Source organism: Mangifera indica, chromosome 20 (assembly GCF_011075055.1).
Source record: "Mangifera indica cultivar Alphonso chromosome 20, CATAS_Mindica_2.1, whole genome shotgun sequence".
Taxonomy (NCBI): domain Eukaryota; kingdom Viridiplantae; phylum Streptophyta; class Magnoliopsida; order Sapindales; family Anacardiaceae; genus Mangifera; species Mangifera indica.
The window spans coordinates 10,244,769-10,520,584 of record NC_058156.1 but is presented as its reverse complement, the minus strand read 5'-3'; the positions used below and the strand labels follow the sequence as shown (position 1 = coordinate 10,520,584).

The 275,816-nt window shown below is 32.9% G+C and overlaps 28 protein-coding genes, 4 long non-coding RNA genes and 1 pseudogene across 110 annotated transcripts; 7 read left to right on the top strand and 26 right to left on the bottom strand.

The window, feature by feature from the left end:
* Positions 1 to 2,449: 2,449 nt before the first annotated feature.
* On the bottom strand, positions 2,450 to 5,942 carry LOC123204338 (receptor kinase-like protein Xa21). The gene is made up of 5 exons (XM_044620942.1): positions 5,936 to 5,942; positions 3,468 to 5,498; positions 3,060 to 3,394; positions 2,858 to 2,932; positions 2,450 to 2,776 (listed from the first exon to the last, which is right to left on the bottom strand). Exons 1-5 carry the CDS (start codon positions 5,940 to 5,942, stop codon positions 2,450 to 2,452), a joined length of 2,775 nt encoding a protein of 924 aa, XP_044476877.1.
* Positions 5,943 to 6,780: 838 nt separating this feature from the next.
* Positions 6,781 to 7,234, bottom strand: LOC123204336 (probable LRR receptor-like serine/threonine-protein kinase At3g47570). The gene is made up of 2 exons (XM_044620941.1): positions 6,866 to 7,234; positions 6,781 to 6,810 (listed from the first exon to the last, which is right to left on the bottom strand). Exons 1-2 carry the CDS (start codon positions 7,232 to 7,234, stop codon positions 6,781 to 6,783), a joined length of 399 nt encoding a protein of 132 aa, XP_044476876.1.
* Positions 7,235 to 13,887: 6,653 nt separating this feature from the next.
* Positions 13,888 to 14,848, top strand: LOC123204766. The gene is made up of 2 exons (XR_006499615.1): positions 13,888 to 14,093; positions 14,364 to 14,848. It is a non-coding gene; the product is annotated as an uncharacterized LOC123204766 (long non-coding RNA).
* Positions 14,849 to 25,747: 10,899 nt separating this feature from the next.
* On the bottom strand, positions 25,748 to 29,997 carry LOC123204335 (LRR receptor-like serine/threonine-protein kinase EFR). Its single transcript, XM_044620940.1, has 3 exons — positions 29,136 to 29,997; positions 26,293 to 28,290; positions 25,748 to 26,030 (listed from the first exon to the last, which is right to left on the bottom strand). Exons 1-3 carry the CDS (start codon positions 29,995 to 29,997, stop codon positions 25,867 to 25,869), a joined length of 3,024 nt encoding a protein of 1,007 aa, XP_044476875.1. The 3' UTR covers positions 25,748 to 25,866.
* A 6,215-nt stretch (positions 29,998 to 36,212) lies between these two features.
* On the bottom strand, positions 36,213 to 38,434 carry LOC123204398. Of its 2 annotated transcripts, XR_006499539.1 has the most exons (4): positions 38,109 to 38,434; positions 37,195 to 37,467; positions 36,932 to 37,061; positions 36,213 to 36,613 (listed from the first exon to the last, which is right to left on the bottom strand). It is a non-coding gene; the product is annotated as an uncharacterized LOC123204398 (long non-coding RNA). The 2 variants fall into 2 exon arrangements; XR_006499538.1 differs by lacking the exon at positions 36,932 to 37,061 and having other exon boundaries at positions 38,109 to 38,430.
* An 853-nt stretch (positions 38,435 to 39,287) lies between these two features.
* LOC123204383 (probable LRR receptor-like serine/threonine-protein kinase At3g47570) lies at positions 39,288 to 44,886 on the bottom strand. Of its 2 annotated transcripts, XM_044620986.1 has the most exons (5): positions 43,587 to 44,886; positions 43,240 to 43,452; positions 42,733 to 43,170; positions 39,829 to 41,826; positions 39,288 to 39,756 (listed from the first exon to the last, which is right to left on the bottom strand). In XM_044620986.1, the coding sequence occupies exons 1-5, from the start codon at positions 43,771 to 43,773 to the stop codon at positions 39,404 to 39,406; spliced, it is 3,189 nt and encodes a 1,062-aa protein (XP_044476921.1). In that variant the 5' UTR covers positions 43,774 to 44,886; the 3' UTR covers positions 39,288 to 39,403. The 2 variants fall into 2 exon arrangements, with proteins under 2 accessions (XP_044476921.1, XP_044476920.1); XM_044620985.1 differs by having other exon boundaries at positions 42,733 to 43,348; positions 43,483 to 44,886.
* Positions 44,887 to 53,747: 8,861 nt separating this feature from the next.
* Positions 53,748 to 57,060, bottom strand: LOC123204396 (dihydrolipoyllysine-residue succinyltransferase component of 2-oxoglutarate dehydrogenase complex 2, mitochondrial-like). Of its 5 annotated transcripts, XR_006499533.1 has the most exons (5): positions 55,893 to 56,928; positions 55,672 to 55,771; positions 55,171 to 55,201; positions 54,768 to 55,029; positions 53,748 to 54,619 (listed from the first exon to the last, which is right to left on the bottom strand). XR_006499533.1 is itself a non-coding variant. In XM_044621023.1 (4 exons), exons 2-4 carry the CDS (start codon positions 55,958 to 55,960, stop codon positions 55,079 to 55,081), a joined length of 291 nt encoding a protein of 96 aa, XP_044476958.1. In that variant the 5' UTR covers positions 55,961 to 56,061; positions 56,945 to 57,060; the 3' UTR covers positions 55,044 to 55,078. The 5 variants fall into 5 exon arrangements, 3 of the variants coding, with proteins under 3 accessions (XP_044476956.1, XP_044476958.1, XP_044476957.1); XR_006499532.1 differs by lacking the exon at positions 55,171 to 55,201 and having other exon boundaries at positions 55,893 to 56,922; XM_044621023.1 differs by lacking the exons at positions 53,748 to 54,619; positions 54,768 to 55,029 and adding an exon at positions 56,945 to 57,060 and having other exon boundaries at positions 55,044 to 55,201; positions 55,893 to 56,061.
* A 664-nt stretch (positions 57,061 to 57,724) lies between these two features.
* On the bottom strand, positions 57,725 to 62,016 carry LOC123204334 (probable LRR receptor-like serine/threonine-protein kinase At3g47570). Its single transcript, XM_044620939.1, has 4 exons — positions 61,066 to 62,016; positions 60,803 to 60,874; positions 58,219 to 60,216; positions 57,725 to 58,146 (listed from the first exon to the last, which is right to left on the bottom strand). Exons 1-4 carry the CDS (start codon positions 61,970 to 61,972, stop codon positions 57,794 to 57,796), a joined length of 3,330 nt encoding a protein of 1,109 aa, XP_044476874.1. The 5' UTR covers positions 61,973 to 62,016; the 3' UTR covers positions 57,725 to 57,793.
* An 8,273-nt stretch (positions 62,017 to 70,289) lies between these two features.
* LOC123204333 lies at positions 70,290 to 83,891 on the bottom strand (annotated as a pseudogene).
* Positions 71,455 to 77,078, bottom strand: LOC123204387. Of its 6 annotated transcripts, none has more exons than XR_006499494.1 (5): positions 76,222 to 77,067; positions 72,887 to 72,917; positions 72,473 to 72,745; positions 72,231 to 72,342; positions 71,455 to 71,857 (listed from the first exon to the last, which is right to left on the bottom strand). XR_006499494.1 is itself a non-coding variant. In XM_044620992.1 (4 exons), the coding sequence occupies exons 1-4, from the start codon at positions 76,459 to 76,461 to the stop codon at positions 75,412 to 75,414; spliced, it is 396 nt and encodes a 131-aa protein (XP_044476927.1). In that variant the 5' UTR covers positions 76,462 to 77,078; the 3' UTR covers positions 75,192 to 75,411. The 6 variants fall into 6 exon arrangements, 1 of the variants encoding a protein (XP_044476927.1); XR_006499497.1 differs by lacking the exons at positions 71,455 to 71,857; positions 72,231 to 72,342; positions 72,473 to 72,745; positions 72,887 to 72,917 and adding exons at positions 75,192 to 75,421; positions 75,571 to 75,845; positions 75,973 to 76,086 and having other exon boundaries at positions 76,222 to 76,321; positions 76,451 to 77,077; XR_006499498.1 differs by lacking the exons at positions 71,455 to 71,857; positions 72,231 to 72,342; positions 72,473 to 72,745; positions 72,887 to 72,917 and adding exons at positions 75,192 to 75,421; positions 75,571 to 75,845; positions 75,973 to 76,014 and having other exon boundaries at positions 76,222 to 76,321; positions 76,451 to 77,077.
* Positions 83,892 to 87,769: 3,878 nt separating the features above from the next.
* Positions 87,770 to 90,418, bottom strand: LOC123204399. Of its 3 annotated transcripts, XR_006499542.1 has the most exons (5): positions 90,068 to 90,418; positions 89,567 to 89,597; positions 89,145 to 89,425; positions 88,939 to 89,033; positions 87,770 to 88,842 (listed from the first exon to the last, which is right to left on the bottom strand). It is a non-coding gene; the product is annotated as an uncharacterized LOC123204399 (long non-coding RNA). The 3 variants fall into 3 exon arrangements; XR_006499540.1 differs by lacking the exon at positions 89,567 to 89,597 and having other exon boundaries at positions 90,068 to 90,414; XR_006499541.1 differs by lacking the exon at positions 89,567 to 89,597 and having other exon boundaries at positions 87,770 to 88,561; positions 90,068 to 90,414.
* Positions 90,419 to 91,325: 907 nt separating this feature from the next.
* On the bottom strand, positions 91,326 to 93,878 carry LOC123204332 (receptor kinase-like protein Xa21). Its single transcript, XM_044620938.1, has 4 exons — positions 93,835 to 93,878; positions 92,586 to 93,721; positions 91,840 to 92,490; positions 91,326 to 91,578 (listed from the first exon to the last, which is right to left on the bottom strand). The coding sequence occupies exons 1-4, from the start codon at positions 93,876 to 93,878 to the stop codon at positions 91,415 to 91,417; spliced, it is 1,995 nt and encodes a 664-aa protein (XP_044476873.1). The 3' UTR covers positions 91,326 to 91,414.
* A 1,966-nt stretch (positions 93,879 to 95,844) lies between these two features.
* LOC123204392 lies at positions 95,845 to 98,748 on the top strand. Of its 9 annotated transcripts, none has more exons than XM_044621011.1 (4): positions 95,867 to 96,119; positions 97,456 to 97,553; positions 97,830 to 97,896; positions 98,258 to 98,748. In XM_044621011.1, the coding sequence occupies exons 1-4, from the start codon at positions 96,047 to 96,049 to the stop codon at positions 98,431 to 98,433; spliced, it is 414 nt and encodes a 137-aa protein (XP_044476946.1). In that variant the 5' UTR covers positions 95,867 to 96,046; the 3' UTR covers positions 98,434 to 98,748. The 9 variants fall into 9 exon arrangements, 1 of the variants encoding a protein (XP_044476946.1); XR_006499525.1 differs by lacking the exon at positions 98,258 to 98,748 and adding an exon at positions 96,391 to 96,848 and having other exon boundaries at positions 95,927 to 96,103; positions 97,690 to 98,028; XR_006499524.1 differs by lacking the exon at positions 98,258 to 98,748 and adding an exon at positions 96,391 to 96,848 and having other exon boundaries at positions 95,927 to 96,119; positions 97,690 to 98,028.
* A 341-nt stretch (positions 98,749 to 99,089) lies between these two features.
* LOC123204331 (probable LRR receptor-like serine/threonine-protein kinase At3g47570) lies at positions 99,090 to 103,443 on the bottom strand. Its single transcript, XM_044620937.1, has 3 exons — positions 102,582 to 103,443; positions 99,516 to 101,180; positions 99,090 to 99,443 (listed from the first exon to the last, which is right to left on the bottom strand). The coding sequence occupies exons 1-3, from the start codon at positions 103,441 to 103,443 to the stop codon at positions 99,091 to 99,093; spliced, it is 2,880 nt and encodes a 959-aa protein (XP_044476872.1). The 3' UTR covers position 99,090.
* Positions 103,444 to 106,519: 3,076 nt separating this feature from the next.
* On the bottom strand, positions 106,520 to 109,748 carry LOC123204395 (dihydrolipoyllysine-residue succinyltransferase component of 2-oxoglutarate dehydrogenase complex 2, mitochondrial-like). Of its 6 annotated transcripts, XM_044621014.1 has the most exons (5): positions 109,470 to 109,748; positions 107,916 to 108,089; positions 107,502 to 107,774; positions 107,291 to 107,429; positions 106,520 to 106,937 (listed from the first exon to the last, which is right to left on the bottom strand). In XM_044621014.1, exons 2-4 carry the CDS (start codon positions 107,934 to 107,936, stop codon positions 107,358 to 107,360), a joined length of 366 nt encoding a protein of 121 aa, XP_044476949.1. In that variant the 5' UTR covers positions 107,937 to 108,089; positions 109,470 to 109,748; the 3' UTR covers positions 106,520 to 106,937; positions 107,291 to 107,357. The 6 variants fall into 6 exon arrangements, with proteins under 6 accessions (XP_044476949.1, XP_044476950.1, XP_044476952.1 ...); XM_044621015.1 differs by lacking the exon at positions 109,470 to 109,748 and having other exon boundaries at positions 106,520 to 106,919; positions 107,916 to 109,373; XM_044621017.1 differs by lacking the exon at positions 109,470 to 109,748 and having other exon boundaries at positions 107,291 to 107,368; positions 107,916 to 109,373.
* A 2,853-nt stretch (positions 109,749 to 112,601) lies between these two features.
* LOC123204385 (vacuolar-sorting protein BRO1-like) lies at positions 112,602 to 116,209 on the top strand. Of its 5 annotated transcripts, none has more exons than XM_044620988.1 (5): positions 112,602 to 112,812; positions 113,091 to 113,558; positions 114,587 to 114,654; positions 115,726 to 115,774; positions 115,987 to 116,209. In XM_044620988.1, exons 1-5 carry the CDS (start codon positions 112,756 to 112,758, stop codon positions 116,041 to 116,043), a joined length of 699 nt encoding a protein of 232 aa, XP_044476923.1. In that variant the 5' UTR covers positions 112,602 to 112,755; the 3' UTR covers positions 116,044 to 116,209. The 5 variants fall into 5 exon arrangements, 4 of the variants coding, with proteins under 4 accessions (XP_044476923.1, XP_044476925.1, XP_044476926.1 ...); XR_006499493.1 differs by lacking the exon at positions 115,987 to 116,209 and adding an exon at positions 114,185 to 114,278 and having other exon boundaries at positions 115,726 to 115,982; XM_044620989.1 differs by having other exon boundaries at positions 112,614 to 112,961.
* A 12,851-nt stretch (positions 116,210 to 129,060) lies between these two features.
* On the bottom strand, positions 129,061 to 131,094 carry LOC123204384 (receptor kinase-like protein Xa21). The gene is made up of 3 exons (XM_044620987.1): positions 131,002 to 131,094; positions 129,649 to 130,783; positions 129,061 to 129,377 (listed from the first exon to the last, which is right to left on the bottom strand). The coding sequence occupies exons 1-3, from the start codon at positions 131,044 to 131,046 to the stop codon at positions 129,217 to 129,219; spliced, it is 1,341 nt and encodes a 446-aa protein (XP_044476922.1). The 5' UTR covers positions 131,047 to 131,094; the 3' UTR covers positions 129,061 to 129,216.
* A 5-nt stretch (positions 131,095 to 131,099) lies between these two features.
* Positions 131,100 to 133,520, bottom strand: LOC123204330 (LRR receptor-like serine/threonine-protein kinase EFR). Its single transcript, XM_044620935.1, has 3 exons — positions 132,614 to 133,520; positions 131,219 to 131,718; positions 131,100 to 131,132 (listed from the first exon to the last, which is right to left on the bottom strand). Exons 1-3 carry the CDS (start codon positions 133,518 to 133,520, stop codon positions 131,100 to 131,102), a joined length of 1,440 nt encoding a protein of 479 aa, XP_044476870.1.
* Positions 133,521 to 139,589: 6,069 nt separating this feature from the next.
* Positions 139,590 to 142,343, top strand: LOC123204388 (vacuolar-sorting protein BRO1-like). Of its 13 annotated transcripts, none has more exons than XR_006499506.1 (3): positions 139,591 to 141,188; positions 141,452 to 141,546; positions 141,879 to 142,343. XR_006499506.1 is itself a non-coding variant. In XM_044620995.1 (3 exons), the coding sequence occupies exons 1-3, from the start codon at positions 140,118 to 140,120 to the stop codon at positions 141,916 to 141,918; spliced, it is 513 nt and encodes a 170-aa protein (XP_044476930.1). In that variant the 5' UTR covers positions 139,593 to 140,117; the 3' UTR covers positions 141,919 to 142,343. The 13 variants fall into 13 exon arrangements, 4 of the variants coding, with proteins under 4 accessions (XP_044476930.1, XP_044476928.1, XP_044476932.1 ...); XR_006499501.1 differs by having other exon boundaries at positions 141,312 to 141,589; XM_044620995.1 differs by having other exon boundaries at positions 139,593 to 140,495.
* Positions 142,344 to 149,588: 7,245 nt separating this feature from the next.
* LOC123204329 (probable LRR receptor-like serine/threonine-protein kinase At3g47570) lies at positions 149,589 to 204,461 on the bottom strand. The gene is made up of 6 exons (XM_044620934.1): positions 203,555 to 204,461; positions 199,828 to 201,825; positions 150,252 to 150,589; positions 150,028 to 150,129; positions 149,817 to 149,971; positions 149,589 to 149,706 (listed from the first exon to the last, which is right to left on the bottom strand). Exons 1-6 carry the CDS (start codon positions 204,459 to 204,461, stop codon positions 149,589 to 149,591), a joined length of 3,618 nt encoding a protein of 1,205 aa, XP_044476869.1.
* On the top strand, positions 160,879 to 161,792 carry LOC123204400. Of its 2 annotated transcripts, none has more exons than XR_006499544.1 (2): positions 160,879 to 161,037; positions 161,308 to 161,792. It is a non-coding gene; the product is annotated as an uncharacterized LOC123204400 (long non-coding RNA). The 2 variants fall into 2 exon arrangements; XR_006499543.1 differs by having other exon boundaries at positions 161,300 to 161,792.
* LOC123204389 (dihydrolipoyllysine-residue succinyltransferase component of 2-oxoglutarate dehydrogenase complex 2, mitochondrial-like) lies at positions 177,748 to 191,931 on the bottom strand. Of its 7 annotated transcripts, none has more exons than XM_044621002.1 (6): positions 191,890 to 191,931; positions 179,851 to 179,973; positions 179,630 to 179,729; positions 179,115 to 179,159; positions 178,715 to 178,987; positions 177,748 to 178,150 (listed from the first exon to the last, which is right to left on the bottom strand). In XM_044621002.1, the coding sequence occupies exons 2-6, from the start codon at positions 179,916 to 179,918 to the stop codon at positions 178,133 to 178,135; spliced, it is 504 nt and encodes a 167-aa protein (XP_044476937.1). In that variant the 5' UTR covers positions 179,919 to 179,973; positions 191,890 to 191,931; the 3' UTR covers positions 177,748 to 178,132. The 7 variants fall into 7 exon arrangements, with proteins under 7 accessions (XP_044476937.1, XP_044476938.1, XP_044476933.1 ...); XM_044621003.1 differs by lacking the exon at positions 191,890 to 191,931 and adding an exon at positions 180,896 to 181,120 and having other exon boundaries at positions 179,630 to 179,736; positions 179,851 to 180,067; XM_044620998.1 differs by lacking the exon at positions 191,890 to 191,931 and adding an exon at positions 180,896 to 181,120 and having other exon boundaries at positions 179,851 to 180,067.
* On the bottom strand, positions 189,365 to 191,470 carry LOC123204390 (dihydrolipoyllysine-residue succinyltransferase component of 2-oxoglutarate dehydrogenase complex 2, mitochondrial-like). Its single transcript, XM_044621006.1, has 4 exons — positions 191,237 to 191,470; positions 191,016 to 191,115; positions 190,101 to 190,373; positions 189,365 to 189,744 (listed from the first exon to the last, which is right to left on the bottom strand). The coding sequence occupies exons 1-4, from the start codon at positions 191,302 to 191,304 to the stop codon at positions 189,727 to 189,729; spliced, it is 459 nt and encodes a 152-aa protein (XP_044476941.1). The 5' UTR covers positions 191,305 to 191,470; the 3' UTR covers positions 189,365 to 189,726.
* Positions 204,462 to 208,552: 4,091 nt separating the features above from the next.
* On the bottom strand, positions 208,553 to 237,244 carry LOC123204393 (dihydrolipoyllysine-residue succinyltransferase component of 2-oxoglutarate dehydrogenase complex 2, mitochondrial-like). 6 transcript variants are annotated; one of them, XR_006499528.1, is made up of 5 exons: positions 236,860 to 237,225; positions 209,948 to 209,978; positions 209,534 to 209,806; positions 209,268 to 209,400; positions 208,553 to 208,949 (listed from the first exon to the last, which is right to left on the bottom strand). XR_006499528.1 is itself a non-coding variant. In XM_044621013.1 (4 exons), exons 2-4 carry the CDS (start codon positions 209,966 to 209,968, stop codon positions 208,932 to 208,934), a joined length of 312 nt encoding a protein of 103 aa, XP_044476948.1. In that variant the 5' UTR covers positions 209,969 to 209,978; positions 236,860 to 237,225; the 3' UTR covers positions 208,553 to 208,931. The 6 variants fall into 6 exon arrangements, 1 of the variants encoding a protein (XP_044476948.1); XM_044621013.1 differs by lacking the exon at positions 209,268 to 209,400; XR_006499527.1 differs by lacking the exon at positions 236,860 to 237,225 and having other exon boundaries at positions 209,268 to 209,461; positions 209,948 to 210,247.
* Positions 212,851 to 213,198, bottom strand: LOC123204328 (probable LRR receptor-like serine/threonine-protein kinase At3g47570). The gene has a single exon (XM_044620933.1). The coding sequence runs from the start codon at positions 213,196 to 213,198 to the stop codon at positions 212,851 to 212,853; it is 348 nt and encodes a 115-aa protein (XP_044476868.1).
* LOC123204326 (putative receptor-like protein kinase At3g47110) lies at positions 213,337 to 215,757 on the bottom strand. The gene is made up of 4 exons (XM_044620932.1): positions 214,997 to 215,757; positions 214,341 to 214,570; positions 214,034 to 214,085; positions 213,337 to 213,964 (listed from the first exon to the last, which is right to left on the bottom strand). Exons 1-4 carry the CDS (start codon positions 215,755 to 215,757, stop codon positions 213,337 to 213,339), a joined length of 1,671 nt encoding a protein of 556 aa, XP_044476867.1.
* LOC123204391 (vacuolar-sorting protein BRO1-like) lies at positions 225,032 to 228,861 on the top strand. 14 transcript variants are annotated; one of them, XR_006499515.1, is made up of 4 exons: positions 225,042 to 226,427; positions 226,565 to 226,662; positions 227,366 to 227,440; positions 228,099 to 228,861. XR_006499515.1 is itself a non-coding variant. In XM_044621008.1 (2 exons), the coding sequence occupies exons 1-2, from the start codon at positions 225,580 to 225,582 to the stop codon at positions 227,396 to 227,398; spliced, it is 411 nt and encodes a 136-aa protein (XP_044476943.1). In that variant the 5' UTR covers positions 225,044 to 225,579; the 3' UTR covers positions 227,399 to 227,841. The 14 variants fall into 14 exon arrangements, 3 of the variants coding, with proteins under 3 accessions (XP_044476943.1, XP_044476942.1, XP_044476944.1); XR_006499513.1 differs by having other exon boundaries at positions 225,044 to 225,957; positions 228,093 to 228,861; XR_006499516.1 differs by lacking the exons at positions 227,366 to 227,440; positions 228,099 to 228,861 and adding an exon at positions 226,799 to 227,174 and having other exon boundaries at positions 225,044 to 225,957; positions 226,323 to 226,427.
* Positions 230,335 to 231,252, bottom strand: LOC123204325 (LRR receptor-like serine/threonine-protein kinase EFR). Its single transcript, XM_044620931.1, has one exon. It carries the CDS (start codon positions 231,250 to 231,252, stop codon positions 230,335 to 230,337), a length of 918 nt encoding a protein of 305 aa, XP_044476866.1.
* An 850-nt stretch (positions 237,245 to 238,094) lies between the features above and the next one.
* On the bottom strand, positions 238,095 to 243,228 carry LOC123204324 (putative receptor-like protein kinase At3g47110). The gene is made up of 3 exons (XM_044620930.1): positions 242,322 to 243,228; positions 238,639 to 240,669; positions 238,095 to 238,566 (listed from the first exon to the last, which is right to left on the bottom strand). Exons 1-3 carry the CDS (start codon positions 243,226 to 243,228, stop codon positions 238,214 to 238,216), a joined length of 3,291 nt encoding a protein of 1,096 aa, XP_044476865.1. The 3' UTR covers positions 238,095 to 238,213.
* A 4,121-nt stretch (positions 243,229 to 247,349) lies between these two features.
* On the bottom strand, positions 247,350 to 250,930 carry LOC123204397 (dual-specificity RNA methyltransferase RlmN-like). Of its 5 annotated transcripts, none has more exons than XM_044621025.1 (4): positions 249,863 to 250,930; positions 249,641 to 249,740; positions 249,150 to 249,180; positions 247,350 to 249,008 (listed from the first exon to the last, which is right to left on the bottom strand). In XM_044621025.1, exons 1-4 carry the CDS (start codon positions 249,892 to 249,894, stop codon positions 248,944 to 248,946), a joined length of 228 nt encoding a protein of 75 aa, XP_044476960.1. In that variant the 5' UTR covers positions 249,895 to 250,930; the 3' UTR covers positions 247,350 to 248,943. The 5 variants fall into 5 exon arrangements, 2 of the variants coding, with proteins under 2 accessions (XP_044476960.1, XP_044476959.1); XR_006499535.1 differs by lacking the exon at positions 249,150 to 249,180 and having other exon boundaries at positions 247,350 to 248,197; positions 248,522 to 249,008; positions 249,863 to 250,917; XR_006499537.1 differs by lacking the exon at positions 249,150 to 249,180 and having other exon boundaries at positions 247,350 to 248,633; positions 248,728 to 249,008; positions 249,863 to 250,917.
* A 915-nt stretch (positions 250,931 to 251,845) lies between these two features.
* LOC123204323 (putative receptor-like protein kinase At3g47110) lies at positions 251,846 to 256,101 on the bottom strand. Its single transcript, XM_044620929.1, has 3 exons — positions 255,195 to 256,101; positions 252,271 to 254,268; positions 251,846 to 252,198 (listed from the first exon to the last, which is right to left on the bottom strand). Exons 1-3 carry the CDS (start codon positions 256,099 to 256,101, stop codon positions 251,846 to 251,848), a joined length of 3,258 nt encoding a protein of 1,085 aa, XP_044476864.1.
* A 7,483-nt stretch (positions 256,102 to 263,584) lies between these two features.
* On the top strand, positions 263,585 to 266,402 carry LOC123203974 (vacuolar-sorting protein BRO1-like). 8 transcript variants are annotated; one of them, XR_006499432.1, is made up of 4 exons: positions 263,585 to 264,505; positions 264,870 to 265,209; positions 265,486 to 265,600; positions 265,913 to 266,402. XR_006499432.1 is itself a non-coding variant. In XM_044620476.1 (4 exons), the coding sequence occupies exons 1-4, from the start codon at positions 263,702 to 263,704 to the stop codon at positions 266,086 to 266,088; spliced, it is 462 nt and encodes a 153-aa protein (XP_044476411.1). In that variant the 5' UTR covers positions 263,590 to 263,701; the 3' UTR covers positions 266,089 to 266,402. The 8 variants fall into 8 exon arrangements, 4 of the variants coding, with proteins under 4 accessions (XP_044476411.1, XP_044476410.1, XP_044476408.1 ...); XR_006499430.1 differs by having other exon boundaries at positions 263,586 to 264,505; positions 265,346 to 265,600; XR_006499431.1 differs by having other exon boundaries at positions 263,588 to 264,505; positions 265,112 to 265,209.
* A 218-nt stretch (positions 266,403 to 266,620) lies between these two features.
* Positions 266,621 to 270,563, bottom strand: LOC123204322 (receptor kinase-like protein Xa21). Its single transcript, XM_044620928.1, has 3 exons — positions 269,657 to 270,563; positions 267,046 to 269,043; positions 266,621 to 266,973 (listed from the first exon to the last, which is right to left on the bottom strand). Exons 1-3 carry the CDS (start codon positions 270,561 to 270,563, stop codon positions 266,621 to 266,623), a joined length of 3,258 nt encoding a protein of 1,085 aa, XP_044476863.1.
* Positions 270,564 to 275,816: the final 5,253 nt, after the last annotated feature.

Genomic DNA, 275,816 nt, shown 5'->3' with positions numbered 1-275,816 from the left:
ACATTTTAATTTTCAGATTTTATCAAATTTATAATTTATAGGATTTAATTTTATCTAATTCTTAAATAATAAAATTTGATAGATTTTAAAACTTCGTCTCAAATTAGATTGTAAACTTGATAAATATTATTAACCGAAAAATAAATATAATTTTATAAAACAGAAAAAATAACAAACATCAAATATCGGATTGAATTAGATCAATGTAATCATGTCTCTTCGTATAAGCAGGACTCTTACTCTTTTAAAAGACTTAATTAGCACGAAAAAGCTTTATTTTTAACCAAGAAATAACTTCTAACGTGAGCGAAGAAGCCACAATTAAGCCGCCTCCTATTGAATCACTATTTTCTCAAGTGCCTGACTGCATTTTTATTTTACTCTTCTTCTTAATTCTTCATCCTCTTGTTCTTGAGCTATTTTGCAGTCATGGATACCACCACTCCCGATTGGATTAGTCTTCCTGGAGACCTCCTTACGTCAATAGCAAAACGCCTCCACACACGAGTTGACATTCTTCGTTTTCGTGCTGTTTGTAGCTCCTTTCGATGCATACTGCCCCCGTCCTCCAAAAGTCCTATTTCCAGAGTTGATTTTAAAGACAACTGACTTTCTCAAAGGTCCCAAACCTGACAAGGAAGGCCCCTTCGTCCTCATAGAATTACTGTTTACGCCAGCCAGCCCTTTGACGATGAAACATCTGCACCATGGTTTGTCGAAGTCAAACAGACTTCTTCAGGAAAATTCCAAATAAAAGATCCCCTCTCTGGATCTTATCTTAAAAACTTGCCACATAAGTCTTCGAACTTGTTGGATTATCTGATTAAGGAAATAACTAAATCCTACATGTTTGAACCAGCTTTTAACTATGAAGGCAATAAGACAAAAGATGTAAAAGTAACCTTCTTCTTTCTTCGATCAAAATGATGACGAGTTTGCTGTCATGGCGAAATGACAAGAAGTGGACTAAGGTAGACACCTTTATCGGGCTTCCTGACTATCTTGTCGATATTGTTTATCGCAATCACAAGTTCTATACTATTACCTACTATGGTTCTGTTATAATTATAGATTCTAAATCTTTGAAAGTTGTGGAGGTTAAAATACCAATGGATCCGCCAGGTGCGTTTGATATACATTTGTTAGAGTCTTCAAATGATTTACTAATGATTGCCGGGTGCTACGGTATAGATGACAAGTTTTTGGTGTTAAAGCTTGATGAAGAGAATTGTCTATGGATGGAAGTGACGGATGGATTGGAGGATTGAGTGTTCTTTGTGGGTCTAAGAAGCTCGTATTCTATTGTGGCTGAAGAATTGAGTGGGTGTAAAGGGAGTTATTTTTATTTCAAAGAAAAATATAAAAAATGATTTATGTTGTGGTGAATTAGACGTTAAGGTTGTTAACCTTAAGGATTATTCTGTTGAGAAGACTGACAATTTTTCTAACCCTTTCTGGCCACCATCAGCTTGGGTACTTGCAGATTAGTAATGTTTTTGATGTAAGGGATTATCAAACAGTGGCTCAAAATCTCTTCTTTATGCATAATTTTTTTTCCCATTATTTCTGAATTGTTCGGTAGATTCATTCAGTAAGTGCTTGTGGGGGTTTGGATTTGGAATGAAATAAAATATAAAGCAGCTGAATTTCAGATAAACTTGTCAATGAGCCACGAATTACAATAAAAAAATTAGTTGAATGAAATAATTTGTCAATGAGACTAAATATTGTTTTGTTAACCTGTGTATTTATTTTATTAAGAAAGCCACCACAATTTTGATCCAGGCATGATTAGGCATTAACAGATCCATTCAGGATGCGATTTCTTTTATAAATTTGTATTTTTGTAGGCCTGGTTCATGGCTAAACAATGATTATTTCTTTGTTCTAAACCTTTGCCATTGTATAAGGTTTGGAAGGAAAGGATTCTGGGTTGGCATCATTACTTGACTACAGGCATTCAAAATCATTGCTTAGATTGCTCTTACCTCTGGCAAGTGTTCTGGAAAACTCATTGTTTTGAACAGCCTCTCACTGGTTTCACTCTGACTTTCAGATGCAGCAAATAAAGCACGAGCTGATGTTATTTCACTCTGGATAAAGGTTTCGGAGCATCAAGGCTTGTTGCTAAATCCCAGAACCCCAGAGGGAGAGATCTCTTGCAGTTATTAGGTTATGATTTGCAGGCAACAAACCTTCCAAGCTTCTCTTGCGCTTATCATCAATCTTCCAGGAAGGCAGATCACCTGAGAGGAGTGGGACTAGGGATGGGAAAAGGCAGATGAGGGATGACCCTTCGCAACCAGTCCCTGGTGCCAAAATTGACTAATGTGCATGTTTGACAGTCACATTATCCCCTGCCCCCGCGACAAATCCCTCTGCTACATAGGCAGCGACACACATCTCTGTTGAGTAAATGCACTGCCTATCTCTCTAGAAATCTCCCTCTCTACAAGATTCCACAATTTTGCCCCAGCCTTGTACAGGTTGCAGCTGCCTCTTTAAGAATCCAAAAACATGTGCACCGCCTATCCAGAATTCTCCTTCTAAAGTCGCAGCAATCACTACTCAAAGAAGCATGAAGAAAAATTAAACTCGGCAAACTAACCGATTCGTGTTCACGATGAGGCTCAGAAGAATGGCTATGAGAACGCAAATCCTGCTCGTGAACAAGTTTACTATGCATCACAACAAGCTGCTCGGTTGCCTTCTCATTACCAAAGCATGACCCCAGATGCTGCAGTTGCAGCATATGCCGACGCCACAAAACAGATGCCTGTAGAAAGATTTCAAATGCAAACAAAAAAAAAAAAAAACAAGAAGATCGAAGACCAGAGCAAGAAAACACAACAGTTACACTGATCTTCAGTGGAAGCTTAAAGGCCATCTCAAAACTGTGCGTTTGGTTCAATGTGTTGAAGTAATGCTGTATCTGCAGAATCCATTATTCAAAGTTGAAATTGAAGGAAGCTCAAAATCCATTATTCAAAGTTTAACTAGATAGATAATCATCAACTAGAAAGATCTTAAACAAGAAACTAAGAACATAAATAACGTACATTACAACATTTATTTAGGGACCTCTTACATCTCGCTGAAATTGCAATCTGATCTTCTTGAGTTTTGCCAAGGCATCTGGAGCAATTCAAAGCCAAATTCATGATGCTTAACATGCAATTCACTTTGGCAACAAAACCATTCTCATCTCTTAACAGATTAGCATCCACAACTTCTGTAACTGCATCAGGCAATGATGCCTCCACCAAGTTCTTTAAGCTCATTTCTCCAGCAAACATCTCATCTGTGGGCTTTTTTCTTGTGAAAGTTTCTATCAACAAAATTCCAAAACTGTAGACATCTCCTCTTGTGGACACAATCCCCATTGATCCATACTCTACAAATTTACATTAAATTCATCATCAAAAGTAAATAACATTCTAACTAAGATTTAGAATTAAAAACTTCACCTGGTGCCATATACCCCATAGTTGCTAGTGTAAGGGTTTGTGTCTTCGAATCTCCTTCATCTAAGAGCTTGGAAATGCCGAAATCACTCACATGGGCAACCATATCTTCATCTAATAAGATATTCTGAGGCTTCAAATCACAATGGATGACTGGTGTTGAATAATCATGATGGAGATATTCAAGGGCTGATGCAACATCTATCATTATGTTCAACCTTTGTAGCATATCCAGAAAATAGTTGTGAGAATACAACCACTTCTCAAGACTACCATTCGACATGAATTCGAGTATCAAGGCCTTAAAATCGATGTTACAACAACTGCTCAAGACTTTTATGAGATTTCGATGACGAATGTTGCGTAATACTTCACATTCAGAATCAAAGCTTCTAAGTTCTCTTTCTACTTGCAAACTAAAGACCTTTATTGCAACTATAGTTCCATCTGAAAGTATCCCTTTGAATACTGAACCAAAGCTGCCAATACCAAGCAAGTTGCATTCACTAAAATTATCAGTGGCTTGTTGAATTTCTAAATATGATGTTCTTCTCCATGTTGCTAAAGGTAACAAATCAACTCCATTAACTGAAGAATGTTTTCTTCTATAATAATGCCTGATGAAGATAAATGATACAACCATTGCCATTAAAACTGGCAGGATTGAAGACAAAATATATTTCATTATTAGTGTTTTTGAACCTTTGATGGCGTCAACCTTGCAAAGAGGAACCCCTTGCCTCGGCAAACTGCACAATGCATGATTTAACAAGAATGATTGAGCAGAGAATGTTTCGAAAGGACCTTTGTTGGGAATCTTCCCTCGTAAATTATTTACAGAGACATTGAAGTTCTTGAGATAGGTGAGGGCCTCTAATGATTTGGGAATTTCACCTGAAAGACTATTGTTAGAGAGATCTAAGGATACCAAGCTTATCAATGCCCCAAATGTGTTGGGGATGGCACCTTCAAATCCATTGTCTGCCAAAGATAGAGTTTCAAGAGATTGAAGGCCCCCAAGGGTGGTGGGAATGTTTCCTGACAAAAGATTTTTTGACAAATCTAGATTTCTCAAGACCTTCAAATTCTGTATGCCTAGAGATAAAAAACCACTCAATGAATTCGATGACAAGTTTACCTGCAAGATAAACTGAAGAGTCCACAATGATGGGGGTATGCTAGAGGTAAATTTGTTGGAACCTAACTGTAGATCTCTCAAAGAAGTCAAATTCGCCATGCATGTTGGTATTGGTCCTGAGAGCATATTATCATTTAACTGCAGTTCACCTATCATGTGTAATTTGCAAAGCTCGTAAGGAATGAATCCCGAAAAATTATTCTTATTTATCTCTAGACGTTGGAGATTCCGCAAATTTCCCATCGTTGTTGGAATAAATCCGTTCAAGTCATTTTCGGAAAGATCTAATAATATCAAGCTATGCAAGTTACCCACCTCTGTAGGAATGCTGCCTTTGATCTTGCAATTTCTTGCAGAAAAATACTCAAGAGTTGCAGATAAATTGCCGATTGAATGTGGTATGACGCCATACAGTGGGTTATTATCAAAGATTACACCCTTTAGTTTCCTGCAATTTGTCAAAGAAGGCAAAAAGCTCCATTCTGCAGTTGGTGATTCAGTGGTGAAGTTATTGGACCCAAGACTAAGCCATTCGAGGAATTTCAAGTTGCAAAATGTATTTGGAACAAGCCCAGAAAATGAGTTGAAGGGCAGATCTAGCTTAACGAGCTTGGAAGCATTGGTGATGGAGGTGGGGATTGTTCCAGTAAGTTCATTTGACCCTAAGTAAAGATCCATCAAGTTGGGAACTCCATGGCCAATGGTTGATGGTAGATAACCTGAAAGGTTATTCCCAGTTAGACTAATCCTAATTGCGGTTGAAAGATTGAAGATTGAAGCTGGAATTGCACCACTTAAGTTATTGGAACCTAGAAATAGCTGTTGAAGATTTTGCAAATTGCCTATCTCCTCTGGAATTTCACCTGCTAGAAGGCAAACATCATAGTAGCGGGAAACTGAAACATTGAAACGTATATAGGAAAGAAATGCGTATAAATATTAAAATATAATGGTTATATATATTTTGATTATTTTGTGTTACTTTAATTATTTGATTTTGGGGGTTTGCCATAACCTAAATCAACACACTTTTGACTTTATCAACTCAAGGTATGCTGATGCACATTTATTAACGAAAGAGTGCATATTTTTAATATTTATTGTTGTAGTATTATGTGATTAAATAATTTTAAATAAAAGATAAAGTAATACCCACTTAAAAGATGACACATTATTTGTATATCTAAAATGTGTATAAAAAATGAATATACATAACATTTCTTCTTGCTATAAATATACTTTATCTCGATTAATTAACCCAATTAATTTATCATTGATGTATAAAGAATGAATGGAACTTGAGATGGTCAATCTAAATAAAGAGTTATGTTACGTGTCATCAAGAGTAATGTTACTCTTAATTTAAAATTATTCAATCATACGATGATACATCATCTTTATATCTAATTATATACTAAAAAAGATGTACATAGTTTTATTGTTAAAGATATATTTAATTTTGGAAGGGATTATACCTGCTAAATTATTATAAGCAAGAGAAAAATCCTGTAAATTCTTCAACTTGCCAATCCCTTGTGGAATGTCACCTGCTCGACAACATAAATTTACCAAAACATTAATTAGAGATTAAATAGCATGAACATGGAAATTACATTTTATAGCCAAATTATACCAAGATGAGAATCATACCTAATTATTTGATAACATATCATTTGTGCACTCAAAAATTTATCCACGTAGTTTTATTGATAATGAATACACATGCCAGCTAAAAGTAAATTATGCTTAAAAAATATGGTGGAATCATACCTTCTAAGTTGTTACCATCAAGAGCCAACCACGTAATCTTACTCAAATTTCCAATATTTTGTGGTATGAGTCCTGTAATTTTATTTTCCGACAATGAATAAACAACAGCCTCGCTGCAGTTGCCAAAACTTCTTGGAAGCTGGCCAGAAAGTCCATTTAAAGCTAGAGTTAGCCATTCAAGTTTTGGAAGACGATTACAGAGACCATCCGGTAGACTGCCAGACAAAGAATTGCCGCCTAAACGAAACACTTGTAGCAAGGAACAGTTGTAGACGCTGCTCCAAGGTATGGAGCCCGAGAGAAAGTTATATGACATATAGAAAATTTTCAACCTGGCGAGCTTCGAAATCTCTGATGAAATGCTTCCTCGGATATCATTGTCGTGTGTCCACAAGGCCTCTAGCGTAGTTACATTGAAGAGAACATCTGGGATGGTACCTGAGAAATCATTAAATTCAAGTTTCAGGATTTGGAGACTGGATAAGAGACCGACAAATCCTGGAATTCCTCCACTTATTGTATTGTTACTGATAGAAAAGGCTCTCAGTCGGCGTAATTGTCCCAGTTCATTCGGCAGATGGCCATGGAAATTGTTGTAACTAAGATCAAGTTTCACCAGGAATGAGAGATTGCCCAAGTGTGGAGAGATAGTGCCTCCGAGTTCCATGAATGGAAGGTTCAAAGCTGTGACTCTTTCATGGCGAGCACCACAGGAAATTCCAACCCAGTTACAGATTGGATTAGAAATGGACCAGTTATATGCCAGTACACTGTAAGGATCGGACGTGATATGTGCTTTGAATTGAAGAAGAGCATATTGATCAGTTGTTAAATTTTTCACTGTCACAGCCAAGATAGCCATGAAACAGCAATGCAAAAACAAATAGATGCACAAGATATTCCCCATTTAATTGTGAGGGAGGAGTATCAAGTTGGATAAAAGAGGGGATAAGAACTTATATATGACCGTGTGTCTAAATGAACAACATTTTGTTAGTGGACTGTATATTTTCATTCCACTTTGATTTCTTACATAAATTTCTTCAACTTCTTCCCCTTTTCTCACATCTATAGAAAATTTTTCCATCAGGAAGACTGAGGATAGAGGCAGTTCAATGATAGACAAACAACAAACTTTCTCATGTCTTTACACCATTTTTCCATTAAAAAGACTAAGAAAAGATACAAGTCAAGGATAGACAAGGACCTATAAACATTCTCACATCTTTTGACAATTTTTCCATCATAAAGACTGAAAACAGACGTAGTCCAAGGATTGACAAGGACCCACAAACATGCTCCTTCCAACAATAGTTGTTTTAGCTACCAATTTAATTGAAACATGAGTGGAAAACACCAAAAGTCAGGTACCATGGTCTAATTAAGCGTGAAAGAAGGAAGAATTAATCATAGTCTAATTTGACATAGCCACTATATCAAACTCAGCTTGCAATTGTAATTGAACTTGAGTTAAATTTATACTCAGTCAAGCTTGAGTTTGGCTTGGTCCAAATCCATCCCGAATCAAAACGTTAACTTAAACATTTATCATTAACTGGGAAAATGAATTGAGAGAAGCAGATCTGTGCAAAGAGCACAAGAAACGAAGAACAGAGAATGCAACAAAGAATGAACAAGTTGTAATTAAAAGCTTTCCGTTTTCTGGAGAGAATTAGAAAGGCATTACATGATATCTGCATTGCTCATCACTGCGATTCACCCAAATTCCGATTAACCTACCAGAGAAACTGATATTTTTATAATATTTTAAAACCTTTCCGTTCGTCCATATAATTATTATAAATTTATGATAATAATTAATAATATGCGAATGTCATTCAATTGAAAATACCAAAACTGAGAAAATTGACAAGAAAAATTAGGACGATTTCAATTGAACCTTGAGAGAATCGAAATTTGATTAAAAAGGTTCAGGATTGGAGTTCGAGAAGATGGATTTGCAGGATTGGAGTTGGAAGAGCTGAACTAATAGTGGTGTGTGTAATTTGATACATAATCTAAAATCGAACTAAAATGCTTAAAAATTATTATTTGGTTTGGTTTTGGGGTAAATTTTTTTAAAACAGTTTTCAATTTGGCTTGCAATTTATGCAATTTTCAAATAAAACTAAATCGTAAATTATATTTTTAAATTACATATATATAACTATATTTGATAAAAGTTTTTAATAAACAACTTTTTTTTCATATTTATGTTATCATTTTCTTTACATGTATATATATATATATATATATATATATATATATATATATCATATTTATTTTATATATTTATATTATGTTGTAAAAAAATTCAATCTAGTTAATTTTATTAAATTATATTTATTTTAAAATGACTAATTTTAATAGGTTAAAACTATAATTAAAATCAAATTATCAATGATTTTTCTTCTTTTTAATCGATTTTTCTTTTTCTTCATTGATTATGCTTCTTCTCTAACAATTTGAATAAGTTGAGGTTAATATCAAGTGTTATTTTGGATTCAAACTAAATTTGAGTTGACTCTTATTCAAGTTCAGCCTGAATCCATATAATCCTATATGTGTATATTTTGATTAGTAAGATGAACATACATAATTCAATCTAAATTTTATGAAACTATTTAGATTATAAATTTTGATTAGTAAAATATTAAAATTTAAGATTATAAATGCAAATATATTATATTTTTTTCTTTCAAAAGATCAAATCTATTTCTTTGGTGGAAATCCCAAGATAACTATTTTTCTATACACTGGTTCAAAAAGAAAAAGCTAATTAATTTTCATGAAAAAATTCAAGAAGTACTATTGCGAAATGAAGATAGTGAAATGGCTTGTTGTACTATATAATATCATTATTATTCTTCATAATGCTTTATTAATCTTAATCTTTTGCGTGATTAGGGTTTAATTTCAAAAAGTAACCTTTGAATGTACCAATAAAACAAAAAGACTGAAATCTTTCTTATTCAAGGTAAACAAAGAGACTGAGACCGAATATTTTCCTTTCTTCCATAAATTTCTGCAACTTACTCCCCATTTCTCACATCTTTACACAATTCTTTTACCAGGAAGACTAAAAACAGAGGCAGCTCAAGAATTGACAAGGACCCCCCAGACATTCTCACGTTTTTACTCAATTTTTCTATCAAGAAGATTGAGAACAAACACAGTTCAAAGATAGAAAAGGACCCATAAACGTTCTTACATTTTTACACAATTCTTCCATCAAGAAGAATGAGAACAGACTAGCTCAAGGGTAGACAAAGACCCACAAATGTTCTCATGTCTTTACACAGTTTTTCTATCGTGAAGACCGAGAAAAGAGGCAACTCAAGGATAGACAAACGTTTTTACTTCTTTACACATTTTTTCCATTGGGAAGACTGACAACAAACATAGCTCAAGGATTGACAACAAACTTTTCTAGTGTCACACAAATTTTTCATCAAAAAGACTAAGATCAAACACAACTCCTTCCAACAATAGTTAATGGTAGGGCCCTAGCTCCATTTGCTAATTTGTTGTAACTACCAATTTAATTGAAACATAAGTGGAAAACGCCAAAAGTCAAGTAAACTAGTCTAATTAAGTGGGATAGAAGAACGAATTAATCTGGTCTAATTTGACTAAGCTACAATACCATTAATTTGATACTGCAATTTACCCAAATTCCAATTAATTTGATAGTAATCAGAATAAAAAATAGGGCCAAAAGACTTATTCCCACCCAATTTAATGTTTTCCCAAGCTCTCACTGGCTAAGTTTTGAAAACCTAAAATCTCATCCATAAGCCATTAACTTAAACAATTTTTGTTAGTAAGAAAGGCATTTAAGTAAAATCTGCTATTTTTTTTAAAAAGTTTCTCTTTAGCAGCTTTCAGTTTTGGTTTGGTTTTGAATGATAAATTTTTTTAAAACAATTTTCAGTTTAGGTTGTAATTTGGGCAATTTTCAAATAGAATCAAACTGTAAATTGTATTTTTAAAATACATATATATAACTATATTTAATATAATTTTTAAATAAATCGTTTGTTTTTTCATATTTATTTTGTCCTTTTCTTTATATGTATATTTTATATTTATTTTACATGTTTATATTATGTTATACAAAACTATAATTCAATTAATTTTATTAAATAATATATATTTTAATAGATTAAAATTGTAATTAAAACCAGCTCTTCAATGATTTTCTTCTTGTCTATTGATTCTTTGTTTTTCAACGATTATGCTTATTCTCTAACAATTCAAACAAGTTGAGGTTAATATGGAGTTGATCATTTTGGATTCAAACTGAATTTAAGTTTACTCTTATTCAAATTTTGTTTGAATCCATATAATCCTAGATGAAGATACATAATTCAATCCAAATTCTATTAAAATAAAATATTAAAATTTCTGATTATAAATGCAAATGTATTATATAATTTTTTTTTCTAAAGATCAAATCTATTTCTTTTGATGCAAATCCCAAGATAACTATTTTTCTAAACTCTGGTTCAAAAAGAAAAAGCTAATAAATTAGCCTGAAATTGGATGAAATCTACTGGGTAAAGTTCAAAAAGTATTGTTGCGAAGACAGTGAAATGGCTTCTTGTTCTAAATTTCATTATTATTCTTCATAATGCATTGTTAATCTTCTGCGTGATTAGCGGTAATACGCCAATAAAGCAAAGAAACTGCACTATTCTTATTCAAGGTAAACCATTAGGTTTCTGTCACCACCACTATTCCACTGTGTTGAATCTTCGATTTTACTTAATTTAATATCATGTTTGTATTCGGCAATTTAAATCTAATATCATGTTTATATTATTAGTCAATTTATTACCTAAATTTATTAGGCAATTTATTACCTAAATTTAATATCATATTTGTTGCCTAATATAAATATAAATTGTAATGCATGGGCATTTATATTAGACAATAAATTTAACGACAATAAAATTTAGGCGTTGGCATTGGCATTCTAGTTTTCAAGAAATCATATTTTTACTTTTTGTTTTGATTTAGATATAAAAAATTAAACTACTTTAATTAATACAATAGATATTAACTGTCTATAAGTAATGTAATTGATAACTACTAACAAACAAACAAAAATATTAACTTTTTTCAAAAGTCTATATCCAAAGTTTTAACTTTTATCAATAGAAGTTTTCATAATAAGTTTTCAAAGAAAGTTTTGATTTATTATGATATAAGTTATCAAACTTATTTACTTTCAATGTGATAATATACTATTAGAGTGTGTTGTCATGAGATGTGTCAAGAAAGAATACAATTAAAAGAAAATGGTATTATTGAAATAAGTGATGAGTTTGTTTAAAAAAGTACCCGCATTAAAAGTTGACTTAGAAAGGTTTAGACATAAATTTTTTTGTTTATTTTAATTAATATCATTTTAGAAACTATGTAATATCAAAATAATAAAAAATATAATGAATTTATGGAACTATAAAGAAAAGAAATTTTTGCCTTTTATCCTAGATTTGGTTGAATGTTGAGTTGATGAATTTTTATACAATCTATTAACCTGTCATAACACATACCTATTGAGTATTTTTTATATAAATTCTAATTTGAGTTGTGTTTAGATCAACTTATTTATGAATGAGGTTGTGTTTGGGTTGGCCTTTCATAAATTAAACAAGACTTGAATGTTTTGTATTAAAAAAAAAAAAAGGCAAATCAACCAAATTAGGTCACTGGCATGCTCCTCCCCGATGGGGATAAAGACGACTAAAATCCTCTAAATCAAGGATGAAGATAAATATATCTTCAATTTGTCCTCTCCCTAGCTTATCTCATTTCTTATATATCTTATAAACTTTTAAATATTGAATTATCCTTAAAATATTAGAATTATTACAGATACTACAACAAATAAAAGGTTTTTAGCGATAAAAAATTAACGAGTAGAATCATAGTTAATTTTGTCATCGTAGTTACTATTTTTATAACTTTAACCACCAATTATATGTACTCATTAAGATGAAATAAATTTATACTTTCAACTATAAACTTTTATTTTTCACACTAAAAAAATTTACAAACTTGTCATTATTAATCTTATAGGTATATAAAAAAATTAGGGATGAATACAAACTAAACTAAATCCAAACACCCCTTACTTCATTTTCAAACATTTATATTTTTTTTTAGCCAACATAAACTCAGCATTATAGTTAGTGAAATATGACTAAAACAATATTGTTTTGATGTGTAATATTTAAAATGATGTAGTTTAAGTCGATTCGTATTAAATTTTTTCAGACACATGAACTTGGTGAACCAAATTCCCCTCAAACTCGAGTTTAAGCTAAAAAATATTTAACTTACAAGGTTGAGCTCAAGCTTGAATTCATTTGTTTTGAACTTATTTTGGACTTATTTAAGTCAAACTAGATTTTACTTTTGAATAAACTTGATTCTAATTTAACCTTAATTATAAAATATATGACACACAATTCTGATTGTCTAAATATGATATGTGATTGGGCTATCCTCCTTAGCCCAGTACATGTTTAGTCAACTGTTGTGGTCTTCAATCTTAACGTGGTTGTTTCCTATTGTAAGCTACTAGGCTAAGTTTGGGTCGTTTTTGTAACTTTTGTCTATGATTTGAAGAAACTAATTAAGTTATTATTATTTATTAAGTCTCTTTAGTGTGCTAACGAGAAAATAAAATTAAAAAAAAGTTGATAAAAAATTAATAATCCCGCGAGTCCAAACCCTCCATTTTCAGCTTATTCTTCGTCAATCTTCCCCTTCAAATTTATGATTTCACTCTCTTGAATCATGTCCATGTCATCACCTTCCACTGGCTACTTCTCTGCAGCCACCAACATCTGCTAGCCATCATTGAGAAGAGAACGTCTTCAATTGACATCTACTGTCCCTTGCACAACTTCATTTCCCTCACTCTGAGCACGAACTTGTCAATCTTGAGGATGATCTCATGCCAGAGCAAAGTCACTCCTACATCAGGCGTGTACTAGACTCCATGCCCTCTACACGTCGCGATCTCTTCATAAATTAATTCAAGGCCCTTTGCCTCATCGAGATGTGCTTCCCCATCTCTTCTAACAATGATTCAATGAAATATATTAAATTTATAAGTATAAGGATTAAAACTCATATTATACAAATTCAATTAATTTATATTAATATTTGATCTATTTTACATTATTTTTATTTAATGTAAGACTTTTTAGTTTCTAACATTCTTCCTCAAATACAACTATCATAAACTGTTACGTCTATTATTTTATTGGGTGTATTGTCACTTGGTATTTAAGATCACTTTTGGCTGTTAGAGGCACCCATTTGACTTGTATTCTAATACTATATTAAAATATATTAGATTTATAAATATAATAATTGAAACTTATATTATGTAACACTAATTAGTTTGTGTTAAAGATTATGTTAAAGTTCATAGGATAGTTGCAGTGTACTATAAAGCAAAAACGGTGCGTTTTGAATAAATTTCAAAATGCATCGTTTCATTAATCATGGTTGAAAAGTCCAAGGAAAGGAGGGTGGCTTACTGCAGAAGATGTGTGTGTCTCTCTAAAATTTTCGTTTCTCTGACTAAAAGGGGATCTAGGGCTGTGATGTGCTGCTTCAATCCGACATGATTTTAACGGCAATGATGCAGTTGTCGAGACAGTTATTAGCGAGGAGATCAACGGTGAGCTACGATGGAGGTATCGTTTTCAATTGATAATCAGATGGTTTAGATTACTTTTGCCAGCTGTAGCTGGTTATAGTTCAGTGTATAAAAGATGTAATTTGTCACAATTATTGTATGATTTTTGAGGATATTGAATGAAACTTGAGCTATTATTCGTGCTTCTTCTCTCTTTGTTGTCTTGAGTGCTTCTGTTGATGATAATAGTTTTGTTTTTAGGGTTCTTTGTGTTTAATAGTTAATTCTGCTTTCTCTGTGATTCTGATTGCTTAAAGTAGTTTAATAGATTCTTGGAGAAGTTCTTTTTGGTATATCTGTTGCTGGAGGTGTTAAATTAGGTCCTCTAGATTCTTGAGGACCCATCAATACGGTCACGTTTTTGGGGTACGATGCATTTAAGACCAAGCAAAAGGCCAGTCAGCAGAACATTCATCTGGAGGAGGCGGCAGTGCTGTCTAATTTGGGGGCAGTGTATAGTTAGATTGGGTTGACATATGATCGTGCCACCATGAAGGGGCAGCGGGAGGCATTGCACGCATTCATGGCGGTGGTCGGAGCCTTTCCTTATTTGAGAGATTATGCGTCCACAAAGGGGTTATATCTCGTTTTCTTATTTCCTCATTGATGTTGTTTAAATCAGGAAAATTAAGTCTTCTTCTGTATTTCTTGTAACTCATACTGTATCTTCTTAATCAAGAAGATTAAGAAGATAAACAACATTACCAACAAATATATGATAAACTTGGCAAATCACATATGGCAGCTTCTCCATGACAAATCTATGAAATTCTAGGTAGCTTAAAATCCATTATTCAAATTTCAACTAGATAGATAACATAAATCAAAATACTATTTACCAGGAGTCTGCATCTTACTGAAACTACAATTTAATCTTCTTGAGTTTTGCCAAGACATCTTTCATATTGATCCACAACTTCATTTACTGCATCAGGCAATGATGTCTCCACGAAATTCTTTAAACACATTTCTCCATCATCTGTGGGAAACAATAGATGCCAAAACTATAGACATCCCCTAACAATTCCCATTGATCTATATTTTGCAAATTTCAATTAAATTCATCATAACAAATAAATAATATTCTAACTGAGATTTAGAATTCAAACAATAAACATCACCTGGTGCCATATACCCCATAGTTGCTAGTGTAGGGGTTCATGTCTTTGTATTTCCTTCATCTAAGAGCTTGGCAATGTTGAAATCACTCACATATGCAACCATGTCTTCATCCAATAAGATGTTCTGAGGCTTCAAATCAGAATGGATGGCTGGTGTTGAATAATCATGATGAAGATATGCAAGAACCGAAGCAACATCTATCATTATGTTCAACCTTTGTAGCATATCAAGACAATAGTTGTGAGAATACAACCCCTTCTCAAGACTACCATTTAGCATGAATTCAAGTATCAAGGCCTTCAAATAGATGTTAAAGTAGCTGCCCAAGATTTTTATAAGATTTGTGCAATACTTCACATTCAAAATCAAAACTTCTAAGTACTCTTTTTATTTGCAAATTAAAGACCTTTATTGCAACTATAGTTCCATATGAAAGTATCCCTTTGAATACTGAACCGAAGCTGCTAATATCTAGCAGGTTGTACTCACTAAAATCATCGGTGGCTCGTTGAATTTCTAGATATGATGTTCTTCCCCATGTTGCTATAGGTAACAATCAACTTGATTAACCAAAAATTGCTTTCTTCTGTAATGATACCTTATAAAGACAAAGGTTACAATCATTATCATTAAAACTGGCAGGACCAAAGGCAAAATTTATTTCATTACTAGTGTTTTTGATCATTTCATGGTGTCAACCTTGCAAAAAGGAACCCCTTACCTTGGCAAACCACAGAATGCATGATTTAGCAAAAATGATTGAACAGAAAATGTTTTGAAACGACCTTTGCTGGGAATTTCCCTTTGTAAATTATTTACAGAGACATTAAAGTTTTTGAGATAGGTGAGAGCCTCTAATGATTTGGGAATTTCACCTTAAAGACTATTGTTAGAGAGATTCAAGGATACCAAGCTTATCAATGTTCCAAATGTGTTGGGGATGACACCTTCAAATCTATTGTTTGCCAAAGATAGAGTTTCAAAAGATTTAAGGCCCCCAAGGGTGGTGGGAATATTTCCTAATAAGTGATTTTTTGACAAATTTAGATCTCTCAAAACCTTCAAACTCTGTATACCTGGAGATAAAAAACCACTCAATGAATTAGATGACAAGTTTACCAAGCAAGATATACTGAAGAGTCTATAAAGATGGGGGTAGCCTAACTGCAGATCTCTTAGAGAAGTCTAATTCGTCATGCATGTTGGTATTGCTCCAGAAAGCATATTGTCATTCAACAGCAGTTTCTTTAACATGTGTAATTGGCAAAGCTCGTAAGGAATGAATCCCAAAAATATATTTTCATCTAGCCAAAGACTTTGGAGATTCTGCAAATTTCCCACCGTTGTTGGAATAAATCAGTTCAAGTCATTTTCCGAAAGAGCTAAAATTATCAAGCTATGCAAGTTACTTACCTCAGTAGGAATGCTGCCCTTGATGTTGCAATTACTTGCAAGAAAAACTTCAAGAGTCGCAGATAAATTGCTGATTGAAAGTGGCAAGACTCCATACAGTGGATTATAAACCAAGCTTAGAGCCTTTAGTTTCCTGCAATTTGTCAAGAAAAACTTCAAGAGTCGCAGATAAATTGCTGATTTGAATCATTGCAGGAGAGTCCTTACCCAGGTACCTATCAAACCTGGTATCAAGGCTGATGACGAGAATGGAGGCGAAGGTGGATGGTATGGAGAAGGAATTAGAAACTGTGAAGAGTAGACTGGAAGGGCTCGACTGGAGGCTGGAAGTGATTTTTATTTTTTGCTGAAAAATGTTTTTTTTTCAAATTTAAGTGAAAATTTTGTTTTATCAAACCTTAAGTGGAAAATAGTCGTTTGGCAAATATGAATAGGAATATGTGCAATGCACTAATATGGTCATTGTGAGATAACATTACTCTCAATAATACTTTCATGTTTTAACATTTTAGATTAAATAAAAAATAATATTCAATCACATATTTTTGTTTTTATATTTTGAAATATCGTGAATCCTTTTTCAAGTATGTTCCTTTCATCCATTTGTTCTCTTTTTTTTCTCATTTTTTATTTATCATTTGGGTTTCTGCTGCTGAATTTATAAACAATAAACTTATGTCTATGTACATAATTTTTTATACAAAAAATAATATTTTATCATGTGATTAGATGTTATTTTATTTTTAATTTAAAACTACTTAATCACATAATGATATGTCATATATTTATAAAATGATTGAGAAAAAAAAATATGTATCATGCATAAATTTGAATATATGAAATCCTCAAGCGAAAATCAACACCATGCACCAGTGGTGAACCCAAAAATGAAATCTAAGGGGTCAAAATTAGAATAACATAAGCAAATTTTATATTAAAACAAACCTAAATATTTGTATTAATAAGATATTCATTAACTAATACCTTTATAATTAAAAAAATTTAATAATCGTATTAATAAGATATTTCAAGATATTCATCTCTTGAAATTATTGTATGATGACTTTATTATAAATACTATTAAATGCATCATTCTCTATGTACACAATTACACAATCATTCAATGACTGCTCACTCATTTTTTTTGTAACAATTTTTCACAAAATTTATGATTGAAAATGCACTCTCTGAATTAGTTGTGGCAACCGATAAGATCAATGTCAACCATTATTTTTGCAAGTCAATTTCATAAAGTTGACATTGGAGCATATATTAAAAAATGTAAACATTAGGTTGACAATCAAATGCCATGAGTTTTAAATCAACAAAATATTTCGGAAAAAGTTGAGCAAGACACATCAAGTTTTCTTTATAAATTGCAATAATTTTTTTTATTTGGAGATAAGCATGCTAAATAAATAAACAATTCCATGTTTACCTTATTGAAATAATTATTCAACTTTTGAAGTTGCAAATCTAAGACATAATAAAATTCTTCAATGCAGTAATTATGCATATTTATAACACATTCAGTCTTGTGTTGTGATCATTCTTGAATAAGGAATTTATCATCTATATTTATAACATTAACAATATCCCAATAGTATTTTGTGACTAAATATTGATATAAAACAAGACATTTATTCATTGTATTTTTAGTTTCTACCTTTTTTTAATTAAATAAAAACCGATTTATATTATCTATTATTATGTAGTAATTGAATTCCAATTCATATATTCTAATACTTTAAATATTACAGGATAAGATAAGAATTTTAACTTGCAATGCAAAAGATATATAAAAAATATATTTAGTATGATAAAATATACGGGAAATTATAAAAAAACAGGCAAAAGTAAGGGGGTTTAAGCGAAATTGCCCAAAAAATTCAGACTAAAGCAAAAATGCCCAACTTTTGTGAAATGTCAAAACTGCCCATATATTAACCTAACAAATTTCCCCTGTTCCCACTGTGAAATCACTGTTCAAAAACAGGGGAAAATTCGAAATTTTCCCCTGTCCCACTGTCATCGCACTGTCGGCTAGAATTTCGATGATTTTCGTGGTTTTCGACAACCGAAAATGGCACAGCACGTTAGAATATCTTTCGTCATCTTGTTTGAATCAAGTTATTGTTCATATGATTGAGATTTCAGTGAGATTTTGCGGTTTAGGGTTTAGGGTTTCGATTTTGAACAATGCTTGAAATGTTTTGATTCTTGGTCGTTTTCGTTGAATTGGTTGAGGGGTTTTGTGTTATAGCCTATGTAGATTTGATTTGTATTGAAATTGGAGGCCGAAACGATGAATTTTTGGCCAAAAATTCATTCCGAAGTGATCGACAATCGACAGTGGGAACAGTGTTTCCCACGGTCAACAGTGGGCTAGGGGGCTTAATAGTGTTTTCAAAATATTAGGGAGTTGTGTGAGAGTCCTCAGTCCACTGTGGGCTTTTGAAATTTGCCACGTGACTGTGGGTTGTTGCTGTGTATACGGTGGGTTGGGGGGAAATTAACTTTTTTTAAACTATAGGGATTATATGAGACAAACTTTGAACGATCATAATTTTTGATCCGGGAGGAGTTACAGGGTCTGTAATGTATCAACGCAAAGCTCGTTTCGAGCTCTATAACGACAACCAGCTTCACCGATTGCACCGAATCTAAAGGCCAAAAGAAATATATGTAATGAGAGTGAGAGTGAGAGTGAGAGAGGTTATATAAATGAGATGAGGGGAGGGATAATTTTGGCATTTTAGAAAAAGCTATGGACATTTTTGCTTAGGAATAGTGAATTTGGGATTTTTGCTTGAAAATAATGAATTTGGTCATTTTTGTTTAATGGGGGGGTATTTTGGCCATTTTTTATAATTTCCCTAAAATATATTACAAATGCCTTCTTTTATCGATCAAACTAATGACGCGTTTGTAGTCATGGCAAAATTTGGCTGCGGACTATGTGTATGGAGAAATATAGACAAGACGTGGACTAAGGTATGTTGTGTAGCGGAAATATAAAACACAATTTCTATGCTATTGAATATAATAAATAATTAAAGCAGAAAATAAAATGCACAAAAATAAAAGAAAGAGAGCACAAGAATTTACGAGGTTCGTTAAATGTACTTACGTCCTCGGCACCGCTGACTGCTTTCACTATCTCCAAAGAATAGTTACAAAGGAAACATAAACTATTAGAGATCCCTAATAATAGGATTCTCTCAATACAATTGTATTTGACTACAACTGTATTTGGAATGATTTTGAATTAAAATCAAGGCCTCTATTTATAGCCTTTGATAAAATACAAAAGGATTAAATTATTAGATATGGGACATAAAGAGCCACTTATTTCAACAATCTCCACCTTGGCGATTTAGCAAGTCCCACCAAATTTCCTTTATACTTTCTTCTTCAGTGACGACTTCAAATGCGCCTTTCGACGCAATTTAAACTGGCAAGATGTTGATCAAGTTCAAACAATGATTGAACTTGATCGTTGTTACCACCTTGGTCATCATATCTACAGGGTTCTCAGCAGTCTTAACATACAATAATAGATAAATGAAAAACCCATCTTGTAGCCTGCGAAAGTATACACAATTATCATACTTGCTTCTTGTGTACCTATGCTCCATCATGAATCGATCAAATCGCTTGTACCACTGTCTTGGTAATTGTTTCAATCCATAAAGCGATCTTTTCAATTTGCAAACCCAATTCTCTTTATCAGCAACCTTAAATCCTTTAGGTTGAGTCATGTAGATTTCCTCTTCCAAATTACCATGTAAAAATGCAGTTTTCACATCAAGTTGAACTAGTTCAAGATTCAATTGTGCTACCAAGGCCAACAAAATTCTAATAGAGGAATGCTTAACAACTGGAGAAAATACCTCATTGAAATCAATCCCTTCCTTTTGAGCATAGCCTTTTGCTATCAACCTTGCCTTGTAGCGAATATCTTCTTTGTTAGGAAATCCATCTTTTCTTGCATACACCCACTTGCACCCAATTGTCTTCTTGTTCTTTGGCAATTGAACTAACTGCCAAGTTTCATTCTTCTGAAGGGATTGTAATTCCTCATCCATGGCTTTCTTCCACTTTTCAGCCTCTAGACCTTTGACTGCTTCTTTATAAGTGGAAGGAATATCATCATCTACAATTAGAAGTGTATAGGCCACCATATCAGCAAATCGAGCAGGCTTACGTATTTCTCGTTTTGGCCTATATGATGTAATTGATTTTTGTTGCTGTTGAGGTTCTTGGGTTGAAACCTCTTCATCTTTACTTTCCTCCTCTGTCACTGGAGTATCACTATCACTTTCAACAACTTTGACTGGGTTTATTGTTGTGATTGTCTCAAACTCCACCTATTGTGGAATACACTCCACCTGCTGTTGAGTATCATCGGTCTTCTTTGTTACCTTCTTTAACATGGCAGATTCATCAAAGGTAACATCTCTACTGTGAATGATTTTCTTCAACTTTGGACACCAAAGACGATATCCTTTCACTCCAGAACTAATCCTTATAAAGATTGTTTTCTTAGCTCTTGGATCTAATTTAGACTCCCTTGTATGATAATAGGCAATCGAACCAAACACACGTAAAGAATCATAGTCATTAGCAAGTTTTCCAAACCATACCTCAAGGGATGATTTCCCTTCAATTGCAGTGGATGGTAAACGATTAATGAGATGACATGCATATGTAGCAGCTTCAGCCCAAAATGGTTTGCCCAACCTAACATTGGACAACATACATCTAACCTTCTCCAGCAAGGTTTGATTCATGCGTTCAGCCACCCTATTCTGTTGTGGTATTCCTTTAACTAAGAAATGATGTACAATACCTTCAGCCTGACAAACTTAAAAAAATGGATCACTAGTATACTCACCACCATTATCAGTTCTTAGTCGTTTGATCTTTCTACCAGTCTGAGTTTCAACCATTTTTTTCCATTTCAGGAACACACTTAATACATCATTCTTCTTCTTTAAAGTGTACACCCATGTCCTTCTAGAAAAGTCATCAACAAAAGTAACAAAGTAGTGTCTACCTCCCAAAAAAGTTTTCTTAGTAAGTCCCCACACATCAGAGTGAACATAATCCAAAATACCTTCAGTATTATGAATTGCAGTACCAAATCTTAGTTTTGTCTGTTTTCCTAAGACACAATGCTCACAGAAATCCAACTTGCAGGTCTTTGCTCCTTTCAATAAGCCTTGTTTCATCAAACTAAATAAGGTTTTTTCCCTTGCATGTCCCAAACACATATGCCAAAGTTTGGTAGCTTAATTATCTACATTCTTTTCAGATAGTGTAGCTGCTGATCCAAAAACTGTACCATAATTATAATAATACAAGTTATTTTTTCTTGTACCTTTCATTACTACAAGAACACCAGAGATAACTTTCAAGACTTTATCTTGCATTAACACCTTGAAGCCTTTGGATTCCAAAACTCCTAAAGAAATGAGATTTTTCTTTAACTGTGGTATATGTCGAACGTCTGTCAGAACTCTAGTTGACCCATCATTATTCTTCAAACGGATTGAACCTATCCCCTCAATTTTACAAGGACTATCATTACCCATGAAAACAACTCCACCATTTAGTTTTTCATAATTGAAGAACCATTCTTTGTGTGGACATATATGATAAGTGTAACCCGAATCTAGAAGTCATTCGTCATACTGAGATGTCGTCGGTAGACTTACTAGAGCAAAATCTAACTCATCTTCTTCAATTTCAGCTACACATGCATTTGAAGCAACTTTGGTCTTCCCTTTATCTTTCCTTTGTAACTTCGGATAATCTTTCTTCCAATATCCCTTCTCCCTGCAAAAAGCACATTCATCTTTACTAGGTCTTTTATGAGATCTATCCCTTCTTTCTTGCTTTCGACTTTAACTTCGTCCTCTTGCAATAAGGGCTTCAATAGTTGTTTCTCTATTCTCTTGTTGATCTTTCTTTCGAATTTTATTATTACTCAAAGCAGCACATACCTCATCGTAAGTCACTTTTGTCTTTCCATGAAGTAATGTAATACTTAGATGATCTAATTCTTCAGGTAGAGATCCTAGTAGAAGCATTGCTTTATCTTCATCTTTGAAAGTTTCATCCAGGTTCAGTAAATCAGCTATCAACTGATTAAAAGTATTAATATGATCACTTATACTTGTACCAAGTTTCAATTGAAGACGGAACAGTCTCTTCTTCAAATAAAGTCTATTCTCATTGCTCTTCTTCATATACTTGTTCTCTAATGTCTTCCACATTTTACTTGCAGACGTCTCTTTCATGAATGGATATTTCTGCTCTCTACAAAGACATGTACGAATTGTACCACAAGCTTGACGGTTGATCTACACCCATTCTTTGTCATCCATCTTCTCTGGTTTTTCCTCCTCTAGAGCTATATCAAGATTTTCTTGACACAGGGCGTCCATCACTTCACATTGCCACAAGCCAAAATTGTTTCGGCCATCAAATTTTTTCACATCAATTTTTGCGGTTGTCACAATTGTCTTTGTTGATGTTGATGCCATTTTCTGCTGACTATGATTTACTTGGTAGATAGTTTTCAAATAACCAAGTTCCACAAATTTATATTCAATAGCTAGAACAAAATTACTATAACCTATGATAGTAGTAAGTGCCAAAAAATGATAATATATGCACCAGGAAAGTACCCAGGAAAGATTGGTGGGGACAAAGCCTCCTAAAAACCAATCTCCTTAGACAACATTTTCCTAGACATGCACATAACCATATAAATAACTACTCACTGTCCTAAACCTAGGCTCTGATACCACTTGTTGTGCAGCGGAAATACAAAACACAATTTCTATGCTATTGAATATAATAAATAATTAAAGCAGAAAATAAAATGCAGAAAAATAAAAGAAAGAGAACACAAGAATTTACGAGGTTCGGTAAATGTACCTACGTCCTCGGCGCCGCTGACTACTTTCACTATCTCCAAAGAATAGTTATAAAGGAAACATAAACTATTAGAGATCCCTAATAATAGGATTCTCTCAATACAATTGTATTTGACTACAACTGTCTCTGAAATGATTTTGAATTAAAATCAAGGCCTCTATTTATAGTCTTTGGTAAAATACAAAAGGATTAAATTACTAGATGTGGGACATAAAGAGCCACTTATTTCAACAAGGTGGACATTAGAGTGGCTTTTGGGCTTCCTGCTATTTATCGCAATCACGAGTTCTAAACTGTTACCTACTTTGATACTATTATAATTGTAGATTCTGAATCTTTGAAAGTTGTGGAGGTTGAAATACCAATAGATCCATCAGGTGCAATTGATATATATTTGTTAGAGTCTTCAAATGATTTACTAATGATTGTCTGGTACTACGGTATAGATGACAAGTTTTTGGTGTTAAAGCTTGATGAAGAGAATTATCAATGGATGGAAGTGACGGATGGATTGGAGGATAGCGTGCTCTTTCTGGGTCTAAGAAGTTCGTATTCTGTTGTGGTTGAGTGGGTGTAAAGGGAATTATTTTAATTTGAAAGAAAAATATAAAAAATGATTTATGTTCTGGTGAATTAGACGTTAAGGTTGTTAACCTTAAGGATTATTCTGTTGAGAAGACTGACAATTTTTCTAACCCCTTCTGGCCACCATCAGCTTGGGTACTTGCAGATTAGTAATGTTTTTGATGTAAGGGATTATCAAACTGTGGCTCAAAATCTCTTCTTTATGCATAATTTTTTTTCCCATTATTTCTGAATTGTTCGGTAGATTCATTCAGTAAGTGCTTGTTGGGGTTTGGATTTGGAATGAAATAAAATATAAAGCAGCTGAATTTCAGATAAACTTGTCAATGAGCCACGAATTACAATAAAAAAATTAGTTGAATGAAATAATTTGTCAATGAGACTAAATATTGTTTTGTTAACCAGTGTATTTATTTTATTAAGATCCATTCAGGATGGGATTTCTTTTATAAATTTGTATTTTTGTAGGCCTGGTTCATGGCTAAACAACGATTATTTCTTTGTTCTGAACCTTTGCCATTGTATAAGGTTTGGAAGGAAAGGACTCTGGGTTGGCATCATTACTTGACTACAGGCATTCAAAATCATTGCTCAGATTGCTCTTACCTCTGGCAAGTGTTCTGGAAAACTCATTGTTTTGGACAGCCTCTCATTTGTTTCACTCTGGCTTTCAGATGCAGCAAATGAAGCACAAGCTGATGTTATTTCACTCTGGATAAAGGTTTTGAAGCATCAAGGCTTGTTGCTAAATCCCAGAACCCAAGAGGAAGAGATCCCTTGCAGTTATTAGGTTATGGTTTGCAGGCAACATACCTTCCAAGCTTCTTTTGCGGTTATCATCAATCTTCCAGGAAGGCAGATCACCTGAGAGGAATGGGACTAGGGATGGGAAAAGGCAGATGAGGGATGACCCTTCGCCACCAGTCCCTGGTGCCAAAATCGACTAATGTGCATGTTTGACAGTCACATTATCCCGTGCCCCCGCGACAAATCCCTCTGCTACATAGGCAGCGACGCACATTTCTGTTGAGTAAATGCACTGCCTATCTCTCTAGAAATCTCCCTCTCTACAAGATTCCACAATTTCGCTCCAGCCTTGTACAGGTTACTGCTGCCTCTTTAAGAATCCAAAAACATGTGCACCGCCTATCCAGAATTCTCCTTCTAAAGTCGCAGCAAACCACTACTCAAAAAGAAGCATGAAGAAAAATTAAACTCGGCTAACTAACTGATTCGTGTTCACGATGAGGATCAGAAGAATGGCTATGAGAACGCAAATCCTGCTCGTGAACAAGTTTACTATGCATCACAACAAGCTGCTCGGTTGCCTTCTCATTACCAAAGCATGACCCCAGATGCTGCAGTTGCAGCATAAGCCGACGCCACAAAACAGATGCCTGTAGAAAGATTTCAAATGAAAAAAAAAAAAAAAAACAAGAAGATTGAAGATCAAAGACCAGAGCAAGAAAACACAACAGTTCCACTGAAGCTTTCAGAGGAAGCTTAAAGGCCATCTCAAAACGGTGCGTTTGGTTTAATGTGTTGAAGTAATGCTGTATCTGCAGAATCCATTATTCAAAGTTGAAATTGAAGGGAGCTCAAAATCCATTATTCAAAGTTTAACTAGATAGATAATCATCTACTAGAAAGATCATAAACAAGAAACTAAGAGCATAAATAATGTACATCACAACACCATTTATTTAGGGGCCTCCTACATCTCGCTGAAACTGCAATCTAATCTTCTTGAGTTTTGCCAAGGCATCTTTCATGTTGATCCTCTGTTCAGGTGATTCCATGGAACAATTTAAAGCCAAATTCATGATGCTTAACATGCAATTCACTTTGGCAACAAAACCATTCTCATCTCTTAACAAATTAGCATCCACAACTTCTGTTACTGCATCAGGCAATGATGCCTCCACCAAATTCTTTAAGCTCATTTCTTCAGCGAACATCTCATCTGTGGGCTTTTTTCTTGTGAAAGTTTCTATCAACAAAATTCCAAAACTGTAGACATCTCCTCTTGTGGACACAATCCCCATTGATCCATACTCTACAAATTTACATTAAATTCATCATCAAAAGTAAATAACATTCTAACTAAGATTTAGAATTAAAAACTTCACCTGGTGCCATGTACCCCATAGTTGCTAGTGTAAGGGTTTGTGTCTTCGAATCTCCTTCATCTAAGAGCTTGGAAATGCCGAAATCACTCATATGGGCAACCATATCTTCATCTAATAAGATATTCTGAGGCTTCAAATCACAATGGATGACTGGTGTTGAATAATCATGATGGAGATATTCAAGGGCCGATGCAACATCTATCATTATGTTCAACCTTTGTAGCATATCCAGAAAATAGTTGTAAGAATACAACCATTTCTCAAGACTACCATTCGACACGAATTCGAGTATCAAGGCCTTAAAATCGATGTTACAGCAGCTGCTCAAGACTTTTATGAGATTTCGATGACGAATGTTGCGCAATACTTCACATTCAGAATCAAAGCTTCTAAGTTCTCTTTCTACCTGCAAACTAAAGACTTTTATTGCAACTATAGTTCCATCTGAAAGTATCCCTTTGAATACTGAACCAAAGCTGCCAATACCAAGCAAGTTGCATTCACTAAAATTATCAGTGGCTTGTTGAATTTCTAAATATGATGTTCTTCTCCATGTTGCTAAAGGTAACGAATCAACTCGATCAACCGGAGAATGTTTTCTTCTATAATAACACCTGATGAAGATAAATGATACAACCACTGCCATTAAAACTGGCAGGATTGAAGGCAAAATATATTTCATTATGAGTGTTTTTGATCCTTTGATGGTGTCAACTTTGCAAAGAGGAACCCCTTGTCTCGGCAAACCGCACAATGCATGATTTAACAAGAATGATTGAGCAGAGAATGTTCTGAAAGGACCCTTGCTGGGAATCTCTCCTTGTAAATTATTTACGGAGACATTGAAGTTCTTGAGATAGGTGAGGGCCTCCAATGATTTGGGAATTTCACCTGAAAGACTATTGTTAGAGAGATCCAAGGATACCAAGCTTATCAATGCGCCAAATGTGTTGGGTATGGCTCCTTCAAATCTATTGTCTGCCAAAGATAGAGTTTCAAGAGTTTGAAGGCCCCCAAGGGTGGTGGGAATGTTTCCTGACAAGAGATTTTTTGACAAATCTAGTTCTCTCAAGACCTTCAAACTCTGTACACTTGCAGATAAAAAACCACTCAATGAATTCAATGATAAGTTTACTTGCAAAATATATTGAAGAGTCCATAAGGATGGGGGTATGCTAGAGTTAAATTTGTTGGAGCCTAATTGCAGATCTCTCAGAGAAGTCAAATTTGCCATGCATGTTGGAATTGGTCCAGAGAGCATATTATCATTTAACTGCAGTTTATCTATCATGTGTAGTTTGCAAAGCTCGTAAGGAATGAATCCCGAAAAGTTATTTTTATTTAGCTGCAGACCTTGGAGATTCTTCAAATTTCCGATCGTTGTTGGAATAAATCCGTTCAAGTCATTTTGCGAAACATCTAAATAAATCAAGCTATGCAAGTTACCCACCTCAGTAGGAATGCTGCCCTTGATCTTGCAATTGCTTGCAAAAAACTTCTCAAGAGTTGCAGATAAATTGCCGATTGAATGTGGTATGACGCCATACAGTGGATTATTGTCAAAGCCTACAGTCTTTAGTTTCCTGCAATTTGTCAAAGAAGACAGAAAGCTCCATTCTGCAGTAGGTGATTCAGTGGTGAAGTTATTGACCGCAAGATTAAGCCATTCGAGGAATTTCAAGTTGCCAAATGTGTTTGGAACAAGCCCAGAAATTGAGTTGAAGGGCAGATCTAGGTTAACGAGCTTGGAAGCATTGGTAATGGAGGTGGGGATTGTTCCAGTAAGTTCATTTGACCCTAAGTAAAGACCCATCAAGTTGGGAAGCCCATGGCCAATGGTTGATGGTAGATAGCCTGAAAGGTTATTCGCAGCTAGAGTAATCCTAATTATGGTTGAAATATTGAAGATTGAAGCTGGAATTACACCACTTAAGCTATTGAAACCTAGAAGTAGATGTTGAAGATTTTGCAAATTGCCTATCTCCTCTGGAATTTCACCTGCTAAAAGGCAAACATCTAAGTAACTGTGAAACTAAAACATTGAAACGTCTCAAAGATATAGGAAAGAGAAGCATACAAATATTAAAATATAATGGTTATATATATTTTGTGTTACTTTAATTACTTGATTTTGGATTTTGCCATAACCTAAATTAACACACTTTTGACTTTATCAACTCAAGATATGTTGACGCATATTTATTAACAACAGCGTATATATTTGATTAAATGATTTTAAATAAAAGATAAAGTAATACCTAATTAAAGGGTGACACATTATTTGTATATTCAAATTGTGTATAAAAAATGTATACACATAACATTACTCTTTACTATAAATATATTTTATCTTGATTAATGAACTAAATTAATTTATCATTGATGTATAAAGAATGAATGGAACTTGGGATGGTCAATCTAAATAAAGAATAATGTTATGTGTTATCAAGAGTAATATTATTCTTAATTTTAAATTATTCCATCATCTTTATATCTAATTATGTATTAAAAAATATGTGCACCGTTTTATTGCTAAAGAGTAATGTATATTTTATCTTGATTAATTTACTCAATTAATTATTGCTTACAATAATTATACCTGCTAAATTATTGTAAGCAAGAGATAAACATAAATTTGCCAAAACATTTATTAGATATTAAATAAAATGAACATGGAGATTACATTTTATTGACAGCCAAATTATATTAGGAGAGAATAATATCTAATTACTTGATAACAAATTATTTATATACTAAAAAATATATTCATATAGTTTTATTGATAAAGGATGCACACGCTAGCTAAAAGTAAATTATGCTTACAAAATATGGTGGAATCATACCTTCTAAGTTGTTATGACCAAGATCCAACCACGTAATCTTACTTGAATTTCCAATATATTGCGGTATGAGTCCTGTAAATTTATTGTACGACAATGAATAAACAACAGCCTCGCTGCAGTTGCCTAAACTTCTTGGAAGCTGGCCAGAAAGTCCATTGTAAGCTAGAGTTAGCCATTCAAGTTTTGGAAGACGATTACAGAGACCATCCGGCAGACTGCCAGACAAAGAATTGCCGCCTAAGCGAAACACTTGTAGCAAGGAACAGTTGTAGATGTTGCCCCAAGGTATGGAGCCCGAGAGAAAGTTATCTGCCATATAAAAAATTTTCAACCTGGTGAGCTTCGCAATCTCTGATGAAATGCTTCCTTGGATATTATTGTTGTGTGACCACAAGGCCTCTAGCGTAGTTACATTGAAGAGAACATTTGGGATGGTACCTGAGAAATTATTATTTTCAAGTTTTAGGATTCGGAGTTTGGATAAGAGACCAATAAATCCTGGAAAACCTCCACTTATTCTATTGTTATCGACAGAGAAGACTCTCAGTCGGTGTAATTGTCCCAGTTCATTTGGCAGATGGCCATGGAAATTGTTGTAACTAAGATCGAGATTCACCAAGAATGAGAGATTGCCCAGGTGTGGAGAGATGGTGCCACCGAGATCCATGGATGAAAGGTTCAAGACTGTGACTCTTTCATGGCGACCACCACAGGAAATACCAATCCAGTTACAGATTGGATTAGAAATGGACCAGTTATATGCCAGTACACTGTAAGGATCGGAAGTGATATGTGCTTTGAATTGAAGAAGTGCAGATTGATCGGTTGTTAAATTTTTCGCTGTCACAGCCAAGGTAGCCATGAAACAGTAATGCAAAAACAAATAGATGCACAAAATATTCCCCATTTAATTGTGAGGTAGGAGTATGAAGTTGGATAAAAGAGAGGGATAAGAACTTATATATGACTCTGTCAAAGTGAACAACATTTTGCCAGTGGACTGTATGCTTTCATTCCACTTTCATTTCTTACATAAATTTCTTCAATTTCTTCCTCTTTTCTCACATCTTTACAAAATTTTTCCATCAAAAAGACTAAGAAAAGACAGAGGTCAAAGATAGACAAAAAGCCACAAATGTTCTTACTTCTTTATACAATTATTCCATCAAGAAGACTAAGAAAAGATGTAGCTCAAGGATTAACAAGGACCCACAAGCATGCTCCTTCCAACAATGGTTGTTGTAGCTACCAATTTGATTGAAACATGAGTGGAAAACACCAAAAATCAAGTAACCTGGTCTAATTAAGTGTGAAAAAAAGAAGAATTAATCTTAGTCTAATTTGACATTGCTACAATATTGAACTCAGCTTGAAATTATAGCTAAACTTGAGTTAAACTCATGCTCAATCAAGCTTGAGTTTGGTTCGATCTAAATTCACCCTAATCAAAACATTAATTTAAACATTTATTATTTAAATCCCTGAAAGTAGTCAAATCAATCATGGAAAAGAGGGTGAGGAAAAATTGACAAAGGAGGGAGATGAGACAATCATTAACAATGACTAGGAAATTGATCGAGGTCAAATTTGGCCATACATGGTAAGAATGAGGATATGGTTCTCAAATCCATCAATAATCATGATTAACACCCCAAAAAAATAAACATTATAATGAAACAAAACAAACCTAACTAGTTCTTATACATTTGCATAGACCAGAGGATATTAAGATAAAAAATCAATGGGTAGGAACTTTGATGGCCTTCAAGAGGAGAGGATAATGGATTTCAAATATATTGGTGTTTATATATACATTTACTTGCAAAAAAAAGAAAATCAAAACCAATATAAAAACTGAAGAACATCAATAGACTTGTATAAAGCTGAAAATTAACTTGGAAAATGGATAAAGAGAAGCAGGTCTGTGCAAAGAGCACAAAAAATGAAGAACAGAGAAATGCAACAAAGAATGAACAAGTTGTAATTAAAAGCTTTCCGTTTTCTGGAGAGAATTAGAAAAGTATTACGTGATCTCTGCATTGCTCATCACTGCGATTTACCCAAATTCCAATTAACCTACCAGAGAGACTGATATTTTTCTAATATTTTAAAACCTTTCCATTCACATATATAATTAACATAAATTTATGACAATTTAATAATATGCGAATGTCATTTAGTTGAAAATACTAAAACTGAGAAAAAATTGGCAAGAAAAATTAGAACAATTTCAATTGAACCTTGAGAGAATCGACATTTAATTTAAAAAGGTTCAAGATTGAAGTTGGAGAAGATGGATTTGCAGGATTGAAGTTGGAGAAGCTAAACTAGTATAATTCGATTATACTTTAAAACTGGACTGAAACATTTAAAAATTATGATTTGATTTGGTTTTGGTGGATAAATTTTTTAAAAATAATTTTCAATTTGAGTTGTAGTTTTGACAATTTTCAAATAAAACCGAACCGTAAATTTTATTTTTAATATATATATATATATAACTACATTTGATAAAAAATTTTAATAAGCAACTTGTTTTTTCTTCATATTTATATTGTCACTCTCTTTACATGTATATTATATATATATATATATATATATATATATATTTCATATTTATTTTACATATTTATATTAAGTTGTAAAAAACGATAGGCTAATTAATTTTATTAAATAATGTTTATTTTGAAGTGAATAATTTTAATAGGTTAAAACTATAATTAAAACCGAATTACCAACAATTTTTCTCTTTTTTTAAAATAATTCTTCGTCAGTTATGCTTCTTCTCTAGCACTTCAAACAAGTTAAGGTTAATATGGAGTTGGTCATTTTGGATTAAAACTAAATTTCAGTTTATTCTTATTCAAGTTTGGCCTGAATCCATATAATCCTAGATGGGCATATTTTGAATAGTAAAATAAAATATTTAAGATGAACATACATAATTCAATCCAAATTCTATTAAAGTTAAATATTAAAATTTTAGATTAAAAATGCAAATGTATTATATTTTTTTCTTTCAAAAGATCAAATCTATTTCTTTTGGAGCAAATCCAAAGATAACTATTTTTCTAAACTCTGGTTCAAAAAGAAAAAGCTAATAAATTACCCTAAAATTGAATGAAATTTACCGGGTAAAACTCAAGAAGTAGTGTTGCGAAGATGAAGACAGTCAAATAGCTTGTTGTACTATATATTATTATTATTCTTTATAACACATTATCAGTCTTAATGTTTTGCGTGATTAGGGTTTAATTTCAAAAAGTAACCTTTGAATGCGTCAATAAAACAAAGAGACTAAACTTTTCTTATTCAAGGTAAACAAAGAAACTGAGACCGAATACTTTCATTTCTTACATAATTTTCTGCAACTTGTTCCCCTTTTCTCATGTCTTACACAATTTTTTTATTAGAAAAATTGAAAACAGAGACAGCTCAAGGATTGACAAAGACCCAAAAACATTCTCATTTTTTTATGCAATTTTTCCATCAAGAAAACTGAGAACAGATGTAGCTCAAGGATAGATAAAAACCCACAAGCATTTTCACGTCTTTACACAATTCTTTCATCAAGAAGAATGGGAGCGGACCAACTAAAGGGTAGACAAGGACCCATAAACATTCTTATGTCTTTTACACAGATTTTCCATCATAAAGACCAATAACAGAGGCCTGACCCAGTACACATTTAGTCAACTGTCCTCCTTAGCCTAGTACACGTTTAGTCAAGGGTAGACAAGGACCCACAAATGATATGTGATTGGACTATCCTCTTTAAGCGCAATATACGTTTAGTCAACTGTTATGTTCTTCAATCCAAATGTGATCATTTCCTATTATAAGCTACTATGCTAAGTTTGGGTCATTTTCGTAACTTTCGTCTGTGACTCGAAGAAACTAATTAAGTTATTATTATTTATTATGTTTCTTTAGTTCACTAAAAAGAAAATAAAATTTAAAAAAAGTTAATGAAAAATAAATAATCTTGTGAGTAGACCTGGTCACGGTTCATGAACCGTCGGTTTCGGTTCGGAACCGTCGGTTCACGGTTCGAAAACATAAGGACCCTGAACCGAAACCGTAACAGGACGGTTCGTCCACGGTTCAGAACCGCCGGTTCCGGTTCGAAACTGACGGTTTCGGTTCGAAACCGATATTGAACAGTCAATTCTAATACATGATCTTGATTTAATTTTTAAATTATTCATTACAATAATTAAAAATTAAAAGAAAGGCTTGGACTTAATTACAATAAATAAAATTAATTATATAAATAAATTATATGATTAATTATAAAAGATAATAAATAAATAATAAATAAAATTAATTATAGAAATAAATTCTATAATTAATTATGAATTGTATAAAAAAAATTGAAATTGAAATTAATAAAAAATTAAGAAAGAATTTAATTAAATTTGAGAAAATTTGATTGAATTGAAAAATTGAGAGAGTATTAAGAGTTTAAAGAATGAAGATAAGAGTTTGAAGGATTGAGTGAGAGAGTGGAGAGATTGAAATTTGAGAGAATGGAATTTGAAGGGGTATATATAGGAAAAAACTTTTTTGAAAAAAAATAAAAATAGGGGGGGTGAATTGAGATTCAGAGGGTCCCCTGCAATTTTCCCTTCAAGCCAACGGTTCCCTACGCAGGAACCGTTGGCTTTTTTAAAAAAAATCAAAAAAATTCAAAAAAATTCAAATTTTTTCGGTTTAGCACAGTAAACCGCCGGTTCATAAACCAGGTGTGAACCGACGGTTTCACGATTCCAATTTATGTAAATCGGAACCGAACCGTAGAACCCCGGTTTCGGTTTCGGTTCTGTCCGGTTCCGGGTCTGTTGATTCCGGTTCCGATTTTAGGCGGGCCGGTTTCGGTCCAGTTCACGGGCCAAACCGGCCCGTGGCCAGGTCTACTTGTGAGTCCAAACCCTCCATTTTCAGCTTGTTATTCATCAATCTTCTCCTTCAAATTTCTGAATTCACTCTCTTGAATCATGTCTACATCATCACCTTCCAACAGCTCCTCCTCTGCAGCCACCAACATCTGCTCGCCATTGTCGAGAAGAAAACGTCTTCGATTGATCTTGATCGCCCCTTGCGTAATGTCATTTCCCTCACTTACTTTGATCATGAAGCGATCAATCTTGAGGATGATTCATGATGAAGCAACTCACTCCAACATTGAGCATGTACCGGACTCCATGCGCTGCGATCTCTTCATAAATTACTTAAAGCCCCTCTGTCTCGTCGAGATGCTCTTCCCAATCTCTTTTGATAAGGATTTGTTGAATTATATTAGATTTATAAATATGAAGATCAAAGACTCATAGTAATAAGATAACATACTTAAGATGAACATATATAATTTAATTTAAATTAGTAAAATATTAAAATAATAGTAAAATATTATATTTTTTCTTTTAAAAGATCAAATCTATTTCTTTTGATGCAAATCCCAAGATGACTATTTTTCTAAACTCTGGTTCAAAAGAAAAAGCTAATAAATTAAGCTGACATTGAATGAAATTTATTGGGTAAAATTCAAGAAGTACTGTTGCGAAGACTGTGAAAAGGCTTGTTATACTATATATTATTATTATTCTTCTTCATAATGCATCATCATCAGTCTTAATGTTTTACGTGATTAGGATTTAATTTCAAAAAGTAACCTTTGAATGCGCCAATAAAACAAAGAGACTGAACTTTTCTTATTCAAGGTAAACAAAGAGACTGAGACCAAATACTTTCATTTCTTACATAAATTTCTGCAACTTATTCCTCTTTTCTCATGCCTTTACACAATTTTACATAGGCTTCTGTCACCACCACCATTCCACTGTGTTGGATCTTAGATCTGACTTTATATATTTAATTTTTTCTTGCTTTTGGTTTTTCTTTCATAAGAAAAGCATTTGATAGCTAATTAATTTGGATTCTGTATTCCCAAATGAGAAAGTTTTGGAGCCACTTATTATTGCAAACTTCACCTATTTGAGCTTTTTTTTTTTTTTTCAAATAAGAAAAATTTTGCTCCACTTTATTGCAATTTAGCCTTTTTAAGGGTATTGATCTAATTTAGAAATTATGTAATATCAAAAGAATAAAAAAATATAATAAATTTATGGACCTATAAATAAAAGAAATTTTTGTCTTTTATCCTAGATTTGGATGAACATAGAACTAATGATTTTCGATATGATCCATAGACCTAAGGATGGGGGTCTGCTAAAGTTTAATTTATTGGAGCCTAACTGTAGATCTCTCAGAGAAGTCAAATTCACCATGCATGTTGGAATTGCTCCAAAGAGTATATTATCATTTAACAACAGTTTATTTAACATATGTAATTGGCAAAGCTCGCGAGGAATAGATCCCAAAAAATTACTTTTATTTAGCCACAGTCCTTGGAGATTCCACAAATTTCCCATTGTTGTTGGAATAAATCTGTTCAAGTCATTTTATGATAGATTTGAAAGAGTTTCCATCATAACGTATAACAAGTAAATCACTCTTTTTATCTCTGCTTCCTGGAATTATGTCCTATAAGAAGCACATTGACTCTTGAAACAAAAATCTTGGCCTAAAGTAACAATAAATCAAAAATAAAAGAAGAAACATGGATGAAGGTGTGTGTCTTGATGTCTTGACATTTAATGAGTAATGTTCCACCAAATTTAGTTATATATAATATTTTTATTGAAGGGCTCAGCAAAAATGTGCTATTGAACTATCTCAACAGAAAGTCTCTCTCTCTCTCTTTTTTTTTTTTTTTTGGCCAAAAAAATATAGAAACTTTCAGCCTGAATTACAAACCATTGCAATTGATGTTGCAGAATGTTAGGTACCTGCTGGACTTCGCTGGAGACCTGGAATCAATCTGCTCTGTTGCTGCAAGTCTTTCTTAACGGGTGAATACTGGAAAATGTGATATGAGGGAAATGTATATGGCTGCTGGAGTGTTCGATTACTGCTTCTGCTGGATAATGGTTCTGCTGAAGTTGGAATGTTGCTGGACAAAGATTTCTGGAATTTGTGACTGCTGAAAATATGTAGTAAATAAATTCAAGAGCAATGTATGAAAAATACTAATTGTATTGATAAGGTTTCAGTAATACAAAGACAGTTCTCTGCTACTGTATTCAGCATAAAACTCAGCGGAAAAAAAAAAAAGAGAAACGAAAACATAAACTATCCAGCATTTGAGAGGCTGGAAACTCTCCCTTCACTCCCTTTTTCTCAAGTTTCTTCCCTTCCTTCCTCTTGATTCATTTCCAGCTTTTATTTTCTCTCCATAACTGTCTCTCATGCTCTGCTCTTGCCACATTCCACTCTTCTGTCTTTGTGGTCCAACCTTAATTTTAGTAAGAGTGACACTTGTCCTGTCTTGTGCTTGTGCCTTTGTTGTCTCTTTCTTTCTTTCAACGGGTATATACATAGGTCCCAACACAGAAACACTCCTAACAAGATGCCATGCCCTGTGCAAGACAGAGGAGCTTAAAAAATAGGGAATACATGGACATATGAAGAGCTGCTCCTTGTTTTAATTGGGAAAAAAGATTAAAAGCATAATAAAATAAATCATCCAGAAATTGCAAGACATAGATGAATTTATATAGCAGTAGAAGCACAAGCTAAGTGATACATCTAATTACAAGGTGGTGGTGGATTAGAAAAACAAGATTAATATGTTTGCATGAATATAAAAATTAAGAGAGCCTTCTACATTTGTTGGCAAGAACACATGCACACCAAATGTACAAAATGAGAAAAAGGAAAATCATAACATCCAGTACCATAAACATGAAAAAGTGGCACAGGCACCAGTCAATACAGTAGGAATGAACTTGCATATCAACTTCATTGAATGTTGTCAACATTGCAAATGTATTCTGAGAGTCCAATGTTGTAGCAATCATGAACAATCTGACGTGACAAGCAAGATCATCACAGTTTCTTCAATAAGATGTTTTCTTAAATAATGTTTCTGAGAAAATAAAAACAATAGACATCAACAAACATTTTTTGGTCTAAAGTAGAGAACCATGACGAAACTCACCCGACTTTCCCTGTCCTTAGGTGGAAGCTGGGGCTCAGTTGCAGAGCGCTTAGAAGGCAGCAGAGAGGGTGCTTTAGGCTACTTATCCAAGACAGGTGCTGTTTCAACTCTGGGTTTTGGCTTCACCTCTTCTATCTTTTCAGCAAGAGATGGCTTAGAAGCAGCCCTCTCTGGTATTTTCTCCAAGGGAGCTACATGAGCTACACCTTCACCAGACTTTGAAATGATAGCGATTTTGAAACCTGTTTCCACAGTTTCTCCTTTGGCTACAGGCTGCAAGAAATTAAAACACAGAAGCTAGCATCAACATTAATAAATCTAACCACAGCAGAGATGGGGGAAAAAGTAACCATTGTGCAAAAAGCTAGAAAAGTAATAAGAATAGACATTTTAGCATTCCCTCTTTAATCACACCTGCTTCTGGACTTGCAACATCAATTGTTACCTAGCAGGACATTAACATTACAAGTATTAAGAAAATCCCAGTTTTCTAAGTCACTGGTAAAAGGCAAAGGAAATCCTAGATCAGATGCACAAAACCAAGTCTTGGCTTGACGAACCATTATAAACCATTACAATTTAACTTTCACCAATCTTATGCAAGAAGCAGCAAACAAACATTACCAAAGAAGTCAACCTCCATGGAAGCAATTAAAAAATTCATTCACCCTGAGCACAAACAAACTCAACCTAAAGCCTAGTAGATATGAAAAGAATCAAACCACAAAGGTTATTGGAAGAAAATGAAATATCAATTAAACAACTTTTCCCAAGACATACAAGGAAATTTCCAGGCCTTCCAAAATCACCGATGAAGTTTATCCATAGATTAGCACAGATGTAAAAAAGGCTGTCACAAGGACAAAATAACAAAATTATTCCCCATGCTCCAACTTTAAAATTTAAGAGCTTACCAATTGAGATGTCTCTAGCAGTTGAGCATGTTGCTCTTCATCATTCACCTTATCCAGCACGACGTGCTCAATAAATATTTTTTGCTGACTGAAAGTTTAAGATTAAAAAATGAGTTAAAATCTGAAATATTTCGCAAAAAGAGAGGGGGAGAGTCACCGAGAGAGAATTGCAAATTAATTTTCAAGAAACATTGTGAATCAATTGCCGGAGAGGAGACGACTTTCGACGCCGGAAACATCAATAGAGGAAGCCAACATTTGACAAGTTTTGTCGGTTAGGGATTTTGACAAGTTCTGGAGAAATTTGAGTATTAAATTTTATTTTCTATTAAATATTATTTAATTTTGATAAAAATATGTGGGTCTCTTTTATTGTTGAGATATTTTCTCTGGGAACCAAGTCGGTTCAGTCTGGTAAACCGACTTGGTTTGCGTAGATTAAGGTCAAATTTATTTAGTTTAAATTTGTGCCGAATTCAAATAAAAAGCTTTTTAAATTGGGCTAAATTTAAGCTACAAGATGTTAAAATCATTATTGAAGTTCAATTTGAATTTGTAGTTTGAATTCATAACTTGATTTCAATTACAATTTATTAATCAAATCGATGGTTTAAATTCATAACTCGAATTCTGTAAGTTCGCAACTTGTTTATAAAACGATATCATTTTACTAATTATTTAGATAAAACAACATCATTCGTCAATGAATTACAAACTTAAACCATCAATTTAACTTATGAATTCATACTGAACTATATTTTATTTGAATCAAACTCAAACCAGTTGTAATTTTGGTTCAACGAACTCAAACTAGATTTTTTTTTATCCAAGTTAAACTTGAGTTATGAGGGGTTTGGGCTTAGTTCGGTTTATATCTTACTCTAATTTTTTATAAACCCATAAAACCAATTAGGATGGGTTCATAAGTTTTTTAGTAAGAAATTCAAAATTCCATCATTGAAAATATATGAGAATATAAATACTCCGATTATTTAGGATACAGGGTTTATTTTCAATTTTTATATATGTAGAGCTATAGTAGATTTAACAATAAGTGATTGTACATATGTTGTTCTTGTTTCATCATTGATATTGTTTAAATAAAGAAGATAAAGTCATTTTTGTATTTCTTGTTTGGGTAATACTGTTACCTGTAGAATCCATTATTCAAAGTTCAAATTGAAGGGAGCTCAAAATCCATTATTCAAAGTTTAACGAGATAGATAATCATCAACTAGAAAGATCATAAACAACAAACAAAGAGCATAAATAACGTACATCACAACACCATTTATTTAGGGACCTCCTACATTTTGCTGAAACTGCAATCTGATCTTCCTGAGTTTTACCAAGGCATCTTTCATATTGATCCTCTGTTCAGGTGATTCCATGGAACAATTCAAAGCCAAATTCATGATGCTTAACATGCAATTCACTTCGGCTCCAAAACCAATCTCTTCTCTTAACAAATTACCATCCATAACTTCAGTTACTGCATCAGGTAATGATGTCTCTACCAAGTTCTTTAAGCTCATTTCTCCAGCAAACATCTCACCTGTGGGTTTTTTTCTTGTGAAAGTTTCCATCAACAAAATCCCAAAACTGTAGACATCTCCTCTTGTGGACACAATCCCCATTGATCCATACTCTGCAAATTTACATTAAATTCATCATAAAAAATAAATAACATTTTAACTAAGATTTAGAATTGAAACTTCACCTGGCGCCATATACCCCATAGTTGCTAGTGTAAGGGTTTGTGTTTTCGAATCTCCTTCATCTAAGAGCTTGACAATGCCGAAATCACTCACATGGGCAACCATATCTTCATCTAATAAGATATTCTGAGGCTTCAAATCACAATGGATGACTGGTGTTGAATAATCATAATGGAGATATTCAAGAGCTGATGCAACATCTATCACTATGTTCAACCTTTGTAGCATCTCTAGGAAATAGTTGTGAGAATACAACCACATCTCAAGACTACCATTGGGCATGAATTCGAGAATCAAGGCCTTAAAATCGATGTTACAACAACTGCTCAAGACTTTGATGAGATTTCGATGACGAATGTTGCGTAATACTTCACATTCAGAATCAAAGCTTCTAAGGACACTCTCTTCTTGCAAATTAAAAACCTTTATTGCAACTATAGTTCCATCTGAAAGTGTCCCTTTGAATACTGAACCAAAGCTACCAATACCAAGCAAGTTGCACTGGTTGAAATTATCAGTGGCTTGTTGAATTTCTAGATAAGATGTTCTTCTCCATGTTGCTAAAGGTAACGAATCAACTCGATCAACTGGAGAATGTTTTCTTCTGTAATAACACCTTATGAAGACAACGGATGCAATCACTGTCACTAAAATTGGGAGAACTGAAGGCAATATGTATTTCATTACTAGTGTCTTTGAACATTTGATGGCGTCAACCTTGCAAAGAGGAACCCCTTGCCCTGGCAAACCACATAATGCATGATTTAACAAAAAGGATTGAGCAGAAAATGTTTTGAAAGGACCTTTGTTGGGAATCTCCCCTTGTAAATTATTTACGGAGACATTGAAGTTCTTGAGATAGGTGAGGGCCTCCAATGATTTGGGAATTTCACCTGAAAGACTATTGTTAGAGAGATCCAAGGATACCAAGCTTATCAATGCTCCAAATGTGTTGGGTATGGCTCCTCCAAATCTATTGTCTGCCAAAGATAGAGTTTCAAGAGTTTGAAGGCCCCCAAGGGTGGTGGGAATGTTTCCTGACAAGAGATTTTTTGACAAATCTAGGTCAATCAAGACCTTCAAACTCTGTATACTTGGAGATAAAAAACCACTCAAAGAATTCGATGACAAGTTCACCTGCAAGATATACTCAAGAGTCCATAAGGATAGGGGTATGCTAGAGTTTAATTTGTTGGAGCCTAACTGCAGATCTCTCAGAGAAGTTAAATTCTCCATGCATGTTGGTATTGGTCCAGAAAGCATATTATCATTTAACAGCAGTTTATCTACCATGTATAATTTGCAAAGCTCGTAAGGAATGAATCCCAAAAAATTATTTTTATTTAGCCACAGACCTTGGAGATTCAGCAAATTTCCCATCGTTGTTGGAATAAATCCGTTCAAGTCATTTCCCGAAAGATCTAAACTCATCAAGTTATGCAAGTTACCCACCTCTGTAGGAATGCTGCCCTTGGTCTTGCAATTACTTGCAGAAAAAATCTCAAGAGTTTCAGATAAATTGCCGATTGAAAGTGGTATGACACCATACAGTGGATTATAATCCAAATATAGTTTCTTTAGTTTCCTGCAATTTGTGAAAGAAGACAGAAAGCTCCATTCTGCAGTAGGTGATTCAGTGGTGAAGTTATTGGCCGCAAGATCAAGAATTTCGAGGAATTTCAAGTTGCCTAATGTATTTGGAACAAGCCCAGAAAATGCGTTGATGGACAGATCTAGCTTAACGAGCTTGGAAGCATTGGTGATGGAGGTGGGGATTGTTCCAGTAAGTTCATTTACCCCTAAGAAAAGACCGTTCAAGTTGGGAACCCCATGGCCAATGGTCGATGGTAGATAGCCTGAAAGGTTATTCCCAAGTAGACTAATCCTAATTATGGTTGAAATATTGAAGATTGAAGCTGGAATTACACCACTTAAGCTATTGAGACCTAGAAATAGATCTTGAAGATTTTGCAAATTGCCTATCTCCTCTGGAATTTCACCTGCTAAAAGGCAAACATCTAAGTAACCGGGAAACTGAAACATTGAAACGTCTCAAAGATATAGGAAAGAGAAGCGTATAAATATTAAAACATAATGGTTATATATACTTTGATTATTTTATGTTACTTTAATTACTTGATTTTGGATTTTGCCATAACATAAATTAACACACTTTTGACTTTATCAACTCAAGGTATGTTGACGCATATTTATTAACAATAGCATACCTATTTTTAATACATAATATAAGTATAAAAATGATGTATTATCATTTGATTAAATGATTTTGAATAAAAAAATAAAGTAATACCCAATTAAAGGATGACACATTATTTGTATATTCAAATTGTGTATAAAAAATGTATACACATAATATTGCTACTTACTATAAATATACTTTATCCTTATTAATGAACTAAATTAATTTATCATTGATGTATGAAAAATGAATGGAACTTGATGACATATATTTATTATGTGTCATCAAGAGTAATGTTATTCTTAATTTAAAATTATGTAATCATATAATGACATATTATCTGTATATCTAATTATGTATTAAGAAATATGCACACAGTTTTATTGCTAAAGAGTAATGTATACTTTATCTCGATTAATTTACTCAATTAATTATTGCTTACAATAATTATACCTGCTAAATTATTGTAAGCAAGAGATAAACATAAATTTGCCAAAACATTTATTCGATATTAAATAAAAAGAACATGGAGATTACATTTTATAGCCTTATTGACAGCCAAATTATACTAGGATGAGAATAATATCTAATTACTTGATAACAAATTATTTATATAATGAAAAATGTATTCGCATAGTTTTAATGATATTGAATACAAAGACCAGCTAAAAGTAAATTATGCTTAAAAAATATGGTGGAATCATACCTTCTATGTTGTTTTCATTAAGAAACAACAAGGTAAGCTTACTCAAATTTCCAATATTTTGTGGAATGAGTCCTGTAAATTTATTCTCCGAAAATGAATAAGCAACAGCCTCGCTGCAGTTGCCTAAACTTCTTGGAAGCTGGCCAGAAAGTCCATTTGCAGTTAGAGTTAGCCATTCAAGTTTTGGAAGACGATTACAGAGACCATCCGGCAGACTGCCAGACAAAGAATTGTTGCTTAAACGAAACATTTGTAGTGACGAACAGTTGTAGATGCTACTCCAAGGTATGGAGCCCGAGAGGAAGTTATTTCCCAGACGGAAAATTACCAGCCTGGTGAGCTTCGCAATCTCTGGTGAAATGCTTCCTTGGATTTTATTGTCGTGTGAGCACAAGGCCTCTAGCGTAGTTGCATTGTAGAGAGCATCAGGGATGGCACCTGAGATATCATTAAATTCAAGTTTCAGGATTTGGAGTTTGGATAAGAGACCAATGAATCCCGGAATACCTCCACTTATTGTATTGTTACTGATAGAAAAGACTCTCAGTCGGCGTAATTGTCCCAGTTCATTTGGCAGATGGCCATGGAAATTGTTGTAACTAAGATCGAGATTCACCAGGAATGAGAGATTGCCCAGGTGTGGAGAGATGGTGCCACCGAGATCCATGGATGAAAGGTTCAAGACTGTGACTCTTTCATGGTGACCACCACAGGAAATACCAACCCAGTTACAGATTGATGGAGATTCACCAGGAATGAGAGATTGCCCAGGTGTGGAGAGATGGTGCCACCGAGATCCATGGATGAAAGGTTCAAGACTGTGACTCTTTCATGGTGACCACCACAGGAAATACCAACCCAGTTACAGATTGGAATAGAAATGGACCAGTTATATGCCAGTACACAGTAAGGATCAGAAGTGATATGTGCTTTGAATTGAAGAAGTGCAGATTGATCGGTTGTTAAAGTTTTCGCAGTCACAGCCAAAGTAGCCATGAAACAGTAATGCAAAAACAAATAGATGGATAAGATATTCCCCATTTAATTGTGAGGTAGGAGTATGAAGAGGGATAAGAACTTATATGTGTATATATTTTGCCAGTGAACCGTATGCTTTCATTTCAATTTTTTTTCTTAAATAAATTTCTGCACCTTCTTCCCCTCTTCTCACGTCTTTACACAAATTTTCCATCAAGGAGACTGACAATAGACACAACTCAAAGATAGACAAGAACCCACAAACATGCTCCTTCCAACAATAGTTAATGATAGGGCCCTCTCTCCCTAGGCTAATTTGTTGTAGCAACCAATGTGATTGAAACTTAAGTGGAAAACACCAAAAGTCAAGCAACCTAGGCTAATTAAGCGGGAAAGAAGGACAAATTAATCTAGTCTAATTTTATCAAGCTACAATACCATCAATTTGATACAGCCATTTACCCAAATTCCAATTAATTTGATAATAATCAGAATAAAAAAAAAGGGCCAAAAGACTTATTCCCATCAAAGGTTTGATGTTTTCCCAAACTCTCACCTATTAAGTTTTGAAAACCCAAAATCCCACCTATAAGCAGTTAATTTAAACAGTTTCCATAGTAAGAAGGGCATTTAAGTAAAATCTCCTATTTTTTTAAAAACGTTTCTCTTTAACCCCAAATCTGATCAAATATGAGTGCGTCGGTTGAGTTGTAGTCAATAAAATACCCTCTTCACTAAGTTCCTTCCCAATAGTCAACTGTTGTCTAGCCTATTCAGCCTGGATTTTCAACTGCTCAGAATTTTCTTGCAATATGATCAAAGCTTTCTTGGAGTATATCTCATATGCTTCTCGTGATACACTGTGCATCTTTAAAGATTGTTCTTTAATAAGTAATCAATAAAACTTTTTTCCTTTTGTTTTCCTATAGAATTCGAAAACATCAATAAACTCAAGCTCACCGATTCCTCCTGGGATGCAGCAGAAGCGGCAACTGACCGATTAATCGAAGTCCGCCGAAGGTAGAAATGAGAACCAACGCCGAGGCCATTTGCAATAGAGAGCGAAGCTTGACAGCCACAAGAATTAAAGCAAAGAATGGCGTCGTATAGAGAGCTTTCTTCACTATACTGTTGCTGAAACTAAATGTTAGGGTTTTTTATTGAAATAACTTACTACTTCGATTTGGGGTTAAAGAGGAGCGTTTCAAAAAGAATAAATGATTTTACTTAAATACCCTTCTTACTATTGTAAACTGTTTAAGTTAACGGCTCACAAAGTTTGGAAAAACATCACAACTTAGATGGGAATAAGTCTTTTGGCCTATAAAAAACACATAATTCTTATTAATTACCTGGAATACGCCGTCGAATCTTTAGTCTGATTCCCTAAGGAAACACACAGAAAATTAAATCAACAGAGTCCGCTAACAAAAATACCCTTTCCCTTCAAAATGATAGACAATTTTTACATAATTTTTGTCACCAAGAAGACAGAAAATAAACACAGTTCAAGCACAGATAATAGATAATTATGTAGCATAGAAACAAAAACATGAAAACGTTTTTTTTTTTAAAGTATAAAAAGAAGTAGAAAAACTTATAAATAAGAAAAATATAAATGTTTTTTTTTATAAATATCAATTTTTTATAATAAAAATATATAACTTGTATAGTATAAAAATAAATAATAAAAAAATAAAGGGAAAGAATATTTTAAAATAAAATCGTAAAACCTATTGTAAATTATTTTTATATAAATATGTATAGATTTTTAAGAAAAAATCAATAATACATACTAATCTATATAACATATCAAGGAGAAAATAAATAACACATCAAAAGTGGAGAGTAGATAAATTCAATATGCGATTTAGAGGCACTTCAGATTTCAAAATATAAAAGATGTGTATTTAATCAATTTTATGATTTTTCTTTTAAAAAAAAACATGTTTGAAAATTTAACCCACTCTAATTAGATTGAAACATAAGTGGAAAACACCAAAAGTCAAATTTCCTAGTCTAATTAAGCATGAAAGAAGGAAGAGTCTGTTTTGACCCAGCTACAATACCATTAATTTGATATTGAGATTTACCCAAATTTCAATTAATTTGATAGTAATTAAAAAAACATAATTATTATTAATTATCTAAAATACACCATCGAATCTTAGTCTAATTCCCTAACAAAAATACCCTTCCCCTTCAAAACAATAGTTGGGTTTGAGTCATATTCCAATAAACCTTTGAAAAAGCCATTCAAAATGAACCTTGAGAGAATCAAAATTTGATTAAAAAGGTTCAAGATTGAAGTTGGAAAAGATGAATTTGTAGGATTGAAGTTGGAGAAGTTGAACTAGTAAGGATATATGTAATTCGTTTCATAATATAAAATCGAATTGGATCATTTAAAAATTATGGTTTCGTTTGGTTTCTGTAAAATGGTTGATAAATTTTTTTAAAAACAATTTTCAAATTAAACCAAACCATAAGTTATATATATATAAATAAAATTAATTTTATTAAATAATATATATTTTGAAGTGAATAATTTTAATAAGTTCAAACTATAATTAAAACTAGCTCATCTATGATTTTTTTTTCTTTTCCAGTGATTTTTTTTTTCAACGATTATTCTTCTTCTTTGACGATTATGCTTCCTCTTTAGCAATTCGAACAAGCTGAGGTTAATATCAAGTAGATCATTTTGGATTTGAACTAAATTTGAGTTGACTTTTATTCAAATTCAGTTTAAATCCATATAATCCTAGATGCATATATTTTGATTAGTAAGATGACATAATTAAGATGAATTTACATAATTCAATCCAGATTAGTAAAATATTAAAATTTTATATTATAAAATCTATTTCTTTCAAAAGATCAAATCTATTTCTTTTAAATGCGCCAATAAAACAAAGAGACTCTCACCACCACCATTCCACTGTGTTGGATCTTATATCTGACTTTATATATTTTATTTTATTTTCGCTTTTGTTTCTTCTTTCATAACAAAAGCATGTGTTGACTAATTAATTTGGATTTTGTGTGTCCCCAGTGAGAAAAATTAATTTGGAGCCACTTATAATTGCAAACTTCACCTATTTGAGCTTTTTTTTTTTTAAAATAAGAAAAATTTTGCTCCACTCTCTTGCAGTTTAGCCTTTGTAAGGGGATTCATCTAATTTAGAAACTATGTAATATCAAAAGAAAATGTCACTGTAGTAAAGTGTATTTAAGTTGCTGTGTAATAGAATATGTTGTAAATAAATTCAAGAGCAATGTACGAAAAATACTAATTGTACTGATAAGGTTTCAGTAATAGAAAGACAGCTCTCTGCTACTGTATTCAGCATAAAACTCAGCATTAAAAAAAAAAAAAAAGAACCAAAAACAAAAACTATCTGACATTCGAGAGTCTGAAAACTCTCCCTTTACTCCTTTCTCCTCAAGTTTCTTCCCTTCCTCTTGATTCATTTCCAGCTTTTATTTTCTCTCCATAACTGTCTCTCATGCTCTGCTCTTGCCACGTTCCAGTCCTCTGTCTTTGTGGTCCAACCTTAATTTTTGCATGAGTGACACTTGTCCTGTCTCGTGCTTGTGGCTCTGTTGTCTCTTTCTTTCTTTTAACGGGTATATATATATATGTCCTTACATAGAAACACTCCTAACAAGATGCCATGCCCTGTACAAGACAGGGGAGCTTAAAAAACAGGGAATACATGGACATATGGAGAGCTGCTCCTTGTTTTAATTTGGAAAAAAGATTAAAAGCATAATAAAATAAATCATCCAGAAATTGCAAGACATAGATGAATTTATATAGCAGTAGAAGCACAAGGTAAGTGATATATCTAATTACAAGGTGGTGGTGGATTAGAAAAACAAGGGTAATATGTTTGCATGAATATAAAAATTACAGTCACAATTTAAACATTAATTTTGAAACGTCTCCCCCACTATTTTCACTTTTAGAATGTAAAAGGCAGTTGTGAACACTTCAAGTTTGTTATTATAAAGCAACTTTGATTGGCAAATTGCTTTCTCAAGTAGTCTTCTTGAGAAATTCCAGTCTGTTGTTGTGTCGACAAATTCTACACAAAAGTACAAAAGTTTCCAGCAACTTGGCCAAAGATGTCAGCACCAATTTTGCCTGTTCTTCCATTAGGAAAACAATATCATGTTGATAAAGTCTTGATTCTAACATTCAAGTAAACACTTATAACGTAGTTGACATGTTAACCAAAGTCTTTGTCCGATAGAAACAACATTGAATGTGTGTGTGTTTACTTTCTGTAGATATATTTCACAAATAATAGTATTATATGCACAACTTTTATACATAATTTTATGCATAAATAAAGATATGTTATCATATGATTGGATGTTGTTTTATCTTTAATTTCAACTGTCCAATCATATGATGATACATCGTTATTTATACACAAAATTGTGTAAAAACATTGTGGACATAGCACTACTATTTAACAATTGTCAACATTTTCTGATCATATTTTTTAGTTTGTGTTTCCACAATAATGTTTAGGGGAAAAAGTTGAATTTTTTTAACTTTTGGATGGTAGAGAATTGCTAGTTTTCCACACTATGGGAGGAAAATGATAAAAACTCTTAGAGTTGACAAACTAGTCAAGGTCTTTTGTCTTATGTAAGTGGTTCTGTTTTCCACAAGGAATTATCATAACTTTCGCTCCCTCTTCTCTAAAGTCTTTAGCATCTTTATACACACGTAAACGTGTAATTCCAGGTTTGTTGTTTTATTGAGAAATTCTACACATAAATCTTCTGCTTCTGGCCCCTTGTGTGGACACTAATTTGCCTATTCTTCCACAAGGAAAATGATGTTGCATTAGAAGTCTTGATTCTAACAATCAAACAAACTCTAATATTAACGTATTTAACACTTCAACCATTATAGGGTTAACATTATCCTCATGTGTGAGTGGTTCTACTTCTATGAGGAATTTTCATTACTTGACTTCTTTTCCTTTGAATCTTTACCATCTTTACTTAGCTTAAATTAGAATCACTTGGATAATAGAGTGATTCTATCTAAGCTTTCAGGAAAAAGACCTTGAAGATTGCCCTTTATGTTACATCTTTTTTTCAAGTTTTTTGCCTTGTTAATTGAGCCATTTTCAAGTTCAGTTATATTAAATTTGATGACAGGCCTTAGACAGTATAACAAATATTCAATTTAGAGACTATTTTAATTTTGTTTCAGAGTATTACTTTTAGGGATAAAATTATAATTTCGTCCCAAAAAATTACTTTTAAGGACAAAATTTCAATTTTGTCTTAAAATAATTATTTTATCCTTTAAAACTTATGATTTATTTTTAGAGACGAAATTTAACTTTTGTCTCAGAATGTTACATTGAAGGAGGAAAAATTTCCTCCCAAATGACTTTTCTAGACAAATTTTTTACTTTCGTCCAAAATGACTTTTTAAGACGAATTTTTTTTTTTTTTGGGATGAAATTAGTCCCTAAATTGAATATCTGTTGTAATGAGAGAACTATTCACACTAATTTTATGTTCAAAATGTAAAAGACAGAGGTGAACACTTCAAGTTTATTGTTTTAAAGCAACTTTGTTTGGCAAATTTCTTTCTCACGTAGTTTTCTTGAGAAATTCCAGTTTGTTGTGTTGTTGACAAATTCTGCACATAAGTTTTCTGCAACTTGTCCCTTGATGTTGGCACTAATTTTGCCTATTCTTTTGCTAGGAAAACAATATTATGTTGATAGAGTCTTGATGCTAACATTCATGTAAACGTTGATAATGTTGTGTGCCACACGTATGTTACTATAACACCCTAAAACAAATCTTATAGCGGCAAAACACGAGATTAATCTATATCGTTTGTGTGCGCATACATATGTTCTTATGATATAAAAGTTTGTATAATTTATTTATACATGTAATATTAATCTATTAAAAATGGTATGGTAGCAGAGCCCCGTGTGCACTCTCGAATGAAAAGCGTTTTGGCTTGCGGTTAAATTTACATTATGTTATCAAAAAAGTATCATTGATTTTCTTTTGGAGAGTGATTTATTAGTTTCATTTTTTCTTCATTTTCCTTTTTTTGTCTCAAATTTTTATGGTTGGAAAAAGCTATTGCAATTCACATTGCTTAAACGAAGAAATGATTATATAACCAAGAAATTACTATATTTTAAAGCAAACCATGTGTTCATGGCAGTTTTTGGAGAGTGTTTAGAGCTTACCAGATTTTGTTTAGATGTATAAGAACTAGAGTCATCAATTGGGCCAAGTCAGCCCAACCTAGAGTGTGTCAGACCTGGTGTATGGGCCTTTAGAGTTGGGTTGTAGGTTGATCTGGTCTGATACTATTTACATAATATTAATTAAAAAAATGAATTAATAATTATACTATTAAAAATTAATTTTTTATTAAAATTAAGCCGGCCTGCCCAGTCCATGGAAACCTCTAATCAGAACCATTATTATTTTAAGAAAATTGATTCAAAGAGAAAAACAGGTTAACAAAGCAAAAAAGAATGTTGAATGTCATGTGGTCAAAATTCTTCCTCAAAGTCAACTCACGGGTATAGTTTCTTCTAGCAAGCAACGATTAGTGATTAATCATCTTTCCTGCCTACAGCTCATAGTGTGAACCTCCAGCAAGATTAAATTTCTTTTATAAACCAAGAATTAAGAAACAAGGATCAAATTTGTCACAATCATACAATATTAAACAAGTATTTCCTATTATCAAAGAATTATTCTCCTCATATTCAATAATCACAATTGAAGTTTTTGAAATTTGTATGTCTTTATAGCAATAACCTCTGTAGCACCATTCCTGAGGAGATAGATAATTTAAAGTTTATTTCAGATCTAGAATTTGATAAAAATCAGTTGAGTAGTCTTATTCCTCATTCCATTGGAAACCTGAGTAATTTGAGAGTTTTATACTCTTATAGCAACAACCTTTATGACACCATTTCTGAGGAGATAGACAACTTGAAGTTTGTTTCAACTGTAGAGTTGGACATAAATCAATTGACTGGAATTATTACTCGTAACATTGTAAATCTAAGCAATATCAAATAGGGAAAAGGACAATTTTTCACCCAAATTTTAGTTGAAATTCAAAATCACACTTATAACAGATGAAAAACCCAAATATTCATCAATGGGTTAACTATCGTCCAAATTTTCAGTTAGAGACAAGAGTAAAATTATCATTTTTATGTATAAACCTAAAAATTTTGAAATTTTTATCATTTCCCCCTGCATGGTTTAAAAACTAACACTTTAACTTATCTTGAAGTGTTGTTTTTTAATTAACTCAAATTAAATTATTTTTGAACTAAATTTGAATTCATTTTATCATTTTCTAATCGATTTTAAATTAATTCATTTAAATTTAAATCAAACTTGAATTAAATTTTATCCGACCTCAACTTAAATTAAATTGAAGACAGTTAAGCATCTATATCTCCCTAAAATTGAACCTCGTGTACACTTTCCCTACAACAAGCCTACCAAGAGAGGATATCTCGATTGCCATGCATTTCTTATTTTATTTAAAAAAGTTACTTTCATTTTCAAATCTTCACGAATTTTAGAGTTATTTTATTTAAAAACTAGCCTACCAAAACAGTGTTTAACTAGCATTTTATAATAAAAAAAATCTTAGGTCTACACTTAGATTTGACATTATTAAAAATTATAAATTGATGAAATTAAAAATTATGAAAGAACTACTTGATTTTAACATTTTGAAAGAATTGATATCTAAAAAGAAGTAGAAAAGGATTTATACAATTATTTCATCAAGAAGACTAAGATAAAGTCTTGATTCTAACATTTGTGGCATAATTGTATAAAGAAGTAAGAACATTTGTGGCATTTTGGCTATCTTTGACCTGTGTCTTTTCTTAGTCTTTATGATGGAAAAATTTTGTAAAAATGTGAGAAAAGAGGAAGAAATTGAAGAAATTTATGTAAGAAATGAAAGAGTAATGAAAGCATACAATCCACTGGCAAAAGAAGGACCCACAAACATGCTCCTTCCAACAATGGTTGTTGTAGCTACCAACTTGATTGAAACATGAGTGGAAAACACCAAAAGTCAAGTAACCTGGTCTAATTAAGTGTGAAAGAAGGAAGAATTAATTTCAATTTCAGCTTGAAATTATAGCTGAACTTGAGTTAAACTCATGCTCAATCCAGATTGAGTTTGGTTCGGTCCAAATTCACCCTAATTAAAACATTAATTAAAACATTTATCATTTAAATCCTTAAAAGCATATTACAATCATCAAACAAGGCGAAAAGTTGTAAAAAACTATAGGCTAATTAATTTTATTAAATAATGTCTATTTTGAAGTGAATAATTTTAATAGTTTAAAACTAAAGTTAAAACCGGATAGTCAACAATTTTTCTCTTTCTTTTAAATAATTCTTCTTCTTTTTCGTCAATTATGCTTCTTCTCTGGTAATTTAAACAAGCTAAGGTTAATATCGAGTTGGTCATTTCGGATTCAAAACTAAATTTCAGTTTATTCTTGTTCAAGTTTGGCTTGAATCCATATAATCCTAGATGGACATATTTTGATGAGTAAGATGAAATTTTTAAGATGAACATACATAATTCAATTCAAATTCTATTAAAGTTAAATATTAAAATTTCATATTAAAAATGCAAATGTATTATATTTTTTTCTTTCAAAAGATCAAATCTATTTCTTTTAGAGCAAATCCAAAGATAACTATTTTTCTAAACTCTGGTTCAAAAAGAAAAAGCTAATAAATTACCCTGAAATTGAATGAAATTTACCAGGTAAAACTCAAGAAGTAGTGTTGCGAAGATGAAGACAGTCAAATGGCTTGTTGTACTATATATTATAATTATTCTTCATAATGCATTATCAGTCTTAATCTTTTGCGTGATTAGAGTTTAATTTCAAAAAGTAACATTTGAATGCGCCAATAAAACAAAGAGGCTAAACTTTTCTTATTCAAGGTAAACAAAGAAACTGAGATCGAATAGCTTCATTTCTTACATAAATTTCTGCAACTTATTCCTCTTTTCTCATGCCTTTACACAATTTTACATAGGTTTCTGTCACCACCACCATTCCACTGTGTTGGATCTTAGATCTGACTTTATATATTTAATTTTTTTCTTGCTTTTGGTTTTTCTTTCATAAGAAAAGCATTTGATAACTAGTTAATTTGGATTTTGTGTTCCCAAATGAGAGGTTTCTTTTTTGAGCATTTTTTTTTTCGAATAAGAAAAATTTTGCTCCACTTTCTTGCAATTTAGCCTTTTTAAGGGTATTCATCTAATTTAGAAATTATGCAATATCAAAAGAATAAAAAAATATAATAAATTTATGGACCTATAAATAAAAGAAATTTCTGTCTTTTATCCTAGATTTGGATTAACATAGAACTAATGATTTTCAATATGATCCATAGAACTAAGGATGGGGGTATGCTAAAGTTTAATTTATTGGAGCCTAACTGCAGATCTCTCAGAGAAGTCAAAAATTATGACCTATAAGAAGCACATTGACTCTTGAAACAAAAATCTTGGCCTAAAGTAACCAATAAATCAAAAATAAAAGAAGAAACATGGATGAAGGTGTGTGTCTTGATGTCTTGACATTTAATGAGTAATGTTCCACCAAATTTAGTCATATATAATATTTTTATTGAAGGGCTCAGCAAAAATGTGCTATTGAACTATTTCAACAGAAAGTCTCTCTCTTTTTTTGCCAAAAAAAGATAGAAACTTTCAGCCTGAATTACAAACCATTGCAATTGATGTTGCAGAATGTTAGGTACCTGCTGGACTTCGCTGGAGACCTGGAATCAATTTGCTCTGTTGCTGCAAGTCTTCCTTAACGGGTGAATACTGGAAAATGTAAATGAGGGAAATGTATATGGCTGCTGGAGTGTTCGGCTACTGCTTCTGCTGGATAATGGTTCTGCTGAAGTTGGAATGTTGCTGGACAAAGATTTCTGGAATTTGTGACTACTGAAAATATGTAGTAAATAAATTCAAGAGCAATGTATGAAAAATACTAATTGTATTGGTAAGGTTACAGTAATACAAAGACAGTTCTCTGCTACTGTATTCAGCATAACTCAGCCAAAAAAAAAAAAAATACAAAAACATAGACTATCCAGCATTCTAAAGTCTGAAAACTCTCCCTTCACTCCCTTTACCTCTAGTTTCTTCCCTTCCTTCCTCTTGATTCATTTCCAGCTTTTATTTTCTCTCCATAAGCATCTCCCTTGCTCTGCTCTTGCCAGGTTCCAGTCTTCTGTGTTTGTGGTCCAACCTTAATTTTTGTTTGAGTGACACTTGTCCTGTCTTATGCTTGTGCCTTTGTCGTCTCTTTCTTTCATTTAACACTCCTAACAAGATGTCATGCCCTGTGCAAGACAGCAGAGCTTAAAAAACAGGGAATACATGGACATATGGAGAGCTGCTCCTTGTTTTAATTTGGAAAAAAGATTAATAGCATAATAAAATAAATCATCCAGAAATTGCAAGATATAGATGAATTTATAAAGCAGTAGAAGCACAAGGTAAGTGAGTTATCTAATTACAAGGTGGGTGGTGGTGGACTTGAAAAACAAGGGTAACATGTTTGCATGAATATAAAAATTAAGAGAGCCTTCTACATTTGTTGGCAAGAACACATGCACACCAGATGTACAAAATGAGAAAAAAGAAAATCATAATATCTAGTGCCATAAATATGAAAAAGTGGCACAGGCAACATTCAATACAGTAGGACTAAACATGCATATCAACTTCATTGAATGTTGTCAACATTGCAAATGTATTCTGAGAGTCCTTCAATGTTGTAGTAACCCTTTTCTGTCGCCTTGTCATAGGAACCTGCAATCATGAACAATCTGAAGTGACAAGCAAGATCATCACAGTTTCTTCAATAAGATGTTTTCTTAAATAATGTCTCTGAGAAAATAAATCAATAGACATCCACAAACATTTTTTGGTCTAAGTAGAGAACCATGACGAAACTCACCTGTCCTTCCCTGTCCTCAGGTGGAAGCTGGGGCTCGGTTGCAGAGTGCTTAGAAGGTGGCAGAGAGGGTGCTTTAGGCTGCTTATCCATGACAGGTGCTGTTTCAACTTTAGGTTTTGGCTTCTCCTCTTCTATCTTTTCAGCAAGAGATGGCTTAGAAGCATATTTTCTCCAAGGGAGATACATGAGCTACACCTTCACCAGACTTTGAAATGATAGCAGTTTTGAAACCTGGTTCCACAATTTCTACTTCGGCTACAAGCTGCAAGAAATTAAAACACAGAAGCTAGCATCAACTTTAATAAATCTAATCACAGCAGAGATCGGGGAAAAAGTAACCATTGTGCAAAAAGCCAGAAAAGTAATAAGAATAGACATTTTAGCATTCCCTCTTTAATCACACCTGCTTCTGGACTTGCAACATCAATTGTTACCTAGCAGGAGATTAACATAACAAGTATTAAGAAATATCCCAGTTTTCTAATTCACTGGTAAAAGGCAAAGGAAATCCTAGATCAGATGCACAAAACCAAGTCTTGGCTTGATGAACCATTACAAACAATTACAATTCAACTTTCACCAATCTTATGCAAGAAGCAGCAAGCAAACATTACCACAGAAGTCAACCTCCATGGAAGCGATTAAAAAATTCATTCACCCTGAGCACAAACAAACTCAAACTAAAGCCTAGTAGATATGAAAAGAATCAAACCACAATGGTTATTGGAAGAAAATGAAATGCCAATGAGACAACTTTTCCCAAGAAATACAAGGAAATTTCCAGGCCTCCCAAAATCACCAGTGAAGTTTATCCATAGATTAGCACATATGTAAAAAAGGCTGTTACAAGGACAAAATAACAAAATTATTCCCCATGCTCCAACTTTAAAATTTAAGAGCTTACCAATTGAGATGTCTCTAGCAGTTTGCCAAGCTGGTGAGCATGTGGCTCTTTATCATTCACCTTATCCAGCACAACGCACTCAATAAATATTTTTTGCTGACTGAAAGTTTAAGATTAAAAAAAGAGTTAAAATCTGAAATATTTCGCAAAAAGAGAGGGGGAAAGTCACCAAGAGAGAATTGCAAATTAGTTTTCAAGAAACATTGTGAATCAATTGCTACCTATTCTTTTGATATACATGAAGTGCCCTCGTAAGTTTTTCCAGAGGAAAAGCTTGAGCTGCAGGCATTATCTGGCAACAAACTCTTGAATTGGTGCATGAAGGGACACAGCTAAGCTCAAACCTGGTAGATCACTATGAAGCTTATTTATAGCGTGAACAATGCCAACCTGCACAAAGATTAGATGCAATTGGCAGGCTTGCAAGTCAAGCGTCTCCCGCATTTATAAGCCATTACACCATTTTAACATACTCAATGTAATATTTCTTAGAGATAAGCTTTGACAGTAGCTCCAGCAAATTGCCCATAGCAATAGACAGCGATGGAATAATGTCCTCCTCTAATGAACTCGACAAACATTCTCTAACACTAGCCTAAAATGAATACAATATTAAAAACTAACACTTGAAATTCATGTACACACACAAATTAAGCATTACATAATTAACTAAATTAATCTAAGTAGTAATATTAATGAATATTGAGCGATCAATGCAAGTAACAAACTAGTGAAATGTTATTACCCAAGTCAAGTAAACTCAAGACAGTCGCATATAAGTAAACATTATGATCACATAGGTTAAAATCAAAGATTGTGTTGTTAATAACAATGGGGAAAAAAAAACAAAAAGCTATAGACCAATTTTACCTGCAATATCTTGTCCATCAAATAAGCTACAATAAATGGAACACTAAGCCAAAAAAATACAAAGAAAGGCAACTTGCAAAAACAAACACACTACAAAAAGAATGTTATAGACACTGAAAAACTCAAGGCCGGGAGAAGCCAACCCAGCAGCCACAAACCATTCCCTTGCAAGCAAAAACACAGTAAGGAACTACAACAGGAGAAGCAACTCCACTCTAGAAAAAAAAAAAAAACTCTGGTTTTTTATGAACTAATTTGAGGAAGTTTGAGATGTAAACATTCCAGTTCTTTTCACCAGACTTATTTTCAATCCAGGGGAGGAGAAGCAACACCACTCAAGCAAAATAACTGATTGACAATATCGAAATCACTTCAGGATAAATTGAAAAATTGAAAATCATACATGAGTTGAAGACGAACACAGGAAACGACTTTCGACGCCGGAAACATCAACAGAGGACGCCAACATTTGACAGGTTTTGTAGGTTAGGGATTTTGAAAGTTCTGGAGAAATTTCAGTATTAAATTTTATTTTCTATTAAATATTATTTAATTTTAATAAAAATGTTTGGGTCTGTTTTATTGTTTTTATACTTTCTCTGGGAACCAAGTCGGTTCAGTTGCATAAACTGACCTGGTTTGGGCTGGTTATGTTCAAATTTGTTTAGTTTAAATTTGAGCTAAATTCGAATAAGAAGTTTTTTAAACTGAGCCAAATTCAAGTTAGAGATGTTTAAATTTGTTATTCAATTTGAATTTATAATTTGGATTCATAGTTCTAATTCAATTATAATTTGTTATTCAAATCTATAATTTAAATTCATAGTTTGGATTCTTTAAGTTTGAAACTTGTTTACAAAACGATATCATTTTACTGATTATTTAGGTAAAACAACGTCATTTGTTAATGAGTTACATTCTTAAATCATTAATTCAAATTATAAATTCAAATTGAATTTTTTTTTATTTGAATCGAATTCAAACCAGTCTTAATTTTGGTTTGATAAACTCAAGCTAGATTGTTTTTTATTCAAGTTAAACTCGAATCATGGGGGGTTATCTTGTTCTTGTTCCATCATTGATGTTGTTTAAATATAAAAGATAAAGTTTTCTTCTGTATTTCTTGTTCAAGTAATACTATTATCTACAAAATCTATTATTCAAAGTTTAACTAGATAGATAATCATCAACTAGAAAACTCATAAAAGAACAAACTAAGAGCATAAATAATATACATCACAACACCATTTATTTAGGGACCTCCTACATCTTGCTGAAACTGCAATCTGATCTTCTTGAGTTTTGCCAAGGCATCTTTCATATTGATCCTCTGTTCAGGTGATTCCATGGAACAATTCAAAGCCAAATTCATGATGCTTAACATGCAATTCACCTTGGCAGCAAAACCATTCTCATCTATTAACAGATTACCATCCACAACTTTAGTTACTGCATCAGGCAATGATGCCTCCACCAAGTTCTTTAAGCTCATTTCTCCAACAAACATCTCATCTGTGGGCTTCTTTCTCGTGAAAGTTTCTATCAACAAAATCCCAAAACTGTAGACATCTCCTCTCGTGGACACAATCCCCATTGATCCATACTCTGCAAATTTACATTATATTAATCATTAAAAGTAAATAAAATTTTAATTGAGATTTAGAATTGAAACTTCACCTGGTGCCATATACCCTATAGTCGCTAGTGTAAGGGTTCGTGTCTTTGAATCTCCTTCTTCTAAGAGCCTGGCAATGCCAAAATCACTCACATGGGCAGTCATATCTTCATCTAATAAGATATTCTGAGGCTTCAAATCACAATGGATGACTGGTGTTGAATAATCATGATGGAGATATTCAAGAGCCGATGCAACATCTATCATTATGTTCAACCTTTGTAGCATATCCAGAAAATAGTTCTGAGAATACAACCACTTCTCAAGACTACCATTGGGCATGAATTCGAGTATCAAAGCCTTAAAATCGATGTTACAGCAGCTGCTCAAGACTTTTATAAGATTTCGATGACGAATGTTGCGCAATACTTCACATTCAGAATCAAAGCTTCCAAGTACACTCTCTTCTTGCAAATTAAAAACCTTTATTGCAACTGTAGTTCCATCTGAAAGTGTCCCTTTGAATACTAAACCGAAGCTACCAATACCAAGCAAGTTGCACTCACTAAAATCGTTAGTGGCTTGTTGAATTTCTAGATATGATGTTCTTCTCCATGTTGCTAAAGGTAATGAATCAACTTGGTCAACTGGAGAATGTTTTCTTCTATAATAACACTTGATGAAGAGAAAGGTTACAATCACTGTCACTAAAACTGGGAGAACTGAAGGCAAAATGTATTTCATTACCAGTGTTTTTGATCTTTTGATGGTGTCAACATTGCAACGAGGAACCCCTTGCCTTGGCAAACCACACAATGCGTGATTTAACAAGAATGATTGAGCAGAAAGGTTTTTGAAAGGACCTTTGCTAGGAATTTCCCCCTGTAAATTATTTATAGAGACATTAAAGTTTTTGAGATAGGTGAGAGCCTCCAATGATTTGGGAATTTCACCTGAAAGAATATTGTTAGAGAGATCCAAGGATACCAAGTTTATCAATGCCCCAAATGTGTTGGGTATGGCTCCTTCAAATCTATTGTCTTCCAAAGATAGAGTTTCAAGAGATTGAAGGCCCCCAAGGGTGGTGGGAATGTTTCCTGACAGGAGATTTTTCGACAAATCTAGTTCCCTCAAGACCTTCAAACTCTGTATTCCTGGAGATAAAAAACCACTCAATGAATTCGATGACAAGTTTACCTGCAAGATATACTGAAGAGTCCATAAGGATAGGGGTATGCTAGAGTTAAATTTGTTGGAGCCTAACTGCAGATCTCTCAGAGAAGTCAAATTCGCCATGCATGTTGGTATTGGTCCAGAGAGCATATTATCATTTAACACCAATTTATCTATCTTGTGTAATTTGCAAAGCTCATGAGGAATGAATCCCAAAAAATTATTTTTATTTAGCCACAGACCTTGGAGATTCAGCAAATTTCCCATCGTTGTTGGAATAAATCCGTTCAAGTCATTTTCCGAAAGATCTAACCTCATCAAGGTATGCAACTTACCCACCTCTGTAGGAATGCTGCCCCTGATCTTGCAATTACTTGCAACAAAAATTTCTAGAGTTGCAGATAAATTGCCGATTGAAAGTGGTATGACGCCATACAGTGGATTATAAGCCAAGATTAGAGCCTTTAGTTTCCTGCAATTTGTCAAAGAAGACAGAAAGCTCCATTCTGCTTTTGGTGATTCAGTGGTGAAGTTGTTGAACCCAAGACTAAGCCATTCGATGAATTTCAAGTTGCCTAATGTATTTGGAACAAGCCCAGAAAATGAGTTGATGAGCAGATCTAGCTTAACGAGCTTGGAAGCATTGGTGATGGAGGTGGGGATTGTTCCAGTAAGTTCATTTGCCCCTAAGTAAAGACTCTTCAAGTTGGGAACCCCATGGCCAATGGTTGATGGTAGATAGCCTGAAAGGTTATTCCCAGATAGATCAATCCCAATTATGGTTGAAATATTGAAGATTGAAGCTGGAATCACACCACTTAAGCTATTGAGACCCAGAAATAGATGTTGAAGATTTTGCAAATTGCCTATCTCTTCTGGAATTTCACCTGCTAAAAGGCAAACATCTAAGTAACCAGGAAACTGAAACATTGAAACGTCTCAAAGATATAGGAAAGTGAAGCGTATAAATATTAAAATATAATGGTTATATATATTTTGATTATTTTGTGTTATTTTAATTACTTGATTTTGGATTTTGCCATAACCTAAATTAACACACTTTTGACTTTATCAACTCAAGGTATGTTGACGCATATTTATTAACAATAGCATATATATTTTTAGTACATAATTTAAGTACAAAAATATTGTATTATTATGTGATTAAATGATTTTGAATAAAAGATAAAGTAATACCCAATTAAAAGATGACACATTATTTGTATGTCCAAATTGTGTATAAAAAATGTATATATATAACACTATTTCTTGCTACATATAAAGAATGAATGGAACTTGAGATGGTCAATCTAAATAAAGAGTAATGTTATATGTCATCAAGAGTAATGTTATTCTTAATTTAAAATTATTCAATCATATGGTGATACATTATTTATATATTTAATTATGTATTAAAAAATATATACACAGTTTTATTGCTAAAGATATATTGAATTTTGGAAGGAATTATACCTGCTAAATTATTGTCAGCAAGATCTAAAACCTGTAGATTCTTCAACTTGCCAATCCTTTGTGGAATGTCACCTGCTTGACGACATAAATGTATAGCGTTACATTTTATAGCGTTATTGACAGCCAAATTATACTAGGATGAGAATAATACCTAATTATTTGATAACAGATTATCTTTATACTAAAAAATGTATCTACATAGTTCAATTAATAATGAATACACACACCAGCTAAAAGTAAATTATGCTTAAATGGAATCATACCTTCTAAGTTGTTACTCTGAAGAAACAACCACGTAAGCTTACTCAAATTTCCAATATTTTGTGGTATGAGTCCTGTAAATTTATTCTTCGAAAATGAATAAACAACAGCCTCGCTGCAGTTGCCTAAACTTCTTGGAAGCTGGCCAGAAAGTCCATTTGCAGTTAGAGTTAGCCATTCAAGTTTTGGAAGACGATTACAGAGACCATCCGGCAGACTGCCAGACAAAGAATTGTAGCCTAAACGAAACACTTGTAGCAAGGAACAGTTGTAGATGCTGCCCCAAGGTATGGAGCCCGAGAGTAAGTTATTTGCCATATAGAAAATTTTCAACCTAGTGAGCTTCGCAATCTCTGGTGAAATGCTTCCTTGGATTTTATTGTCGTGTGACCACAAGGCCTCTAGCGTAGTTACATTGTAGAGAGCATCAGGGATGGTACCTGAGAAATCATTAAATTCAAGTTTCAGGATTTGGAGTTTGGATAAGAGACCAATGAATCCCAGAATACCTCCACTTATTGTATTGTTACCGATAGAAAAGACTCTCAGTCGGCGTAATTGTCCCAGTTCATTCGGCAGATGGCCATGGAAATTGTTGTAACTAAGATCAAGTTTCACCAGGAATGAGAGATTGCCCAGGTGTGGAGAGATGGTGCCACCGAGATCCATGGATGAAAGGTTCAAGACTGTGACTCTTTCATGGTGGCCACCACAGGAAATACCAATCCAGTTACAGATTGGATTAGAAATGGACCAGTTATATGCCAGTACACTGTAGGGATCGGAAGTGATATGTGATTTGAATTGAAGAAGAGCAGATTGATCGGTTGTTAAATTTTTGGCTGTCACATCTAAGGTAGCCATGAAACAGTAATGCAAAAACAAATAGATGCACAAGATATTCCCCATTTAATTGTGAGGTAGGAGTATGAAGTTGGATAAAAGAGAGGGATAAGAACTTATATATGACTGTGTGTCAATGTGAACAACGTTTTGCCAGTGGACTGTATGCTTTCATTCCACTTTCATTTCTTACATAAATTTCTTCAATTTCTTCCTCTTTTCTCACATCTTTACAAAATTTTTCCATCAGAAACACTAAGAAAAGACACAGGTCAAAGATAGACAAAAAGCCACAAACGTTTATACTTCTTTACACAATTGTTCGATCAAGAAGACTACGAAAAAACGTAGCTCAAGGATTAACCAGGACCCACAAACCTGCTCCTTCCAACAATGGTTGTTGTAGCTACCAATTTGATTGAAACATGAGTGGAAGTCAAGTAACCTGGTCTAATTAAGTGTGAAAGAAGGAAGAATTAATCTTAGTCTAATTTGACATTGCTACAATATTGAACTCAACTCGAAATTATAGCTGAATTTGTAATTATATTAGTTTAAACATTTTGGTTCGATCCAAATTCACCCTAATCAAAACATTAATTTAAACATTTATCATTTAAATCCTTGAAAACATATTACAATCATCAATCAAGGCCAAAAGTAGTCAAATCAATCATGGAAAAGAGGACAATGAACTGGAAAAATGAATTGAGAGAAGCAGATCTGTGCAAAGAGCACAAGAAATGACAAACAGAGTAATGCAACAAAGAATGAACAAGTTGTAATTTAAAGCTTTCCGTTTTCTGGAGAGAATTAGAAAGGCATTACATGATATCTGCATTGCTCATCACTGCGATTCACCCAAATTCCAATTAACCTACCAGAGAGACTGATATTTTTCTAATATTTTAAAACCTTTCCATTCGCCTATATAATTATTATAAATTTATGATAATAATTAATAATATGCAAATGTCATTCAATTGAAAATACCAACACTAAGAAAAATTGACAAGAAAAATTAGAACTATTTCAATTGAACCTTGAGAGAATGGAAATTTGATTAAAAAGGTTCAAGATTGGAGTTCGAGAAGGATTTGCAGGATTGAAGTTGGAAGAGCTGAACTAGTAGTGGTGTGCGTAATTCGATACATAATCTAAAATCGGATTGAAACGCTTAAAAATTATAATTTGATTTGGTTTTGGGGTAAATTTTTTTAAAACAATTTTCAGTTTGGTTTGCAATTTAGGCAATTTTCAAATAAAACTAGACCGTAAATTGTATTTTTAAAATACATATATATAACTATATTTGATAAAATTTGTTAATAAGTAACTTGTTTTTTTCATATTTATGTTATCATTTTCTTTATATGTATATTATATATATATATTTCATATTTATTTTATATATTTATATTATGTTGTAAAAAACTTCAATCTAATTAATTTTATTAAATTATATCTATTTTAAAATGAATAATTTTAATAAGTTAAAACTATTCTCTAGCAATTTGAATGAGTTGAGGTTAATATCAAGTTAGTTATTTTGGATTCAAACTAAATTTGAGTTGACTCTTATTCAAGTTCAGCCTGAATCCATATAATCTTATATGTATATATTTTGATTAGTAAGATGAACATACATAATTCAATCTAAATTCTATTAAAGTAAAATATTAAAATTTAAGATTATAAATGCAAATGTATTATATTTTTTTCTTTCAAAAGATCAAATCTATATCTTTGGTGCAAATCCCAAGATAATTATTTTTCTAAACTCTGGTTCAAAAAGAAAAAGCTAATTAATTTCCATGAAATTTATAGGGTAAAATTCAAGAAGTACTATTGCAAATATGAAGACAGTGAAATGACTTGTTGCACTATATAATATCATTATTATTCTTCATAATGTTTTATTAATCTTAATCTTTTGTGTGATTAGGGTTTAATTTTAAAAAGTAACCTTTGAATGCGCCAATAAAACAAAGAGACTGAAATTTTTCTTATTCAAGGTAAACAAAGAGACTGAGATCGAATATTTTCATTTCTTCCATAAATTTCTGCAACTTATTCCCCATTTCTCACATCTTTATACAATTTTTTTACTAGGAAGACTAAAAACAGAGGTAGCTCAAGAATTGACAAGCACCCACAAACATTCTCACTTTTTTACTCAATTTTTCTATTAAGAAGACTGAGAACCAACACAGTTCAAGGATAGACAAGGACCCATAAATGTTCTTACGTTTTTACAGAATTCTTCCATCAACAAGAATGAGAACAGACTAACTCAAGGATAGACAAGGACCCACAAATGTTCTTATGTCTTTACACAGTTTTTCTATTGTGAAGACCGAGAAAAGAGACAACTCAAGGATAGATGAACGTTTTTACTTCTTTACACATTTTTTTCATCGGGAAGACTGACAACAAACATGGCTCAAGGATTGACAACAAACTTTTCTCACGTCACACAAATTTTTCACCAGAAAGATTGAGATCAAACACAACTCCTTCCAACAATAGTTAATGGTAGGGGCCCAGCTCCATTTGCTAATTTGTTGTAACTACCAATTTGATTGAAACATAAGTGGAAAACACCAAAAGTCAAGTAACCTAATCTAATTAAGTGGGATAGAAGAATGAATTAATCTAGCCTAATTTGACCTAGCTACAATACCTTTAATTTGATACTACAGATTACCCAAATTCCAATTAATTTGATAGTAATCACAATAAAAAATAGGGCCAAAAGACTTATTCCCACCCAATTTAATGTTTTCCCAAGCTCTCATCGATTAAGTGTTGAAAACCTAAAATCTCACTCATAAGCCATTAACTTAAACAATTTTTGTTAGTAAGAAGGGCATTTAAGTAAAATCTCCTATTCTTTTTAAAAAGTTTCTCTTTAACAATTTTCGGTTTTCGTTTGGTTTTGAATGATAAATTTTTTAAAAACAGTTTTCAATTTAGGTTATAATTTGGGCAATTTTCAAATAAAATAAAATCATAAATTGTATTTTTAAAATACATATATATAACTATATTTAATAGAATTTTTAAATAAAAACTATAATTCAATTAATGTTATTAAATAATATATATTTTAATAAGTTAAAATTGTAATTAAAACCAACCCCTCAATGATTTTCTTCTTGTCTAATGATTTTTTTTTTCAACGATTATGCTTATGCCCTAACAATTCAAACAAGTTGAGGTTAATATCAAGTTGATCATTTTGGATTCGAACTGAATTTGAGTTGACTCTTATTCAAATTTGGTTTGAATCCATATAATCCTAGATGTATATATTTTGATTAGTAAGATGACAAACTTAAGATGAAGATACATAATTCATCTAAATTCTATTAAAGTAAAATATTAAAATTTAAGATTATAAATGCAAATGTATTATATTTTTTTCTTTCAAAAGATCAAATCTATTTTTTTTGGTGCAAATCCCAAGATAACTATTTTTCTAAACTTTGGGTTCAAAAAGAAAAAGCTAATAAATTAGCGTGAAATCTACCGGTAAAATTCAGGAAGTACAGTTGCAAATATGAAGACTGTGAAATCTACCAGATAATATTATTATTATTCTTCATAATGCTTTATTAATCTTAATCTTTTGCGTGATTAGGGTTGAATTTCAAAAAGTAACCTTTGAATGCGCCAATAAAACAAAGAGACTGAACTTTTCTTATTCAAGATAAACAAAGAGATTGAGACCAAATACTTTCATTTCTTCCATAAATTTCTACAACTTATTCCCCTTTTCTCATGTCTTTACACAATTTTTTTCATCAAAAATACTAAGAATAGAGGCAACTCAAGAATTGATATGTGCTTTGAATTGAAGAAGGGCTGATTGATCAGTTGTTAAATTTTTGGCTGTCATAGACAAGGTAGCCATGAAACAGTAATGCAAAAACAAATAGATGCACAACATATTGCCCATTTAATTGTGAGGTAGAAGTATGAAGTGGGATAAAAGAAAGGGATAAGAACTTATAACGACGAAAATTCAGCGTAGCTATGACTAGATAGAAACAGAGAAATTACGCGCAAAATTAGTCAACTCCATAAGTTCATGAAAAGAGAACAGGCGACTTTCATTTCCTACGTAAATTTCTGCCACTTCTTCCTCTTTTCTCAAGTCTTTCCACTTCTTCCATCAGGAAGACTGAGAACAAACACAGCTCAAGGACAGACAAGAACCCACCAACATGCTCCTTCAAACAATAGTTAATGGTAGGTTCGAAGCTACATTTGCTAATTTGTTGTAGCTACCAGTTTGATTGAAACATAAGTGGAAAACACCAAAAGTCAAGCTACCTAGTCTAATTAGGCGTGAAAGAAGGAAGAGTCTAATTTGACCCCGCTACAATACCGTTAGTTTGATACAGCGATTTACCCAAATTACAATTAATTTGATAGTGATCAGAATAAAAAGAAATCATAATTCTTATCAATTACCTGAAAGATGCCGACGAATCTTAGTCTGATTCCCTAAGGAAACGCACAGAAAGTTAAATCAACAGATTTCACAATCAAAAATACGCTTCCCCTTCAAAACGATAGTTGGTTTTGAGCAATATTCCAATAAACCTACAAAGACACTGATTATTTTCTGATATTTCAAAACCTTTCAATTTGTATGTATGTATAATTATTATAAATTTATGATAATAATTAATAATATACGAATGTCATTCAATTGAAAATACCACAACTGAGAAAAATCGACTAGGAAAATAAGAACTATTTCAATTGAACCTTGAGAGAATCGATATTTGATTAAGAAGGTTAAAGATTGTGATGTGTTCTGGAGTAAGAAACAAGCTAGCAATGAAATAGAGGAAGAAGAATCTAGAGAGAGAAAGAAATCAGAGGTGAAGACGGAAGAAGAAGAGGCTGAACAGTTCCATAACCAAAATTAGTTACACTGTTCTTATATCAATTCCCATTAGAAACGACATGGCTCCTGATGAAACGCAGCGTACAAACAGCTAAATTAGTGACCGTTGCGGAACGTCGACGTTTAAGTGTGGCGCTAGTTCAAATTCGCATCAGATTGATGTTGGAGAAGACGAATTTGCAGGATGGAAGCTGGAAAAGCCGAATTCCATTATTTAAAAAAATTATGGGAATTTGGTTTTGAGTCGTGCCTTTAAAAAAATTTCGATTTAGGCATTTGTTTAGTGAATTTTAGTTCTATTGTTTAATAAATGTGAGTTATTTTATAAATTATAATTTGATAAATAATTAATATGACAACGTTTAGAATCAGTCCCTTAAATACTAAAGGGTAGGGTTGGATTCCAACCGCTTTGAAAATTAGATCAGTTTAATTCAATTTGGTTTGAATTCATTTAACCCAAATTCGAATCGAGTTTGAGTTAAAGAGAGTTTGACTTTGTTTGACTAACAATTCGAGTAGATGATTTGATTCGGTTCAATCTTGGTCTGCGACTCGATTCAAACTATATTAAAAATTATTAAAATAATATCATTCTGTCTTTTATTAAATAAAACGACGTCATTTCATTAATAAGTCAGAATTTAAACTATAAATTTGAGCCACAGATTCAAATTATAAACTCAAGGTGTACTTGAGTTAAATCATTTTCATTTGAGCTGAACTCGAATCACCTTTAATTTTAGTTCGATAAACTCAAGTAGAGCTTGAATTGAACTGTTTTTTAATAAAGGCAATTTTCATGGAATATTTTTAAGTGATGTGGTGGGAAATGGTATGCTAGATATTAGGCTAATAATGACGGACTTGTCCATCTATAGTGAGAAATTTAAAAAACTCATTGTTAAAAGTATTAATTTTTTTAAATGAACTGACCCACTCAATTCAAATTTGAGTCTAGCCAATTCCATGATTTCAAGATCGTTAAAAGCATGTGCTGTTATGGTTTTGCAGGCACCTGCCCAATAAACTTTGAATTTAGTTGAGATGAATGCACATGAAGCATCTATCTCTGAGCTTATCTCATAATTTTATAAGTTTAGTCTAAGACAGAAAATCCAAACATATATTTTCACATCAGTTTGTATAAATACAAGTATTTGGATTGTGCATATGAGGGGTGCTTGGATATTTCTTATATGTATTGTGATGGCTAGTCCTTTTTCACTTAAACATCCGTTTTTCAAAGTATAGTCATGAAAGTTCTTGTCAGATACTGAATTTTGGTTAAAACCAGTGTTTGCAATGATATGCATATTGCATTTGTTCTGCTGAATTCTTAATGGCCAACTTTCTCTTGATTCTTTGTCTTTGTCTTCTCTCTGTCTATTTGGTTAACAAATTTGTAGATATTTGAAGATACAAGAGAATCACGAAACACTTGATTGTACGTGATGCATAGATTCTTATGTTGCCTGTAACAACTTTTTAGTTTTGATTATAGGAAGAGATTACTATGATAGAAAATTTATAGTCTTTTTTCTTATGGAGACTTTTAGATAATTGTAATTATAATATAAACAATGACAATAATCTTATTTTAAGAATCAAAATTTTATTGTCAATATTGTTATAATGATGAAAATATTTATCATTGATACTACATCTAGTGACGGATAAATATTGTTAAAACGATAGAAATATTCATCGTTGATGATACTATATTTAGTGATCGATAAATATTGCTATGATAATAGGAATATTCGTCTTTAATATTATATTTAGTGACAGATAAATATTGCTATAAAGACTGGGATACTCATCGTTGATATTATATATTTTTAACGACAGGACTTACATCTCTCGTTATTTATATTAACGACAAAACTTTTTTTTCTGTCGTTAATGCTTTTAGCGGCGGAGGCTATAACGATGGTTGACTACAGGATTTTTCCTGTCATTAAAGATCTTTAACAATAGAAAATGGACTTTTAACAACTAGTTTTCCTCCCATTAAAAGTCTTTTTTTTTTTTGTAGTGTATAGTCTTGCTCTATATGTGGAAAACCCAATACGGAAGAAGTCACGAGCAAATAATAAAGAAAAATTTCACTACGAACGAAAAAGAGATTTCTTTATTCTTTTTGCCTGAGTTTTTAATCTTAGTACTCTCAATTGTGTGGCACACACTCTCTCTTTACTTACAGTTACATAACTTTTTATATATAAACTCTAGTTGACAAAGTTTTGGTACATGTAATCCCTGGTGACTTTTCCACAAGAATTCTCACATGTTGTACCCACTTTTTTTATTAGATTAACAAATGGACCGGATCCTAACGTTTTCATTTACTTGAGTATAGTGGAAATGTTCATAGGTGAAACCCCCACACCCATATGAGATTTGTGATGGGTTACATGATTAGCCCCCTCTGCTATCATCACAAATCTCCTTAAAAATTCATCTTCCAAATCTACACTTCTTGAATTCAAATAACCTTTTACAAAATTTGAATTAACCTAATATGATATAAAAAATTACCGATTCTTTGTTCTGACCAACTATACATAGTTCTATGATTTAATTTATAAGAACTTTAATCTTTCATAACATTTGAAGATAGTTCATAACCCTCTTCAAGAACCAGTCAATTTCACCAAGCACACCAAAGTATAAAATTGTTCTACTCACTTACAGTTCTGCCTTTGCAAGGGGATCAATCTAATTTAGAAACTATATAATATTAAACAAATAGAAAATATAATAAATTTATAAAACAATATAGGAGAGAAATTTTTGTCTTTTATCCTAGATCTGGTTGATTGTAAAGCTGTTAAGTATTTTTTATTTGCCTAACATGAGACTATTAAATATATCTTCTAAACTATCAAATATTGGCTTTTGAATTATTACAAATATATTTTAATATTTAATAAACATCTCATTAATTATTTTTCTATAGGGATGGGAAGGGGAAGAGGAGGGAATGTTTCCCCACAGGGTTGAGATGGGATTCCTTGTCATCCTTGTATTGAGGATGGGGAATGGTTTTTCCTATGCAGAGACGTGAACTGGGATAAGGGTAGTCAATCTCTCTCTGACTTGTTGTCATCCCTATATATCAATTTGTTGGTGTTTTTGCCGTTCTTCTACTCATTCCTATGAAAACATAATTGCCTGTTTTTGAACATATAGGATGTTATAGCTTCAGTAGATTTAACAATAAGGGATTATATCTTACTCTTGTTTCTTGATTGATGTTGTTTAAATCAAGAAGGTAAAGTCTTCTTCTGTATTTCTTCTTAAATAATACTGTATCTGCAGAAAGATAAACAACATTACCAACAAGTAAATGATAAACTTGGCAAACCACATATGGCAGCTTCTTCATGCCAAATATTTGAAATTGAAGGTAGCCAAAATCCATTATTCAAACTTTAACTAGATAGATAACATACATCACTATACTGTTAACTGGCAGACTACATCTTGCTGAAACTGCAATTTGATCTTCTTGAGTTTTGCCAAAGCATCTTTCATATTGATTCTTTGTTCAGGTGACTCCATGGAACAATTCAAAACCAAATTCATGATGCTTAACAAGCATTTCACTTTGGCACCAAAACCATTCTCTTCTGTTAACAAATTACCATCCACAACTTCAGTTACTGCATCAGGCAATGATGCCTCCACTAAGCTCTTTAAACTCATTTCTCCAGCAAACATCTCATCTGTGGGCATCTTTCTTGTAAAAGTTTCCATTAACAAAATTTCAAGACTGTAGACATCTCCTCTTTTGGACACAATCCCCATTGATCCATACCCTAGTCAAAGGGTATTGATCCTCTTTAGTTACTGCATCAGTCTATTTCTTTTGAATGTGCCAATAAAACAAAAAGACTGAACTGTTCTTATTCAAGGTAAACCATTAGGTTTCTGTCACCACCACCATTCCACTGTGTTGGATCTTAGATCTGACTTTATATATTTTATTTTATTTTTGCTTTTGTTTCTTCTTTCATAACAAAAGCATGTGATGACTAATTAATTTGGATTTTGTGTTCCCCAGTGAGAAAAATTAATTTGGAGCCACTTATTATTGCAAACTTCACCTATTTGAGCCTTTTTTTTTTTAAAATAAGAAAAATTTTGCTCCACTCTCTTGCAGTTTAGCCTTTGTAAGGGGATTCATCTAAATTAGAAACTATGTAATATCAAAAGAATAAAAAAAATAACAAAATTTATGGAACTATAAAGAAAAGAACTTTATGTCTTTTATTTTAGATTAATTTGAATATAGAGCTGACGATTTTTGATACAATTCATTAATCTGACATGACATGTACTATTGAGTATTTTTTACATAAATTCTAATTCAAGTCATGTTCGGATCAATTTATTTGTGAATAATTATTTTTATTTAGCCACAGACCTCAGAGATTCCGCAAATTTCCCAACCCTGCTAGAGTGTTCGGCTACTGCTTCTGCTGGATAATGGTTCTGCTGCAGTTGGAATGTTGCTGGACAAATATTTCTGGAATTTGTGACTGCTGAAAATGTTACTGTAGTAAAGTGCGTTTAAGTTGCTGTGTAATAGAATATCTTGTAAATAAATTCAAGAGCAATGTACGAAAAATACTAATTGTATTGATAAGGTTTCAGTAATACAAATACAGCTCTCTGCTACTGTATTCAGCATAAAACTCAGCATTAAAAAAAAAAAAAAAAAAGACCAAGAACAAAAACTATCCAGCATTCGAGAGGCTAGAAACTCTCCCTTCACTCCCTTCTCCTCAAGTTTCTTCCCTTCCTTCCTCTTGATTCATTTCCAGCTTTTATTTTCTCTCCATAACCGTCTCCCATGCTCTGCTCTTGCCACGTTCCAGTCCTCTGTCTTTGTGGTCCAACCTTAATTTTTGCATGAGTGACACTTGTCCTGTCTCGTGCTTGTGGCTCTGTTGTCTCTTTCTTTCTTTTAACGGGTATATACATGTCCTATCATAGAAACACTCCTAACAAGATGCCATGCCCTGTGCAAGACAGGGAGCTTAAAAAACAGGGAATACATGGACATATGGAGAGCTGCTCCTTGTTTTAATTTGGAAAAAAAGATTAAAAGCATAATAAAATAAATCATCCAGAAATTGCAAGACATAGATGAATTTATATAGCAGTAGAAGCACAAGGTAAGTGATATATCTAATTACAAGGTGGTGGTGGATTAGAAAAACAAGGGTAATATGTTTGCATGAATATAAAAATTAAGAGAGCCATATACATTTGTTGGCAAGAACACATGCACACCAGATTTACAAAATGAGAAAAAAGAAAATCATAATATCTAGTACCATAAATATGAAAAAGTGGCACAGGCACCAGTCAATACAGTAGGACTGAACTTACATATCAACTTGATTGAATGTTGTCAACATTGCAAATGTATTCTGAGAGTCCTTCAATGTTGTAAAAACCCTATTCCGTAGCCTTGTCATAGGAACTTGCAATCATGCACAATCTGAAGTGACAAGCAAGATCATCACGGTTTCTTCAATAAGATGTTTTCTTAAATAATGTCTGAGAAAATAAAAACAACAGACATCCATGAACATTTTCTGGTCTAAGTAGAGAACCATGACGAAACTCACCCGTCTTTCCCTGTCCTTAGGTGGAAGCCGGGGCTAAGTTGCAGAGCACTTAGGAGGTGGCAGACAGGGTGCTTTAGGCTGCTTATCCATGACAGCTGCTGTTTCAACTTTAGGTTTTGGCTTCTCCTCTTCTATCTTTTCAGCAAGAGATGGCTTAGAAGCAGTCCTCTCTGGTATTTTCCTCAAGGGAGCTACATGAGCTACACCTTCACCAGACTTTGAAATGATAGCAATTTTGAAACTTGGTTCCACAGTTTTTCCTTTGGCTACAAGCTGCAAGAAATTAAAACACAGAAGTTAGCATCAACATTAATAAATCTAATCACAGCAGAGATGGGGGGAAAAGTAACCATTGTGCCAAAAGCTAGAAAAGTAATAAGAATAGACATTTTAGCATTCGCTCTTTAATCACACCTGCTTCTGGACTTGCAACATCAATTGTTACCTAGCAGGAGATTAACATTACAAGTATTAAGAAATATCCCAGTTTTTCCAATTCACTGGTAAAAGGCAAAGGCAATCCTAGATCAGATGCACAAAGCCAAGTCTTGGCTTGACGAACCATTACAAACCATTACAATTCAACTTTCACCAGTCTACTGCAAGAAGCCGCAAACAAACATTACCACAGAATTCAACCTCCATGGAAGCGATTAAAAAATTCATTCACCCTGAGCACAAACAAACTCAAGACAATAAATGGAACACTAAGCCAAAAAAATACAGAGAAAGGCAACTCACAAAAGCAAACACACTACAAAAAGAATGTTATAGACACTGAAAAACTCAAGGCCGGGAGAAGCCAACCCAGCGGCCACAAACCATTCCCTTGCAAGCAAACACACAATGAGGAACTACAACAGGAGAAGCAACACCACTCTAGCAAAAAAAACAAAAAAACTGCGGTTTTTTATCAACTAATTTGAGGAAGTTTTAGATGTAAACACTCCAGTTCTTTTCATTATACTTATTTTCAATCCAGGGGAGGAGAAGCAACGCCACTCAAGCAAAATAACTTATTGACAATAACGAAATTACTTCAGTATAAATTGAAAAATTGAAAATCATAAGTGAGTTGAAGACGAACATAGGATAGGAGAGACGCCGGAGAGAATACGAGTTCCCGTCGACCATCGTCAGTGCTATTATGAAGACAAACAAATCGATGCACTAACGATTCGAAGACGAAATCTGGAGAGTTCGTCGCGATTTTGAGCGCCGAAGAGGAGACATTTGAGACGTTGGAGAGGAGAAATTTGAGATGCCGGAGAGGAGACGACTTTCAGTGCCGGACTCATCAACGTAGTATGCCAACATTTGACAAGTTCTGTAGGTTAGGGATTCTGACAAGTTCTGGAGAAATTTGAGTATTAAATTTTACTTTCTATTAAATATTATTTAATTTTGATAAAAATATTTGGACTCGGTTTATAGTCTGGATATTTTCTCTAGGAACTGAGTTGGTTTAGTCTCATAAATCAACTCAATTTGGTTCGACTAAGCTCAAATATTTTTAGTTTAAATTTGCGCCTAATTCAAATAAAAAGCTTTTCAAATTAAGTTAAATTCAGGTTACAAGATGTTTAGATCATTATTGAAGTTCGATTTGAATTTATAATTTGGATTCATAACTCGAGTTCAATTATAAATTATTATTCAAATTAGTGGTTTAAATTTATTACTTAAATTCTTCAAGTTCACAACTTAATTACAAAATGATATTATTTTACCGATTATTTAGATAAAATAGTATCGTTTGTTATTAAGCTATAAACTTGAATTATCAATTCAAACTGAATGATTTTTTATTTAAATTAAACTCAAACCAGTCTTAATTTTGGTTCGACAAGCTTAAGTTAAATTATATTTTATTTAAGTTAATATAAACCCATAAAACCAATTTGGAGGTGTTTATAAGTTTGTTAATAAAAAATTCAAAAATTCATTGTTAAAAATATAACTTTATTTAATTTTAACAAGAATATAAATAATCTGATTATTTAAAATTTAGGGTTTATTTTTATTTTGCATTTATGTTATGGTATAGTTTTAGGGATTATATATATCTTGTTCTTGTTTTTTCATAGTGGTGGTCCATCAAAACCTCCAAAAATAATACAAATTTTTACTATTAGCAAAAATTTTTTATTGTAGTATGACAGTGAAAATTAGGTTGAATCCAAGAGAAATTTTATTATAAACTTCCTACAAAAGGAAACTAATATTGAGAGGAAGGATTATATATATATTTTTTTTGAATTAAGAATTTAATATAAAAATTCTAAAAAATTAAGAAAACCAAGCTAATTAAAATAATCTAGTTCAAGGGTTAAACATCCATTCCATAAATTTGATTTTCTTTAAAGCTAAAAGAAATTAAGATATTCAACAATAAAATTAACTGAAAAAAGCTTCCAATCATTTCCTTATTATCAAACAACTTCAATATTGAAAATAGAATTCTCATTCATTCAATAAGAGCTGTAAAAACAGAGAATGTAAATTTATTCAAAGCAACTATTCAAAAGCTTAAACGATTTAACTTGTTTAATTTCTTCCTAGTAAATTAATGTGAAAAAAGAAGATATCTAGTTAATTCACTTTGCCTCTTATTCTAATTTCTAACAAAAATTACGGATTGAGAGGAACTAGAAAACATATATGCAATCTCAAACCGATTCAACAAGTGAGAAATAGTAATTAATTGCATAAAGTCAAATTAAGGAAGAAATAATTACTTGAATATAAAAGAATTACGAATAACAACTTTACTTCTCACAACCAATGATGGAGACAGGGTCGTCTCCTTGAACCGAACTATAAAACTAACCGCTCATCTTCTACAAAGAAATGGCAGAGAGAACAAATAGAAAACTGCATAGAAGATATGTAGGTGCTCCCATTTTTTCCTATTTAACGTAAAGCACACCTTTGCCTTGTCATAGGAACCTGCAATCATGAACAATCTGGAGTGACAAGCAAGATCATCACCATTTCTTCAATAAGATGTTTTCTTAAATAATATCTCTGAGAAAATAAAAACAATAGACATCCACGAACAATTTTTTGTCTAAGTAGAGAACCAGGATGAAACTCACCCGTCTATCCCTATCCTTAGGTGGAAGCTGGGGCTCAGTTGCAGAGCGCTTAGGAGATGGCAGAGAGGGTGCTTTAGGCTGCTTATCCAAGACGAGTGCCGTTTCAACTTTAGGTTTGGCTTCTCCTCTTCTATCTTTTCAGCAAGAGATGGCTGAGAAGCAGCCCTCTCTGGTATTTTCTCCAAGGGAGCTACATGAGCTACACCTTCACCAGACTTTGAAATGATGGCAATTTTGAAACCTGGCTCGACAGTTTCTCCTTCTTTGGCTACAAGCTGCAAGAAATTAAAACACAGAAGCTAGCATCAACGTTAATAAATCTAATCACGGCAGAGATGAGGGAAAAAGTAACCATTGTGCAAAAAGCTAGAAAAGTAATAAGAATAGACATTTTAGCATTACCTATTTAATCACACCTGCTTCTGGACTTGCAACATCAATCTACTGCAAGAAGCAGCAAAGAAACATTACCACAGAATTCAACCTCCATGGCAGCGATTAAAAAATTCATTCACCCTGAGCACAAACAAACTCAAACTAAAGCCTAGTAGATATGAAAAGAATCAAACCATCAGATGTAAAAAAGGCTGTTACAAGGACAAAATAACAAAGTTATTCCCCATGCTCCAACTTTAAAATTTAAGAGCTTACCACTTGAGATGTCTCTAGCAGTTTGCCAAGCTGGTGAGCATGTGGCTCTTCATCATTCACCTTATCCAGCACTATGTACTCAACAAATATTTTTTGCTGACTGAAAGTTTAACATTAAAAAATGAGTTAAAATCTGAAATATCTCGCAAAAAGAGAGGGGGGGAGTCACCGAGAGAAAATTGCAAATTAATTTTCAAGAAACATTGTGAATCAATTGCTTTTGATGTACATGAAGTGCATTCATAAGTCTTTCCAGAGGAAAAGCTCGAGCTGCAGGCGTTTTCTGGCAACAAACTCTTGAACTGGTGCATGAAGGGACACAGCTAAGTTCAAACCTGGTAGATCACTATGAAGCTTATTGATAGCATGAACAATGCCAACCTACACAAAGATTAGATGCAATTGGCAGGCTTGTAAGTCAAGTGTCTCCTGCATTCATAAGCCATTACGCCATTTTAACATACTCAATGTAATATTTCTTAGAGATAAGCTTTGACAGTAGCTCCAGCCAATTACTCCTAGCAATAGACGGTGATGGAATAATGTCCTCCTCTAATGAACTCGACAAACATTCTCTAATGCTAGCCTAAAATGAATACGATTTTAAAAACTAATCACTTGAAATTCATGTACACGCACAAACTAAGTGTTACATAATTAAATAAATTAATCTAAGTAGTAATATTAATGAATATGGAGCCATCAATGCAAGTAACAAACTAGTGAAATGATATTACCTAAGTCAAGTAAACTCAAGACAATCACGTATAATTAAACATTATGATCACATAGGATTCAAATCAAAGATTGTGTTGTTAATAACAATGGAAAAAAAAAAAACAAAAAGCTATAGAGAAAATTCACCTGCAATATCTTGTCCATCAAATAAGCCACAATGGATGGAACGCTAAGCCAAAAAAATACAGAGAAACAAACACACTACAAAAGACTGTTATAGACACTGAAAAACTCAAGGCCGGGAGAAGCCAACCCAGCAACCACAAGCCATTCCTTTCTAAGCAAAAACACAATGAGGAACTACACAGGAGAAGCAACACCACTCCAGCAAAAAAGAAAAAAACTCTGGTTTTTATCAACTAATTTGAGGAAGTTTGAGATGTAAACACTCCAGTTCTTTTCATTATACTTATTTTCAATCCAGGGGAGGAGAAGCAACGCCACTCAAACAAAATAACTTATTGACAATAACGAAATAACTTCAGCATAAATTGAAAAATTGAAAATCATAAAAGAGTTTAAGACGAACAAAGGATCGGAGAGTCGCCGAAGAGAATACGAGTTCCCGTCGACCGTCGTCAATGCTATGATGAAGACAAACAGTTCAATGCACTAACGGTTCGAAGACGAAATCAAGAGAGTTCGCCGAGATTTTGAGCGTCGGAGAGTAGACATTTGAGACGTTGGAGAGGAGAAATTTGAGATGCCAGATCGACAGAGAAAGCCAACATTTGACAAGATCTGGAGAAATTTGAGTATTAAATTTTATTTTCTATTAAATATTATTTAATTTTGATAAAAATATTTGGGTCTGTTTTATTGTTCAGAATATTTTCTCTAGGAACTGAGTCGGTTCAGTCTCATAAACCGACTTGGTTTGGGTCGATTAAGCTCAAATCTGTTTAGTTTAAATTTGAGTTAAATTCAAATAAGAAGTTTTTTAAATAGATCCAAATTCAAGCTATGTGATGTTCAGATCATTACTGAAATTCAATTTAAGTTTGTAGTTTGGAATGATAGCTCAAGTTCAATTATAATTTATTATTCAAATCAGTAGTTTAAATTCATAGCTCAAATTCTTCAAGTTAGCAACTTGTTTACAAAACGACATTATTTTATCGATTATTTAAGTAAAAACAACATTGTTTGTTACTAAGCTACAAACTTAAACTATCAATTCAAATTATGAATTCAAACTGAACCATTTTTTATTCGAACTAAATTCTAGTTGAGCGGTGTTCAGGGTTAGCTTGGTTTATATCCATCCCTATTTATAGGTCTGACTTTTATTTGATTAACTATTTTAGTTTCTGTAACTTTTCCTCCACTTTCTAGCTACCTTCTTATTCTTTTCCTAGATCTTCCCTTATGTAAAATTTCACTTATTTTATTATTATTTATTTCTTGTTCATTCTGTGAATGTGAATCAGGAAAAAGTGAGATAAATATCCACTTGAACTATATCTCAGAATCCCAATGGCTGGAATTTGTTCTCCTCCCTATATATGCGGCGGTTGTCAAGTACACTTATTTATTCAGCCTTCTTCTTTTTGGAAAATATCATTACCTCCATTATAATTTACACTCCTTGCCAACAAGTCAGCAATGGCTGGAGCAATTTCATTTCTTAAAAGTGCTGAATAGAAGAACATTGCATCTGCTGATTTTCTTTCAAAGCCAGGGTCCTCTATGATTAGACCTAGTTAGTTGGATTGATTCTGCTGAAGCAAATCAATTAGATCATAACCTGTGTATTTATTTTAGTAAGAAAGCCACCTCAATTTTGATCCAGACATGATTAGGCATTAACAGATCCTTCAGGATGGGATTTCTTTTATAAATTTGTATCTTTGTAGGCCTGGTTCATGGCTAAACAATGATTATTTCTTTGTTCTGAACCTTTGCTATTGTAAAAGCATTGGAAGGAAAGGATTCTAGGTTGGCATCATCACTTGACTACAGGCATTCAAAATCATTGCTCGGATTGCTCTTACACCTGGCAAGTGTTCTGGAAAACTCATTGTTTTGAACAGCCTCTCATTGGTTCCACTCTGACTTTCAGCTTGGGCAAATAAAGCACAAGCTGACGTTATTTCACTATGGATAAAGGTTTTGGAGCATCAAGGCTTGTTGCTAAATCCCAGAACCCCAGAGGAAGAGATCTCTTGCAGTTATTAGGATGCCCCCACCACAAATCCCTCTGCTACATAGGCAGCGACGCACATCTCTGTTGAGTAAATGCACCGCCTATCTCTCTCGAAGTTTCCCTTTCCACAAGATTCCACAATTTTGCTCAAGCCTTATACAAGTTGCTGCCGCCTCTCTAAGAATCAAAAAACATGTGCACCGCCTATCTAGAATTCTCCTTCTAGACTCGCAGCAAACCACTACTCAAAGAAGCATAAGGTACTTAGGCAATGCTAATCCATTTTGGTGGTATCATTATTTTTATTTTTCATTTATGTTATGGTATAGCTTTAGTAGATTTAACAATAAGGGATTTTATATATATATGTATATATATCTTGCTCTTATTTCTTCATTGATGTTGTTTAAATAAAAAAGACAAAGTCTTCTTCTGTATTTCTTGTTTAAGTAATACTGCATTTGCAAAATCCATTATTCAAAGTTTAACTAGATAGATTATCATCAACTAGAAAGATCATAAACACGAAACTAAGAGCATAAATAACGTACATTACAACACCATTTATTTAGGGACCTCTTACGTCTTGCTGAAATTGCAATATGATCTTCTTGAGTTTTGCCAAGGCATCTTTCATATTGATCCTCTGTTCAAGTGATTCCATGGAACAATTCAAAGCCAAATTCATGATGCTTAACATGCAATTCACTTTGGTAGGAAAGCCATTCTCTTCTGTTAACAAATTACCATCCACAACTTCAGTTACCGCATCAGGCAATGATGCCTCCACCAAGCTCTTTAAACTTATTTCTCTATCAAACATCTCATTTGTGGGTTTCTTTCTCGTGAAAGTTTCCATCAACAAAATACCAAAACTGTAGACATCTCTTCTTGTTGAGACAATTCCTATTGATTCATACTCTACAAAGTTAAATTGAATTCATCATAACAAATAAATAATATTCTAATTGAGATTTAGAATTGAGACAATAAACATCACCTGGTGCCATATACCCCATAGTCGCTAGTGTAAGGGTTCGTGTCTTTGAATCTCCTTCGTCTAAGAGCTTGGCAATGCCAAAATCACTCACATGGGCAGTCATATCTTCATCTAATAAGATATTTTGAGGCTTCAAATCACAATGGATGACTGGTGTTGAATAATCATGATGGAGGTATTCAAGAGTCGATGCAACATCTATCATTATGTTCAACCTTTGTAGCATATCTAGAAAATAGTTGTGAGAATACAACCACTTCTCAAGACTACCATTGGGCATGAATTCGAGTATCAAGGCCTTAAAATCGATGTTACATCAGTTGCTCAAGACTTTTATGAGATTTCGATGACGAATGTTCCGTAGTACTTCACATTCAGAATCAAAGCTTCTAAGTACACTCTCTTCTTGCAAATTAAAAACCTTTATTGCAACTATAGTTCCATCTAAAAGTGTCCCTTTGAATACTGAACCAAAGCTACCAATACCAAGCAAGTTGCATTGGCTAAAATCATCAATGGCTTGTTGAATTTCAAGATAAGATGTTCTTCTCCATGTTGCTAAAGATAACGAATCAACTTGATCAATTGGAGAATGTTTTCTTCTATAATGACACTTTATGAAGACAAATGATACAATCATTGTCACTAAAACTGACAGAATTGAAGGCAAAATGTATTTCATTATCAGTGTTTTTGACCGTTTGATGGTGTCAACTTTGCAACGAGGAACCCCTTGCCTTGGCAAACCACACAAAGCGTGATTTAACAAAAAGGATTGAGCAAAAAATTTTTTGAAATGACCTTTGCTAGGAATTTCCCCTTGTAAATTATTTACAGAGACATTGAAGTTCTTGAGATAGGTAAGTGCCTCCAATGATTTGGGAATTTCACTTGAAAGACTATTGTTAGAGAGATCCAAGGATACCAAGCTCACCAGTGCCCCAAATGTGTTGGGTATGGCTCCTTCAAATCTATTGTCTGCCAAAGATAGAGTTTCCAGAGATTGAAGGCCCCCAAGGGTGGTGGGAATGTTTCCTAACAAGATATTTTTTGACAAATCTAGATCTCTCAAGACCATCAAACTCTGTATACTTGGAGATAAAAAACCACTCAATGAATTCGATGACAAGTTCACTTGCAAGATATACTGAAGAGTCCATAAGGATGGGGGTATGCTAGAGTTAAATTTGTTGGAGCCTAACTGCAGATCTCTCAGAGAAGTCAAATTCGCCATGCATGTTGGTATTGGTCCAGAGAGCATATTATCATTTAACAGCAGTTGATCTATCATGTGTAATTTGCAAAGCTCGCAAGGAATGAATCCCAAAAAATTATTTTTATTTAGCCACAGACCTTGGAGATTCAGCAAATTTCCCATCGTTGTTGGAATAAATCCGTTCAAGTCATTTTCCGAAAGATCTAACCTCATCAAGTTATGCAAGTTACCCACCTCTATAGGAATGCTGCCCCTGATCTTGCAATTACTTGCAACAAAAATTTCTATAGTTGCAGATAAATTGCCGATTGAAAGTGGTATGACGCCATACAGTGGATTATAACCCAAGATTAGATTCTTTAGTTTCCTGCAATTTGTCAAAGAAGACAGAAAGCTCCATTCTGCAGTTGGTGATTCAGTGGTGAAGTTATTGGACCCCAGATGAAGCCCTTCGAGGAATTTCAAGTTGCCTAATGTATTTGGAACAAGCCCAGAAAATGAGTTGGAGGACAGATCTAGCTTAACGAGCTTGGATGCATTGGTGATGGAGGTGGGGATTGTTCCAGTAAGTACATTTGACCCTAAGTAAAGAGCCTTCAAGTTGGGAACCCCATGGCCAATGGTTAATGATAGATAGCCTGAAAGGTTATTCGCATCTAGAGTAATCCTAATTATGGTTGAAATATTGAAGATTGAAGCTGGAATTACACCACTTAAGCTATTGAAACCTAGAAATAGATGTTGAAGATTTTGCAAATTGCCTATCTCCTCTGGAATTTCACCTGCTAAAAGGCAAAAATCTAAGTAACCGGGAAACTGAAACATTGAAACGTCTCAAAGATATAGGAAAGAGAAGCGTATAAATATTAAAATATAATGGTTATATATATTTTGATTATTTTGTGTTACTTTAATTACTTGATTTTGGATTTTTCCATAACCTAAATTAACACACTTTTGACTTTATCAACTCAAGGTATGTTAATGCATATTTATTAACAATATCATACATATCATTTGATTAAATGATTTTGAATAAAAAATAAAGTAATACCCAATTAAAAGGTGACACATTATTTGTGTATTTAAATTGTGTATAAAAAATGTACACACATAACATTGCTCTTTACAATAAATATACTTTATCTTGATTAATGAACTAAATTAATTTATCATTGATGTATAAAAAATGAATGGAACTTGAGATGGTCAATCTAAATAAAGAGTAATGTTATGTGTCATCAAGAGTAATGTTATTATTAATTTAAAATTATTCAATTATATGATAACATATTATTTGTATATCTAATTTTGTATTAAAAAATATGCACACAATTTTATTGCTAAAGAGTAATGTATACTTTATCCAGATTAATTTACTCAATTAATTATTGCTTACAATAATTATAACTGCTAAATTATTGTAAGCAAGAGATAAACATAAATTTGCCAAAACATTTATTAGATATTAAATAAAATGAACATGGAGATTACATTTTATAGTCTTATTGACAGTCAAATTATACTAGGATGAGAATAATATCTAATTACTTGATAACAAATTATTTATATACTAAAAAATGTTTTCATATAGTTTTATTGATAATGAATACACACACCAGCTAAAAGTAAATTATGCTTACAAAATATGGTGGAATCATACCTTCTATGTTGTTTTCATCAAGAGCCAACCAGGTAAGCTTACTCAAATTTCCAATATTTTGTGGTATGAGTCCTGTAAATTTATTGTACGACAATGAATAAACAACAGCCTCGCTGCAGTTGCCTAAACTTCTTGGAAGCTGGCCAGAAAGTCCGTTTAAAGCTAGAGTTAGCCATTCAAGTTTTGGAAGACGATTACAGAGACCATCCGGCAGACTACCAGACAAAGAATTGTTGCCTAAACGGAACACTTGTAGCAAGGAACAGTTGTAGATGCTGCCCCAAGGTATGGAGCCCGAGAGTAAGTTACTTGCCAAATAGAAAATTTTCAACCTGGTGAGCTTCACAATCTCTGGTGAAATGCTTCCTTGGATGTAATTGTTGTGTGACCACAGGGCCTCTAGCGTAGTTACATTGAAGAGAACATCTGGGATGGAACCTGAGAAATCATTAAATTCAAGTTTCAGGATTTGGAGTTTGGATAAGAGATCGATAAATCCCGGAATACCTCCACTTATTCTATTGTTACCGACAGAGAAGACTCTCAGTCGGCGTAATTGTCCCAGTTCATTTGGCAGATGACTATGAAAATTGTTGTAACTAAGATCGAGATTCACCAGGAATGAGAGATTGCCCAGGTGTGGAGAGATGGTGCCACCGAGATCCATGGATGAAAGGTTCAAGACTGTGACTCTTTCATGGTGACCACCACAGGAAATACCAATCCAGTTACAGAATGGATTAGAAATGGACCAGTTGTATGCCAGTACACTGTAGGGATCGGAAGTGATATGTGATTTGAATTGAAGAAGAGCAGATTGATCGGTTGTTAAATTTTTGGCTGTCACAGCTAAGGTAGCCATGAAACAGTAATGCAAAAACAAATAGATGCACAAGATATTCCCCATTTAATTGTGAGGTAGGAGTATCAAGTTGGATAAAAGAGGGGATAAGAACTTACATATGACTCTGTCTAAATGAACAACATTTTGTTAGTGGACTGTATATTTTCATTCCACTTTCATTTCTTACATAAATTTCTTCAACATCTTCCCCTTTTCTCACATCTATACAAAATTTTTCTATCAAAAAAACTGAGAATAGAGGCAGTTCAAGGATAGACAAACCACAAACTTTCTTATGTCTTGACACCATTTTTCCATTAAGAAGACTGAGAAAAGATGCAAGTCAAAGATAGACAAAGACCCACAAACATTTTCACATCTTTACACAATTTTTCCATCACAAAGACTGAAAACAAACATAGTTCAAGGATTGACAAAGACCCACAAACATGCTTCTTCCAACAATAGTTGTTTTAGCTACCAATTTGATTGAAACATGAGTGGAAAACACTAAAAGTTAAGTATCATGGTCTAATTAAGTGTGAAAGAAGGAAGAATTAATCTTAGTCTAATTTGATATAACTACAATATCAAACTCGGTTTGCAATTGTAATTGAACTTGAGTTAAATTTATACTCAGTCAAGCGTGAGTTTGGCTTGGTCCAAATCCACCCATAATCAAAACATAAACTTAAACATTTATAATTTAAATATCTGAAAACATATTACAATTGTCACGCTCAGTCAAGCTTCTTTTGTGTTTATATATACATTTACTTGCAAAAAAAAAAAAAAAAAACCAATATAAAAACTGAAGAACATCTATACACTTGTATAAAGCTGAAAATTAACTTGCAAAATGGATAAAGAGAAGCAGGTCTGTGCAAAGAGCACAAAAACTGAAGAACAGAGAAATGCAACAAAGAATGAACAAGTTGTAATTAAAAGCTTTCCGTTTTCTGGAGAGAATTAGAAAAGCATTACATGATCTCTGCTCTGCGATTTACTCAAATTCCAATTAACTTTTCCTTTCGTCTACATAATTATTATAAATTTATGATAATAATTAATAATATGCGAATGTCATTCAATTGAAAATACAAAAACTGAGAAAAATTGACAAGAAAAATTAGAACATTTTCGATTGAACCTTGAGAGAATCGAAATTTGATTAAATAAGGTTCAAGACTGAAATTGGAGAAGATGGATTTGCACGATTGAAGTTGGAAAAGTTGAACTAGTAATGGCATGCATAATTTGATTTATACTCTAAAACTGGACCAAAATACTTAAAAATTATAGTTTGATTTGGTTTTTGTAAACTGGTTTAATTTTGGTTAATAAATTTTTTAAAAACAGGTTTTAGTTTGGATTGCAGTTTGGGTAATTTTTAAATAAAACCAAACCATAATCTTATTTTTAAAATACATATATATAACTAATTTGACAAAACTTTTCAATAAACAACTTGTTTTTTCTTCATATTTATGTTGTCATTTTTTTTTACATGTATATTATACACATATATTTCATATTTATTTTACATATTTAAATTAAGTTGTAAAAAACTATAATCTAATTAATTTTATTAACTAACATTTTTTTTAAAGTGAATGATTTTAATATATTAAAACTATAATAAAAACTAGATTGTCAACAATTTTTCTTTTTTTAAACTATTCTTCTTCTTCTTTGTCGATTATGCTTTTTCTCTAGCAATTCGAACAACTTGAGGTTAATATCGAATTGGTCATTTTGGATTCAAACTAAATTTGAATTGACTTTAATTCAACTTCAGCCTGAATCCATATAATCTTAGATGTATATATTTTGATTAGTAAGATGACATACTTGAGATGAAAATACATAATTCAATCCAAATTATATTAAAGTAAAATATTAAAATTTAAGATTATAAATGCAAATGTATTATATTTTTTTCTTTCAAAAGATCAAATCTATTTCTTTTGGTGCAAATCCCAAGAAACTATTTTTCTAAACTCTGGGTTCAAAAAATAAAAGCTAATAAAGTAGCATAAAATCTACAGGGTAAAATTCAAGAAGTACAGTTGCGAATATGAAGACTCTAAAATCTACCGGATAATATTATTATTATTCTTCGTAATGTTTTATTAATCTTAATCTTTTGCGTGATTAGGGTTTAATTTCAAAAGGTAAAGAGACTGAGACCAAATACTTTCATTTATTCCATAAATTTCTACAATTTATTCCCCTTTTCTCGTGTCTTTACATGTTTTTTTCATTAAAAAGACTAAGAATAGAGGCAGCTCAAGAATTGACAAAGACCTACAAACGTTCTCATGTTTTTACTTAATTTTTCCAATAGGGAAACTAAGAATAGACATAGTTCAAGGATAGATGAGGACCTACAAACGTTCTCACGTTTTTACACAATTCTTCCATCAGGAAGAATGAGAACAGACCAGCTCAAGGGTAGACAAGGATCCACAAATGTTCTCACATTTTTACACAATTTTTCCATCATGAAAACCAAGAAAAGAGGCAACTCAATGATAGACAAATACCCACAAACGTTCTCACTTTTTACACAATTTTTCCATTGGGAAGACTGACAACAAACACAGCCCAAGGATGGACAATACACACACTGCTTCCAACAATAGTTAGAGTAAGAGGCCTAGCTCCTTTTGCTAAGCTGTCGTAGCTACCAGTTTGATTAAAACATGAGTGAAAAACACCAAAAATCAAGTAACCTAGTCTAATTAAGTGTCAAACAAGGAAGAATTAATCTCAATCTAATTTGACATAACTACAACACCGAACTGAACTCAAAATTGTAGTTGAACAATAGTTAAATTCATGCTCAATCAAGCTTGAGTTTGGCTCGGTCCAAATCCGCTCCTAATTAAAACCTTAACTTAAAAATTTATCATTTAAGTCCTTGAAAACATATTACAATCGTCAATCGAGGCCAAAAGTAGTTAGATTGACCATGGGAAAGAGGGTGTGAAGAAAATCAACAAAAGAGGGAGATGAGGCACATACAATGAGAAGAGGGAAATTGTTTAACAACCAAATATTGGAATATTGGAATTATTACAAATACTACAAAAAAAAAAAGGAATATTATTGCAAACTTCACCTATTTGAGCTTTTTTTTTTTTATAAGAAAAATTTGGCAAAATTTATCACTCAATGAATTCGATGATAAGTTTACCTGCAAGATATATTGAACAATCCATAAGGATGGGGGTATGCTAGAGTTTAATTTATTGGAGCCAAACTGCAGATCTCTAAGAGAAGTCAAAATTCGCCATGCATGTTGGTATTGCTCCAGAGAGCATATTATCATTCAACAACAGTTTATTTAACATGTGTAATTGGCAAAGCTCGCAACGAATGGATCCCCAAAAATTAATTTTGTTTAGCCACAGTCCTTGGAATAAATCTGTTTAGGTCATTTTCCGATAGATTTGAAGGAGTTTCCATCATCGCGAATAACAAATAAATCACTCATTTTATCTTTGCTTCTTGGAATTATGCCTATAAGAAACACATTGACTCCTAAAACAAAAATCTTGGCCTAAAGTAACCAATAAATAAAAAATAAGAGAGAAACCATTGCTTATTGAGATGTTGGATGAAGGTGTGTGTCTTTATGTCTTGACATCTTGTGTGCTTCTATATGAGCTTTGCAAGAAGAGGAGGTCAATGGGTTGAAAGGAGTTGTTTGATAGAATGATGAGTAAAGAATGCAGGCCTAATGAATATAGCTATACGTACCACTTTGATGAATTGGTATTGCAAGAATCCAAAAGTTATACAAACTATGGGTCTTTATTCAAAAGGAATTAGGCCAGGCCTCAGATTGTTACTTATAACACATCGTTAATAAGTCTTTTTCTTACATGTAAAGATAAATATGCAAGGAAACTATTTGGGGAGCTGCAACTGAATAATGTTCCACCAAATTTAATTATATATGATATTTTTATTGAGGGGCTCAGCAAAAATGTGCTATTGAACTATTTCAGCTGAAAGTTTCTGTTTTTGTTTTTTTAACCAAAAAAAAGATAGAAACTTTCAGCCTGAATTACAAACCATTGCAATTAATGTTGCAGAATGTTAGGTACCTGCTAGACTTCACTGGAGTTCTGGAATCACTCCGCTCTGTTGCCATGAGTCTTGCTTAATGGGTGAATACTAAAAAATGTAATATGAGGGAAATGTATATGGCTGCTGGAGTGTTCTGCTACTGCTTCTGCTGGATAATGGTTTGTTGCAGTTGGAATGTCGCTGGACAAAGATTTCTGGTATTTGTGACTGCTGAAAATGTGTAGTAAATAAATACAATTAGTATGAAAAATACTAATCGTATTGATAAGGTTACAGTAATACAAAGACAGTTCTCTGCTACTGTATTCGGCATAAAACTAAGCTAAAAAAAAGAAACGATAACATAAACTATCCATCATTCGAGAGTCTGAAAACTCTCCCTTCACTCCCTTTTCCTCGAGTTTCTTCCCTTCCTTCCTCCTGATTCATTTCCAGCTTTTATTTTCTCTCCATAAGCATCTCCCTTGCTCTGCTCTTGCCACGTTCCAGTCTTCTGTGTTTGTGGTCCAACCTTAATTTTTGTTTGAGTGACACTTGTCCTGTCTTGTGCTTGTGCCTTTGTTGTCTCTTTCTTTCATTTAAAGAGTATATACATAGGTCCTAACACAGAAACACTCCTAACAAGATGTCATGCCCTGTGCAAGACAGCGGAGCTTAAAAAACAGGGACTACATGGACATATGGAGCTCTGCTCCTTGTTTTAATTTGGAAAAAAGATTAAAAGCATAATAAAATAAATCATCCAGAAATTGCAAGACATAGATGAATTTACAAAGCAGTAGAAGCACAAGGTAAGTGACATATCTAATTACAAGGTGGGTGGTGGTGGACTTGAAAAACAAGGGTAACATGTTTGCATGAATATAAAAATTAAGAGAGCCTTCTACATTTGTTGGCAAGAACACATGTACACCAGCTGTACAAAATGAGAAAAAAGAAAATCATAATATCTAGTACCATAAATATGAAAAAGTGGCACAGGCAACAGTCAGTACAGTAGGACTAAACTTACATATCAACTTCATTGAATGTTGTCAACATTGCAAATGTATTCTGAGAGTCCTTCAATGTTGTAGCAACCCTTTTCCGTCGCCTTGTCATAGGAACCTGCAATCATGAACAATCTGAAGTGACAAGCAAGATCATCACAGTTTCTTCAATAAGATGTTTTCTTAAATAATGTCTCCGAGAAAATAAAATCAATAGACATCCACAAACATTTTTTGGTCTAAGTAGAGAACCATGACGAAACTCAGCCGTCCTTCCCTGTCCTCAGGTGGAAGCTGGGGCTCAGTTGCAGAGAAGGTGCATTAGGCTGCTTATCCAAGACAGGTGCTGTTTCAACTTTAGGTTTTGGCTTCTCCTCTTCTATCAATTCAGCAAGAGATGGCTTAGAAGCATATTTTCTCCAAGGGAGATACATGAGCTACACCTTCACCAGACTTTGAAATGATAGCAATTTTGAAACCTGGTTCCACAATTTCTACTTTGGCTACAAGCTGCAAGAAATTAAAACACAGAAACTAGCATCAACATTACTAAATCTAATCACAGCAGAGACGGGGGAAAAAGTAACCATTGTGCAAAAAGCTATCAAACTAATAAGAATAGACATTTTAGCATTCCCTCTTTAATCACACCTGCTTCTGGACTTGCAACATCAATTGTTACCTAGCAGGAGATTAACATTACAAGTATTAAGAAATATCCCAGTTTTCTAATTCACCGGTAAAAGGCAAAGGAAATCCTAGATCAGATGCACAAAACCAAGTCTTGGCTTGACGAACCATTACAAACAATTACAATTCAACTTTCACCAATCTTATGCAAGAAGCAGCAAGCAAACATTACCACAGAAGTCAAGCTCCATGGAAGCGATTAAAAAATTCATTCACCCTGGGCACAAACAAACTCAAACTAAAGCCTAGCAGATATGAAAAGAATCAAACCACAAAGGTTATTGGAAGAAAATGAAATACCAATTAAACAACTTTTCCCAAGAAATACAAGGAAATTTCCAGGCCTTCCAAAATCACCAATGAAGTTTATCCATAGATTAGCACAGATGTAAAAAAGGCTGTTACAAGGACAAAATAACAAAATTATTCCCCATGCTCCAACTTTAAAATTTAAGAGCTTACCACTTGAGATGTCTCTAGCAGTGTGCCAAGCTGGTAAGCATGTGGCTCTTTATCATTCACCTTATCCAGCACGATGTACTCAATAAATATTTTTCGCAGACTGAAAGTTTAAGATTAAAAAATGAGTTAAAATCTGAAATATTTAGCAAAAAGAGAGGGGGAGAGTCATCGAGAGAGAATTGCAAATTAATTTTCAAGAAACATTGTGAATCAATTGCCGGAGAGGAGACGACTTTCGACGCCGGAAACATCAACAGAGGAAGCCAACATTTGACAAGTTTTGTCGGTTAGGGATTTTGACAAGTTCTGGAGAAATTTGAGTATTAAATTTTATTTTCTATTAAATATTTTTTAATTTTGATAAAAATATGTGGGTCTGTTTTATTGTTTAGATATTTTCTCTGGAAACCAAATCGGTTCAGTATGGAAAACTGACTTGGATTGGGTAGATCAAGTTCAAATTTGTTTAGTTTAAATTTACGCCAAATTCAAATAAGAAGCTTTTTAAATTGGGTTAAATTCAAGCTGTAAGATTTTAAGCTCATTATTGAAGTTCAGTTTAAATTTATAGTTTGAATTCATAACTTGATTTCAATTACAATTTATTATTCAAGTCTATGGTTTAAATTCATAACTTGAATTCTGTAAGTTCGTAACTTGTTTACAAAACGATATCATTTTACTAATTATTTAAATAAAACAATATCATTTATCAATGAGTTACAAGCTTAAACCATCAATTCAACTTATGAATTCGTATTGAACTATATTTTATTTGAATCAAAGTCAAACCAGTCGTAATTTTGGTTTAACGAACTCAAACTAGATTATTTTTTATTCAAGTTAAACTCGAGTTATGAGAGATTCGGGCTTGGTTCGGTTTATATCTAACCCTAATTTTTTTATAAACCCATAAAACCAATTAGGATGGGTTCATAAGTTTTTTAGTAAGAAATTCAAAATTCCATCATTGAAAATATAATTTTGCTTAGTTTTAATGAGAATATAAACACTCCGATTATTTAGGATAAAGGGTTTATTTTTATTTTTTCTTTATGTACAGCTTTAATATAACTTTGTATAGCTTTAGTAGATTTAACTATAAGTGATTGTACAAATGTTGTTCTTGTTTCATCATTGATATTGTTTAAATAAAGAAGATAAAGTCGTCTTCTATATTTCTTGTTTAAGTAATACTGTTATCTACAGAATCCATTATTCAAAGTTTAAATTGAAGGGCGCTCGAAATTCATTATGCAAAGTTTAACTAGATAGATAATCATCAACTAGAAAGATCATAAACAACAAATTAAGAGCATAAGTAACATACATCACAACACCATTTATTTAAGGACCTCCTACATCTTGCTGAAACTGCAATCTGATCTTCCTGAGTTTTGCCAAGGCATCTTTCATATTGATCCTCTGTTCAGGTGATTCCATGGAACAATTCAAAGGTAAATTCATGATGCTTAACATGCAATTCACTTTGGCACCAAAACCATTCTCATCTCTTAACAGATTAGCATCCACAACTTCTGTTACTGCATCAGGCAATAATGCCTCCACCAAGCTCTTTAAGCTCATTTCTTCAGCAAACATCTCATCCGTGGGCTTCTTTCTTGTGAAAGTTTCCATTAACAAAATCCCAAAATTGCAGACATCTCATCTTGTGGACATAATCCTTATTGATCTATACTCTACAAATTTACATTAAATTCATCATCAAAAGTAAATAACATTCTAACTAAGATTTAGAATTGAAACTTCACCTGGTGCCATATATCCTATAGTCGCTAGTGTAAGGGTTTGTGTTTTAGAATCTCCTTCATCTAAGAGCTTGGAAATGCCAAAATCACTCACATGGGCAACCATATCTTCATCCAACAAGATACTTTGAGGCTTCAAATCACAATGGATGATTGGTCTTGAATAATCATGGTGGAGATATTCAAGAGCCAAAGCAACATCTATCATTATATTCAACCTTTGTAGAATATCCAGAAAATAGTTGTGTGAATACAACCACTGCTCAAGACTACCATTGGGCATGAATTCGAGTATCAAGGCCTTAAAATCAATGTTATAGCAACTGCTCAAGACTTTTATGAGATTTCGATGACAAATGTTCTGTAGTACTTCACATTCAGAATCAAAGCTTCTAAGTACTCTCTCTACTTGTAAATTAAAAACCTTTATTGCAACTATAGTTCCATCTGAAAGTGTCCCTTTGAATACTGAACCAAAGCCACCAATACCAAGCAAGTTCCACTCACTAAAATCATCAGTGGCTTGTTGGATTGCTAGATATGATGTTCTTCTCCATGTTGCTAAAGGTAACGAATCGACTCGATCAACTGGAGAATGTTTTCTATTATAATAATACTTTATGAAGACAAGGGTTACAATCACTGTCATTAAAACTGGCAGGATTGAAGACAAAATGTATTTCATTGCCAGTGTTTTTTATTGTTTGATGGTGTCAAATTGCAAAGAGGAATCCCTTGCCTTGGCAAACCGCACAATGCGTGATTTAACAAGAAAGATTGAGCAGAAGAGTGTTTGAAAGGACCTTTGTTAGGAATTTCCCCTTGTAAATGATTTACAGAGACATTGAAGTTCTTGAGATAGGTAACAGCTTTCAATGATTTGGGAATTTCACCTGAAAGATTATTGTTAGAGAGATCCAAGGATACCAAACTTATTAACACTTCAAATGCATCAAGGATGGCACCTTCAAATTTATTGTCTGCCAAAAATAGAGCTTCAAGAGATTGAAGACCCCCAAGGGTGGCGGGAATGTTTCCTGACAAGAGATTTTTTGACAAATCTAGATCTCTCAAGACCTTCAAACTCTGTATAGTTGGAGATAAAAAACCACTCAATGAATTCAATGACAAGTTTACCTGTAAGATATACTGAAGAGTCCATAAGGATGACGGTATGCTAGAGTTAAATTTGTTGGAGCCTAACTGCAGATCTCTCAGAGAAATCAAATTTGCCATGCATGTTGGAATTGGTCCAGAGAGCATATTATCATTTAACCGCAGTTTATCTATCATGTGTAATTTGCAAAGCTCGTAAGGAATGAATCCCGAAAAATTATTTTTATTTAGCCACAGACCTTGGAGATTCCGCAAATTTCCCGTCGTTGTTGGAATAAATCCGTTCAAGTCATTTTGCGAAACATCTAAATAAATCAAGCTATGCAAGTTACCGACCTCAGTAGGAATGGTGCCCTTGATCTTGCAATTTCTTGCAGAAAAATTCTCAAGAGTTTCAGATAAATTGCCGATTGAATGTGGTATGACGCTATACAGTGGATTATTATCAAAGACTACGGTCTTTAGTTTCCTGCAATTTGTCAAAGAAGACAGAAAGCTCCATTCTGCAGTAGATGATTCAGTTGTGAAGTTATTGAACTCAAGACTAAGCCATTCGAGGAATTTCAAGTTGCAAAATGTATTTGGAACAAGCCCAGAAAATGAGTTGTTGGACAGATCTAGCTTAACGAGCTTGGAAGCATTGGTGATGGAGATGGGGATTGTTCCAGTAAGTTCATTTGACCATATGGCAAGAATCTCCAAGTTGGGAAGCCTATGGCCAATGGTTGATGGTAGATAGCGTGAAAGGTTATTCCCAGATAGAGTAATCCTAATTATGGTTGAAATATTGAAGATTTGAAGCTGTAATCACACCACTTAAGCTATTGAAAGCTAGAAATAGATGTTGACGATTTTGCAAATTGCCTATCTCTGGAATTTCACCTGCTAAAAGGCAAACATCTTAAGTAACCGGGAAACTGAAACATTGAAACGTCTCAAAGATATTAGGAAAGAGAAGTATATAAATATTAAAATATAATGGTTATTTATATTTTGATCATTTTGTGTTACTTTAATTATTTGATTTTGGATTTTGCCATAACCTAAATTAACACACTTTTGACTTTATCAACTCAAGGTGTGTTGATGCGCATTTATTAACAAAAGCATATATATTTTTAGTACATAATTTAAGTATAAAAATGATGTATTATCATGTGATTAAATAATTTTGAATAAAAGATAAAATAACACCCAATTAAGCATGACACATTATTTGTATATTCAAATTCTGTATAAAAAAATGTATACATATAACATTGCTACTTACTATAAATATACTTTATCTAGATTAATAAACTAAATTAATTTATCATTGATGTATAAAAAATGAATGGAACTTGATTTAAAAGCAATATTGTTTTGATGTGTAATATTTAAAATAATATAGTTTAAGTCGATTTGTATTGAATTTTTTCAAACACATGAATTTGGTGAACTAAATTCCCCTCAAACTCAAGTTCAAGCAAAAAAATATTTAACTTACAAATTAAGCTCAAGCTTGAGTTCATTTGTTTCAAACTTATTACGACTTATTTCAGTCAAATTAGTTTTTAATTTTGAATAAACTTGATTTGAATTTAGTCTTAATTATAAAATACATGATATACAATTCTGATTGTCTAAATATGATACGTGATTTGGCTATCCTCAGGCCTAGTACACCCTTAGTCAACTATCGTGGTTTTCAATTTTAACGTGGTTGTTTCCTATTGTAAGTTACTAAGCTAAGTTTGGCTCATTTTTCTGACTTTTGTTTATGACTCGTAGGGCTGGACTCGAACCGAGCCAGCTCGAACTCAGTTCGGACAAGCTTAAAACTAATCGACCCTTGTCGGGCTCGAGCTCGAGCTCGAGCTCAAGCTGCTCGTTAGATTTTTTAATTAAAAATTTTGATACAAAATAACGTTGTTTTGATCAAATGTATTAAAACGACGTCATTTTAATAACGAAAAACGAGTCAAACCGAGTTCCAATCAAGTTCGAGCTTGGCTTTTACGAGTTCAAGTTTAATTATATGTGAACCAAACTGAGCTCGAATCCACTCCTAGTGACTCAAAGAAACTAATTAAATTATTATTATTTATTAAGTTTCTTTAGTATGCTGATAAGAAAATAAAATTAAAAATAAGTTAATAAAAAATTAATAATCACGCAAGTCCAAACCCCCCATTTTCAGCTTATTCTTCGTCAATCTTCTCCTTCAAATTTATGATTTCACTCTCTCGAATCATGTCCATGTCATCACTTTCCACTGGCTCCTCCTCTGTCGCCACCAACATTTGCTCATCATCATCGAGAAGAAGACGTCTTTAATTGACCTCTACCACTCCTTGCACAACTTCATTTCCCTCACTTACTCTGAGCCCGAAGCGGTCAATATTGAGGATGATTTCCTCGTGCTAAAGCAACTCTCTCCTACATCAAGCGCGTACTAGACTCCACGCCCTCCACATGTCGCGATCTCTTCATAAATTACTTCAAGGTCCTTTGCCTTCTCGAGATGTGCTTTCGTATTTGTCCTAACAAAGATATGTTAAAATATATTAGATGTATAAGTATAAAAATTAAAATTTATATTATATAAATTTAATTAATTTGTTTTAATATCTAATTTTTCTTATATTATTTTTATTTAATGTGAAACTTTTTAGTTTCTAATATTCTCTTTTAAATACAATTATTATAAATTGTTAGGTCTATTATTCAGTTGAGTATATTGTCATTTGATATCTAAGATCACCCCTAGCTATTAGATCCACCCATTTGGTTAACACTTTAATACCATATTAAAATATATTAAATCTATAAATATAAATATCAAAACTCATAAATATAAACATCAAAACCCATTTTAATAATACCAATTAGTTTAGTTATGATTATGTTAAAGTTCATAAGACAGTTGCAGTGTGCTACGAAGCAGAAACGGAGCGTTTTGAATAAGTTTCAAAACGCATCGTTTCATTATTCACGGTTGAAAAGTCGAAGGAAAGAAGGGTGGCTTCTGCAGATGATGTGTGCCTCTCTCTAAAGTTTTCGTTTCTCTGACTAGAAGGGGTTCTAGGGCTTTCATGTGCTGCTTCAATCCGGCATGATTTTAACGGCAATGATGCGGTTGTCGAGACAGTTATTAACGAGGAGATCAACGGTGAGCTTTGATGGAGGTATCGTTTTCAATTGATAATCGGATGGTTTAGATTGCTTTTGCCAGCTGTAGTTAGTTATAGTTCAGTGTATAAAAGATGTAATTTGTCACAATTTATTGTATGATTTTTGAGGCTATTGAATGAAACTTTAGGTATTATTCGTTCTTCTTCTCTCTGTATTGTCTTGAGTGCTTATGTTGATGATAATAGTTTTGTTTTTAGGGTTCTTGGTGTTTGATAGTTAATTCTGCTTTCTCTGTGATTCTGATTGCTTAAAGTAGTTTAATAGATTATCGGAGAAGTTCTTTTTGGTATATCTGTTGCTGGAGGTGTTGAATTAGGTCCTCAAGATTCTTGAGGACCACATCAATATGATCATGCTTTTGTGGCACGATGCATTTAAGAGCAAGCAAAGGGCCAGTCAGCAGAACATTCATCTGGAGAAGGCGGCAGTGTTGTTTAATTTGGGGGCAGTGTACAGTCAGATTGGGTTGTCGTTTGATCATGCCAACATGGAGGGGCGGCGGGAGGCATCACATGCATTCATTGTGGCAGCCGGAGCCTTTCCTTATTTGAGAGATAATGCGTCCACAAAGGCGAGTATGGGGAGCTCCATGATGGTGTATATCAGCCTCGTGCGCCAGAATGTTGGAGAGATTGATGCTAGCCCAAGCTCAAGGGTGTGTGTTTGAGAATACGATTGCTAAAGGGAGTATGCCTGGTGTTTGCACTAAAATTTCTAGACAAGTTAGTGCTTTTTTTGAAGCTTTGATTGATTTATTAATTAATCAATTTAGTAAATGTTTTTATGTATTGAATTGTGACGCATTGAAAAACTATTTCGCATAAGTTTAGATTGTGTAAATATATAGGTTTTACAGTGTTTAACTTTTAGGATATTAAATATGTAAAGATTGCATATATATTTGGATTTTGTAGTGCATGATTTGTGAGGTTTAAGGTTATGTTATCTTATTGATTTGTTTGTTTTAATAATAAAATTCGAGCAATATTAGTAGTGTTAGCTTTGATTGAACTGTGATTAGTACGGTTATGAAGGTGACTGGAGTTTTGATGGTGAGTTTGTTGATTTAAGAATGAAATTTTTTTAGGAAAGGTGAGGGATAGTGTTGTTGGGTTTTTCCGGTGTGATTTTGATGTAAAAGCCATTTTTTTTATACTGTCTGTTACTGACATCTCAGGCGTCATTCTTGCCGGTGAGTAGTTCTTCTTCCCAATTTGTTAATTATATGCAATTCTTACATATATCGTAGTTATCTGTCTTAATCTTGCAAAAGTGATTAAGTTGCTTCATTCTGATGTTTTATCAGCCTGCTGACATTTATAATTGCAGGGCACGTTTTAATATACGTGGATCCCGAGTCAAGTCATGCTGTTGTTGGTTGGGCTGCAAAAACCTTTTCAACAGCAGTGTTTTTCATATATGAGCAGGTTATATGCCTTTTCAAATGTGGAAGTTGATTTTTGTAGTTTCATCTTCTCTATTAGTGTCCTTTTTTAGTTTTTTTCCTTTATAAATTTATGATTTTTTTTACGTGTGACATGTTTTGTTGTGGTTCTTCAACAGATCCTCCCAGATGATGCTTTTGGGCAGCAAATGATCAAATTTTTTTATTTGTTTGATGCTGATGCTTTATAAAAATCACATTTTTTATTGTTGGTTTCTTATGTGTACTCTTATTTTTATAATTCTATTTGATGCTCCAGAGTGCTGTTGCCTGGGACATGGTGAAAGTTTATAGCAATTTTGTTGATGCTCAAGAGAGACGCAAGTATATGTATTTTGAAAATTGTTTGCACCAGTATGATTCCAGAGGCATTGATATGCATAATGAGCTTTGGACAGTAATAATTGATTGTTTGACAATACTATTTGCTGTCTAGCTAAATTTTTTTTCTTTTTTAACTGATTGTGCATAATTGTTATAAAAACTTTGTCCCTACATGTTTTTCCCCTGAAATATGTGTTGTTTTCTTGTTTAGTTTACGTGACAAGCATGATCATTGCAGTTTCTTCAATAAGATGTTTTCTTAAATAATGTCTCTGAGACACTAAAAACAATAGACATCCACGAACATTTTTTGGTCTAAGTAGAGAACCATGAGGAAACTCGCCTGTCTTTCCCTGTCCTCAGGTGGAAGCCGGGGCTCAGTTGCAGAGCACTTAGGAGGTAGCAGAGAGGGTGCTTTAGGCTGCTTATCCAAGACGTGTGCTGTTTCAACTTTAGGTTTTGGCTTCTCTTGTATCTTTTCAGCCAGAGATGGCTTACAAGCAGCCCTCTCTGGTATTTTCTCCAAGGGAGCTACATGAGCTACACCTTCACCAGATTTTGAAATGATAGCAATTTTGAAACCTGGTTCTACAGCTTCTCCTTTGGCAATAAGCTGCAAGAAATTAAAACACAGAAGCTAGCAGGAACATTAATAAATCTGAACCACGGGGTGTTCGGGCTTGGTTTGATTCATATCTAGCCCTAGTTTTTTATAAACCCTTAAAACCAAGCAAGACGGGTTTATAAGTTTTTTTAGTAAGAAATTCAACAACCTATAGTTGAAAATATGTATTTGTTTAGTTTCAACATGTATATAAATAATCCAATTATTTAGGGTATAGGGTTTATTTTTATTTTTTATTTATGTTATGATATAGTTTTAGTAGATTTAACAATAAGGGATTAATTTTATATATATATATATATATATATATATATATATATATATATATATATATATATATATATATATATATATATATATATATCATGTTCTTGTTTCTTCATTGATATAGTCTTCTTCTGTATTTCTTGTTTAGGTAATACTGTATCTACAAAATCCATTATTCAAAGTTGAAATTGAAGAAATCTCAAAATCTATTATGCAAAGTTCAACTAGATAGATTATTATCAACCCGAAAGATCATAAATAAGAAACTAAGAGTACAAATAACATATATCACAACACCATTAATTTAGGTGCCTCCTACATCTTGCTGAAACTGCAATTTGATCTTCTTGAGTTTTGCCAAGGCATCTTTCATATTGATCCTTTGTTCAGGTGATTCCATGGAACAATTCAAAGCCAAATTCATGATGCTTAACATGCAATTCACTTCGGCACCAAAACCAATCTCTTTTCTTAACAAATTACCATCCATAACTTCAGTTACTGCATCAGGTAATGATGCCTCCACCAAGTTCTTTAAGCTCATTTCTCCAGCAAACATCTCATCTATGGGCTTTTTTCTTGTGAAAGTTTCCATCAACAAAATCCCAAAACTATAGACATCTCCTCTTGTGGACACAATCCCCATTGATCCATACTCTGCAAATTTATATTAAATTCATCGTCAAAAGTAAATAACATTTTAACTGAGATTTAAAATTGAAACTTCACCTGGCGCCATATACCCCATAGTTGCTAGTGTAAGGGTTCGTGTTTTCGAATCTCCTTCATCTAAGAGCTTGGCAATGCCAAAATCACTCACATGGGCAACCATATCTTCATCTAATAAGATATTTTGGGGCTTCAAATCACAATGGATGACTGGTGTTGAATAATCATGATGGAGATATTCAAGAGCCGATGCAACATCTATCATTATGTTCAACCTTTGTAGCATCTCTAGGAAATAGTTGTGAGAATACAACCACTTCTCAAGACTACCATTGGGCATGAATTCGAGAATCAAGGCCTTAAAATCGATGTTACAACAATTGCTCAAGACTTTTATGAGATTTCGATGACGAATGTTACGCAATACTTCACATTCAGAATCAAAGCTTCTAAGGACACTCTCTTCTTGTAAATTAAAAACCTTTATTGCAACTATAGTTCCATCGGGAAGTGTCCCTTTGAATACTGAACCAAAGCTACCAATACCAAGCAAGTTGCACTGGTTGAAATTATCAGTGGCTTGTTGAATTTCTAGATAAGATGTTCTTCTCCATGTTGCTAAAGGTAACGAATCAATTCGATCAACTGGAGAATGTTTTCTTTTGTAATAACACCTTATGAAGATAACGGATACAATCACTGTCACTAAAACTGGGAGAACTGAAGGCAAAATGTATTTCATTACCAGTGTCTTTGAACATTTGAGGGCGTCAACCTTGCAAAGAGGAACCCCTTGCCCTGACAAACCACATAATGCATGATTTAACAAAAAGGATTGAGCAGAAAATGTTTTGAAAGGACCTTTGTTGGGAATCTCCCCTTGTAAATTATTCACAGAGACATTAAAGTTTTTGAGATAGGTGAGAGCCTCCAATGACTTGGGAATTTCACCTGAAAAACTATTGTTAGAGAGATCTAAGGATACCAAGCTTATCAATGCCCCAAATGTGTTTGGGATGGCACCTTCAAATCCATTGTCAGCCAAAGATAGAGTTTCAAGAGATTGAAGGCCTCCAAGGGTGGTGGGAATGTTTCCTGACAAGAGATTTTTTGACAAATCTAGTTCTCTCAAGACCTTCAAACTCTGTACACTTGCAGATAAAAAACCGCTAAATGAATTCAATGGCAAATTTACCTGCAAGATATATTGAAGAGTCCATAAGGATGGGGGTATTCTAGAGTTAAATTTGTTGGAGCCTAACTGCAGATCTCTCAGAGAAGTCAAATTTGCCATGCATGTTGGAATTGGTCCAGAGAGCATATTATCATTTAACTGCAGTTTATCTATCATGTGTAGTTTGCAAAGCTCGTAAGGAATGAACCCCAAAAAATTATTTTTATTTAGCCATAGACCTTGGAGATTCAGCAAATTTCCCATCGTCATTGGAATAAATCCGTTCAAGTCATTTTCCGAAAGAACTAACCACATCAAGTTATGCAAGTTACCCACCTCTGTAGGAATGTTGCCCCTGATCTTGCAATTACTTGCAACAAAAATTTCTAGAGTTTCAGATAAATTGCCGATTGAAAGTGGTATGACGCCATACAGTGGATTATACTCCAAGATTAGATCCTTTAGTTTCCTGCAATTTGTCAAAGAAGACAGAAAGCTCCATTCTGCAGTTGGTGATTCAGTGGTGAAGTTATTGGACCCAAGATGAAGCACTTCGAGGAATTTCAAGTTGCCAAATGTACTTGGAACAAGCCCAAAAAATGAGTTGAAGGACAGATCTAGCTTAACGAGCTTGGAAGCATTGGTGATGGAGGTGGGGATTGTCCCAGTAAGTTCATTTTATCTTGATTAATGAACTAAATTAATTTATCATTGATGTATAAAAAATGAAAGGACCATACTTAATTAAAGGATGGTCAATCTAAATAAAGAGTAATGTTATGTGTCATCAAGAGTAATATTATTCTTAATTTAAAATTATTCTTAATTTAAAATTAATAAATATAAATAATTATTATATTTAATTAAAAATAATAAAAGAATATTAATATATTTTTTTTAAAAAAAATATTTTTAAGTTTGATTATTTTTAAATATTTTTTATATTATTTATTGTATTAATTAAAAATAAAATTATTTTTATTTTAAAAAATTAATAAATAAATTTATAGTTATGATAAAACTAAAATTATTTTAATAATTTTTAATATCTAAAATAAAAATAATAATCAAAATATTTTTTATATTATTTATTATATTATTATTTATAATAATAATTATTAAAAATTTTTATTATTTATTAATTAAATAAAATAATATAAATAATAAAAAATAAATTATGAGAATAATATTTACATCATTTAAACCAAGCGCTTCTAAATGGAGCACGTGCAGACGCGTAGACTCTGAAGAATTAATTAAGAATAAAATAAGAACAGGCTGTACAAGAGCATTGATTTCATAGTGGAGGCAGCCTCACTTTTATAATCCATTTTTCCGAGGAAGGCCGAAAAGACTTATTCCCACCCATAGTTTGGCGTTGCTAACCTTTTAAAATTTAAATATTTATCCATATATTAAAGTTTATTATTATTATCAAAAATAAAAATATAATTTAAAAATTTTATTTAAAAAATATTTTATACATATTTTTAACTTTAATTTTAAAAATTAATAATTCCTCTTTTAACTTAATTTTAAAAAATTAGTTTTTCATGTCATTTATACAAGTTTTATAGGGTTTGTATATTTTAAGATTAATATTATCCTATCAAATTTTAAAATATTATATTTACACCTTTAAAAACTTATTTTCTCTTTCCGTAACTATCTTTTCTTGTGATTTACTCTATATCTAATTATATATTAAAAAATATGCACACAGTTTTATTGCTTAAGAGTAATATATACTTTATCTTGATTAATTTACTCAATTAATTATTGTTTACAATAATTATACCTGCTAAATTATTAGATATTAAATTTGCCAAAACATTTATTAGATATTAAATACGATGAACATGGGGATTACATTTTATAGCCTTATTGACAGCCAAATTATACTCACGCCAGCTAAAAGTAAATTATGCTTAAAAAATATGGTGGAATCATACCTTCTAAGTTGTTACTCTCAAGAGCCAACCACATAAGCTTACTCAAATTTCCAATATGTTGTGGTATGAGTCCTGTAAATTTATTCCGCGAAAATGAATAAACAACAGCCTCGCTGCAGTTGCCTAAACTTCTTGGAAGCTGGCCAGAAAGTCCATTTAAAGCTAGAGTTAGCCATTCAAGTTTTGGAAGACGATTACAGAGACCATCCGGCAGACTGCCAGACAAAGAATTGCCGCCTAAACGAAACACTTGTAGCAAGGAACAGTTGTAGATGCTGCCCCAAGGTATGGAGCCCGAGAGAAAGTTGCTTGCCATATAGAAAATTTTCAACCTGGTGAGCTTCGCAATCTCTGATGAAATGCTTCCTTGGATATTATTGTTGTGTGACCACAAGGCCTCTAGCGTAGTTACATTGAAGAGAACATCTGGGATGGTACATGAGAAATTATTATATTCAAGTTTTAGGAATTGGAGTTTGGATAAGAGACCAATAAATCCCGGAATACCTCCACTTATTCTATTGTTACCGACAGAGAAGACTCTCAGTCTGCGTAATTGTCCCAGTTCATTTGGCAGATGGCCATGGAAATTGTTGTAACTAAGATCGAGATTCACCAGGAATGAGAGATTGCCCAGGTGTGGAGAGATGGTGCCACCGAGATCCATGGATGAAAGGTTCAAGACTGTGACTCTTTCATGGTGACCACCACAGGAAATACCAATCCAGTTACAGATTGGATTAGAAATGGACCAGTTATATGCCAGTACACTGTAGGGATCGGAAGTGATATGTGATTTGAATTGAAGAAGAGCGGATTGATCGGTTGTTAAATTTTTGGCTGTCACAGCTAAGGTAGCCATGAAAGAGTAATGCAAAAACAAATAGATGCACAAGATATTCCCCATTTAATTGTGAGGTAGGAGTATGAAGTTGGATAAAAGAGAGGGTTAAGAACTTATATATGACTGTGTGTCAATGTGAACAACATTTTGCCAGTGGACTGTATGCTTTCATTCCACTTTCATTTCTTACATAAATTTCTTCAATTTCTTCCTCTTTTCTCACATCTTTACAAAATTTTTCCATTAAAAAGACTAAGAAAAGACACAGGTCAAAGATAGATAAAAAGCCGCAAACATTCATACTTCTTTACACAATTATTCCATCAAAAAGACTAAGAAAAAACGTAGTTCAAGGATTAATAAGGACCCACAAGCATGCTCCTTCCAACAATAGTTGTTGTAGCTACCAATTTGATTGAAACATGAGTGGAAAACACCAAAAAAGTCAAGTAAACTGGTCTAATTAAGTGTGAAAGAAAGAAGAATTAATCATAGTTTAATTTGATATTGCTACTATATTGAACTCGGATCAAAATTATAGCTGAACTTGAGTTAAACTCATGCTCAATTAAGCTTGAGTTTGGTTCGGTCCAAATTTACTCTAATCAAAACATTAATTTAAACATTTATCATTTAAATCCATGAAAACATATTACAATCATCAATCAAGGCCAAAAGTAGTCAAATCAATCATGGAAAAGAGGGTGTGAAGAAAAATTGATAGAGGGAGATGAGATTCACCCAAAAAAAAACGATTAGGAGGGAGATGAGATAATCATTAACAATGACCAGGAAATTGATCGAGGTCAAATTTGGCCATACATAGTAAGAATGAGGATATGGTTCTCAAATCCATCAATAATCATGATTAGCACCCCAAAAAAAAAAATGTTATTGAAATATTTCAAGTAATGAAACAAAACAAACCTAACTAGTTCTTATACATTTGCATAGACTAGAGGATATTAAGATAAAAAATCAATGGGTAGGAGCTTTGATGAGCCTTCAAGAGGAGAGGATAACGGATTTCAAATATATTGGTGTTTATATATACATTTACTTGCAAAAAAAAAATCAAAGCCAATATAAAAACTGAAGAACATCAATAGACTTGTATAAAGCTGAAAATTAACTTGGAAAATGGATAAAGAGAAGCAGGTCTGTGCAAAGAGCACAAAAAATGAAGAACAGAGAAATGCAACAAAGAATGAACAAGTTGTAATTAAAAGCTTTCCGTTTTCTGGAGAGAATTAGAAAAGTATTACATGATCTCTGCATTGCTCATCACTGTGATGTACCCAAATTCCAATTATTTTACATGTTTATATTAAGTTGTAAAAAACTATAGGCTAATTAATTTTATTAAATAATGTCTATTTTGAAGTGAATAATTTTAGTAGTTTAAAACTAAAGTTAAAACCAGATAGTCAACAATTTTTCTCTTTTTTTAAAATTATTCTTCTTCTTTTTCATCAATTATGCTTCTTCTCTAGTAATTTAAACAAGCTAAGGTTAATATCGAGTTGGTCATTTTGGATTCAAAACTAAATTTCAGTTTATTCTTATTCAAGTGTGGCTTGAATCCATATAATCCTAGATGGACATATTTTGATTAGTAAGATAAAATATTTAAGATGAACATACATAATTCAATCCAAATTCTATTAAAGTTAAATATTAAAATTTCAGATTAAAAATGCCAATGTATTATATTTTTTTCTTTCAAAAGATCAAATCTATTTCTTTTGGAGCAAATCCAAAGATAACTATTTTTCTAAACTCTGGTTCGAAAAGAAAAAGCTAATAAATTAAGCTGACATTGAATGAAATTTATTGGGTAAAATTCAAGAAGTACTGTTGCGAAGACTGTGAAAAGGCTTGTTATACTATATATTATTATTATTCTTCTTCATAATGCATCATCATCAGTCTTAATGTTTTACGTGATTAGGATTTAATTTCAAAAAGTAACCTTTGAATGCGCCAATAAAACAAAGAGACTGAACTTTTCTTATTCAAGGTAAACAAAGAGACTGAGACCAAATACTTTCATTTCTTACATAAATTTCTGCAACTTATTCCTCTTTTCTCATGCCTTTACACAATTTTACATGGGTTTCTGTCACCACCACCATTCCACTGTGTTGGATCTTAGATCTCACTTTATATGTTTAATTTTTTCTTGCTTTTGGTTTTTCTTTCATAAGAAAAGCATTTGATAACTAATTAATTTGGATTCTGTATTCCCAAATGAGAAAGGTTTTTTTTTTTGAGCATTTTTTTTTTCAAATAAGAAAAATTTTGCTCCACTTTCTTGCAATTTAGCCTTTTTAAGGGTATTCATCTAACTTAGAAATTATGCAATATCAAAAGAATAAAAAAATATAATAAATTTATGGACCTATAAATAAAAGAAATTTTTGTCTTTTATCCTAGATTTGGATTAACATAGAACTAATGATTTTTGATATGATCCATAGAACTAAGGATGGGGGTATGCTAGAGTTTAATTTATTGGAGCCTAACTACAGATCTCTTAGGGAAGTCAAAAATTATGACCTATAAGAAGCACATTGACTCTTGAAACAAAAATCTTGGCCTAAAGTAACCATTAAATAAAAAATAAAAGAAGAAACATGGATGAAGGTGTGTCTTGATGTCTTGACATTTAATGAGTAATGTTCCACCAAATTTAGTTATATATAATATTTTTTTTTGAAGGGCTCAGCAAAAATGTGCTATTGAACTATTTCAACAGAAAGTCTCTCTCTCTCTCTCTCTTTTTTTTTTTTTTGCCAAAAAAATATAGAAACTTTCAGCCTGAATTACAAACCATTGCAATTGATGTTGCAGAATGTTAGGTACCTGCTGGAATTCGCTGGAGACCTGGAATCAATTTGCTCTGTTGCTGCAAGTCTTCCTTAACGGGTGAATACTGGAAAATGTAATATGAGGGAAATGTATGTGGCTGCTGGAGTGTTCGGCGACTGCTTCTGCTGGATGATGGTTCTGCTGAAGTTGGAATGTTGCTGGACAAAGATTTCCGGAATTTGTGACTGCTGAAAATATGTAGTAAATAAATTCAAGAGCAATGTATGAAAAATACTAATTGTATTGATAAGGATTCAGTAATACAAAGACAGTTCTCTGCTACTGTATTCAGCATAAAACTCAGCAGAAAAAAAAAAAAAGAAGCGAAAACATAAACTATCCAGCATTTGAGAGGCTGGAAACTCTCCCTTCACTCCCTTTTCCTCAAGTTTCTTCCCTTCCTTCCTCTTGATTCATTTCCAGCTTTTATTTTCTCTCCATAACTGTCTCTCATGCTCTGCTCTTGCCACATTCCAGTCTTCTGTCTTTGTGGTCCAACCTTAATTTTTGTATGAGTGACACTTGTCCTGTCTTGTGCTTGTACCTTTGTTGTCTCTTTCTTTCTTTCAATGGGTATATACATACGTCCCAACACAGAAACACTCCTAACAAGATGCCATGCCCTGTGCAAGACAGCGGAGCTGAAAAAATAGGGAATACATGGACATATGAAGAACTGCTCCTTGTTTTGATTGGGAAAAAAGATTAAAAGCACAATAAGATAAATCATCCAGAAATTGCAAGACATAGATGAATTGATATAGCAGTAGAAGCGCAAGGTAAGTGATACATCTAAGTACAAGGTGGTGCTGGATTAGAAAAACAAGGGTAATATGTTTGCATGAATATAAAAATTAATAGAGCCTTCTACATTTGTTGGCAAGAACACATGTACACCAAATGTAAAAAATGAGAAAAAAGAAAATCATACATCTAGTACATAAATATGAAAAAGTGGCACAGGCACCAGTCAATACAGTAGGACTGAACTTACATATCAACTTCATTGAATGTTGTCAACGTTACAAATGCATTCTGAGAGTCCTTAAATGTTGTAGCAATCATGAACAATCTAAAGTGACAAGCAAGATCATCACAGTTTCTTCAACAAGATGTTTTCTTAAATAATGTCTCTGAGAAAATAAAAACAATAGACATCAACAAATGTTTTTTGGTCTAAAGTAGAGAACCCTGAAGAAACTCACCCGACTTTCCCTGTCCTTAGGTGGAAGCTGGGGCTCAGTTGCAGAGCGCTTAGAAGGCGGCAGAGAGGGTGCTTTAGGCTGCTTATCCAAGACAGGTGCTGTTTCAACTTTGGGTTTTGGCTTCTCCTCTTCTATCTTTTCAGCAAGAGATGGCTTAGATGCAGCCCTCTCTGGTATTTTCTCCAAGGGAGCTACATGAGCTACACCTTCACCAGACTTTGAAATCATACCAATTTTGAAACCTGGTTCTACAGTTTCTCCTTTGGCAACAAGCTGCAAGAAATTAAAACACAGAAGCTAGCATCAACATTAATAAATCTAACCACAGCAGAGATGGGGGAAAAAGTAACCATTGTGCAAAAAGCCAGAAAAGTAATAAGAATAGACATTTTAGCATTCCCTCTTTAATCACACCTGCTTCTGGACTTGCAACATCAATTGTTACCTAGAAGGAGGTGAACATTACAAGTATTAAGAAATATCCCAGTTTTCTAATTCACTGGTAAAAGGCAAAGGAAATCCTAGATCAAATGCACAAAACCAAGTCTTGGCTTGACGAACCATTACAATTCAACTTTCACCAATTTACTGCAAGAAGCAGCAAACAAGCATTACCACAGAATTCAACCTCCCTGGAAGTGATTAAAAAATTCATTCACCCTGAGCACAAACAAACTCAAGACAATAAATGGAACACTAAGCCAAAAAAATACAAAGAAAGGCAACTAACAAAAACAAACACACTACAAAAAGAATGTTACAGACACTGAAAAACTCAAGGCCGGAAGAAGCCAACCCAGCAGCCACAAACCATTCCCTTGCAAGCAAAAACACAATAAGGAACTAAAACAGGAGAAGCAACTCCACTCTAGAAAAAAAAAAAAAAAAACTCTGGTTTTTTATGAACTAATTTGAGGAAGTTTGAGATGTAAACACTCCAGTTCTTTTCACTATACTTATTTTCAATCCAGGGGAGGAGAAGCAACACCACTCAAGCAAAATAATTGATTGACAATATCTAAATCACTTCAGTATAAATTGAAGAATTGAAAATCATAAATGAGTTGAAGAAGAACTAGGTCAAATTCAAGTTAGGGATGTTTAAATCATTATTGAAATTTAATTTGAATTTATAGTTTTGATTTATAGTTCTAGTTCAATTATAATTTGTTATTTAAATCGATAGTTTAAATTTATAGCTTGGATTCTTTAAGTTTATAATTTGTTTATAAAATGACATCGTTTTATCAATTATTTAGATAAAAGATATTCAAGGAAACCATTATGTTTCTGTCACCACCACCATTCTACTATGTTGAATCTTAAATCTGACTTTATTTAATATCATGTTTATATTAGGCAATTTAAATCTAATATCATGTTTATATTATTAGTCAATTTATTAGCTAAATTTAATATCATATTTGGTGCCTAATATAAATATAAATTGTAATGCATAAGCATTTATATTAGACAATAAATTTAACAGCAATAAAATCTACGCATTGGCATTCTAGTTTTCAAGAAATCGTATTTCTGTTTTTTGTTTTGATTTGGACTATGGTTTACAAAACCAAACCGGATTGGCTGGTCAGACCGGCTGGACCGTAAACCGGCAATTCAAACGAATTCTAAAACTAAAAAACCTGTTTAATACATGTTTTCGGACTGAACCGCAATTGGACCGGTGGTTTGTTTCCTATGCATGGTCTAATCTGGTTCATCTTGATCCGGTCCTGTATAATAAAAGAGCAATACTATGTGTACCCACTTTGGGTACACAAATGTATACACACTCATATGTGTCATCATATAATTGGTTATTGTTTTATTCTTAATTTAAAATCATCCAACCACATGATGACACATATAAATGTATATATATTTGTGTACCCAAAGTGGGTACACATAGTTTTATTGATAATAAAAACTTATAAATTGAAAAATAAAACCAAAAGCCAAGAACACCTCTTCTTCAGCCCTTTCTTCTGCACTGCCGACTTTCTTCTCATGTGTTGCTTCTTCTTCAACTTCGGCTCTTTCTGCAGAAAAAGCTTTCAGATCTCAAAGTTTCGAAACTAGTGCAATCGCTGGCGGGGACACTCACCATGTGCCCTTCTTGTGAAAGGTTTGGCGGCGTTGCTGATGGAGCATCTAATAAGCTCCCATATTCAATGGCTAAATCCCTTTGCCTATTTGACCTGCTTGGCCCCTTTTATTATTGTTTGCTTTCATTATTTTGGTGATCCAACGGCTCTTATCCAATCAGTCAGATTTGAAGACATTTGGCAAATATTTGGCTACATATTTACTTTTTATTTTAATAATGAGATGATACATTTTTGGTCATATATCGACTTAGAAACGAAATCAAAGTTAAAACCTAATACTTTGTTGATTAATTATTAAAAAATTGTAATTTTAAGTATTCTGAATGTATATTTTATAAATGTCTATAACTTTTATTTCGTAAACTAATAAGTGGACTGCATTGTAAATTTATATATTTCGAATTTGTAAACTAAAATAAACATATTTTATTATTATATATTATAAATTTTTCAGATTCTTATACAAAATTAAAAATATAGTTGGACTGGTTGCTCAAAACGATCTGACTAGTTTGATCAGAACCATATCTTAAAACAGTTTATGATCTGATTCAATTTTTAAAACCTTGATCTGGTTATCAAAAATTAAACTACTTTGACTAATATAACAATTATTGACGGTCTATAAATGATGTAATTGGTAACCATTAATAAATAAAGAAAAATATCAACCTCTTTCAAAAGTCTATATTCAAAGTTTTAACTTTTATCAATGAAAGTTTGCATAACAAATTTTCAAAGAAAGTTTTGATTAATTATGATATAAGTTATCAAATTTACTTACTTTCAATGCGATGATACACTATTAGAGTGTGTTGTCGTGAGATGTGTCAAGAAAGAATACCACTAAAAGGAAGGATATTATTGAAATAAATGATAAATTTGTTTAAAAAAATAACTGCATTAAAAGTTGACTTAGGAAGGCTTAGACAAAATTTTTTTATCTATTTTAATTAATATCCCTTTAGAAACTATGTAATATCAAAAAAATAAAAAATATAATAAATTTATGGAACTATAAAGAAAAGAAATTTTTGTATTTTATCCTGGATTTGATTGAACGTAGAGTTGATGAATTTTTGTACAATCTATTAACCTAACATAACACGTACTTGTTGAGTATTTTTTACATAAATTCTAATTTGAGTCGGGTTCAAAGCAACTTATTTGTGAATGAGGTTGTGTTTGAGTTGGCCTTTCATAAATTGAATAAGACTTGAATGTTTTGTAAAAAAATATAAAAAGGGCAAATTGATATATCAATATGGATGATAATTCAACCCACCAAACTAGGTCATTGGCATGCTCCTCCCCAATGGGGATAGGAACAATTAATATCCTTTAAATTGAGAATAAAGATAGACATATCTTCAATTTATCCCCTCTCTAGCTTATCTCATTCCCTATATATTTTATAAACCTTTAAATATTGAATTACCCTTAAAATATTGAAATTATTACAAATACTACAAGAAAAAAAGGTTTTTAGTGATAAAAAAATTAACAAGGGAATAAATATCCTGTCATTATAATTACTACTTTTATAAATTTAACCACTAATTATATGTACTCTCGTTAAAACTAAATAAATTTATGCTTTTAACTATGAACTTTTAATTTTCACATTAAAAAAACTTACAAACCTGTCATTATTGATCTTATAGGTATATAAAAAAATAGAGATAAATACGAACTAAATTAAACCCAAACACCCCTTCATTTTTAGACATTTATATTTTTTTAGCCAACATAAACTTGGTATTATAGTCAATGAAATATGACTAAAATAATGTCATTTTAATGTGTAATATTTAGAGTAATATAGTTTAAGTCGATTCATATTGAATTTTTCAAACACATGAACTTGGTGAACCAAATTCCCCTCAAACTTGAGTTCAAGCGAAAAAATATTTAACTTACAAGTTGAGCTCAAGTTTGAATTTATTTGTTTCAAACTTATTTTGGGCTTATTAAGTCAAATTAGTTTTCAATTTTGAATAAACCTAATTCGAATTTAGTCTTAATTATAAAATACACGATATACAATTTTGATTGTCTAAATATGATATGTGATTGGGCTATCCTCAGGCTAGTACACTATTAGTCAACTGTTGTGGTCTTCAATCTTAACGTGGTTGTTTCCTATTGTAATTTACTAAGCTAAGTTTGAGTCAATTTTATGACTTTTGTTTATGACTCGAAGAAACTAATTAAGTTATTATTATTTATTAAGTTTCTTTAGTATGCTGATAAGAAAATAAAATTAAAAATAAGTTAATAAAAAATTAATAATCCCGCAAGTCCAAACCCTTCATTTTCAGCTTATTCTTTGTCAATCTTCTCCTTCAAATTTATGATTTCGCTCTCTCGAATCATGTCCGGGTCATCACCTTCCACTGGCTCCTCCTTTGTCGCCACCAACATTTGCTCATCATCATCGAGAAGAAGACGTCTTTAATTGACCTCTACCCCTCTTGCACAACTTCATTTCCCTCACTCTGAGCACGAAGTGGTCAATCTTGAAGATGATTTCCTCGTGCTAAAGCGACTCACTCCTACATCAAGCGCGTACTAGACTCCACGCCCTCCACACGTTGCAGGGCCCTTTGCCTTGTCGAGACGTGCTTCCTGTCTCTCCTGACAAAGATATGTTCGAGTATATTATACTTATAAATATAAAAATTAAAACTCATATTATATAAATTTAATTAGTTTATGTTAATATTTAATTTTTTTTATATTGTTTTTATTTTATGTGTGATTTTTTAGTCTCTAACTATTATAGGCTATTACGTCTACTGTTCGGTTGGATGTATTATTATTTAATATCTAAAATCACTTTTAGTTATTAAATTCACTCATTTAGTTTATACTCTAACATCATATTAAAATATATTAAATGTATAAATATAAAGATTGAAACTTATATTATATAATATCGATTAGGTTGTGATAAGGTTATTATAAAGTTCACAAGACAGTTGCAGTGTATTACAAAGCAAAAACGCATCGTTTCATTAATCACGGTTGAAAAGTCGAAGGAAAATAGGTGGCTTCTGCAGATGATGTGTGGCTCTCTCTAAAGTTTTCGTTTCTCTGACTAAAAGGGGTTCGAGGGCTTTCGTGTCCTGCTTCAATCCGGCATGATTTTAACGGCAATGATGCGGTTGTCGAGACAGTTATTAACGAGGAGATCAACGGTGAGCTTTAATGGACGTATCGTTTTGAATTGATAACCGGATGGTTTAGATTACTTTTGCCAGCTGTAGTTAGTTATAGTTCAGTGTATAAAAGATGTAATTTGTCACAATTATTGTATGATTTTTGAGGCTATTGAATGAAACTTCAGGTATTATTCGTTCTTCTTCTCTCTGTGTTGTCTTGAGTGCTTATGTTGATGATAATAGTTTTGTTTTTAGGGTTCTTGGTGTTTGATGATTAATTCTGTTTTCTCTGTGATTCTGATTGCTTAAAGTAGTTTAATAGATTCTTGGAGAAGCTCTTTTTGGTATCTCTGTTGCTGGAGGTGTTGAATTATGTCCTTTTGATTCTTGAGGACCACATCAATACGATCACGTTTTTGTGGTACAATGCGTTTAAGGCCAAGCAAAAGGCCAGTCAGCAGAACATTCATCTGGAGAAGTTGGCGGTGCTGTTTAATTTGGGGGCAGTGTATGGTCAGATGGGGTTGTCGGTCAATTGCGCCACCATGGAGGGGCTGCGGGAGGCATCGCACACATTCATTGCGGCAGCTGGAGCCTTTCCTTATTTGAGAGATAATGCGTCCACGAAGGCGAGTATGAGGAGCCCCACGACGGTGGATGTCAGCCTCAAGTGCACCGGAATGTTGGAGAGATTGATGCTGGCCCAAGCTCAAGAGTGTTTGTTTGAGAATACGATTGCTAAAGGGAGTATGCCTGGTGTTTGCACTAAAATTTCTAGACAAGTTAGTGCTTTTTTTGAAGCTTTGATTGATTTATTAATTAATCAATTTAGTAAATGTTTTTATGTATTGAATTGTGATGAATTGAAAAACTATTTGACATAAGTTTAGATTTCGTAAATATGTACGTTTTACAGTGTTAAACTTTTAGGATATTAAATATATAAAGATTGCATATACATTTGGATTTTGTAGTGCATGATTTGTGAGGTTTATGGTTATGTTATCTTGTTGATCTGTTTCTTTTAATAATAAAATTCGAGCAATATTAGTAGTGTAATCTTCGCTTGAACTGTGATTAGTATGGTTATGAAGGTGACTTGAGTTTTGATGGTGAGTTTGTTGACTTAAGAATGAAATTTTCTTAGGAAAGGTGAGGGATAGTGTTGTTGGGTTTTTCCAGCGTGATTTTGATGTAGAAAGTGGATTTTGATGTAAAAGCCATTTTTTTTATAGTGTCTGTCACTGACATCTCAGGTGTCATTCTTGCCGGTGAGTAGTTCTTCTTCCCAATTTGTTTATTATATGCAATTCTTAAGTTGATCGTAGTTATCTGTCTTAATCTTGAAAAAGTGATTAAGTTGCTTCATTCTGATGTTTTATTAGCCTGCCGACATTTATAATTGCAGAGTGCGTTTTAATATACTTGGATCCTGATTCAAGTCATACTGTTGTTGGTTGGGCCGCAAGAACTTTTTCAACAGCAGTGTTTTTCTTATATAAGTAGGTTATATGCCTTTTCAAAAGTGGAAGTTGATCTTTGTAGTTTCATCTTCTCTATTAGTGTCCTTTTTTAGTTTTTTTCCTTTATAAATTTATGATATTTTTAGGTGTAATTTATATTATAGTATAACCATACGTATAACATGTTTTATTGTGGTTCTTCAACGGATCCTCCCAGATGATGCTTTTGGGCAGCAAATGATCAAATTTTTATATTTGTTTAATGCTGACGCTTAATAAAAATCACATTTTTTATTGTTGATTTCTTATGTGTACTCTTATTTTTATAATTCTATTTGATGCTCCAGAGTGTTGTTGCCTGGGACATGCTGCTGAAAGTTTATAGCAATTTTGTTGATGCTCAAGAGAGACGCAGGTATATGTATTTTAAAAATTTTTTGCACCAATGTGATTCCAGGGGCATTGATATGTGTAATGAGCTTTAGACAGTAATAATTGATTGTTTTGTAATACTATTTGATGTCTAGCTAAATTTTTTTCTTGTTTTACTTATTGTGCATAATTGTTATAAAAACTTTGTCCCTACATGTTATTGCTTAAAATATGTGTTGTTTTCCTGTTTAGTTTATGTATATATTTTAATATATTCAGTATTTCAATTTTGGGTGTACAAAATTATAATTGCTGCCAAATTTGGGTGTAAAAGTGATTTAGCTTTAATTGATCGGCAATTTTGTTGGACCAGAAACAAATCCATGATTGTTATCTTCTTAGTAATTTTGTATATTTATTTTGAAGTTTTGGTGTTTTCTTGTCTATTTGATTGAATAAAAAGTTGTGATAGGCATTTTCTTGATTCAGGGTTTTGGTTGCATAGTTGAATCTCAAATCATATCATCCTTTGGTCTGCATATCATTGTAATCTGTCTGTTAAACTACTGCAGTTTCAAAGTTGATAAAATCAGTTTTTGAAATTGCCGTTTTATTGATTATGTTTAAATCACAAGGATGATTTGATTAAGGAAGGCACCCTCATGCAAGCATATGCTTAATAGTTTGTGCTTGCAAGTCGGTTACTAATGGTGGTATGGTATTTACACATTGTTCTGGGTTTAGCAACGTGTGCCAGAGTTAGATCTTGTCTATTTTTTGAATCAGTGTATAATTTTATGCTTAGATGATTTTGGCTGTTGAGTAAATTTTAAATGAGAACTTCAAAATTTCTTGGCTGGCCCAAAGGGGGCCTAGAGCTTGTATGTGTGTGTACTGCTACTAATTTTTAAGATTCTGTTTTTACTGGAAAGGAAAATCCATAGGCTGTGTCATTAGGAAGTCTTCTCTTTATGACTCTACTGAATTATTTATAGGATATAAAGTGTAGTACTTTCCCTCTTTACTTTTTTTCTATATGCTTTTTGTTGGGAAGCTTGCCAATTTTTCTGAAACATTCTAGGGAAGAATCTCATCTGTGATTTCTGGTTTTTAGGATCGAGCAGCTAGAATTGTTTGATGAATTTGAGTGGCACATGATGCAGGCGAGTAAATCTTTCATTCCTGTTTTGAAACTCAACCAACATTGCTCTTAGTTGATAACACGATCAGATTTCATCATTTGTGGGCCTGCACCAAATAGAGTTGCCTAAATGTCCACGCAATCTCTTTTAAGTTATAGATCTATCATTTTTTTAACCTTATTTTATATAAATAATAACTGTTATTAACTAATTTACAAACTGTCAATTTTCAGAAGCACTACTGTGTTGCTTATGCAATCAATGATGCCATGGAAAGTCCATTGTCATAAAATAAAATTAAGTGTTTGGCTAAAGGGGTATAAACAATCTTCCCTGCAGCAAACACCGTTTCATTTGTCTGGTCCACCTGTAAAACCTCTTTAGCTTTAATTTTAGCTATTTTATTTAGTGGGATTAATACAAAAGTTAACTTTCACCGGAAATAAACAAAGAAAATTAAGGGATTTTATCTCTTGTTTTATTTCCTCATTTATGTTGTTTAAACCAAGAAAATTTAGTCTTCTGCATCTCTTGCTAGCTCATACTGTATCTTCTTAATCAAGAAGACTAAGATTAACAACATTACCAACAAATATATGATAAACTTGGCAAATCACATATGGCAGCTTCTCCATGACGAATCTACGAAATTTCAGGTAGCTCAAAATCCATTATTCAAATTTCAACTAGATAGATAGCGTAAATCACAATACTATTAACTGGAAGCCAACATCTTGCTCAACTGCAATTTAATCTTCTTGAGCTTTGCCAATGCATCTTTCATATAGATCCTCTGTTCAGGTGACTCCATGGAACAATTCAAAGCCAAATTCATGATGTTCAACAAGCAATTCACTTTGGCACCAAAATCAGTCTCTTCTCTGAACAAATTATAAAACATATCATCTGTGGGTTTCTTTCTTGTAAAAGTTTCCAACAACAAAATACCATAACTATAGACATCCCCTCTTGTGGACATGATTCCCATTTATCTAGACTCTGCAAATTCAAATTAAGTTCATCATAACAAATAAATAATATTCTAACTGAAATTTAGAATTGAAGCAATAAACATCTCCTGGTGTCACCCCATAGTCGTTAGTGTAAGGGTTCATGTCTTTGAATGTCCTTCTTTTAAGAGCTTGGCAATACCGAAATTACTCACATTTGCAATCATGTCTTCATCTAATAAGATGTTCTGAGGTTTCAAATCACAATGGATGGCTGGTTTTGAATAATGATAATGGAGATATTCAAGAACTGAAGTAACATCTATCATTATGTTCAACCTTTGTAGCATATCCAGACAATATTTGTGAGAATACAACCACTTCTCAAGACTACCATTCAACATGAATTCAAGTATCAAGGCCTTAAAATCGATGTTACAACAGATGCTTAAGATTTTTATAAGATTTCAATGATGAATGTTGTGCAATACTTCACATTTAGAATTAAAGCTTTTAAGTAGTCTTTCTACTTGCAAATTAAAGACTTTTATTGCAACTATCGTTCCATCTGAAAGTATCTCTTTGAATATTGAACTGAAGCTGCCAATACCAAGCAAGTTTTACTCACTAAAATCATTGGTGGCTCGTTGAATTTCTTTTGTAATGACACCTTATGAATCAACTTGATCAATTAAAAAATATTTTCTTCTATAATGGCACCTTATGAAGACAAATGTTATAATCATTGTCATTAAAACTAGTAGGACTGAAGACAAAATATATTTCATTACCAGTGTTTTTGATCGTTTGATGATGTCAACCTTGCAAAGAGAAACCCCTTGCCTTGGCAAACTGCAGAATGCATGATTTAACAGAAAAGATTGAACAAAAAAAGACCTTTGTTGGAAATTTTCTCTTGTAAATTACAGAGACATTAGAGTTTTTAAGATAAGTGAGAGTCTCTAATGATTTGGAAATTTTACCTTAAAGACTATTGTTAGAGAGATCCAAGGATACCAAGCTTATCAATGCCCCAAATGTGTTGGGGATGACACCTTCAAATCTATTATCTGCCAAAGATAGAGTTTCAAGAGAGCCAAAGATAGAGTTTCAAGACGGCCAAAGGACTATTTCTCACCCAAAGTATCCTCTTATCTTAAGTTCTCATATTTTAATTTTGAAAATCTCAAACACTCACCTATGAGTGGTTAAAATTAACGGTTTTAAGGGTAAAATTGTTATTTTATCTATAATACTAAAAGTAAACTAAATTTTAATCTCCTTTTTTCTCCCCTAAACCTTAAAAACTAAGGTTTAGTTTCTAGATCTTCGGCGTCAAATCTAACGCTATCGCTGACAATGAATATCTCTCGATGTCTCCTCTCTCTTTGGTGGCCAAACTTCTCTCGTTTGAAAACTTGAATTGTGTCAATTAGGACCACCGGACGGAGGGGAAGATGGTGAAGGAGCGACTACCGAAGGAAGAGAAAGGAAATACCAATGGAGAAGCGCCGGAGGTGGTGTTGGTGTTTGAAAACTAAACCTTAAGGGGGGGGGGAATGTCATTTTTTAAAACTTGACCTATGGGGGAAATTGTTAGTTTTTAGAGTTTAGGAGGGAAAAAAGATAAAATTTTAAGGGATTAGAGTTTCGTTAACTTTACCTGCTTATGGCTGGGTAAATGAGATTTTTAAAATTAAGAAGTAAAAACTTGAAATAAAATGATACTTTGGGTGGGAAATTGTCCTTTGGCCTTTTAAGAGATTAAAGGCCCCAAGGGTGGTGGGTAATAATATTCACAATTTATTTTTAGTACCATACGACACATGTAGTAATGTCACTTCAGCATTGTAAACCATATCTATAGCCCATAAACAAAGTAGCCTTTGATTGGGTTCAATCGACAACGAGAATATGAGTTGCATAATAGAACATGTATAAAAAATTCTGTAAACAATTAGAGTATTTAAAGGCAAACAGAAAGCTCTATTTGTAAAACGTTGTTTATAGATTTCAAATATATTTTTTTTTTTAACCAAACAAACGCGTTTCAAAATTGTTAGGTTTCACATCTACATTTCACAGAGGAGATGAAAGCTGGGCAAAACAAGACACGTGTAGCAAGAGGGTAGAACACATGTCAGTTGCCCAGTTGCAAGACCCATAAAAAATGATAGGGGAAAATAGCAAGCTGGAAGTCAACGTGGCTTTAATGAAGGATAAAAAGGGAGAGACGGCAGAGGGGAAGGCAGACTGGAATTCAGAAGAAATTATGAGAATTGGGGGAGAGAAGAGAGCCTCTCGAATCGCTTGAGTCGGGAAGACAGTTTGAATGTTTATTTTGTATTACCTCTTTTGTATTTTGGGAAACATTATGGGAAACATTCTGGAAACTACTTTTGTGTTCTGGAAAATTATAATCAACAGCCAATATTGTGTACTCAACAGTTATGTAAAGTTGCATCAGTTTTCCGGAAATGAAATATCAATTTGATTAATACAATACTTGTCTTTACATGGTTACATTGCTCTGTTTGCTTAACAAATGCATTATATTGTTACATGGTCTTGAGGTGTGGCTTTGGGGAGAAGAAACTGATTGCTGGAGCTGTGCTGATTGCAGGAGAGTCCTTACCAAGGTACCTATCAAACCTAGTATCAAAGCCGATGACAAGAATGGAGGCGAAGGTAGATGGCATGGAGAAGGAATTAGAAACGGTGAAGAGTAGACTGGAAGGGCTCGACGGGAGGCTGGAAGCCATGAATGGAAACATGGAGAATGTAAACGGGAGAATAGTGGGGGTTGACAGTGGCATGGAAACGTTGAACAAATACTTGCATGAGGTTAGGGAGCTTCTGGTGACCAGAGAGGCAAGGACCACCGATAAGCGTAAGGCTCCAGTGGAACCCCACCCATAGTCTTCTTAGTCGACGCCCGTGAGGGAGGTAATGCCTCCACCACCAATAGCTCGACAAACAGAAACCACCTCTAAAACTATTCGAACCGAACTTGAGCTAGCCCATGTTTGGGCTCAGTTCAATTCGATTTAAATCAACCCCTAAACAAAATCATAGTTAATTATATCCTTAATATTAAATTTAGACAAAATAAAATAAATACTTTCCGATTTTTTATTAACACTAATGACTAACTTTTACTGATTGGTTGAAAAATGATTTTTTCAAATTTAAGTGAAAATTATTATTTTATCAAACCTTAAGTGGGAAACAATCATTTGGCAAATATGAGTAGGTATACATATGGTCATTGTGAGAAAACATTGCATGTAATAATACTTTCATGTTTTAACATTTTAGATTAAATAAAAAATAATATTAAATTATATAATGACATTTTTAATGAGATTTCATCTTTTAAAATTGTTGTATAATGACTTTATTATAAATACTATTAAATACATCATTTTCTATATCCACGACTACACAATCATTTAACCATTGACCACTTGTTCTTTTTCGTAACGATTTTTCACAAAATTTATTGTTGAAAATGCACTCTCTAAACTCATTGTGGCAACCGACAAGATCATTGTCAACCATTATTTTTGCAAGATATATAATCTCATTCAATTTCATAAATTTGACATTGGAGCATTTACTAAAAAACGTAAACATTAATTTGATAATCAAATGTCATGAGTTTTAAGTCAAAAACATATTTTGGAAAAAGTTAAGCAAGACACATCAATTTTTCTTTATAAATTGCAATAAATTTTTTTATTTGGAGATAATTATGCTAAATAAATAAACAATTTTATGTTTACCTTATTGAAATAAGGGAAATTATATTAAATGGCCAAAATTAAGGGGGTCTAAAAATTGCCCAAAACAATCAGGTTTAAGCAAAAATGTCCCATTTTTGTAAAATAACTAAACTGCCCTTATATGTAAACAAAGAAATTTTCTTATCTCCCACGTTAGTTTTCCACGGTTCCACTATGCAAATTCAAATAAATTTTCCCTTCCCACGGGTGAAGAGATTTCCGACAATTTTCGTATTTTTCGATGATCGAAAATGGCAAAGAAGGTTAGTACATCTTCCCTACTCTTGTTTGAATCAAGTTATTGTTCATATTATTGAGATTTAAGGGAGATTTTACGGTTTGAAACTTTAGGGTTTCGATTTTAAACAATGCTTAAAATGTTTGAATCAAGTTATTGTTTATATTATTGTTTGAATCAAGTTATTACTTAAAATGTTCAGATTTTAAACAATACTCTTGTTTGAATCAAGTTATTGTTCATATTATTGAGATTTGAGGGAGATTTTGCAATTTGAAACTTTAGGATTTTGATTTTAAACAATGTTTAAAATGTTTTGATTCTTGGTTGTTTTCGTTGAATTTCTTGAGGGGTTTTGTGTTATAGCCTATATAGATTTGATTTGTGTTGAAATTTGAGGCCGAAACGATGAATTTTTGGCTGGAAAATGGGTTCGAAGAGATCGGCGCTCCAACCGTTTGAACAGTGGATCCCACGGTCAAGAGAGATTGACCGTGGGTTAGGGGATGAAGTAGCGTTTTCAAAACATTAGGGAGCTGGGGGAGAGCGGTTAGTCCACGGGGGGTGTTTCTAAAATTTGCCATGAGACAATGGGCTACTACCGTGAAAATAGTAGGTTAGGGGAAAATTTACTTTTTTGAAACTGCAGGGGCTTTAAGAGATTAGAAAATTGCTAAGGGGGCAAGGGTAATATTGGACCTGTTTGTAGTAAAAATTTTCTAAAGGGGTAAATTGATATTTTCTATATCTAGGGTTTCTCAATGTGTAGTTTTTGAATTTTATATCCGTTTTTTCTGTTTTAAGGTTTTTCGATATGTAGTTTTCGAATTTAACATTTGGTTTTTCGATTTTTGTGTGCTTTTTTGACACATTGTACAATGTAATGACGTAATTTCAGCTCAATATTTTGGTTTTTTTGTTTATAGGATGTATCGATTCATATTTTTGAATTTCAGTTTTGTTTTTTCGAATTTCGTCATTTTATAATATATCGACTCATATTTTCTAGATTTCTGAATAATTTTTTGATTGGTGACATTCTAACGTATTTCAACTTCTAAAATTCGAATTTCAGTTCCGTTTTTTCGATTTTTGTCGTTTTAGGATAAATCGGCTCGTATTTTTTAGATTTTCTACCGATTTTTTGATTGTTAACATTCTAGGGTATTTCAAAGTATAGAATTCGAATTTCTATTTCGTTTTTTTGAATTTTGCCATTTTATGATATATTAACTCATATTTTTCAGATTTATGAATGATTTTTTAATTGACGACATTCTGATGTATTTCAACTTATAGAATTCGAATTTCAGTTCCGTTTTTTCAATTTTCACAATTTTAGAATAAATCGACTCATATTTTTTAGATTTTCTAACGATTTTTCGATTGTTGATATTTAGGATATTTTAATGTATAGAATTCGAATTTCAGTTTCTTTTTTTCGAATTTCACTGTTTTACGATATATCGATTTGTATTTTCCAAATTTCCAAATAATTTTTTTATTGGTGATATTCTAACGTACTTCAACTTATGGAATTCGAATTTCAATTCTGTTTCTTTGATTTTCACCACTTTAGGATATATCGACTCGTATTTTTATATTTTCGAATAATTTTTTTATTGTTGACATTCTAGGATATTTGAATGTATAGAATTTGAATTTCAGTTTTGTTTTTTTTATTTTTGCAGTTTTCGGATATATCAACTCGTATTTTTCGGATTTCTGAATGATTTTTCAATTATTGACATTCTAGAGTATTTCAATGTATAGAATTCGAATTTTAATTATGTTTTTTTTTAATTTTTATAGTTTTAGGATATATCTACCAAAACCAACAATCTAATACCGAGTAGGTGTAATTGGCTGAACCTCTAAGCGTGCAGACTTTGACAGACGACGGCTAATCTTTTCCTCCGCCCAAGGGGTGACAAAGTTAGAGCATTCATCTGTAATTTGAAAAAATATTAACAACAGATTTGTTAATAGCAAACATAAGGGAAGAAGTACATGATAGATAACTTTTAATTATTAACGATTGGATATGTATTTGCATGGTTTCTCCTCTCGCAAAACCATTGCTGCATGATACCACGAATGAACTCGATGAGCATTGTGATAGGCAAGCCTCGTGCATGTCTGACAAGGGCGTTAAATGACTCTGCAATATTAGTTGTCATAATGTTGTATCGATGCCCCAGAATGTGTGTTATGCTCCAATGTTCGAATCTGACCTCACATAGATAAGCCCCAACTTGAGGATTTATTGAATCAAGAGATCACATCATAGCCTCAAATTCTACTTCTGTGTATGATTTTGCAGCTTTCTAATATGCACCCGCAACCTACAAGGTGGTAAATAATATGAGAACTTTATAATCAAAATGTATGAAAAAGATAAACATTTCAAAATTTTAATACTTGTTTAAACACTTTACCTTTAGGTCTCGTTTATACTTCGCTCGCATGTTACACAGAAGGTGATGACAACAACATCCATGATGGACATCTGGAAAAACTTCAACGATTATAGAGTATATAGCGTGATGCCGATCTGAGATTATCACTACCTCGGAGAGGTCAGGGATGCATTCTTTAATCTTCTTGAGAAACCAACACCACGTGTCATGATCTTCTTTTTTACTGACATCGAAGCCAATGGGATATATATAGTTATTACCATCAAGAGCCACTGCAAGGAATAAATGCCCTAGATATTGACTTTTAAGGAAAACAACGTTAATACAAATAACAAGTCAGAGATATTCTCTAAATACACGAACAAAACATCTTAATGCCATGAAAAAATTCTTAAATCAATGGTCATCGTCTGTTTCAATAGTAGTAATGGTACCCGCATTAGTACGTTGTAGATTGTAGTAGTAATATGGTTAGAACATAAATTATTCCTCCAGTGAGCCTCTCAATGAATTTAAAGCCTAGTTCCTTGCCCACCAAGCTTGTGAATATGAAATGTCAATTTTATATCGGTCGACGATGTCCACAATTATTTTCTTAGGTCGATAAATTCGATTAATCAACACAAACTTTAACCTCACTAATTGACCTAAAGCTCGGGCCCCAACTTATCTGTGATGTGGCATGATTTGATCAACTGAACATGTGTGGGTTGGATTCATGTGGTTGATTTGAAACACTTCACCAACTTTGGACTTGCTTGCATGTATATACTACTCACAATTTTCAACCTTGCACTTAATATCCCATCGCCTCTTGTCAGACTTATTGACCATGAATTGAAATCCTTTATTATGGAAAATATCACCAAGTTTTACACCATTTTCCTCTCGGATCAATCTTGTATCACCTGATGATGTTGATGGCTGTGGAGGAAAATCAGGAAGCCACCTAAACGGATCAGTGGGGACATTGTTAAAAAATGGCCAAGAATAATTTTCACCACCTGAAATTGGATCTTTAAGCTGCAAACTATCCATACTCTCAATAATAGGTGGCATATACTCAGGCTCTACCTCTTCAGAAGGAACATCGGACATATTATTTTCATTAAAGTCACCCCAATCAGGAACCCTATCTTTCTCTCCATGAGACCATGAGTTTGCAATGTACAATGGGTCATTACTGAAATCAATCAAGTTTTCCAAATCATATTCTTTTTTCACCCCACTCATTTCTTCTTCATCTTCATCTTCATCTTCTTCCTCTTGTCCTTCAATTGGGGTACATGTAACAAAAATAGGAATATATTCCTGTAAGTACTAAGACATATTAATAAGACCCTGGACATCTTCATCATTTTGGATCTGTACAGGGCAGTTAAGCTCAATTTCTTTTGGCTTCATTGATAATTGAAAGTAGTTTTTCATTGAATCAATACCGCAAGACTTCTTCAAAAGCTGAATGAATCCCTCAAATGTTGTTCTATAAGGAATTTTAATCAATTGTTTGGATCCTCCAACATATTTTATTGTATTGTTATCACCTTGAATCCATTTTCCATAATAACGAGTCGATGCATAACCATCCATTTTGAATTATTAATCCTGCAATGACAAGTTTTTGGAAAAATTTATTTATTCATGATAAAAAATCTGTAATAACTATTTAAAATAGTTATTAATATCAAAATACCCCTCATAGTTTTCTAATATTTTATTTAACACCTTATAATTATTTAATATTTTATGTAACACTCTTGTATGTTATCTTGTATCAAAATGTATCTATCTATCCTTAACATTCCATTTAAAAAGTTTTTACAATGTTTAATATCAAGATACCCCTATATTTTTTGAATATTTTATTTAACCCCCTATAATTATCTAATATTTTATTTAACACCCTTGTATGATATCTTGTATCGAAATGCATTTATCTATTCTTAACATTTCATTAAAAACGTTCTTACAATGTTAAATATCAAAATACCCCTTATATTTTTCTAATATTTTTTTAACCCCCTATAATTATCTAACATTTTATTTAACAACCTTGTATGTTATCTTGTATCAAAATGTATCTATCTATTCTTAACATTTCAATAAAAAGGTTCTTACAATGTTTACTATCAAAATACTCTCCATATTTTTATAACATTCTTTTAGCCCCCCATATTTTTATAACATTTTTTAGCCCGCCATACTTATCTAATATTTCATTTAATACCCTCATCTGTTCCTTATTATCAAAATACATCTATTTATTCTTAACATGTTATTTAAATCCTTCGTATATTATGTAATATCAAAATACTCCCATATTTTTTTGACATTTCATTTAACCCTCTATAATTATCTAACCTTTCATTTAACACCCTTTTATGTTATCTTGTATCAAAATACATCTATCTATTCTTAACCTATTATTTAAATCCTTCATGTATGATGTAATATCAAAATACCCCCTATATTTTTTTAGGGAAAAAGGACTATTTCCCACCATTTTTTTAGGCCAATCTCAAACCTATACTCACGGGAGATCAAAAACCCTTTTTCCCACCCATGACCAAACTGCCATCCGATTTTTCAGTTAGAGACAGGGGCAAAATCATCATTTTACTGTTTATATTAAAAAGTTATAAAGTTTATTACTTTTCACCCCCTTAGGTTTTAGAAACTAACATTTCACCTTCGCCTAAAGTTTTTAAACTTTGAAAACTAACCCCCAAACCAAGGGTTTCCATATTTTTCAAAACATAGCCGCCCCCATAACTTTCAAAACTAACAGTTTCACTCCCATTCTTCAACTTTATCTTCCAACGTCTTCTCCGATGTCGTCACCGGCCTTCTCCTTCTCTTAGTGTGACGACGGTGATGCGATGAAGAGACAGAGATCTCTTCGTCGCACCACCATGCGACGAAGAGGTCTCTCTTCGTCACTCCACCTAAACGATGAAGGATGATTCTTTGTCGTCCTTCGTCACTCGTCACGTCATCCAGACGCGACAACGAAGCGTCGTCCTTCGCCTATTCTTCTAGATCTGGACGATGCTTCGTTGTCTAGATCTAGGTAACGATGGGTCATCCTTCGTCATCCTTTGTAGTCGAGAATAAGAGATCGGTCGAATGTGTCGATCGTCGGTGGTGGCCAGAGAAGGAAGCAAACCCTAGGGGTGAAATCTAAACTTTTCAAACTTTGAGGATGGGTTAGTCATTAGTTTTTAAAACCTGGAGGAGGAAAATGGTGAAATTTTAAAGTTTTAACGTTTTAAATAGTAAAATAACGATTTTGCCCCTATCCCTAACTGAAAAATTGGACGGTAGTTTGGTCTTGGGTAGGAAAAAGGGTTTTTGATCTCTTGTGGGTATAGGTTTGAGATTGGCCTAAAAAATGGGTGGAAAATAGTCCTTTTCCCTTTATTTTACCCCCTATAATTACCTAACATTGCATTTAACACCCTTGTATGTTGTCTCATATCAAAATACATCTATCTATTCCTAAAATTTCATTTATAATCCTCTTACAATGTTTAATATCAAAATACCCCTCATATTTTTATAACATTTTTTTACCCCCCATAATTATCTAACACTTCATTTAACACCCTTGTATGTTATCTTGTATCAAAATATACCTATCTATTCTTAACATGTTATTTAAATCCTTTATATATTGTATAATTTCAAAATACCTCCCATATTTTTCTAATATTTTTAACCCCTATATTATTATCTAATATTCAAATACCCCCTTTACATGACATACAAACTAGATTTAACAAATAAAATTAAGTTTTGAGTTAAGATTCGTATAAATACCTTTTTTTCACGAACTGACTTTTTTCGATTTGAATTCAGACATACGAACTTCTTCCATCCGAACAAACCCGTACTAATTGATATTGAGTAAAAAATGAGAGTGAGAGTGATATGAGAAGTGTATGTAATAAGAGTGAGTGCGAGGGTTTACATAGATGTGGTGAAGGATAATTTTGGTAGTTTAAAAAAAGTTTAGGGCATTTTTGCTTAGGAATAGGAAACATAGGCATTTTTGCTTAATGGAGGGGTAAAAAGGGCATTTAATATAATTTCCCAAAATATAAAGCAGCTGAATTTCAGATAAACTTGTCAATGAGCCAAGAATTGCAATAAATAAATTGGTTGAATGAAATAATTTGTCAATGAGACTAAATAATTTGTAGAATATATCAGCTGAATTTTTTATATATTAAGCTTACAACTAATTTGCTAATTCAAACCATGAATTTGAGGCACATATCTAAGTCATAAATTTGAACCAAACTCAAACCAAACCATTTTTATTCGAACCAAACTCGAATCACCTTTAATGTTGATTTAACGAATTCAATCCAAACTCAAGTCAAGCTATTTTTTATTCGAACCAAATTCCAGTCGAGGGGTGTTCAGGGTTAGCTCAGTTTATATCCACCCCTATTTATAGGTCTGACTTTTATTTGATTAACTATTTTAGTTTTTGTAACTTTTCCTCCACTTTCTAGCTACCTTCTTATTCTTTTCCTAGATCTTCCCTTCTGTAAAATTTCACTTATTTTATTATTATTTATTTCTTGTTCATTCTGTGAATGTGAATCAGGAAAAAGTTAGATAAATATCCACTTTAACTATATCTAAGAATCCCAATGGCTGGAATTTGTTCTCCTCCCTATATATGCGGCGGTTGTCAAGTATACTTATTTATTCAGCCTTCTTCTTGTTGGAAAATGTCAATACCTCCGTTATAATTTACACTCCTTGCCAACAAGTCAGCAATGGCTGGAGCAATTTCATTTCTTAAAAATGCTGAATAGAAGAACATTGCATCTGCTGATTTTCTTTCAAAGCCAGGGTTCTTTATGATCAGACCTAGTTAGTTGGATTGATTCTGCTGAAGCAAATCAATTAGATCATAACCTGTGTATTTATTTTAGTAAGAAAGCCACCTCAATTTTGATCCAGACATGATTAGGCATTAACAGATCCTTCAGGATGGGATTTCTTTTATAAATTTGTATTTTTGTAGGCCTGGTTCATGGCTAAACAATGATTATTTCTTTGTTCTGAACCTTTGCTATTGTAAAAGCATTGGAAGCAAAGGATTCTGGGTTGGCATCATCACTTGACTACAGGCATTCAAAATAATTGCTCGGATTGCTCTTACCCCTGGCAACTGTTCTGGAAAACTCACTGTTTTGAACAGCCTCCATTGGTTCCACTCTGACTTTCAGCTTGGGCAAATAAAGCACAAGCTGACGTTATTTCACTATGGATAAAGGTTTTGGAGCATCAAGGCTTGTTGCTAAATCCCAGAACCCCAGAGGAAGAGATCTCTTGCAGTTATTAGGATATAATTTGCAGGCAACGTACCCTCCAAGCTTCTCTTGCAGTTATCATCAATCTTCCAGGAAGGCAGATTATCTGAGAGAAGTGGGAAAAGGCAGGTGAGGGATGACCCCTTGCCACCAATCCCTCGTGCCAAAATTGACTAATGTGCAGCTTTGACAGTCACATTATCCCCTGCCTCCACGACAAATCCCTCTGCTACATAGGCAGCAACGCACATCTCTGTTGAGTAAATGCACTGCCTATCTCTCTCGAAGTCTCCCTCTCCACAAGATTCCACAATTTTGCTCCAGCCTTATACAAGTTGCTGCCGCCTCTCTAAGAATCAAGAAACATGTACACCGCCTATCTAGAATTCTCCTTCTAGACTCACAGCAAACCACTACTCAAAGAAGCATAAGGTATTTAGGCAATGCTAATCCATTTTGGTGGTATCATTATTTTTATTTTTCATTTATGTTATGGTATAGCTTTAGTAGATTTAACAATAAGGGATTTTATATATATTTGTCTGTATATCTTGCTCTTGTTTCTTCATTGATGTTGTTTAAATAAAAAAGACAAAGTCTTCTTCTGTATTTCTTGTTTAAGTAATACTGTATCTGCAAAATCCATTATTCAAAGTTTAACTAGATAGATTATCATCAACTAGAAATATCATAAACAACAAACTAAGAGCATAAATAACATACATCAGAACACCATTTATTTAGGGACCTCCTACATCTTGCTGAAATTGCAGTCTGATCTTCTTGAGTTTTGCCAAGGCATCTTTCATATTGATCCTCTGTTCAGGTGATTCCATGGAACAATTCAAAGCCAAATTCATGATGCTTAACATGCAATTCACTTTGGCAGGAAAGCCATTCTCTTCTATTAACAAATTACCATCCACAACTTCAGTTACCGCATCAGGCAATGATGCCTCCACCAAGATCTTTAAACTTATTTCTCCATCAAACATCTCATCTGCAGGCTTCTTTTTTGTGAAAGTTTCCATCAACAAAATACCAAAACTGTAGACATCTCCTCTTGTTGAGACAATTCCCATTGATCCATACTCTGCAAAGTTAAATTGAATTCATCATAACAAATAAATAATATCCTAACTGAGATTTAGAATTGAGACAATAAACATCACCTGGTGCCATATACCCCATAGTAGCCAGTGTAAGGGTTCGTGTCTTCGAATCTCCTTTGTCTAAGAGCTTGGCAATGCCAAAATCACTTACATGGGCAGTCATATCTTCATCTAATAAGATATTCTGAGGCTTCAAGTCACAATGGATGACTGGTGTTGAATAATCATGATGGAGATATTCAAGAGCCGATGCAACATCTATCATTATGTTCACCCTTTGTAGCATATCTAGAAAATAGTTGTGAGAATACAACCACTTATCAAGACTGCCATTGGGCATGAATTCGAGTATCAAGGCCTTAAAATTGATGTTACAGCAGCTGCTCAAGACTTTTATGAGATTTCGATGACGAATGTTGCGCAATACTTCACATTCAGAATCAAAGCTTCTAAGTACACTCTCTTCTTGCAAATTAAAAACCTTTATTGCAACTATAGTTCCATTTGAAAGTGTCCCTTTGAATACTGAACCAAAGCTACCAATACCAAGCAAGTTGCATTGGCTAAAATTATCAGTGGCTTGTTGAATTTCAAGATAAGATGTTCTTCTCCATGTTGCTAAAGATAACGAATCAACTCGATCAACTGGAGAATGTTTTCTTCTGTAATGACACTTTATGAAGACAAATGATACAATCATTGTCACTAAAATTGGCAGAATTGAAGGCAAAATGTATTTCATTATCAGTGTTTTTGACCGTTTGATGGTGTCAACTTTGCAACGAGGAACCCCTTGCCTTGGCAAACCACACAAAGCGTGATTTAACAAAAAGGATTGAGCAAAAAAATTTTTGAAAGGACCTTTGCTAGGAATTTCCCCTTGTAAATTATTTACAGAGACATTGAAGTTCTTGAGATAGGTAAGTGCCTCCAACGATTTGGGAATTTCACTTGAAAGACTATTGTTAGAGAGATCCAAGGATACCAAACTCATCAATGCCCCAAATGTGTTGGGTATGGCTCCTTCAAATCTATTGTCTGCCAAAGATAGAGTTTCTAGAGATTGAAGGCCCCCAAGGGTGGTGGGAATGTTTCCCGACAAGATATTTTTTGACAAATCTAGATCTCTCAAGACCTTCAAACTCTGTATACTTGGAGATAAAAAACCACTCAATGAATTCGATGACAAGTTCACCTGCAAGATATATTGAAGAGTCCATAAGGATGGGGGTATGCTAGAGCTTAATTTGTTGGAGCCTAACTGCAGATGTCTCAAAGCAGTCAAATTCTCCGTGCATGTTGGTATTGGTCCAGAAAGCATATTATCATTTAACAGCAGTTTATCTACCCTGTGTAATTTGCAAAGCTCGTAAGGAATGAATCCCAAGAAATTATTTTTATTTAGCCACAGACCTTGGAGATTCTGCAAATTTCCCATCGTTGTTGGAATAAATCCATTCAAGTCATTTTCCGAAAGATCTAATCTTATCAAGCCATGCAAGTTACCCACCTCAGTAGGAATGCTGCCCTTGATCTTGCAATTGCTTGCAGAAAAATTCTCAAGAGTTTCAGATAAATTGCCGATTGAATGTGGCATGACGCCATACAATGGATTATTATCAAACATTACAGTCTTTAGTTTCCTGCAATTTGTCAAAGAAGACAGAAAGCTCCATTCTGCAGTAGGTGATTCAGTGGCGAAGTTATTGGAATCAAGACTAAGCCATTCGAGGAATTTCAAGTTGCCAAATGTATTTGGAACAAGCCCAGAAAATGAGTTGATGGACAGGTCTAGCTTAACGAGCCTGGAAGCATTGGTGATGGAGGTGGGGATTGTTCCAGTAAGTTCATTTGACCATATGGCAAGAATCTCCAAGTTGGGAAGCCTACGGCCAATGGTTGATGGTAGATAGCCTGAAAGGTTATTCCTAGCTAGATTAATCCTAATTATGGTTGAAATATTGAAGATTGAAGCTGGAATTACACCACTTAAGCTATTGAAACCTAGAAATAGATGTTGAAGATTTTGCAAATTGCCTATCTCCTCTGGAATTACACCAGTTAAGCTATTGAAACCTAGATATAGATGTTGAAGATTTTGCAAATTGCCTATCTCCTCTGGAATTTCACCTGCTAAAAGGCAAACATCTAAGTAACTGGGAAACTGAAACATTGAAACATCTCAAAGATATAGGAAAGAGAAGCGTACAAATATTAAAATATAATGGTAATATATATTTTGATTATTTTGTGTTACTTTAATTATTTGATTTTGGATTTTGCCATAACCTAAATTAACACACTTTTGACTTTATCAACTCAAGGTATGTTGATGCACATTTATTAACAAAAGCAAACATATTTTTAATACATAGTTTAAGATAAAATAATACCCAATTAAAGGATGACACATTATTTATGTATAAAAAATGTATACACATAACAATACCCCTTACTATAAATTAAGAGTAATGTTATTCTTACTCATTATTTATTATCTTGATTAATGAACTAAATTAATTTATCATTGATGTATAAAAAATGAATGGAACTTGAAGTAATGTTATTTTTAATTTAAAATTATTCAATCATATGATGGTATATTATCTCTGTATCTAATTATATATTAAAAAATATACACACAGTTTTATTGCTAAAGAGTAATATATACTTTATCTTGATTAATTTACTCAATTAATTATTGTTTACAATAATTATACCTGCTAAATTATTAGATATTAAATTTGCCAAAACATTTATTCGATATTAAATAAAATGAACATGGAGATTACATTTTATAGCCTTATTGACAGCCAAATTATACTAGGATAAGAATAATATCTAATTACTTGATAACAAATTATTTATATACTAAAAAATGTATTCGTATAGTTTTATTGATATTGAATACACCCGCCAGCTAAAAGTAAATTATGCTTAAAAAATTTATCCACATAGTTTAATTAAAAAATTACACACACCAGCTAAAAGCAAATTATGCTTAAAAAATATGGTGGAATCATACCTTCTAAGTTGTTACTATTAAGAGTCAACCACGTAAGCTTACTCAAATTTCCAATATTTTGTGGTATGAGTCCTGTAAATTTATTCTCTGAAAATGAATAAACAACAGCCTCGCTGCAGTTGCCTAAACTTCTTGGAAGCTGGCCAGAAAGTCCATTGTAAGTTAGAGTTAGCCATTCAAGTTTTGGAAGACGATTACAGAGACCATCTGGTAGACTGCCAGACAAAGAATTGTCGCCTAAACGAAACACTTGTAGCAAGGAACAGTTGTAGATGCTGCTCCAAGGTATGGAGCCCGAGAGTAAGTTACTTGCCATATAGAAAATTTTCAACCTGGTGAGCTTCACAATCTCTGGTGAAATGCTTCCTTGGATATTATTGTTGTGTGACCACAGGGCCTCTAGCGTAGTTACATTGAAGAGAACATCTGGGATGGTACCTGAGAAATCATTAAATTCAAGTTTCAGGATTTGGAGTTTGGATAAGAGACCGATAAATCCCGGAATACCTCCACTTATTGTATTGTTACTGATAGAAAAGACTCTCAGTCGGCGTAATTGACCCAGTTCATTCGGCAGATGGCCATGGAAATTGTTGTAACTAAGATCAAGTTTCACCAGGAATGAGAGATTGCCCAGGTATGGAGAGATGGTGCCACCGAGTTCCATGAATGGAAGGTTCAAAGCTGTGACTCTTTCATGGCGAGCACCACAGGAAATACCAACCCAGTTACAGATTGGATTAGAAATGGACCAGTTATATGCCAGTACACTGTGGGGATCGGAAGTGATATGTGATTTGAATTGAAGAAGAGCAGATTGATCGGTTGTTAAATTTTTCGCGGTCACAGCCAAGGTAGCCATGAAGCAGTAATGCAAAAACAAATAGATGCACAAGATATTCCCCATTTAATTGTGAGGTAGGAGTATCAAGTTGGATAAAAGAGAGGGATAAGAACTTATATATGACTCTGTGTCAAAGTGAAAAACATTTTGCCAGTGGACCGTATACTTTCATTCCACTTTCATTTCTTACATAAATTTCTTCAACTTCTTCCTCTTTTCTCACATCCTTACAAAATTTTTCCATCAGGAAGACTGAGAAAAGATGTAAGTCAAGGATAGACAAAGACCCACAAACGTTCTCACTTCTTTACACAATTTTCCCATCAAGAAGACTGACAACAAATGCAGCTCAAGGATTGACAAGGACCCACAAACATGCTCCTTCCAACAATAGTTGTTTTAGCTACCAATTTGATTGAAACATGAGTGGAAAACACCAAAAGTCAAGTATCATGGTATAATTAAGTGTGAAAGAAGGAAGAATTAATCTTGGTCTAATTTGACATAGCTACAACATCGAACTCAGCTTGCAATTGTAATTGAACGTGAGTTTGGCTTGGTCCAAATCCACCCATAATCAAAATATTAACTTAAACATTTATCATTTAAATCTCGGAAAACATATTACAATTGTCATGCCCAGTCAAGCTTCTTTTGTGTTTATATATATTTTTACCTGCAAAAAAAAAAAAACCAAAATCAATATAAAAACCTATGAACATCAACGGACCTTCATAAAGCTGAAAATGAACTGGAAAAATGAATTGAGAGAAGCAGATCTGTGCAAAGAGCACAAGAAATGAAAAACAGAGAAATGCAACAAAGAATAAACAAGTTGTAATTTAAAACTATTCTCTAGCAATTTGAACCGAGTTGAGGTTAATATCAAGTTGGTTATTTTTTATTCAAACTAAATTTGAGTTGACCTTTATTCAAGTTCAGCCTGAATCCATATAATCTTATATGTATATATTTTGATTAGTAAGATAAACATACATAATTCAATCTAAATTCTATTAAAGTAAAATATTAAAATTTAAGATTATAAATACAAATGTATTATATTTTTTTCTTTCAAAAGATCAAATCTATTTCTTTAGTGCAAATCCCAAGATAACCATTTTTCTAAACTCTGGTTCAAAAAGAAAAAGCTAATTAATTTCCATGAAATTTATTGGGTAAAATTCAAGAAATACTATTGCGAATATGAAAACTGTGAAATGGCTTGTTGTACTATATAATATCATTATTATTCTTCATAATGCTTTATTAATCTTAATCTTTTGCGTGATTAGAGTTTAATTTCAAAAAGTAACCTTTGAATGCGCCAATAAAACAAATAGATTGAAATTTTTCTTATTCAAGGTAAACAAAGAGACTAAGACCGAATATTTTCATTTCTTCCATAAATTTCCGCAACTTGTTCCCCATTTCTCACATCTTTATACAATTTTTTTACCAAGAAGACTAAAAACAGAGGTAGCTCAAGAATTGACAAGGGCCCACAAACATTCTCACTTTTTTACTCAATTTTTCTATTAAGAAGACTGAAAACAAACACAGTTCAAGGATAGACAAAGACCCATAAACGTTTTTATGTTTTTACACAATTCTTCCATCAACAAGAATGAGAACAGACTAACTCAAGGGTAGACAAGGACCCACAAATGTTCTCATGTCTTTACACAGCTTTTCTGTTGTGAAGACCGAGAAAAGAGGCAACTCAAGGATAGATGAACGTTTTTACTTCTTTTGCACATTTTTTTCATTGAGAAGACTGACAACAAACATGGCTCAAGGATTGACAACAAACTTTTCTCACGTCACAAAAATTTTTCACTAGAAAGACTGAGATCAAACACAACTCCTTCCAAGAATAGTTAATGGTAGGGCCCTAGCTCCATTTGCTAATTTGTTGTAACTACCAATTTGATTGAAACATAAGTGGAAAACACCAAAAGTCAAGTAACCTAGTCTAATTAAGTGGGATAGAAGAACGAATTAATCTAGTCTAATTTGACCTAGCTACAATACCTTTAATTTGATACTACAGTTTACCCAAATTCCAATTAATTTGATAGTAATCACAATAAAAAATAGGGCCAAAAGACTTATTCCCACCCAATTTAATGTTTTCCCAAGCACTCATCGATTAAGTTTTGAAAACCTAAAATCTCACTCATAAGCCATTAACTTAAACAATTTTTGTTACTAAGAAGGGCATTTAAGTAAAATCTCCTATTCTTTTTAAAAAGTTTCTCTTTAACAATTTTCGGTTTTGGTTTGGTTTTGAATGATAAATTTTTTAAAAACAGTTTTCAATTTAGGTTATAATTTGGGCAATTTTCAAATAAAATAAAATCATAATTGTATTTTTAAAATACATATATATAACTATATTTAATAGAATTTTTAAATAAATCACTTGTTTTTTCATATTTATTTTGTCTTTTTCTTTATATGTATATTTTATATTTATTTTACATGTTTATATTATGTTATACAAAACTATAATTCAATTAATTTTATTAAATAATATATATTTTAATAGGTTAAAACTGTAATTAAAACCAACCCCTCAATGATTTTCTTCTTGTCTAATGATTTTTTTTTTTCAACGATTATGCTTATGCCCTAACAATTCAAACAAGTTGAGGTTAATATCAAGTTGATCATTTTGGATTCGAACTAAATTTGAGTTGACTCTTATTCAAATTTGGTTTGAATCCATATAATCCTAGATGTATATATTTTGATTAGTAAGATGACAAACTTAAGATGAAGATACATAATTCATCTAAATTCTATTAAAAGTAAAATATTAAAATTTAAGATTATAAATGCAAATGCAAATTTAAGAAATCGTACTTCTGTTTTTCGTTTTGATTTGGACTATGGTTTACAAAACCAAATCAGATTGGCTGGTCAGACCAGCTGGACCGTAAACCGGCAATTCAAACAAATTCTAAAACTAAAAAACCTGTTTAATACATGTTTTCGGACTGAACCGTGATTGGACCGGTGGTTTGTTTCCTATGCATGGTCTAATCTGGTTCATCTCGATCCTGTCCTCTATAATAAAAACTTATAAATTGAAAAATAAAACCAAAAGCCAAGAACACCTCTTCTCCAGCCCTTTCTTCTGCACTGCCGACTTTCTTCTCATGTGTTGCTTCTTCTTCAACTTCGGCTCTTTCTGCAGAAAAAGCTTTCAGATCTCAAAGTTTCGAAACTAGTGCAATCGCTGGCCGGGACACTCACCATGTGCCCTTCTTGTGAAAGGATTGGCGGCGTTGCTGATGGAGCATCTAATAAGCCTCCATATTCAATGGCTAAATCCCTTTGCCTATTTGACCTGCTTGCCTCCCTTTTACTGTTGTTTGCTTTCATTATTTTGGTGATCCAACGGCTCTTATCCAATCAGTCATATTTGAAGACGTTTGGCAAATATTTGGCTATATATTTACGTTTTATTTTAATAATGAGATGATACATTTTTGGTCATATATTGATTTAGAAATGAAATCAAAGTTAAAACCTAATACTTTGTTGATTTAATTATTAAAAAATTGTAATTTTAAGTAAACTGAATGTATATTTTATATATGTCTGCAACTTTTATTATTATATATTATGAAATTATCAGATTCTTATACAAAATAAAAAATATGGTTGGATTAGCCGGTCAAAACGATTTGACCAGTTCAATCAAAACCAAACCTTAAAAAGGGTAACTACCAATAAACAAACAAAAACATTAACCTCTTTCAAAAGTCTATATTCAAAGTTTTAAATTTTATCAATGAAAGTTTTCACAACAAGTTTTCAAAAAAAGTTTTGATTTATTATGATATAAGTTATTAAACTTACTTACTTTCAATATGATGACACACTACTAGAGTGTGTTGTCGTGAGATGTGTCAAGAAAGAATACCACTGAAAAGAAGTGGTATTATTGAAATAAATAATAAATTTATTTTAAAAAATAACTACATTAAAAGTTGACTTAGAAAGGTTTAGACAAAAATTTTTTTTCTTATTTTAATTAATATCTCTTTAGAAACTATGTAATATCAAAAGAATAAAAAATATAATAAATTTATGGAACTATAAAGAAAATAAATTTTTGTATTTTATCCCAGATTTGGTTGAATGTAGAGTTGATGAATTTTTATACAATCTATTAACCTAACATAACATGTACTTGTTGAGTATTTTTTACATAAATTCTAATTTGAGTCGTGTTCAAAGCAACCTTTTTGTGAATGAGGTTGTGTTTGGGTTAGCCTTTCATTAATCGAATAAGACTTGAATGTTTTGCAGAAAAAAAAAAAGGCAAATTGATATATCAATATGGATAATAATTCAACTCACCAAACTAGGTCATTGGCATGTTTCTCCCCAGTGGGGATAGGAACAATTAAAATCCTCTAAATTAAGGATAAAGATAGATATATCTTCAATTTGTCCCCTCTCTAACTTATCTTATTTCCTATATAACTTATAAATTTTTAAATATTGAATTACCCTTAAAATATTGAAATTATTACAAATACTACAAGAAAAAATTTAGTGATAAAAAATTAACAAGGGGATAAATATCCCCGTCATTATAGTTACTGTTTTTATAAATTTAACCGCTAATTATATGTATTCTCGTTAAAACTAAATAAATCTATATTTTTAACTACAAACTTTTAATTTTCATGCTAAAAAAACTTACAAACCTGTTATTGTTGATCTGATCGGTATATACAAAAAATAGAGATGAATAAGAATCAAACTAAACCCAAACACCCCTTCATTTCAGACATTAATATTTTTTTAGCCAACATAAACTTGGTATTGTAGTTAGTGAAATATAATTAAAACAATATTGTTTTGATGTGTAATATTTAAAATAATATAGTTTAAGTCGATTCGTATTAAATTTTTTCAAACACATGAATTTGGCGAACCAAATTCCTCTCAAACTCGAGTTCAAGCTAAAAAATATTTAACTTACAAGTTGAGCTCAAGCTTGAGTTTATTTGTTTCAAACTTATTTTGGGTTTATTTAAGTCAAACTAGTTTTCAATTTTGAATAAACTTAATTCGAATTTAACTTTAATTATAAAATACACGATATACAATTTTGATTGTCTAAATATGATACGTGATTGGGCTATCATCAGGCCCAGTACACCTTTAATCAATTGTCGTGGTCTCCAATCTTAATGTGGTTGTTTTCTATTGTAAGTTACTAAGCTAAGTTTGGGTCATTTCCGTGACTTTTGTTTATGACACGAAGAAACTAATTAAGTTATTATTATTTATTAAGTTTCTTTAGTATGCTGATAAAAAAATAAAATTAAAAATAAGTTAATAAAAAATTAATAATCCCGCAAGTCCAAACCCTCCATTTTCAGCTTATTCTTCGTCAATCTTCTCCTTCAAATTTATGATTTCACTCTCCCGAATCATGTCCATGTCATCACCTTCCACTGGCTCCTCCTCTACCGCCACCAACATTTGCTCGTCATCATCGAGAAGAAGACGTCTTCAATTGACCTCTACCGCCCCTTGCACAACTTCATTTCCCTCACTTACTGAGTCCGAAGCGGTCAATCTTGAGGATGATTTCCTCGTGCTAAAGCAACTCACTCCTACATCAAGCACTTACTAGACTCCATGCCCTCCACAAGTTGTGATCTCTTCGTAAATTACTTTAAGGCCCTTTGCCTTGTGGAAACGTGTTTTCATATCTCTCCTGACAAAGTTTATATTAATGTTTAATTTCTTTTATATTATTTTTATTTGATATGAGACTCTTTAACCGTCAACACCTTTTTTCAAATATAACTATTATAAATTGTTAGATCTCTGATTGGTTGGGTGTATTGTTATTTGTTATCTAAGATCACTTTTAACTATTAGATCCACCTATTTGATTTGTACTCTAATACTATATTAAAATATATTAAATCTATAAATATAAAAAATGAAAATTCATATTACATAATACTAATTAGTTTGTGTTAAATGTATGTTAAAGTTCACAAGGCAGTTGCAGTGTACTACAAACCAAAAACGGTGCGTTTTGAATAAGTTTCAAAACGCATCGTTTCATTAATCACGGTCGAAAAGTCGAAGGAAAGAAGGGTGGCTTCTGCAGATGATGTGTGCCTAACTCTAAAGTTTTCATTTCTCTGACTAAAAGGGGTACTAGGGCTTTAATGTGCTGCTTCAATCCGGCATGATTTTAACGGCAATGATGCGGTTGTCGAGACAGTTATTAACGAGGAGATCAACGGTGAGCTTTGATGGAGGTATCGTTTTCAATTGATAATCGGATGGTTTAGATTACTTTTGCCAGCTGTAGTTAGTTATAGTTCAGTGTATAAAAGATGTAATTTGTCACAATAATTGTATGATTTTTGAGGCTATTGAATGAAACTTAAGGTATTATTCGTTCTTCTTCTCTCTGTATTGTCTTGAGTGCTTATGTTGATGATAACAGTTTTGTTTTTAGGGTTCTTGGTGTTTGATAGTTAATTATGCTTTCTCTGTGATTCTGATTGCTTAAAGTAGTTTAATGGATTCTCGGAGAAGTTCTTTTTGGTATATCTGTTGCTGGAGGTGTTGAATTAGGTCCTCTGGATTCTTGAGGACCACATCAATATGATCACGCTTTTGTGGCACGATGCATTTAAGACCAAGCAAAGGGCCAGTCAGCAGAACATTCATCTGGAGAAGGCGACAGTGTTGTTTAATTTGGGGGCAGTGTACAGTCAGATTGGGTTGTCCTTTGATCACGCCACCATGGAGGGGCGGCGGGAGGCATCACGTGCATTCATTGTGGCAGCCGGAGCCTTTCCTTATTTGAGAGATAATGCGTCCACAAAGGTGAGTATGGGGAGCTCCATGATGCTGTATATCAGCCTCATGTGCGCCAGAATGTTGGAGAGATTGATGCTGGCCCAAGCTCAAGGGTGTGTGTTTGAGAATATGATTGCTAAAGGGAGTACGCCTGGTGTTTGCACTAAAATTTCTAGACAAGTTAGTGCTTTTTTTGAAGCTTTGATTGATTTATTAATTAATCAATTTAGTAAATGTTTTTATATATTGAATTGTGATGAATTGAAAAACTATTTCACATAAGTTTAGATTGTGTAAATATATAGGTTTTACAGTGTTTAACTTTTAGGATATTAAATATGTAAAGATTGCATATATATTTGGATTTTGTAGTGCATGATTTGTGAGGTTTAAGGTTATGTTATCTTATTGATCTGTTTGTTTTAATAATAAAATTTGAGCAATATTAGTAGTGTAAGCTGTGATTAGTACGGTTATGAAGGTGACTAGAGTTTTGATGGTGAGTTTGTTGATTTAAGGATGAAATTTTTTTAGGAAAGGTGAGGGATAGTGTTGTTGGGTTTTTCCGGTGTGATTTTGATGTAAAAGCCATTTTTTTTATACTGTCTGTTACTGACATCTCAGGCGTCATTCTTGCCGGTAAGTAGTTCTTCTTCCCAATTTGTTAATTATATGCAATTCTTACATATATCATAGTTATCTGTCTTAATCTTGAAAAAGTGATTAAGTTGCTTCATTGTGGCGTTTTATCAGCCTGCTGACATTTATAATTGCAGAGCACGTTTTATATACATGGATCCCGAGTCAAGTCATGCTGTTGTTGGTTGGGCTGCAAAAACCTTTTCAACAGCAGTGTTTTTCATATATGAGCAGGTTATATGCCTTTTCGAATGTGGAAGTTGATTTTTGTAGTTTCATCTTCTCTATTAGTGTCCTTTTTTAGTTTTTTTCTGATTTTTTTTACATGTGACATGTTTTGTTGTGGTTCTTCAACAGATCCTCCCAGATGACGCTTTTGGGCAGCAAATGATCAAATTTTTATATTTGTTTGATGCTGATGCTTTATAAAAATCACATTTTTTATTGTTGATTTCTTATGTGTACTCTTATTTTTATAATTCTATTTGATGCTCCAGAGTGCTGTTGCCTGGGACATGCTGAAAGTTTATATCAATTTTGTTGATGCTCAAGAGAGACGCAAGTATACGTATTTTGAAAATTGTTTGCACCAGTATGATTCCAGAGGCATTGATATGGAAAATGAGCTTTAGACAGTAATAATTGATTGTTTTACAATACTATTTGCTGTCTAGCTAAATTTTTTTTCTTTTTTAACTGATTGTCCATAATTGTTATAAAAACTTTGTCTCTGCATGTTTTTCCCTGAAATATGTGTTGTTTTCTTGTTTAGTTTATGTGACAAGCATGATCATCGTAGTTTCTTCAATAAGATGTTTTCTTAAATAATGTCTCTGAGAAACTGAAAACAATAGACATCCACGAACATTTTTTGGTCTAAATAGAGAACCATGAGGAAACTCACCTGTCTTTCCCTGTCCTCAGGTGGAAGCCAGGGGTCAGTTGCAGAGCACTTAGGAGGTAGCAGAGAGGGTGCTTTAGGCTGCTTATCCAAGACATGTGCTGTTTCAACTTTAGGTTTTGGCTTCTCTTCTATCTTTTCAGCCAGAGATGGCTTACAAGCAGCTCTCTCTGGTATTTTCTCCAAGGGAGCTACACCTTCACCAGATTTTGAAATGATAGCAATTTTGAAGCCTGGTTCTACAGTTTCTCCTTTGGCAACAAGCTGCAAGAAATTAAAACGCAGAAGCTAGCAGCAACATTAATAAATCCAAACCACGGGTGTTCGGGCTTGGTTTGATTCATATCTAGCCTTAGTTTTTTATAAACCCTTAAAACCAATTAGGACGGGTTTATAAGTTTTTTAGTAAGAAATTCAAAAACCTACAGTTGAAAATATACCTTTGTTTAGTTTTAACAAGAATATAAATAATCCAATTATTTAGGGTATAGGGTTTATTTTTATTTTTTATTTATGTTATGATATAGTTTTAGTGGATTTAACAATAAGGGATTAATTTTATATATATATATATATATATATATATATATATATATATATATATATATATATATATATATCATGTTCTTGTTTCTTCATTGTTGTTTAAAATAAAAAGTTAATGTCTTCTTCTGTATTTCTTGTTTAGGTAATACTATATCTACAGAATCCATTATTCAAAGTTGAAATTGAAGAAATCTCAAATTCCATTATGCAAAGTTCAACTAGATAGATTATCATGAACCCAAAAGATCATAAATAAGAAACTAAGAGCATAAATAACATATATAACAACACCATTAATTTAGGTGCCTCCCATGAAACTGTAATTTGATCTTCTTGAGTTTTGCCAAGGTATCTTTCATATTGATCCTCTGATCAGGTGATTCCATGGAACAATTCAAAGCCAAGTTCATGATGCTTAACATGCAATTCACTTCAGCACCAAAATCAATCTCTTCTCTTAACAAATTACCATCCATAACTTCAGTTACTACATCAGGCAATGATGCCTCCACCAAGTTCTTTAAACTCATTTCTCTAGCAAACATCCCATCTATGAGCTTTCTTCTTGTGAAAGTTTCCATCAACAAAACCCTAAAACTGTAGACATCTCCTCTTGTGAACATAATCACCATTGATCCATATTCTACAAATTTACATTAAATTCATTATCAAAAGTAAATAACATTTTAACTAAGATTTAGAAATGAAACTTCACCTGGTGCTATATACCCCATAGTTGCTAGTGTAAGGGTTTGTGTTTTAGAATCTCCTTCATCTAAGAGCTTGGCAATGTCGAAATCACTCACATGGGCAACCATATTTTCATCTAATAAGATATTTTGAGGCTTCAAATCATAATGGATGACTGGTGTTGAATAATTATGATGGAGATATTCAAGAGTCGATGCAACATCTATCATTATGTTCAACCTTTGTAGCATATCTAGGAAATAGTTGTGAGAATACAAACACTTCTCAAGGCTACCATTGGGCATGAATTCGAGAATCAAGGCCTTAAAATCAATGTTACAGCAGCTGCTCAAGACTTTTATGAGATTTTGATGATGAATGTTTCGCAGTACTTCTCATTCAAAATCAAAGCTTCTAAGTACTCTCTCTACTTGCAAATTAAAAACCTTTATTGCAACAATAGTTCCATCTAAAAGTGTCTCTTTGAATATTGAACCAAAGCTACCAATACCAAGCAAGTTGCACTAGTTGAAATTATAAGTGGCTTGTTGAATTTCTAGATAAGATGTTCTTCTCCATGTTGCTAAAGGTAATGAATCAACTCGATCAGCTGGAGAATGTTTTCTTTTGTAATGACACCTTATGAAGACAATGGATACAATCACTGTCACTAAAACTGGGAGAACTGAAGGCAAAATGTATTTAATTACTAGTGTCTTTGAACGTTTGATGGCGTCAACCTTGCAAAGTGGGACCCCTTGCCTTGGCAAACCACAATGTATGATTTAACAAAAAGGATTGAGTAGAAAATGTTTTGAAAGGACCTTTATTGGGAATCTACCCTTGTAAATTATTTACAGAGATATTAAAGCTTTTGAGATAGGTGAGAGCCTCCAATGACTTGGGAATTTCACCTAAAAGACTATTGTTAGAGAGATCTAAGGATACCAAGCTTATCAATGCCCAAAATGTGTTGGTAATGGCACCTTCAAATCTATTGTTTGCCAAAGATAGAGTTTCAAGAGATTAAAGACCCCGAAGGGTGGTGGGAATATTTCCTAATAAGTGATTTTTCGACAAATCTAGATCTCTCAAGACCTTCAAACTCTGTATACCTGAAGATAAAAAATCACTCAATGAATTAGATGACAAATTTACCTACAAGATATACTGAAGAGTCTATAAGGATGGGGGTGGCCTAACTGTAGATCTCTCAGAGAAGTCTAATTCGTCATGCATGTTGGTATTGCTCTAGAAAGCATATTATCATTCAACAGCAGTTTATTTAACATGTGTAATTGGCAAAGCTCGTAAGGAATGAATCCCAAAAAATTATTTTTATCTAGCCACAGACCTTGGAGATTCTGCAAATTTCCCACCGTCGTTGGAATAAATCTGTTCAAGTCATTTTCCCAAAGAGCTAAAATTATCAAGCTATGCAAGTTACCTACCTCAGTAGGAATGCTGCCCTTGATGTTGCAATTACTTGCAAGAAAAACGTCAAGAGTCACAGATAAATTGCTGATTGAAAGTGGTATGACGCCATACAGTGGATTATAAACCAAGCTTAGAGCCTTTAGTTTCCTGCAATTTGTCAAAGAAGTGGTGAAGTTATTGAAACAAAGGCTAAGCAATTCGAGGAATTTCAAGTTGCCAAATGTATTTGGAACAAGCCCAGAAATTGAGTGGGACAGATCTAGCATAGCGAGCTTGGCAGCATTGGTAATGGAGGTGGGGATTGTTCCAGTAAGTTCATTTTTCCCCAAGGCAAGACTCTTCAAGTTGGGATCCCCATGGCCAATGGTTGATGGTAGATAGCCTGATAGGTTATTCTCAAATAGACTAATATTTATTACGGTTGAAATATTGAAGATTGAGACTGGAATGACACCACTCAAGCTATTGAAATCTAGAATTAGAAGTTGAAGATTTTGCAAACTGCCTATCTCCTCTGGATTTTACCTACCAAAAAGCAAATATCTAAATAGCACGAAATACGAAACATGAAATACGAAACGCTGAAACTCATTTCCTCAAACTATGAAGCAGAGTTAGCAGACAATCTTTTATTTTTTGGTACCAAATCTTGACCTCATCAGGTAATAATATTCACAATTTATTTTTAGTACCACACGATACATGTAGTATGTCACTTTAGCATTGTAAACTATATCTATAGCCCATAAAACAAAGTAGCCTTTGATTAGGTTCAATCGAAGACGAGAATATGAGTTGTATAATAGAACATGTATAAAAAATTGTTTCTAAACAATTAGAGTAATTAAAGGCAAACAGAAAGCTCTAGTTGTAAAATGTTGTTTATAGATTTCATTTTTTTTTTTTAAACCGAAGAAACGCTTTTCAAAATTGTTAGGTTTCACATCTACATTTCACAGAGGAGAAGAAAGCTGGAGCAAAACAAGACACGCAGCAGCAAGAGGGTAGAACACATGTCAGCTGCCCAGTTGCAAGACCCATAAAAAATGATAGGACAAAATAGCAAGCTGGAAGTCGACATGGCTTTAATGAAGGATAAAAAGGGAGAGACGGCAGAGGGGAAGGCAGACTGGAATTCAGAAGAAATTATGAGAATTGGGGGAGAGAAGAGGGCCTCTCGAATAGCCTGAGTTGGGAAGACAGTTGGAATGTTTATTTTGTATTACCTCTTTTGTATTTGGGGAAACATTCTGGGAATCATCCTTTTATGATATTTTGGAAAACATTCTGGGAAGTACTTTTGTGTTCTGCCGATTTGAATCATTCCAGGAGTCTCCTTACCCAGGTACCTATCAAACCTTTTTTCGCAAAATTCATGATTAAAAATAAACTCTCTAAACTAGTTGTGGCAACCGATAAGATCAATGTCAACCATTATTTTTGCAAGTCAATTTCATAAATTTGACATTGGAGCATATATTAAAAAATGTAAACATTAAGTTGACAATAAAATGCCATGAGTTTTAAATCAACAAAATATTTCGGAAAAAGTTGAGCAAGACACACCAAGTTTTCTTTATAAATGGCAATAATTTTTTTTATTTGGAGATAAGCATGCTAAATAAATAAACAAAATTATGCATATACTTTTAAGTACACAAATAATGTGTTATTATGTGATTGAATGATTTTAAATTAAAAATAAAATAATATCTAATCACATAATTATATATTATCTGTATACTCAATTATATACTTAAAAGCACACACACGCGGCATTGCTTGATATACACCTTTCTAATTCCTACCCATATTCATTTGACAGTTAATTTGGTTCTGGCAACCAAAATACACCCAGAAGTCCAAACCATTTGCCTGAGAGGAATGGTAATGTGCAAAGAAGACTAAATTACTACTAGACAAGAGACCAACACAGATACAAAGGCTAAATTTTTGCCTCAAAAACTCCCAAATGAAATTTTGAAGTCAAGAATTACAGAGAAATAGCTGAGATTACAAACAGACCCCCATAAACAATTCCATGTTTTACCTTATTGAAATAATTATTCAACTTTTGAAGTTGCAAATCTAAGACAAAATAAAATTCTTCAATGCAGTAATTATGCATATTTATAACACATTCAGTCCTGTGTTGTGATCACTCTTGAATAAGAAATTTATCTTCTATATTTATAACATTAACAATATCCCAATAGTCTTTTGTGACTAAATATTGATATAAAACAAGACATTTATTCATTGTATTTTTAGTTTCTATCTTTTTTATTATTAAATAAAAACCGATTTATATTATATATTATTATGTAGTAATTGAATACCAATTCATATATACTAATACTTCAAATATTACTTCAACTTACAGGATAAGATAAGAATTTTAACATGTAATGCAAAAGATATATATAAAATATATTTAGTATGAAAAAATATATACTAATCCCAAATTGTTAATATTATTTTATTAGTATTATATATATAAATATATATAATTATCAAATAGTATAAATTAATAAAATTATGTAATCCTAAACTTATGATATTATCTAATTCCTAAATGATGAGATTCTGATTCTCATAATAAAAGTCAATAATATAATTTTGATTTCAAATTTTATCAAATTCTTAATTTATAGGGTTTAATTTTATCTAATTCATAAATTATGAGATTTGATAATATTAGAATTTTGCCTCTTTTAACTTTGATCATGTCCAATTTGGGTTGTAAACTTGATAAATATTATTGATTAAAAAGTAAATCTAATCTTATAAAATAGGAAAAATAATGCATCAAATCAAAATACTATCGAATAAGAATCAAAATGAATTAAATCATAATAAAATCTAATCAGAATGTGACTGAATGAAAAAATATATATATTATTTACCAATGTGATCATGTCTCTTGGACTCTTACTCTTTTCAAAGACTTAATTAGCAAGAAAAATCTTTCTTTTGAACCAATAAATAACTTCTAACGTGAGAGAAGAAGTCACAATTAAGTGGCCTCCTATTGAATCAGTGCCTGACTGCATTTTTATTTTGCTCTTCTTCTTAATTCTTCATCCTCTTGTTCTTGAGCTATTTTGCGGTCATGGATACCACCACCACTCCCGATTGGACTAGTCTTCCTGGAGACCTCCTTACGTCAATAGCAAAGCGCCTCCACACACGAGTTGGCATTCTTCGTTTTCGTGCTGTTTGTAGCTCCTTTCGATGCATACTGCCCCCGTCCGCCAAAAGTCCTATTTCCAGAGTCGATTTTAAAGACAACTGACTTTCTCAAAGGTCCCAAACCTGACAAGGAAGGCCCCTTTGCCCTCATAGAATCTACTGTTTACGCCATCCAGCCCTTTGACGATGAAACATCTGCACCATGGTTTGTCGAAGTCAAAGAGACTTCTTCAGGAAAAATCCAAATAAAAGATCCCCTCTCTGGATCTTATCTTAAAAACTTGCCACATAAGTCTTCGAACTTGTTGGATTATCTGATTAAGGAAATAACTAAATCCTACATGTTTGAACCAGCTTTTAACTATAAAGGCAATAAGATAAAAGATGTAAAAGTAACCTTCTTCTTTCTTCTATCAAAATGATGACGAGTTTGCTGTCATGGCGAAATGACAAGAAGTGGACTAAGGTAGACACCTTTATCGGGCTTCCTGACTATCTTGTCGATATTGTTTATCGCTATCACAAGTTCTATACTATTACCTACTATGGTTCTGTTATAATTATAGATTCTAAATCTTTGAAAGTTGTGGAGGTTAAAATACCAATGGATCCGCCAGGTGCGTTTGATATACATTTGTTAGTCTTCAAATGATTTACTAATGATTTCCCGGTACTACGGTATAGATGACAAGTTTTTGGTGTTAAAGCTTGATGAAGAGAATTGTCTATGGATAGAAGTGACGGATGGATTGGAGGATAGAGTGTTCTATGTGGGTCTAAGAAGCTCGTATTCTATTGTGGCTGAAGAATTGAGCGGGTGTAAAGGGAATTATTTTTATTTCAAAGAAAAATATAAAAATGATTTATTTTGTGGTGAATTAGATGTTCAGGTTGTTAACCTTAAGGATTACTCTGTTGAGAAGATTGACAATTTTCCTAACCCTTTCTGGCCTCCATCAGCTTGGGTACTTGCAGATTAGTAATTTTTTTGATGTAAAGGATTATCAAACTGTGGCTCAAAATCTCTTCTTTGTGCATAATTTTTTTCCCATTATTTCTGAATTGTTCGGTAGATTCATTAAGTGCTTGTTGGGGTTTAGATTTGGAATGAAATAAAATATAAAGCAGCTGAATTTCAGATAAACTTGTCAATGAGCCACGAATTACAATAAAAAAATTAGTTGAATGAAATAATTTGTCAATGAGACTAAATATTGTTTTGTTAACCTGTGTATTTATTTTATTAAGAAAGCCACCACAATTTTGATCCAGACATTATTAGGCAATAACAGATCCATTCAGGATGCGATTTCTTTTATAAATTTGTATTTTTGTAGGCCTGGTTCATGGCTAAACAATGATTATTTCTTTGTTCTGAACCTTTGCCATTGTATAAGGTTTGGAAGGAAAGGATCCTGGGTTGGCATCATTACTTGACTACAGGCATTCAAAATCATTGCTTAGATTGCTCTTACCTCTGGCAAGTGTTCTGGAAAACTCATTGTTTTGAACAACCTCTCACTGGTTTCACTCTGACTTTCAGATGCAGCAAATAAAGCACGAGCTGATGTTATTTCACTCTGGATAAAGGTTTCGGAGCATCAAGGCTTGTTGCTAAATCCCAGAACCCAAGAGGAAGAGATCTCTTGCAGTTATTACGTTATGATTTGCAGGCAACATACCTTCCAAGCTTCTCTTGCGCTTATCATCAATCTTCCAGGAAGGCAGATCACCTGAGAGGAGTGGGACTAGGGATGGGAAAAGGCAGATGAGGGATGACCCTTCGCCACCAGTCCCTGGTGCCAAAATCGACTAATGTGCATGTTTGACAGTCACATTATCCCCTGCCCCCGCGACAAATCCCTCTGCTACATAGGCGGCGACACACATCTCTGTTGAGTAAATGCACTGCCTATCTCTCTAGAAATCTCCCTCTCTACAAGATTCCACAATTTTGCTCCAGCCTTGTACAGGTTGCTGCTGCCTCTTTAAGAATCCAAAAACATGTGCACCGCCTATCCAGAATTCTCCTTCTAAAGTCGCAGCAAATCACTACTCAAAGAAGCATGAAGAAAAATTAAACTCGGCTAACTAACCGATTCGTGCTCACGATGAGGATCAGAAGACGCAAATCCTGCTCGTGAACAAGTTTACTATGCATCACAACAAGCTGCTCGGTTGCCTTCTCATTACCAAAGCATGACCCCAGATGCTGCAGTTGCAGCATATGCCGACGCCACAAAACAGATGCCTGTAGAAAGATTTCAAATGCAAACAAAAAAAAAAAAAAACAAGAAGATCGAAGACCAGAGCAAGAAAACACAACAGTTCCACTGAAGCTTTCAGTGGAAGCTTAAAGGCCATCTCAAAACGGTGCGTTTGGTTCAATGTGTTGAAGTAATGCTGCATCTGCAGAATCCATTATTCAAAGTTTAACTAGACAGATAATCATCAACTAGAAAGATCTTAAACAAGAAACTGAGAGCATAAATAACGTACATCACAACACCATTTATTTAGGGACCTCTTACATCTCGCTGAAATTGCAGTCTGATCTTCTTGAGTTTTGCCAAGACATCTTTCATGTTGATCCTCTGTTCAGGTGATTCCATGGAACAATTCAAAGCCAAATTCATGATGCTTAACATGCAATTCACTTTGGCAGCAAAACCATTCTCATCTCTTAACAGATTAGCATCCACAACTTCTGTTACTACATCAGGCAACGATGCCTCCACCAAGTTCTTTAAGCTCATTTCTCTATCAAACATCTCATCTGTGGGCTTCTTTCTCGTGAAAGTTTCCCTCAACAAAATCCCAAAACTGTAGACATCTCCTCTTGTGGACACAATCCCCATTGATCCATACTCTACAAATTTACATTAAATTCATCATCAAAAGTAAATACCATTCTAACTGAGATTTAGAATTAAAAACTTCACCTGGTGCCATATACCCCATAGTTGCTAGTGTAAGGGTTTGTGTCTTTGAATCTCCTTCATCTAAGAGCTTGGAAATGCCGAAATCACTCACATGGGCAACCATATCTTCATCTAATAAGATATTCTGAGGCTTCAAATCACAATGGATGACTGGTGTTGAATAATTATGATGGAGATATTCAAGGGCCGATGCAACATCTATTATTATGTTCAACCTTTGTAGCATATCCAGAAAATAGTTGTGAGAATACAACCACTTCTCAAGACTACCATTCGACATGAATTCGAGTATCAAGGCCTTAAAATCGATGTTACAGCAACTGCTCAAGACTTTTATGAGATTTCGATGACGAATGTTGCGCAATACTTCACATTCAGAATCAAAGCTTCTAAGTTCTCTTTCTACTTGCAAACTAAAGACCTTTATTGCAACTATAGTTCCATCTAAAAGTATCCCTTTGAATACTGAACCAAAGCTGCCAATACCAAGCAAGTTGCATTCACTAAAATTATCAGTGGCTGTTTGAATTTCTAAATATGATGTTCTTCTCCATGTTGCTAAAGGTAACGAATCAACTCCATTAACTGAAGAATGTTTTCTTCTATAATAACGCCTGATGAAGATAAATGATACAACCACTGCCATTAAAACTGGCAGGATTGAAGACAAAATATATTTCATTATTAGTGTTTTTGAACCTTTGATGGCGTCAACCTTGCAAAGAGGAACCCCTTGCCTCGGCAAACCGCACAATGCATGATTTAACAAGAATGATTGAGCAGAGAATATTTCGAAAGGACCCTTGTTGGGAATCCCCCCTCGTAAATTATTTACAGAGACATTGAAGTTCTTGAGATAGGTGAGGGCCTCCAATGATTTGGGAATTTCACCTGAAAGACTATTGTTAGAGAGATCTAAGGATACCAAGTTTATCAATGCCCCAAATGTGTTGGGGATGGCACCTTCAAATCCATTGTCTGCCAAAGATAGAGTTTCAAGAGATTGAAGGCCCCCAAGGGTGGTGGGAATGTTTCCTGACAAAAGATTTTTTGACAAATCTAGATTTCTCAAGACCTTCAAATTCTGTATGCCTGGAGATAAAAAACCACTCAATGAATTCGATGACAAGTTTACCTGCAAGATAAACTGAAGAGTCCATAATGATGGGGGTATGCTAGAGGTAAATTTGTTGGAGCCTAATTGCAGATCTCTCAAAGAAGTCAAATTCGCCATGCATGTTGGTATTGGTCCTGAGAGCATATTATCATTTAACTGCAGTTCACCTATCATGTGTAATTTGCAAAGCTCGTAAGGAATGAATCCCGAAAAATTATTTTTATTTAGCTCTAGACGTTGGAGATTCCGCAAATTTCCCATTGTTGTTGGAATAAATTCATTCAAGTCATTTTCGGAAAGATCTAATAATATCAAGCTATGCAAGTTACCCACCTCTGTAGGATTGCTGCCTTTGATCTTGCAATTTCTTGCAGAAAAATACTCAAGAGTTGTAGATAAATTGCCGATTGAATGTGGTATGTCGCCATACAGTGGGTTATTATCAAAGATTACACCCTTTAGTTTCCTGCAATTTGTCAAAGAAGGCAAAAAGCTCCATTCTGCAGTTGGTGATTCAGTGGTGAAGTTATTGGACCCAAGACTAAGCCATTCGAGGAATTTCAAGTTGCAAAATGTATTTGGAACAAGCCCGGAAAATGAGTTGAAGGGCAGATCTAGCTTAACGAGCTTGGAAGCATTGGTGATGGAGGTGGGGATTGTTCCAGTAAGTTCATTTGACCCTAAGTAAAGATCCATCAAGTTGGGTACCCCATGGCCAATGGTTGATGGTAGATAGCCTGAAAGGTTATTCCCAGTTAGACTAATCCTAATTACGGTTGAAAGATTGAAGATTGAAGCTGGAATTGCACCACTTAAGCTATTGAAACCTAGAAATAGCTGTTGAAGATTTTGCAAATTGCCTATCTCCTCTGGAATTTCACCTGCTAGAAGGCAAGCATCTTAGTAGCGGGAAACTGAAACATTGAAACGTCTCAAAGATACAGGAAAGAAAAGCGTATAAATATTAAAATATAATGGTTATATATATTTTGATTATTTTGTGTTACTTTAATTATTTGATTTTGGGGGTTTGCCATAACCTCAATCAACACACTTTTGACTTTATCAACTCAAGGTATGCTGATGCACATTTATTAACAAAAGAGTGCATATTTTTAATACTTATTTTTAGTATAAAATTGTTGTAATATTATGTGATTAAATAATTTTAAATAAAAGATAAAGTAATATCCATTCAAAAGATGACACATTATTTGTGTATCTAAAATATGTATAAAAAATGAATATACATAACATTCCTTCTTGCTATAAATATACTTTATCTCGATTAATTAACCCAATTAATTTATCATTGATGTATAAAGAATGAATAGAACTTGAGATGGTCAATCTAAATAAAGAGTTAAGTTACGTGTCATCAAGAGTAATGTTATTCTTAATTTAAAATTATTCAATCATACGATGACACATCATCTTTATATCTAATTATGTACTAAAAAATATGTACATAGTTTTATTGCTAAAGATATATTTAATTTTGGAAGGAATTATACCTGCTAAATTATTGTAAGCAAGAGAAAAATCCTGTAAATTCTTCAACTTGCCAATCCCTTGTGGAATGTCACCTGCTCGACAACATAAATTTACCAAAACATTAATTAGAGATTAAATAGCATGAACATGGAAATTACATTTTATAGTCAAATTATACCAAGATGAGAATCATACCTAATTATTTGATAACATATCATTTGTGCACTCAAAAATTTATCCACATAGTTTTATTGATAATGAATACACATGCCAGCTAAAAGTAAATTATGCTTAAAAAATATGGTGGAATCATACCTTCTAAGTTGTTACCATCAAGAGCCAACCACATAATCTTACTCAAATTTCCAATATTTTGTGGTATGAGTCCTGTAATTTTATTTTCCGACAATGAATAAACAACAGCCTCGCTGCAGTTGCCAAAACTTCTTGGAAGCTGGCCAGAAAGTCCATTTAAAGCTAGAGTTAGCCATTCAAGTTTTGGAAGACGATTACAGAGACCATCCGGTAGACTGCCAGACAAAGAATTGCCGCCTAAACGAAACACTTGTAGCAAGGAACAGTTGTAGATGCTGCTCCAAGGTATGGAGCCCGAGAGAAAGTTATATGACATATAGAAAATTTTCAACCTGGCGAGCTTCGAAATCTCTGATGAAATGCTTCCTCGGATATCATTGTCGTGTGTCCACAAGGCCTCTAGCGTAGTTACAATGAAGAGAACATCTGGGATGGTACCTGAGAAATCATTAAATTCAAGTTTCAGGATTTGGAGACTGGATAAGAGACCGACAAATCCTGGTATACCTCCACTTATTGTATTGTTACTGATAGAAAAGACTCTCAGTCGGCGTAATTGTCCCAGTTCATTCGGCAGATGGCCATGGAAATTGTTGTAACTAAGATCAAGTTTCACCAGGAATGAGAGATTGCCCAAGTGTGGAGAGATAGTGCCTCCGAGTTCCATGAATGGAAGGTTCAAAGCTGTGACTCTTTCATGGCGAGCACCACAGGAAATTCCAACCCAGTTACAGATTGGATTAGAAATGGACCAGTTATATGCCAGCACACTGTAAGGATCGGACGTGATATGTGCTTTTCATTGAAGAAGAGCATATTGATCAGTTGTTAAATTTTTCACTGTCACAGCCGAGATAGCCATGAAACAGTAATGCAAAAACAAATAGATGCACAAGATATTCCCCATTTAATTGTGAGGGAGGAGTATCAAGTTGGATAAAAAAGGGGATAAGAACTTATATATGACCGTGTGCCTAAATGAACATTTTGTTAGTGGACTGTATATTTTCATTCCACTTTAATTTCTTACATAAATTTCTTCAACTTCTTCCCCTTTTCTCACATCTATAGAAAATTTTTCCATCAGGAAGACTGAGGATAGAGGCAGTTCAATGATAGACAAACTACAAACTTTCTCATGTCTTTACACCATTTTTCCATTAAAAAGACTAAGAAAAGATACAAGTCAAGGATAGACAAGGACCTATAAACATTCTCACATCTTTAAACAATTTTTCCATCGTAAAGACTAAAAACAGACGTAGTCCAAGGATTGACAAGGACCCACAAACATGCTCCTTCCAACAATAGTTGTTTTAGCTACCAATTTAATTGAAACATGAGTGGAAAACACCAAAAGTCAAGTACCATGGTCTAATTAAGCGTGAAAGAAGGAAGAATTAATCATAGTCTAATTTGACATAGCCACGATATCAAACTCAGCTTGCAATTGTAATTGAACTTGAGTTAAATTTATACTCAGTCAAGCCTGAGTTTGGCTTGGTCCAAATCCATCCTGAATCAAAACGTTAACTTAAACATTTATCATTAACTGGGAAAATGAATTGAGAGAAGCAGATCTGTGCAAAGAGCACAAGAAAGGAAGAACAGAGAAATGCAACAAAGAATGAACAAGTTGTAATTAAAAGCTTTCCGTTTTCTGGAGAGAATTAGAAAGGCATTACATGATATCTGCATTGCTCATCACTGCGATTTACCCAGATTTCGATTAACCTACCAGAGAGACTGATATTTTTATAATATTTTAAAACCTTTCCATTCGTCTATATAATTATTATAAATTTATGATAATAATTAATAATATGCGAATGTCATCCAATTGAAAATACCAAAACTGAGAAAATTGACAAGAAAAATTAGGACGATTTCAATTGAACCTGGAGAGAATCGAAATTTGATTAAAAAGGTTCAGGATTGGAGTTCGAGAAGATGGATTTGCAGGATTGGTGTTGGAAGAGCTGAACTAATAGTGGTGTGCGTAATTTGATACATAATCTAAAATTGAACTAAAACACTTAAAAATTATGATTTGGTTTGGTTTTGGGGTAAATTTTTTGAAAACAGTTTTCAATTTGGCTTGCAATTTAGGCAATTTTCAAATAAAACTAAATCGTAAATTGCATTTTTAAATTACATATATATAACTATATTTGATAAAAATTTTTATCAAATAACTTGTTTTTTTCATATTTATGTTATCATTTTCTTTATATGTGTATATATATATATATCATATTTATTTTATATATTTATATTATGTTGTAAAAAAATTCAATCTAGTTAATTTTATTAAATTATATTTATTTTAAAATGACTAATTTTAATAGGTTAAAACTATAATTCAAATCAAATTATCAATGATTTTTCTTCTTTTTTATCGATTTTTCTTTTTCTTCATTGATTATGCTTCTTCTCTAGCAATTTGAATGAGTTGAGGTTAATATCAAGTGTTATTTTGGATTCAAACTAAATTTGAGTTGATTCTTATTCAAGTTCAGCCTGAATCCATATAATCCTATATGTGTATATTTTGATTAGTAAGATGAACATACATAATTCAATCTAAATTCTATTAAAGTAAAATATTAAAATTTAAGATTATAAATGCAAATGTATTATATTTTTTTCTTTCAAAAGATCAAATCTATTTCTTTGGTGCAAATGCCAAGATAACTATTGTTCTAAACACTGGTTCAAAAAGAAAAAGCTAATTAATTTCTATGAAATTTGCTGGGTAAAATTCAAGAAGTACTTTTGCAAATATGAAGACAGTGAAATGGCTTGTTGTACCATATAATATCATTATTATTCTTCATAATGCTTTATTAATCTTAATCTTTTGCGTGATTAGGATTTAATTTCAAAAAGTAACCTTTGAATGCGCCAATAAAACAAAGAGATTGAAATTTTTCTTATTCAAGGTAAACAAAGAGACTGAGACCGAATATTTTCCTTTCTTCCATAAATTTCTGCAACTTATTCCCCATTTCTCACATCTTTACACAATTCTTTTACCAGGAAGACTAAAAACAGAGGCAGCTCAAGAATTGACAAGGACCCCCCAGACATTCTCATGTTTTTACTCAATTTTTCCATCAAGAAGATTGAGAACAAACACAGTTCAAAGATAGACAAGGACCCATAAACGTTCTTACATTTTTATACAATTCTTCCATCAAGAAGAATGAGAACAAACTAGCTCAAGGATAGACAAAGACCCATAAATGTTCTCATGTCTTTACACAGTTTTTCTATCGTGAAGACCGAGAAAAGAGGCAACTCAAGGATAGACAAACGTTTTTACTTCTTTACACATTTTTTTCATTGGGAAGACTGACAACAAACATAGCGTAAGGATTGACAACAAACTTTTCTAGCGTCACGCAAATTTTTCATCAGAAAGACTAAGATCAAACACAACTCCTTCCAACAATAGTTAATGGTAGGGCCCTAGCTCCATTTGCTAATTTGTTGTAACTACCAATTTGATTGAAACATAAGTGGAAAACACCAAAAGTCAAGTAAACTAGTCTAATTAAGTGGGATAGAAGAAAGAATTAATCTAGTCTAATTTGACCCAGCTACAATACCATTAATTTGGTACTGCAATTTACCCAAATTCCAATTAATTTGATAGTAATCAGAATAAAAAATAGGGCCAAAAGACTTATTCCCACCCAATTTAATGTTTTCCCAAGCTCTCACCGGCTAAGTTTTAAAAACCTAAAATCTCACTCATAAGCCATTAACTTAAACAATTTTTTTTAGTAAGAAGGGCATTTAAGTAAAATCTCCTATTTTTTTAAAAAGGTTTCTCTTTAACAACTTTCAGTTTTGGTTTGGTTTTGAATGATAAATTTTTTTAAAACAATTTTCAGTTTAGGTTGTAATTTGGGCAATTTTCAAATGGAATCAAACTGTAAATTATATTTTTAAAATACATATATATAACTATATTTAATATAATTTTTAAATAAATCACTTGTTTTTTCATATTTATTTTGTCCTTTTCTTTATATGTATATTTTATATTTATTTTACATGTTTATATTATGTTATACAAAACTATAATTCAATTAATTTTATTAAATAATATATATTTTAATAGATAAAAATTGTAATTAAAACCAGCTCCTCAATGATTTTCTTCTTGTCTATTGATTCTTTGTTTTTTCAACGATTATGCTTATTCTCTGACAATTCAAACAAGTTGAGGTTAATATGGAGTTGATCATTTTGGATTCGAACTGAATTTAAGTTTACTCTTATTCAAATTCGGTTTGAATCCATATAATCCTAGATGTATATATTTTGACTAGTAAGATGACAAACTTAAGATGAAGATACATAATTCAATCCAAATTCTATTAAAATAAAATATTAAAATTTCTGATTATAAATGCAAATGTATTATATAATTTTTTTTCCTACAGATCAAATCTATTTCTTTTGGTGCAAATCCCAAGATAACTATTTTTCTAAACTTTGGTTCAAAAAGAAAAAGCTAATAAATTAGCTTGAAATTGGATGAAATCTACTAGGTAAAGTTCAAAAAGTACTGTTGCGAAGACAGTGAAATGGCTTCTTGTTCTAAATTTCATTATTATTCTTCATAATGCATTGTTAATCTTCTGCGTGATTAGCGGTAATGCGCCAATAAAGCAAAGAGACTGCACTATTCTTATTCAAGGTAAACCATTAGGTTTCTGTCACCACCACCATTCCACTGTGTTGAGTATTCGATTTGACTTAATTTAATATCATGTTTGTATTAGGCAATTTAAATCTAATATCATGTTTATATTATTAGTCAATCTATTACCTAAATTTATTAGGTAATTTATTACCTAAATTTAATATCATATTTGTTGCCTACTATAAATATAAATTGTAACGCATGGGCATTTATATTAGACAATAAATTTAACGACAATAAAATTTAGGCGTTGGCATTGGCATTCTAGTTTTCAAGAAATCATATTTTTACTTTTCGTTTTGATTTAGATATAAAAAATTAAACTACTTTAATTAATACAATAGCTATTAACTGTCTATAAGTAATGTAATTGATAACTACTAACAAACAAACAAAAATATTAACTTTTTTCGAAAGTCTATATCCAAAGTTTTAACTTTTATCAATAGAAGTTTTCAAAGAAAGTTTTGATTTATTATGATATAAGTTATCAAACTTATTTACTTTCAATGTGATAATATACTATTAGAGTGTGTTGTCATGAGATGTGTCAAGAAAGAATACAATTAACAGAAAATGGTATTATTGAAATAAGTGATGAATTTGTTTAAAAAAGTACCCGCATTAAAAGTTGACTTAGAAAGGTTTAGACATAAATTTTTTTGTTTATTTTAATTAACATCATTTTAGAAACTATGTAATATCAAAAGAATAAAAAATATAATGAATTTATGGAACTATAAAGAAAAGAAATTTTTGCCTTTTATCCTAGATTTGGTTGAATGTTGAGTTGATGAATTTTTATAGAATCTATTAACCTGTCATAACACATACCTATTGAGTATTTTTTATATAAATTCTAATTTGAGTCGTGTTTAGATCAACTTATTTATGAATGAGGTTATGTTTGGGTTGGCCTTTCATAAATTGAACAAGACTTGAATGTTTTGTATTAAAAAAAAAAAGGGGGCAAATTGACCGAATTAGGTCACTGGCATGCTCTTCCTCGATGGGGATAGAGACGAGTAAAATCCTCTAAATCGAGGATGAAGATAAATATATCTTCAATTTGTCCTTCCCCTAGCTTATCTCATTCCCTGTATATCTTATAAACCTTTAACTATTGAATTATCCTTAAAATATTAGAATTATTACAAATACTACAAAAAATAAAAGGTTTTTAGCGATAAAAAATTAACGAGTAGAATCATAGTTACTATTTTTATAACTTTAACCACCAATTATATGTACTCTCGTTAAGATAAAATAAATTTATACTTTTAACCATAAACTTTTATTTTTCACACTAAAAAAACTTACAAACTTGTCATTATTAATCTTATAGGTATATAAACAAAATAGGGATGAATACGAACTAAACTAAATCCAAACACCCCTTACTTCATTTTCAAACATTTATATTTTTTTTAGCCAACATAAACTCGGCATTATAGTTAGTGAAATATGACTAAAACAATATTGTTTCGATGTGTAATATTTAAAATGATGTAGTTTAAGTCGATTCGTATTAAATTTTTTCGGACACATGAACTTGGTGAACCAAATTCCCCTCAAACTCGGGTTTAACCTAAAAAATATTTAACTTACAAGGTTGAGCTCAAGCTTGAATTCATTTGTTTTGAACTTATTTTGGACTTATTTAAGTCAAACTAGATTTTACTTTTGAATAAACTTGATTCTAATTTAACCTTAATTATAAAATATATGATACACAATTCTGATTGTCTAACTATGATATGTGATTGGGCTATCCTCCTTACCCCAGTACACGTTTAGTCAACTGTTGTGGTCTTCAATCTTAACGTGGTTGTTTCCTATTGTAAGCTACTAGGCTAAGCTTGGGTCGTTTTTGTAACTCTTGTCTATGATTTGAAGAAACTAATTAAGTTATTATTATTTATTAAGTCTCTTTAGTGTGCTAACAAGAAAATAAAATTAAAAAAACTAATTGATCTCATGCCAGAGCAAAGTCACTCCTACATCAGGCGTGTACTAGACTCCATGCCCTCTACACCTCGTGATCTCTTCATAAATTAATTCAAGGCCCTTTGCCTCGTCGAGATGTGCTTCCTCATCTCTTCTAACAATGATTCAATGAAATATATTAAATTTATAAGTATAAAGATTAAAACTTATATTATACAAATTTAATTAATTTTTATTAATATTTTATCAATTTTACATTATTTTTATTTGATGTAAAACTTTTTAGTTTCTAACATTCTTCCTCAAATGCAACTATCATAAACTGTTACGTCCATTATTTTATTGGGTGTATTGTCACTTAGTATTTAAGATCACTTTTGGCTGTTAGAGGCATCCATTTGGCTTGTATTCTAATACCATATTAAAATATATTAGATTTATAAATGTAACAATTAAAACTTATATTATGTAACACTAATTAGTTTGTGTTAAAGATTATGTTAAAGTTCATAGGATAGTTGCAGTGTACTATAAAGCAAAAACGGTGCGTTTTGAATAAATTTCAAAACGCATCGTTTCATTAATCATGGTTGAAAAGTCCAAGGAAAGGAGGGTGGCTTACTTACTGCAGAAGATGTATGTGTCTCTCTAAAATTTTCGTTTCTCTGACTAGAAGGGGATCTAGGGCTGTGATGTGCTGCTTCAATCCGACATGATTTTAACGGCATTGATGCAGTTGTCGAGACAGTTATTACCGAGGAGATCAACGGTGAGCTACGATGGAGGTATCGTTTTCAATTAATAATCGGATGGTTTAGATTACTTTTGCCAGCTGTAGCTAGTTATAGTTCAGTGTATAAAAGATGTAATTTGTCACAATTATTGTATGATTTTTGAGGCTATTGAATGAAACTTGAGCTATTATTCGTGCTTCTTCTCTCTTTGTTGTCTTGAGTGCTTCTGTTGATGATAATAGTTTTGTTTTTAGGGTTCTTTGTGTTTAATAGTTAATTCTGCTTTCTCTGTGATTCTGATTGCTTAAAGTAGTTTAATAGATTCTTGGAGAAGTTCTTTTTGGTATATCTGTTGCTGGAGGTGTTAAATTAGGTCCTCTAGATTCTTGAGGACCCATCAATACGATCACGTTTTTGTAGTACGATGCATTTAAGACCAAGCAAAAGGCCAGTCAGCAGAACATTCATCTGGAGGAGGCGGCAGTGCTGTCTAATTTGGGGGCAGTGTATAGTTAGATTGGGTTGTCATATGATCGTGCCACCATGAAGGGGCAGCGGGAGGCATTGCACGCATTCATGGCGGTGGTCGGAGCCTTTCCTTATTTGAGAGATTATGCGTCCACAAAGGGATTATATCTCTTTTTCTTATTTCCTCATTGATGTTGTTTAAATCAAGAAAATTAAGTCTTCTTCTGTATTTCTTGTAACTCATACTGTATCTTCTTAATCAAGAAGATTAAGAAGATAAACAACATTACCAACAAATATATGATAAACTTGGCAAATCACATATGGCAGCTTCTCCATGACAAATCTATGAAATTCTAGGTAGCTTAAAATCCATTATTCAAATTTCAACTAGATAGATAACATAAATCAAAATACTATTTACCAGGAGTCTGCATCTTACTGAAACTACAATTTAATCTTCTTGAGTTTTGCCAAGGCATCTTTCATATTGATCCACAACTTCATTTACTGCATCAGGCAATGATGTCTCCACCAAATTCTTTAAACTCATTTCTCCATCATCTGTGGGCAACAATAGATGCCAAAACTATAGACATCCCCTAACAATTCCCATTGATCTATATTTTGCAAATTTCAATTAAATTCATCATAACAAATAAATAATATTCTAACTGAGATTTAGAATTCAAATAATAAACATCACCTGGTGCCATATACCCCATAGTTGCTAGTGTAGGGGTTCATGTCTTTGTATTTCCTTCATCTAAGAGCTTGGCAATGTTGAAATCACTCACATATGCAACCATGTCTTCATCCAATAAGATGTTCTGAGGCTTCAAATCAGAATGGATGGCTGGTGTTGAATAATCATGATGAAGATATGCAAGAACCGAAGCAACATCTATCATTATGTTCAACCTTTGTAGCATATCAAGACAATAGTTGTGAGAATACAACCCCTTCTCAAGACGACCATTCAGCATGAATTCAAGTATCAAGGCCTTCAAATAGATGTTAAAGTAGCTGCCCAAGATTTTTATAAGATTTGTGCAATACTTCACATTCAAAATCAAAACTTCTAAGTACTCTTTTTATTTGCAAATTAAAGACCTTTATTGCAACTATAGTTCCATATGAAAGTATCCCTTTGAATACTGAACCGAAGCTGCTAATATCTAGCAGGTTGTACTCACTAAAATCATCGGTGGCTCGTTGAATTTCTAGATATGATGTTCTTCCCCATGTTGCTATAGGTAACAATCAACTTGATTAACCAAAAATTGCTTTCTTCTGTAATGATACCTTATAAAGACAAAGGTTACAATCATTATCATTAAAACTGGCAGGACCAAAGGCAAAATTTATTTCATTACTAGTGTTTTTGATCATTTCATGGTGTCAACCTTGCAAAAAGGAACCCCTTACCTTGGCAAACCACAGAATGCATGATTTAGCAAAAATGATTGAACAGAAAATGTTTTGAAACGACCTTTGCTGGGAATTTCCCTTTGTAAATTATTTACAGAGACATTAAAGTTTTTGAGATAGGTGAGAGCCTCTAATGATTTGGGAATTTCACCTTAAAGACTATTGTTAGAGAGATTCAAGGATACCAAGCTTATCAATGTTCCAAATGTGTTGGGGATGACACCTTCAAATCTATTGTTTGCCAAAGATAGAGTTTCAAAAGATTAAAGGCCCCCAAGGGTGGTGGGAATATTTCCTAATAAGTGATTTTTTGACAAATTTAGATCTCTCAAAACCTTCAAACTCTGTATACCTGGAGATAAAAAACCACTCAATGAATTAGATGACAAGTTTACCAAGCAAGATATACTGAAGAGTCTATAAAGATGGGGGTAGCCTAACTGCAGATCTCTTAGAGAAGTCTAATTCGTCATGCATGTTGGTATTGCTCCAGAAAGCATATTGTCATTCAACAGCAGTTTCTTTAACATGTGTAATTGGCAAAGCTCGTAAGGAATGAATCCCAAAAATTTATTTTCATCTAGCCAAAGACCTTGGAGATTCTACAAATTTCCCACCGTTGTTGGAATAAATCAGTTCAAGTCATTTTCTGAAAGAGCTAAAATTATCAAGCTATGCAAGTTACCTACCTCAGTTGGAATGCTGCCCTTGATGTTGCAATTACTTGCAAGAAAAACTTCAAGAGTCGCAGATAAATTGCTGATTGAAAGTGGCATGACTCCATACAGTGGATTATAAACCAAGCTTAGAGCCTTTAGTTTCCTGCAATTTGTCAAGAAAAACTTCAAGAGTCGCAGATAAATTGCTGATTTGAATCATTGCAGGAGAGTCCTTACCCAGGTACCTATCAAACCTGGTATCAAGGCTGATGACGAGAATGGAGGCGAAGGTGGATGGTATGGAGAAGGAATTAGAAACTGTGAAGAGTAGACTGGAAGGGCTCGACTGGAGGCTGGAAGTGATTTTTTTTTTTTTGCTGAAAAATGATTTTTTTTCAAATTTAAGTCAAAATTTTGTTTTTTCAAACCTTAAGTGGAAAATAGTCGTTTGGCAAATATGAATAGGAATATGTGCAATGCACTAATATGGTCATTGTGAGATAACATTACTCGCAATAATACTTTCATGTTTTAACATTTTAGATTAAATTAAAAATAATATGCAATCACATATTTTTGTTTTTATATTTTGAAATATCGTGAGTCCTTTTTCAAGTATGTTCCTTTCATCCATTTGTTCTCTCTTTTTTTTCTCATTTTTTATTTATCATTTGGGTTTCTGCTGCTGAATTTATAAACAATAAACTTATGTCTATGTACATAATTTTTTATACAAAAAATGGTATTTTATCATGTGATTGAATGTTATTTTATTTTTAATTTAAAACTACCTAATCACATAATGACATGTCATATATTTATAAAATAATTGAGAAAAAAAAATATGTATCATGCATAAATTTGAATATATGAAATCCTCAAGCGAAAATCAACACCATGCACCAGTGGTGAACCCAAAAATGAAATCTAAGGGGTCAAAATTAGAATAACATAAACAAATTTTATATTAAAACAAACTTAAATATTTGTATTAATAAGATATTCATTAACTAATACCTTTATAATTAAAAAAATTTAATATTCGTATTAATAAGATATTTCAAGATATTCATCTCTTGAAATTATTGTATGATGACTTTATTATAAATACTATTAAATGCATCATTCTCTATGTACACAATTATACAATCATTTAATGATTGATCACTCATTTTTTTTCGTAACGATTTTTCACAAAATTTATGATTGAAAATGCACTCTCTGAATTAGTTGTGGCAACCGATAAGATCAATGTCAACCATTATTTTTGCAAGTCAATTTCATAAATTTGACATTGGAGCATATATTAAAAAATGTAAACATTAAGTTGACAATCAAATGCCATGAGTTTTAAATCAACAAAATATTTTGGAAAAAGTTGAGCAAGACACATCAAGTTTTCTTTATAAATTGCAATAATTTTTTTTATTTGGAGATAAGCATGCTAAATAAATAAACAATTCCATGTTTACCTTATTGAAATAATTATTCAACTTTTGAAGTTGCAAATCTAAGACATAATAAAATTCTTCAATGCAGTAATTATGCATATTTATAACACATTCAGTCTTGTGTTGTGATCACTCTTGAATAAGAAATTTATCATCTATATTTATAATATTAACAATATCCCAATAGTCTTTTGTGACTAAATATTCATATAAAACAAGACATTTATTCATTGTATTTTTAGTTTCTATCTTTTCTTTTATTAAATAAGAATTAAAATGAATTAAATCATAATCAAATTTAATCAAAATCAGACCAAATGAGAAAATATATATATTATTTAACAATGTGACTTAATTAGCAAGAAAAATCTTTCTTTTGAACCAATAAATAACTTCTAACGTGAGAGAAGAAGTCACAATTAAGTGGCCTCCTATTGAATCAGTGCCTGACTGCATTTTATTTTACTCTTCTTCTTAATTCTTCATCCTCTTGTTCTTGAGCTATTTTGCAGTCATGGATACCACCACTCCCGATTGGACTAGTCTTCTTGGAGACCTCCTTACGTCAATAGCAAAACGCCTCCACACACGAATCGACATTCTTCGTTTTTACGCTGTTTGTAGCTCCAACTAATGCATACTGCCCTGTCATCCAAAAGTCCTATTTCCAGAATCGATTTTAAGGACAACTGACTTTCTCAAAGGTCCCAAACCTGACAAGGAAGGCCCCTTTGTCCTCATAGAATCTACTGTTTACGTCACCCAGCCCTTTGACGATGAAACATCTGCACCATGGTTTGTCGAAGACGAAGAGACAACTTCAGGAAAATTCCGAATAAAAGATCCCCTCTCTGGATCTTATCTTAACAACTTGCCACATAAGTCTTTGAACTTGTTGGATTATCGGGTTAAGGAAATAAGTAAATCCTACGTGTTTGAACCAGCTTTTATCTATGAAGGCAATAAGACAAACTACAGTGACTCTTCTGTAGTTGTAAAATTAATGCCTTCTTTTATCGATCAAAATGATGACGCGTTTGTTGTCATGGCAAAATTTGGCCGCGGACTATGTGTATGGAGAAATATAGACAAGAAGTGGACTAAGGTAGACATTAGAGTGGCTTTTGGGCTTCCTGACTATTTATCGCAATCACAAGTTCTATACTGTTACCTACTTTGATACTATTATAATTGTAGATTCTGAATCTTTGAAAGTTGTGGAGGTTGAAATACCAATAGATCCATCAGGTGCAATTGATATATATTTGCTAGAGTCTTCAAATTATTTACTAATGATTGTCGGGTACTACGGTATAGATGACAAGTTTTTGGTGTTAAAGCTTGATGAAGAGAATTATCAATGGATGGAAGTGACGGATGGATTGGAGGATAGAGTGCTCTTTCTGGGTCTAAGAAGTTCGTATTCTATTGTGGTTGAGTGGGTGTAAAGGGAATTATTTTAATTTGAAAGAAAAATGTAAAAAATGATTTATGTTGTGGTGAATTAGACGTTAAGGTTGTTAACCTTAAGGATTATTCTGTTGAGAAGACCGACAATTTTTCTAACCCTTTCTGGCCACCATCAGCTTGGGTACTTGCAGATTAGTAATGTTTTTTATGTAAGGAATTATGAGACTGTGGCTCAAAATCTCTTCTTTATGCATTTTTTTTTTTCCCATTATTTCTGAATTGTTCGGTAGATTCATTCAGTAAGTGTTTGTTGGGGTTTGGATTTGGAATGAAATAAAATATAAAGCAGCTGAATTTCAGATAAACTTTTCAATGAGCCACGAATTACAATAAAAAAATTAGTTGAATGAAATAATTTGTCAATGAGACTAAATATTGTTTAGTTAACCTGTGTATTTATTTTATTAAGAAAGCCACCACAATTTTGATCCAGACATTATTAGGCGTTAACAGATCCATTCAGGATGGGATTTCTTTTATAAATTTGTATTTTTGTAGGCCTGGTTCATGGCTAAACAATGATTATTTCTTTGTTCTGAACCTTTGCCATTGTATAAGGTTTGGAAGGAAAGGATTCTGGGTTGGCATCATTACTTGACTACAGGCATTCAAAATCATTGCTCAGATTGCTCTTACCTCTGGCAAGTGTTCTGGAAAACTCATTGTTTTGAACAGCCTCTCATTGGTTTCACTCTGACTTTCAGATGCAGCAAATAAAGCACAAGCTGATGTTATTTCACTCTGGATAAAGGTTTTGGAGCATCAAGGCTTGTTGCTAAATCCCAGAACCCAAGAGGAAGAGATCTCTTGCAGTTGTTAGGATATGATTTGCAGGCAACATGCCTTCCAAGCTTCTCTTGCAGTAATCATCAATCTTCCAGGAAGGCGGATTACCTGAGAGGAGTGGGACTACGGATGGGCAAAGGCAGATGAGGGATGACCCTTTGCCACCAGTCCGTGGTGCCAAAATCGACTAATGTGCAGCTTTGACACTCAAAATTATCCCCTGCCCCCGTGACAAATCCCTCTGCTACATAGGCAGCGACACACATACATCTCTGTTGAGAAAATGCACTGCCTATCTCTCTAGAAATCTCCCTCTCTTCGAGATTCCACAATTTTGCTCCAGCCTTATACAGGTTGCTGCCGCCTCTCTTAAGAGTCAAAAAACATGGGCACCACCTATCTAGAATTCTCCTTCCATACTAGCAGCAAACCACTACTCAGAGAAGCATGAAGAAAAATTAAACTCAGCTAACTAACCGATTCGTGTTCACGATGAGGATCAGAAGAATGGCTATGAGAACGCAAATCCTGCTCATGAACAACTTTACTATGCATCACAACAAGCTGCTCGGTTGCCTTCTCATTACCAAAGCATGACCCCAGAAGCTGCAGTTGCAGCATTAGCTGACCCCACAAAACAGATGCCTGTAGAAAGATTTCATGTGCAAACGAAAAAAAACAGAAGATCGTAGACCAGAGCCAAAAAAGAGAACAGTTCCACAGAAGCTTTCAGAGGAAGCTTAAAGGCCATCTCAAAACGGTGCGTTTTGGTTTAATGTGTTTAAGTAATACTATATCTGCAGAATCCATTATTCAAAGTTGAAATTGAGGGGAGCTCAAAATCCAATATTCAAAGTTTAACTAGATAGATAATCATCAACTGCAAAGATCATAAACAACAAACTAAGAGCATAAATAATATACATCACAACAACATTTATTTAGAGAACTCCTACATCTTGCTGAAACTGCAATCTGATCTTCTTGAGTTTTGCCAATGCATCTTTCACATTGATCCTCTGTTCAGGTGATTCTATAGAACAATTCAAAGCCAAATTCATGATGCTTAACATGCAATTCACTTTGGCAGCAAAACCATTCTCATCTCTTAACAAATTAGCATCCACAACTTCAGTTACTGCATCAGGCAATGATGCCTCCACCAAGTTCTTTAAGCTCATTTCTCCAGCAAACATCTCATTTGTGGGCTTCTTTCTCGCAAAAGTTTCCATCAACAAAATGCCAAAACTGTAGACATCTCCTCTTGTGGACACAATCCCTATTGATCCATACTCTGCAAATTTACATTAAATTCATCATGAAAAGTAAATAACATTCTAACTGAGATTTAGAATTGAAACTTCACCTGGTGCCATATACCCCATAGTCGCTAGTGTAAGGGTTCGTGTTTTAGAATCTCCTTCATGTAAGAGCTTAGAAATGCCAAAATCACTCACATGGGCAACCATATCTTCATCCAAAAGGATATTCTGAGGCTTCAAATCACAATGGATGATTGGTATCGAATAATCATGGTGGAGATATTCAAGAGCTGATGCAACATCTATCATTATGTTTAATCTTTGTAGCATATCTAGGAAATAGTTGTAAGAATACAACCACTTATCAAGACTACCATTGGGCATGAATTCGAGTATCAAGGCCTTAAAATCAATGTTACAGCAACTGCTCAAGACTTTTATGAGATTTCGATGACGAATGTTCCGCAGTGCTTCACATTCAGAATCAAAGCTTCTAAGTGCTCTCTCTACTTGCAAATTAAAAACCTTTATTGGAACTATAGTTCCATCTGAAAGTGTCCCTTTGAATACTGAACCAAAGCTACCAATACCAAGCAAGTTGTATTGGCTAAAATCATTAGTGGCTTGTTGAATTTCAAGATAAGATGTTCTTCTCCATGTTGCTAAAGATAACGAATCAACTCGATCAACTGGAGAATGTTTTCTTTTGTAATGACACTTTATGAAGACAAAGGATACAATCATTGTCACTAAAACTGGCAAAATTGAAGGCAAAATATATTTCATTATCAGTGTTTTTGACCATTTGATGGTGTCAACTTTGCAACGAGGAACCCCTTGCCTTGGCAAACCACACAAAGCTTGATTTAACAAAAAGGATTGAGCAAAAAATTTTTTAAAAGGACCTTTGCTAGGAATTTCCCCTTGTAAATTATTTACAGAGACATTGAAGTTCTTGAGATAAGTGAGAGCCTCTAATGATTTGGGAATTTCACCTGAAAGACTATTGTTAGAGAGATCCAAGGATACCAAACTTATCAACGCTCCAAATGCATCAGGGATGGCACCTTCAAATCTATTGTCTGCCAAAGATAGAGTTTCAAGAGATTGAAGACCCCCAAGGGTGGTGGGAATGTTTCCTGACAAGAGATTTTTTGACAAATCTAGATCCCTCAAGACCTTCAAACTCTGTATACCTGGAGATAAAAAACCACTCAATGAATTCAATGACAAGTTTACCTGCAAGATATACTGAAGAGTCCATAAGGATGGGGGTATGCTAGAGTTAAATTTGTTGGAGCCTAACTGCAGATCTCTCAGAAAAGTCAAATTTGCCATGCATGCTGGTATTGGTCCAGAGAGCATATTATCATTTAACTGCAGTTTGTCTATCATGTGTAATTTGCAAAGCTCGTAAGGAATGAATCCCGAAAAATTATTTTTATTTAGCCACAGACCTTGGAGATTCCGCAAATTTCCCATCGTTGTTGGAATAAATCCGTTCAAGTCATTTTGCGAAACATCTAAATAAATCAAGCTATGCAAGTTACCCACCTCTGCAGGAATGCTGCCTTTGATCTTGCAATTGCTTGCAGAAAAATACTCAAGAGTTGCAGATAAATTGCCGATTGAATGTGTTATGACGCCATACAGTGGATTATTATCAAAGCCTACAGCCTTTAGTTTCCTGCAATTTGTCAAAGAAGGCAGAAAGCTCCATTCTGCAGTTGGTGATTCAGTGGTGAAGTTATTGGACCCAAGACTGAGCCATTCGAGGAATTTCAAGTTGCCTAATGTATTTGGAACAAGCCCAGAAAATGAGTTGGAGGACAGATCTAGCTCAACGAGCTTGGAAGCATTGGTGATGGAAGTGGGGATTGTTCCAGTAAGTTCACCTGACCATAAGTAAAGAACCTTCAAGTTGGGAAGCCTATGGCCAATGGTTGATGGTAGACAGCCTGAAAGGTTATTGAAGGATAGAGTAATCCTAATTATGGTTGAAATATTGAAGATTGAAGCTGGAATTACACCACTTAAGCTATTGAAAGATAGAAATAGATGTTGAAGATTTTGCAAATTGCCTATCTCCTCTGGAATTTCACCTGCTAAAAGGCAAACATCTAAGTAACCGGGAAACTGAAACATTGAAACGTCTAAAAGATATAGGAAAGAGAAGCGTATAAATATTAAAATATAATGGTTATATATATTTTGATTATTTTGTGTTACTTTAATCATTTGATTTTGGATTTTGCCATAACTTAAATTAACACACTTTTGACTTTATCAACTCAAGGTAATGTTATTCTTAATTTAAAATTATTCAATTATATGATGATATATTATCTCATTATGTATTAAAAAATATGCACACAGTTTTATTGCTAAATTAATTATTGCTTACAATAATTATACCTGCTAAATTATTGTAAGCAAGAGATAAACATAAATTTGCCAAAACATTTATTAGATATTAAATAAAATGAACATGGAGATTACATTTTATAGCCTTATTGACAGCCAAATTATACTAGGATAAGAATAATATCTAATTCCTTGATAGCAGATTATCTTTATACTAAAATATGTATCCATATAGTTTAATTAATAATGAATACACACACCAGCTAAAAGTTAATTATGCTAAAAAAATGTGGTGGAATCATACCTTCTAAGTTGTTACTATCAAGAGACAACCACGTAATCTTACTCGAATTTCCAATATTTTGTGGTATGGGTCCAGTAAATTTATTCTGCGAAAATGAATAAACAACAGCCTCGCTGCAGTTGCCTAAACTTCTCGGAAGCTGGCCAGAAAGTCCATTTAAAGCTAGAGCTAGCCATTCAAGTTTTGGAATACGATTACAGAGACCATCCGGCAGACTGCCAGACAAAGAATTGTTGCCTAAACGAAACACTTGTAGCAAGGAACAGTTGTAGATGCTGCCCCAAGGTATGGAGCCCGAGAGTAAGTTACTTGACACATAGAAAATTTTCAACCTAGTGAGCTTCGCAATCTCTGGTGAAATGCTTCCTTGGATTTTATTGTCGTGTGACCACAAGGCCTCTAGCGTAGTTACATTGTAGAGAGCATCAGGGATGGTACCTGAGAAATCATTAAATTCAAGTTTCAGGATTTGGAGTTTGGATAAGAGACCAATGAATCCCGGAATACCTCCACTTATTGTATTGTTACTGATAGAAAAGACTATCAGTCTGCGTAATTGTCCCAGTTCATTTGGCAGATGGCCATGGAAATTGTTGTAACTAAGATCAAGTTTCACCAGGAATGAGAGATTGCCCAGGTGTGGAGAGATGGTGCCACCGAGATCCATGGATGAAAGGTTCAAGACTGTGACTCTTTCATGGTGACCACCACAGGAAATACCAATCCAGTTACAGATTGGATTAGAAATGGACCAGTTATGCGTCAGTACACTGTAGGGATCGGAAGTGATATGTGATTTGAATTGAAGAAGAGCAGATTGATCGGTTGTTAAATTTTTGGCTGTCACAGCTAAGGTAGCCATGAAACAGTAATGCAAAAACAAATAGATGCACAAGATATTCCCCATTTAATTGTGAGGTAGGAGTATGAAGTTGGATGAAAGAGAGGGATAAGAACTTATATATGACTGTGTCATAGTGAACAACATTTTGCCAGTGGACTGTATGCTTTCATTCCACTTTCATTTCTTACATAAATTTCTTCAACTTCTTCCTCTTTTCTCACATCTTTACAAAATTTTTCCATCAGAAAGACTAAGAAAAGACACAGGTCAAAGATAGACAAAAAGCCACAAACGTTCTTACTTCTTTACACAATTATTCCATCAAGAAGACTAAGAAAAAACGTAACTCAAGGATTAACAAGGACCCACAAACATGCTCCTTCCAACAATAGTTGTTGTAGCTACCAATTTGATTGAAACATGAGTGGAAAACACCAAAAGTCAAGTAACCAGGTCTAATTAAGTGTGGAAGAAGGAAGAATTAATCTTAGTCTAATTTGACATTGCTACAATATTGAACTTGGCTCGAAATTATAGCTGAACTTGAGTTAAACTCATGCTCAATCAAGCTTGAGTTTGCTTCGGTCCAAATTCACCCTAATCAAAACATTAATTTAAACATTTATCATTTAAATCTCTGAAAACATATTACAATCATCAATCAAGGCCAAAAGTAGTCAAATCCATCATGGAAAAGAGGGTGTGAAGAAAAATTAACAAAGGAGGGAGATGAGATTCACCCAAGAAAACGATTAGGAGGGAGATGAGACAATCATTAACAATGACTAAGAAATCGATCGAGGTCAAATTTGGCCATACATAGTAAGAACGAGGATATGGTTCTCAAATCCATCAATAATCATGATTAACACCCCAAAAAAAAAAATTATTGAAATATTTCAAGTAATGAAACAGAACAAACCTAACTAGTTCTTATACATTTGCATAGACTAGAGGATATTAAGATAAAAAATCAATGGGTAGGAACTTTGATGAGCCTTCAAGAGGAGAGGATAATGGATTTCAAATATATTGGTGTTTATATATACATTTACTTGCAAAAAAAAAAAAAAAATCAAAACCAATATAAAAACTGAAGAACATCAATAGCCTTGTATAAAGCTGAAAATTAACTTGGAAAATGGATAAAGAGAAGCAGGTCTGTGCAAAGAGCACAAAAAATGAAGAACAGAGAAATGCAACAAAGAATGAACAAGTTGCAATTAAAAGCTTTCCGTTTTCTGGAGAGAATTAGAAAAGTATTACTTGATCTCTGCATTGCTCATCACTGCGATTTACCCAAATTCCAATTAACCTACCAAGGACACTGATTTTTTTCTGATATTTAAAACCTTTCCATTCGCATATATAATTAATATAAATTTATGACAATTTAATAATATGCCAATGTCATTTAGTTGAAAATACTAAAACTGAGAAAAAATCGGCAAGAAAAATTAGAACAATTTCAATTGAACCTTGAGAGAATCGAAATTTAATTAAAAAAGGTTCAAGATTGAAGTTGGAGAAGATGGATTTGCAGGATTGAAGTTGGAGAAGCTAAACTAGTATAATTCGATTATACTCTAAAACTGGACTGAAATATTTAAAAATTATAGTTTGATTTGGTTTTAGTGGATAAATTTTTTAAAAATAATTTTCAATTTGGGTTATAGTTTGGACAATTTTCAAATAAAACCAAACCGTAAATTTTATTTTTAATATATATATAAAATTATATTTGACAAAATTTTTTAATAAGCAACTTGTTTTTTCTTCATATTTATATTGTTATTTTCTTTACATGTATATATATATATTTCAAATTTATTTTACATGTTTATATTAAGTTGTAAAAAACTAAAGTTTATTAAATAATGTCTATTTTGAAGTGAATAATTTTAATAGTTTAAAACTAAAGTTAAAACCGGATAGTCAACAATTTTTCTCTTTTTTTAAATAATTCTTCTTCTTTTTCGTCAATTATGCTTCTTCTCTAGTAATTCAAACAAGCTAAGGTTAATAATGAGTTGGGCATTTTAGATTCAAAACTAAATTTCAGTTTATTCTTATTCAAGTTCGACTTGAATCCATATAATCCTAGATGGACATATTTTGATTAATAAGATAAAATATTTAAGATGAACATACATAATTCAATCCAAATTCAATTAAAGTTAAATATTAAAATTTCAGATTAAAAATGTAAATGTATTATATTTTTTTCTTTCAAAAGATCAAATCTATTTCTTTTGGAGCAAATCCAAAGATAACTATTTTTCTAAACTCTGGTTCAAAAAGAAAAAGCTAATAAATTACCCTGAAATTGAATGAAATTTACTGGGTAAAACTCAAGAAGTACTGTTGCGAAGATGAAGACAGTCGAATGGCTTGTTGTACTATATATTATTATTATTCTTCATAATGCATTATCAGTCTTAATCTTTTGCGTGATTAGGGTTTAATTTCAAAAAGTAACCTTTGAATGCGCCAATAAAACGAAGAGACTAAACTTTTCTTATTCAAGGTAAACAAAGAAACTGAGACCGTATACTTTCATTTCTTACATAAATTTCTGCAACTTACTCCCCTTTTCTCATGTCTTTACACAATTTTTCTATCAGAAAAGCTGAGAACAGAGGCAGCTCAAGGATTGATAATGAACCAAAAACATTCTCACATTTTTATACAATTTTTCCATCAAGAAGACTGAGAACAGACGTAGCTCAAGGATAGACAAAAACCTACAAACATTCTCACGTTTTTACACAATTCTTCCATCAAGAAGAATGGGAGCAGACCAACTAAAGGGTAGACAAGGACCCATAAACATTCTTATGTCTTTACACAGATTTTCCATCATAAAGACCAATAACAGAGGCCTGACCCAGTACACATTTAGTCAACTGTCCTCCTTAGGCCTGGTACACGTTTAGTCAAGGGTAGACAAAGACCCACAATATGATATGTGATTGGACTATCTTCCTTATGCCCAGTACACGTTTAGTCAACTGTTATGTTCTTCAATCCTAATGTGATCATTTTCTATTATAATCTACTATGCTAAGTTTGGGTCATTTTCGTAACTTTCATCTGTGACTCGAAGAAACTAATTAAGTTAATATTATTTATTAAGTTTCGTTAGTTCACTAACAAGAAAATAAAATTAAAAAAAAGTTAATGAAAAATAAATAATCCTGTGAGTCCAAACCCTCCATTTTCAGCTTGCTATTCGTCAATCTTCTCCTTCAAATTTCTGATTTCACTCTCTCGAATCATGTCCATATCATCACCTTCCAATGGATCCTCCTCTGCAACCACCAACATCTGCTTGCCATCGTTGAGAAGAAAACGTCTTCAATTAATCTCTATCATCCCTTACGCAACGTCGTTTCCCCCACTTACTTTCAGCATGAAGCGATCAATCTCAAGGATGATTCATGATAAAGCAACTCGCTCCTACATTGAGCACGTACCGGACTCCATGCGCTGCAATCTCTTCATAAATTACTTAAAGGCCCTCTGTCTCGTCAAGATGCTCTTCCTAATCTCTCCTGACAAGGATTTGTTGAATTATATTAGACTTATAAGTATGAAGATCAAAACTCATATTAATAAAATAACATACTTAAAATGAACATACATAATTCAATCCAAATTAGTAAAATATTAAAATTTAAGATTATAAATGCAAATGTATTATATTTTTTTCTTTTAGAAGATCAAATCTATTTCTTTTGGTGCAAATCCAAAGATGACTATTTTTCTAAACTCTGGTTCAAAAAGAAAAAGCTAACAAATTACGCTGGAATTGAATGAAATTTATTGGGTAAAATTCAAAAAGTACTGTTGCGAAGACAGTGAAAAAGCTTGTTCGTCATGCATCATCAGTCTTAATGTTTTGCGTGATCAGGGTTTAATTTCAAAAAATAACCTTTGAATGCACCAATAAAACAAAGAGACTGAACTTTTCTTATTCAAGGTAAAGAGACTGAGACCAAGTACTTTCATTTCTTACATAAATTTCTGCAACTTATTCCTCTTTTCTCATGCCTTTACACAATTTTTTTACTAGGAAAACTGAGAACAGAGGCAGTTAAAGGATTGACAAGGACCCACAAACATTCCCACGTTTTTACACAAATTTTCCATTAGGAAGACTGAGAACAGAGACAGCTCAAGGATAGAAAAAGACCCATAAACATTCTCACGTTTTTATACAATTCTTCCATCAAGAAGAATCAAAACAGGCTAGCTCAAGGGTAGACAAGGACTCACAAACATGCTCACGTTTTAAAATAGTTTTTCCATCATGAAGACCAAGAACAGAGGCAGCTCAAGCATAGACAAATACCCACAAATGTTCTCACTTCTTTGCACAATTTTTTCATCAGGAAGACTGATAACAGACACAGCTCAAGGATTGACAACAGACGCACTCTTTCAAAGGTAAACCATTAGGTTTCTGTCACCACCACCATTCCACTGTGTTGGATCTTAGATCTGACTTTATATATTTAATTTTTTCTTGCTTTTGGTTTTTCTTTCATGAGAAAAGCATTTGATAACTAATTAATTTGGATTCTGTGTTCCCAAATGAGAAAGTTTTGGAGCCACTTATTATTGCAAACTTCACCTATTTGAGCTTTTTTTTTTTTTTTCAAATAAGAAACATTTTGCTCCACTTTCTTGCAATTTAGCCTTTTTAAGGGTATTCATCTAATTTAGAAATTATGTAATATCGAAAGATTAAAAAAATATAATAAATTTACGGACCTATAAATAAAAGAAATTTCTGTCTTTCATCCTAGATTTGGATGAACATAGAACTAATGATTTTCGATATGATCCATAGAACTAAGGATGGGGGTATGCTAGAGTTTAATTTATTGAAGCCTAACTGCAGATCTCTCAGAGAAGTCAAATTCGCCATGCATTTTGGTATTGCTCCAGAGAGCATATTATCATTTAACAACAATTTATTTAACATGTGTAATTGGCAAAACTCGCAAGGAATGGATCCCAAAAAATTACTTTTATTTAGCCACAGTCCTTAGAGATTCCACAAATTTCCCATTGTTGTTGGAATAAATCTATTCAAGTCATTTTCTGATAAATTTGAAGGAGTTTCCATTATCACGTATAACAAGTAAATCACTCTTTTTATCTCTGCTTCTTGGAATTATGACCTATAAGAAGCACATTGACTCTTGAAACAAAAATCTTGGCCTAAAGTAACCAATAAATCAAAAATAAAAGAAGAAACATGGATGAAGGTGTGTGCCTTGATGTCTTGACATTTAATGAGTAATGTTCCACCAAATTTAGTTATATATAATATTTTTATTGAAGGGCTCAGCAAAAATGTGCTATTGAACTATTTCAACAGAAAGTCTATCTCTCTCTCTTTTTTTTTTTTTTTGCCAAAAAAATATAGAAACTTTCAGCCTGAATAACAAACCATTGCAATTGATGTTGCAGAATGTTAGGTACCTGCTGGACTTTGCTGGAGACCTGGAATCAATCTGCTCTGTTGCTGCAAGTCTTTCTTAACGGGTGAATACTGGAAAATGTAATATGAGGGAAATGTATATGGCTACTGAAGTGTTCGGCTACTGCTTCTGCTGGATAATGGTTCTGCTGAAGTTGGAATGTTGCTGGACAAAGATTTCTGGAATTTGTGACTGCTGAAAATATGTAGTAAGTAAATTCAAGAGCAATGTATGAAAAATACTAATTGTATTGATAAGGTTTCAGTAATACAAAGACAGTTCTCTGCTACTGTATTCAGCATAAAACTCAGCAGAAAAAAAAAAAAAAAAGAAACGAAAACATAAACTATCCAGCATTTAAGAGGCTGGAAACTCTCCCTTCACTCCCTTTTCCTCAAGTTTCTTCCCTTCCTTCCTCTTGATTCATTTCCAGCTTTTATTTTCTCTCCATTACTGTCTCTCATGCTCTGCTCTTGCCACATTCCAGTCTTCTGTCTTTGTGGTCCAACCTTAATGTTTGTATGAGTGACGCTTGTCCTGTCTTGTACTTGTGCCTTTGTTGTCTCTTTCTTTCTTTCAACGGGTATATACATACGTCCCAACGCAGAAACACTCCTAACAAGATGCCATGCCCTGTGCAAGACAGCGGAGCTTAAAAAAGAGGGAATACATGGACATATGCAGAGCTGCTCCTTGTTTTAATTGGGAAAAAAGATTAAAAGCATAATAAAATAAATCATCCAGAAATTGCAAGACATAGATGAATTTATATAGCAGTAGAAGCACAAGGTAAGTGATACATCAAATTACAAGGTGGTGGTGGATTAGAAAAACAAGGGTAATATGTTTGCATGAATATAAAAATTAAGAGAGCCTTCTACATTTGTTGGCAAGAACACATGCACATCAACTTGCATATCATAACATCCAGTACCATAAACATGAAAAAGTGGCACAGGCACCAGTCAATACAGTAGGACTGAACTTGCATATCAACTTCATTGAATGTTGTCAACATTGCAAATGTATTCTGAGAGTCCAATGTTGTAACAATCATGAACAATCTGACTTGACAAGCAAGATCATCACAGTTTCTTCAATAAGATGTTTTCTTAAATAATGTCTCTGAGAAAATAAAAACAATAGACATCAACAAACATTTTTTGGTCTAAAGTAGAGAACCATGACAAAACTCACCCGAATTTCCCTGTCCTTAGGTGGAAGCTGGGGCTCAGTTGCAGAGCGCTTAGAAGGCGGCAGAGAGGGTGCTTTAGGCTGCTTATCCAAGACAGGTGCTGTTTCAACTTTGGGTTTTGGCTTCACCTCTTCTATCTTTTCAGCAAGAGATGGCTTAGAAGCAGCCCTCTCTGGTATTTTCTCCAAGGGATCTACATGAGCTACACCTTCACCAGACTTTGAAATGATAGCGATTTTGAAACCTGTTTCCACAGTTTCTCCTTTGGCTACAGGCTGCAAGAAATTAAAACACAGAAGCTAGCATCAACATTAATAAATCTAACCACAGCAGAGATGGGGGAAAAAGTAACCATTGTGCAAAAAGCTAGAAAAGTAATAAGAATAGACATTTTAGCATTCCCTCTTTAATCACACCTGCTTCTGGACTTGCAACATCAATTGTTACCTAGCAGGAGATTAACATTACAAGTATTAAGAAATATCCCAGTTTTCTAATTCACTGGTAAAAGGCAAAGGAAATCCTAGATCAGATGCACAAAACCAAGTCTTGGCTTGACGAACCATTACAAACCATTACAATTTAACTTTAACCAATCTTATGCAAGAAGCAGCAAACAAACATTACCAAAGAAGTCAACCTCCATGGAAGCAATTAAAAAATTCATTCACCCTGAGCACAAACAAACTCAACCTAAAGCCTAGTAGATATGAAAAGAATCAAACCACAAAGGTTATTGGAAGAAAATGAAATACCAATGAAACAACTTTTCCCAGGAAATAAAAGGAAATTTCCAGGCCTTCCAAAATCACCAATGAAGTTTATCCATAGATTAGCACAGATGTAAAAAAGGCTGTTACAAGGACAAAATAACAAAATTATTCCCCATGCTCCAACTTTAAAATTTAAGTGCTTACCACTTGAGATGTCTCTAGCAGTTTGCCAAGCTGGTGAGCATGTGGCTCTTCATCATTCACCTTATCCAGCACGACGTACTCAATAAATATTTTTTGCTGACTGAAAGCTTAAGATTAAAAAATGAGTTAAAATCTGAAATATTTTGCAAAAAGAGAAGGGTAGAGTCACCGAGAGAGAATTGCAAATTAATTTTCAAGAAACATTGTGAATCAATTGCTACCTATTCTTTTGATATACATGAAGTGCATTCATAAGCTTTTCCAGAGGAAAAGCTCGAGCTGCAGGCATTATCTGGCAACAAACACTTGAACTGGTGCATGAAGGGACGTAGCTAAGTTCAAACCTGGTAAATCACTATGAAGCTTATTGATAGCATGAACAATGCCAACCTACGCAAAGATTAGATGCAACTGGCAGGCTTGTAAGTCAAGTGTCTCCTGCATTCATAAGCCATTACGCCATTTTAACATACTCAATGTAATATTTCTTACAGATAAGCTTTGACAGTAGCTCCAGCCAATTACTCCTAGCAATAGACAGTGATGGAATAATGTCCTCCTCTAATGAACTCGACAAACATTCTCTAACACTAGCCTAAAATGAATATGACATTAAAAACTAATCACTTGAAATTCATGTACATGCACAAACTAAGTGTTACATAATTAAATAAATTAGTAATATTAATGAATACGAAGCCATCAATGCAAGTAACAAACTAGTGAAATGATATTACCTAAGTCAAGTATACTCAAGACAATCACGTATAATTAAACATTATGATCACATAGGATTCAAATCAAAGATTGTGTTGTTAATAACAATGGAAAAAACAAAACAAAAAGCTATAGAGAAAATTCACCCGCAATATCTTGTCCATCAAATAAGCCACAATAAATGGAACACTAAGCCAAAAAAATACAGAGAAACAAACACACTACAAAAAGAATGTTATAGACACTGAAAAACTCAAAGCCGGGAGAAGCCAACCCAGCAACCGCAAACCATTCGTTTCCAAGCAAAAACACAATGAGGAACTACAACAGGAGAAGCTACACCACTCCAGCAAAAAAAAAACACTCTGGTTTTTATCAACTAATTTGAGGAAGTTTGAGATGTAAACACTCCAGTTCTTTTCATTATACTTATTTTCAATCCAGGGGAGGAGAAGCAACGCCACTCAAGCAAAATAAATTATTGACAATAACGAAATAACTTCAGCATAAATTGAAAAATTGAAAATCATAAAAGAGTTTAAGACGAACAAAGGATAGGAGAGTCACCGAAGAGAATACGAGTTCCCGTCGACCGTCGTCAATGCTATGATGAAGACAAACAGTTCAATGCACTAACGATTCGAAGACGAAATCAAGAGAGTTCCCCGAGATTTTGAGCGTCGGAGAGTAGACATTTGAGACGTTGGAGAGGAGAAATTTGAGATGCCAGATCGACGGAGGAAGCCAACATTTGACCAGATCTGGAGAAATTTGAGTATTAAATTTTATTTTCTATTAAATATTATTTAATTTTGATAAAAATATTTTGCCCTCTTTTATTGTTTAGAATATTTTCTCTAGGAACCGAGCCGGTTCAGTCTCATAAACCGACATGGTTTGGGTCGATTAAGCTCAAATTTGTTTAATTTAAATTTGAGCTAAATTCAAATAAGAAGTTTTTAAAATAGGTCCAAATTCAAGCCACGTGATGTTTAAATCATTACTGAAATTCAATTTAAGTTTATAGTTTGAAATGATAGCTCGAGTTCAATTATAATTTATTATTTAAATCAGTGGTTTAAATTCATAACTCAAATTTTTTAAGTTAGTAACTTGTTTACAAAACGATATCATTTTATCAATTATTTAGGTAAAAACGACATTGTTTGTTACTGAGTTACAAACTTAAATCATCAATTCAAATTATGAATTCGAACCGAACTAAGGAAAATATAAATAACCCGATTAATTGGGATTTAGGGTTTATTTTTATTTTTTATTTATGTTATGGTGCAACTATAGTAGATTGAACAATAAGGGATTATATATATCTTGTTCTTGTTTCTTCATTGATGTTGTTTAAATAAAAAAGATAAAGTTTTCATCTGTATTTCTTGTTTAAGTAATAATGTTATCTGCATAATCATTATTCAAAGTTTAAATTGAAGGGAGCTCAAAATCCATTATTAAACGTTTAACTAGATAGATAATCATCAACTAGAAAGATCATAAACAACAAACTAAGAGCATAAATAATGTACATCACAACACCATTTATTTAGGGACCTCCTACATCTTACTGAAACTGCAATCCAATCTTCTTGAGTTTTGCCAAGGCATCTTTCATATTGATCCTTTGTTCAGGTGATTCCCTGGAACAATTCAAAGCCAAATTCATGATGCTTAACATGCAATTCACCTTGGCAACAAAACCATTCTCATCTCTTAACAGATTACCATCCACAACTTCAGTTACTACATCAGACAATGATGCTTCCACTAAGTTCTTTAAGCTCATTTCTCCAGTAAACATCTCATCTATAGGCTTTTTTCTCGTGAAAGTTTCCATTAACAAAATCCCAAAACTGTAAACACCTCCTCTTGTGGACACAAACCCCATTGATCCATACTCTACAAATTTACATTATATTCATCATTAAAAGTAAATAACATTCTAACTGAGATTTAGAATTAAAACTTCACCTGGTGCCATATACCCTATAGTCGCTAGTGTAAGGGTTCGTGTCTTTGAATCTCCTTCGTCTAAGAGCTTGGCAATGCCAAAATCACTCACATGGGCAGTCATATCTTCATCTAATAAGATATTCTGAGGCTTCAAATCACAATGGATGACTGGTGTTGAATAATCATGGTGGAGATATTCAAGAGCCGATGCAACATCTATCATTATGTTCAACTTTTGTAGCATATCCAGAAAATAGTTGTGAGAATACAACCACTTCTGAAGACTACCATTGGGCATGAATTCGAGTATCAAGGCCTTAAAATCGATGTTACAGCAGCTGCTCAAGACTTTTATAAGATTTTGATGACGAATGTTGCGCAATACTTCACATTCAGAATCAAAGCTTCCAAGTACACTCTCTTCTTGCAAATTAAAAACCTTTATTGCAACTATAGTTCCATCTGAAAGTGTCCCTTTGAATACTGAACCGAAGCTACCAATACCAAGCAAGTTGCACTCACTAAAATCATTAGTGGCTTGTTGAATTTCTAGATATGATGTTCTTCTCCAAGTTGCTAAAGGTAATGAATCAACTTGGTCAACTGAAGAATGTTTTCTTCTATAATAACACTTGATGAAGAGAAAGGTTACAATCACTGTCACTAAAACTAGGAGAATTGAAGGCAAAATATATTTCATTACCAACGTTTTTGATCTTTTGATGGTGTCAACATTGCAACGAGGAACCCCTCGCCTTGGCAGACTGCACAATGCGTGATTTAACAAGAAGGATTGAGCAGAAAAGCTTTTGAAAGGACCTTTGCTAGGAATTTCCCCTTGTAAATTATTTACAGAGACATTGAAGTTCTTGAGATACGTAAGTGCCTCCAACGATTTGAGAATTTCACCTGAAAGACTATTGTTAGACAGATCCAAGGATATCAAGCTTATCAATGCCCCAAATGTGTTGGGTATGGCTCCTTCAAATCTATTGTCTGTCAAAGATAGAGTTTCCAGAGATTGAAGGCCCCCAAGGGTGGTGGGAATGTTTCCTGACAAGATATTTTTTGACAAATCTAAATCTCTCAAGACCTTCAAACTCTGTATACTTGGAGATAAAAAACCATTCAATGAATTCGATGACAAGTTCACCTGCAAGATATACTGAAGAGTCCATAACGATGAGGGTATACTAGAGTTTAATCTGTTGGAGCCTAACTGCAGATGTCTCAGAGAAGTCAAATTCTCCATGCATGTTGGTATTGGTCCAGAAAGCATATTATCATATTTAACAACAGTTTATCTACCCTGTGTAATTTGCAAAGCTCGTAAGGAATGAATCCCAAGAAATTATTTTTATTTAGCCACAGACCTTGGAGATTCTACAAATTTCCCATTGTTGTTGGAATAAATCCGTTCAAGTCATTTTCCGAAAGATCTAATCTTATCAAGCCATGCAAGTCACCCACCTCTGTAGGAATGCTGCCTTTGATCTTGCAATTACTTGCAACAAAAGTTTCAAGAGTTTCAGATAAATTGCCGATTGAATGTGGTATGACGCCATACAGTGGATTATAATTCAAGATTAGACCCTTTAGTTTCCCGCAATTTGTCAAAGAAGACAGAAAGCTCCATTCCGCAGACCGAGATTCAGTGGTGAAGTTATTGTGCTGAAGGATAAGCCATACGAGAAATTTCAAGTTGCCAAATGTATTTGGAACAAGCCCAGAAAATGAGTTTTGGGACAGACTTAAAAGACCAAGCTTGGAATCATTGGTAATGGAGGTGGGGATTGTTCCGGTAAGTTCATTTCTTGCTAGGTAAAGACCCTTCAAGTTGGGAACCCCATGGCCAATGGTTGATGGTAGATAACCTGAAAGGTTATTGTCTGATAGACTAATATTAATTATGGTTGAAATATTGAAGATTGAAGCTGGAATTACACCACCTAAGCTATTGGAATCTAGAGATAGATGTTGAAGATTTTGCAAAGTGCCTATCTCCTCTGGAATTTCACCTGCTAAAAGGCAAATATCTAATTGGCCGAAACTGAAACATTGAAACGTCCCAAAGATATAGGAAAGAGAAGCATGTAAATATTAAAATATAACAGTTATATATATTTTCATTGTTTTGTGTTACTTTAATTATTTGATTTTGGGTTTTGGCATAACCTAAATTGACACACTTTTGACTTTATCAACTCAAGGTATGTTGACGCACATTTTTTAACAAGAGCGTACACACTTTTGATATATAATTTAAATACAAAGATGATATATTATTATGTGAGTAAATAATTTTAAATAAAAGATAAGGTAACACCTAATCAAAGGATGACATAGCATTGCTCCTTGCTATAAATATATTTTATCTTGATTAATGAACTCAATTAATTTATCATTGATGTATAAAGAATGAATGGAACTTGAGATGGTCAATCTAAATAAAGAGTTATGTTATGTGTCATCAAGAGTAATGTTATTCTTAATTTAAAATCATTCAATTATATGATGACATATCATCACTATATCTAATTGTGTATTAAAAAATGTGTACACAGTTTTATTGCTAAAGATATATTGAATTTTGGAAGGAATTATACCTGCTAAATTATTGAAAGCAAGAGAAAAATATTGTAGATTCTTCAACTTGCCAATCCCTTGTGGAATGTCATCTGCTTGACAACATAAATTTGCCAAAACATTTGTTATAGATTAAATAAAATGAACATGAAGATTACATTTTATGGCCTTATTGACAGCCAAATTATACTAGGATGAGAATAATATCTAATTATTTGATAATAAATTATCTGTATACTAAAATATATATCCATATAGTTTAATTGATAATGAATACACATGCCAGCTAAAAGTAAATTATGCTTAAAAAATATGGTGGAATCATACCTTCTAAGTCGTTACGATCAAGGGCCAACCACGTAATCTTACTCAAATTTCCAATATTTTGTGGTATGAGTCCTGTAATTTTATTTTCCGACAATGAATAAACAACAGCCTCGCTGCAGTTGCCTAAACTTTTTGGAAGCTGGCCAGAAAGTCCACTTAAAGCTAGAGTTAGCCATTCAAGTTTTGGAAGACGATTACAGAGACCATCCGGCAGACTGCCAGACAAAGAATTGTTGGTTAAACGAAACACTTGTAGTGACGAACTGTTGTTGATGCTACTCCAAGGTATGGAGCCCGAGAGGAAGTTATTTCCCAGATGGAAAATTGCCAGCCTGGTGAGCTTCGCAATCTCTGGTGAAATGCTTCCTTGGATTTTATTGTCGTGTGACCACAAGGCCTCTAGTGTAGTTACATTGTAGAGAGCATCAGGGATGGTACCTGAGAAATTATTATATTCAAGTTTCAGGATTTGGAGTTTGGAGAAGAGACCAATAAATCCCGGAATACCTCCACTTATTCTATTGTTACTGACAGAGAGACTCTCAGTTGGCGTAATTGTCCCAGTTCATTTGGCAGATGGCCTTGGAAATTGTTGTAACCAAGATCGAGATTCACCAAGAATGAGAGATTGCCCAGGTGCGGAGAGATGGTGCCACCGAGACCCATGAATGAAAGGTTCAAGGCTGTGACTCTTTCATGGCAAGCACCACAGGAAATACCAACCCAGTTACAGATTGGGTTAGAAATGGACCAGTTATATGCCAGTACACAGTAAGGATCAGAAGTGATATGTGCTTTGAATTGAAGAAGAGCAGATTGATCAGTTGTTAAATTTTTCGCTGTCACAGCCAGGGCAGCCATGAAACAGTAATGCAAAAACAAATAGATGGACAAGATATTCCTCATTTAATTGTGAGGTAGGAGTATGAAGAGGGATAAGAACTTACATATGTGTATATATTTTGCCAGTGAACCGTATGCTTTCATTTCACTTTTATTTCTTATATAAATTTCTGCACCTTCTTCCCCTTTTTTCACGTCTTTACACAAATTTTCCATTAAGGAGACTGACAATAGACACAACTCAAAGATAGACAAGAACCCACAAACATGCTCCTTCCAACAATAGTTAATGGTAGGGCCCTCTTTCCATTAGCTAATTTGTTGTAGCTACCAATTTGACTGATACTTAAGTGGAAAACACCAAAAGTCAAGCAACCTAGGCTAATTAAGCGTGAAAGAAGGACGAATTAATCTAGTCTAATTTGACCTAGCTACAATACCATCAATTTGATACAGCCATTTACCCAAATTCCAATTAATTTAATAATAATCAGAATAAAAAAAAAAGGCCAATAGACTTATTCCCATTTAAGGTTTGATGTTTTCCCAAACTCTCACCTACTAAGTTTTGAAAACCCAAAATCTCACCCATATGCCGTTAATTTAAACAGTTACCATTAGTAAGAAAGGCATTTAAGTAAAATCTCCTATTTTTTTTAAACGTTTCTCTTTAACCCCAAATCTGATCAATATGAGTGCGTCGGTTGAGTTGTAGTCAATAAAATACCCTCTTCACTAAGTTCCTTCGCAATACTCGACTGTTGTCTAGCCTTTTCAGCCTGGATTTTCAACTGCTCAGAATTTTCTTGCAATATGATCAAAGCTTTCTTGGAGTACATCTCAAATGCCTCTCGTGATACACTCTGCATCTTTAAATATTGTTCTTTAAACAATACGAACGTCTGCTTCCACGCTTCATTGGATTCTTCAACACAAGCTTTGAGATCCTTGCTCTCCTGCTCTATTTCAATTTTCGATGCCTTCTAATCCACAACAATTGAAACAATAAAAAAAAAAATTAAACTTTAAATACACCAAGTTCAACTTGGGATGCAGCAGAAGCGGCAACTGACCGATTAATCGAAGTCCGCCGAAGGTAGAAATGAGAACCAACGCCGAGGCCATTTGCAATAGAGAGCGAAGCTTGACAGCCACAAGAATTAAAGCAAAGAATGGCGTCGTATAGAGAGCTTTCTTCACTACCCTGTTGCTGAAACTAAATGTTAGGGTTTTTTATTGATATAACTTACTGCTTAGATACGGGGTTAAAGAGGAACGTTTCAAAAAGAATAGATGATTTGACTTAAATACCCTTCTTACTAATGTAAACTGCTTAAGTTAACGGCTCACAAAGTTTGGAAAAACATCACAACTTAGATGGGAATAAGTCTTTTGGCCTATAAAAAAACATAATTCTTATTAATCACCCGGAAGACGCCGTCGAATCTTAGTCTGATTCCCCAAGGAAACACCCAGAAAATTAAATCAACAGGGTCCGCTAACAAAAATACCCTTTCCCTTCAAAACGATAGACAATTTTTACATAATTTTTTTTCATCAAGAAGACTGAAAATAAACACAGTTCAAGGACAGATAACTATATACTGAGAATAGACACAGCTGAATAATAGATAATTATGTAGCATAGGAATAGAAACATGAAAATATATTTTTTAAAAAGTATAAAAAGAAGCGGAAGAACTTATAAATAAAAAAAATATAAAGGTTTTTTTTATAAATATCAATTTTTTATAATAAAATATATAAACTTGTAAAACTTATTGTAAAATCTAAAGAATGGTTTAAAAATAAAAATAAAAAAATAAAGAGAAAGAATACTATAAAATAAAATTATAAAACTTATTATAAATTATTTTTATATAAACACGTATAGATTTTTAAGAAGAAATCAATAATACATACTAATCTATATAACATATTAGAGAGAAAATAAATAACACATCGAAAAGTGAAGAGTAGATAAATTCAGCATGAGATTTAGAGGCAATTTAGGTTTCAAAATATAAAAGATGTGTATTTAATCAATTTTATGATTTTTTTTTTTTTAAAACATGTTTCAAAATTTAACCCACTCTAATTAGATTGAAACATAAGTGGAAAACACCAAAAGTCAAGTTTCCTAGTCTAATTAGGCGTGAAAGAAGAAAGAGTCTACTTTGACCCAACTACAATACCATTAATTTGATATTGAGATTTACCCAAATTTCAATTAATTTGATAATAATTAAAAAAAACATAATTATTATTAATTATCTAAAAGACACTGTCGAATCTTAGTCTAATTCCCTAACAAAAATACCCTTCCTCTTCAAAACAATAGTTGGGTTTGAGTCATATTCCAATAAACCAACCCAAGAGACTGATATTTTTCTGATATTTTAGAACCTTTCAATTCGAATGTATAATTTTTATAAATTTATGGTAATAATTAATAAAATGGGAATGTCATTCAATTGAAAATGCCAAAACTAAGAAAAATCGACAAGAAAAATAAGAACGATTTCAAATGAATCTTGAGAGAATCAAAATTTGATTAAAAATGTTCAAAATTGAAGTTGGAGAAGCTGAACTAGTAAGGATATATATAATTCAATTCATACTATAAAATCGAATTGAACCATTTAAGATCTGACTTTATATATTTTATTTTATTTTTTTGTTTTTTTATCTTCTTTCATAACAGAAGCATGTGATGACTAATTAATTTGGATTTTGTGTTCCCCAGTGAGAAAAATTAATTTGGAGCCACTTATTATTGCAAACTTCACCTATTTGAGCCCTTTTTTTTTTTTTAAATAAGAAAAATTTTGCTCCACTCTCTTGCAGTTTAGCCTTTGTAAGGGGATTCATCTAATTTAGAAACTATGTAATATCAAAAGAATAAAAAAAGAACAAAATTTATGGAACTATAAAGAAAAGAACTTTATGTCTTTTATTTTAGATTAATTTGAATATAGAGCTGACGATTTTTGATACAATTCATTAATCTAACATGACATGTACTATTGAGTATTTTTTACATGAATTCTAATTCAAGTCATGTTCGGATCAATTTATTTGTGAATAATTATTTTTATTTAGCCACAGACCTCGGAGATTCCGCAAATTTCCCATCCCTGCTGGAGTGCTCGGCTACTGCTTCTGCTGGATAATGGTTCTGCTGCAGTTGAATGTTGCTGGACAAATATTTCTGGAATTTGCTGAAAATGTGTTTGATTTTGTAATAGAATATCTTGTAATAGAATATGTTGTAAATAAATTCAAGAGCAATGTACAAAAAATACTAATTGTATTGATAAGGTTTCAGTAATACAAAGACAGCTCTCTGTTACTGTATTCAGCATAAAAAAAAAAAACCAAAAACATAAACTATCCGGCATTCGAGAGGCTAGAAACTCTCCTTTCACTCCCTTCTCCTAAAGTGTCTTCCCTTCCTTCCTCTTTATTCATTTCCAGCTTTTATTTTCTCTCCATAACCGTCTCCAATGCTCTGCTCTTGCCACGTTCGAGTCCTCTGTCTTTGTGGTCCAACTTTAATTTTTGTATGAGTGACACTTGTCCTGTCTTGTGCTTGTGCCTTTGTTGTCTCTTTCTTTCTTTTAACAGGTATATACATATGTCCCAACATAGAAACACTCCTAACAAGATGCCATGCCCTGTGCAAGACAGGGGAGCTTAAAAAACAGGGAATACATGGACATATGGAGAGCTGCTCCTTGTTTTAATTCGGAAAAAAGATTAAAAGCATAATAAAATAAATCATCCAGAAATTCCAACACATAGATGAATTTATATGGCAGTAAAAGCAAGGTAAGTCCTTAAATGTTGTAGCAACCCTATTCCGTAGCCTTGTCATAGGAGCTTGCAATCATGAACAATCTGAAGTGACAAGCAAGATCATCACAGTTTCTTCAATAAGATGTTTTCTTAAATAACGTCTCTGAGAAAATAAAAACAATAGATATCAACAAACATTTTTTGGTCTAAAGTAGAGAACCATGACGAAACTCACCCGACTTTCCCTGTCCTTAGGTGGAAGCTGGGGCTCAGTTGCAGAGCGCTTAGAAGGAGGCAGAGAGGGTGCTTTAGGCTGCTTATCCAAGACAGGTGCTGTTTCAACTTTGGGTTTTGGCTTCTCCTCTTCTATCTTTTCAGCAAGAGATGGCTTAGAAGCAGCCCTCTCTGGTATTTTCTCCAAGGGAGCTACATGAGCTACACCTTCACCAGACTTTGAAATGATAGCAATTTTGAAACCTGTTTCCACAGTTTCTACTTTGGCTACAAGCTGCAAGAAATTAAAACACAGAAGCTAGCATCAACATTGATAAATCTAATCACAGCAGAGATGGGGGAAAAAGTAACCATTGTGCAAAAAGCTATCAAACTAATAAGAATAGACATTTTAGCATTCCCTCTTTAATCACACCTGCTTCTGGACTTGCAACATCAATTGTTACCTAGCAGGAGATTAACATTACAAGTATTAAGAAATATCCCAGTTTTCTAATTCTCTGGTAAAAGGCAAAGGAAATCCAAGATCAGATGCACAAAACCAAGTCTTGGCTTGACGAACCATTACAAACCATTACAATTCAACTTTCACCAATCTACTGCAAGAAGCAGCAAACAAACATTACCACAGAATTCAAACTCCATGGAAGCGATTAAAAAATTCATTCACCCTGGGCGCAAACAAACTCAAACTAAAGCCTAGTAGATATGAAAAGAATCAAACCACAAAGGTTATTGGAAGAAAATAAAATACCAATGAAACAACTTTTCCCAAGAAATACAAGGAAATTTCCAGGCCTTCCAAAATCACCAATGAAGTTTATCCATAGATTTGCACAGATGTAAAAAAGGCTGTTACAATGACAAAATAACAAAATTATTCCCCATGCTTCAACTTTAAAATTTAAGAGCTTACCACTTGAGATGTCTCTAGCAGTTTGCCGAGCTGGTAAGCATGTGGCTCTTCATCATTCACCTTATCCAGCACGATGTACTCAATAAATATTTTTTGCTGACTGAAAGTTTAAGATTAAAAAATGAATTAAAATCTGAAATATTTTGCAAAAAGAGAGGTGGAGAGTCACTGAGAGAAAATTGCAAATTAATTTTCAAGAAACATTGTGAATCAATTGCTACCTATTCTTTTGATATACATGAAGTGCATTCATAAGCTTTTCCAGAGGAAAAGCTCGAGCTGCAGGCATTATCTGGCAACAAACTCTTGAATTGGTGCATGAAGGGACACAGCTAAGTTCAAACCTGGTAAATCACTATGAAGTTTATTGATAGCATGAACAATGCCAACCTACACAAAGATTAGATGCAATTGGTAGGCTTGTAAGTCAAGTGTCTCCTGCATTCATAAGCAATTACGCCATTTTAACATACTCAATGTAATATTTCTTAGAGATAAGCTTTCACGGTAGCTCCAGCCAATTACTCCTAGCAATAGACAGTGATGAAATAATGTCCTCCTCTAATGAACTCGACAAACATTCTCTAACACTAGCCCAAACTGAATATGATATTAAAAACTAATCACTTGAAATTTATGTACACGCACAAATTAAGCATTACATAATTAACTAAATTAATCTTAGTAGTAATATTAATGAATATTGAGCGATCAATGCAAGTAACAAACTAGTGAAATGATATTACCCAAGTCAAGTAAACTCAAGACAATCGCGTATAATTAAACATTATGATCACATAGGATTCAAATCAAAGGTTGTGTTGTTAATAACAATGGGAAAAAAAGAAGACAAAAAGCTATAGACAAAATTCACCTGCAATATCTTGTCCATCAAATAAGCCACAATAAATGGAACACTAAGCCAAAAAAATACAAAGAAAGTCAACTTATAAACAAACACAGAACAAAAAGAATGTTATAGACACTGAAATATTCAAGGCCTGGAGAAGCCATATCAGCAACCACAAGCCATTCCCTTCCAAGCAAAAACACAATGAGGAACTACAACAGGAGAAGCAACACCACTCTAGAAAAAAAAAAAAAAACTCTGGTTTTTTATGAACTAATTTGAGGAAGTTTGAAATGTAAACACTCCAGTTCTTTTCATTATACTTATTTTCAATCCAGGGGAGTAGAAGCAGTGCCACTCAAGTAAAATAACTGATTGACAATGCGGAAATCACTCCAGTATAAATTGAAAAACTGAAAATCATAAAAGAGTTGAAGGCGAACACAGGATAGGGGAGACGCTAAAGAGAATACGAGTTCCCATCGATCATCGTCAATGCTATGATGAAGACAAACAATTCGATGCACTAACCATTCAAAGACGAAATCTGGAGAGTTTGTTGAGACTTTGAGTGCCGGAGAGGAGAAATTTGATATGCCGGAGAGGAACGACTTTCGATGCTGGACTCATCAACAGAGGAAGCCAACATTTGACAAGCTCTGTAGGTATGGGATTTTGACAAGTCCCGGGGAAATTTGAGTATTAACTTTTATTTTCTATTAAATATTTTTAAATTTTTATAAAAATATTTGGGTTCGTTTTATAGTTTAAATATTTTCTCTAGCAGTGGATCCAAACCGAGTTGGCTCAGTCTCAGAAGCTGACTCAGTTTGGTTCAATTAAGCTCAAATTTTTTTAGTTTAAATTTCAGTCAAATTCAAATGAAAAGTTTTTGAAATTGAGCCAAATTCAAGCTACGGAATGCTCAGAATATTACTAGAGTATGATTTGAATTTATAGTTTGAATTCATAGTTCGAGTTCAATTATAATTTCTTACTCAAATCGATGGTTTAAATTCATAGTCCGGATTCTTCAATTTCAATTATTTAGATAAAATAATATCATTTGTTAATAAGCTACAAACTTGAATCATCAATTCAAATTATGAATTCAAACCAAATGATTTTTTATTTGAATCGAACTCAAATCAACCTTAATTTTGTTTTGACGAACTCAAGTTAAATTATTTTTTATTTAAGTTAATAAAAACCCATAAAACCAATTAGGACATGTTTATAAGTTTTTTAGTAAGAAATTTAAAAATTCATTGTTGAAAATATAACTTTATTTAATTTTAACGAGAATATAAATAATCCAATTAATTAGAGTTTAGGGTTCATTTTTATTTTTTATTCATGTTATGGTATAGTTTTAGTAGATTTAACAATAAGGGATTTTATATATATATATATATATATATATATATATATATATATATATATATATATATATATATATATATATATATATATATATATCTTGTTCTTGTTTCTTCTTTCGTATTTCTTGTTTAAGTAATATATCTACATAATCCATTATTTAAAGTTGAAATTGAAGGGATCTCAAAATCCATTATGCAAAGTTTAACTAGATAGATTATCATTAATCAGAAAGATCATAAATAAGAAAGTAAAAGCATAAATAACATACATCACAACACCATTAATTTAGGTGCCTCCCACATCTTGTTGAAACTGCAATTTGATCTTCTTGAGTTTTGTCAAGGCATCTTTCATACTGATCCTCTGTTCAGGTGATTCCATGAAATAATTCAAAGCCAAATCCATGATGCTTAACATGCAATTCACTTTGGCACCAAAACCATTCTCTTCTATTAAAAAATTACCATCCACAACTTCAGTTACTGCATCAGGCAATGATGCGTCCACCAAGTTCTTTAAGCTCATTTCTCTAGCAAACATCTCATCTATGGGCTTCTTTCTCGTGAAAGTTTCCATCAACAAAATTCCAAAACTGTAGACATTTCCTCTTGTGGACATAATCCCCATTGATCCATACTCTGCAAATTTACATTAAATTCATTTTCAGAAGTAAATAACATTCTAACTAAGATTTAGAATTGAAACTTCACCTGGTGCCATATACCTTATAGTCGCTAGTGTAAGGGTTCGTGTCTTTGAATCTCTTTCGTCTAAGAGCCTGGCAATGCCAAAATCACTCACATGGGTAGTCATATCTTCATCTAATAAGATATTCTGAGGCTTCAAATCATAATGGATGACTGGTGTTGAATAATCATGGTGGAGATATTCAAGAGCCGATGCAACATCTATCATTATATTCAACCTTTGTAGCATATCTAGAAAATAGTTGTGAGAATACAACCACTTCTCAAGACTACCATTGGGCATGAATTCAAGTATCAAGGCCTTAAAATCGATGTTACAGCAGCTGCTCAAGACTTATATAAGATTTCAATGACGAATGTTGCGCAATACGTCACATTTAGAATCAAAGCTTCCAAGTACACTCTTTTCTTGCAAATTAAAAACCTTTATTGCAACTATAGTTCCCTCTGAAAGTGTCCCTTTGAATACTTAACCAAAGCTACCAATACCAAGCAAGTGGCATTGGCTAAAATCATTAGTGGCTTGTTGAATTTCTAGATAAGATGTTCTTCTCCATGTTGCTAAAGATAACAAATCAACTCGATCAACTGGAGAATCTTTTCTTCTATAATGACACCATATGAAGACAAAGAATACAATCATTGTCACTAAAACTGGTAGAACTGATGGCAAAATATATTTCATTACCAGTGTTTTAGATCATTTGATGGTGTCAAATTTGCAACGAGGAATCCCTTGCCTTGGCAAACCACACAATGCGTGATTTAACAAAAACGATTGAGCAAAAAATTTTTTGAAAGGACCTTTGCTAGGAATTTCCCCTTGTAAATTATTTACAGAGACATTGAAGTTGTTGAGATAGTTGAGAGCCTTCAATGATATGGGAATTTCACCTGAAAGACTATTGTTAGAGAGATCCAAGGATACTAAGCTTATCAATGCCCCAAATGTGTTGGGTATGGCTCATTCAAATCTATTGTCTTCCAAAGATAGAGTTTCAAGAGATTGAAGGCCCCCAAGGATGGTGGGAATGTTTCCTGACAAGATATTTTTTGACAAATCTAGATCTCTCAAGACCTTCAAACTCTGTATAGCTAGAGATAAAAAACCATTCAATGAATTCGATGACAAGTTTACCTGCAATATATATTGAAGAGTCCATAAGGACGGGGGGATGCTAGAGTTAAATTTGTTGGAGCCTAACTACAACTCTCTTAGAGAAGTCAAATTCGCCATGCATGTTGGTATTGGTCCAGAAAACATATTATCATTTAACAGCAGTTTATCTAGCATGCACAATTTGCAAAGCTCATAAGGAATGAATCCCAAAAAATTATTTTTATTTAGCCACAGACCTTGGAGATTCTGCAAATTTCCCATCGTTGTTGGAATAAATCCGTTCAAGTCATTTTCCGAAAGATCTAAAATTATCAAGCTATGCAAGTTACCCACCTCTGTAGGAATGCTACCCTTGATCTTGCAATTACTTGCAGAAAAAATCTCAAGAGTTTCAGATAAATTGCCGATTGAAAGTGGTATGACACCATACAGTGGATTATAATCCAAATATAGTTTCTTTAGTTTCCTGCAGTTTGTGAAAGAAGACAGAAAGCTCCATTCAGCAGTAGGTGATTCAGTGGTGAAGTTATTGGACGCAAGATAAAGAATTCCGGGGAATTTCAAGTTGCCAAATGTATTTGGAACAAGCCCAGAAAATGAGTTGCTGGACAGATCTAGCGCAGCGAGCTCGGAAGCATTGGTAATGGAGCTGGGGATTGCTACAGTAAGTTTGACGATATGGCAAGAATCTTCAAGTTGGGAAGCCCATGGCCAATAGTTGATGGTAGATAGCCTGAAAGGTTATTGAAGGATGGAGCAATCGTACTTATGGTTGAAATATTGAAGATTGAAGCTGGAATTACTCCACTTAAGCTATTGAAAAATATAACTAGATGTTGAAGATTTTGCAAATTGCCTATCTCCTCTGGAATTTCACCTGCAAAAAGGCAAACATCTAAATAGTCGGGAAACTAAAACATTGAAACGTCTCAAAGATATAGGAAAGAGAAGCGTAAAAATATTAAAATATAATGGTTATATATATTTTGATTATTTTGTGTTACTTTAATTATTTGATTTTGGATTTTGCCATAGCCTAAATTAACACACTTTTGACTTTTTCAACTCAAGGTATGTTGATGCACATTTATTAACAAAAGCGTACATAATTTAAGTGATTAAATGTTTTGAATAAAAGATGAAGTAATACTCAATCAAAGGATGACACATTATTTATACATCCAAATTATATATAAAAAAAATATATATAGCATTATTTCTTAATAAAAAAAATACTCAATCAAAGCACTACTTCTTGCTATAAATATACTTTATCTTGATAATTAACTTAATTAATTTATCATTGATGTATAAAGAATGAGTGGACCTTGAGATGGTCAATCTAAATAAAGAGTAATGTTATATGTCATCAAGAGTAATGTTATTATTAATTTAAAATTATTTAATCATATGATGATACATCATTTATATATCTAATTAGCTATTAAAAAATGTATACACAGTTTTATTGCTAAAGATATATTGAATTTTGGAAGGAATTATACTTGCAAAATTATTGTAAGCAAGAGATAAAAATAAATTTGCCGAAACATTTATTAGAGATTAAATAAAATGAACATGGAGATTACATTTTATAGCATTATTGACAGCCAAATTATACTAGGATAAGAATAATATCTAATTACTTGACAACAAATTATCTTTATACTAAAAGATGTATCCATATAGTTTAATTAATAATGAATACACACACCAGCTAAAAGTAAATTATGCTTAAAAAAAATGGTGGAATCATACCTTCTAAGTTGTTACTCTCAAGAGCCAACCACGTAATCTTACTCGAATTTCCAATATTTTGTGGTATGAGTCCTGTAAATTTATTCTCCGAAAATGAATAAACAACAGCCTCGCTGCAGTTGCCTAAACTTCTCGGAAGCTGGCCAGAAAGTCCATTGAAGCTAGAGTTAGCCATTCAAGTTTTGGAAGACGATTACAGAGACCATCCGGCAGACTGCCAGACAAAGAATTGCCGCCTAAACGAAACACTTGTAGCAAGGAACAGTTGTAGATGCTGCCCCAAGGTATGGAGCCCGAGAGAAAGTTACTTGCCATATAGAAAATTTTCAACCTGGTGAGCCTCGCAATCTCTGATGAAATGTTTCCTTGGATATTATTGTTGTGTGACCACAAGGCCTCTAGCGTAGTTACACTGAAGAGAACATCCGGGATGGTACCAAAGAAATTATTAAATTCAAGTTTCAGGATTCGGAGTTTGGATAAGAGACCAATAAATCCCGGAATACCTCCACTTATTGTATTGTTACTGATAGAAAAGACTCTCAGTTGGCGTAATTGTCCCAGTTCATTTGGCAGATGGCCATGGAAATCGTTGTAATTAAGATCAAGTTTCACCAGGAATGAGAGATTGCCCAGGTGTGGAGAGATGGTGCCACCGAGTTCCATGAATGGAAGGTTCAAAGCTGTGACTCTTTCATGGCGAGCACCACAGGAAATACTTTGCAGATTGGATTAGAAATGGACCAGTTATATGCCAGTACACTGTAAGGATCGGAAGTGATATGTGCTTTGAATTGAAGAAGTGCAGATTGATCGGTTGTTAAATTTTTCGTTGTCACAGCCAAGGTAGCCATGAAACAGTAATGCAAAAACAAATAGATGCACAAGATATTCCCCATTTAATTGTGAGGTAGGAGTATGAAGTTGGATAAAAGAGAGGGATAAGAACTTATATATGACCGGGTGTCAAAGTGAAAAACATTTTGCCAGTGGACTGTATGCTTTCATTCCACTTTCATTTCTTGCATAAATTTCTTCAATTTCTTCCACTTTTCTCACATCTTTACAAAATGTTTCTATCCGAAAGACTAAGAAAAGACACAGGTCAAAGATCGACAAAAAGCCACAAACGTTTTTACTTCTTTACACAATTATTCCATCAAGAACACTAAGAAAAGACGTAGCTCAAGGATTAACAAGGACCCACAAACATGCTCCTTCCAACAATGGTTGTTGTAGCTACCAATTTGATTGAAACATGAGTGGAAAACACCAAAAGTCAAGTAACCTAGTCAAATTAAGTGTGAAAGAAAGAAGAATTAATCTTAGTCTAATTTGGCATTGCTACAATATTGAACTTGGCTCGAAATTGTAGCTGAACTTGAGTTAAACTCATGCTCAATCAAACTTGAGTTTGGTTCGGTCCAAATTCACTCCTAATCAAAATATTAACTTAAACATTTATCATTTAAATCCCTAAAAACATATTACAATCATCAAACGAGGCCAAAAGTAGTCAAATTGATCATGGAAAGATGGTGTGAAGAAAAACTGACAAAGGAGGGAGATGAGATTCACCCAAAAAAACGGTTAGGAGGGAGACGAGGCAATCATTAACAATGACTAGGAAATCAATTGAGGTCAAATTTGGCCATACGTAGTAAGAATGAGGATATGGTTCTCAAATCCATCGATAATCATGATTAACACCCCAAAAAAAAAACATTATTGAAATATTTCACGTAATGAAACAAATCAAACCTAACTAGTTCTTATATATTTGCATAGATTTGAGGATATTAAGATTAAAAAATCAATGAGTAGGAACTTTGATGAGCTTTCAAGAGGAGAGGATAATGGATTTCAAATATATTGGTGTTTATATATACATTTACTTGCAAAAAAAAAAAAAATCAAAACCAATATAAAAACTGAAGAACATCAATAGACTTGTATAAAGCTGAAAATTAACTTGGAAAATGGATAAAGAGAAGCAGGTCTGTGCAAAGAGCACAAAAAATGAAGAACAGAGAAATGCAACAAAGAATGAACAAGTTGTAATTAAAAGCTTTCCGTTTTCTGGAGAGAATTAGAAAAGCATTACATGATCTCTGCTCTGCGATTTAATCAAAAGTTTCTGACGTTATCTTCAGCTCTTTTGTCGGCGACCTCTCCCTCCCGAAGCATCCTCTCCCTCCGGCGGTCTCTCTCCTCCCATTTGGATGTCTGATCGGCGTCAGAGAAGTGGTGGAAGCCAAAGAGCTTCGTCGGGGAAGATGAAGTTCTTCGTCTTTCCAAACTCATCTTCGTCTGGGAAGACGATCGTTTGGCCTTATATATATCTTGTTCTTGTTTCTTCACTGATGTTGTTTAAATAAAAAAGATAAAGTCTTCTTCTGTATTTCTTGTTTAAGTAATAATGTTATCTGTAGAATCATTATTCAAAGTTTAAATTGAAGGAAGCTCAAAATCCATTATTCAAAGTTTAACTAGATAGATAATCATCAACTACAAAGATCATAAAAAACAAACTAAGAGCATAAACAACATACAACACAACACCATTTATTTAGGGACCTCCTACATTTTGTTGAAACTGCAATCTGATCTTCTTGAGTTTTGCCAAGGCAACTTTCATATTGATCCTCTGTTCAGGTGATTCCATGGAACAATTCAAAGCCAAATTCATGATACTTAACATGCAATTCACCTTGGCAGCAAAACCATTCTCATCTCTTAACAGATTACCGTCCACAACTTCAATTACTGCATCAGGCAATGATGCCTCCACCAAGTTCTTTAAGCTCATTTCTCCAGCAAACATCTCATCTGTGGGCTTCTTTCTCGTGAAAGTTTCCATCAACAAAATCCCAAAACTATAGACATCTCCTCTCGTGGACACAATCCCCATTGATCCATACTCTGCAAATTTACATTAAATTCATTATCAAAAGTAAATAACATTTTAATTGAGATTTAGAATTGAAACTTCACCTGGCGCCATATACCCCATAGTTGCTAGTGTAAGGGTTTGTGTTTTCGAATCTCCTTCATCTAAGAGCCTGGCAATGCTGAAATCACTCACATGGGCAACCATATCTTCATCTAATAAGATATTTTGAGGTTTCAAATCACAATGGATGACTGGTGTTGAATAATCATAATGGAGATATTCAAGAGCCGATGCAACATCTATCATTATGTTCAACCTTTGTAGCATATCTAGGAAATAGTTGTGAGAATACAACCACTTCTCCAGACTACCATTGGGCATGAATTCGAGAATCAAGGCCTTAAAATCGATGTTACAACAGTTGCTCAAGACTTTTATGAGATTTCGATGACGGATGTTGCGCAATACTTCACATTCAGAATCAAAGCTTCTAAGGACACTGTCTTCTTGCAAATTAAAAACCTTTATTGCAACTATAGTTCCATCAAAAAGTGTCCCTTTGAATACTGAACCAAAGCTACCAACACCAAGCAAGTTGCACTGGTTGAAATTATCAGTGGCTTGTTGAATTTCTAGATAAGATGTTCTTCTCCATGTTGCTAAAGATAACGAATCAACTCGATCAACTGAAGAATGTTTTCTTCCGTAATGACACCTTATGAAGACAACGGATACAATCACTGTCACTAAAATTGGGAGAACTGAAGGCAAAATGTATTTCATTATTAGTGTTTTTGAACGTTTGATGGCGTCAACCTTGCAAAGAGGAACCTCTTGCCTTGGCAAACCACACAATGCATGATTTAACAAAAAGGATTGAGCAGAAAATGTTTTGAAAGGACCTTTGTTGGGAATCTCCCCTTGTAAATTATTCACAGAGACATTGAAGTTTTTGAGATAGGTGAGAGCCTCCAATGACTTGGGAATTTCACCTGAAAGACTATTGTTAGAGAGATCTAAGGATACCAAGCTTATCAATGCCCTAAATGTGTTGGGGATGACACCTTCAAATCCATTGTCAGCCAAAGATAGACTTTCAAGAGATTGAAGGCCCCCAAGGGTGGTGGGAATGTTTCCTGACAAGAGATTTTTTGACAAATCTAATTCCCTCAAGACCTTCAAACTCTGTATTCCTGGAGATAAAAAACCTCTCAATGAATTCGATGACAAGTTTACCTGCAAGATATACTGAATAGTCCATAAGGATGGGGGTATGCTAGAGTCAAATTTGTTGGAGCCTAACTGCAGATCTCTCAGAGAAGTCAAATTCGCCATGCATGTTGGTATTGGTCCAGAAAGCATATTATCATTTAACAACAGTTTATCTATCTTGTGTAATTTGCAAAGCTCGTGAGGAATGAACCCCAAAAAATTATTTTTATTTAGCCACAGACCTTGGAGATTCAGCAAATTTCCCATCGTTGTTGGAATAAATCCGTTCAAGTCATTTTGCGAAAGATCTAAACTTATCAAGCTGTGCAAGTTACCCACCTCAGTAGGAATGCTGCCCTTGATCTTGCAATTTCTTGCAGAAAAAATCTCAAGAGTTGCAGATAAATTACCGATTGAATGTGGTATAACGCCATACAGTGGATTATTATAGAATTTTAGAGTCTTTAGTTTCCTGCAATTTGTCAAAGAAGACAGAAAGCTCCATTCTGCAGTTGGTGATTCAGTGGTGAAGTTATTGGACCCAAGATGAAGCCCTTCGAGGAATTTCAAGTTGCCAAATGTACTTGGAACAGGCCCAAAAAATGAGTTGAAGGCCAGATCTAGCTTAACGAGCTTGGAAGCATTGGTGATGGAGGTGGGGATTGTCCCAGTAAGTTCATTTGACCCTAAGAAAAGATCAATCAAGTTGGGAACCCCATGGCCAATGGTTGATGGTAGATAGCCTGAAAGGTAATTCGCAGCTAGAGTAATCCTAATTATGGTTGAAATATTGAAGATTGAAGTTGGAATTACACCACTTAAGCTATTGGAATCTAGAGAGAGATATTGAAGATTTTGCAAGTTGCCTATCTCCTCTGGAATTTCACCTGCTAAAAGGCAAACATCTAAGTAACCGGGAAACTGAAACATTGAAACGTCTCAAAGATATAGAAAAGAGAAGTGTATAAATATTAAAATATAATGGTTATACATATTTTGAATATTTTGTGTTACTTTAATTATTTGATTTTGGATTTTGCCATAACCTAAATTAACACACTTTTGACTTTATCAACTCAAGGTAAGTTGATGCACATTTATTAACAAAAACATATATATTTTTAGTACATAATTTAAGTATAAAAATGATGTATTATTATATAATTAAATGATTTTGAATAAAAGATAAAGTAATACCCAATTAAAGGATGTCACATTATTTGTATATTCAAATTGTGTATAAAAAATATATACATATAACATTGCTCCTTACTATAAATATACTTTTTTTTTTAATTAATGAACTAAATTAATTTATCATTGATGTATAAAAAATGAATGGAACTTGAGATGGTCAATCTAAATAAAGAGTAATTTTATGTGTCATCAAGAGTAATATTATTCTTAATTTAAAATTATTCTTAATTTGAAATTAATAAATATAAATAATTATTATATTTAATTAAAAATAATAAAAGAATATTAATATATTATTTTTCTTAAATATTTTTAAGTTTGATTATTTTTAAATATTTTTTATATTATTTATTGTATTAATTAAAAATAAAATTATTTTTATTTTAAAAAATTAATAAATAAATTTATAGTTATGATAAAACTAAAATTATTTTAATAATTTTTAATATCTAAAATAAAAATAATAATCAAAATATTTTTTATATTATTTATTATATTATTATTTATAATAAAAATTATTAAATTTTTTTATTATTTATTAATTAAAGAAAATAATATAAATAATAAAAAAATAAATTATGAGAATAATATTTACACCATTTAAACCAAGCGCTTCTAAATGGAGCACGTACAGACGCGTAGACTCTGAAGAATTAATTAAGAATAAGAACAGGCTGTACAAGAGCATTGATTTCATAGTGGAGGCAGCCTCACTTTTATAATCCATTTTCCCGAGGAAGGCTGAAAAGACTTATTCCCACCCATAGTTTGGCACTGCTAACCTTTTAAAATTTAAATATTTATCCATATATTAAAGTTTATTATTATTATCAAAAATAAAAATATAATTTAAAAATTTTATTTAAAAAATATTTGATACATATTTTTAACTTTAATTTTAAAAATTAATAATTCATCTTTTAATTTAATTTTAAAAAATTAGTTTTTCATCTCATTTATACAAGTTTTATAGGGTTTGTATATTTTAAGATTAATATTATCCTATCAAATTTTAAAATATTATATTTATACCCTTAAAAAATTATTTTCTCTGTCCGTAACTATCTAATTATATATTAAAAACTATGCACACAGTTTTATTGCTAAAGAGTAATATATACTTTATCTTGATTAATTTACTCAATTAATTATTGTTTACAATAATTATGCCTGCTAAATTATTAGATATTAAATTTGCCAAAACATTTATTAGATATTAAATAAAATGAACATGGAGATTACATTTTGTAGCCTTATTTGACAGCCCAATTATACTAGGATGAGAATATTATCTAATTTCTTGATAACAAATTATCTTTATACTAAAAAATGTATCATACCTTCTAAGTTGTTAATTAATAATGAATACACACACTAGCTAAAAGTAAATTATGCTTTAAAAATATTGTGGAATCATACCTTCTAAGTTGTTACGATCAAGAGCCAACACCGTAATCTTACTCGAATTTCCAATATTTTGTGGTATGAGTCCAGTAAATTTATTCAGCGAAAATGAATAAGCAACAGCCTCGCTGCAGTTGCCTAAACTTCTCGGAAGCTGGCCAGAAAGTCCATTTGAAGATAGAGTTAGCCATTCAAGTTTTGGAAGACGATTACAGAGACCATCCGGCAGACTGCCAGACAAAGAATTGCGGCCTAAACGAAACACTTGTAGCAAGGAACAGTTGTAGATGTTGCCCCAAGGTATGGAGCCCGAGAGAAAGTTTTCTGCCATATAGAAAATTTTCAACCTGGTGAGCTTCGCAATCTCTGATGAAATGCTTCCTTGGATATTATTGTTGTGTGACCACAAGGCCTCTAGCGTAGTTACATTGAAGAGGACATCTGGGATGGTACCTGATAAATTATTATATTCAAGTTTCAGGATTTGGAGTTTGGATAAGAGACCGATAAATCCCGGAATACCTCCACTTATTCTATTGTTACTGATAGAAAAGACTCTCAGTCGGCGTAATTGTCCCAGTTCATTCGGTAGATGGCCATGGAAATTGTTGTAACTAAGATCGAGATTTAGCAGGAATGAGAGATTGCCCAGGTGTGGAGAGATGGTGCCACCGAGATCCATGAATGAAAGGTTCAAGGCTGTGACTCTTTCATGGTGACCACCACAGGAAATACCAATCCAGTTACAGATTGGATTAGAAATGGACCAGTTATATGCCAGTACACTGTAGGGATCGGAAGTGATATGTGATTTGAATTGAAGAAGAGCAGATTGATCGGTTGTTAAATTTTTGGCTGTCACAGCTAAGGTAGCCATGAAACAGTAATGCAAAAACAAATAGATGCACAAGATATTCCCCATTTAATTGTGAGGTAGGAGTATGAAGTTGGATAAAAGAGAGGGATAAGAACTTATGTATGACTGTGTGTCAATGTGAACAACATTTTGCCAGTGGACTGTATGCTTTCATTCCACTTTCATTTCTTACATAAATTTCTTCAATTTCTTCCTCTTTTCTCACATCTTTACAAAATTTTTCCATCAGAAAGACTAAGAAAAGACACAGGTCAAAGATAGACAAAAAACCACAGACGTTCATACTTCTTTACACAATTATTCCATCAAGAAGACTAAGAAAAAACGTAGCTCAAGGATTAACAAGGACCCACAAACATGCTCCTTCAAACAATGGTTGTTGTAGCTACCAATTTGATTGAAACATGAGTGGAAGTCAAGTAACCTGGTCTAATTAAGTATGAAAGAAGAAAGAATTAATCTTAGTCTAATTTGACATTGCTACAATATTGAACTCAACTCGAAATTATAGCTAAACTTGAGTTAAACTCATGCTCAATCAAACTTGAGTTAGGTTCGGTCCAAATTCACCCTAATCAAAACATTAATTTAAACATTTATCATTTAAATCCATGAAAACATATTATAATCATCAATCAAGGCCAAAAGTAGTCAAATCAATCATGGAAAAGAGGGTGTGAAGAAAAATTGACAAAGGAGGGAGATGGGATTCACTCAAAAAAACGATTAGGATGGAGATGAGACAATCATTAACAATGACTAGGAAATCGATCAAGGTCAAATTTGGCCATACGTGGTAAGAATGAGGATATGGTTCTCAAATCCATCAATAATCATGATTAACACCCCCCAAAAAAAAAAACATTATTGAAATATTTCACGTAATGAAACAAATCAAACCTAACTAGTTCTTATATATTTGCATAGATTAGAGGATATTAAGATAAAAAATCAATGAGTAGGAACTTTGATGAGCTTTCAAGAGGAGAGGATAATGGATTTCAAATATATTGGTGTTTATATATACATTTACTTGCAAAAAAAAAAAAAATCAAAACCAATACAAAAACTGAAGAACATCAATAGACTTGTATAAAGCTGAAAATTAACTTGGAAAATGGATAAAGAGAAGCAGGTCTGTGCAAAGAGCACAAAAAATGAAGAACAGAGAAATGCAACAAAGAATGAACAAGTTGTAATTAAAAGCTTTCCTTTTTCTGGAGAGAATTAGAAAAGTATTACATGATCTCTGCATTGCTCATCACTGCAATTTACCCAAATTCCAATTAACCTACCAAGGACACTGATTTTTTTCTGATATTTAAGACCTTTCCATTCGCATATATAATTAATATAAATTTATGACAATTTAATAATATGTGAATGTCATTTAGTTGAAACTACTAAAACTGAGAAAAAATCGGCAAGAAAAATTAGAACAATTTCAATTGAACCTTGAGAGAATCGAAATTTAATTTAAAAAGGTTCAGGATTGAAGTTGGAGAAGCTAAACTAGTATAATTCGATTATACTCTAAAATTGGACTGAAATATTTAAAAATTATTATTTGATTTGGTTTTGGTGGATAAATTTTTTAAAAATAATTTCCAATTTGGGTTGTAGTTTGGATAATTTTCAAATAAAACCAAACCGTAAATTTTATTTTTAATATATATATATAACTATATTTGATAAAAAATTTTAATAAACAACTTGTTTTTTCTTCATATTTATATTGTCATTTTCTTTACATGTATATATTTCATATTTATTTTACATGTTTATATTAAATTGTAAAAAACTCTAGGCTAATCACTTTTATTAAATAATGTCCATTTTGAAGTGAATAATTTTAATAGTTTAAAACTAAAGTTAAAACCGGATAGTCAACGATTTTTCTCTTTTTAAAAATAATTCTTCTTCTTCTTCGTCAATTATGCTTCTTCTCTAGCAATTCAAACAAGCTAAGGTTAATATCGAGTTGATCATTTTAGATTCAAAACTAAATTTCAGTTTATTCTAATTCAAGTTCGGCTTGAATCCATATAATCCTAGATGGACATATTTTGATTAGTAAGATAAAATATTTAAGATGAACATACATAATTCAATCCAAATTTGATTAAAGTTAAATATTAAAATTTCAGATTAAAAATGCAAATGTATTATATTTTTTTCTTTCAAAAGATCAAATCTATTTCTTTTGGAGCAAATCCAAAGATAACTATTTTTCTAAACTCTGGTTCAAAAAGAAAAAGCTAATAAATTACCCTGAAATTGAATGAAATTTACCGGATAAAACTCAAGAAGTACTGTTGCGAAGATGAAGACAGTCAAATGGCTTGTTGTACTATATATTATAATTATTCTTCATAACGCATTATCAGTCTTAATCTTTTGCGTGATTAGGGTTTAATTTCAAAAAGTAACTTTTGAATGCGCCAATAAAACAAAGAGACTAAACTTTTCTTATTCGAGGTAAACAAAGAAACTGAGACCGTATACTTTCATTTCTTGCATAAGTTTCTGCAACTTATTCCCCCTTTCTCATGTCTTTACACAATTTTTCTATTAAGAAAACTGAAAACAGAGACAGCTCAAAGATTGATATGGACCCAAAAACATTGTCATATTTTTATACAATTTTTCCATCAAGAAGATTGAGAACAGATGTAGCTCAAGGATAGATAAAAACCCACAAACATTCTCACATTTTTACACAATTCTTCCATCAAGAAGAATGAGAGCAGACCAACTGAAGGGTAGACAAGGACCCATAAACATTCTAATGTCTTTTCACAGATTTTCCATCATGAAGACTAATAACAGAGGCCTGACCCAGTACACATTTAGTCAACTATCCTCCGTAGCCCAATACACGTTTAGTCAAGGGTAGACAAGGACCCACAATATGATATGTGATTGGACTATCCTCCTTAAGCGCAATATACGTTTAGTCAACTGTTATGTTCTTCAATCCTAATGTGATCATTTCCTATTATAAGCTACTATGCTAAGTTTGGGTCATTTTCGTAACTTTCGTCTGTGACTCGAAGAAACTAATTAAGTTATTATTATTTATTTTCTGTAGTTCACTAAAAAGAAGATAAAATTAAAAAAAAAGTTAATGAAAAATAAATAATCCTGTGAGTCCAAACCCTCCATTTTCAGCTTGTTATTCGTCAATCTTCTCCAAATTTCTGATTTCACTCTCTTGAATCATGTCTGTGTCATCACCTTCCAACAGCTCCTCCTCTGCAACCACCAAAATCTGCCCGCCATTGTCGAGAAGAAAACGTCTTCAATTGATCTCTATCGTCCTTTGCGCAACGTCATTTCCCTCACTTACTTTGAGCATGAAGCGATCAATCTCGAGGATGATTCATGATAAAGCAACTCGCTCCTACATTGAGCACGCACTGGACTCCACGCGCTGCGATCTCTTCATAAATTACTTAAAGCCCCTCTGCCTCGTCGACATGCTCTTCCCATTTTCTCCTGACAAAGATTTATTAAATTATATTGGACTTATAAATATGAAGATCAAAACTCATATTAATAAGATAACATACTTAAGATGAACATACATAATTCAATTCAAATTATGACCTATAAGAAGCACATTGACTCTTGAAACAAAAATCTTGGCCTAAAGTAACCAATAAATCAAAAATAAAAGAAGAAACATGGATGAAGGTGTGTGTCTTGATTTCTTGACATTTAATGAGTAATGTTCCACCAAATTTAGTTATATATAATATTTTTATTGAAGGGCTCAGCAAAAATGTGCTATTGAACTATTTCAACGGAAAGTCTCTCTCTCTCTTTTTTTTGGCCAAAAAAATATAGAAACTTTCAGCCTGAATTACAAACCATTGCAATTGATGTTGCAGAATGTTAGGTACCTGCTGGACTTCGCTGGAGACCTGGAATCAATCTGCTCTGTTGCTGCAAGTCTTTCTTAACGGGTGAATACTGGAAAATGTAATATGAGGGAAATGTTTAAGGCTCCTGGAGTGTTTGGCTACTGCTTCTGCTGGATAATGGTTCTGCTGAAGTTGGAATGTTGCTGGACAAAGATTTCTGGAATTTGTGACTGCTGAAAATATGTAGTAAATAAATTCAAGAGCAATGTATGAAAAATACTAGTTGTATTGATAAGGTTTCAGTAATACAAAGACAGTTCTCTGCTACTGTATTCAGCATAAAACTCAGCAGAAAAAAAAAAAAGAAACGAAAACATAAACTATCCAGCATTTAAGAGGCTGGAAACTCTCCCTTCACTCCCTTTTCCTCAAGTTTCTTCCCTTCCTTCCTCTTGATTCATTTCCAGCTTTTATTTTCTCTCCATAACTGTCTCTCATGCTCTGCTCTTGCCACATTCCAGTCTTCTGTCTTTGTGGTCCAACCTTAATTTTTGTATGAGTGACACTTGTCCTGTCTTGTGCTTGTGCCTTTGTTGTCTCTTTCTTTCTTTCAATGGGTATATACATACGTCCCAATGCAGAAACACTCCTAAAAAGATGCCATGCCCTGTGCAAGACAGCAGAGCTTAAAAAATAGGGAGTACATGGACATATGAAGAGCTGCTCCTTGTTTTAATTGGGAAAAAAGATTAAAAGCATCATAAAATAAATCATCCAGAAATTGCAAGACAGAGATGAATTTTTATAGCAGTAGAAGCACAAGGTAAGTGATACATCTAATTACAAGGTGGTGGTGGATTAGAAAAACAAGGGTAATATGTTTGCACGAATATAAAAATTAAGAGAGCCTTCTACATTTGTTGGCAAGAACACATGCACACCAAATGTACAAAATGAGAAAAAAGAAAATCATAACATCCAGTACCATAAACATGAAAAAGTGGCACAGGCACCAGTCAATACAGCAGGACTGAACTTGCATATCAACTTCATTGAATGTTGTCAACATTGCAAATGTATTCTGAGAGTCCTTCAATGTTTTAGCAATCATGAACAATCTGACGTGACAAGCGAGATCATCACAGTTTCTTCAATAAGATGTTTTCTTAAATAATGTCTCTGAGAAAATAAAAACAATAGACATCAACAAACATTTTTTGGTCTAAAGTAGAGAACCATGACGAAACTCACCCGACTTTCCCTGTCCTTAGGTGGAAGCTGGGGCTCAGTTGCAGAGCGCTTAGAAGGCGGCAGAGAGGGTGCTTTAGGCTGCTTATCCAAGACAGGTGCTGTTTCAACTTTGGGTTTTGGCTTCACCTCTTCTATCTTTTCAGCAAGAGATGGCTTAGAAGCAGCCCTCTCTGGTATTTTCTCCAAAGGAGCTACATGAGCTTCACCTTCACCAGACTTTGAAATGATAGTGATTTTGAAACCTGTTTCCACAGATTCCCCTTTGGCTACAAGCTGCAAGAAATTAAAACACAGAAGCTAGCATCAACATTAATAAATCTAACCACAGCAGAGATGGGGGAAAAAGTAACCACTGTGCAAAAAGCTAGAAAAGTAATAAGAATAGACATTTTAGCATTCCCTCTTTAATCACACCTGCTTCTGGACTTGCAACATCAATTGTTACCTAGCAGGAGATTAACATTACAAGTATTAAGAAATATCCCAGTTTTCTAATTCACTGGTAAAAGGCAAAGGAAATCCTAGATCAGATGCACAAAACCAAGTCTTGGCTTGACAAACCATTACAATTTAACTTTCACCAATCTTATGCAAGAAGCAGCAAACAAACATTACCAAAGAAGTCAACCTCCATGGAAGCAATTAAAAAATTCATTCACCCTGAGCACAAACAAACTCAATCTAAAGCCTAGCAGATATGAAAAGAATCAAACCACAAAGGTTGTTGGAAAAAAATGAAATACCAATGAAACAACTTTTCCCAAGAAATAAAAGGAAATTTCCAGGCCTTCCAAAATCACCAATGAAGTTTATCCATAGATTAGCACAGATGTAAAAAAGGCTGCTACAAGGACAAAATAACAAAATCATTCCCCATGCTCCAACTTTAAAATTTAAGTGCTTACCACTTGAGATGTCTAGCAGTTTGCCAAGCTGGTGAGCATGCGGCTCTTCATCATTCACCTTATCCAGCACAACGTACTCAATAAATTTTTTTAGCTGACTGAAAGCTTAAGATTAAAAAATGAGTTAAAATCTGAAATATTTTGCAAAAAGAGAAGGGGAGAGTCACCGAGAGAGAATTGCAAATTAATTTTCAAGAAACATTGTGAATCAATTGCTACCTATTCTTTTGATATACATGAAGTGCATTCATATGTTTTTCCAGAGGAAAAGCTCGAGCTGCAGGCATTATCTGGCAACAAACACTTGAACTGGTGCATGAAGGGACGTAGCTAAGTTCAAACCTGGTAAATCACTATGAAGCTTATTGATAGCATGAACAATGCCAACCTACACAAAGATTAGATGCAATTGGCAGGCTTGTAAGTCAAGTGTCTCCTGCATTCATAAGCCATTACGCCATTTTAACATACTCAATGTAATATTTCTTAGAGATAAGCTTTGACAGTAGCTCCAGCCAATTACTCCTAGCAATTGACAGTGATGGAATAATGTCCTCCTCTAATGAACTCAACAAACGTTCTCTAACACTAGCCTAAAATGAATACGACATTAAAAACTAATCACTTGAAATTCATGTACACGCACAAACTAAGTGTTGTTATGATCACATATGATCACATAGGATTCAAATCAAAGATTGTGTTGTTAATAACAATGGAAAAAAAAAAAACAAAAAGCTATAGAGAAAATTCACCTGCAATAACTTGTCCATCAAATAAGCCACAATAAATGGAACACTAAGCCAAAAAAATACGGAGAAACAAACACACTACAAAAAGAATGTTATAGACACTGAAAAACTCAAGGCCGGGAGAAGCCAACCCAGCAACCACAAACCATTCCTTTCCAAGCAAAAACACAATGAGGAACTACAACAGGAGAAGCAACACCACTCCAGCAAAAAATAAAACTCTGGTTTTTATCAACTAATTTGAGGAAGTTTGAGATGTAAACACTTCAGTTCTTTTCATTATACTTATTTTCAATCCAGGGGAGGAGAAGCAACGCCACTCAAGCAAAATAACTTATTGACAATAACGAAATAACTTCAGCATAAATTGAAAAATTGAAAATCATAAAAGAGTTTAAGACGAACAAAGGATAAGAGAGTCGCCGAAGAGAATACGAGTTCCCGTCGACCGTCGTCAATGCTATGATGAAGACAAACAGTTCAATGCACTAACGATTCGAACACGAAATCAAGAGAGTTCGCCGAGATTTTGAGCGTCGGAGAGTAGACATTTGAGACGCTGGAGAGGAAAAATTTGAGATGCCAGATCAACAGAGGAAGCCAACATTTGACAAGATCTGGAGAAATTTGAGTATTAAATTTTATTTTCTATTAAATATTATTTAATTTTGATAAAAATATTTGGCTCTGTTTTATTGTTAGAGTATTTTCTCAAGGAACTGAGTCGGCTCAGTCTCATAAACCGACTTGGTTTAGGTCGATTAAACTCAAATTTATTTAGTTTAAATTTGAACTAAATTCAAATAAGAAATTTTTTAAATAGGTCCAAATTCAAGCTACGTGATGCTCAGATCATTATTGGAATTCAATTTGAGTTTATAGTTTGGAATGATAGCTCAAGTTCAATTATAATTTATTATTCAAATCAATGGTTTAAATTCATAGCTCAAATTCTTTAAGTTAGCAACTTGTTTACAAAACGACATCATTTTATCGATTATTTAGGTAAAAACAACATTGTTTGTTACTGAGCTACAAACTTAAACCATCAATTTAAAATATGAATTCGAACTAAATCATTTTTCATTTGAATCGAGCTCAAATCAATCTTAATTTTGCTTCAATAAACTAAAGTTAGATTATTTTTTATTCAAATTAAACTCGAGTAATAACGGGTTCGGGTTTGATCCGATTTATATCCAACTCTAGTTTTTCATAAACCCATAAAAACAATTAGGATGGGTTTATAAGTTTTTTAGTAAGAAATTCAAAAATCCATAGTTGGAAACGTAACTTTGTTTAGTTTTAAGGAAAATATAAATAACCCCATTATTTGGGATTTAGGGTTTATTTTTACTTTTTATTTATGTTATGGTGCAACTTTAGTGGATTGAACAATAAGGGATTATATATATCTTGTTCTTGTTTCTTCATTGATGTTGTTTAAATAAAAATGATAAAGTCTTCTTCTATATTTCTTGTTTAAGTAATAATGTTATCTGCAGAATCATTATTCAAAGTTTAAATTGAAGGGAGTTCAAAATCCATTATTCAAAGTTTAACTAGATAGATAATCATCAACTACAAAGATCATAAACAACAAACTAAGAGCATAAACGACATACAACACAACACCATTTATTTAGGGACCTCCTACATCTTACTGAAACTGCAATCTGATCTTCTTGAGTTTTGCCAAGGCATCTTTCATATTGATCCTCTGTTCAGGTGATTCCATGAAACAATTCAAAGCCAAATTCATGATGCTTAACATGCAATTCACTTTGGCAGCAAAACCATTCTCATCTCTTAACAGATTAGCATCCGCTAGTGTAAGGGTTCGTGTCTTTGAATCTCCTTCGTCTAAGAGCCTGGCAATGCCAAAATCACTCACATAGGCAGTCATATCTTCATCTAATAAGATATTTTGAGGCTTCAAATCACAATGGATGACTGGTGTTGAATACTTATGGTGGAGATATTCAAGAGCTGATGCAACATCTATCATTATGTTCAACCTTTGTAGTATATCCAAAAAATATTTGTGAGAATACAACCACTTCTCAAGACTACCATTGGGCATGAATTCGAGTATCAAGGCCTTAAAATCGATGTTACAGCAGCTGCTCAAGACTTTTATAAGATTTCAATGATGAATGTTGCGCAATACTTCACATTCAGAATCAAAGCTTCCAAGGACACTCTCTTCTTGCAAATTAAAGGTCTTTATTGCAACTATAGTTCCATCTGAAAGTGTCCCTTTGAATACTGAACCAAAGCTACCAATACTAAGCAAGTTGCACTCACTAAAATCATCAGTGGCTTGTTGAATTTCCATATATGATGTTCTTCTCCATGTTGCTAAAGGTAATGAATCAACTTGGTCAACTGGAGAATGTTTTCTTCTATAATAACACTTGATGAAGAGAAAGGTTACAATCACTGTCACTAAAACTAGGAGAACTGAAGGCAAAATGTATTTCATTACCAGTGTTTTTGATCTTTTGATGGTGTCAACAATGCAACAAGGAACCCCTTGCCTTGGCAAACCGCACAATGTGTGATTTAACAAGAAGGATTGAGTAGAAAAGTTTTTGAAAGGACCTTTGCTAGGAATCTCCCCCTGTGAATTATTTATAGAGACATTAAAGTTTTTGAGATAGGTGAGAGCCTCCAATGATTTGGGAATTTCACCTGAAAGACTATTGTTAGGGAGATCCAAGGATACCAAGCTTATCAATGCCCCAAATGTGCTGGGTATGGCTCCTTCAAATCTATTGTTTTCCAAAGATAGAGTTTCAAGAGATTAAAGGCCCCCAAGGGTGGTGGGAATGTTTCCTGACAAGAGATTTTTTGACAAATCTAGTTTTCTCAAGACCTTCAAACTCTGTATTCCTGGAGATAAAAAACCACTCAATGAATTCAATGACAAGTTTACCTGCAAGATATACTGAAGAGTCGATGGGGGTATGCTAGAATTAAATTTGTTAGAGCCTAACTGCAGATCTCTCAGAGAAGTCAAATTTGCCATGCATGTTGGAATTGGTCCAGAGAGCATATTATCATTTAACAGCAGTTTGTCTATCATGTGTAATTTGCAAAGCTGGTAAGGAATGAATCCCAAAAAATTATTTTTATTTAGCCACATACCTTGGAGATTCCGCAAATTTCCCATCGTTGTTGGAATAAATCCGTTCAAGTCATTTTGCGAAAGATCTAAAATTATCAAGCTATGCAAGTTACCCACCTCAGCAGGAATGCTGCCATTGATCTTGCAGTTGCTTGCAGAAAAATTCTCAAGAGTTTCAGATAAATTGCCGATTGAAAGTGGTATGACGCCATGCAGTGGATTATAATCCAAGATTAGAGCCTTTAGTTTCCTGCAATTTGTCAAAGAAGACAAAAGCTCCATTCCGCAGTAGGTGATTCAGTGGTGAAGTTATTGGCCGCAAGATTAAGAATTTCGAGGAATTTCAAGTTGCCTAATGTATTTGGAACAAGCCCAGAAAATGAGTTGATGGACAGATCTAGCTTAACGAGCTTGGAAGCATTGGTGATGGAGACACTTTTGACTTTATCAACTCAAGGTATGTTGATGCACATTTATTAACAAAAGCATACATATTTTTAGTACATAATTTAAGTATAAAAATAATGTATTATCGTGTGATTAAATGATTTTGAATAAAAGATAAAGTAATACTCAATTAAAAGATGACACACATGATATCGGATTATGTGATTAGGTGTTATTTTATCTTTCATATAAAATCACTCAACTATATAATTATACATCATTTTTGTACCCAAGTTTTGGAAGACGATTACAGAGACCATCCGGCAGACTGCCAGAAAGTCCATTATAAGATAGAATTAGCCATTCAAGTTTTGGAAGACGATTACAGAGACCATCCGGCAGACTGCCAGACAAAAAATTGTAGGTTAAACTAAACCATTGTAGCGAGGAACTGTTGAAGATGCTACTCCAAGGTATGGAGCCCGAGAGGAAGTTAATTGCCATATAGAAAATTTTCAGCCTGGTGAGCTTTGCAATCTCTGGTGAAATGCTTCCTTGAATATTATTGTCGATTGCCCACAAGACCTCTAGCGTAGTTACATTGAAGAGAACATCTGGGATGGTACCTGTGAAATTATTATATTCGAGGTTCAGGATTTGGAGTTTGGATAAGAGACCGATAAACCCCGGAATAACTCCACTTATTCTATTATTACCGACAGAAAAGACTCTCAATCGGCGTAATTGTCCCAGTTCATTTGGCAGATGGCCATGGAAATTGTTGTAACTAAGATCGAGATTCACTAGGAATGAGAGATTGCCTAGGTGTGGAGAGATGGTACCACCGAGATCCATGAATGAAAGGTTCAAGACTCTGACTCTTTCATGGCGAGCATTACAAGAAATACCAACCCAGCTGCAAATTGGATTAGAAATGGACCAGTTATACGCCAGCACATTGTAAGGATCAGAAGTGATATGTGCTTTGAATTGAAGAAGGGCTGATTGATCAGTTGTTAAATTTTTGGCTGTCATAGACAAGGTAGCCATGAGACAGTAATGCAAAAACAAATAGATGCACAGCATATTGCCCATTCAATTGTGATGTAGAAGTATGAAGTGGGATAAAAGAAAGGGATAAGAACTTATAACGACGAAAATTCAGCGTAGCTATGACTAGATAGAAACAGAGAAATTAGGCGCAAAATTAGTCAACTCCATAAGTTCATGAAAAGAGAACAGGCGACTTTCATTTCCTACGCAAATTTCTGCCACTTCTTCCTCTTTTCTCAAGTCTTTCCACTTCTTCCATCAGGAAGACTGAGAACAAACACAGCTCAAGGACAGACAAGAACCCACCAACATGCTCCTTCAAACAATAGTTAATGGTAGGGCCGAAGCTACATTTGCTAATTTGTTGTAGCTACCAATTTGATTGAAACATAAGTGGAAGACACCAAAAGTCAAGCAACCTAGTCTAATTAGGCGTGAAAGAAGGAAGAGTCCAATTTGACCCAGCTACAATACCATTAGTTTGATACAGCGATTTACCCAAATTCCAATTAATTTGATAGTGATCAGAATAAAAAGAAATCATAATTCTTATCAATTACCTGAAAGACTCCGACGAATCTTAGTCTGATTCCCTAAGGAAACGCACAGAAAGTTAAATCAACAGATTTCACAATAAAAAATACGCTTCCCCTTCAAAACGATAGTTGGTTTTGAGGAATATTCCAATAAACCTACAAAGACACTGATTATTTTCTGATATTTCAAAACCGTTCAATTCGTATGTATGTATAATTATTATAAATTTATGATAATAATTAATAATATACGAATGCCATTCAGTTGAAAATACCACAACTGAGAAAAATCGACTAGGAAAATAAGAACGATTTCAATTGAACCTTGAGAGAATCGATATTTGATTAAGAAGGTTAAAGATTGTGATGTGTTCTGGAGTGAGAAACAAGCTAGCAATGAAATAGAGGAAGAAGAATCTAGAGAGAGAAAGAAATCAGAGGTGAAGACGGAAGAAGAAGAGGCTGAACAGTTCCATAACCAAAATTAGTTACACTGTTTTTATATCAATTCCCATTAGAAACGACATGGCTCCTGATGAAACGCAGCGTACAAACAGCTAAATTAGTGACCGTTGCGGAACGTCGACGTTTAAGTGTGGCGCTAGTTCAAATTCGCATCAGATTGATGTTGGAGAAGACGAATTTGCAGGATGGAAGCTGGAAAAGCCGAATTCCATTATTTAAAAAAATTATGGGAATTTGGTTTTGAGTCGTGCCTTTAAAAAAATTTCGATTTAGGCATTTGTTTAGTGAATTTTAGTTCTATTGTTTAATAAATGTGAGTTATTTTATAAATTATAATTTGATAAATAATTAATATGACTATGTTTAGAATCAGTCCCTAAAGTGTAGGGTTGGATTTCAACCGCTTTGAAAATCAGCTCAGTTTGATTCAATTTGGTTTGAATTCATTTAGCCCAAATTCGAATCGAGTTTGAGATGATAAATTCAAGCAGAGCTCGAATTGAACTGTTTTTTAATAAAGGCAATTTTGATGGAATATTTTTTTAAGTGATATGGTGGGAAATGCTATGCTAGATATTAGGCTAATAATGACGGACTTGTCCATCTATAGTGAGAAATTTAAAAAACTCATTGTTAAAAGTATTAATTTTTTTAAATGAACTGACCCACTCAATTCAAATTTGAGTCTAGCCAATTCCATGATTTCAAGATCGTTAAAAGCATGTGCTGTTATGGTTTTGCAGGCACCTGCCCAATAAACTTTGAATTTAGTTGAGATGAATGCACATGAAGCATCTATCTCTGAGCTTATCTCATAATTTTATAAGTTTAGTCTAAAGACAGAAAATCCAATCATATATTTTCACATCAGTTTGTATAAATACAAGTATTTGGATTGTGCATATGAGGGGTGCTTGGATATTTCCTATATGTATTGTGATGGCTAGTCCTTTTTCACTTAAACATCCGTTTTTCAAAGTATAGTCATGAAAGTTCTTGTCAGATACTGAATTTTGGTTAAAACCAGTGTTTGCATTGATATGCATATTGCATTTGTTCTGTTGAATTCTTAATGGCCAACTTTCTCTTGATTCTTTGTCTTTGTCTTCTCTCTGTTTATTTGGTTAACAAATTTGTAGATATTTGAAGATACAAGAGAATCATGAAACACTTGATTGTATGTGATGCATAGATTCTTATGTTGTTTGTAACAACTTTTTAGTTTTGATTAGAGGGAGAGATTACTATGATAGAAATATTCATCGTTAATAATACTATATTTAGTGATCGATAAATATTAGTATGACAATGGGAATATTCGTCTTTGATATTATATTTAGTAACAGATAAATATTGCTATAAAGACTGGGATACTCATTGTTGATATTATATATAGTGATAGGTAAATATTGTTATAACAACGGAAATATTCATCGTTGATATTAGTATTTTTAACAACAGGACTTACATCTCTCGCTATTTATATTAACGACAAAACTTTTCTTTCTGTCGTTAATGCTTTTAGTGGCAGAGGCTATAACGATGGTTGACTACTAGATTTTTCCCGTCGTTAAAGATCTTTAATGATAGAAAATGGACTTTTAACAACTAGTTTTCCTCCCATTAAAAGTTTTTTTTTTTTTTGTAGTGTATAGTCTTGCTCTATATGTGGAAAACCCAATACGGAAGAAGTCACGAGCAAATAATAAAGAAAAATTTCACTACGAACAAAAAAGAGATTTCTTTATTCTTTTTGCCTGAGTTTTTAATCTTAGTACTCTCAATTGTGTGGCACACACTCTCTCTTTACTTACAGTTACATAACTTTTTATATATAAACTCTAGTTGACAAAATTTTGGTACATGTAATCCCTGGTGACTTTTCCACAAGAATTCTTACATGTTGTACCCACTTTTTTTATTAGATTAACAAATGGACCGGATCCTAACGTTTTCATTTACTTAAGTATAGTGGAAATGTTCATAGGTGAAACCGCCACACCCATATGAGATTTGTGATGGGTTACATGATTAGCCCCCTCTGCTATCATCACAAATCTCCTTAAAAATTCAACTTTCAAATCTACATTTCTTGAATTCAAATAACCCTTTACAAAATTTGAATTAACCTAATATGATATAAAAAATTACCGATTCTTTGTTCTGACCAACCATACATAGTTCTATGATTTAATTTATAAGAACTTTAATCTTTCATAACATTTGAAGATAGTTCATAACCCTCTTCAAGAACCAGTCAATTTCACCAAGCAGAACAAAGTATAAAATTGTTCTACTCACTTACAGTTCTGCCTTTGCAAGGGGATCAATCTAATTTAGAAACTATATAATATTAAACAAATAGAAAATATAATAAATTTATGAAACATGAGACTATTAAATATATCTTCTAAACTATTAAATATTGGCTTTTGAATTATTATAAATATATTTTAATATTTAATAAGCATCCCATTAATTATTTTTCTATAGGGATGGGAAGGGGAAGAGGAGGGAATGTTTCCCCACAGGGTTGAGATGGGATTCCTTGTCATCCTTGTATTGAGGACGGGGAATGGTTTTTCCTATGCAGAGACGTGAACTGGGATAAGGGTAGTCAATCTCTCTCTGACTTGTTGTCATCCCTATATACCAATTTGTTTGTGTTTTTGCAGTTCTACTCGTTCCTATGAAAACATAATTGCATGTTTTTGAACATATAGGATGTTATAGCTTCAGTAGATTTAACAATAAGGGATTATATCTTACTCGTTTCTTGATTGATGTTGTTTAAATCAAGAAGATAAAGTCTTCTTCTGTATTTCTTCTTAAATAATACTGTATCTGCAGAAAGATAAACAACATTACCAACAAGTAAATGATAAACTTGGCAAACCACATATGGCAGCTTCTCCATTCCAAATATTTGAAATTGAAGGTAGCCAAAATCCATTATTCAAACTTTAACTAGATAGATAACATACATCACTATACTGTTAACTGGTAGATTACATCTTGTTGAAACTGCAATTTGATCTTCTTGAGTTTTGCCAAAGCATCTTTCATATTGATTCTTTGTTCAAGTGACTCCATGGAACAATTCAAAGCCAAATTCATGATGCTTAACAAGCATTTCACTTTGGCACCAAAACCATTCTCTTTTGTTAACAAATTACCATCCACAACTTCAGTTACTGTATCAGGCAATGATGCCTCCACTAAGCTCTTTAAACTCATTTCTCCAGCAAACATCTTATCTGTGGGCATCTTTCTTGTGAAAGTTTCTATTAACAAAATTTCAAAATTGTAGACATCTCCTCTTGTGGATGCAATCCCCAATGATCCGTACCCTAGTCAAAGGGTATTAAATTCTAACTGAGATTTACATTAAATTCATCATTAAAAGTAAGTAACATTCTAACTGAGATTTAGAATTAAAACTTTAGCTGGTGCCAAATACCCTAGTCAAAGGGTTCATGTCTTCGAATCTCCTTCATCTAAGAACTTGGCAATATTGAAATCACTCACATGGGCAAGAAATATCTTCATCCAACAAGATACTCTGACACTTCAAATCACAATGGATGACTGGTGTTGGATAATCATGATAGAGATATTCAAGAGCCAATGTGATATGTATCATTATGTTAAACCTTTGTAGCATATCTAGAAAATAGTTGTGAGAATACAACCACTTCTCAAGACAACCATTCGGCATGAATTTGAGTATCAAGCCTTAAAATTGATGTTACAGCAGCTGCTCAAGATTTTTGTGAGATTTCGATGATAAATGTTGCGTAATACTTCAAATTTAGAATCAAAGCTTCTAAATACTCTCTCTACTTGCAAATTAAACACCTTTATTGCAACTATCCATCTGAAAGTATCCCTTTGAATACTGAACTGAAGCTGCTAATACCAAGCAAGTTGCAATCACTAAAATCATCGATGGTTCATTGAATTTTTAGATATGATGTTCTTCTTCATGTTGCTAAAGATAACAAATCAACTAGATCAATTGAAGAACGTTTTCTTTTGTAATGACACCTTACGAAGACAAAGGTCACAATCACTGCCAATAAAACTGTTAGGACTGAAGGCAAAATGTATTTTATTACTAGTGTTTTTATCTTTTGATGGTGTCAACCTTGCAAACAGGAACTCCTTTCTTTGGCAAACCACACAATGAGCAGAAAACGGTTTTTACTTTGGTCTAGTTTTAAAAACCTTGTATTATCATTCAACAATAGTTTATTTAACATGTGTAATTGGCAAAGCTCGTGAGAAATGGATCCCAAATAATTATTTTTATTTAGCCACAGACCTCAGAGATTCCGCAAATTTGCCATCCCTCCTGGAGTGTTCGGCTACTGCTTCTGCTGGATAATGGTTCTGCTGCAGTTGGAATGTTGCTGGACAAATATTTCTGGAATTTGTGACTGCTGAAAATGTGTTACTGTAGTAAAGTTTATTTAAGTTGCTGTGTAATAGAATATCTTGTAAATAAATTGAAGAGCAATGTACCAAAATTACTAATTGTATTGATAAGGTTTCAGTAATACAAAGACAGCTCTCTGCTACTGTATTCAGCATAAAACTCAGCAAGAATGAAATCTTCTTGTACTAAATTTTATTATTATTCTTCATAATGCATTGTTAATCTTTTGCGTGGTTAGCGGTGGTGCGCCAATAAAACAAAGTGACTGCACTATTCTTATTCAAGGTAAACCATTAGGTTTCTGTCACCACCACCATTCCATTGTGTTAAATCTTAAATTTGACTTAATTTAATATCATGTTTATATTAGGCAATTTAAATCTAATATCCTGTTTATATTATTAGTCGATTTATTACCTAAATTTAATGTCATATTTGTTGCCTACTATAAATATAAATTGTAATGCATGAGCATTTATATTAGACAATAAATTTAACAGCAATAAAATTTACGCATTGGCATTCTAGTTTTCAAGAAATCGTATTTCTGTTGCTCGTTTTGATTTGGACTATGGTTTACAAAACCGGACCAGATTGGCTGGTCAGACCGGCTGGACAGCAAACCGGCAATTCAAATGAATTCTAAAACTAAAAAACTTGTTTAATACATGTTTTCGGACTGAACCGCGATTGAACCGGTGGTTTGTTTTCTATGCATGGTCTAATCTGGTTCATCTTGATCCGGTCCTCTATAATAAAAACTTATAAATTGAAAAATAAAACCAAAAGCCCAGAACACCTCTTTTCCAGCCCTTTCTTCTGCACTGCCGACTTTCTTCTCATGTGTTGCTTCTTCTTCAACTTCGGCTCTTTCTGCAGAAAAAGCTTTCAGATCTCGAAGTTTCGAAACTAGTGCAATCGCTGGCGGGGACACTCACCATGTGCCCTTCTTGTGAAAGGATTGGCGGCGTTGCTGATGGAGCATCTAATAAGCCTCCATATTCAATGGCTAAATCCCTCTGCCTATTTGACCTGCTTGGCCCCTTTTATTGTTGTTTGCTTTCATTATTTTGGTGATCCAACGGCTCTTATCCAATCAGTCAGATTTGAAGACATTTGGCAAATATTTGGCTACATATTTACGTTTTATTTTAATAATGAGATGATGCATTTTTGGTCATATATTGACTTAGAAATGAAATCAAAGTTAAAGCCTAATACTTTGTTGATTTAATTATTAAAAAATTGTAATTTTAAGTAATCTGAATGTATATTTTATATATGTCTATAACTTTTATTTCGTAAACTAGAAGTGAACTGCACTGTAAATTTATATATTTCAACTTTGTAAATTTGTAAACTAAAATAAACATATTTTTATTATATATATTATAAATTTTTCAGATTCTTATACAAAATTAAAAATATGATTGGACCGGCTGCTCAAAATGGTTTGATCCGTTTGATCGGAACCAGACCTTAAAATGGTTTATGATCTAGTTCAATTTTTAAAACCTTGATCTGAGCATCAAAAATTAAACTACTTTGACTAATACAACAGTTATTGACTGTCTATAAATAATGTAATTGGTAACTATCAATAAATAAATAAAAATATCAACCTTTTTCAAAAGTCTATATTCAAAGTTTTAACTTTTATCAATGAAAATTTTCACAACAAGTTTTCAAATAAAGTTTTGATTTATTATGATATAAGTTATTAAACTTATTTTCAATGTGATGATACACTACTAGAGTGTGTTGTCGTGAGATGTGTCAAGAAAAAATATCACTGAAAGGAAAGGGTATTATTAAAATAAATGATAAATTTGTTTAAAAAAATAACTGCATTGAAAGTTGACTTAAAAAGGTTTAGACAAAAAATTTTTGACCTATTTTAATTAATATCTTTTTAGAAACTATGTAATATCAAAAGAATAAAAAATATAATAAATTTATGGAACTATAAAGAAAATAAATTTTTGTATTTTATCTCGGATTTGGTTGAACGTGGAGTTGACGAATTTTTATACAATCTATTAACCTAATATAACACATATTGGTTAAGTATTTTTTACATAAATTCTAATTTGAGTCGTGTTCAGAACAACTTATTTGTGAATGAGGTTGTGTTTAGGTCGACCTTTCATAAATTGAATAAGAGTTGAATGTTTTGGCAAAAAAAAAAAAAAGGCAAATTGATATATCAATATGGATGATAATTCAACCCACCAAACTAGGTCATTGGCATGCTCCTCCCCAACGGGGATAGGAACAATTAAAATTCTTTAAATTGAGAATAAAGATAGATATATCTTCAATTTATCCCTTCTCTAGCTTATCTCATTTTCTATATATTTTATAAACCTTTAAATATTGAATTACCCTTAAAATATTGAAATTATTACAAATACTACAAGAAAAAAAGGTTTTTAGTGATAAAAAATTAACAAGAGGATACATATCCCGTCATTATAGTTACTATTTTTATAAATTTAACCACTAATTATATGTATTCTCGTTAAAATTAAATAAATTTATACTTTTAATTACAAACTTTTAATTTTTATATTAAAAAAACTTACAAACCTGTTATTATTGATCTTATAGGTATATAAAAAAAATAGAGATAAATACGAACCAAACTAAACTCAAACACCCCTTCATTTCAGACATATATTTTTTTTTAGCCGATGTAAACTTGGTATTGTAGTAAGTGAAATATGAGTAAAACAATGTTGTTTTGATGTATAATATTTAAAATAATATAGTTTAAGTTGATTCGTATTAAATTTTTTCAAACATATGAACCTGGTGAACCAAATTCCCCTCAAACTTGAGTTCAAGCTAAAAAATATTTAACTTACAAATTGAGTTTAAGCTTGAGTTTATTTGTTTCAAACTTATTTGAGGCTTATTTAAGTTAAACTAGTTTTCAATTTTTAATAAACTTGATTTGAATTTAGCCGTAATTATAAAATGCACGATATACAATTTTGATTGTCTAAATATGATACGTGATTGGGCTATCTTTAGGATTAGTACACCTTTAGTCAATTGTCATGGTCTTCAATTTTAATGTGGGTGTTTCCTATTGTAAACTATTACGCTAAGTTTGGGTTATTTTTGTGACTTTTGTTTATGAGTCGGAGGAACTAATTAAGTTATTATTATTTATTAAGTTGCTTTAGTATGCTGATAAGAAAATAAAATTAAAAATAAGTTAATAAAAAATTAAAAATCCAGCAAGTCCAAACCCTCCATTTTCAGCTTATTCTTTGTCAATCTTCTCCTTTAAATTTATGATTTCACTCTCCCGAATCATGTCCATGTCATCACCTTCCACTAGCTCCTCCTCTGCCGCCTCCGACATGTGCTTATCATCATCGAGAAGAAGGCGTCTTTAATTGACTTGTTATAATATATTATGTTTATAAATATAAAAATTAAAATTTATATTATACAAATTTAATTAATTTATGTTAATATTTAATTTTTTTATATTATTTTTATTTGATATAAAATTTTTTAACTTTTAACACCTTCTTCAAGTATAATCATTATAGATAATTAGATCTATTGTTCGGTTGGATATATTGTCTTTTGATATCTAAGATCACTTTTAGTTATTAGATCAACTTATTTGATTTGTATTCTAATACTATATTATAATATATTAGATTTATAAATATAAAGATCAAAATTTATATAATATAATATTAATTAGTTTGTGTTAAAAGAGTATGTTAAAGTTCACAAGAGACAGTTGCAGTGTACTACAAAGCAAAAACGGTGCGTTTTGAATAAGTTTCAAAACGCATCGTTTCATTAATCACGGTTGAAAAGTCGAAGGAAAGAACGGTGGCTTCTGCAGATGATGTGTGCCTCTCTCTAAGGTTTTCGTTTCTCTGACTAAAAGGGGTTCTTGGGCTTTCATGTGCTGCTTCAATCCGGCATGATTTTAACGGCAATGATGCGGTTGTCGAGACAGTTATTAACGAGGAGATCAACGGTGAGCTTTGATGGAGGTATCGTTTTCAATTGATAATCGGATGGTTTAGATTACTTTTGCCAGCTGTAGTTAGTTATAGTTCAGTGTATAAAAGATGTAATTTGTCACAATTATTGTATGATTTTTGAGGCTATTGAATGAAACTTAAGGTATTATTCGTTCTTCTTCTCTCTGTATTGTCTTGAGTGCTTATGTTGATGATAACAGTTTTGTTTTTAGGGTTCTTGGTGTTTGATAGTTAATTATGCTTTCTCTGTGATTCTGATTGCTTAAAGTAGTTTAATGGATTCTCGGAGAAGTTCTTTTTGGTATATCTGTTGCTGGAGGTGTTGAATTAGGTCCTCTGGATTCTTGAGGACCACATCAATATGATCACGCTTTTGTGGCACGATGCATTTAAGACCAAGCAAAGGGCCAGTCAGCAGAACATTCATCTGGAGAAGGCGGCAGTGTTGTTTAATTTGGGGGCAGTGTACAGTCAGATTGGGTTGTCCTTTGATCACGCCATCATGGAGGGGCGGCGGGAGGCATCACGTGCATTCATTGTGGCAGCCGGAGCCTTTCCTTATTTGAGAGATAATGTGTCCACAAAGGTGAGTATGGGGAGCTCCATGATGCTGTATATCAGCCTCATGTGCGCCAGAATGTTGGAGAGATTGATGCTGGCCCAAGCTCAAGGGTGTGTGTTTGAGAATATGATTGCTAAAGGGAGTACGCCTGGTGTTTGCACTAAAATTTCTAGACAAGTTAGTGCTTTTTTTGAAGCTTTGATTGATTTATTAATTAATCAATTTAGTAAATGTTTTTATATATTGAATTGTGATGAATTGAAAAACTATTTCACATAAGTTTAGATTGTGTAAATATATAGGTTTTACAGTGTTTAACTTTTAGGATATTAAATATATAAAGACTGCATATATATTTGGATTTTGTAGTGCATGATTTGTGAGGTTTAAGGTTATGTTATCTTATTGATCTGTCTGTTTTAATAATAAAATTCGAGCAATATTAGTAGTGTAAGCTTCACTTGAACTGTGATTAGTACGGTTATGAAGGTGACTAGAGTTTTGATGGTGAGTTTGTTGATTTAAGAATGAAATTTTTTTAGGAAAGGTGAGGGATAGTGTTGTTGGGATTTTCCGGTGTGATTTTGATGTAAAAGCCATTTTTTTTATACTGTCTGTTACTGACATATCAGGCGTCATTCTTGCCGGTAAGTAGTTCTTCTTCCTAATTTGTTAATTATATGCAATTCTTACATATATCGTAGTTATCTGTCTTAATCTTGAAAAAGTGATTAAGTTGCTTCATTCTGATGTTTTATCGGCCTGCTGACATTTATAATTGCAGAGCACGTTTTAATATACGTGGATCCCGAGTCAAGTCATGCTGTTGTTGGTTGGGCTGCAAAAACCTTTTCAACAGCAGTGTTTTTCATATATGAGCAGGTTATATGCCTTTTCGAATGTGGAAGTTGATTTTTGTAGTTTCATCTTCTCTATTGGCGTCCTTTTTTAGTTTTTTTCCTTGATAAATTTATGATTTTTTTTACGTGTGACATGTTTTGGTGTGGTTCTTCAACAGATCCTCCAAGATGATGCTTTTGGGCAGCAAATGATCAAATTTTTACATTTGTTTGATGCTGATGCTTTATAAAAATCACATTTTTTATTGTCGATTTCTTATGTGTACTCTTATTTTTATAATTCTATTTGATGCTTCAGAGTGCTGTTGCCTGGGACATGCTGAAAGTTTATAGCAATTTTGTTGATGCTTAAGAGAGACGCAAGTATATGTATTTTGAAAATTGTTTGCACCAGTATGATTCCAGAGGCATTGATATGCATAATGACTCTTAGACAGTAATAATTGATTGTTTTACAATACTATTTGCTGTCTAGCTAAATTTTTTCCCTTTTTTAACTGATTGTGCATAATTGTTATAAAAACTTTGTCCCTACATGTTTTTCCCTGAAATATGTGTTGTTTTCTTGTTTAGTTTACGTGACAAGCACGATCATCGCAGTTTCTTCAATAAGATGTTTTCTTAAATAATGTCTCTGAGAAACTAACAACAATAGACATCCACGAACATTTTTTGGTCTAAGTAGAGAACCATGAGGAAACTCACCTGTCTTTCCCTGACCTTAGGTGGAAGCCGGGGCTCAGTTGCAGAGCACTTAGGAGGTAGCAGAGAGGGTGCTTTAGGCTGCTTATCGAAGACAGGTGCTGTTTCAACTTTAGGTTTTGGCTTTTCTCCTCTTCTATCTTTTCAGCCAGAGATGGCTTACAAGCAGCCCTCTCTGGTATTTTCTCCAAGGGAGCTACATGAACTACGCCTTCACCAGATTTTGAAATGATAGCAATTTTGAAACCTGGTTCTAGGGTTTCTCCTTTGTTAACAAGCTGCAAGAAATTAAAACACAGAAGCTAGCAGCAACATTAATAAATCCGAACCATGGGGTGTTCGGGCTTGCTTTGATTCATATCTAGCCCTAGTTTTTTATAAACTCTTAAAACCAATTAGGACAGGTTTATAAGTTTTTTTAGTAAGAAATTCAAAAACCTATAGTTGATAGTATACCATTGTTTAGTTTTAACAAGAATATAAATAATCTAATTATTTAGGGTATGGGGTTTATTTTTATTTTTTATTTATGTTTATGATATAGTTTTAGTAGATTTAACAATAAGGGATTAATTTATATATATATATATATGTTTAAAATAAAAAGATAAAGTCTTCTTCTGTATTTCTTGTTTAGGTAATACTGTATCTACAGAATCCATTATCCAAAGTTGAAATTCAAAGTTTATCTACCATGTATAATTTTCAAAGCTCGTGCGGAAAGAATCCCACAAAATTATTTTTTTTTAGCCACAGGCGTTGGAGATTCTGCAAATTTCTCATCGTTGTTGGAATAAATCTGTTCAAGTCATTTTGCGAAAGATCTAACTGTATCAAACTATGCAAGTTACCCACCTCGGTAGGAATGCTGCCATTGATCTTGCAATTGCTTGCAGAAAAAATCTCAAGAGTTGCAGATAAATTGCCGATTGAATGTGGGATGACGCCATACAGTGGATTATTATCAAAGATTAGAGCCTTTAGTTTCCTGCAATTTGTCAAAGAAGACAGAAAGCTCCATTCTGCAGTTGGTGATTCAGTGGTGATGTTATTGGACCCAAGATGAAGCACTTCGAGGAATTTCAAGTTGCAAAATGTATTTGGAACAAGCCCAGAAAATGAGTTAAAGGACAAATCTAGCTTAACGAGGTTGGAAGCATTGGTGATGGAGGTGGGGATAGTTCCAGTAAGTTCATTTGCCCCTAAGTAAAGACCCTTCAAGTTGGGAACCCCATGGCCAATGGTTGATGGTAGATAGCCTGAAAGGTTATTCCCAGGTAGACTAATCCTAATTATGGTTGAAATATTGAAGATTGAAGCTGGAATTACACCACTTAAGCTGTTGAGACCCAGAAATAGATGTAGAAGATTTTGCAAATTGCCTATCTCCTCTGGAATTTCACCTGCTAAAAGGCAAACATCTAAGTAACCGGGAAACTGAAATATTGAAACGTCTCAAAGATATGGGAAAGAGAAGCGCATAAATATTAAAATATAATGGTTATATATATTTTGATTATTTTGTGTTACTTTAATTATTTGATTTTGGATTTTGCCATAACCTAAATTAACACACTTTTGACTTTATCAACTCAAGATATGTTGACGCATATTTATTAACAAAAGCATATATATTTTTAATACATAATTTAAGTATAAAAATGATGTATTATCGTGTGATTAAATGATTTTGAATAAAAGATAAAGTAATACCTAATTAAAGGATGTCACATTATTTGTATATTCAAATTGTGTATAAAAAATGTATATGTATAGCACTATTTCTTGCTATAAATATACTTTATCTTGATTAATGAACTAAATTAATTTATCATTGATGTATAAAAAATGAATGGAACTTGAGATGTTCAATCTAAATAAAGAGTAATTTTATGTGTCATCAAGAGTAATATTATTCTTAATTTGAAATTAATAAATATAAATAATTATTATATTTAATTAAAAATAATAAAAGAATATTAATATATTATTTTTCTTAAATATTATTAAGTTTGATTATTTTTTAATATTTTTTATATTATTTATTGTATTAATTAAAAATAAAATTATTTTTATTTTAAAAAATTAATAAATAAATTTATAGTTATGATAAAACTAAAATTATTTTAATAATTTTTAATATCTAAAATAAAAATAATAATCAAAATATTTTTTATATTATTTATAATAAAAATTATTAAAAAATTTTATTATTGATTAATTAAATAAAATAATATAAATAATAAAAAATAAATTATGAGAATAATATTTACACCATTTAAACCAAGTGCTTCTAAATGGAGCACGTGTAGACACGTAGACTCTGAAGAATTAATTAAAAAAAAAGACTTTTATAATCCATTTTCCCGAGGAAGGCCGAAAAGACTTATTCCCACCCATAGTTTGGCGCTGATAACCTTTTAAAATTTAAATATTTATCTATATATTAAACTTTATTATTATTATCAAAAATAAAAATATAATTTAAAAAATATTTTATACATATTTTTAACTTTAATTTTAAAAATTAATAATTCCTCTTTTAACTTAATTTTAAAAAATTAGTTTTTCATCTCATTTATACAAGTTTTATAGGGTTTGTATATTTTAAGATTAATATTATCCTATCAAATTTTAAAATATTATATTTACACCTTTAAAAAATTATTTTCTCTTTCCGTAACTATCTTTTCTTGTGATTTACTCTATATCTAATTATATATTAAAAAATACGCACACAGTTTTATTGTTAAAGAGTAATATATACTTTATCTTGATTAATTTACTCAATTAATTATTGTTTATAATAATTATACCTACTAAATTATTAGATATTAAATTTGCCAAAACATTTATTAGATATTAAATAAAATGAACATGGAGATTACATTTTATAGCATTATTGACAGCCAAATTATACGAGGATGAGATAATATCTAATTACTTGATAACAGATTATCTTTATACTAAAAAATGTATCTACAAAGTTCAATTAATAATGAATACACACACCAGCTGAAAGTAAATTATGCTTAAATGGAATCATACCTTCTAAGTTGTTACTATCAAGAAGCAACCACGTAAGCTTACTCAAATTTCCAATATTTTGTGGTATGAGTCCAGTAAATTTATTCTCCGCAAATGAATAAACAAAAGCCTCGCTGCAGTTGCCTAAACTTCTTGGAAGCTGGCCAGAAAGTCCATTTGCAGTTAGAGTTAGCCATTCAAGTTTTGGAAGACGATTACAAAGACCATCCGGCAGACTGCCAGACAAAGAATTGTAGCCTAAACGAAACACTTGTAGCAAGGAACAGTTGTAGATGCTGCCCCAAGGTATGGAGCCCGAGAGAAAGTTTCTTGCCATATAGAAAATTTTCAACCTGGTGAGCTTCGCAATCTCTGGTGAAATGCTTCCTTGGATATTATTGTTGTGTGACCACAGGGCCTCTAGCGTAGTTACATTGAAGAGAACATCTGGGATGGTACCTAAGAAACCATTAAATTCAAGTTTCAGGATTTGGAGTTTGGATAAGAGACCAATGAATCCCGGAATACCTCCACTTATTGTATTGTTACTGATAGAAAAGACTCTCAGTCGGCGTAATTGTCCCAGTTCATTTGGCAGATGGCCATGGAAATTGTTGTAACTAAGATCGAGATTCACCAGGAATGAGAGATTGCCCAGGTGTGGAGAGATGGTGCCACCGAGATCCATGGATGAAAGGTTCAAGACTGTGACTCTTTCATGGTGACCACCACAGGAAATACCAATCCAGTTACAGATTGGATTAGAAATGGACCAGTTATATGCCAGTACACTGTAGGGATCGGAAGTGATATGTGATTTGAATTGAAGAAGTGCAGATTGATCGGTTGTTAAATTTTTGGCTGTCACAGCTAAGGTAGCCATAAAACAATAATGCAAAAACAAATAGATGCACAAGATATTCCCCATTTAATTGTGAGGTAGGAGTATGAAGTTGGATAAAAGAGAGGGATAAGAACTTACATATGACTCTGTGTCAATGTGAACAACATTTTGCCAGTGGACTGTATGCTTTCATTCCACTTTCATTTCTTACATAAATTTCTTCAATTTCTTCCTCTTTTCCCATATCTTTACAAAATTTTTCTATTAGGAAGACTGAGAAAAGACACAGGTCAAAGATAGACAAAAAGCCACAAATGTTCTTACTTTTTTATACAATTATTCCATCAAGAAGACTAAGGAAAGACGTAGCTCAAGGATTAACAAGGACCCACAAACATGCTCCTTCCAACAATGGTTGTTGTAGCTACCAATTTGATTGAAACATGAGTGGAAAACACCAAAAGTCAAGTAACCTGGTCTAATTAAGTGTGAAAGAAGGACGAATTAATCTTAGTCTAATTTGACATTACTACTATATTAAACTCGGCTCGAAATTATAGTTGAACTTGAGTTAAACTCATGCCCAATCAAGCTTGAGTTTGGTTCGGTCTAAATTCACTCTAATCAAAACATTAATTTAAACATTTACCATTTAAATCCCTGAAAACAAATTACAATCATCAATCAAGGCCAAAAGTAGTCAAATCAATCATGGAAAAGAGGGTGTGAAGAAAAATCGACAAAGGAGGGAGATGAGATTCACCCAAAAAAACGATTAGAAGAGAGATGAGAGAATCATTAACAATGACTAGGAAATCGATCGAGGTCAAATTTGGCCATACATGGTAAGAATGGGGATATGGTTCTCAAATCCATCAATAATCATGATTAACACCCCCAAAAAAAAAAACATTATTGAAATATATTGGTGTTTGTATATACATTTACTTGCAAAAAAAAAAAAAATCAAAACCAATATAAAAACTGAAGAACATCAATAGACTTGTATAAAGCTGAAAATTAACTTGGAAAATGGATAAAGAGAAGCAGGTCTGTGCAAAGAGCACAAAAAATGAAGAACAGAGAAATGCAACAAAGAATGAACAAGTTGTAATTAAAAGCTTTCCGTTTTCTGGAGAGAATTAGAAAAGCATTACATGATCTCTGCTCTGCGATTTACTCAAATTCCAATTAATCTACTAAAGAGACTGATATTTTTCTAATATTTTAAAACCTTTCCTGTCGTCTACATAATTATTATAAATTTATGATAATAATTAATAATATGCGAATGTCATTCAATTGAAAATACCAAAACTGAGAAAAATGGACAAGAAAAATTAGAACAATTTCGATTGAACCTTGAGAGAATCGAAATTTGATTAAACAAGGTTCAAGACTGAAGTTGGAGAAGATGGATTTGCACAATTGAAGTTGGAAAAGTTGAACTAGTAATGGTATACATAATTCGATCTATACTTTAAAACCGGACTGAAATGCTTAAAAATTTTAGTTTGATTTGGTTTTTGTAAAATGGTTTAATTTTGGTTGATAAATTTTTTCAAAACAGGTTTTAGTTTGGATTGGAGTTTGGGTAATTTTTAAACAAAACCAACCATAATCTTATTTTTACAATACATATATATAACTAATTTGACAAAATTTTTCGGTAAACAACTTGTTTTTTTTTTTTTTTCATACTTCAATTGTTTTTTTTTTTACATGTATATTATATACATATATTTCATATTTATTTTACATATTTAAATTAACTTGTAAAAAACTACAATCTAATTAATTTTATTAACTAACATTTATTTTAAAGTGAATAATTTTAATATATTAAAACTATAATTAAAACTGGATTGTCAACAATTTTTCTTTTTTTAAACGATTCTTCTTCTTCTCCATTGATTATGCTTTTTCTCTAGCAATTCGAACAAGTTGAGATTAATATCGAGCTGGTCATTTTGGATTCAAACTAAATTTGAATTGACTTTGATTCAACTTCAGCCTGTATCCATATAATCCTAGATGTATATATTTTGATTAGTAAGATGACATGCTTGAGATGAAAATACATAATTCAATCCAAATTGTATTAAAGTAAAATATTAAAATTTAAGATTATAAATGCAAATGTTTTATATATTATTTTTCAAAAGATCAAATCTATTTCTTTTGGTGCAAATCCCAAGAAACTATTTTTCTAAACTCTGGGTTCAAAAAGAAAAAGCTAATAAATTAGCATAAAATCTATCGGGTAAAATTCAAGAAGTACAGTTGCGAATATGAAGACTGTGAAATCTACCGGATAATATTATTATTATTCTTCATAATGCTTTATTAATCGTAATCTTTTGCGTGATTAGGGTTTAATTTCAAAAGGTAAAGAGACTGAACTTTTCTTATTCAAAGTAAACAAAGAGACTAAGACCAAATACTTTCATTTCTTCCATAAATTTCTACAATTTATTCCCCTTTTCTCATGTCTTTACATGATTTTTTCATCAAAAAGACCCACAGTCTTCATATTTTTCCAACTTAAGAATTGAGGCAGCTCAAGAATTGACAAAGACCCACAAACGTTCTCATGTTTTTACTCAATTTTTCCAACAGAAAAACTAAGAATAAACACAGTTCAAGGATAGACGAGTACCTACAAACCTTCGCACGTTTTTACACAATTTTTCCATCAGGAAGAATAAGAATAGACCAGCTCAAGGGTAGACAAGGATTCACAAATGTTCTCACGTTTTTACACAATTTTTCCATTATGAAAAACAAGGAAAGAGGCAACTCAAGGGTAGACAAATACCTACAAACGTTCACATTTCTCTATACAATTTTCCCATTGGGAAGGTTAACAACAAACACAGCTCAAGGATGGACAATACACACGCTCCTTCCAACAATAGTTAGAGTAAGGGGCCTAGCTCCTTTTGCTAAGCTGTCGTAGCTACCATTTTGACTAAAAAATGAGTGGAAAACACCAAAAATCAAGTAACCTAGTCTAATTAAGTGTGAAAGAAGGAAGAATTAATCTCAATCTAATTTGACATAACTACAATATCGAACTGAACTCAAAATTGTAGCTGAACTTGAGTTAAATTCATTCTCAATCAAGCTTGAGTTTGACTCGGTCCAAATCCACTACTAATTAAAACCTTAACTTAAAAATTTATCATTTAAGTCCTTCAAAACATATTACAATCATCGATCGAGGCCAAAAGTAGTTAGATCGACCATGGAAAAGAGGGTGTGAAGAAAAATCAACAAAAGAGGGAGATGAGGCACATACAATGAGAAGAGGGAAATAGTTTAAGGACCAAATATTGGAATTATTACAAATACTACCCAAAAAAAAAAAGGATAAAATAGGTAAACTTCACCTATTTGAGCTTCTTTTTTTTTTTAATAAGAAAAAATTGGCAAAATTTACCACTCAATGAATTCGATGATAAGTTTACCTGCAAGATATATTGAAGAGTCCATAAGGATGGGGGTTTACTAGAGTTTAATTTATTGGAGTCTAACTGCAGATCTCTAAGAGAAGTGAAAATTCGCCATGCATGTTGGTATTGCTCCAAAGAGCATATTATCATTCAACAACAGTTTATTTAACATGTGTAATTGGCAAAGCTCACAAGGAATGGATCCCTAAAAATTAATTTTGTTTAGCCACAGTCCTTGCAATAAATCTGTTCAAGTCATTTTCCGATAGATTTGAAGGAGTTTCCATCATCACGAATAACAAATAAATCACTCCTTTTATCTCTGCTTCTTGGAATTATGCCTATAAGAAACACATTGACTCTTAAAACAAAAATCTTGGTCTAAAGTAACCAATAAACAAAAAATAAGAGAGAAACCATTGCTTATTGAGATGTTGGATGAAGGTGTGTGTCTTTATGTCTTGACATTTTGTGTGCTTCTAAATGAGCTTTGCAAGAAGAGGAAGTCAATGGGTTGAAAGGAGTTGTTTGATACAATGATGAGTAAAGATTGCAGGCCTAATGATTATAGCTATACGTACCACTTTGATGAATTGGTATTGCAAGAATCCAAAGTTATACAAGCTATGAGTCGTTATTCAAAAGGAATTAGGCCAGGCCACAGATTGTTACACATAACACATTGTTAATAAGTCTTTTTCTTACATGTAAAGATAACTATGCAAGGAAACTATTTGGGGAGCTGCAACTGAAAACGTTCCACCAAATTTAATTATATATGATATTTTTATTGAGGGGCTCAGCAAAAATGTGCTATTGAACTATTTCAGCTGAAAGTTTCTGTTTTTTTTTTTTTTAACCAAAAAAAAGATAGAAACTTTCAGCCTGAATTACAAACCATTGCAATTGATGTTGCAGAATGTTAGGTACCTGCTAGACTTCACTGGAGTTCTGGAATCACTCCACTCTGTTGCCGTGAGTCTTGCTTAATGGGTGAATACTAAAAAATGTAATATGAGGGAAATGTATATGGCTGCTGGAGTGTTCTGCTACTGCTTCTGCTGGATAATGGTTTGTTGCAGTTGGAATGTTGCTGGACAAAGATTTCTGGTATTTGTGACTGCTGAAAATATGTAGTAAATAAATACAATTAGTATGAAAAATACTAATTGTATTGATAAGGTTACAGTAATACAAAGACAGTTCTGTGCTACTGTATTCAGCATAAAACTCAGCCAAAAAAAAGAAACGATAACATAAACTATCCATCATTCAAGAGTCTGAAAACTCTCCCTTCACTCCCTTTTCCTCGAGTTTCTTCCCTTCCTTCCTCTTGATTCATTTCCAGCTTTTATTTTCTCTGCATAAGCATCTCCCTTGCTCTGCTCTTGCCACGTTCCAGTCTTCTGTGTTTGTGGTCCAACCTTACTTTTTGTTTGAGTGACACTTGTCCTGTCTTGTGCTTGTGCCTTTGTTGTCTCTTTCTTTCATTTAAAGAGTATATACATAGGTCCTAACACAGAAACAATCCTAACAAGATGTCATGCCCTCTGCAAGACAGCGGAGCTTAAAAAACAGGGACTACATGGACATATGGAGAGCTGCTCCTTGTTTTAAGTTGGAAAAAAGATTAAACGCATAATAAAATAAATCATCCAGAAATTGCAAGACATAGATGAATTTATAAAGCAGTAGAAGCACAAGGTAAGTGAGATATCTAATTACAAGGTGGGTGGTGGTGGACTAGAAAATCAAGGGTAACATTTTTGCATGAATATAAAAATTAAGAGATCCTTCTACATTTGTTGGCACAAAACCAAGTCTTGGCTTGACGAACCATTACAAACAATTACAATTCAACTTTCACCAATCTTATGCAAGAAGCAGCAAACAAACATTACCACAGAAGTCAACCTCCATTGAAGCGATTAAAAAATTCATTCACCCTGGGCACAAACAAACTCAAACGAAAGCCTAGCAGATATGAAAAGAATCAAACCACAAAGGTTATTGGAAGAAAAGGAAATACCAATTAAACAACTTTTCCCAAGAAATACAAGGAAATTTCCAGGCCTTCCAAAATCACAAATGAAGTTTATCCATAAATTAGCACAGATGTAAAAAAAGCTGTTACAAGGACAAAATAACAAAATTATTCCCCATGCTCCAACTTTAAAATTTAAGAGCTTACCAATTGAGATGTCTCTAGCAGTTTGCCAAGCTGGTGAGCATGTGGCTCTTCATCATTCACCTTATCCAGCATGATGTACTCAATAAATATTTTTTGCCGACTGAAAGTTTAAGATCAAAAAATGAGTTAAAATATGAAATATTTCGCAAAAAGAGAGGGCGAGAGTCACCGAGAGAGAATTGCAAATTAATTTTCAAGAAACATTGTGAATCAATTGCCGGAGAGGAGAAATTTGAGATGCCGGAGAGGAGACGACTTTCGACGCCGGAAACATCAACAGAGGAAGTCAACATTTGACAAGTTTTGTAGGTTAGGGATTTTGACAAGTCCTGGAGAAATTTGAGTATTAAATTTTATTTTCTATTAAATATTATTTAATTTTGAAAAAAATATGTGGGTCTGTTTTATTGTTTTTATATTTTCTCTGGGAACCAAGTCGGTTCAGTCTGGTAAACCGACTTGGTTTGAGTAGATTAAGTTCAAATTTGTTTAGCTGAAATTTGTGCCAAATTCAAATAAAAAGCTTTTTAAACTACAGGATGTTAAGATCATTACTGAAGTTCAAGTTGAAAAGTATAGTTTAGATTCATAGCTTGATTTCAATTACAATTTATTATTCAAATCGATAGTTTAAATTCATAACTCGAATTCTGTAATTTTATAACTTATTTACAAAACGACATCATTTTATTAATTATTTAGATAAAACAATATCATTTGTTAATGAGTTACAAACTTAAACCATCAATTCAACTTATGAATTCGTACTGAATTATATTTTATTTAAATCAAACTCAAACCAGTTTTAATTTTAGTTCAACGAATTCAAGCTAAATTATTTTTTATTCAAATTAAACTTGAGTCATGAGGGGTTTGGGTTTGATTCAGTTTATATCTAACTCTAATTTTTTATAAACCCATAAAACCAATTAGGATGGGTTCATAAGTTTTTTAGTAAGAAATTCAAAATTTCATCATTGAAAATATAACTTTGTCTAGTTTTAATGGGAATATAAAAACCCCGATTATTTAGGGTATAGGGTTTATTTTTATTTTTTATTTACGTATAGTTTTAGTATAACTTTGTATAGCTTTAGTAGATTTAACAATAATTGATTATATATAGGTTGTTCTTATTTCATCATTGATATTGTTTAAATAAAGAAGATAAAGTCTTCTTTTGTATTTCTTGTTTAAGTAATATTGTTACCTGCAGAATCCATTATTCAAAGTTCAAATTGAAGGGAGCTTAAAATCCATTATTCAAAGTTTAACTAGATGGATAACCATCAACTAGAAAGATTATAAACAAGAAACTAAGAACATAAATAACATACATCACAACACCATTTATTTAGGGACCTCCTACATCTTGTTGAAACTGCAATTTGATTTTCCTGAGTTTTGCCAAGGCATCTTTCATATTAATCCTCTGTTCAGGTGATTCCATGGAACAATTCAAAGCCAAATTCATGATGCTTAACATGCAATTCACTTTGGCACCAAAACCATTGTCATCTCTTAACAGATTAGCATCCACAACTTCTGTTACTGCATCAGGCAATGATGCCTCCACCAAACTCTTTAAGCTCATTTCTTTAGCAAACATCTCATCTGTAGGCTTCTTTCTCGTGAAAGTTTCCATCAACAAAATCCCAAAACTGTAGACATCTCCTCTTGTGGACACAATCCCCATTGATCCATACTCTGCAAATTTATATTAAATTCATCATCAAAAGTAAATAACATTCTAACTGAGATTTAGAATTGAAACTTCACCTGGTGCCATGTACCCCATAGTCGCTAGTGTAAGGGTTCGTGTTTTAGAATCTCCTTCATCTAAGAGCTTGGAAATGCCAAAATCACTCACATGGGTAACCATATCTTCATCCAACAAGATATTTTGAGGCTTCAAATCACAATGGATGACTGGTCTTGAATAATCATGGTGGAGATATTCAAGAGCCAAGGCAACATCTATCATTATGTTCAACCTTTGAAGCATATCTAGAAAATAGTTGTGTGAATACAACCACTTCTCAAGACTACCATTGGGCATGAATTCGAGTATCAAGGCCTTAAAATCAATGTTACAGCAACTGCTCAAGACTTTTATGAGATTTCGATGACGAATGTTCTGTAGTACTTCACATTCAGATTCAAAGCTTCTAAGTACTCTCTCTACTTGCAAATTAAAAACCTTTATTGCAACTATAGTTCCATCTGAAAGTGTCCCTTTGAATACTGAACCAAAGCTACCAATACCAAGCAAGTTGCACTCACTAAAATCATCAGTGGCTTGTTGGATTGCTAGATATGATGTTCTTCTCCATGTTGCTAAAGGTAATGCATCAACTTGGTCAACTGGAGAATGTTTTCTTCTATAATAACACTTGATGAAGAAAAATGTTACAATCACTGCCACTAAAATTAGGAGAACTGAAGGCAAAATGTATTTCATTCCCAGTGTTTTTGATCTTTTGATGGCATCAACATTGCAAAAAGGAACCCCTTGCCTTGGCAAACCGCACAATGCGTGATTTAACAAGAAGGATTGAGCAAAAAAATTTTTGAAAGGACCTTTGCTGGGAATTTCCCCCTGTAAATTATTTATAGAGACATTAAAGTTTTTGAGATAGGTGAGAGCCTCCAATGATTTGGGAATTTCACCTGAAAGACTATTATCAGAGAGATCCAAGGATACCAAGCTTATCAGTGCCCCAAATGTGTTGGGTATGGCTCCTTCAAATCTATTGTCTTCCAAAGATAGAGTTTCAAGAGATTGAAGGCCCCCAAGGGTGGTGGGAATGTTTCCTGACAAGAGATTTTTTGACAAATCTAGTTTCCTCAAGACCTTCAAACTCTGTATTTCTGAAGATAAAAAACCACTCAATGAATTTGATGACAAGTTTACCTGCAAGATATACTGAAGAGTCCATAAGGATGAGGGTATACTAGAGTTAAATTTGTTGGAGCCTAACTGTAGATCTCTCAGATAAGTCAAATTCGCCATGCATGTTGGTATTGGTCCAGAGAGCATATTATCATTTAACAGCAGTTGATCTATCATGCTTAATTTGCAAAGCTCGTATGGAATGAATTCCGAAAAATTATTTTTATTTAGCCACAGACCTTGGAGATTCCGCAAATTTCCCATCGTTGTTGGAATAAATCCGTTCAAGTCATTTTGCGAAAGATCTAAAATTATCAAGCTATGCAGGTCACCCACCTCAGTAGGAATGCTGCCCTTGATCTTGCAATTGCTTGCAGAAAAATTCTCAAGAGTTGCAGATAAATTGCCGATTGAATGTGGTATGACGCCATACAGTGTATTATTATCAAAGATTACGGTCTTTAGTTTCCTGCAATTTGTCAAAGAAGACAGAAAGCTCCATTCTGCAGTAGGTGATTCAGTGGTGAAGTTATTGGACCTAAGACTAAGCCATTCGAGGAATTTCAAGTTGCCAAATGTATTTGGAACGAGCCCAGAAAATGAGTTGGAGGACAGATCTAGCTTAACGAGCTTGGAAGCATTGGTGATGGAGGTGGGGATTGTTCCAGTAAGTTCATTTGACCATACGGCAAGAAACTCCAAGTTGGGAAGCCTATGGCCAATGGTTGATGGTAGATAGCCTGAAAGGTTATTCCTACCTAGACTAATCGTAATTATGGTTGAAATATTGAAGGTTGAAGCTGGAATTACACCACTTAAGCTATTGAAACCTAGAGATAGTTGTTGAAGATTTTGCAAATTGCCTATCTCCTCTGGAATTTCACCTGCTAAAAGGCAAACATCTAAGTAACCGGAAACTGGAACATTGAAACGTCTCAAAGATATAAGAAAGAGAAGCGTATAAATATTAAAATATAATGGTTATATATATTTTGATTATTTTGTGTTACTTTAATTATTTGATTTTGGATTTTGCCATAACCTAAATTAACACACTTTTGACTTTATCAACTCAAGGTATGTTGATGCACATTTATTAACAAAAGCATACATATTTTTAGTACATAATTTAAGTATAAAAATGATGTATTATTATATAATTAAATGATTTTGAATAAAAGATAAAGTAATACCCAATTAAAGGATGTCACATTATTTGTATATTCAAATTGTGTATAAAAAATATATACATATAACTATAAATATACTTTATCTTGATTAATGAACTAAATTAATTTATCATTGATGTATAAAAAATGAATGAAACTTGAGATGGTCAATCTAAATAAAGAGTAATTTTATGTGTCATCAAGAGTAATATTATTCTTAATTTAAAATTATTCTTAATTTGAAATTAATAAATATAAATAATTATTATATTTAATTAAAAATAATAAAAGAATATTAATATATTATTTTTCTTAAATATTATTAAGTTTGATTATTTTTAAATATTTTTTATATTATTTATTGTATTAATTAAAAATAAAATTATTTTTATTTTAAAAAATTAATAAATAAATTTATAGTTATGATAAAACTAAAATTATTTTAATAATTTTTAATATCTAAAATAAAAATAATAATCAAAATATTTTTTATATTATTTATTATATTAATGTTTATAATAAAAATTATTAAAAATTTTATTATTTATTAATTAAATAAAATAATATAAATAATAAAAAATAAATTATGAGAATAACATTTACACCATTTAAACCAAGCGCTTCTAAATGGAGCACGTGCAGACGCATAAACTCTGAAGAATTAATTAAGAATAAGAACAAGCTGTACAAGAGCATTGATTTCATAGTGGAGGCAGCCTCACTTTTATAATCCATTTTTCCGAGGAAGGCCGAAAAGACTTATTACCACCCATAGTTTGGCGCTGCTAACCTTTTAAAATTTAAATATTTATCCATATATTAAAGTTTATTATTATTATCAAAAATAAAAATATAATTTAAAAATTTTATTTAAAAAATATTTTATACATATTTTTTACTTTAATTTTAAAAATTAATAATTCCTCTTTTAACTTAATTTTAAAAAATTAGTTTTTCATCTCATTTATACAAGTTTTATAGGGTTTGTATATTTTAAGATTAATATTATCCTATCTAATTATATTAAAAAATATGCACACAGTTTTATAGTCTATATCTAATTATATATTAAAAAATATGCACACAGTTTTATTGCTAAAGAGTAATATATACTTTATCTTGATTAATTTACTCAATTAATTATTGTTTACAATAATTATACCTGCTAAATTATTAGATATTAAATTTGCCAAAACATTTATTAGAGAAACAAAATGAACATGGAGATTACATTTTATAGCATTATTGACAGTCAAATTATACTAGGATGAGAATAATATCTAATTACTTGATAACAAATTATCTTTATACTAAAAAATGTATCCATATAGTTTAATTAATAATGAATACACACACCAGCTAAAAGTAAATTATGCTTAAAAAATATGGTGGAATCATACCTTCTAAGTTGTTATGACCAAGACCCAACCACGTAATCTTACTCAAATTTCCAATATTTTGTGGTATGAGTCCTGTAAATTTATTGTGCGACAATGAATAAGCAACAGCCTCGCTGCAGTTGCCTAAACTTCTTGGAAGCTGGCCAGAAAGTCCATTTGCAGTTAGAGTTAGCCATTCAAGTTTTGGAAGACGATTACAGAGACCATCCGGCAGACTGCCAGACAAAGAATTGTTGCCTAAACGAAACACTTGTAGCAAGGAACAGTTGTAGATGCTGCTCCAAGGTATGGAGCCCGAGAGTAAGTTACTTGCCATATAGAAAATTTTCAACCTGGTGAGCTTCGCAATCTCTGGTGAAATGCTTCCTTGGATATTATTGTTGTGTGACCACAGGGCCTCTAGCGTAGTTACATTGAAGAGAACATCTGGGATGGTACCTGAGAAACCATTAAATTCAAGTTTCAGGATTTGGAGTTTGGATAAGAGACCGATAAATCCCGGAATACCTCCACTTATTGTGTTGTTACTGATAGAAAAGACTCTCAGTCGGCGTAATTGTCCCAGTTCATTCGGCAGATGGCCATGGAAATTGTTGTAACTAAGATCAAGTTTCACCAGGAATGAGAGGTTGCCCAAGTGTGGAGAGATGGTGCCACCGAGATCCATGAATGAAAGGTTCAAGGCTGTGACTCTTTCATGGCGAGCACCACAGGAAATACCAATCCAGTTACAGATTGGATTAGAAATGGACCAGTTATATGCCAGTACACTGTAGGGATCGGAAGTGATATGTGATTTGAATTGAAGAAGTGCAGATTGATCGGTTGTTAAATTTTTGGCTGTCACAGCTAAGGTAGCCATAAAACAGTAATGCAAAAACAAATAGATGCACAAGATATTCCCCATTTAATTGTGAGGTAGGAGTATGAAGTTGGATAAAAGAGAGGGATAAGAACTTATATATGACTGGGTGTCAAAGTGAACAACATTTTGCCAGTGGACTGTATGCTTTCATTCCACTTTCATTTCTTACATAAATTTCTTCAATTTCTTCCTCTTTTCCCACATCTTATAAAATTTTTCCATTAGAAAGACTGAGAAAAGACACAAGTCAAAGATAGACAAAAAGCCACAAATGTTCTTACTTTTTTATACAATTATTCCATCAAGAAGACTAAGAAAAGACGTAGCTCAAGGATTAACAAGGACCCACAAACATGCTCCTTCCAACAATGGTTGTTGTAGCTACCAATTTGATTGAAACATGAGTGGAAAACACCAAAAGTCAAGTAACCTGGTCTAATTAAGTGTGAAAAAAGGAATAATTAATCTTTGTCTAATTTGACATTACTACTATATTGAACTCGGCTCGAAATTATAGCTGAACTTGAGTTAAATTCATGTTCAATCAAGCTTGAGTTTGATTCGGTCTAAATTCACTCTAATCAAAACATTAATTTAAACATTTACCATTTAAATCCCTGAAAACAAATTACAATCATCAATCAAGGCCAAAAGTAGTCAAATCAATCATGGAAAAGAGGGTGTGAAGAAAAATCGACAAAGGAGGGAGATGAGATTCACCCAAAAAAACGATTAGAAGAGAGATGAGAGAATCATTAACAATGACTAGGAAATCGATCGATGTCAAATTTGGTCATACATGGTAAGAATGGGGATATGGTTCTCAAATCCATCAATAATCATGATTAACACCCCCAAAAAATAAACATTATTGAAATATATTGGTGTTTGTATATACATTTACTTGCAAAAAAAATAAAAATCAAAACCAATATAAAAACTGAAGAACATCAATAGACTTTTATGAAGCTGAAAATTAACTTGGAAAATGGATAAAGAGAAGCAGGTCTGTGCAAAGAGCACAAAAAATGAAGAACAGAGAAATGCAACAAAGAATGAACAAGTTGTAATTAAAAGCTTTCCGTTTTCTGGAGAGAATTAGAAAAGCATTACATGATCTCTGCTCTGCGATTTACTCAAATTCAATTAATCTACTAAAGAGACTGATATTTTTCTAATATTTTAAAACCTTTCCTGTCGTCTACATAATTATTATAAATTTATGATAATAATTAATAATGCGCGAATGTCATTCAATTGAAAATACCAAAACTGAGAAAAATGGACAAGAAAAATTAGAACAATTTCGATTGAACCTTGAGAGAATCGAAATTTGATTAAACAAGGTTCAAGACTGAAGTTGGAGAAGATGGATTTGCACAATTGAAGTTGGAAAAGTTGAACTAGTAATGGTATGCATAATTCGATTTATACTCTAAAACTGGACTGAAATGCTTAAAAATTGTAGTTTGATTTGGTTTTTGTAAAATGGTTTAATTTTGGTTGATAAATTTTTTCAAAACAGGTTTTAGTTTGGATTGGAGTTTGGGTAATTTTTAAACAAAACCAACCATAATCTTATTTTTAAAATACTTATATATAACTAATTTGACAAAATTTTTCGGTAAACAACTTGTTTTTTTTTTTTCATACTTAAATTGTTATTTTTTTTACATGTATATTATATACATATATTTCATATTTATTTTATATATTTAAATTAACTTGTAAAAAACTACAATCTAATTAATTTTATTAACTAACATTTATTTTAAAGTGAATAATTTTAATATATTAAAACTATAATTAAAACTGGATTGTCAACAATTTTTCTTTTTTAAACGATTCTTCTTCTTCTTCATTGATTATGCTTTTTCTCTAGCAATTCGAACAAGTTGAGATTAATATCGAGCTGGCATTTTGGATTCAAACTAAATTTGAATTGACTTTGGTTCAACTTCAGCCTGTATCCATATAATCCTAGATGTATATATTTTGATTAGTAAGATGACATGCTTGAGATGAAAATACATAATTCAATCCAAATTATATTAAAGTAAAATATTAAAATTTAAGATTATAAATGCAAATGTTTTATATATTATTTTTTTCAAAAGATCAAATCTATTTCTTTTGGTGCAAATCCCAAGATAACTATTTTTCTAAACTCTGGGTTCAAAAAGAAAAAGCTAATAAATTAGCATAAAATCTATCGAGTAAAATTCAAGAAGTACAGTTGCGAATATGAAGACTGTGAAATCTACCGGATAATATTATTATTATTCTTCATAATGCTTTATTAATCTTAATCTTTTGCGTGATTAGGGTTTAATTTCAAAAGGTAAAGAGACTGAACTTTTCTTATTCAAAGTAAACAAAGAGACTAAGACCAAATACTTTCATTTTTTCCATAAATTTCTACAATTTATTCCCCTTTTCTCATGTCTTTACATGATTTTTTCATCAAAAAGACCCACAGTCTTCATATTTTTCCAACTTAAGAATTGAGGCAGCTCAAGAATTGACAAAGACCCACAAACGTTCTCACGTTTTTACTCAATTTTTCCAACAGAAAAACTAAGAATAAGCACAGTTCAAGTATAGGCGAGTACCTACAAACCTTCTCACGTTTTTACACAATTCTTCCATCAGGAAGAATAAGAATAGACCAGCTCAAGGGTAGACAAGGATTCACAAATGTTCTCACGTTTTTACACAATTTTTCCATTATGAAAAACAAGAAAAGAGGCAACTCAAGGGTAGACAAATACCTACAAACGTTCTCATTTCTCTACACAATTTTCCCATTGGGAAGGTTAACAACAAACACAGCTCAAGGATGGACAATACACACGCTCCTTCCAACAATAGTTAGAGTAAGGGGCCTAGCTCCTTTTGCTAAGCTGTCGTAGCTATCAGTTTGATTAAAAAATGAGTGGAAAACACCAAAAATCAAGTAATCTAGTCTAATTAAGTGTGAAAGAAGGAAGAATTAATCTCAATCTAATTTGACATAACTACAATATCGAATTGAACTCAAAATTGTAGCTGAATTTGAGTTAAATTCATTCTCAATCAAGTTTGAGTTTGACTCGGTCCAAATCCACTACTAATTAAAACCTTAACTTAAAAATTTATCATTTAAGTCCTTGAAAACATATTACAATCATCGATCGAGGCCAAAAGTAGTTAGATCGACCATGGAAAAGAGGGTGTGAAGAAAAATCAACAAAAGAGGGAGATGAGGCACATACAATGAGAAGAGGGAAATAGTTTAGGGACCAAATATTGGAATTATTACAAATACTACCCAAAAAAAAAAGGATATTATTGCAAACTTCACCTATTTGAGCTTCTTTTTTTTTTTTTAATAAAAAAAAATTGGCAAAATTTACCACTCAATGAATTCGATGATAAGTTTACCTGCAAGATATATTGAAGAGTCCATAAGGATGGGGGTTTACTAGAGTTTAATTTATTGGAGCCTAAGTGCAGATTTCTAAGAGAAGTCAAAATTCGCCATGCATGTTGGTATTGCTCCAGAGAGCATATTATCATTCAACAACAGTTTATTTAACATGTGTAATTGGCAAAGCTCGCAAGGAATGGATCCCTAAAAATTAATTTTGTTTAGCCACAGTCCTTGGAATAAATCTGTTCAAGACATTTTCCGTTAGATTTGAAGGAGTTTCCATCATCACTAATAACAAATAAATCACTCCTTTTATCTCTGCTTCTTGGAATTATGCCTATAAGAAACACATTGACTCTTAAAACAAAAATCTTGGCCTAAAGTAACCAATAAATAAATAATAAGAGAGAAACCATTGCTTATTGAGATGGTGGATGAAGGTGTGTGTCTTTATGTCTTGACATTTTGTGTGCTTCTAAATGAGCTTTGCAAGAAGAGGAAGTCAATGGGTTGAAAGGAGCTGTTTGATACAATGATGAGTAAAGAATGCAGGCCTAATGAATATAGCTATACGTACCACTTTGATGAATTGGTATTGCAAGAATCCAAAGTTATACAGCTATGAGTCGTTATTCAAAAGGAATTAGGCCAGGCCACAGATTGTTACATATAACACATTGTTAATAAGTCTTTTTCTTACATGTAAAGATAAATATGCAAGGAAACTATTTGGGGAGCTGCAACTGAAAACGTTCCACCAAATTTAATTATATATGATATTTTTATTGAGGGGCTCAGCAAAAATGTGCTATTGAACTATTTCAGCTGAAAGTTTCTGTTTTTTTTTTTTTTTTAACCAAAAAAAAGATAGAAACTTTCAGCCTGAATTACAAACCATTGCAATTGATGTTGCAGAATGTTAGGTACCTGCTAGACTTCACTGGAGTTCTGGAATCACTCCGCTCTGTTGCCGTGAGTCTTGCTTAATGGGTGAATACTAAAAAATGTAATATGAGGGAAATGTATATGGCTGCTGGAGTGTTCTGCTACTGCTTCTGCTGGATAATGGTTTGTTGCAGTTGGAAATGTTGCTGGACAAAGATTTCTGGTATTTGTGACTGCTGAAAATATGTAGTAAATAAATACAATTAGTATGAAAAATACTAATTGTATTGATAAGGTTACAGTAATACAAAGACAGTTCTCTGCTACTGTATTCAGCATAAAACTCAGCCAAAAAAAAGAAACGATAACATAAACTATCCATCATTCAAGAGTCTGAAAACTCTCCCTTCACTCCCTTTTCCTCGAGTTTCTTCCCTTCCTTCCTCTTGATTCATTTCCAGCTTTTATTTTCTCTCCATAAGCATCTCCCTTGCTCTGCTCTTGCCACGTTCCAGTCTTCTGTGTTTGTGGTCCAACCTTAATTTTTGTTTGAGTGACACTTGTCCTGTCTTGTGCTTGTGCCTTTGTTGTCTCTTTCTTTCATTTAAAGAGTATATACATAGGTCCTAACACAGAAACACTCCTAACAAGATGTCATGCCCTGTGCAAGACAGCGGAGCTTAAAAAACAGGGACTACATGGACATATGGAGAGCTGCTCCTTGTTTTAAGTTGGAAAAAAGATTAAAAGCATAATAAAATAAATCATCCAGAAATTGCAAGACACAGATGAATTTATAAAGCAGTAGAAGCACAAGGTAAGTGAGATATCTAATTACAAGGTGGGTGGTGGTGGACTAGAAAATCAAGGGTAACATGTTTGCATGAATATAAAAATTAAGAGATCCTTCTACATTTGTTGGCAAGAACACATGCACAACAGATGTACAAAATGAGAAAAAAGAAAATCATAATATCTAGTACCATAAATATGAAAAAGTGGCACAGGCAACAGTCAATACAGTAGGACTAAACTTACAAATCAACTTCATTGAATGTTGTCAACATTGCAAATGTATTCTGAGAGTCCTTCAATGTTGTAGCAACCCTTTTCCGTCACCTTGTCATAGAAACCTGCAATCATGAACAATCTGAAGCGACAAGCAAGATCATCACAGTTTCTTCAATAAGATGTTTTCTTAAATAATGTCTCCGAGAAAATAAAATCAATAGACATCCACAAACATTTTTTGGTCTAAGTAGAGAACCATGACGAAACTCAGCCGTCCTTCCCTGTCCTCAGATGGAAGCTGGGGCTCAGTTGCAGAGAGGGTGCATTAGGCTGCTTATCCAAGACAGGTGCTGTTTCAACTTTAGGTTTTGGCTTCTCATCTTCTATCAATTCAGCAAGAGATGGCTTAGAAGCATATTTTCTCCAAGGGAGATACATGAGCTACACCTTCACCAGACTTTGAAATGATAGCAATTTTGAAACCTGGATCCACAATTTCTACTTTGGCTACAAGCTGCAAGAAATTAAAACACAGTAACTAGCATCAGCATTACTAAATCTAATCACAGCAGAGATGGGGGAAAAAGTAACCATTGTGCAAAAAGCTATCAAACTAATAAGAATAGACATTTTAGCATTCCCTCTTTAATCACACCTGCTTCCGGACTTGCAACATCAATTGTTACCTAGCAGGAGATTAACATTGCAAGTATTAAGAAATATCCCAGTTTTCTAATTCACCGGTAAAAGGCAAAGGAAATCCTAGATCAGATGCACAAAACCAAGTCTTGGCTTGACGAACCATTACAATTCAACTTTCACCAATCTTATGCAAGAAGCAGCATACAAACATTACCACAGAAGTCAACCTCCATGGAAGCGATTAAAAAATTCATTCGCCCTGAGCACAAACAAACTCAAACTAAAGCCTAGTAGATATGAAAAGAATCAAACCACAAAGGTTATTGGAAGAAAATGAAATACCAATGAAACAACTTTTCCCAAGAAATACAAGGAAATTTCCAGGCCTTCCAAAATCACCAATGAAGTTTATCCATAGATTAGCACAGATGTAAAAAAGGCAGTTACAAGGACAAAATAACAAAATTATTCCCCATTCTCCAACTTTAAAATTTAAGAGCTTACCACTTGAGATGTCTCTAGCAGTTTGCCAAGCTGGTGAGCATGTGGCTCTTCATCATTCACCTTATCCAGCAAAATGTACTCAATAAATACTTTTTGCTGACTGAAAGTTTAAGATTAAAAAAATGAGTTAAAATCTGAAATATTTCGCAAAAAGAGAGAGGGAAAGTCACCGAGAGAGAATTGCAAATTAATTTTCAAGAAACATTGTGAATCAATTGCTACCTATTCTTTTGATATACACCAAGTGCCCTCATAAGTTTTTTCCAGAGGAAAAGCTTGAGCTGCAGGCGTTATCTGGCAACAAACTCTTGAATTGGTGCATGAAGGGACACAGCTAAGTTCAAACCTGGGAGATCACCATGAAACTTATTGATAGCATGAACAATGCCAACCTACACAAAGATTAGATGCAATTGGCAGGCTTGTGAGTCAAGTGTCTCCTGCTTTCATAAGCCATTACACCATTTTAACATACCCAATGTAATATTTCGTAGCTCCAGCCAATTACGTCTAGCAATAGACAGTGATAGAATAATGTCCTCCTCTAATGAACTCGACAAACATTCTCTAACACTAGCCTAAAATGAATACAATATTAAACACTAATCGCTTGAAATTCATGTACACACACAAAAGCATTACATAATTAACTAAATTAATCTAAGCAGTAATATTAATGAATATTGAGCGATCAATGCAAGTAACAAACTAGTGAAATGATATTACCCAAGTCAAGTAAACTCAAGACAATCGCATAAAATTAAACATTTTGATCACATGGATTTTTTTTATGAACTAATTTGAGGAGGTTTGAGATGTAAACACTCCAGTTCTTTTCATTATACTTATTTTCAATCCAGGGGAGGAGAAGCAACACCACTCAAGCAAAATAACTTATTGACAATATCGAAATCACTTCAGTATAAATTGAAAAATTGAAAATCATAAATGAGTTGAAAACGAACACAGGATAGGAGAGACGCCGGACAGAATACGAGTTCCCATCGACCGTCGTCAATGCTATGATGAAGACAAACAGTTCGATGCACTAACGATTCGAAGACGAAATCTGGAGAGTTCGCTGAGATTTTGAGCGTCGGAGAGGAGAAATTTGAGACGTTGGAGAGGAGAAAATTGAGAAACGGGAGAGGAGAAGACTTTTGACGCCGGAAACATCAACAGAGGAAGCCAACATTTGACAAGTTTTGTAGGTTAGGGATTTTGAAAGTTCTGGAGAAATTTGAGTGTTAAATTTTATTTTCTCTTAAATATTATTTAATTTTGATACAAATATTTGGGTCTGTTTTATGGTTTAGATATTTTCTCTGGGAACCGAGTCTGTTCAGTCTCATAAACTGACTTGGTTTGGGTCAATTATGCGCAAATTTGTTTAGTTTAAATTTGAGTCAAATACAAATATGAAGTTTTTTAAACTGGGTCAAATTCAAGCTATGGGATATTCAGACTATTACTGAATTTCAATTTGAATTTATAGTTTGTTATTTAAATATAATTTGTTATTTAAATGGGTAGTTTAAATTCATAGCTTGAATTTTTTAAGCTTGTAACTTGTTTATAAAATGATATTATTTTATTGATTATTTAAGTAAAACAACATCGTTTGTTGATAAACTATAAATTTAAACTATCAATTCAAATTATAAATTTGAACAAAACTATTTTTTATTTGAATCGAACTCAAACCAACCTTAATTTTGGTTCGACAAAGTCAAGCTAGATTGTTTTTTTATTCAAGTTAAACTCGAGTCATAGGGGGTTTAGGCTTGGTTCGATTTATATCCAACCCTAATTTTTTATAAACCCATAAAACCAATTAGGATGAGTTTATAAGTTTTTTAGTAAGAAATTCAAAAATCCATTGTTGAAAATATAACTTTATTTAGTTTTAATAGGAATATAAATCACCTTATTATTTCGGGTTTAGGGTTCACTTTTATTTTTTATTTATGTTATGGTATAACTTTAGTAGATTTAACAATAAGTGATTATATATATCTTGTTCTTGTTCCATCATTGATGTTTAAATATAAAAGATAAAGTCTTCTTCTGTATTTCTTGTTTAAGTAATACTGTTATCTACAGAATCCATTATTTGAAGTTTAACTAGATAGATAATCATCAACTAGAAAGCTCATAAAACAACAAATTAAGAGCATAAATAACATACATCACAACACCATTTATTTAGGGACCTCTTACATCTTGTTGAAACTGCAATACAATCTTCTTGAGTTTTGCCAAGGCATCTTTCATATTGATCCTCTGTTCAGGTGATTCCATGGAACAATTCAAAGCCAAATTCATGATGCTTAACATGCAATTCACCTTGGCAGCAAAACCATTCTCATCTCTTAACAGATTACCATCCACAATTTCAGTTACTGCATCAGGCAATGATGCCTTCACCAAGTTCTTTAAGCTCATTTCTCCAGCAAACATCTCATCTGTAGGCTTCTTTCTCGTGAAAGTTTCCATCAACAAAATCCCAAAACTGTAGACATCTCCTCTCGTGGACACAATCCCCATTGATCCATACTCTGCAAATTTACATTATATTCATTATCAAAAGTAAATAACATTCTATCTGACATTTAGAATTGAAACTTTACCTGGTGCCATATACCCCATAGTCGCTAGTGTAAGGGTTCGTGTCTTCGAATCTCCTTCGTCTAAGAGCTTGGCAATGCCGAAATCACTTACATGGGCAGCCATATCTTCATTTAATAAGATATTCTGAGGCTTTAAATCACAATGGATGATTGGTCTTGAATAATCATGATGGATATATTCAAGAGCCGATGCAACATCTATCATTATATTCAACCTTTGTAGCATATCCAAAAAATAGTTGTGAGAATACAACCACTTCTCAAGACTTCCATTGGGCATGAATTCAAGTATCAAGGCCTTAAAATCGATGTTACAACAGCTACTCAAGATTTTTATGAGATTTCGATGACGAATGTTTCGCAATACTTTACATTCAGAATCAAAGCTTCTAATTACTCTCTCTACTTGCAAATTAAAAACCTTTATTGCAACGATAGTTCCATCTGAAAGTGTCCCTTTGAATACTGAACCAAAGCTACCAATACCAAGCAAGTTGCATTCACTAAAATCATCAGTGGCTTGTTGGATTGCTAGATATGATGTTCTTCTCCATGTTGCTAAAGGTAACGAATCGACTCGATCAACTGGTGAATGTTTTCTTCCATAGTAATACCTTATGAAGACAAAGGTTACAATCACTGTCATTAAAACTGGCAGGACTGAAGGTAAAATGTATTTCATTACCAGTGTTTTTGATCGTTTGATATTGTCAACCTTGCAAAGAGCAACCCCTTGCCTTGGCAAACCACATAATGCATGATTTAACAAAAAGGATTGAGCAGAAAATTTTTTGAAAGGACCTTTATTGGGAATTACCCCTTGTAAATTATTTACAGAGATATTGAAGTTCTTCAGATAGGTGAGAGCCTCCAATGACTTGGGAATTTCACCTGAAAGACTATTGTTAGAGAGATCCAAGGATACCAAGCTTATTAATGCCCCAAATGTGTTGGGGATGGCACCTTCAAATCTATTGTCCGCCAAAGATAAAGTTTCAAGGGATTGAAAATCCCCAAGGGTGGTGGGAATGTTTCCTGACAAGAGATTTTTTGACAAATCTAGATCTTTCAAGACCTTCAAACTCTGTATACCTGGAGATAAAAAACCACTCAATGAATTCGATGACAGGTTTACCTGCAAGATATACTGAAGAGTCCATAAAGATGGGGGTATGCTAGAGTTTAATTTGTTGGAGCCCAACTGCAGATCTCTCAGAGAAGTCAAATTCTCCATGCATGTGGGTATTGGTCCAGAGAGCATATTATCATTTAACTGCAGTTTATCTACCATGTGTAATTTGCAAAGCTCACAAGGAATGAATCCCAAAAGATTATTTTTATTTAGCCACAAACCTTGGAGATTCTGCAAATTTCCCATCGTTGTTGGAATAAATCCGTTCAAGTCATTTTGCGAAAGATCTAAAATTATCAAGCTGTGCAAGTTACCCACCTCAGTAGGAATGCTGCCCTTGATGTTGCAATTGCTTGCAGAAAAACACTCAAGAGTTGCAGATAAATTGCCTATTGAATGTGGCATGATGCCATACAGTGGATTATTATCTAAGCCTACAGTCTTTAATTTCCTGCAATTTGTCAAAGAAGGCAGAAAGCTCCATTCTGCAGTAGGTGATTCAGTGGTGAAGTTATTGGACTCAAGACTGAGCCATTCGAGGAATTTCAAGTTGCAAAATGCATTTGGAACAAGCCCAGAAAATGAGTTGATGGACAGATCTAGCTTAACGAGCTTGGAAGCATTGGTGATGGAGGTGGGGATTGTTCCAGTAAGTTGATTTGACCCTAAGCAAAGATTCATCAAGTTGGGAACCCCATGGCCAATGGTTGATGGTAGATAGCCTGAAAGATTATTCCCAAATAGACTAATAGTAGTTATGGTTGAAATATTGAAGACTGAAGCTGGAATTACGCCGGTTATGCTATTGACATCTAGCAATAGATCTTGAAGATTTTGCAAATTGCCTATCTCCTCTGGAATTTCACCTGCTAAAAGGCAAACATCTAAGTAATCGGGAAACTAAAACATTGAAACGTCTCAAAGATATAGAAAAGAGAAGCGTATAAATATTAAAATATAATGGTTATATATACTTTGATTATTTTGTGTTACTTTAATTATTTGATTTTGGATTTTGCTATAACCTAAATTAACACACTTATGACTTTATCAACTCAAGGTATGTTGATGCACATTTATTAACAAAAGCGCATATATTTTTAGTACATAATTTAAGTATAAAAACGATGTATTATCATGTAATTAAATGTTTTCAATAAAAGATAAAATAATACATAATCAAAGGATGACACATTATTTGTACATCCAAATTGTGCGTAAAAAATGTATATGTATAACACTATTTCTTGCTATAAACATATTTTATCTTGATTAATTAACTCAATTAATTTATCATTGATGTATAAAGAATGAATGGAACTTGAGATGTTCAATCTAAATAAAGAGTTATGTTAGTGTTATGAAGAGTGATGTTATTTTTAATTTAAAATTATTCAATTATATGATGACACATTATCTTTATATCTAATTATGTATTAAAAATTATGTGCATAGTTTTATTGCTAAAGATATATTTAATTTTGGAAGGAATTATACCTGCTAAATTATTGTAAGAGAGAGAAAAATACTGTAAATTTTTCAACTTGCCAATCCCTTGTGGAATGTCACCTGCTCGACAACATAAATTTGCCAAAACATTAATTAGAGATTAAATGAAATGAACATGGAGATTACATTATATAGCCAAATTATATTAGGATGAGAATAATATCCAATTATTTGACAACAAATTATCTTTATACTAAAAAATGTATCCATATAGTTTAATTAATAATGAATACACACACCAGCTAAAAGTAAATTAGGCTAAAAAAATATGGTGGAATCATACCTTCTATGTTGTTACTATCCAGAGCCAACCGCGTAATCTTACTCGAATTTCCAATATTTTGTGGTATTAGTCCTGTAAATTTATTCCGCGAAAATGAATAAACAACAGCCTCGCTGCAGTTGCCTAAACTTCTCGGAAGCTGGCCAGAAAGTCCATTGTAAGCTAGAGTTAGCCATTCAAGTTTTGGAAGACGATTACAGAGACCATCCGGCAGACTGCCAGACAAAGAATTGCCGCCTAAACGAAACACTTGTAGCAAGGAACAGTTGTAGATGCTGCCCCAAGGTATGGAGCCCGAGAGAAAGTTACTTGCCATATAGAAAATTTTCAACCTGGTGAGCTTCGCAATCTCTGATGAAATGCTTCCTTGGATATTATTGTTGTGTGACCACAAGGCCTCTAGCGTAGTTACATTGAAGAGAACATCTGGGATGGTACCTGAGAAATTATTATATTCAAGTTTTAGGTTTTGGAGTTTGGATAAGAGACCAATAAATCCCGGAATACCTCCACTTATTCTATTGTTACCGACAGAGAAGACTCTCAGTCGGCGCAATTGTCCCAGTTCATTTGGCAGATGGCCATGGAAATTGTTGTCACTAAGATCGAGATTCACCAGGAATGAGAGATTGCCCAGGTGTGAAGAGACGGTGCCACCGAGATCCATGGATGAAAGGTTCAAGACTGTTACCCTTTCATGGCGACCACCACAGGAAATACCAATCCAGTTGCAGATTGGATTAGAAATGGACCAGTTATATGCCAGTACACTGTAGGGATCGGAAGTGATATGTGATTTGAATTGAAGAAGAGCAGATTGATCGGTTGTTAAATTTTTGGCTGTCACAGCTAAGGTAGCCATGAAACAGTAATGCAAAAACAAATAGATGCACAAGATATTCCCCATTTAACTGCGAGGTAGGAGTATGAAGTTGGATAAAAGAGAGGGATAAGAACTTATATATGACTGTGTGTCAATGTGAACAACATTTTGCCAGTGGACTGTATGCTTTCATTCCACTTTCATTTCTTACATAAATTTCTTCAATTTCTTCCTCTTTTCTCACATCGTTACAAAATTTTTCCATCAGAAAGACTAAGAAAAGACACAGGTCAAAGATAGACAAAAAGCCACAAACGTTCGTACTTCTTTACACAATTGTTCCATCAAGAAGACTAAGAAAAAACGTAGCTAAAGGATTAACAAGGACCCACAAACATGCTCCTTCCAACAATGGTTGTTGTAGCTACCAATTTGATTGAAACATGAGTGGAAGTCCAGTAACCTGGTCTAATTAAGTGTGAAAGAAGGAAAAAATAATCTTAGTCTAATTTGACATTGCTACAATATTGAACTCAACTCGAAATTATAGCTGAACTTGAGTTAAACTCATGCTCAATCAAGCTTGAGTTTGGTTCGGTCCAAATTCACCCTAATCAAAACATTAATTTAAACATTTATCATTTAAATCCATGAAAACATATTACAATCATCAATCACGGCCAAAAGTAGTCAAATCAATCATGGAAAAGAGGGTGTGAAGAAAAATTGATAGAGGGAGATGAGATTCACCCAAAAAAAAAGATTAGGAGGGAGATGAGATAATCATTAACAATGACTAAGAAATCGATCGAGGTCAAATTTGGCCATACATAGTAAGAATGAGGATATGGTTCTCAAATCCATCAACAATCATGATTAACACCCCAAAAAAAAAAAACATTATTGAAATATTTCAAGTAATGAAACAAAACAAACCTAACTAGTTCTTATACATTTGCATAGACTATAGGATATTAAGATAAAAAATCAATGGGTAGGAACTTTGATGAGCCTTCAAGAGGAGAGGATAATGGATTTCAAATATATTGGTGTTTATATATACATTTACTTGGAAAAAAAAAAATCAGAACCAATATAAAAACTGAAGAACATCAATAGACTTGTATAAAGCTGAAAAACTGAACAACAAAAAAGGAAAGGTCTGTGCAAAAAGCACAAAAAAGAAGAACAGAGAAATGCAACAAAGAATGAACAAGTTGTAATTAAAAGCTTTCCGTTTTCTAGAGAGAATTAGAAAAGCATTACATGATCTCTGCTCTGCGATTTACTCAAATTCCAATTAATCTACTAAAGAGACTGATATTTTTCTGATATTTTAAAACCTTTTCTTTCGTCTACATAATTATTATAAATTTATGATAATAATTAATAATTTCAATTGAACCTTGAGTGAATCGAAATTTGATTAAATAAGGTTCAAGACTAAAGTTGGAGAAGATGGATTTGTACGATTGAAGTTGGAAAATTGAACTAGTAATGTTATGCATAATTCGATTTATACTCTAAAATTGGATCGAAATGCTTAAAAATTATAGTTAGATTTGGTTTTTGTAAAATGGTTTAATTTTGGTCGATAAATTTTTTAAAAGCAGGTTTTAGTTTGGATTGCAGTTTGGGTAATTTTTAAAGAAAACCAAACCATAATCTTATTTTTAAAATACATATATATAATTAATTTGACAAAAATTTTCAATAAACAACTTGTTTTTTTTTTCATATTTATGTTGCCATTTTTTTTTACATGTATATTGTATACATATATTTCATATTTATTTTACATATTTAAATTAAGTTGTAAAAAACTATAATCTAATTACCTTTATTAAATAACATTTATTTTAAAGTGAATGATTTTAATATATTAAAACTATAATTAAAACCAGATTGTCAACAATTTTTCTTTTTTTAAACGATTCTTCTTTTTCTTTGTCGATTATGCTTTTTCTCTGACAATTCGAACAAGTTAAGGTTAATATCAAGTTGGTCATTTTGGATTCAAACTAAATTTGAATTGACTTTTATTCAACTTTAGCTTGAATCTATATAATCCTAGATGTATATATTTTGATTAGTAAGATGACATACTTGAGATGAAAATACATAATTCAATCCAAATTATATTAAAGTAAAATATTAAAATTTAAGATTATAAATGCAAATGTATTATATTTTTTTCTTTCAAAAGATCAAATTTATTTCTTTTGGTACAAATCCCAAGATAACTATTTTTCTAAACTCTGAGTTCAAAAAGAAAAAGCTAATAAATTAGCGCGAAATCTATTGGGTAAAATTCAAGAAGTATAGTTGCGAATACGAAGACTGTGAAATCTACCGGATAATATTATTATTATTATTCATAACGCTTTATTAATCTTAATCTTTTGCGTGATGAGGGTTTAATTTTAAAAAGTAACCTTTGAATGCGTCAATAAAACAAAGAGACTGAACTTTTCTTATTCAAGGTAAACAAAGAGACTGAGACCAAATACTTTCATTTCTTCCATAAATTTCTACAATTTATTCCCCTTTTCTCATGTCTTTACACAATTTTTTTTCATCAAAAAGACTAAGAATAGAGGCAACTCAAGAATTGACAAAGACCCACAAAAGTTCTCACATTTTTACTCAATTTTTCCAGCAGGAAAACTAAAAATAGACACAGTTCAAGGATAGATGAGGACCTACAAATGTTCTCACGTTTTTACACAATTCTTCCATTAGGAAGAATGAGAACAGACCAGCTCAAAGGTAGACAAGGATCCACGAACGTTCTCACATCTTTACACAATTTTTCCATCATGAAAACCAAGAAAAGAGGCAACTCAAGGATAGACAAATACCCACAAATGTTCTCACTTCTTTGCACAATTTTTCCATTGGGAAGATTGACAACAAACACAGCTCAAGGATAGATAAAGACCTACAAACGTTCTCACTTCTTTACACAATTTTCCCATCAAGAAGACTGACAACAAATGCAGCTCAAGGATTGACAATGCATGCGCTCCTTCCAACAATAGTTCGAGTAAGGCGCCTAGCTCCTTTTGCTAAGCTGTTGTAGCTACCAGTTTGATTAGAACATGAGTAGAAAACACCAAAAATCAAGTAACCTAATCTAATTAAGTGTGAAAGAAGGAAAAATTAATCTCAAACTAATTTGACACAACTACAATACTGAACTAAACTCAAAATTGTAACTGAACTTGAGTTAAATTCACGCTCAATCAAGCTTGAGTTTAGCTCGGTCCAAATCTACTCCTAATTAAAACCTTAACTTAAAAATTTATCATTTAAGTGCTTGAAAACATATTACAATCATCGATTGAGGCCAAAAGTAGTTAGATCAACCATGGGAAAGAGGGTGTGAAGAAAAATCAACAAAAGAGGGAGATGAGGCACATACAACGAGAAGAGGGAAATAGTTTAACGACCAAATATTGGAATATTGGAATTATTACAAATACTACCAAAAAATAAAAAAGGTTATTATTGCAAACTTCACCTATTTGAGCTTCTTTTTTTTTTTTAATAAGAAAAATTTGGCGAAATTTACCACTCAATGAATTCGATGATAAGTTTACCGGCAAGATATATTGAAGAGTCCATAAGGATAGGGGTATGCTAGAGTTTAATTTATTGGAGTCTAATTGCAAATCTCTCAGAGAAGTCAAAAGTCGCCATGCATGTTGGTATTGCTCCAGAGAGCATATTATCATTCAACAACAATTTATTTAACATGTGTAATTGGCAAAGCTCGCAAGGAATGGATCCCCAAAAATTAATTTTATTTAGCCACAGTCCTTTGAATAAATCTGTTCAAGTCATTTTCCAATAGATTTGAAGGAGTTTCCATCATCATAGATAACAAATAAATCACTCCTTTTATCTATGCTTCTTGGAATTATGCCTATAAGAAGCACATTGACTCTTAAAACAAAAATCTTGGCCTAAAGTAACCAATAAATTAAAAATAAGAGAGAAACCCTTGTTTATCGAGATGTTGGATGAAGGTGTGCGTCTTTATGTCTTGACATTTTGTGTGCTTCTAAATGAGCTTTGCAAGAAGAGGAGGTCAATGGGTTGAAAGGAGTTGTTTGATACAATGATGAGCAAAGAATGCAGGCCTAATGAATATAGCCATGCGTACCACTTTGATGAATTGGTATTGCAAGAATCCAAAAGTTATACAAGCTATGCGTCTTTATTCAAAAGGAATTAGGCCAGGCCACAGATTGTTACTTATAACACATCGTTAATAAGTCTTTTTCTTACATGTAAAAATAAATATGCAAGGAAACTATTTGGGGAGCTGCAACTGAATAATGTTCCACCAAATTTAATTATATATGATATTTTTATTGAGGGGCTCAGCAAAAATGTGCTATTGAACTATTTCAACTGAAAGTTTCTGTTTTTTTTTTTTTTAAACCAAAAAAAAGATAGAAACTTTCAGCCTGAATTACAAACCATTGCAATTGATGTTGCAGAATGTTAGGTACCTGCTAGACTTCACTGGAGTTCTGGAATCACTCTGCTCTGTTGCCGTGAGTCTTGCTTAAGGGGTGAATACTAAAAAATGAAATATGAGGGAAATGCATATGGCTGCTGGAGTGCTCTGCTACTGCTTCTGCTGGATAATGGTTTGTTGCAGTTGGAATGTTGCTGGACAAAGATTTCTAGTATTTGTGACTGCTGAAAATATGTAGTAAATAAACACAATTAGTATGAAAAATACTAATTGTATTGATAAGGTTACAGTAATACAAAGACAGATCTCTGCTACTGTATTCAGCATAAAACTCAGCTAAAAAAAGAAAAGAAACAAAAACATAAACTATCCAGCATTTGAGAGTCTGAAACAAAAATATTAGCCTTTTTCAAAAGTAACTTTTATCAACAGAGGTTTCCATAACAAGTTTTCAAAGAAAGTTTTGATTTATTATGATATAAGTTATCAAACTTACTGACTTTCAATGTGATGATACACTACTAGAGTGTGTTGTCGTAAGATATATCAAGAAAAAATATCACTGAAAGGAAAGGGTATTATTAAAATAAATGATAAATTTGTTTTAAAAAAATAACTGCATTAAAAGTTGACTTACAAAGGTTTAGACAAAAATTTTTTTGTCTATTTTAATTAATATTCCTTTAGAAACTATGTAATATCAAAAGAATAAAAAATATAATAAATTTATGGAACTATAAAGAAAATAAATTTTTGTATTTTATCTCAGATTTGGTTGAATGAAGAGTTGACGAATTTTTATACAATCTATTAACCTAATATAACATATACTTGTTGAGTATTTTTTACATAAATTCTAATTTGAGTCGTGTTCAGAGCAACTTATTTGTGAATGAGGTTGTGTTTGTGTTGGCCTTTTATAAATTAAATAAGACTTGAATGTTTTGTGAAAAAAAAAAGGGCAAATTGATATATCAATATGGATGATAATTCAACCCACCAAACTAGGTCATTGGCATGCTCCTCCCCAATGGAGATTGGAACAATTAAAATCCTCTAAATTGAGGATAAAGATAGATATATCTTCAGTTTGTCCCATCTCTAGCTTATCTCATTATCTATATATCTTATAAACCTATAAATATTGAATTACCTTTAAAATATTGAAATTATTTCAAATACTACAAGAAAAAAAGGTTTTTAGTGATAAAAAATTAAAAAGGGATAAATACCCCGTCATTATAGTTACTATTTTTATAAATTTAACCGCTAATTATATGTATTCTCGTTAAAACTAAATAAATTTATATTTTTAACAACAAAATTTTAATTTTCATATTAAAAAACTTACAAATCTATCATTATTGATCTTATAGGTATATAAAAAAAAAAATGAATATGAACCATACTAAACCCAAACACCCCATCATTTTCAGACATTTATAGTTTTTTAGCTAACATAAACTTGGTATTGTAGTCAGTGAGATATGACTAAAGCAATATTGTTTTGATGTGTAATATTTAAAATAATATAGTTTAAGTAGATTCGTATTGAATTTTTACAAACACATGAACTTGGTAAACCAAATTCCCCTCAAACTCAAGTTCAAGCAAAAAAATATTTAACTTACAAATTAAGCTCAAGCTTGAGTTTATTTGTTTCAAATTTATTTCGACTTATTTAAGTCAAATTAGTTTTTAATTTTGAATAAACTTGATTCGCATTTAGTCTTAATTATAAAATACATGATATACAATTCTGATTGTCTAAATATGATACGTGATTTGGCTATCCTCAGACCTAGTACACCCTTAGTCAACTATCGTGGTTTTCAATTTTAACATGGTTGTTTCCTATTGTAAGTTACTAAGCTAAGTTTGGCTCATTTTTGTGACTTTTGTTTATAACTCGTAGGGCTGGACTCGAACCGAATCAGCTCGAACTCAGTTTGGACGAGCTTAAAACTAATTGACCTTTGTCGAGCTCGAGTTTAAGCTGTTCGTCAGATTTTTTAATTAAAAATTTTGATACAAAACAACGTTGTTTTGATTAATATGTATTAAAATAACGTCATTTTAATAACGAAAAATGAGTCAAACCGAATTTTAATCGAGTTCGAGCTTGACTTTTACGAGCTCGAACTCAACTATATGTAAACTAAGTTGAGCTCGAATCCAGTCCTAATGACTTGAAGAAACTAATTAAATTATTATTATTTATTAGGTTTCTTTAGTATGCTGATAAGAAAAAAAAATTAAAAATAAGTTAATAAAAAATTATTAATCACGCAAGTCCAAACCCTCCATTTTCAGCTTATTCTTCGTCAATCTTCTCCTTCAAATTTGTGATTTCACTCTCTGGAATCATGTCCATGTCATCACTTTCCACTGGCTCCACCTCCGTCGCCGCCAACATTTGCTCATCATCATCGAGAAGAAGACGTCTTTAATTGACCTCTACCACTCCTTGCACAACTTCATTTCCCTCACATACTCTAAGCGCGAAGCGGTCAATCTTGAGGATGATTTCCTCGTGCTAAAGCAACTCACTCCTACATCAAGCGCGTACTAGACTCCACGCCCTCCACATGTCGCGATCTCCTCATAAATTACTTCAAGGTCCTTTGCCTTGTCGAGATGTGCTTCCGTATTTGTCCTATGAAATATATTATATGTATAAATATAAAAATTAAAATTTATATCGTATAAATTTAATTAATTTATGTTAATATCTAATTTTTTTTATATTATTTTCATTTAATATGAAACTTTTTAGTTTCTAACATTCTTCTTTAAATACAATTATTATAAATTATTAGAATTGTTGTTCAGTTGAGTATATTATCATTTGATATCTACGATCACTTCTAACTATTAAATCTATCCATTCGATTAATATTTTAATATCATATTAAAATATATTAAATCTATAAATATAAATATCACAACTCATTTTATATAACACTAATTAGCTGTGTTATGATTATGTTAAAGTTCATAAGACAGTTGCAGTGTGCTAGGGAGCAGAAACGGAGCGTTTTGAACAAGTTTCAAAACGCATCGTTTCATTAATCACGGTTGAAAAGTCGAAGGAAAGAAGGGTGGCTTCTGCAGATGATGTGTGCCTCTCTCTAAAGTTTTCGTTTCTCTGACTAAAAGGGGTTCTAGGGCTTTCATTTGCTGCTTCAATCCGGCATGATTTTAACGGCAATGATGCGTTTGTCGAGGCAGTTATTAACGAGGAGATCAACGGTGAGCTTTGATGGAGGTATCGTTTTCAATTGATAATAGGATGGTTTACATTACTTTTGCCAGCTGTAGTTAGTTGTAGTTCAGTGTATAAAAGATGTAATTTGTCACAATTTATTGTATGATTTTTGAGGCTATTGAATGAAACTTAAGGTATTATTCGTTCTTCTTCTCTCTGTATTGTCTTGAGTGCTTATGTTAATGATAATAGTTTTGTTTTTAGGGTTCTTGGTGTTTGATAGTTAATTCTGCTTTCTCTGTGATTCTGATTGCTTAAAGTAGTTTAATAGATTATCGGAGAAGTTCTTTTTGGTATATCTGTTGCTGGAGGTGTTGAATTAGGTTCTCTAGATTCTTGAGGACCACGTCAATATGACCATGCTTTTGTGGCACGATGCATTTAAGAGCAAGCAAAGGGCCAGTCAGCAGAACATTCATCTGGAGAAGGCGGCAGTGTTGTTTAATTTGGGGGCAGTGTACAGTCAGATTGGGTTGTCGTTTGATCATGCCAACATGGAGGGGCGGCGGGAGGCATCACATGCATTCATTGTGGCAGCCGGAGCCTTTCCTTATTTGAGAGATAATGCATCCACAAAGGCGAGTATGGGGAGCTCCATGATGGTGTATATCAGCCTCATGTGCGCCAGAATGTTGGAGAGATTGATGCTAGCCCAAGCTCAAGGGTGTGTGTTTGAGAATACGATTGCTAAAGGGAGTACGCCTGGTGTTTGCACTAAAATTTCTAGACAAGTTAGTGTTTTTTTTGAAGCTTTGATTGATTTATTAATTAATCAATTTAGTAAATGTTTTATATATTGAATTGTGATGCATTGAAAAACTATTTCACATAAGTTTAGATTGTGTAAATATATAGGTTTTACAGTGTTTAACTTTTAGGATATTAAATATGTAAAGATTGCATATATATTTGGATTTTGTAGTGCATGATTTGCGAGGTTTAAGGTTATGTTATCTTATTGATTTGTTTGTTTTAATAATAAAATTCGAGCAATATTAGTAGTGTTAGCTTTGACTGAACTGTGATTAGTACGGTTATGAAGGTGACTGGAGTTTTGATGGTGAGTTTGTTGATTTAAGAATGAAATTTTTTTAGGAAAGGTGAGGGATAGTGTTGTTGGGTTTTTCTGGTGTGATTTTGATGTAAAAGCCATTTTTTTTATACTGTCTGTTACTGACATCTCAGGCGTCATTCTTGCCGGTAAGTAGTTCTTCTTCCCAATTTGTTAATTATATGCAATTCTTACATATATCGTAGTTATCTGTCTTAATCTTGCAAAAGTGATTAAGTTGCTTCATTCTGATGTTTTATCAGCCTGCTGACATTTATAATTGCAGGGCACGTTTTAATATGCGTGGATCCCGAGTCAAGTCATGCTGTTGTTGGTTGGGCTGCAAAAACCTTTTCAACAGCAGTGTTTTTCATATATGAGCAGGTTATATGCCTTTTCAAATGTGGAAGTTGATTTTTGTAGTTTCATCTTCTCTATTAGTGTCCTTTTTTAGTTTTTTTTCTTTATAAATTTATGATTTTTTTTATGTGAGACATGTTTTGTTGTGGTTCTTCAACAGATCCTCCCAGATGATGCTTTTGGGCAGCAAATGATCAAATTTTTTTATTTGTTTGATGCTGATGCTTTATAAAAATCACATTTTTTATTGTTGGTTTCTTATGTGTACTCTTATTTTTATAATTCTATTTGATGCTCCAGAGTGCTGTTGCCTGGGACATGGTGAAAGTTTATAGCAATTTTGTTGATGCTCAAGAGAGACGCAAGTATATGTATTTGGAAAATTGTTTGCACCAGTATGATTCCAGAGGCATTGGTATGCATAATGAGCTTTAGACAGTAAAAATTGATTGTTTTACAATACTATTTGCTGTCTAGCTAAATTTTTTTTCTTTTTTAACTGATTGTGCATAATTGTCATAAAAACTTTGTCCCTACATGTTTTTCCCTGAAATATGTGTTGTTTTCTCGTTTAGTTTACGTGACAAGCATGATCATCGCAGTTTCTTCAATAAGATGTTTTCTTAAATTATGTCTCTGGGAAACTAAAGACAATAGACATCCACGAACATTTTTTGGTCTAAGTAGAGAACCATGAGAAAACTCACCTGTCTTTCCCTGTCCTCAGGTGGAAGCCGGGGGTCAGTTGCAGAGCACTTAGGAGGTAGCAGAGAGGGTGCTTTAGGCTGCTTATCCAAGACATGTGCTGTTTCAACTTTAGGTTTTGGCTTCTCTTCTATCTTTTCAGCCAGAGATGGATTACAAGCAGCCCTCTCTGGTATTTTCTCCAAGGGAGCTACATGAGCTACACCTTCACCAGATTTTGAAATGATAGCAATTTTGAAACCTGGTTCTACAGTTTCTCCTTTGGCAACAAGCTGCAGGAAATTAAAACACAGAAACTAGCAGCATCGTTAATAAATCCGAACCACGGGGTTTTCGGGCTTGGTTTCATTCATATCTGGCCTGAGTTTTTAATAAACCCTTAAAACCAATTAGGACAGGTTTATAAGTTTTTTAGTAAGAAATTCAAAAACCTATAGTTGAAAATATACCTTTGTTTAGTTTTAACAAGAATATAAATAATCCAATTATTTAGGGTATAGGGTTTATTTTTATTTTTTATTTTTGTTATGATATAGTTTTAGTAGATTTAAGAATAAGGGATTAATATATATATATATATATGTATCTACAAAATCCATTATTCAAAGTTGAAATTGAAGAAATCTTAAATTCCATTATGCGAAGTTTAACTAGATAAATTATCATCAACCCAAAAGGTCATAAATAAGAAACTAAGAGCATAAATAACACATATCACAACACCATTAATTTAGGTGCCTCCCACATTTTGCTGAAATTGCAATTTAATCGTCTTGAGTTTTGTCAAGGCATCTTTCATATTGATCCTTTGTTCAGGTGATTCCATAGAACAATTCAAAGCCAAATTCATGATGCTTAACATGCAATTCACTTCGGCACCAAAACTAATCTCTTCTCTTAACAAATTACCATCTATAACTTTAGTTACTGCATCAGGCAATGATGCCTCCACCAAGTTATTTAAGCTCATTTCTCCAGCAAATATCTCATCTGTGGGTTTTTTTCTTGTGAAAGTTTCCATCAACAAAATCCCAAAATTGTAGACATCTCCTCTTGTGGACACAATCTCCATTGATCCATACTCTGCAAATTTATATTAAATTCATCATCAAAAGTAAATAACATTCTAACTAGGATTTAGAATTCAAACTTCACCTGGCGCCATATACCCTATAGTTGCTAGTGTAAGGGTTTGTGTTTTCGAATCTCCTTCATCTAAGAGCTTGGCAATGCTGAAATCACTCACATGGGCAACCATATCTTCATCTAATAAGATATTTTGAGGCTTCAAATCACAATGGATGACTGGTGTTGAATAATCATGATGGAGATATTCAAGAGCTGATGCAACATCTATCATTATGTTCAACCTTTGTAGCATATCTAGGAAATAGTTGTGAGAATACAACCACTTCTCAAGACTACCATTGGACATGAATTCAAGAATCAAGGCCTTCAAATCAATGTTACAACAGCTACTCAAGACTTTTATGAGATTTCGATGACGAATGTTGCGCAATACTTCACATTCAGAATCAAAGCTTCTAAGGACACTCTCTTCTTGCAAATTAAAAACCTTTATTGCAACTATAGTTCCATCTGGAAGTGTCCCTTTGAATAATGAACCAAAGCTACCAATACCAAGCAAATTGCACTGGTTGAAATTATCAGTGGCTTGTTGAATTTCTAGATAAGATGTTCTTCTCCATGTTGCTAAAGGCAATGAATCAACTCGATCAACTAGAGAATGTTTTATTCGGTAATAACACCTTATGAAGACAACGGATACAATCACTGTCACTAAAATTGGGAGAACTGAAGACAAAATGTATTTCATTACCAGTGTCTTTGAACATTTGATGGTGTCAACCTTGCAAAGAGGAACCCCTTGCCCTGGCAAACCACATAATCCATGATTTAACAAAAATGATTGAGCATAAAATGTTTTGAAAGGACCTCTGTTGGGAATCTTCCCTTGTAAATTATTTATAGAGACATTGAAGTTTTTGAGATAGATGAGAGCCTCCAATGATTTAGGAATTTCACGTGAAAGACTATTGTTAGAGAGATCTAAGGATACCAAGCTTATCAATGCCCCAAATGTGTTGGGGATGGCACCTTCAAATCCATTGTCAGCCAAAGATAGAGTTTCAAGAGATTGAAGGCCCCCAAGGGTGGTGGGAAGGTTTCCTGACAAGAGATTTTTTGATAAATCTAGTTCTCTCAAGACCTTCAAACCTTGTACACCTGGAGATAAAAAACCTCTCAATGCATTCGATGACAAGTTCACCTGCAAGATATACTGAAGAGTCCATAAGGATGTGGGTATGCTAGAGTTTAGTTTGTTGGAGCCCAACTGCAGATTCCTTAGAGAAGTCAAATTCTCCATGCAGGTTGGTATTGGTCCAGAAAGCATATTATCATTTAACAGCAGTTTATCTACCATGTGTAATTTGCAAAGCTCGTAAGGAATGAATCCCAAAAAATTATTTTTATTTAGCCACAGACCTTGGAGATTCCGCAAATTTCCCATCGTTGTTGGAATAAATCCGTTCAAGTCATTTTGCGAAAGATCTAAAATTATCAAGCTGTGCAAGTTACCCACCTCAGTAGGAATGCTGCCCTTGATCTTGCAATTGCTTGCAAAAAATTTCTCAAGAGTTGCAGATAAATTGCCGATTGAATGTGGTATGACGCCATACAGTGGATTATTATCAAAGGCTACAGTCTTTAGTTTCCTGCAGTTTGTGAAAGAAGACAGAAAGCTCCATTCAGCAGTAGGTGATTCAGTGGTGAAGTTATTGGACGCAAGATTAAGAATTCCGAGGAATTTCAAGTTGCCAAATGTATTTGGAACAAGCCCAGAAAATGAGTTGACGGACAGATCTAGCACAGCGAGCTCGGAAGCATTGGTAATGGAGGTGGGGATTGCTCCAGTAAGTTCATTTGACGATATGACAAGAATCTTCAAGTTGGGAAGCCCATGGCCAATAGTTGATGGTAGATAGCCTGAAAGGTTATTGAAGGATAGAGCAATCCTAATTATGGTTGAAATATTGAAGATTGAAGTCGGAATTACACCACTTAAGCTATTGAAACCTAGAGATAGATGTTGAAGATTTTGCAAATTGCCTATCTCCTCTGGAATTTCCCCTGCTAAAAGGCAAACATCTAAGTAACCGGAAAACTGAAACATTGAAACGTCTCAAAGATATACGAAACAGAAGCGTATAAATATTAAAATATAATGGTTATATATATTTTGATTATTTTGTGTTACTTTAATTATTTGATTTTGGATTTTGCTATAACCTAAATTAACACACTTTTGACTTTATCAACTCAAGGTATGTTGATGCACATTTATTAACAAAAGTGTACAAATTTTTAATACATAATATAAATATAAAATGATGTATTATTATTTAATTAAATGATTTTGAATAAAAGATAAAATAATATCCAATTAAAGGATGACATATTATTTGTATATTCAAATTGTGTATAAAAAATGATGTAATTAATTATTGCTTACAATAATTATACCTGCTAAATTATTGTAAGCAAGAGATAAACATAAATTTGCCAAAACATTTATTAGATATTAAATAAAATGAACATGGAGATTACATTTTATAGCCTTATTGACAGCCAAATTATACTAGGATGAGAATAATATCTAATTACTTGACAACAGATTAATTAATAATGAGTACACACACCAGCTAAAAGTGAATTATGCTTAAAAAATATGGTGGAATCATACCTTCTAAGTTGTTACTCTCAAGAGCCAACCACATAATCTTACTCAAATTTCCAATATTTTGTGGTATGAGTCCTGTAAATTTATTCTGCGAAAATGAATAAAGAACAGCCTCGCTGCAGTTGCCTAAACTTCTCGGAAGCTGGCCAGAAAGTCCATTTGAAGCTAGAGTTAGCCATTCAAGTTTTGGAAGACGATTACAGAGACCATCCGGCAGAATGCCAGACAAAGAATTGTGGCCTAAACGAAACACTTGTAGCAAGGAACAGTTGTAGATGCTGCCCCAAGGTATGGAGCCCGAGAGAAAGTTACTTGCCATATAGAAAATTTTCAACCTGGTGAGCTTCGCAATCTCTGATGAAATGCTTCCTCGGATATTATTGTTGTGTGACCACAAGGCCTCTAGCGTAGTTACATTGAAGAGAACATCTGGGATGGTACCTGAGAAATTATTATATTCAAGTTTTAGGATTTGGAGTTTGGATAAGAGACCAATAAATCCCGGAATACCTCCACTTATTCTATTGTTACCGACAGAGAAAACTCTCAATCGACGTAATTGTCCCAGTTCATTTGGTAGATGGCCATGGAAATTGTTGTAACTAAGATCGAGATTCACCAGGAATGAGAGATTGCCCAGGTGTGGAGAGATGGTGCCACCGAGATCCATGGATGAAAGGTTCAAGATTGTGACTCTTTCATGGCGACAACCACAGGAAATACCAGTCCAGTTACAGATTGGATTAGAAATGGACCAGTTATACGCCAGTACACTGTAAGGATCGGAAGTGATATGTGATTTGAATTGAAGAAGAGCAGATTGATCGGTTGTTAAATTTTTTGCTGTCACAGCCAGGGTAGCCATGAAACAGTAATGCAAAAACAAATACATGCACAAGATAGTCCCCATTTAATTGTGAGGTAGGGGTATGAAGTTCGATAAAAGAGAGGGATAAGAACTTATATATGACTGTGTGTCAAAGTGAACAACATTTTGCCTGTGGACCGTATACTTTCATTCCACTTTCATTTCTTATATAAATTTCTTCAACTTCTTCCCCTTTTCTCACATCTTTACAAAAATTTTTTATTAAAACGACTAAGCAGGTCAAGGATAGGCAATGACTTACAAACGTTCTCATATCTTTACACAATTTTTTCATTAGGAAGACTGAGAAAAGACGCAGGTCAAGGATAAATAAGAACCCACAAACGTTCTCACTTCTTTACACAATTTTTCCATCAGGATGGCCAACAACAAACACAACTCAAGAATTGACAAGGACCCACAAATGTATTCCTTCCAACAACATATGTTGTAGCTACCAATTTGATTGAAACATGAGTGCAAAACACCAAAAGTTGAGTAACCTTGTTTAATTAAGTGTGAAAGAAGGAATAATTAATCTTAGTCTAATTTGACACAGCTACAATACCGAACTTGACTTGAAATTGTAGTTGAACTTGAGTTAAACTCACACTCAATCAAGCTTGAGTTTGGCTCAGTCCAAATCCACTTCTAATCAAAACATCAACTTAAACATTTATCATTTAACTCCCTGAAAACATACTATAATCATTGAGGTCGGATTTGGCCATACATAGTAAGAATGAGTATGTGGTTCTCGAATCCATCGGTAATCATGATTAACACCCAAAAAAAAAACATTATTGAAATATTTCAAGTAATGAAACAAAACAAATCTATCTACCTCTTATATATTTGCATAGATTAGAGGATATTAAGATAAAAAATTAATTAATAATATGCGAATGTCATTCAATTGAAAATACCAAAGCTGAGAAAAATCAACAAGAAAAATTAAAACAATTTCAATTGAACCTTGAGAGAATCGAAATTTGATTAAATAAGGTTCAAGATTGAAGTTGGAAAAGTTGAACTAGTAGTGTTGTGCATAATTCGATTTATACTCTAAAATCAGACCGAAACACTTAAAAATTATGGTTTGTTTTGGTTTGATTTTTGTAAAATGGTTAATAAATTTTGTAAAAACAGGTTTCAATTTGGATTACAGTTTAGGCAATTTTCAAACAAAACTAAACTGTAATTTTATTTTTAAAATACATATATATAACTATATTTGACAAAATTTTTAATAAGCAACTTGTTTTTTTTATATTTAAGTTGTTATTTTTTTTTACATGTATATAGTATATATATATTTCATATTTATTTTACATAATTATATTATGTTGTGCGATGATGTACTTGAGATGAAAATACATAATTCAATCCAAATTCTATTAAAGTAAAATATTAAAATTTAAGATTATAAATGCAAATGTATTATATTTTTTCTTTCAAAAGATCAAATCTATTTCTTTTGGTGTAAATCCCAAAATAACTATTTTTTTAAACTCTATTTAAAAAGAAAAAGCTAATAAATTACCATGAAATTTACTGAGTAAAATTCAAGAAGTACTGTTGCAAATATGAAGACAGTGAAATGGGTTGTTGTACTATATAATATTATTATTATTCTTCATAATGTTTTATTAATGTTAATCTTTTGCGTGATTAGGGTTTAATTTCAAAAAGAAACCTTTGAATGCGCCAATAAAACAAAGAGACTGAACTTTTTTTATTCAAGGTAAACAAAGAGACTAAGACCGAATGTTTTCATTTCTTCCATAAATTTCTGCAGCTTATTCCTCTTTTCTCACGTTACACAGTTTTTTCACCAGGAAAACTAAGAACAGAGGTAGCTCAAGAATTGACAAGGACTCAAACATTTTCACCTTTTTACTCAATTTTTCTATCAAGAAGACTGAGAACAGACGCAATTCAAGGATAGACAATGACCTACAAACGTTCTCACGTTTTTACACAATTCTTCCATAAAAAAGAATGAGAACAAACCAACTCAAGAGTAGACAAGGACCCACAAATGTTCTCACATCTTTACACATTTTTTCCATCATGAAGACCGAGAAAAAAGGCAACTCAAGGATAGACAAGTACCCACAAACAGTCTCACTTCTTTACACAATTTTCCATCAAGAAGATTGACAACAAACACAACTCAAGGATTGACAATAGATGCCCTTCTTCCAACGATAGTTACAGGTAGGGGCCTAGCTCCTTTTGCTAAGTTGTTGTAGCTACCAATTTGATTGAAACATGAGTAGAAAACACCAAAAGTCAAGTAACGTAGTCTAATTAAGTGTGAAAAAAGGAAGAATTAATCTTAGTCTAATTTGACACAGTTACAATACCGAATTCAACTCAAAATTATAGTTGAACTTGAGTTAAACTCACACTCAGTCAAGCTTGAATTTGGCTTGGTTCAAATCCACTCTTAATTAAAACTTTAACTTAAACATTTATCATTTAAATCCTTGAAAACATATTACAATCATCGATCGAAGTCAAAAATGATCAAATCGACCATGGGAAAGAAGGTGTGAAGAAAAATCAACAAAAGGGAGACGAGGCACATACAACAAGAAGAGGGAAATAGTTTAATGACCAAATATTAGAATATTGGAATTATTACAAATACTACAAAAAAAAAAAGGTTTTTAACGATAAAAAATTAATGGGGGGATAAATATTTTATCGTTATAGATACTATTTTTATAACTTTAATGACTAATTGTATATATTATTATTAAAACTAAATAAATTTATGCTTTTAACAATATACTTTTAATTTTTGCATTAAAAAAACTTACAAACCTATTTTTATTAGTCTTATATAGGTATTTAAAAAAATAGAAATAGATACAAATCGAACTAAACCCAAACACCCCATACTTCATTTTTAGGCATGTATATTTTTTTTAGCCAATATAAGCTTGGTATTGTAGTCAGTGAAATATGACTAACACAATATCATTTTGATGTATAATATTCGAAATGACATCATTTAAATTGATTCGTATTGAATTTTTTCACACACCCGAACTCGGTGAGCCAAATTCCCCTCAAACTCAAGTCAAGCTCAAAAATATTTAACTTTCAAATTAGAGCTCAAGTTTGAGTTCATCTGTTTCAAACTTATTTTAAGCTTATTTGAGTTAAACTAATTTTCAAGTTTGAATTAACTTAATTCAAATTTAACCTTAATTATAAAATACGTTATATACAATTCTGATTGTCTAAATATGATACATGATCCTTAGGCCTAGTACACATTTAGTCAACTGTCGTGGTCTTCAATCTTAACGTGGTCATTTCCTATTGTAAGCTACTAAGCTAAGCTTGGGTCACTTCCATAACTTTCATAAGTGACTTGAAGAAACTAATTAGGTTATTATTATTTATTAAGTTTCTTTAGTTCGCTAATAAGAAAATAAAATTTAAAAAAAGTTAATAAAAAATAAATAATCCCATGAGTCCAAACCCTCCATTTTCAGCTTGTTCTTTATCAATCTTCTCCTTCAAATTTTTTATTTCACTCTCTCGAATCATGTCCACGTCATCACCTTCCAACGGCTCCTTTTGTGCAGCCGCCAACATCTGCTCACCATCGTCGAGAAGAAGACATCTTCAGTCGACCTTTACTGTCCCTTGCACAACTTCATTTCCCTCACTTACTCTGAGCACGAAGCAATCAATCTCGAGGATGATCTCCTCATGCTAAAGCAACTTGCTCCTACATCGAGCACGTATCGGACTCCACATGTCGTGATCTCTTCATAAATTACTTCAAGGCCCTTTGCCTCATTGAGACGCACTTCTCTATCTCTCTTGACAAGAACTTGTTGAAATATATTTGACTTATAAGTGTGAAGATCGAAACTCATATTACATAAATTCAGTTGATATGTTAAGGTCTAATCTACCTTATAGTATTTTTTTTTTTAAGTGAGACTCTATATTCTCCAACACTTTTTCTCAAATGCAACCACCATAGATTGTTAGGCCCGAAGGTTTGGCTGAGTGCGTTGTCACTTGATATTCAAGATCACTTTTGGCTATTAGACCCATCCATTTGATTTGTATTTTAATACCATATTAAAATATATTATATCTATAAGTATAAAGATCGAAACTCATATTACACAAACCAATTAGCTTGTGTTAAGGTTATGTTAAAGTTCACAAGGCAGCTGCAGTGTACTATAAAGCAAAAATGGTGCATTTTGAATAAGTTTCAAAACGCATCATTTCATTAATCATATTTGTTTTTAGGGTTCTTGGTGTTTGGTAGTTAATTTTGCCTTATCTGTGATTTTGATTGCTTAAAGTAGTTGTAATAAAAAGGATTGAACAAAAATTGTTTTGAAAGGACCTTTGTTAGGAATTTTCCCTTGTAAATTATTTTCAGAGTCATTGAAGTTTTTGTTATAGATGAGAGCCTCCAATGAATTGGGAATTTCACTTGAAAGACTATTGTTAGAGAGATTCAAGAATACTAAGTTTATCAATGCTTCAAATGTGTTGGGGATAGCACCTTCAAATCCATTGTCAGTTAGAGATAAAGTTTCAAGAGATTGAAGGCCCCCAAGGGTGGTGGGAATGTCTCCTAACGAGATTTTCTGACAAATATAGTTCTCTCAAAACCTTCAAACTCTGTCCACCTGGAGATAAAAAACCACTCAATAAATTCAATGATAAGTTTACCTGCAAGATATACTGAAGAGTCCATAATGATGGGGGTATGTTAGAGTTAAATTTGTTGGAGCTCAACTGCTGATCTCTCAGAGAAGTCAAATTCGCCATTGAACTTTTGCATGCCAACATTGAAATTCTTCAATGATATGATTTGTCATAAAGTTTGAATAAGTGATGAGAAAAACAATCATTGGGTTTCTTGGATAACTCAATCAAATAATAATCGAAGTATGATGTTTTTAGGGGTAAATAGCCATTGAATACATCCTAAAAAAAACCCAGTCTAGAAAAATAGAGGGAAAGAAAATAAATTAAAATAGAACTTAAAAATGGAAAAGTTTCCCAAATGTCAAAAACTCTACATATACGATGGAATGACCATTCCATCAAACAGAAGCCGTTTCTGGCTCAGTTGTGGCCGTTCCAGGTGGGGACAAGTTTGTTCCACTGATCCTTCAATGTTCTGTTCAAAATGCCTGGAATTTTTGTCATGTCCGGAAGGGACTATCCCACTACTCAGTTTACGCTTCTGGGATGTGAGTCATGGCTGTTCACAGTGGAACAAGGCTGTTCCGTTGCGCG

Bases quoted from the DNA above. Each gene is read 5' to 3' on its own strand.
- LOC123204338 (XM_044620942.1), bottom strand. The intron at 2,933-3,059 runs GTACGTTATTTA...TGGATTCTGCAG, and splicing joins CCCTAAATAAATGTTGTAAT to ATACAGCATTACTTCAACAC. The intron at 2,777-2,857 runs GTAACTGTTGTG...ATCTTTCTACAG, and splicing joins AGCTTCCACTGAAGATCAGT to GCATCTGTTTTGTGGCGTCG.
- LOC123204336 (XM_044620941.1), bottom strand. From the start codon at position 7,234: ATGGCTATCTTGGCTGTGACAGTGAAAAATTTAACAACTGATCAATAT. The intron at 6,811-6,865 runs GTCGGTCTCTTA...ATGATTTCTCAG, and splicing joins GTGGAGGAATTCCAGGATTT to GTACCATCCCAGATGTTCTC.
- LOC123204335 (XM_044620940.1), bottom strand. From the start codon at position 29,997: ATGGCTACCTTGGCTGTGACAGCGAAAAATTTAACAACCGATCAATCT. The intron at 28,291-29,135 runs GTATGATTCCAC...GCCTTTTAGCAG, and splicing joins TGGTCATAACAACTTAGAAG to GTGAAATTCCAGAGGAGATA. The intron at 26,031-26,292 runs GTGAAGTTTTTA...ATTTGTTAAGAG, and splicing joins TATGGGGTACATGGCACCAG to ATGAGAATGGTTTTGTTGCC.
- LOC123204383 (XM_044620985.1), bottom strand. From the start codon at position 43,773: ATGGGGAATATCTTATCCATCTATTTGTTTTTGCATTACTGTTTCATG. The intron at 43,349-43,482 runs GTGAATCTCCAT...CTCTCATTCCTG, and splicing joins TGGGCAATCTCTCATTCCTG to GTGAATCTCGATCTTAGTTA. The intron at 39,757-39,828 runs GTGAAGTTTCAA...GTAAATTTGCAG, and splicing joins TATGGGGTATATGGCGCCAG to AGTATGGATCAATGGGGATT.
- LOC123204396 (XM_044621023.1), bottom strand. From the start codon at position 55,960: ATGCCTGCAGCTCAAGCTTTTCCTCTGGAAAAACTTACGAGGGCACTT. The intron at 55,772-55,892 runs GTAGCAATTGAT...TTAAACTTTCAG, and splicing joins CATGTATATCAAAAGAATAG to TCAGCAAAAAATATTTATTG. The intron at 55,202-55,671 runs GTAAGCTCTTAA...ATCTCCTGCTAG, and splicing joins TGCTAGAGACATCTCAATTG to GTAACAATTGATGTTGCAAG.
- LOC123204334 (XM_044620939.1), bottom strand. From the start codon at position 61,972: ATGGGGAATATCTTGTGCATCTATTTGTTTTTGCATTACTGTTTCATG. The intron at 60,875-61,065 runs GTATGATTCCAT...GTCGTCAAGCAG, and splicing joins TCAGAGTAACAACTTAGAAG to GTGACATTCCACAAAGGATT. The intron at 60,217-60,802 runs GTATAATTCCTT...GCCTTTTAGCAG, and splicing joins TGCTGACAATAATTTAGCAG to GTGAAATTCCAGAAGAGATA.
- LOC123204387 (XM_044620992.1), bottom strand. The intron at 75,846-76,221 runs GTAAGCTCTTAA...AATTTCTTGCAG, and splicing joins TGCTAGAGACATCTCAAGTG to CTTGTAGCCAAAGAAGGAGA.
- LOC123204332 (XM_044620938.1), bottom strand. From the start codon at position 93,878: ATGTTTCAGTTTCCCGGTTACTTAAGATGTTTGCCTTTTAGCAG. The intron at 93,722-93,834 runs GTGAAATTCCAG...AACCATAATTAG, and splicing joins AGATGTTTGCCTTTTAGCAG to GATTACTCTATCTGGGAATA. The intron at 92,491-92,585 runs GTTTGCCAAGGC...CAATCCTGCCAG, and splicing joins GTTAAATCACGCATTGTGCG to TTTTAATGACAGTGATTGTA.
- LOC123204392 (XM_044621011.1), top strand. From the start codon at position 96,047: ATGATTTTAACGGCAATGATGCGGTTGTCGAGACAGTTATTAACGAGG. The intron at 97,554-97,829 runs GTTATATGCCTT...TTGATGCTCCAG, and splicing joins TGTTTTTCATATATGAGCAG to AGTGCTGTTGCCTGGGACAT. The intron at 97,897-98,257 runs ATATGTATTTTG...CCCTGTCCTCAG, and splicing joins TGCTCAAGAGAGACGCAAGT to GTGGAAGCCGGGGCTCAGTT.
- LOC123204331 (XM_044620937.1), bottom strand. From the start codon at position 103,443: ATGGCTACCTTAGCTGTGACAGCCAAAAATTTAACAACCGATCAATCC. The intron at 101,181-102,581 runs GTATGATTCCAC...AATTCCTCGAAG, and splicing joins TGAGAGTAACAACTTAGAAG to TGCTTCATCTTGGGTCCAAT. The intron at 99,444-99,515 runs GTGAAGTTTCAA...ATAAATTTGCAG, and splicing joins TATGGGGTATATGGCGCCAG to AGTATGGATCAATGGGGATT.
- LOC123204395 (XM_044621014.1), bottom strand. From the start codon at position 107,936: ATGTTGCAAGTCCAGAAGCAG. The intron at 107,775-107,915 runs GTGTGATTAAAG...AATTTCTTGCAG, and splicing joins TGTTGCAAGTCCAGAAGCAG to CTTGTTGCCAAAGGAGAAAC. The intron at 107,430-107,501 runs GTGAGTTTCTTC...TTATTTTCTCAG, and splicing joins CTAAGGACAGGGAAAGTCGG to AGACATTATTTAAGAAAACA.
- LOC123204385 (XM_044620988.1), top strand. From the start codon at position 112,756: ATGATTTTAACGGCAATGATGCGGTTGTCGAGACAGTTATTAACGAGG. The intron at 112,813-113,090 runs GTGAGCTTTAAT...TGCTTAAAGTAG, and splicing joins TATTAACGAGGAGATCAACG to TTTAATAGATTCTTGGAGAA. The intron at 113,559-114,586 runs GTTAGTGCTTTT...TTGATGCTCCAG, and splicing joins GCACTAAAATTTCTAGACAA to AGTGTTGTTGCCTGGGACAT.
- LOC123204384 (XM_044620987.1), bottom strand. From the start codon at position 131,046: ATGGATTTATTCCAACAACGATGGGAAATTTGCAGAATCTCCAAG. The intron at 130,784-131,001 runs GTCTGTGGCTAA...TATATCTTGCAG, and splicing joins AAATTTGCAGAATCTCCAAG to GTGAACTTGTCATCGAATTC. The intron at 129,378-129,648 runs GTGATGTTTATT...TGTTAATAGAAG, and splicing joins TATGGGGTATATGGCACCAG to AGAATGGCTTTCCTGCCAAA.
- LOC123204330 (XM_044620935.1), bottom strand. From the start codon at position 133,520: ATGGGGAATATCTTGTGCATCTATTTGTTTTTGCATTACTGCTTCATG. The intron at 131,719-132,613 runs GTATGATTCCAC...GCCTTTTAGCAG, and splicing joins TAATAGTAACAACTTAGAAG to GTGAAATTCCAGAGGAGATA. The intron at 131,133-131,218 runs GTAATGTTTGAT...TTTTTCTGCAAG, and splicing joins ATTGCAGGAAACTAAAGACT to CAATTGCAAGATCAAGGGCA.
- LOC123204388 (XM_044620995.1), top strand. From the start codon at position 140,118: ATGATCACGCTTTTGTGGCACGATGCATTTAAGACCAAGCAAAGGGCC. The intron at 140,496-141,451 runs GTTAGTGCTTTT...TTGATGCTCCAG, and splicing joins GCACTAAAATTTCTAGACAA to AGTGCTGTTGCCTGGGACAT. The intron at 141,547-141,878 runs GTATGATTCCAG...CCCTGTCCTCAG, and splicing joins TTTGAAAATTGTTTGCACCA to GTGGAAGCCAGGGGTCAGTT.
- LOC123204389 (XM_044621002.1), bottom strand. From the start codon at position 179,918: ATGCCTGCAGCTCGAGCTTTTCCTCTGGAAAAGCTTATGAATGCACTT. The intron at 179,730-179,850 runs GTAGCAATTGAT...TTAAGCTTTCAG, and splicing joins CATGTATATCAAAAGAATAG to TCAGCAAAAAATATTTATTG. The intron at 178,988-179,114 runs GGAATGCTAAAA...AATTTCTTGCAG, and splicing joins AAGCAGGTGTGATTAAAGAG to CCTGTAGCCAAAGGAGAAAC.
- LOC123204390 (XM_044621006.1), bottom strand. From the start codon at position 191,304: ATGCCTGCAGCTCGAGCTTTTCCTCTGGAAAAGCTTATGAATGCACTT. The intron at 191,116-191,236 runs GTAGCAATTGAT...TTAAACTTTCAG, and splicing joins CATGTATATCAAAAGAATAG to TCAGCAAAAAATATTTATTG. The intron at 190,374-191,015 runs GTAAGCTCTTAA...AATTTCTTGCAG, and splicing joins TGCTAGAGACATCTCAAGTG to CTTGTAGCCAAAGTAGAAAC.
- LOC123204329 (XM_044620934.1), bottom strand. From the start codon at position 204,461: ATGGGGAATATCTTGTGCATCTATTTGTTTTTGCATTACTGTTTCATG. The intron at 150,130-150,251 runs GTAAGAGGTCCC...TGGATTCTGCAG, and splicing joins GACTGCAATTTCAGCGAGAT to ATGCAGCATTACTTCAACAC. The intron at 149,972-150,027 runs GTCTTCGATCTT...ATCTTTCTACAG, and splicing joins TGTTGTGTTTTCTTGCTCTG to GCATCTGTTTTGTGGCGTCG.
- LOC123204393 (XM_044621013.1), bottom strand. From the start codon at position 209,968: ATGTTGCAAGTCCAGAAGCAG. The intron at 209,807-209,947 runs GTGTGATTAAAG...AATTTCTTGCAG, and splicing joins TGTTGCAAGTCCAGAAGCAG to CTTGTAGCCAAAGGGGAATC.
- LOC123204328 (XM_044620933.1), bottom strand. From the start codon at position 213,198: ATGATAGATGTTGCATCAGCTCTTGAATATCTCCACCATAAGTATTCA.
- LOC123204326 (XM_044620932.1), bottom strand. From the start codon at position 215,757: ATGGCTACCTTGTCTATGACAGCCAAAAATTTAACAACTGATCAATCA. The intron at 214,571-214,996 runs GTACAAAAATGA...GACAAATTGCAG, and splicing joins AATCGTCTTCCAAAACTTGG to GAAACTAAAGGCTCTAATCT. The intron at 214,086-214,340 runs GTATGTGGCTAA...TTTTATCTCCAG, and splicing joins AAATTTGCGGAATCTCCAAG to GAATACAGAGTTTGAAGGTC.
- LOC123204391 (XM_044621007.1), top strand. From the start codon at position 225,580: ATGATCACGCTTTTGTGGCACGATGCATTTAAGACCAAGCAAAGGGCC. The intron at 225,958-226,938 runs GTTAGTGCTTTT...TTGATGCTTCAG, and splicing joins GCACTAAAATTTCTAGACAA to AGTGCTGTTGCCTGGGACAT.
- LOC123204325 (XM_044620931.1), bottom strand. From the start codon at position 231,252: ATGGCTACCTTAGCTGTGACAGCCAAAAATTTAACAACCGATCAATCT.
- LOC123204324 (XM_044620930.1), bottom strand. From the start codon at position 243,228: ATGGGGAATATCTTGTGCATCTATTTGTTTTTGCATTACTGTTTTATG. The intron at 240,670-242,321 runs GTATGATTCCAC...TCAATGTTCCAG, and splicing joins TGGTCATAACAACTTAGAAG to TTTCCGGTTACTTAGATGTT. The intron at 238,567-238,638 runs GTGAAGTTTCAA...ATAAATTTGCAG, and splicing joins TATGGGGTACATGGCACCAG to AGTATGGATCAATGGGGATT.
- LOC123204397 (XM_044621024.1), bottom strand. From the start codon at position 249,894: ATGAGGGCACTTGGTGTATATCAAAAGAATAG. The intron at 249,741-249,862 runs GTAGCAATTGAT...TTAAACTTTCAG, and splicing joins GGTGTATATCAAAAGAATAG to TCAGCAAAAAGTATTTATTG. The intron at 249,009-249,640 runs GTAAGCTCTTAA...AATTTCTTGCAG, and splicing joins TGCTAGAGACATCTCAAGTG to CTTGTAGCCAAAGTAGAAAT.
- LOC123204323 (XM_044620929.1), bottom strand. From the start codon at position 256,101: ATGGGGAATATCTTGTGCATCTATTTGTTTTTGCATTACTGTTTCATG. The intron at 254,269-255,194 runs GTATGATTCCAC...GCCTTTTAGCAG, and splicing joins GGATAGTAACAACATAGAAG to GTGAAATTCCAGAGGAGATA. The intron at 252,199-252,270 runs GTAAAGTTTCAA...GTAAATTTGCAG, and splicing joins TATGGGGTATATGGCACCAG to AGTATGGATCAATGGGGATT.
- LOC123203974 (XM_044620475.1), top strand. From the start codon at position 264,128: ATGACCATGCTTTTGTGGCACGATGCATTTAAGAGCAAGCAAAGGGCC. The intron at 264,506-265,485 runs GTTAGTGTTTTT...TTGATGCTCCAG, and splicing joins GCACTAAAATTTCTAGACAA to AGTGCTGTTGCCTGGGACAT. The intron at 265,601-265,912 runs GTATGCATAATG...CCCTGTCCTCAG, and splicing joins GTATGATTCCAGAGGCATTG to GTGGAAGCCGGGGGTCAGTT.
- LOC123204322 (XM_044620928.1), bottom strand. From the start codon at position 270,563: ATGGGGACTATCTTGTGCATGTATTTGTTTTTGCATTACTGTTTCATG. The intron at 269,044-269,656 runs GTATGATTCCAC...GCCTTTTAGCAG, and splicing joins TGAGAGTAACAACTTAGAAG to GGGAAATTCCAGAGGAGATA. The intron at 266,974-267,045 runs GTGAAGTTTGAA...ATAAATTTGCAG, and splicing joins TATAGGGTATATGGCGCCAG to AGTATGGATCAATGGAGATT.